Raw genomic sequence first — 203,261 nt, 5'->3', positions numbered from 1 at the left:
GAATTTCAAAGGTCGTGCACGAGCCCGTCTTCCCACTGCCTGGGACATTATTCGAATAACGTTTAACTGTCTAACTTTACTTTGCTAATTTATAAAGGCCTCGTCTGTTATTCAATCCGTTTGACATCAAAGTTTGTTAATAAAATTTGCTGTATTGAAAATGAAAGTCGTTAGGTATGGGGATGCCATTGAATACAATCTCTTACACAGGAGCTTGTGCATTATACATGTATACTCTAGCGCAGTTTTATTGCCCGGGACAGATCTATCTGACACTGGAAGATATAAAATATTGTCGTGGTTGTTTCTTCGCTCTATTTTTGACCTTGTTATTTCTATTTTTCTTTTCGAACTTTAGCATGTTTAGATACAAATGCTTTGAGGAACATAGTCTGAGATAATTTTTTTTTATTTCTATCAAATTCAAAAACATCCCTTGCCATGGTAAAAACTAGAGCCTTTTGATTGGTCGATATTTACACTCTTTGACATCCGGATTCTTTCTGGAAATATATTTTTAGCCAAAGTTGTCGTTACGAAAGTCTGGTTCCATGTGAGGTGCATGTGCCGCATATATATGTTGTCTGGAGAAGTGATAGGTAACGATCAGCATTTAAATTTTAAAGTGTCTTTGGTTCTATTATATACACGTCCTATTAACAGCCAGGGTCATTTAAAGACAACCTTCCGGGTATGTGGTTTCATGCGATTGTGAAGTGTATGTCCCGGTGGACTGCGGTATGTTCGTGTTATGTCATGGAACTCTTGCCCTTTTACAGTGATATATCACTGAACATATACGGACCAATCACCCCGTGGGATGACAAAGCACACCAGACTGTGTCTTTAAGGATTTCTCAGTTGAACTATAAGACTGTTTATACTCCCAAAATCTCATGTTCTTTTTACACACATATCCAGAAAAAGCAGCGAACCAACCGGTTTCCAGTCGCGTTAGCCACGGTTTCCTTAATGTTAAGAGATGATTACATTTTTAATTGTGAATGATAGGGTACACATTTAAGTTGTCAGTAGGATGTGTAAGCACTGTTCCGACTGTGGTTATGTGCAATCGACACAATATCATATCTTCAGAAGGATCTCAATGCTTAGCTTTTGAACTATAAACCTTATGTCTGCTTAAGCTTAACGTCCTAAGACCAACTTGGATCTTCTAAAGACGGCCACTTTTTTGTATGAATGTATTGAGTGTGTGAGGCTTATACGGGAGGCTACGGTATATTCTCGCTGTTTAAAAAAGTGGAACTTTTTTTCAGTGCTATCTCAGTGAAGCATTCCAACAGACAATGTACACTTCACCTCACATTGTACTGACGACGACCCACTCGTCCCACTCGTGTCAGTATGCGTCGACTGATGCATCTGCACCAGAGACTTAATAATCGACCGTGGTCGGCTAGCAACACCTCCATTATATAATCATAAAGGGCATGAGTAAAACGCAAGTAGCGATAGATATAGTATCCAGTATTTTGGTTTTAGTTTCCAACTTTCTCCGAGACGATTTAAAAAAAAAATCTAATCAATATCATTGATTTCATATATTTGTATGATAATTATAATATTTCCTATTAAGTAACATATTATCTAAGCAATTATAAAGTATAGTTATAGACTGTGGTATGTTTGGAAAGAAGCTTAAGCACAACATACTACAAATGACACACGAATCAAAAGCATTTTTGAAATCCATCAAGAATTTTATTTTGAACGCCGATTTCAGCTAAATAATTTACATAGAATGCTGTTTACATGTACATTTTTATCATCTTTCTGTATCTCTCTATTAATAAAAAGGTTGTACGTGTTATTGGAGAATCAAGACAATGAAATCAAAGTTAACAGATGAAACCACATTGATATCTTTACATGCAAACTAATGCAGTGAACTTATTAATATTTGAATCAATTCTATTTATTTGAATTAAGTTATGTTTAATTTTAATTCGAGAACAATAATTGACTTGTGGCTGAAGAACGTCAAACGCTTAGCGACCAAGGAAAACGTTAGACCATCATCTAATTCTCTGCTACGTTATTTCATGCACACTACGCAACTTATGTATGTATTCTGCTTGTACGGAGGACATCGCAATGAGCCACAAAATGCTTTGACTCCATAAAAAAGAAAGCCGTTTTCGTTTCTATTGCCTCCACCTGCAAGTGGCTGTGGATGCTCATCCATACACACGTACTCAGTAGCAGCTTTGTTACGGTGGTTCCCGGAGGCCAATGATCCGCCGTACGCCTTCGTCCAGCCGTTGTAGCAGGTCGTCCTCGCCGGTATCATCACAGAGGAGGCAAAGGATTTAGGCCTACAGACCGCACAGGGCACCTCTTTGTTTCGTGAGTTTGAACCGAACATAGTATGGGCATTAGTCGATGCGTACTCCGCTCCGAATAATTTCCCTGTATCTTCGTCTGGTACGACTGTTGTGTTTAACCATTCTGGATCACGCGGTAGACAGAGAGGGCTAGCTGCAGCTCCTTTATGGTTATACCAAGAACCACCAGCATAACCTATTGCAAATAAAATTTACATTTGTATAAACTCCGTTTTAATGTCAAATGTTGTAGATTATACACAGTATGAATTACGATTATCAAAAGCAATATCTTAGTTATCTCTTTTTCAGCTAAATATTCGTGTCGTTAATTCAGGAAAGGGGAACTTGCACCGCCATCGGTTTCCGTATTTAGCAATAACACTGGCGTTTCTGGCCAGGTCGGTAGACTTACAAAATAGACGATGAATATTGTATGTACACGTCGTACAGTAGTTAACAAGCGAGAAATATCGAATTTTATGGTAAAAGCCATCCTTGATACTCCAGGGGGCCTGATTACTTACGACCTCTACATCCCTGGACTATCTCATAACAAAACTGGAAAGGCAACAGAACAGAAGAAGTAATTTAGTCTTTTGATGTACACCAACAGAGCCGTAAAAATGTACACTGTGGTTAAAGTTATATGTGCCGTAACTGGCCGAAAATTTGGACATGTTATTTTTCTCCAATAATCTATTTAAAACCATAAGTTTTAATGAATGAAGCTGTGAAAATCATTCAAATGGACAGACACACATATGTAATGCCTTATAAACCTTAGTTAGAAGACATTGGTTATTAAGTTATGCACTGTGAAATTCTTGTTTTTATGCCTTATACATGTTTAGATGCAAATATACCTTCAGAAATCACTTTACAATTAGTAATACAATACTGTAAAATGTGCAATGAAATTGTGGACAGCAAGATGGCTTCATGGTCTGACCGTATGTATTCATTTCATTACACTGAAGATTTTAACTGCCAAAAATCATTTTCAGTCCTAAAATTAAATCCTATACATTGAAAGTATTGTAATTCTCAAAATGTTGGTAACATTTGGAGTTGAATAACATATTAAAAGCTCTTCTTGATTCGTGACTATGAAAAATACGGTACATATAACTTTAACTGTGTGGCTTTGAAGTTGGGTATCGCTCTCTCTGTAGTCTTCAAAGGATTTTTGCGCTGACCTGTGATTGGTTTAGAATTTTTTTGTCTGAGCTGCCTTCAGATTTACTATGAGATCGTCAAGGGGTGAAGAGATCCTATGTGATCGGACCCCCCTGAGTATCGAGTCCCGATGACGTTTCGACAAAGATAAAAGAATTAAGATATTTTCAAATACAATTTATCAATATCTGTTGCAAGTTCCCAGATGCAAATTTTGTCAAAAATTACATTTCTAATTTTAGTAGATTTTTAATACTGGGATTTTTAAGAAATGGCCCATTTGGCGGTCATTTTGAAATTGTGTCTTTTTTTTCGCTTTGAGTAAAGCCATAGTTTTACCATTTTTTTACAGAAATTGTTTTTACTCAAATCATCACTGCGGCAATATTTTTAGCTGTATCGAGCTAATTTTTGCTGAAAATCTTTACTAGGTTCGTGGTAGTTGAAACATTGAGCATTAATGCGTGAAATGATACACTTTTGTCATAGTAATTTAATAGTAATTCGAGCACTTTAAATTTTTTACTCTGAAATACTGAAAAATAACAAATATTTAAATGGGGCAAAGGAGTAAGCATACTGACCCCCCATTTTCTGCCTAATTTAGATAGAACAACCCATTCCGTATTGATATGCAAAACATTAAAAGTTTAATACCAGAACTTTTTCAGTAAAGGATTAAATTCGGCAAAAATGGTTGAAAACGGTGTATTTTGTAGCTCAAAATTTAGCGGTAAGAGGTATGCAGTTATTCTGAGAAAAAATGTTAGTCTTATTAATCAAAACTGGCATATCTTTAAAAAGACAACAAGAAAATACATTCTACAAACATCCATATATATCAAGCACCTCATTAGTAAATTACGGCTTAATATCTTGTGTATATGGTCAAAACGGCAAAATTTCCATAAAAACCAATATTTTATCAACTAGGTATTTTTGAGTGACAGTAGCTCTAAAACGAGCACACGGACATATGTTTTTTTCCATTTTCTTTTAAGGTATGAACCCATATTTCCAAAAATCTATATATCAGAAAAAAAGTTTTATACATGACTAACTGTTACCTGAAAAAATAAATAACGTTTACATGTACGATTCCAAGATTTTTATAACATCACTCACAGTTTATCATGAAGGTAAATGATAAGGTCGTCACTTACATATAACATACAGCCCAAATTCCATCACCAAACATAGAACAATGTAAAACAGAAGGCAGCTCTACATCAGAATACTAGGTATTGGAGGTGTAACATACCCGAATAAACAAGCTCTGTTAGACTTGTGGGACAGTCCTTTCTTCCCCATCGGACAAATGTTGCTCCTCCTATTTCTATGAATGAAGACACACCATATATAAGTCAAACATACAGAGAATACATGGTTAGTATCTTACAATACAAGGTTTATTTTTTTATACGAGACTTAGGAAAGCCATGATAACGAGGCTTTGTCAAGTCAGCTTTCTGTGTCAAGCTCCAAAATAAAACTTGTATTGTAAGATACTAACCATGTATTCTGTTTATCCTGCAACCATTATGACATTTAAAACGAAAGCAGATTGCCAGTTATTTACTTGTTTTTGCTCGAAGCGATACGCTTCTTTGATGCGGAGGAGAGGATTCATTCATATGAGACCGCGGAAAATATGTATAAGCGCATTCGCAATCAGTACCAGTACAATACATACCTTTGCCATGACCCAAGTAAAAGACAAAATCGCCATTCGAGATGTATATTGTAAAAATGACGTCATTACGGTGAATGTGACGTCACTATTTAGCGGGGCTGAATGACGTTTCATTCACCGGAAGGTTGAAGGTTCGGGGTCAAGTTAGAAAAAGTTCCGTCAGATGTGGAACATATTTACGTGATCGTGTTGACGAATAAATCATTTCGTATTGAGAGATAAATCGCAAGTTTATCCAGCAATAGTTATCGGTCAGTATGTGGTACAGTTGCAGGATAAATATAAATATCATTGTAATCTATACAGGGTCTTAAATCACTGTCAAACGACGAAGCAAAGAAACTTTTATTTTATCGAAAAATATTTTTATCGAACTTTTTGTTTTGCATCACGGAACTATTGCACCTACTCTCTATGTCTAGCATCCTCGATACTCCAGAGGTTCTGACCACATACGATCTCTACACCCCTGGGCTATCTCATGGTAAAACTGAAGGCAGTTCAGAAGAAAAAGTCTGAACCAATCACAGGCCAGCAAAAATTTCATTTGAAGACTACAGAGAGAGCGATGTCCTACTTCAAAGCCACACAGTCACACAGTGTACCGTTATACGGCTCTTTTGATGTACATCAAATGATTAATGACCTGTTCTGTTCTTTTGCCTCCAATTTTACTATGAAATAGCCCAGGGTGTACAGATCGTAAGTGATCGAAACCCCTTGGGTATCGAGGATGCTTAAACTCTAACGTCAAACTATGCTGCAGGAATCTATTAAAGGCCGCCATTGTTTCATGACGTCACGTCATTATTTAATTATAGGATCATCACACAGTTTAAAGATAAGACTTGGTAAATAACAAATTACTGCATAATGAAATGTGACAATTGATTGACTGAGCAGAAACGTTAGATGATCCCGGAGCCAGCTCATATTTCACGAGTGAAAATATGAAAAAAAACAGGAATGGTGGATTTAGTGATAAAGTATGTAACTAATAAATTTGTACGATTGAATAAGTTGTGTGAGAATAAAATAGAAATAAACTCACCAGGAGTAGCCTCAGAAAGTTGTTGTTTGATAGATGCTATTTCTCTGTTCTGACTTTGGATCTCTTGTTATGGAAGAAAGGATCAATCATTACATATATTATATAAATACTCCCTGCATTAGAGGGTGACAGTGCCAACTGTCATCTCGGGGATATCACTGTCACCGAGGCGAAGCCGTTTACTGCAGGTAGTATTTATTTAGATTATTTACTTAAGTCTAGAAGTCTAGAAACAGAACTAGTTTTCAAGTGGATTGCAATCTATTGAAACATTTTACTTATTTCACCATAAGTCGAAAACTCATTATCGACAGTAAAATAACATACTCAAGTGCCTTTCAATTTAACATAAAAACTTACCGTTTTGGGAGTGTGAGAAGTGTTGCTTAAACGAAGACATTTTTCCAGTTTGGGACAGTACCGTCGCCTGAAGGGTTTGTAGTTCTCTATGTAGTAGGGTCATCCGTTGTTGGACGTAGTTAGGGTCACTCAGGAATATCGTCTTATCAAGGCTAAACAAAAATAATACCAAATTGGCTTTGCGGTCGTCAAAAACCAATTTAAACGACTGTCGTACCACCTTTTCTCAGAGAATTAGAATTTAGAAGTTTTCAGTGAAAAATATAATGTCTCATAATCCACAGTATATAGATAAGACTAGAGTCATCGAATTACAACCTTGTAAATAAAAGCGTGGCTCTTAAATAGTTTCCATTGTTTTGTTTGAACTGGATTCCTCATATTTTTTGAACAGGTAGTGGGAAGTCGTGCTCGTGCACTACTTTGGAAGGTAGCTGCCAACTCAGAGGTGTCAATAGAACATTCCATAGCAATCATAGTGTGTGTATAATGTCTGAGTCTGTTAATGCTGTTAATGACTATTAACGTTTTTGGGATAAACAAAAACAAATAAAATTATGCTTCTAATGATGTAGGTAACTGTCGAATTATCTATATTTTATTGATTATACGTCGAAATTCAACAGAAACTAAATGTGAGGGCAACTGGGATTTAATATCAGTAAAATATATTTTATTATCCAAAGTAAAGCTCTCAGAAGATTTTTAAAGATCTGTGCTATGAATATTTACTTGAAATCTCCTTAAAAAGTATAGTTATCCCAATAAATAAAAAAATACTATATTTAATTTCACTGCTCCGTCAAAACAGATGACGCTTGAGTAACGAATAACTGTCTAACTTTAATTCACCCGGCCAGAAGTAAAGTTAGACAACTATTCGTTATTCGAATAACGAATAACTATCCAACTTTACTTTACTGAATTTCACGTGGCCAGTTAAGTGGGACCAATACGAATTCAGGTCGTACCTGTAAACTAAACCGTTAACCTTAAAGTGAACGTGAGTTTTTTGTAGTTTCATTGCGCCACACTCTATTTGAATTGTGATCACATTATTGATAGGCCGTCAACTTACACTCTATTTGAATTGTGATCACATTATTTTGGCCGTCAACCCTCGGCAAGCCTCGGGTTGACCGCCCAAAATCTTTCAGTCGGGTTGAGATATCCCTGTCCACTTCATAGACCCATGTAAGATTCTGTTACTCTTTAAGTTTATACGTCGCCATCCAAAGACGATGTTTGTTACGTTATTAATGATTGGCGGCTAAATCTAATCTTGAGGCTAAGACTTGTTTCATGATTCTGGAGCTGAGTGAGTAAATTACCTCATTTCACAAATGAAGTTCCTCGCGACATGGCAGGATTCGTCAGCCCACTGATACCCGAAATCTCGCCACATAACCACGCAGTTCCCGTACTCTCCACCGTTAGGGTCGTGACCTCCCCAGTCCAGATAGCTGATTTTGTCTCCGGTAGCGGTCCAACGCCAAACACCTTCCACCTCCATGTCCGTGCCAGCAATCAAGTATGAATCTAGAAATTTAATTTTTAAATCTCATTAATGTATAGAACACAATTTCAGAATAATATTACTTCCATGTACATATAACGTAAAGTTCATCATGTGTACTGTTGTATATCTATAAAGTTGGCAATAATGGAAATGTGTAATAATATCAATTTGATGATTTCATGATTTTTTATTAGATTAGAAATTGTTAATTTATTCTTTATTATATCTTTCAAAGTTTGTTCCAAAATAACAAGGAAATGATATCATCGTGGTTTCTTTAATAAAATAAAGAATGACGAGATAATTAGTCATGCATCCATATGTAACAGTGCTGATATCAATGTGGTTCTGATTCCTTTAGTAGCCGGCCATCATATCGGCCTTACTCCACAGGGACAAGTAATTAACTTATGTTGCGGAGATTTGTGCATTTTAACTGGAATTGGCCTGGCGGCAAAGCATTTCTGTTGGCGATGAAAACATTTAATGTTGCCAATTTGCTGTGTTTCACTTTGACCAACATAAAATGCTGGTATAGACTTTGCAAGTTTAATTGTATACGATAGCTTTTATTTTGGAATTTCCTGTTCCCAGTTTCCATTTCAAAATAAGTTGTTTTTAAATTTCACGTTGAAGCCTGGGTCACTTCTGCCATTCACATTAAGTTAAATTATATTGAAAAAGTCAAGTATAGAACCCTCAGTGATTTAGGCTTAATCGAAATGTTTGGAAATCCCATTTGGCTTCGTAAATTATTCGCGTTATTTGATTCATATGAATTTAATATTGTCAAAAATAATTTTGTCCTTTAACCTGAATTTTGTGTTTGTCTTCAATTTAATATTTGATAATAAGAAGTAATGGTCTCTCAATTAGTTCCATTTATCATATGAAGATATCCTTTGTGAGTTACTTCCCCTGCTGACTGCTGTCTACAGCTGGAGAAATTTCCGATGTTGAGGTATTTAACTCCTTTTTAGCATAGCTAACTTACAGAACTTACAGACAGGTCACTTGCAATTTTACCGGAAAAAAACCTACATTCCCACCACTTGTTTTAGTGCTAGATTATCGATTTCTCTTGCATTTCTGCTGTCCATTTTTAATTTTAACTTTTTAACTTTTCTTGAATTTACACATACTACCCTAAGGAAGGTAAAACTGCTATTTATACAAATTACTAATTGTCAGTATGGAAATTTGATAATATGGTAGAAATTATACAAATTATGAAAAAATGTCAATAATAATTGTAAAATTGCCGCAAAGTGCTAACACTACCGAAATGTCAACAATTGCCAATTTTGCAAAGTTTATTTGCCAAGAGTTTGACCTGACAGTTTAACTATTAAACTCTTATATATCCTAATGCCTATATACATGCATATTATCATTTCATTGTCTATGCATATTTTCCATCGCATACTGTGCTTATGTAATTCACTTCCAATGCGTACTGTATCAACACCAACCTAGATTGGCATCGACACATTTCCGTTAACATGCTAAACATGAGCATATCAACATCATAAGACCAATCTAAAGTGTAAATAACAATTTCCAAATGAGCACATGAGAATAAAAACAGTAACAAAACCTATCTATAATGTATTGTATGTATTATCATAAAAACAAAAAAGTCATAGCAGCTACCCCGTATAAACATAATATCTCATTTACCAATTTTAATTCTGTTCTAAATAAAATATAATTTCGCATGGTAGTTAATGCTGTCCCACAAAATTAAAATTATGAAAATGTGCTCATCTCAATGAATGAGATATTCTGTCTCGTCCTAAGCTTCCAAAACCTTTACTTTTCATATACCCAGCAGGTTGGAAATAGCCTGCAAATGTAAAACGCGGTTATTTTCCCTTAGGTAGTCATGTGACGTCATATAGCTGTTACATTAACACTCTCTCTCGGCGCACCCGTTTCCTGTAAATTACATTTCAAACAATTAATATGCTGTTGTTTGTTATAACAAATAATGAGTGTCTGCATGTGGGAGCAGTTCCATTTCGCTATAGATTTGTAGTAATTAAAGAAATTATCCGGCAGGTTATCGAACTAAGGCACATTGCCATCCGATAAACACAAAAATTTCCATTTTTGAGACGTTTTTACAACTGTTCCGAAATATTGCATTTTAGTGTCATATCTAGTATTGATGAGTGCTCTTTTTAAAACTAATCGGCAGGTAAATGTAATATATCCATGTAAATTATATAAAATGTATCTAAAACGTCGTGTGAGCCGGTGCAAATGATCTGTAAAAACTCTAACGTCATCAGACGTCATCGGGATGTGCGGTTTGCAACAATGTACAACATATGTGCAATATTGTATCTTTTGCACAGTGGGCAATTGACCAATGGGCGCCATTAACTCCCATATATTACTGGGGCGGATAAATCACTAACTTTTTTATATTTGTTTTTTAAAACAAATTGAACCATTCATGAGTTATATTCAGAATCAAAATCGAAATATTGTACATACTGTTATATCAACATGTTTACCTGAAATCATCATTGACATTGTACCGGCTCATTTGGATATTTACGCTTTATCAAATGAATGCATGCACAGAGATCGGACAACAGTACTTACACCTCATATTTTTTTACTATATATTTTATGCATTTTGACACATTTTATCAGGAATCTGTATTTGATAAGATTTTCATGAAAGAAATTTATAGAAAACTCTGTAATTATTCAGATATGTTTGATATATTTCTCTATTATATGGGTTTTGTAAAGCAGACGATTACACGCAGTGTTACAAAGCTTTGACATCATTTTGTTCTTTGTTCTTACTTCATTATTCCATTGACGAAATCTACAAAAGCGTACCATTCAATATCTAAGAAATAATATAAGAAGCGATGGGAAATTATACAAATATTTTCTACGGAAATTCAAATATTTTGCAATGTTCACATGAACTTTAAGGACAATTCGTTGAAAAAAAGAACTCATTGGCATAATAATTGATTGAACATTTGTAAAAATGCATGACATATATAGTAAAAATATGACGTGTCCCAGTACTTTTATCTTAAATATTAAAACAGCGATAAAATACGGGCATTAAAACGACGTGCTGTTGCCTTGAGGAAGTTGTTTTCATCAGCAGATTCAACTACGGCCAGACGGCTATGTAGGGTGGTACAGATCATCTGAAATGTATAAATAACAATGGTTATCTATGTTTCCAATATCAACTGTATAGTCAATGAAAGGAAATGAGTCAAATGTTGTCATAATTATCAGTATGAGATGGTCATTGCATCATATTAACAATTTTCCATGCCTGGCCCCCAGGGACCTGAAGGGGTGGGCTTAAAGAGGTTCAAATAGGCTAAAATTTCAAAAATCTCCTTCTGAAATTCGAGAAATGGTGGAATCAAATTCTCTTCATAGAAAAAAATGTCTTAAGGTTCTTTACAAAATTATTTATATGGCCCATTGGGTCTCACGTTTCTCCCTGGAGAGGTGGTCAAGTTTAGAATAGTTTGTATTTTAAAAACCTATTTATGAGCATTATTTGGTCATTTGTTATAGGAATTGAGTCCAACGCTGTCATAGTTATGAGTATGATATGTTGGTTGAACTTTGTTGACAAATTTTCCCTGACTGACACCCAGGGGTCTAAGGGGCGGGGTCAAATAGTTTTTACATTATGTTATCGTATATACTTCAAAAATCTTTTTCTCAAATTCAACAGATAGCATAATCTAATTCTCTTCACATAAAGTAAACTCACAAGGTCCTTTCAAATTGATCTAAATAGATATGGGGTCCCTGGATCTCTCTCTTGGGGAGATGGTAAGCTTTATCTAGGTAACAAGCCATTTTATTTGATAGCAATTAGATACTAAATGTTCATGATGGTCCTGACTGACATTATATATTACCAAAGTAAATCAGTACTTAGTTGGCCTCTTGGGCCTCTTGTTTATTAACTTACAGATGCTTCTGCCCATGATGCCACATCTTTTGACAGAAAGTAGCAGGAATCGCCGTGCCGGGACCATCCGTTTCTGCATCTTGATGCAAACGACTCATCATAGTTCTTGACAACCCCTAACAAAATGACCATGAATTTTATTTTATTTATTTATTTATTTATTTATTTACTTATTGTCAAGTCAACTGATCCAGGAGCCCATTTACAGAATTGACAACAAAAAATAAATTCATGTAAAAATATATTCATAATATAAATATTAAAGTAATTACTAAACAATATTTAAATGGCAATATAATATATGACATGTACGCATCAGAATGGTATAATATGTCAACTAAAATACATGTACTTGAAATACATTTGTTCACATAATGAATGCTGAGTGAAACTACATAAAGCATATTCTTTTCATATCTGATTTTAAGAAGTTCAATTGAACCATTGAAAACTGCCAGGTGCAACATTCAACCACTATTTATGTGATTCCACTAAGCACTTACACTTCGGATATGACGTTATATCAGCTTATCAATATTATCCCACTTACCTTGTATTAATTGGATTTGTATGGCGAAGCACCACATCCAAAGTACCCCGATCTCTCGGACAGTTTTCATTGTAAAGTTACACCTTGTTTGTAGATCCACCATAACTCTATCCTCAGAAACCTAGTGTCTAAACTCCACCACGCTCCCTTTATATACTGTAGGCTAATTAACGTGGGTAACTGACTCGCACAGACGGAGGCGGGGACAAGTCAATGTTTTTACGACGTCATATACAAAAATACAACAGACGAAGTTTTCAATGTATTATTATTGGATAAAAGGTCAATCGAATATATGGTCAAACGATGCTTTAAATATACGCAATTACTAAAAAATAACAATTTTGCATAGTGAGTATAATCGATTAGCTATTTTTTCTCTGGTATGCATTAAGTAAAAAAGTGATCAGTATGAGAAACATCTACGGAATTTGGAGGAAAAAATGGAAAAAACGAGGAGAAAAATGGAAGGGAAAATCCGACAGAAGGGTAGTGCATGCGATAACTAGAACTAAACTTGAGATATGAATATTAAAGGTACAATGTATTAACAACTATATTTATTAAACATTATTTAATGATGTAGAAATTAAAATGGAAAAGTCATGTATTAACTGTCGAATATAAAAGTATTATATACATAACTGACGTGTTTCTACACAATTTCCGTAGAAATATATAAATAATTTGGTTAGATAATAAAACGAGATATGTTCTTCCGGTTTACTAACTCTGCTATACGTCGGCGGTCTCAATAGATACACTAGGTAGGTTTGAACATTACGATCTGGGAATCATGGAGTCTGGTCAAACTCATTATTAACTCATCGGGCGCATTATATGAACCGCCATTATTGTCATTATACAAGTTGTGCATATCCGTCAAATTTAGATTGATATTGAGTCACCTATGAGTATATTTTAGCATTGATCCCACTATTTTTCAATTTCATTGGGGTATAATAGAAATTTTGTTTGCAAACTGTGTGAATGCGGTAGGCGGATTCACACAATACTTTGCATACAGAAATACTTTCATAATCCAATGAACTTAAAACATAGTAATATCAATGCTTATAGTTAATTTACAGACTACTATATAAAATGAGACACGTTTACACGTACGAGTGATTTTCTAAGGGATTCTTTTCCCAATCAAAGCGAAACGTCAATGTTTCTCTTACGACGTCACGATAACGTCGGCTTTTCGCGCAATTCTCTGGGTTTTTTTCATAGTAGTATCAATAAATAAATAGTAATAATTTAGTATGAAAACAAAGAAAACAAATTATTACAATATTAGAATAATAATCACGACATGACCTCAATGGTAATCGTTTGGAAAGTATCAATAGGTTTATTGATATCACACATAATTCATAACGAAACACGTAATGTTTATTGATATCACGCATAATTCATAACGAAACACGTAACGAATTCATATATCGCGACATTTCATGTGTACAGAGTTTTGCTGGATATCAAATTTTGAAAAATGTTAGTAATTTGAGAAGCCGTGTTTTAACAACCTTTTTCAGATATGAGTCATGAGGTATACCGCCATATGTTGTTTGCTTAATCAGTGAAAAAAATACGCTGCACGCATCTGAACGTCAAGCCATGCATATGTAATTATATCTACAATAAGATAACTAATTAATAACTAATAACATAGTGTTTGCACCGAAATGTATTCAAAATGAATAAATTTCTCCTATCCCACGCAAGGGCTTTTTGAGTGGAAACATCTGTTATACGTTAAAAGTCTGAGGACAATAACATAGGGTTATACGGTAAAATAGTTTTAATCAAATCAATGCTGATTCTGAATGACGTTATGTTAGGTATACGACCATACAAGTTATGATGTTGTTACATTTCCTCTACAAGGGAAAATCTATTGAAAGGACGGGTATCACTTTTGGCCGTTTTACGTTCACTTACTTATAATAAGCAAAATATTTTACATAAGATATAATGAGTAACTTACATATTGCATGCTATTCAGAATACTCGATTTTTTCTGGGCTCATGGTTATTTCAGAAGTCAAATGTCAAGGGGAGAAGATTCAAATTTTCATTGCTTAAGTCCTAATTTATCAAATATTAGAGATAATATTTGTTTGCAGTTTTTGCCTGAAAATCTTGGGTTTCAGTAAAGAAAACTGATGAAAAATTCAAAAAGTATTTCTCAGTGACCTACATGTATTTAAGTATTTGTTCTATTTTACCATTTAAAACATTTTTTGATGATTGAACATTGAATCTTTTGATTGCCATACAGCCACTCAACCAGCTATACAGACTTGATACTGAGGGTTGTTCTGATTTTGATTTGAACACAGCCTAACTGGTATTAATTTACCAGCGGACCCCTTTTTAGGAATAGGATTAAAGTTGTATTTTAGTAAAAGTTGGTCCTCTGATGGTATTTATGAAAAAAAATTATTGAGGAAAAACTAAGTCACAAATTGCACAATGATGCAACTTTGAGGTCGATTGATAATTACTGCACCAATTACCAAACTAAGATGTAAAGCAGAAGTATTAATAAACCTAGTATTCTTATCTACAAACACAATATTGTTCCAATGAAATATTTATTTTGGAGAAATACACTAGGAATGTAAGATGTCTCTGAAATCAACTGATTTACTTGAATTCTTGATTCAAAACTCTTACTGTAATTATCTGTTAACATGTATAGTATGTGTTTTGTTTTTGCATCAAATAAATCTGCACTAAAATTTAAATATGAAAAAAATTAAAACATCTTTTTTATAATTTTGCTGAAAACTAATATTAACGTTTTAATTGCTTGATATTGATGTTTAGTACTGCATGTGGATCTTGACATGATCTGCTTAAGATTATCAAATTCTATGGCCACATCAGCTAGGTCACGTGTGTTACAACCCACTTTGAAAAAAAAACCCACTTCAAAGTGCGTTAAATATGGTGCATGTTCAACGCACTTTGAAAAAAATATTTCAAACTGTGTTGACTTGCACCAGATTTAACGCACTTTGAAATATTTTTTTTTCAAAGTGGGTTAAGAAAGTTGTTTGGATTTTTTTTCAAACTTCGTTTTTGTAAATCCTTGTAATATAAGTCGTATTACCTTTAAATATACATATTGCTATGTAATTGTTTGATGTCATAACGATTTTCAAATTCATCTATTGATAAAAACATGTATTATTATAGTTTTCATTAAAACAAAGGTAGAACACTACAGTTCTATAAAAGCTTTTGTGACTTGTACTCTTTTTAGTGGATTTTGTCATATTACAGTGAGGTGTAATATTATAAAATTATTATTTCAAAATTCAACATTTTTCCTTAATTCAGCAGAAATGAAATTAGAACGCCAATTATTATCAGTCTTGGGTTTTTTTCCCATTACTTATTTCTAACTTAAAAATGTTCTATTATATACATTATACATTATTAGACTTGAAATGAATCTTTTTCTCTTTTTTAAAAACTTTTTATACATATTTAATACATAATAGCTCATGATAAAGATTCATTATCCTTTTATTTAATTGGAAAACGTTGGAAAAATATTTTTGTATTCAATCACATGTCTTTATATAAAAACGATATAGGATTATTGAAGGTAAAATGTATTAACAACTATATGTATTAAAACATGTTTAATGATGCAGAAATTAAAATGGCTAGTCTTAGACCATGTACTAACTGCCGAATTTGAAAGTATCATATACATAACTGACGGATTTCCTCACAATTTCGTAGACCGTAGAAATATATCAAGCGGACGTAATTTGGTTAGATAATAAAACGATATATATTCTTCTGGTTTACTAACTCTGATATACATCAGCGATCTTAATAGATACACTAGGTGGTTTGAACATTTATGACGATCTGGGTATCATGGAGTCTGGTCTAAATTCTCATTGTTAACTCGTCTGGCGCATTATAGGACCGCCATTATTGTCATTATACAAATTTTGTGCATATCCCTCAAATCTAGATACATATTGGGTAACCTTTGAGTACATTTAAGCATTGATCCCACTATTTTCATCGGGTATAAAAGAAATTTTGTTTGCAAACTATGTGAATCAGCGCAGCGGATTCTCACAAACTTTGAAAATCACATCTATTTCATTACCCGATGAAATTAAAAAAATAGTGACAGCAAAGCTTATGATTTATTTTCCATACCACTTAATAAAATGATATACGTTTACATGTAGGATTCCATTGATTTTCCAAGGGATTCTTTTCCAGATCAATACGTAACGTCAATGTTTCTATTGTGACAGCACGATAACGTCGGGTTATCGCGCAATGCTCTGATTGTTTTCATAGTTGTATGTAAAAAAAAAGAATTGACAAATCAGAAAGCCAGATTTAGTATGAAAACATAGAAAATAAATATTATATTAAAAATAATCACGACATGACCTCAATTAAGGAGTGTATCTTACTTTGGTCGATTTCATGGGGTGATGAATTGAGTTGCTCTTCTGCGAAGCAGTTCATGTTGAATTTGTTTCAAGAGCAACTCAATTCATCACCCCATGAAATCGACCAAAGCAAGATTCGATCCTTATATTTCAATTAAATCGTATTAGGTTTTTGCTGATTTTTTTTTTTAAAAGTGCGAGTTTCTGGGCTTGTGCAAGTCTACATCGAGAGACATACAAGGAAAAAGTGCGTCATTAGAATACAACTAATTAGAAATAAATAGCGCAAATATTTCATTTTGTCATACATTTATTTAGAAACAACTTTATTATCAATGCGATTCAAATGAAATATATAAAACATTTACAATAGATTTAGACGTGATTGCAAAAATGGTCCGCCGAAGAAGCGGATGGATAGTGTCTAGACTGTGTGATACGGTTGTCTCCCGCTTCGATTCAAAATGGAGAGTGACCGTATAACGTGATGGGAACGGAAAGGTTCTAGTGGTTTATATAACCCTTAACCTGGATATAAGCTAAACAACTGATTAAAGGTAAATCAACACTCATTGACTTTTATATAGTATTTTTCATTGCCGTTTAAGCTTCATCATTTGTTTGTAATTGAGGCGTTCTAACGTAGTAGGCCATCGACACACGTCACACAGGGACATGGCACATTTTATTTTTCTTCGGTAGGCAATGTTGCTCGACTCGAACGATACACAAGAATCAGTAAAACGAGAGTTCATAAAATGCTTTTAAAATTGTAGAAATCTGTCCGTAATATTTGCGCTTTTAAAAAAAGCCCACCGCTGTTTAGATCTATGCCTAGGCTAAGGCCAAAAGTAGGTCTAGATAAAATATTTTCTTGTGCGAAAACCGATGTTAAGATACCCAAGTTCATACCCGAGTTCATGAGCAAATGAAATCGGGTTATTAAGTAGTTCCATTGAGTCCAACTTCAGTGAAAATTGAAATATTGGTATATTATTTGGAAAGTATCAATAGGTTTATATGATAATTCTTATGACAAAACAATGAATGAATTTATATGTCGCGACATTTCATGTGAACAGAATTTTGCTCGATATCAAATTTTGAAGAATATTAGCGATTTGGAGTATCCGTGGTCTGATGTTAATTATTAGATATGAGTAATGAGGGATGCAGCCATATGTTGTTTACTTAATCAGTGAAAATATACGCTGCACACATCTGAACGTCAAGCCATGCATATGTAATTATATCTACAATAAGATAACTCATTTTACCTATATTCAATAACGTAGCTATTGTAGCGAAATGCATTCAGAATGAATTATTTCTCCGATCCCATGCATGCACAAGGAAAAGGCATGAGTTGGGACTATTTTTCCGAATGGCGACCCATTGCATGATCGTAAAAGGCCACTAAATTTGAAATCCTAACTTCATGGTTACTGGGAAAAACACTTTAATTTTCAACAATTTCAAAGCTTTTAGAGTAATGTTTAACACTCGATTTGTATTTTGTCACGGTATAAGCAAGTGTTTAGCTATTTAATTTTGTTTTGAGAAGAAAAAATAAGCTATTACATTGCAAGTATGATGTTAGAATTGTGCTTGGTTTCTCATTGCGTGATCGGAAAAGGCGTATCTCAATTCTAGTGGCTACATAGAACATCATTTGGAAGGTGTCTTTCTCAGGAAGACTTTCTGTGAGCACTAGATGTTAAATACATGATATATGATATTGTTTGCCACAGCCATGCGATAAAGGTTCCATATTCAGTCACCTTTTACGATCATGCAATGGGGCAGCAGGCATAATTCTAACATAATACTTGAAAGTTTTAGTTTTACTTTCAAGAGATTCTCTCAAACTCAAATAGCTTAAACACTTGCATTAAATATGGAAAATAAGAAGATGCATAGTTGAAAGACGATACTTTTCATTAAATATGACCTAATTCATCTCCGTCACCAAGCTCATATGACCCTCAGATGCAATCATCTTAAGCAGATCATGACGAAATCATAAGAAATCTCTAAAGCTATAAATGGTTCAAAAATTAAAATATTTTCATCTAGATAACCACGAAATTAAGATTCCAAATTTAGTCGCCTTTTACGATCATGTAGTAGGGCAGCAGGCACAATTCTTCCTGTCTTTAGTAAAGGTGTTGCTTGGATCATAAATAAATAAATACATAAACAAGTAATTTAAAAACCTGCTTTAAACATGGGAAAACAGTGGATGCTTAATGGACTGATGATACCATTAATTGAATATGACCTAATTCATGCACGTAACCTAGCCAATGTGACCTTAGGATGTAATAATCTTAAGCGGGTCATGTCAAGATCCAAATGCAGTACTAAACATCTATCTCAAGCTATCAAATTGTTGGAAAATAGTAGTTTTCAGCACAATTATTGAAGTTTTTAATGCTAAAATAGAACAAATACTCAACTAAGTCACTGTAACGTACCTCTTTGATTGTTTATCAGTTTTCTGAACTTAACAACACAAACCCAAGATTTGCAGGCAAAAACTGCAAACAGATATTATCTCTATTTAATAAATAAGGACTTAAAATGAGAATGTAAATTTTCACCCTTTGACCTTTAACCTCTGAAAATATCATAAGCTCAGAAAAATATTCCGAATAGCATACAACATGCAGCTGACCACAATGTATCGTCATGCTACATATTTTGCTTATCACTGAGAGGCCATAAAACGGCCCAAATTGATACCCTCATTTCCCTTTACATATTATACAAATCAAGGTCATTTCTGGGTTCAGTCACAATTTAATATCATATTATGATAATGACACTTGTATAAATATAAGTCGACAATAACACTTCTCCATGATCTTCAACTAATAGATTTAACATTCAAATTTAACAAAAGGCTGACCACATTGAAATCAATGTTTAATTTAATTCAGTATCTGTAAAACATCCAAACCAGTAATATGTACAGGAGACACAGGGAGATTTAATAAGAGTCTCCTTTTCAATGGCATTGGAAATGTAAATCTATTCATGCACTGCTCAATGTTTTAATGACAACTTTGCCTAACTGTGAACAGATACAGAGATACCATTCCACTGGTATCAGAACATTTTCACGAGCAACATATGCACGCTTCTTTCTAATAATTAATCATACACCCTTACCATACAGTTCTGCGAAGTACAAAGTATTCCTCATCAATGTTAATTTGCAAACATATTTCGTCTTTTTGCGTCTGTTTGCGTCTGTAATTAGCTGTAGTTCTTGTCTGGTATTGTTTGTGCAAGAAAGCTGAGTTTTCGGATATACATATAATTCACCGGCCCACGACTAACAAACACAATGCAGTACAATACTACTTTTGTCATTTCAAATAGATCACTGACCATGTCGTTTAGTTCTTATCCGCATATACATGTTTCTGTTTGATAAATACTGAATTCGCCCGGATAGTGGAGCGGCTAAGGTAAGGCTTCAGGCAATATTTTAAGAAAGCAGAAAACTACTTTAGGACGTAAGGTTTCAGGAGAAAAACGGACCCGATCGGCAGCCACATTATGTTTCAAAATGGCTTCCAAAATCACCCTGTTTTAGCCATATCTTACATTCTATAGCAGCTAGACTCAAACGTCTACACCCATTTTATGATAAATGTTAGCTAAGAAATTAGCTTATTTTATGCTTGCAACTCGTATCAAGCTTTATCGTTATGTTTTGTATTATTTCAGGATTTTTTTCTAAGAATGTCTTATTCGGAATTTAAAAAAATATTGAAGTTTGACCCTTTAAAACTATTATATATGATATGACTGAAGGCAAGGCCTTAAAGGGCGCAGCCAGACGTTTCAGTAACCACTAATTATGCAATGTTAAAAATTTCAATTTATGGAAATAACGGAGCCGAATTTTCTGTTTGTTTTTTATTCATATATCTCACTCTATCCTTGTCCCAAAACCCCCATTTGAGAAGGAAATCCACATAAGAGAAAGAAGAAATTTTTATTTCCGTAACAGATATTTCGTTTTGGGTCAGCTGATTATATTGGAAGGTGGTCTATTACTTGAACGCTTGCAAATAAAGAGCAATTGCATTGAGCTTCTACCGGACGAAGACTACGTTCGTCGGATCATAAAAGCGTTTGAACCGCTTGATATATTATATATTGATTTGACTTCAAAGTATGTATCGCATTCACGCTTATGGGATTTTTTACAGTGGGTAAAAAAAATGGCGGCCGTAAACTGAAGCTGTCAGTGTGTAGGATTGAATTTTGAAGATTGTGTTGTTTCTTATATTTTTATGTATGCGTTACCTTAGAAGTGCTTCGCACTTCGTGCCCTTTGTGCCTGCACCCTTATAATTTGGACAAGGAATCTTTAATGGAATCAATATCTTTTCTGATTGGCTGCTGATGATGGAATGATATCGCAGGCTTTTGAGGGTACGCATCCCTATTCTTGATCAGCAGCCATCTTTGGTTTTCCTTTCAAGCAACTTAATATCTGTAAAGTTTTCAAACCCACCCTTTTAATTGGCAGTTATTGTTTTTGTTCACATTAGCGATTTTTGTGACATCTCCACTTTAACTAATATCATTTTGATAAGTTTCATCATATATTTAATAATGAATGTGGTTCATAATATTTTCTTGATATTGTATATCATGTAGGTCTTTGTGGCGATTTTTGGGTCAACCCCACTTAGGCTAGCATAATTTTGATAAAATTTTATTCTTTAGTTGTAGTGATTTGGATTTTGCATTGTTAATCGTCATTTCTTGTTTTAATCCACATGGTGGATCATTAACAATAAATGTAAATGTCACCCTTTTTGGGGTGGCTACATCAATTTCATTTAGTTGTTGAGTTGTTCTTGATACGTGTGAAAGGGCATTAATGTACTTATCAACACTCTAGTACTGACAACATTCATGTAGACGGATTGCCATATTGAATTTCCAGATGACTCCCAAGTCGTTACACGATCTCTATCTGTTTATATTACAGCCGTGCTACCCCAACTGAGAACGACGCGTGTATATAAACTCCTACCGCTCTACCGCTAACTTGTATCGAATGAGTTAGCTAGTTATTTATAGACTCGAGTACTGTCGCCAATCCACAGGTAAATCGCGGGCGCTCTGTACCAAACACAATCGTAATTGTTACATATACCGTAAAAACTTGTGTAACTTACGCACCAGTGTACTTTACACATGTATTTTTTCATAGTACAGAAAAAATCTACTATCGGTATATTTTGCGCATTCAAAAATTTTGGGGAAAACGATGTCCGGGGAACCACAAATTCAATGTTATAAAGGTGGTAATTTCATTACAAAACATTCACAATAAATGCTTGACAACTTGCACAAAGAAGTGTTGTATTTAAAAGAAATAACATAATATAATTGCACTGTGTTTGTTTTCTTTTATTGGCCACCGTAACTGAAACAGTGAAATATATCTTGCAGAACATGTCAAAAACATTGGCAGTCCGCCGTACGGTACTGTTGTGTGTTGCTTCATATGTTTGGGGAATAAAACACGTCCGTTCATTTTGGATTCCTTTTATTCTTCTTAATTTTCTATCTTTTACAACAAAAGAGTTCCAAAGTTCCAAATGTGATTTAGAGTTATTTCCCCTTTGCCCACAACTAGATCGTTTCATCACTCATTCCAATACAATACTATAACAGTACTGACTCCGTACACATGTTAATGTCTGGAGATATTACACATGAATAGCTATCAGAACTGTTTGAAAATATTATTATCTAGTTACTTAAAATCACAATAAGTTATAAGTGTGTTTGAGATCATTAACAAACTTTAAAGAGCAATCGGATAGCAGATACGTTGACTTGCAATAATCACATTGTGAGTAAACTCAACTACCTGTACGGCACCAGATCCAAGCTGATGGCTTATTGTATATAACAGTACAGTTAAAAATGCCACTAACCTTGTAGCTTGTCAGTTTTGCTGTAATAATATTACAAACCACTTTGAAAATCCTAAATATAGGACAGTTTAGGACCCATCTTATAATCCCACGTGTGTTTTGACTTTTTGCACACGGCCTGCAGCCGGGACATGGTATGGCGGTTCCCTACGTAATGAGCATCGCTAGATCTAAAAGGAGATTCATATGCAATTTTACTAGAAGCATGAAGATTTGTTAAAGTATCTAAAATAAAAAAATGCTAGTCAAGTGAATGTTGCTGCAATTTGAAGAATATTTGTTTTGTTTTTAAGTAGATACAGACGCATTGTTGATGATATATAGATCGGTTAAGCTAACTAGCCATTCAGTTTCGTTAAGCTGGATGAGAGGCCCGAGCGTAGCATCCAGTACCAATTTACCTGTGGATTTGGCGACAGTACTCGAGTCTATAAATAACACGGCTGCAGTACACTCATTCAATACATCGATACAAGTCAGCGGTAGAGCGGTAGGGGGGTAGGGGTTTATAGTAGCACGGCTGTAATGACTGAAATTACTTTTACAATAGACACCTTCAAATGTAGAAATTATTAATTTTTTGTTCGATTTATAAATAGTTTCAGCCTGCATTGAATTTGAAAATGGAAGCCATAATGCCACTTGAACCAAGTATTTTTGATTTAACTCGAAATTGGATAAAAAGTCAACTTTGCACATAGAACCTTTAAGTGCGCTCTTCTATTTATGTTCCGCCGATATTGCATATATAACTCTAATATTTGCAATCTAACAAACCTTGGATTATCAAATTAAACCATCAATTGAAGTGTAATGGTTCGCATGCAATAATTATTGCGTTGCGGCATTATGGCAGTTTTGACAACTGCTTATATCTGAAATGGATCGACATGTTTGCATGTTGTCGGTATGATCAGTGTGTTATTCTCTGCATTTGTCTTTATAACTTTAACGAGATAGCACTTAACACTGGCAAATGTCTAGTTATTTCACGGAAATACATCGCGAAGAGAGTAAAGTGTTCAAGCTTGCATAATCCAAAACTCTTAAATGGAATATTGGTTGAAAACAAAGAATAGAAAATTATTTATATTTTACATTTTTAATGTTGTATTCACATTTACAAAAGTATGAATTTTAGTTTCATAACTGCTGTAAATATTTTGGAAATTTGAGAATACCCAGAGAGTGTTTGGTACATTTATCCGACGACTTGGTAATTGGCGTCGACATCGGCCCTTAAAAGTACAGAGGACGCAATGAATATAATTTTAAAGTTCTGATGATCAAATGGGCATTGTGTATATGTATATTGTGATGAACAGTTAAAATAAGTATAAAACATGAGTAGTAGTCTATCAATATGTCAAACAGTATTAAAGTATTTCATGCACTGTCTGAATAAATAGTAATTAATCTGACAATCTGAATCTCAATATGAGAACTAGTATATTTTAACTTCATAAAGAGACGCATCCTGGTATCTTGTCACGTAATTAATTATTTTTCAAATATCATGGCGACGTCAATTGCCCTCTTTGATTTTACAAACAATTTCAATAGGACGCAGGAAAGGAAACTCACGTGGTCAGCTAAATAAATCAATACCAATTCAGGTAAAGCAGCAACCAAAACCGTTAACCGAAGTGATAGTGATGTTTTGTGGTTTCCTTGTACCACGCCCTATTGCATTTTAATCAGTAATCCCCATATTGCTAATTACCTCATTTCGCAAATGAAATTCCGCGCGGCATGGCATGATTCGTCAGCCCATTGATATCCGAAATCTCGCCACAAAGCCAAACAGTTCCCTGATTCTCCAGCGTTAGGTTCTTGACCTCCCCAGTTCAAATAGCTGATTTTGTCTCCTGAAGCGGTCCAACGCCAAACATTTTCCACCTCCACGTCCGTGCCATCAATCCAGTATCCCTCTAGAGATTTAATTTATAAATCTGATTAATGCATAGTAAATAATTTCAGAATAGCATACTGGTATTACTTCCATATATGAATATACATGAATGACGTAAAGGTCATCATGTGTACTGTTGTATATTCATGAATAATTGAATAATTGAAATTGAAATGTTTGAAATGGTTATGATTTGCTGTAATCAAATTACTGTCAATATAATATTATTAAAATTGTCGGTAAGTCATATCCCAATATTCGGATATGACGAACCTAGTGACTAATAAACAAGATCTAGAATTTATGTATCCCTGAGCCCACTCTAAGTCAGGACCATCAAGAACAATGACTTTGGCGACTACAACGTGTTTTAATTTAATCCAGGACAGTATTGATATATACACTTTAATAGAAGGTGTATATCCATAAAATGCCAAAATTTAAAACACGTTACACATACTTCCCGTATCCTCGATAATCAAGATCTTGATATCACTGTCGTAATATATACCCCTGTACTGTATCATAGCAAAACTGGAGGTAACTGAAAACACAGGTAATTTGATCCTTTGATTAATGCCAAAAGAATTATATACTGTGGTTTAAGTTGACTGTGTGGCCTTGAAGTTGAGCGTCGCTCTCTCTGTTGTCTTCAAGGAACGTCTCTGCAGGCCTGCGGTCAGTTGTCTTTTCTTCTACACTGCTTCCAATTTTAGAACTCGTAATAATTGTTTCAAAATTTGTAAAATTGCATAAAATATAAACTGTAAAAATATTGCGTATGATGAACATGACAAATATTTGTAATAACAACACTTACGAGCATGTAAACGTTGTGCTTCTGCCTTTAGGAAGTTGTTTTCGTCAGCAGATTCAACAGCTGCCAGACGGCTAAGTAGAGTGATACAAATGATCTGAAATGTAGCAGTAAGAATCTATCATTTCCTTGATCAACTGTATAGTCCATGAAAGATGGATTTCTACCAATGTACGTGTAGAGTAAGTAAATAATTTTATATTTAAATGCTATTTATCATTTTCCGAATTCATCTACAATTACAGAGGTAAGAGAAAATATTTCGTATCTATCGAGGGTATTATTTGGTCATTTCCTCACTTAAAACAAGCATTTTAACGACACAAACAATAACTTTAAAAAAGAAATTGCTATTCATCTTCAAAAAAGATGACAAGACATACAAAAGCAGCACACAATATTAGACAAAAAGACAGTTACAAAAAGAAAGAAAAAAACAAACAAACAAAAGCAACAATAACAAAAAACCCCATATAATGTCTGTTGTCAGACTATCAGATGTGAAATAATGTAATTTTAGTTTGAACTGTTGATTATTATTATTATATAAACTCCTATAAAGAGGCAATCTGATGAGTCATAAATATTAGAAAAGCATGATGGGAAAATTGCTGTAAGATGAGTCAATTACTGGGGATAAGAATTCGTTACATACATGTATTTAGTTGATGTGTAGTAGAAGGTATAAATGTGAGATATTATAAAAATGGCTGTCAAAATAAGCACAGTATATATGTATATAGCTCTTTGACAACCACGCAAAATTTGTTTGAAAAAAAACCAAAGATACACACAAGGGAGAATAAAATAAATAAATACAAATAAAAACAATAACACACACACACAACAAAACATTTAGGACATTAGTAACAAGAGGAAATGTTGGCCAGTAATGTCAGTTAGCTATACAACAATAAAAAGTTTTCTTTTTTATTTGTATTTTTCATAACTGTAACTGATAGTCATATCTGTTTTCAATGGCCGAAATAGGCCTATTAAGCGCTCTTAACTCATATTTAATATGTTTTTTTAAACAAACTGGTGAGGTTAAGACAATTTCCAAGCAAGTGCTTTTATATATATAGTGTTTTATTGTAAATAAAATTACATTATGCATGTGGAAGTTTTTGTGACTTTTTATTAGTTTTTATTACTTTTATTAATCTAAGCTCGAGATATTTTGTTATGATATTAATTCTCAAGTCTTCACTTAGGTTGGATACTTATTTACAAACCCATAATATAAATTATGTGTTAATGTTTCAGTTATTCCATAACAGAAGGAATGGTCAAGGTGTTTGAAATGTCGCTTCTGTTTGACTGAGATAACAACGTATGTAGTTATTTCATAGGATTATAGTCTCGAAATAAATTTTGAAATTTGAAAGGAAAAATTGATTGATAAGGAGTTATTGGAATATATTGTTTATATTAGTGAGAAACAAAAGTGAGATATTAAAGTACTCTTCATAACATTAATGATACTGCACGCTGCTTTATAAATATTATAAAGATAGTTTATAATGTCTAAAATAAGAGATTACCTGAAATTTTATCACCAGAATAATTCACGTATCACATGATACTTGATAACATTTGTACGGGACTACTGTTTCTATTGGCGATGGCATAACACCAAAAGATGATATCTCGGACTAGAGTCATTTCAGCGGGAATGTTACAAAGAGTTTCGTTCCATCACCGCTAAAGATACTAGTCGCGCAAAAACATTATCGGATATCAAGTGGCACGTGAATTAGTCCAGTTATCACCTGACATGGCACCCAAAGCGAGCGCATCTAGGACGCTAAGAAGGCCGCTACCAAGGCAAAGGCCAGCCGATGAGATAACAAGAAAAGGAGAAAATAGAGTGAACCTACCTACTTTAAGCATTAATGTTACTATAATGTTTTAATACCATCGGGGTATGAAAAAATGCATTATATTTGAATTCTCATAAAAGTTTACAGTATTTTTTTTTTTCATAACCCGATGACGTTAAAAATAGTGACATCAAGACAGCATAGAATATATATATGGTGGACACAAGTTTGAAGACCAAATAACTTTCTAGCTAACGCCATTTCATGTCTTCAACATTCCACGTCATCTTCCGATTGATTGATTGATTTGGTTTTATTTGTACATCATTGAAGGGAATCAAGATTACATTAGGCACTGTGATTTCCCGAAACACCTAAACAGCATGAATACACCTATTACGTACATGTGTAGCATATCTCAACAACATTAACAACAAATATTGGTATTTTAAAATCACTCAATCTGTCAAATGGCTATCTTTGATTTATGATTGATTTTAACAGCAGCTCCCTCTTCCCAAAATTCTGTACCCTCTAAGTAGGGAATGATCTTTTTTCTGTCCCTGAAATTTCCGCAGAAAAATTCAAGAATAATCAATAAATCAACTTGATTTCTATTTGATTTTGTCAAACACTTTGTTAAACTTGTTGCACCGTGAAAAACAAGTCACAGTCATAGAAATACTAACAAATGTTTTATTAAAACCAGTTCAGTAAGTCGTTTTACCGGGCAAGAAATCAACAAACAAATGTAAAAGTAGGTGGAATTCCGATTGCGATGATCATTAGGTCATATTCAGCACGCGCGTGAAGCACGAGCTTGAGTTCGAATGTGATATTCATTGTCCAATCGCATTGCACAGGTTAATTTTTATTTGCATATAATGTTTTAAACCTCCGGTTTATCATGCGAATACGTTGTACGCTTGCAGGCTGTTTAACATAGCCGGAAGTGCAGATATCTCTGTCCATTGTGGTAGAAAAATCTTTCTCCCATCATTCACTGATTTGTCACCGATTTGAGGAATTTCTTTTCAAATCCGTGGATGTAGCAAATTGTGAGTGCATATCTTTTGAACCTGAAGTTCCAGTTAAACAATAACATGACGTCATGACGTCAGGCGTTTACGTGTCTTCTTGGTTTACTTACCGATGCATCTCCCCAAGATTCTGCATCTTTTGACAGAAGGTAGCAGGAATCGCCATGCTGTATCCAGCCGCTTCTGCATCCTGATGGAAACAACACATTTCAATTATTGTGATGAGCTTACAGCTGGGTTTATTATAAAAATAATCAGTTATCACAGTTATTGCAATTTTGATAAAGTGGCTTTTCTATGCGGCCACTAACATTCATCGTCTCCAGATATCACATTTTAACAAATAATCCAGTGACTTTTCCATGCAGTATTTGTGTTTTGGCCTATGTCACTAAATAAATGTCACCTGGAGCAGTTTCCTTTGGCTGAAATATTTTGTGATGTTACGAATTGACGTCAGTTAACAATGCTATGACCAAGGCGACGAGGGTGTCGTAACAATATGGCGGACTCTGCTGGATTTTGTAACGCATTTTAACATCGAAATGCTTTGAAAAGTAAATTGGTGTAGTTCAGTGATGACAAAAATGGTGCCGCAAAAATCTTCTTATACCCACAAAAACTCCTAAGACACGAATAATCATTTAAAAATATTATATATATGAACTGATATTATTCCACTTACCTTGTATTAATTGAATTTGTATAGTGAAGCACAACAGCCAGAGAACCACGATCTTCCGGACAGTTTTCATTGCAAAGGTATACCTTTTTCTAGATCCACAACAACTCGCAGATTGTCTTAACGTGAGAACAGGTCAATGGTCTTATGACGTCACATATAAGCCCAAGATAAGAAAATACAACAGACGTAATTTTCTTTTCAATGTATTGTTATTAGATAAAAGGTCAATCGAATATACGGTCAATCGCTGCTTCAAAGATACGCAAGTACTAAAGTTATCAAAGTACAATCGATATACTTTTTTTCTGGTATGTATTAAGTGAATAAATGCTTCGTCATGACCTCTAGAAGACATTGAAGATGAGATGTGTTATTTAGAATTACAACGATACATTGCTGTGTATTCTAATCGTGTGGCCACTTCCACCTGTTTCAGCGATTTGCTTTTTACCGAATAAAAACGTAAGATCAGCTTGGATCATCCAAGACTATGAGAAAAAAACTATTTAAAGCCATCAAATGATTAGGAATTCTGGTACGTGTGAATCGGAAATGTAGTATAAAATATAATATAAAATCAAGATGAAATGTTTTATCACATAATCCGCTCGTGTAATATTTTTTTCATATATAACTATTGTAATATGACCTGGATCAATTTTCATTGTCTTGGAATCCAATGTGACCCCTTGATAGAAACAATAAAACAGAAAAAAAGATTTTCAGGATTTCAGGGACGGCGAGACAAAATTTCGGCCATCGTTAAATTCGCAATACATTTTAGACGTGAGATCCTAAGAAATGTAGATTGTTGTAGTTATTGATAAAAAGTATCTTATATTTGTGTTCATTTCATATAAAAATATCGTCTGTCATAAAATGAGATGAACACTCATTTAATATCCTATACTTGTTCAATTTTATATTAAGATATGTTATATTTACAGCTACAATAAAGTGTAAAAGTGACAGCAAAATACCGACTAAAGTTTAGTCGGCATAGTTAGCATAACTATTAGGTAACTTGACTGTTTCTGTTTTAAAATAATCAATACGACATAATCAAATAATTTAACAATATACCAATAATTGATAATGATTAGTGACGTGAAATATAGTGAAATCTACTTTTTATGTCAACAATGTATTATATATCACAATAAGTAAAGATCCATTATACGTAAGTAGTAAGTTTATTTTATTTGTTGTTTCTGGTTGGTGATAGATACAATTTCGTTGTATGACTAACACGATACCCGAATGCCTGTACCTATAACATATGTCTGCTCGTTTCTACGTTTGTTTGTGAGGCAGAACTTACATAAAAGTATGAAGATAAGGATTGTAATGTTGGAAATAAAGCCATGACATAATGATACTGTATAGGTCGAATGACATGCGAAAATCAGTTTGGATTATAATCATTTTATTTCCTGATACCACAATAAATTCTCCCCTAAGAATAAAAAAAAACGTTTTCTAAAATTAATAAATTATGATTCAATAATCGAATCTCATTATAAAATAATCTTTTAAAATCCAATGGTGAGTAAACATAATATTGCTATAATAATGTCGAACCAATTTTTTTATTTGAGCTCGACTTAACTTAAGATACGTCATTATCTCTTTACCTTTTGATGTCGTTATAACACGATAATCTCGGGATTGTTATAGTTAGATAGCTCAAGAACGATTCGGTTTAGTCAGGTTTCAATAGAGAGCATCTATATATCAATTCTCATTTTATTTTTCCATATCATTTTCAAGCAAAATACACATATATATATATCGATATCCATATTTTCTCGCAACCAGTTCCTGTGGTTCACTATGATTCGATTGTGAATTGTATTTATTTTTGAATTTATTCCAATTACTGATAATACTGAAAATAAAGTATACACTGACATAGCTATCGTTTTGATAGCCCCATCGTATTTGTAAGTATATTATCATTAGCACATGGGAATTTTTTCTTCGTGTCCAGCAGTCAACAGGACTTAGCTTGTCAGGTTTTGATAACATCTATATGTGTCATTGTCCTTCGTGCTGATAGGACAATAAGTTCGTTCACAAGATGATTCTAAAATACTTCGTGCTATGTATATTACTATCACATGTTAATTGTGAAGACACTCTCGAGAAGAGGATACTTCTGAGTGACCCTGCCTACGTTCAGCAACAAATCACCCATCTACAGAGCGAGCTACAAGTTCTTCAGGCCACTGTACACACACAAACTAGTGAAATATCATCTCTGAAGCAACAACTGTCGCAGCCAAACAATGGTGATGTATTATTTATTCTATCAACAGTTTGTTCGATAATAGATAACGCTGGATGTGTCGGTGAAACATCAACATATCCCAATGTTATAAAAGCATTACAAATCAGTAAATCGATATTTAAGATAAATAAAAAAGGACAAGTTCATGCCCTATTACACTTTAGTTGAATTCAATCGTAACAACAAAGATATCATGTTTTTAAAAAAAGTTTATATTTTACATCTCTTAATCGAAAACCCTCTAAATATTTATTAATACTGCACTCAACAAAGTAAATCAAGTTATAAATCTGAACACAGGTAAATACACAACATTAAAAACAAATATTTTTGAAAACACAATTTGGCAGAGCTTATATTCAGGAATCCATGTAAGTACATTGCATGTTTGCCAATTCCAACACGAATATTTCAAAATTGAGAATGACATGGTATGTAAGTAGTGCTCTCCTATCTCAAACCGCCTTGAGGTCATACACTTGTATGACTATTACGACATTCATATCCTTCAACGTTATTTATAAAAATGGAATGTACTCCATTACTGCGCATGCCAAGTATTTCTTCAAAATAAACTAATTACAAAGTTTGTGATGGCTTGCTAAATTAGACTATGAATTAGTTTCACTCACCCATAAAGACACTTTATGTTTAAACAAAGTTTTGGAAATCAGGTCATTGTACATATATACACTTGATAAAATGTATAACTTAAGCAATTACTCACTGAAACATCTTGACCATTTACTAAGCAAATACTTAATGTTTTTTAATTCCATCTTTGCATATTACAGAGTTACGTCATTTGTTGTTAAGTATCCATAGTGACGTCATTACTTTAATTCACGTTGTTGTTTTCTAAAAAGTATCACGTTATGCTCGCAACCATATGACGTCATAATCAATACGACTCGTACGGGAAGATAACTCTGCAATATGCAGAGAGGGAAAATGTCATAACGATTAAAGTGTATCATTCGATAATAATGGTCGAAAATCTTTTGTTTAACATATTCACCGATAAATGAATTACATTTTGAAAACACATCAGTATATTTGTCCTACACGATGTAGTAACGGTACTGGTGTTATGTCGCTAAGATTTGAACAAAAATATTTTTGAATTGTTGTTAAAGTTTTAATATACAAAATAGCTTATGTACATAAAACAGTATGAATATTGTAATTGTACCGATATATCAAAATTCAAAATAAAATTGACATCCAACTTATATTATTCAAAGATTTACGAGAAACTTATAGTTAGTATAATATGTATATCAGTATATCAAATAGATTCGTCTAATAAGTTGATAAGATCAATATTTTGCTGTACATTTTGAGAATCATGCTCGCTAAACTATTTCGTAAATTAAATTTATTCATCAAAACAACCAAATTATCTCCCAATCATTCCAAGGGTTCATTGGGGTCCCCGCATTCATCTTTCTCAACGGTCAACGGTTCACGGACTGGCCGTTTATTGACCATGGGTCACCGAATATTAGGTCATGACAATTGTTTAATACATTGCGATCCCTTTATATCTGACGTCACAGTGCTTGCATTTAAGCGGCGGACGTCGTATGCAAATCGTGACTATTTACTTAGTCCTACAAGTAAATCTAGCGTATCCACAAAAGAATCCATTATTGTTTGGTTTGATATTGAATGATCAAATTGTATTATGTCAGAACTGACAGTCTTTTACCAGAAAATGATACAAAATGAAACTTGCAACATTTATTAAAGAATTAAGTATGCGTAAAAATACATTTTTAGGTTATCTGACCCGCCGGGGGCAAACTTTTCACATTTTGAACTTCGTCTCCAGTTCTACCGGTGCGATGTGGTTGAAACTTACATGAAATTGTCCTGACATGGTCCCGACAAAGTGTTGTTATTTTTCGGGTCGATCCGAAATCTAAGATGGCCACCATAGCCGCCATCTTGAAAATACATTTTGAACTTTTCTCCAGTTCTACCGATGTGTTTTGACTGAAACTTGCATGAAATGATCCTGCCATGGTCCCGACAAAAAGTTGTTATTTTTCGGGTCGATCCGAAATCTAAGATGGCCACCACAGCCGCCATCTTGAAAATTCATTTTGAACTTCTTCTCCAGTTCTACCGATGTGTTTTGACTGAAACTTGCATGAAATGATCCTGCCACGAACCCGACAAATTGTTGTTATTTTACGAGTCGATCCGAAATCCAAGATGACCGCCACAGCCGCCATCTTGAATACACATTTTGTACTTCTTCTCAAGTTCTACCGTTTCGTTTTGGCTGAAACTTGTATGAAATTATCCTGACATGGTCCCGACAAAGTGTTATTTTGGCCGCCATTTTGGGAACCGCAAAACACCCTGGGAGGGATTTATTCTCTCCATTACTTTTAAGACTAATACTAAAGTCAGCAAAAGTAAAAACATTTTCCCAAAATTTGTAATAAAGCCTTTTGTTTGCATCACTATATTTTTTAATCAGAGATATGAATGAATCATCAATAAGTATTTTTACCGACAGGTGGGGGTGGGTCCACTTTCGTTCGCTGGGGCAGGACAGACTGTCCAGCTTACCTGACGGAGCTCGTGTATTCAGGTAGGATCGCTCTTTGACTTCAGTTTTTGTTTTGTTTTTGAGGAGTAATTATTCACGTTGTATAAGTTTACTTGATGATTTTTAATGGGTTTATCGATAACTACACAACCACGCTACCAATTTGCAATTTTAGAGTATCACAGATATACAAAGTAAATGAGTAAATGAAAACCAAATATATTAAAATAGATGAAAAGAAATTAATAACCGTTTTCACATCTAGGTTATGCTGGCGGGTCTTGGTACAGCCATGCAGGAGCTGCAGCTAACCCTCTCTGTCTACCGCCTGATCCAGAATGGTTAAACACAACAATCGTACCAGATGGATATACCGGACAACTATACGGAGCGGAGTACGAGTCTGTCAGTGGACATACTGTGTTCGGTTCAAACTCACACAACGAAGAAGTGCCCTGTGCGGTCTGTAGACCTAAATCCTTTGCCTCCACTGTGATGATACCGGCGAGGACGACCTGCTACAGCGGCTGGACGAAGGCGTACGGCGGGTCATTGGCCTCCGGGTACTACGCACAAACGGCTGCTTCTGAATACATTTGTATGGATGAGGATGATGAGCCCGTTGTTGGGGGAGCGGATCGCGATGATAACGGTGTTTTGTTTTATGGAGTGAAGGCGTTTTGTGGATCCTTGAAATGTCCTCCATACGAACAGGATAAATTCATAGCTTGTGTTGTTTGCATGAAATAAATCTTTTTTGTGCGATCAATATGTGTGTATCTCTTCTACTTCACTCAAAATATAGCTGACCTTCACCCTACATATTAGGTGACCTTCACTCTACATATTAGGTGACCTTCAATCTACTTTAAGATGACCGTATATTATCAACCACGAACATATCATTGCTACCAGGGATGGTAGCTATTAGAATCGGTCGCTTTGCCTGCCATGTTGTTGAGATTTCACATGTTTAATAATCTGTACACTTTGATTTGTTGGCCAAATCTATTTACGTGTGTTGATTGGTTACTTTTTGTTGAAAATGTCATGTGTATAAGGGGTAGAAGTGGGGAAATTATTGCAAACAAATTATCATTAGATAAACCCGGAGAAGTCCGAATGCTTTTTCTGGTTGTCGGGGCATTATTCTCAGAAATCACACAAGGCGGCGCTACATGTATTGAATATAGTCTGGCTCAACCAGACTCCTGTTGGCTTTGTATGCTACGCCAGACAGAGAATGCGTAGTATCAAGCGTTTGGTTGAACGAGACTAGTACTGAATAGGGTAAGTCTAGAGAGGTTTCAAATGTTCGGTGATATATATGTTCATCTATATATAGCCTAACAGTTAGCTAGCTAGCTGATATGACCTACTTGTAGTATTACTGTCCGTACAAGGGCGATACTGAAACAAGATGTCAGGCTTTACTTATGGGATATTTATTGAACTGTATGCGCTAAACAAAAGTGCAGTTTTAACCGAAATATTATGCTTGTATTTCACCAACTTGTTCAAGTATATGCATATTTCGTACATGGTATATCAGACGGAAAACTTGTTAACATTAGGAAAAGATCCACCATACCTTCTGAACAACCGTATTGAAATATTCCAAACGTTAATTTTCATCACGTAGGTCGTATCATCTATCAATTGTTGTAGTTGTTTTAAAGAAATTTTTAATTTTTGTTTAGGAAAAGTAGCCTAGTAGCCCTTTCATGAATATCATCAAGTTGATTATCTTTTACATTGAATGTGAAAACATTTAAATTATCATTCTTCAAAAATGAATTTTCATAAGAACTATGTCAGCTACAGTGTAACTGTGAACAAAACAATTCGTCAAGCTTTCCTATAATTGCTTCCTAATAAATAATGCTGTATGGTAGCCTTCTTAGCTTTTTGGGAAGCAATACTTGTTAAATATTTATAATTAGTCCAGCAATGATACAATATTTTTCAATTGTCTTCTTTCACGATATAAAATACTTCATTTTCCTAAGTTAGCTTACTTTCACTAATGTGGTTATTGTTTTTAATAGAATCACTACTCTGAAGAAGTTTCCTTATCTGTGTGTATACATATTTTGAAGCATTCGTGTTTGCACATTCTATTTTCAAGGCACTCTACAAATCACGTGAAAACAGTGCGACCAATGGCTAACCATAATGAATATGAACAATTGAACAAATATCACTTTGTGCACTATTTCAATGGTTAATAAATGTATTCTCTGTATTTGCATTTTACCATTGATTGTAGGTATTGATTGTGATGGTATCAGTTTGCAAGCGTTAACGTTACGTCATACTTTTCAGAGAAAACGACGTGATTTTCGATCACAAAAACGCTACGTTTCTTTTACAAAAAATGACGTCACAATGGACACCTAATCGCAAGGAAGGTAACTCTGTAATATTCAAAGACTGTATAGGATAACATCAAGGTTCCATTTTTACTAAATGCATGTACTTGCCACCATGTTTCCAGCATTCGATAGATATCCATGGGATGTTTAAATACCGACGGATCAGTACTTAGTTCGTATAGCTGTCCTGAACCAGAGGTAATGGGACAGTGGTAGAATGATAGACAATACCAGCCATTGCGGTTTCCAAGTACATACACTAGGCATTGCTTGATAATCTGAAGACGTATTGACGTTAGGCGATTTTTAATTGCATCTCTGATATATCCATAACATTTTATTTCGGAAAAAACTTATTTCATTGTTGACAACCCTGATTAAAGTTGAACTCATCCTGCTAATAAACATTATGTAAGATACGCATTTTATATAGATCATATCTGTCTGAGCTATAATTGATCGTGATATAAATAGCCGTTGTGTCAGTCATATGATGTTGTCGAAAATAACAACAATTTGATGTGATATTGGTTGGCACCAGCGCACCATTTAAAAACTTTGTAGCACATATATTGTACACATAAACAATACAAAAGAAAAGAATATATGAAAGACAAAGTGAGGTATATATGTACAGATGTATGTTGCATACAGTAGTTAGAGAAGGACCTATATGGATCTTGACACGACCTCCATAAGACAATTACATGCTAGGGTCACATTGGCTAGGTCACGTGCATAAATTAGGTCATACTCAATGTATGGTATCATCTACCCACTAAGCATACGCTGTTTTCACATGTTCAAAGCAGGTTTCTAAATTATTTAGACTTGTTTTTATGAGCGTATTGCAAGCAACGCCTTCACTGAAGGTAGGATGTTATAACTGTACCTGCTACCCTATTGAATGATCGTAAAATGCGCCTAAATTTGGAATCTTAATTCCGTGGGTACATATATGAAAACACTCAACTTTTCAACCATTTCGAAGCTTTTTAGCACTTGATGTGTATTTTGTCTCAATCTACTTCAGATAACTTCATCCTAGGGTAACATTTGCTGGGTCACGTGCATAAATTAGGTCAAATTCAATGGAGAAAGTTGAAAAATGAAAATGGAAGAACCTATTAACTTCTGAATTTCCATATTTAAGCAAGTATTTATGCTATCTAAATTTGTTTGAAAAGAAAAGAATAACCAACATCTTCATTGCAAATATGATGTTAGAATGCCAGCTACGTCATTTCATGATCGGGAAAGGTGACTAAGTCTCGAATCACAATTCTAATGACTACCTAGATAAAATATATTGGATTTCTGTATAAGTCATCACGTAGAAGGTTTCTTTCTCAAGAAAATTTTCCTATCACTACAAACCAGTTATTTTCAAGATACTATCCACTAATGGTGAACGCTAGATGTTAAGCACATTATATTGGTTTCTAAAGCCACTAGATGAAGGTTCCATATTTAGTCGCCTTTTACGATCATGCTAAAGGGGTAGCAGGCACAATTCTAACAATATACTTGCAATGTAGGTGTTGCTTGAGATTCTCCCATAAAACAAACTTAATTAACATAAACACTTGCTTAAACATGAAAAACCCATAAGTTATATAGTTGATAGACGATGCCTTTCATTGAATATGACCATCCCCATCACCAACTTCATGTGACCCTACTTAAGGTGCTATAATCTTAAGCAGATCATGACAAAATCCAACCAAAGCTCTAAACGTCACTTTAAAGCTATGAAATGGCTGAACATTTAAAGCTTTTTCTTCTAGGTAACCACAAAATAAAGATTCCTAATTTAGTCTCCTTTTACGATTATGCAGTGGGGCAGCAGGCACAATTATAATATCCTAGGGGAGGTGTTGTGTGATATAAGATCATAAAATGAGCTGAAATGATTTTAAAAACTGCTTTTAAACCTGGGAGAACAGAATATGCTTAGTGGACAGATGATATAAATTATTAAATATGATATAATTCATATAACGGGACCTAGTCAATGTGACCTAGGATTTAATCATCTTAAGCCGGTCATGTTAAGATCCACATGTAATATTAAACATTAAATTCAACCTATAAAATCGTTGAAAAATCTTAGTTTAAAAAAAATATTTAAGTTTTTAATGATAAAATGGAACAAATACTTAACTAGGTCGCTGTGACCTACTTTTAAATTTTTCATTAGTGTTCTGAACTGAACTTCACAAACCCAATGTTTACATCCAAAAACTTCAAAAAATATTATCTCTATTATGCAGTACAAATGTGATTTTTCAATCTTTGAACTTGACACCTAAAATAACTATGAGCGCAGAAAAAATAGGATATTTTGAATAGCATACAATATGCAGCTGACCCAAAGGTATCTTTATAGTTTGCTTATCACTGAGTGGGCGTAAAACGGCCCAAAGTGATACCCCTCCTTTCGCAGGTGAAAAATTTCCCGATTTACTGTTTGGAACTTAGTCGCTGGGTTTATTTTCCCCAATAATAATACGACAGCATTTATTGTGTTATAGTTGTCAATAATATCAAGTTTATAAGATAAAAAAGATGGTATTAGTGAAACAATATTATCAAAAGGTAATTACAGTAACCAGACTGCAACATTCTTCTTTTAAACTTCAATATAGCATAATAACGTGTCAACATTCTCTCAACAAATCGACAATTTTTCGTCAGACAAATTTTTTTCCCCAAAATTTTATTAGATAACACAATATGTATATATTCGTATTGAAATCGACGACGAAATTTTACGTCACGCATGTTCACCATTGCTAAATTACCAACGAAGGCAAACAAGGAAAAATAAGTGTTTTGAAGGAAGATATATAAATATAAAAATAAAAATTAATATCCGTTTTCCATCTATAAGTTATGCTGGCGGGTCTCAGTATAACCATGCAGGAGCTGCAGCTAACCATCTCTGTCTACCGTCTGATCCAGAATGGTTAAACACAACAATCGTGCCGGATACGTTTACTGGACATCTTTGCGGAGCGGAGTACGAGCCTCAAAATGAACATACTATGTTCGGTTCAAAATCTCACAACGAAGAAGTACCCTGTGCGGTCTGTAGACCTAAATCCTTTGCCTCCTCTGTGATGATACCGGCGAGGACGACCTGCTACAGCGGCTGGACGAAGGCGTACGGCGGATCATTGGCCTCCGGGAACCACCGTTACAACGCTGCTACTGAGTACGTGTGTATGGATGAAAATGACCAGGCTGTCGTTGGTGGAGCAGATCGAAATGATGACAGTTATTTATTTTATGAAGTGAAGGCGTTTTGTGGCTCCTTGAGATGTCCTCCGTATACCTTATCCACTTTACTGTGTGTATCAGGTGATCTTTACTCTACATATTAGCTAGATAACATTCACTTTACATACATGGTGACCTTCATTCTACATATTTGGCGACCTCATTTTGTTTATGTGATTTAACATTCACTTAAATGCCTTTTTGAATGATTGTAAATCACCATTCCATTGTTTGGTCCAGATACAGAGATATCCTCGCTGAAGCTACAACTTCTGCAGGCTAACAAAAGTAAATATATTTCATACTATTTTCACGACGAAATATAATGTAATGAATAAATGTATGTGGTATTTTTCACAGCAGAGAAAAATATTAGCTTTGATATTTAAACTCAATATACCAGAATCTCGTTTCTACAACTAAAACGGACTGTACGAAAAATAGTTCATATAGATCATATCTGTTTAAGCTATATTAGCAAATGATAACATTTCCATGTGATGAATGTTTTAGTTATTACTGAATTTACTTTATAAACACGAGATCGAAAATAATTTCATACAAAAAATACTTCATCATGATATAAAATATCCGTTGTGTCTGCCATATGATGTTGTCGAAAACTGAATATCAACAATTGAGGTGATATTCCAAAGCAACATTTCAAAACTTCGTAACACATGTATTGTTCGTATAACACTAAAATGAAAAGCAGATATATGAAAAGAAAGACAAAGTAAACTAAATGTAATAGTCGGTTACCTACGTTAACCAGCCTTTGGTCTATAAATGTAACGCAGTGGAGTTTAGACACTGGGTTTTCGAAGGTGACTAAATATGCACAGATGCATGTTGCATGATCAATTCTTTATGACAACTATATGATTAAATAAATCAATCAGACAGTGAGTTGTTTATTGCATTACTGTAGGGGTGTTCAGTTTCGCGGGAGCAATATTTCGCAATTTACTATTTGGAACTTAGTCGGGGGGGAGGGGGGAGCGGGTTATTTTCTAAAGCTATCTTTGTAACCTTTGAAAGCGTAATTTATACATAAAGCTGTATTCACCATTACATTGTATGTGGATTACATTAATTAAAAACAGGAAGACTATAAAATAACAATCTAAAATGTACCTACAGTACCCAGGCTGCAACATTCTTATCAGTGTTTATAAGCTTAATAGCAAACCCTGATATGATTTCACAATATATTGCCAACATTCTCTCAATACAAGAATTCCACGGAAGTGGATGTGTCGCCTGCACAGCACCACAAAAAATAGTTATTTACAGTTGAAAATATTGTTAATAATTTAGGTGAGGTAATCAAGTCATATAACTCTTGCAAATATTGATGGATTTTGAAAAGTATCGAACCCATCTAAGATCTCATTGATATAAAGCAATACACCAAATTTGGTTGAAATCGGACAATAAATACTTAAGTTTTCAAGCGGAGGCCATGTTTCGACTATTTGAAGGTCCCGTAACTCATGCAAATATTGACAGATTTTGACCAGTATCGAACCCATCTAAGATCTCATTGATATAAAGCAACATACCAAATTTGGTTGAAATCGGACAATAAATACTAAAGTTATCGAGCAGAAACCATGGATTTATTAGTTTTGACAATTTTTAAGTCACGTAACTCTTGCAATTATGGACGGATTTTGACCATTATTAAACTTATCTGAGATCTCATTGATATAAAACATTATATAAAATTTGGTTGAAATTGGACAATAAATATTTAAGTTATCGAGCGAAAACCATGGATTTTTCTGTTTTGATTATTTTAAAGTCTCGTAACTCTTGAAAATATTGATGAATTTTGACCGTTATTAAGGTGGTAGTCTCACATCCCCCAAAATTTTCCCGTAGTTCAATATTTTTTTATATTTGTTTTATGAAGTAAATATGTTGTTATGCATCTTCTGTCAAAGTTTCGAAGAAATTGAACCATCCATTTTTTCTAAATCAATATTCAAATTTGTCATTTTTGAGTAGTTTCTAAACATGAAATAACAGCATTAGTCTGCACTAAATCCGTTTTTCTAAAGCTATCTTTGTAACCTTTGAAAGCGTAATTTATACATAAGGCTGTATTCACCATTACATTGTATGTGGATTACATTAATTAAAAACAGGAAGACTATAAAATAACAATCTAAAATGTACCTACAGTACCCAGGCTGCAACATTCTTATCAGTGTTTATAAGCTTAATAGCAAACCCTGATATGATTTCACAATATATTGCCAACATTCTCTCAATACAAGAATTCCACGGAAGTGGATGTGTCGCCTGCACAGCACACAAAAAAATAGTTATTTACAGTTGAAAATATTGTTAATAATTTAGGTGAGGTAATCAAGTCATATAACTCTTGCAAATATTGATGGATTTTGAAAAGTATCGAACCCATCTAAGATCTCATTGATATAAAGCAATACACCAAATTTGGTTGAAATCGGACAATAAATACTTAAGTTTTCAAACGGAGGCCATGTTTCGACTATTTGAAGGTCCCGTAACTCTTGCAAATATTGACAGATTTTGACCAGTATCGAACCCATCTAAGATCTCATTGATATAAAGCAACATACCAAATTTGGTTGAAATCGGACAATAAATACTAAAGTTATCGAGCAGAAACCATGGATTTATTAGTTTTGACAATTTTTAAGTCACGTAACTCTTGCAATTATGGACGGATTTTGACCATTATTAAACTTATCTGAGATCTCATTGATATAAAACATTATATAAAATTTGGTTGAAATTGGACAATAAATATTTAAGTTATCGAGCGAAAACCATGGATTTTTCTGTTTTGATTATTTTAAAGTCTCGTAACTCTTGAAAATATTGATGAATTTTGACCGTTATTAAATGCATTCAAGGTCTCATTAATATAAAACAATTTATGAAATTGGGTTAAAATTGGACAATAAATATTTAAGTTATCGCACAGAAACGGTTTACCGGACGCCGACGACGCCGACACCGACGCCGACATAGTGATACCTAATTATATAAGTGTCGCCCTTGCGTTGCAGGCGACACAAAAATTGGCACTTCAATTTCGCGAAAGGCAAAATTTCAGCTTTTTCCGAATTTCAATTTGATACAATATAGTGTATATATGTCAATAAAAATGACGACGAAATGTTACATCGGGCAAGTTCATCAATGATGAATTACAAAATCACATAGGGAGATAAATAAATTCGTAATAAAAAGGAAAACAAGCTATATTAACACGTCAAACTACAAACATTGGGGTCAACTTATCCTGGGGAAATAATAATAATTCTACCAATGTAGGTTTACACGGTCTTATTTATCATTAAAACCATTCCTTACATAACTGATGTCCAATTCTATGTTTATGTACGTCGCTATCATCCACAGATAAAAGAGTCATACCCCTTATTTTTAACATTTTGCTATGTGACTGAAAACAAACTGTGTAGTGATTGCATTGATCTATTTATTAACAAGATTAATGATATGCTCATGGGAATAGTTTTATACTGCACAGCAGGTAACTAGTGTGGTTTGACACATTGTCTCGCGTTCTGATAACCTTGTCACCTTACTGTGTAGAAAAGAAACTACACATATACCTACAAGATGGTTCTGATATACACCATACTTTGTATATTGATACATTACGTTAATTGTGATGGTAGTGAAGACAAACTTAGCACCCTCCTGGGTGACCCAGCCTACGTCCAACAGCAGCTTGTCCATCTACAAAGCCAGCTACAGACTGTACAGGTCGAGGTCGAGAGACAGAACAGTGAAATTGCCTCGCTGAAACAACAATTGTTGCAGGCTAACAATGGTAAATAATTCTTGATTGAAAATCTTGCAACTGTATGTTTAATAATCAATACTGTATCAGTTGATTTAGGAATTAAAGAATAATCGAATTCAAATTCTATATTTTAAACAATGTCACAGTCTTATCCCACACTTTAAAATACTACTATTTTCAGGATAATCAATGTCACTGCAAAATAAAAAAAGAGTTAGACAAACCATTTCAGAATTGGTAAGCGACGACAATTTAAAATCCATATGTGCCAAATCCTAATATATTTGTATGTTTACATGAACAAATGACCAGATTCGATCGAAAACTGAATTAAAGTGGATTCATCACTAGTAACCCATGAAAAAAGACAACTGGCTACATTTCTCATATGTCTTAGGCATTTAGAATGATTTTATCTAAATAGATAGAAAATTTCCTTAAACGGAACTCGGAACTGGTTCCGAGTTCCGTTTTACTTAAACGGAACTGGGAAATAGGAGTTGATCGAAAACTAAATTAAAGTGAATTACTCACTAGTAACCGATGAAAAAAGACAACAGGCAACATTGCTCATATGTCTTAGGCATATAGAATGATTTTATCTAAAATAATAGAAAATTTACTTAAACGGGTTCCGAGTTCCGTTTTACTTAAACGGAACTGGGAAATAGGAGTTGATCGAAAACTGAATTAAAGTGGATTCATCACTAGTAACCCATGAAAAAAGACAACAGGCAACATTTCTCATATGTCTTAGGCATATAGAATGATTTTATCTAAATAGATAGAAAATTTCCTTAAACGGAACTCGGAACTGGTTCCGAGTTCCGTTTTACTTAAACGGAACTGGGAAATAGGAGTTGATCGAAAACTAAATTAAAGTGGATTACTCACTAGTAACCGATGAAAAAAGTCAACAGGCAACATTGCTCATATGTCTTAGGCATATAGAATGATTTTATCTAAAATAATAGAAAATTTCCTTAAACGGAACTCGGAACTGGTTCCTAGTTCCGTTTTACTTAAACGGAACTGGGAAATAGGAGTTGATCGAAAACTGAATTAAAGTGGATTCATCACTAGTAACCCATGAAAAAAGACAACAGGCAACATTTCTCATATGTCTTAGGCATATAGAATGATTTTATCTAAATAGATAGAAAATTTCCTTAAACGGAACTCGGAACTGGTTCCGAGTTCCGTTTTACTTAAACGGAACTCGGAAATGGGAGTTGATCGAAAACTGAATTAAAGTGGATTCATCACTAGTAACCCATGAAAAAAGACAACTGGCTACATTTCTCATATGTCTTAGGCATATAGAATAATTTTAACTAAATAGATAGAAAACTTTCTTAAACGGAACTCGGAACTGGTTCCTAGTTCCGTGTTACTTAAACGGAACTGGGAAATAGGAGTTGATCGAAAACTAAATTAAAGTGGATTCCTCACTAGTAACCGATGAAAAAAGACAACAGGCAACATTGCTCATATGTCTTAGGCATATAGAATGATTTTATCTAAAATAATAGAAAATTTACTTAAACGGAATTCGGAACTGGTTCCGAGTTCCGTTTTACTTAAACGGAACTGGGAAATAGGAGTTGATCGAAAACTGAATTAAAGTGGATTCATCACTAGTACCCAATGAAAAAAGACAACAGGCAACATTTCGCACATGTCTTAGGCATATAGAATGATTTTATCTAAAATGATAGAGAATTTCCTTAAACGGAACTCGGAACTGGTTCCGAGTTCCGTTTTACTTAAACGGAACTGGGAAATAGGAGTTGATCGAAAACTGAATTAAAGTGGATTCATCACTAGTAACCCATGAAAAAAGACAACAGGCAACATTTCGCACATGTCTTAGGCATATAGAATGATTTTATCTAAAATGATAGAGAATTTCCTTAAACGGAACTCGGAACTGGTTCCGAGTTCCGTTTTACTTAAACGGAACTGGGAAATAGGAGTTGATCGAAAACTGAATTAAAGTGGATTCATCACTAGTAACCCATGAAAAAAGACAACAGGCAACATTTCGCACATGTCTTAGGCATATAGAATGATTTTATCTAAAATGATAGAGAATTTCCTTAAACGGAACTCGGAACTGGTTCCGAGTTCCGTTTTACTTAAACGGAACTCGGAAATGGGAGTTGATCGAAAACTAAATTAAAGAGGATTTACCAATATTAATCCATTAAAACAGCTAACAGGCAACATTTCTAATATATCCAAAGCACATTGGCAACTTTTATCTAAAATGATAGAGAATTTCCTTAAACGGAACTCGGAACTGGTTCCGAGTTCCGTTTTACTTAAACGGAAATAGATGTTATTTGAAAACGTATTTAAACTAGCTCTATCACAAATTATCCATGAAAAAAACACAACAGAAAACATTTGTAATATGTTCAAATTACATAAATTGAATTTTTTAAAATTTTGTTTAAAAAACAAAATCCTTAAACGGAACTCGGAACTGGTTCCGAGTTCCGTTTAGCTTAAACGGAACTCGGAACTCGGAACCAACTTCAGCCTCCCAGATTTTGTCTATGTTATAACTAGATCAACCATGCAGTCCGCTCTACCATATGTTCCACCCAGCTGACAATAAAACGTTGCTAATCTGTTACAATACATATCCTTTAATCACTCCGTTCAATAGAGGATCTGACAACAGCGCATGAGGGGTCATGACCTTTATACCACATGTACTTTAGATCAAACGCATTTTTACGCCATCCTACAGCAATTGAAAACGCTATTTCATCCCAATATTCAGGTACAGTTAGCTTTGTTGTGCTCTCGGATGGTCGAATTGACTACGTATATGAAAATGATTCTGACACCTTTTGAAACTGTTTCGTCCCCAGACAAGATTCTGGTAGCTGTAATTTGATTGGCCATTTCAAAAGGTCACCAGAACGTGACCCCTAAAGGGATGTTGTCAGATCCTCTTATCAAAAGTACGTAGTGATAATGAGGATCTGTATTTTAATCAGATTGAAACGTTGTTGAACCTATTCCAAACATGAATGTTCAACACTGCGTTGTGTGATACCCGGTAAATAAAAATTTTGAGAAAATTGACGAAAACTACAATAAAATCGACTAATCGTTTTAAAAAGCAGTAATGGTCTTCCAGATATGAGATCGCAATTGTCCAAGTCATATGGACATTTAATTAACTTTTTAAATAAGCTCTGTTCATATCTGTTTTTTCATGCAGATGGGGTCGGGTCCACCTTTGTCCGCTGGGGTCGATCAGACTGTCCCGCTCATGTGACGGAGCTTGTGTATTCAGGTATGTTTGTCTAGAGAAGAGTATCCCGTCTGTAATTCAGTAAATCTACCATTGAGTGATGAAAGCTTACGGGGGATCGTTTTTGCATCATTAAGGAGTACTTGTCATTTTGCTGATTGTGTATTTAGAATTCCAGAAACCACAACTGCTTACCTATTCTGTCACTGTAGGTTATGCAGGCGGCTCCTGGTCTGGTCATGCTGGAGCTGCAGCTAACCCTCTCTGTCTACCGCCTGATCCAGAATGGTTAAACACAACGATCGTACCAGATTCTTCCACCGGACAACTTTACGGAGCGGAGTACGAGTCCTACAATGCCCATACTCCGTTCGGTTCAAACTCACACGATGAAGACGTGCCATGTGCGGTCTGTAGACCTAAATCCTTTGCCTCCTCTTTGATGATACCGGCGAGAACGACCTGCTACAGCGGCTGGACGAAGGCGTACGGCGGGTCATTGGCCTCCGGGTACTATGCCCAAGTTGCTGCGTCTCAGTTCGTGTGTATAGATGAGAATGACGAGCCCGTTGTTGGTGGAGCAGATCGAAATGATAACGGTGTTTTGTTTTATGGAGTGAAGGCATTTTGTGGCTCCTTGAAATGTCCCCCATACGTGCAAGATAAGTTTGTAGCTTGTGTAGTTTGCATGAAATAAAAACCGCTTGAAGCTTTCGATTTCATATTATTTCCAGATATCTAAAGCCCTAAAACAAAAAAAACTAACCATCAAAATTGATTTCAAACCATTCAACTTGATGAACGCAGACATTTTCATTCTTGTTGTATCTTATCAAGCCAATGCCTTCATCTCTGTATGATTATATATACGTTGTTTGGGTCAATTTTGATCCGCTGATATAAATGTAGTATGTGACGAACCTACAGTGTAAGTACCAGAATCAGTTTTGTTTATCTGTTTAACTTCCCATAAACATGTATGTATCTTCATACATGTACAATTAATGGAGGCCAAGAACTTTGCTGATACACCGCAGCGCTAAAGTTCCTATTCAGTTATGCGCTCTAATTCAAGTTTGTAAATACGATTGATTGCTTAAAGGACATTATATGACCTTGACAAAATTTAACCATATCACAGTGGTGATATTTGTTCTGCTGTCCAGCATGCAACACTCCCACGGTTTGACACTTTGACTCGGATTGCGACAACATTTTCGCCTATCATTGTTGCCAATTGACTCGGAAAGAAAATGTAAGTACAGAAAATGTTTCTGAGACACATCATACTCTGTATATTGTTAATATGTACCAATTGTGAAGACAATCCTAATACAGCCAATAAAAGGATACTCCTGAGTGACCCTGCTTACGTCCAGCAACATATGACCCACCTACAGAGTGAACTACAAACACTTAAGGTGACTGTTCTTTCTCAGCATGGAGATATACAAAACTTACAAACCACGGTACATGCGCAAAATGGAGAAATACTGACCTTGAAGGCTACAGTACAGTCTCAGACTAGTGAAATGTCGTCTATAAACATTAATTATCCAAGGCAGAAAATGGTGAAATCTTATTTTATTATATCTATTATATTAACAATTTATTCCAAAAAAATGCAAATAAGTGTAATAGGATAAATGGTAAACTCTGGTGTTGTATATTTAAGGAATAGATGTTTATTTTGTTGAGGTTATGAGAGTTGTTATGTATGACACTAAATACATGTTGTTATTAGATAAGGGAGATAACTCCTATAGCTTTATTATCAATACATCCTATAAAGGTCATATCATTGATTAAGGTTATAGAACTTTCTAGAATATTATCATGTATAAACAAATATGTTTGTAAACATGTTGATTATAAGTAGAGATCTAGAATGATCGATCTATTTCCAGAAAGTTCTGTGTGTTTATTTGTTTACTGTTTTAGTTAGATATTTCTAGAAGTAGAAGGTTCTCCAATATTCTTGAATTAGGGTTTAGCTATATATACTCCAGCTGTCCAAGGCTAATCAGAACTGTAATGAGACCTGTAATGAGACATATCAAGAATTGTACATTGCCATATTAGATTCTATTGGGAGAGCTATTGTGACTTTATCTGTGGATTATTACAACACTTTCTGTGGATTTATTCATATTGCCTGGAACTTTACAAATCATCTGTGGACATTCATTTTCCTCCTGTATTTGTGATTATTGTTAATTTGAAACCTGGAAGGATCAAGGATTATACCAGGACATTCGCATACAGATAAATAACACTTTAAATCATCGTATTACTCTTGTACCACTACCAATTACTTTAGATATTGTAAACCATCCTCTGTGTAATATTGTATATATAATTGTGTTTTGAATTTAGCTGCTGGTTTCTCATTTCTGTTATTCTGGGTCATAACAGAGTATAATGATAATGGAGCACGTGTAATTTATGTAACCCCGGCGAAGCCAGGTTACATAAAATTTACACGGGGTCCATTATAACATTACACACTCATAACCTCAACAAAATAAACATCTATTCCTTATATTTACAGTTTTTCACGTAAATGAATATAATTTATTCTCGCGGCAGTTGCATATTTTTATTGAAATGCCCTTATTTTTCTCTCCCGTCATCGTCAATGAATTCGATTGAACAGGTGATTGGAATCAAGTCATTCGTATGTTCCCGCCAAAAGTGGGGTCATGACCTCACGTTGCTACGCCATCGACTATTCACGTAACAATAGAATCGCCGCGCGTGTTGTGCTAACATTATACACTGATAATGATAATACTAGAAAGCATGGTTATTGAGTCCATGTCAGTGCAAACTGTAAATATTTAAGGAATAGATGTTTATTTTGTTGATGTTATGAGGGTATAATGATAATGGAGCACGTGTGAATTATGTTACCCCGGCGAAGCTGGGTTACATAAAATTTACACGGGCTCCATTATCATTAGACCTTCATAACCTCAACAAAATAAACACCTATTCCTTAAATATTTACAGTTTGCACTGACATGGACTCAATACCCATATATTTTTCTCTCCCGTCATCGTCAATGAATTCGATTGAACAGGTGATTGGAATCAAGTCATTCGTATGTTCCCGCCAAAAGTGGGGTCATGACCTCACGTTGCTACGCCATCGACTATTCACGTAACAGTAGAATCGCCGCGCGTGTTGTGCTAACATTTTACACTGATAATGATAATACTAGAAGCATGGCTATTGAGTCCATGTCAGTGCAAACTGTAAATATTCTTCAGTCTTTACTTTTAGCATTTGATTTTTGCAATTGTCAAAAAACTCAGATATGATAAATCTAACGTTTTATTAAGCCATTAGAATGTATTAACACTTGATATTTCAAATATAAATCATGTCCGTTTAAGAGGGCATGAATTAATTCATAGGTTAGACTAATACTATAGTTATTATGCATACCAACAACTGATTATTTCAACTTTACTATCGATACTATGTTTCCCCTCTAATATCCAAAAGAAGGCGGCTCCACCCTCGTTCGCTGGGGGCGGACCAACTGTCCCGTCAATATAACAGAGCTCCTGTATTCTGGTATGTAGTACCATCTTTTTTTTTTAGTAAATAACATTTTCATATAATACCTAAATATTATTAGCAGTGTTAAGCATGCAGATTGTATGCTGTCTGCATTCAGATTGTATGCTGTTTGCATTCAGTGTCAGATTTGTCACACATAACACTTTTCATATTTGCCGTTGTAGCTACTACGACACCTCAATTCTGATATTCCTCCATCTAGGTTATGCTGGCGGTACAATCACCAAGGAGCAGCAGCTGAACATCTGTGTCTGCCATCTGATCCAGAATGGTTAAACACAACAGTCGTACCAGACGACTATACAGTGAGACTATACCGAGCGGAGTACGAATCGACTAATGGCTATACTATGTTCGATTTAAACTCACAAAACGAAGAAGTGCCCTGTGCGGTCTGTAGGCCTAAATTCTTTGCCTCCTCTGTGATGATACCGGCGAGGACGACCTGCTACAGCGGCTGGACAAAGGCGTACGGCGGATCATTGGCTTCCGGGAACCACAATTACGACATGCCCAACGATGACTATTCAGCGAAGATTTACGGAGCTGAGTATAATTCCCCTAACACAGCAACACCATTTCGGCAACACTCACGAAATGAAGAAGTGTCCTGTGCGGTCTGTAGACAAACGTACGCCGGGTCACTGACCTCCGGGTACTACGATCATCCAGCTACTACCGAGTACGTGTGTATGTTTGAGAATGACGAGCCCGTTGTTGGGGGAGCGGATCGCGATGATAACGGTGTTTTGTTTTATGGAGTGAAGTCGTATTGTGGCTCCTTGAAATGTCCTCCATACGAGCAGGATAAATTCCTAGTTTGTGTTGTTTGCATGAAACAAAAACAAGTGCTTTGCAGTAAACAGATCTTTGCATTTGTTATTTAAATTTCCAAAAAGACATTGTCCGAGAGGACAAGGCTAACGTTACTGAAACGTATATAACCAAACGCCTGGGTCAGGGTGTTCACCACGAGATTAGACTATAATCAGTTTAACAACAAATTTCATATCAAGATGAAGTAATATCTGTTGACGCTATGTTGACATACATTTACTACTTGTGTGTAGTTTCAGAAGTACTTCAACTGTAGAAAAGATGAAGTCACATAGTCACATATTCTGCAGTAAACAAGAAATTTGTCAATAATCATGTTATTAAGCAAACCCTCTTTTGAGCAACCTATATGCAATATACACCCCAGGAATATATTAAACTAGCTCATATTACAACCATGTAACTACCTCAAACGTATATTAAGAGGCTTTTGGATATTGCAACCGAGGTATGGAGGGCTAACGGAAACATATCAACCATGGGAAGACATGCAATGTTACATTGAATATATATACATGTATGAGTTCTTGTTACAATTAAGACACTTTCAGTAATCCGCCATGACGGTCCAGATATGAAAGGATAGTTGTTCGATGTGGAATCATGTTGTAACTCGAACACTGGCAAAAACGCTCCGGGTCACTGTGGGCAAGTGGTAGAAATCCAAGTACACATTCATCATCGCAGCCTTCTTGTAGATGTATCCAAAATTCTCTTATAATGCCCCCAATACGAACATTTATTTGACAAAAAAATTACACGTAAGTATTTGTGTTGTCTATCCTAATTTGCAAATATACCCGGTAATGTTGAAAGACAATTGATCCTATATACATGTATGTATGTAATGGCAGAAGTAAGAACATGAAGATAAGCTTCGTATAAGAAAAGACTTAACACAAAATTTCAAAATTCAAGAAATTGTTTTCATACGACACCAGAGATTTTTTTTCAGATCTTGGTCCGTGTGGTCTGACTGATGCAAAGAGCAATTGCATCTAGTTTCAGTTCAATCGGATGCAACTAACTTCGACAAAAGTGGATGTTAACGCCACAGTTGCCGGAAAAGCAACACAGTCTTGTTTTCCTCGAAGATGAGACAAAATCCTATGGCTATTAAAAAATATGTATGTTTAGGGTCACATTGGCAAAAAAATAGGGTAGGTCGGTCGGTCTTTTTTTTTTTTTTTTTTTTTTTTTTTTGATTTTTTTTAGTGTCTTTTAATCTAAAATGATGGCCGGAACCGGAGTCTAAGATCGAAATCCCTACTTTTGATTTTTTTTTCGTAAATAATTAGGGTCGGGCCGGGTAAGCTTAAACAGACATATTTTTTGGCCTAATACAGCAAACGTTTACATTATACACAGAGCGCATAGAAAGTCTGTAGCCATGTAAATTGAAACAAAAGTAGTTTTTAACATTCCTCTAGCAACACTATACAAAGTTTCATTATTTAGTAAGGTCAAAAACGTTTTTTTTAAATCACCGAAGACCTTCAAGCATCATCTTCTCCTTTGTGGTTTTAACCTATATCTGCACCTACTAAAACTATTCTCTCCTTGCTGAATTTCATCGTTTGCCCAAGAACATGTCTGTAATAACAAACTGCCATGTTTTCGGCATCATTCACAACTCTAACTGCTGAATTCTTTCTCCTTCTGACTTCACCTCTCATGAACATATGCCCGATCGACTTTCTCATCCTTCGAGGGGATGAAGAACAGCATGATAAGTCGTCTTTCCGAGCCATGCATCCCACTGCTGGCGAGGCGATATGCAACTGTAACGTTTTATGTTCTTCTCTTCTACAATTATACAGGCTTGAGAAAGATGATGGCACATGAACCAACGCCCCAAATGCATGTCGATGGTTCTTTCAAAGCCAAGGTTTGTAACATTCAACTCATATATTATCAATAAATGACAATGTCATCCAGAGATAGAAACTATGATGCTAAAATATGCAGGCCTAAGCTAGCAGATTAGGACCATTCTAGTTATTTCTCTTCCCCTTTGTTAATTGTTGCTTCACAATTGATGTCGCTGAGGCTCTTATCATACTACTTTCTCAAGATTGACTAACCTGCCGATAGTGAAGAGTTTTTCCAGTGCCTTTCAGCAGGAACTACAGTAACTCTGCACTCCGGCCTAAGCCAACAGTTTGGTTTTCTAGTTCAACATAACATAACCTCAAACTCAGTCAACAAATGCATGGTTTTTTTTCCATTTCTGAGAATGAAGCTTGATGTTTCATGGTGGCATATGTGTAATTTTCTCAGCTGAGTACATTCTAACTTTTAAGGAAAAAAAGAGAGTCTTTAGAATTTTATTTCTCTATGGCATCGGCCCATGTTTGTCCAAGTCTCAGCACATTCTCTCTCTTTCTCCTGTGTCTTGATCATCATGCACATTCCTCCGAATTACTTTTTGTGAATAAGATGACAAGTCATATTACCCTTACAAAGTGATAAAGTCTTAAATTAGTATCCCATTGAAGTAGTTTCTTACAATTTCCAGTACATTTGTTTGTGAGTTGGAACAAAATTACGCCATTTTTACCCTGTATGTAGGGCGTTAGAATTGTACCCGCTGCCGCCATTGCATCATATCGTAAAAGACTTAAGTTTAGGATCTCATCTTTTCTCTTCCTTGCACCACCTCACTTTTGGCCTTCTGTTGAGCGCTTGCCCCTGTGAGGAAGGCTCTGGGTTCTGTCCCCTGAATTTGACACATGAAATTCTATTCAAGTCATAGTTTTTGCTACTGCTTAGTTTTCAGAATATAGGGAATAGGCTGACTGAATTACGTCAGTATAATGTGACAGGTTGGGGTATGGTGTTTGGTGTCCCCAGTGGCATGCTTCAGTATGGTAGCACTATAAGACAGACATGATTTCCACTGTTACAAAGACTTACCACAAAAATATACCACAGCACACCAAAACATACAGAAATTCACACATGCAACACATTGTATGCTGGGAAGACTGCCCTTTATTGACCCTGGCTGTTTAAACAGTCTATTCAACCATCCAATGAATAGCTTAGCCAGTTATTGTAGCTAGTCAAAATTTTCACAAAATAATTCAAATTCAAACATGATGATTAAAAATGATGAAATGTATAAGATTATTTGTTTATTTAGCATAAATAACTGGATTTAAACAAAAAGACAATGACAAAGTAAGAAGAGAGAAATTAATTCAGATTATCTAATTTCAGAAAAAACTACAGCTGTTTTTTTTTGTTTTGTTTTTTTGCTTAGAGTAAAAATGAATAATTACGATATTTATTTCAGTATCAATTAAGGAATCTGAGCAATGCCGGTAACAGCTGGAAGCATTCTAAATCCTTTCAAAAGGCTTCTAAATCCTTTCAACAGTCTTAAGTCACAAGACTGTTCCCAGTTCAAAGTATTCTAAAATCCTTTTAAAAGCCTGAAGTAACAAGATTGATCCTAGCTGGAATATTCTTAAAAACTTAAATGTCTTTGATCATATATAAGAACAAAATGACAAATGTCTTCACTGTGAAGCACTCAACAGCCACCGATATCTTTCTTCTTTTTCCTATGGAATCTAGTCTCTGTTGGATCGAATCCTTGTTCTGTGGCCCCAAACACCGCCCAGGCCGGTGTCTTGGCCATGTAGTCCTCAGCACTGAATGTTTCTTTTCCATCACTAGACATAAATGCTTGCACAAGTTTGTGGAATTTATCATAATCTATCCATGTCCACCATTCTCCTTTAACTTTGAACTGTACAAAAATATAACACATTGTGATATAAATATACCATAAGATTTACAGTGATCAATCTACAAATGTTTCCTATCTGCACTTTTCATGCAACGACTGGAAAAGGACACGAAAAATAAGAAGTTGGTGTTCAAATGTAATACTTTTGTCTGCAAACACAATTCTACTGCTTGCGAACTAATTTATTGCATTCGCATTCATATTTATGAGGAAAACAAAAAAAAATTTTGGGCCCCATAGGTTTACCTTCTCAGTGGTTATGTAGTTTATTTGTTTAATGTGCGTGACTTTGGCTCGGGTATGGGTACAGCGTCCATATTGTACCTGCTTAATCGTATTGATCAACGATTTGATATTTCAACGATATGAATTAAAATACTAAACAATGACGTGGAATTTGTCAATATTTTATGTTATATGTTTCATAAGAAATATAGAACTATACATTTATGCCATATTTTGCTTCTTGTTATGTAAAAGAATTAGCGTGAGTCAATTGCCCCTTTAAATATTGTCATAGCAACCCTGAAGGCTTTGTAAGGAACAACAAATGAGATAGGTCCTTTAGACCTTTGATAATCATCAAAAGAATCAAATAACAGTTAACTTTATGGCTATGAAGTTGGGTGTCACAGTTTGTAATCTGTCAGGTTTTTTTCTTCTTCTCCTGGGCTGCGTTCAGTTTTATTATTACATTGTCCTAGGGGTGGAATTAATAACAGTGATAGTAACCTCTGGAGTATTGAGAATGACTGTGGCCTTACAGACTATTTGTGAGTTAAGCTTTTCTAATGCTCTTTTTTTAATATATTATGTGCTTGTGTGTTTAAGCAGTGCAGCACTGTAACAGTTTTGTTTGAATTAAATGTACGTGGTAATTTTTATTACAAACGTTTTAAGAGTGATCAGGAATATGCTGCTTATAATTATGGTTGTAAGGTAGTTTTCATATTCAAACCACCCAAAAGAAAATGACAAGTAATTGATGAAGCATTATCATCAACAATCCTACTAAATCAATCATCATGCAGTAAAAGGAATTCATATGACAAGTTTCCTTTTGTGAGCAATGAGAAGACTAAGTCATCTTTTTATGAGCTATGAGAAGACTAAGTTACCTTTTTGTGAGCCATGAGAAGACTAAGTTACCTTTTTGTGAGCCATGAGAAGACAAAGTTACCTTTTTGTGAGCCATGAGAAGACAGTTTGAATGTTCATGTTCTGATGCAATCTCGTAGTCGTCGAGTTCTTCTTCTAGAATCTTCACGAATCTGATGACCTCTTCATGCCAGGGCACATTCTCCATGGTCAGCGTCGAGGCCTTGGATTCACCACAGTAAGTGACACCCTGTTCAAACAAGATTGGATTTCATTCCAATACAGTAAACAAACTTATTACACTAGCGATTAAATTTCACTAATTTCGGCAGCAATCAGAAAGCACTAACATTAATCACTGAGAAAATGCTCTGAACACTGTCAAAATAGTACCATATTTATTGTCATAAAATTAAATTGCCTTGAAAATATCGTTAGGCATGAAAACGCAAAATGAAGTTGCAGGGACAAATGATCAATTCAAAGGCAAGAGTGATGTAATCATGTCAAGAGAGATGTATTAAAAATGGAATTCAGTTACAAAGAAAAGAAACAATAAGATTGTCTTTTATTGATCAAGGGATGGGAGTGTCATGTACAATTTCCTACAAGCATGGCAAGATTCTCTAAAAACATGCTTTAAACAATGAACTGACCTTGATTTCGATGAAGTCGGGCTTGCCCATGTTGACAAGTTTGGCATAGTTTTCGATCTCCTCAGTGTTCCATGCTTTGACAAGCGTTAGCCTGTACACAGTTCGTTGTCTTTTCTCTCCAAGGGCAATAAGACTCTCAAGAAATCTATCCCAGAAATCCCTAAATAATGGTCGGTCAATTTTCTTGAGACTTTCCTTGGTGCTGGCGTCTACACTAACATATAGCTGAGTAACTGGAGACATGTTTCTGAAACACATTTAAATTCAAAAACTGGAGACATGTTTCTGAAACACATTTAAATTCAAAAGTTGTCTTACTCAGATCCTCACATAGAAAATATTTTAGGCACTAGCATACGAGAAGTCCTACCATAAAATCACTTTATTTTCCCACATTTATTGGGTATGTCAACTGAAAAAACAATCAATACTTATATTAAAAGTTGATATTTTTTTAATAATGAAATCCCGAGAGATTTTACATCTATAATGAATAAAGTATTGATTATCGTCAAACACGGACCAGCCATATGAACAGCTATCTTCCGTGATCCCTGGCACAACAAATTGCAATGTCACAATGATAATGACATCCTAATAAGTGGATGGCAGGTCATAGACTTATGAATGTCAACTGTGCTTGGTAAGATTACATAATAAAACTCTAGTGAAAATGTAAATACTATTTTGTGATCAACCATGCATTTTCACTGTTGTTTTCCCTAACATTTGAATTCCTGTATGTTTGAGCTCTCTCTCAAGAAATTAAGCAAAAATTTGTATTTTGTGAAAAAATTGGTTTACAGTATACAAAAGTGGTAACCTCAGCTTTTGATTGTTTTGATAAAGATTAAACGATAATTTCAAATTGTAGTGTGCATTTATTATAATATGTCAATTTCACTTGTATATAAAAAAACATTAACTATTGTAAACTTACTTGATTATTGCATTAATTACTATCATATCAATCAATCGATGTGGAAAATAATAAAGTACAGTCAAACCTACCTAAGCGACCACCTTTATATAAAGACCACCTGCCATCTTTTCTCTAGTCCCAAATGGTCAATTTCAATATAATTTGACCTGTGTATAAAGACAACTTGGCTATAAAAACTATTTGTTCTTTTTCCCTTGAGTTGTCTTTATAGACAGGTTTGACTGTCCAGCTAGGGTGGTCTTTATAGACAGGTTTGACTGTCCAGCTAGGGTGGTCTTTATAGACAGGTTTGACTGTCCAGCTAGGGTGGTCTTTATAGACATGTTTGACTGTCCAGCTGGGATGGTCTTTATAGACAGGTTTGACTGTCCAGCTAGGGTGGTCTTTATAGACAGGTTTGACTGTCCAGCTAGGGTGGTCTTTATAGACAGGTTTGACTGTCCAGCTAGGGTGGTCTTTATAGACAGTTTGACTGTCCAGCTAGGGTGGTCTTTATAGACAGGTTTGACTGTCCAGCTAGAGTGGTCTTTATAGACAGGTTTGCTGTCCAGCTAGGGTGGTCTTTATAGACAGGTTTGACTGTCCAGCTAGAGTGGTCTTTATAGACAGGTTTGGCTGTCCAGCAGTAGGGTGGTCTTTATAGACAGGTTTGACTGTCCAGCTAGGGTGGTCTTTATAGACAGGTTTGACTGTCCAGCTAGGGTGGTCTTTATAGACAGGTTTGACTGTCCAGCTAGGGTGGTCTTTATAGACAGGTTTGACTGTCCAGCTAGGGTGGTCTTTATAGACAGGTTTGGACTGTCCAGCTAGGGTGGTCTTTATAGACAGGTTTGACTGTCCAGCTAGTGTCTTATAGAAGGTTTGCTGTCCAGCTAGGGTGGTCTTTATAGACAGGTTTGACTGTCCAGCTAGAGTGGTCTTTATAGACAGGTTTGGCTGTCCAGCTAGGGTGGTCTTTATAGACAGGTTTGACTGTCCAGCTAGGGTGGTCTTTATAGACAGGTTTGACTGTCCAGCTAGGGTGGTCTTTATAGACAGGTTTGACTGTCCAGCTAGGGTGGTCTTTATAGACAGGTTTGACTGTCCAGCTAGAGTGGTCTTTATAGACAGGTTTGACTGTCCAGATAGGGTGGTCTTTATAGACAGGTTTGACTGTCCAGCTAGAGTGGTCTTTATAGACAGGTTTGACTGTCCAGCTAGGGTGGTCTTTATAGACAGGTTTGACTGTCCAGCTAGGGTGGTCTTTATAGACAGGTTTGACTGTCCAGCTAGGGTGGTCTTTATAGACATGTTTGACTGTCCAGCTGGGATGGTCTTTATAGACAGGTTTGACTGTAGCTATGTATGGCAACTGTAACTCACTTGATTGCATCTGGAAACTGAGCATTTGTCACAAGGAAGGATGATATGCCTTTGTCATGTAACATGTTCACAAACTTGTTGATCTCTGGGTACATGATGGGCTCCCCCACTAAGGAGAGGGCACAGTGCTTGATGTCGTGACCTTCCTGTAGTCTCTCTGGCAGGACACCAGGAACACCTACACAAAGACATGTTAAAATGAAAATGTTTAAAGCCAACTACGTGTTGGCAATAAAACTTATGGAGTTTTTCAATAACAATTATAATGTTAGAGCATCTATATTTATGATCTAGAATGACGTTACAACACCAAATAAATGCAAGTTTCCTCCAATGTGTAAATCTGTGTTACAATGAAGGCTGATTTTGCTCTGTTTTCCGTGTAGCAGAAAGATAGTCAACTACTATGTGATATTTAGAGATCAACAATATGAGTGACAGTGAAACCTTATTCAAAATGAGTAGAATGAGAAAAAATTTCTATTTATCCAAGTGTTTTCCTTAGATGGGCTTAATAAATACATTTTGAAAGTTCCCTTTGGGCCCACATGATACCTGTAACGTAGGTTGTGAGAAAGTCTGCTGTGTATACATGTGTACTATATACTATATAAAAGGACAAGGGAACCAACGGCTCGCTTGGAAGAGGTACACCTGCCTCTACAAAAGTCGCCCGTATTCCGTCAAACATTGATAAATATGTACATATTCAATACCAATATATTCTTAAATAAATTTTCGACATGGAAAACACAACTTTAAACACGAAATAATATATTAACATACCTTTATTTCACTATAAACGTGGAAAATGCAGTCAGATATCACCGATGTCGTTTTGCCTGTCCAGTAAAATCTAGGTCAAAAGCACTCATATTCCCTTGTAACAAATTTTGTATGCATTCATTTCACTTTCTGGTGATATTTTCCCATTGCAAATACAAATAGGCTATCTCTGATAACTCTTTCATTAATCCAATCCAACAGCTAAGCGAGGAATCACACTTTTTTTATCCAGCACTCGACTCTTGTTCGTATAATCCGCCATATTGTAATTGATGATGGGTGCCTTTTTGGTGTACTCGCCCTTACCCGATACTACACTGAAATTCTGTACTCAGACTTTGTATAAATTAAGTTTCACGGTTTAGGTTCTTAGAAGAACCTTTATTTGAGATGCATATATCATTAATTGAAGAATCTAACTTAAATGGAGACTCTAATGTTGTACTTGACCGTTACCACATTGATATTGTAGCGTTTAGTGTACAGACACCGGGTATATGGTGTTTCCAGTCCGGGTCCGGGTATGGGGTACACAATATCCACACAAACGTGTTTAACCTAGATTTCAGTGGACAGGCAAAACGACATCGGTGATATCTGACTGCATTTTCCACGTTCATAGTGAAATAAAGGTATGTTAATTTATTATTTCATGTTTGAAGTTGTGTTTTCCATGTCGAAAATTTATTTAAGAATATATTGGTATTAAATATGTACATATTTATCAATGTTTTACGGAACACGGGCGACTTTTGTAGAGGCAGGTGTACCTCTTCCAAGCGAGCCGTTGGTTCCCTTGTCCTTTTATATAGTATATAGTACACATGTATACACAGCAGACTTTCTCACAACCTACGTTACAAGTCCCTGTGTTTGGGCCCACATGATACCTAAAATACCTGTCAATACTGACCTTTGAACTGTTTGATGAGACTGCGGTGGTTTTGGATGGCTCCCTCTATCACAGTTTCAGCATTGTCCATCTTCCACCTCCATTCTGTCCCTACTGGGTTAGTGTGATGTCTATGGAAACAAGACAAAAGTCACTGTACTCACTCGGGATAACCTCTTATATACTGCGGTAAGAGTACTCATTAACTACTTCCTAAAACCCAAGAACAGGGAAATGACTCACCTCCAACAGAAGACACACTTGTTAGCACAGGCTAGACTTGGTGTTGTTTCCATACATCGATGACTCTCGATACCATAGAATGTGTGTTTGTAGCAGCCGCCTCTGCCACGAAGCATCGACTGGTCAAAAAAGAAAGTTATAATAGGAGTTTTAACAAACAGCAATGGTCATAGAAAGATGGACAAAAAGACAGTATATGATTAACAACAACATACAGTAAAAAAAAAAAAAATAGAATTATGAATCTCAATCAAAATGTTCCAAAAATTCATATTCAATGATAAAATTGTAATCAACACAGATTTATATACATGCACATTTAGAATATTTTCTATTGCTAATTTGCATCAACACAGATTCATATACATGTACATTTAGCATATTTTCTATTGCTAATTTGCATCAGAGATAATAAACTCATTAATTAACTACATGTTGAGGTTTTCTTTAGGGTATTTGAGGTTCAATCCAAAGCAAACCAATAATTCTAATTCATATCATAAATTCCTCAATGGTGCGATTTGTCCAAAGTAATGCCTAGTAATAAAATTAACTTTCCCCCCAAAATGAAGCAAAGTCTAGCTAAAGATATGTCCAACTAAAAATTCAATAACTAATGATATTAAATATCAATAAACACAATACAACATTATAAGAACTTAGTAATTCAATAATATATGGTTCATGGATATATATAACTTTTGTCTACTGTAACACACCTTGGTCCATCGACACAACTTCACGCCTGAGTGAGATCCAATCAGTCGATATCCTTGTTTTTCCAATGCCTTTCTAAGTGCTGGTGTCACCATCTCTTTGGGCTCGCCACTCCCTTTGGCGAGGTCTTCTCTCTTTCTCCTCACCTAAACAGAACACCACAGATAGAGTTTAACATGAATACTATGACCAAGATAATTAGACATGAATGTACAAGCAAATACTTTATATAGCCAGTTGTTTAAGCAGGTAAAATTTTTTTCATGATTTTAACAAATTAGAATTTCCATAATCTGATTTTCAGAATCTAGATGACTCAATTATTTTTCAATATTTGCAGATGAAATTTTTGTGATAATTTCCCAATACTGCATGGATCCACAATTTTAGGATCATAGCAATATCCTACAAAATTGTGAATTAATCCTCCCTCTGAAAATTACCAGCTAGGGTTGTATGGTATATGGTTTCAATGAATGATATCAATCATAAGACCAGTTACTGTACACAATCTTGCCTCTGTCATTCAGGGTAAAAGCCATAAAGAGTTTCTATGCTATTACCTTTGCTTTTTTCATATTTTTCATCACTTTTCCGAGGTCTTCCACATCAACTACACCGTTACTCTTTTGAAGAGACAGCTCATTGTCATCCTCATCTGCTTCCTCCTCTTCATCCTCCTCCTCCTCCTCACTTGTGGTTTCATACAACTCCTAGAAGTATTTAGAGACTATAAATATGCCGGTGTAATATAATTGCCTAACACTCTGAATTATATCATCTTCATCTCAACCATATTTGTTCTCTTTCATTCGTTAATCTCGTTCTTATCTTTTTGGGGGCAAATTGATTTTTGTTACTTCCAACACAAAAATTTTCACACATTTTGTTTGTTTCAATGATTTCAATTGTAGCATTCTTTTGAAGATCATAACAAAATCTCGCTATATTTTGTGTTCTGCTTTCACTCACCGAAGGTTTTATTGCTTTTTTCTCATTATAATTTTGTGTTTCTTTCACCTTGTTGTATTTTCTATTAGTAATTCTATACAATATGACCTTGTTTGTTTCATGTGTGTGTTGATAAAGGGTGGACTGCTTTGTAAATTTGACAATGTATTTTGTCTACAAAGTTGGGATTTCTTCCTTGTCCCATATTTACTATTTGAAGTAATTTGTATCCTACACATGTTTGTAACAATCCTGTGTTTCCTGGAACATACTGTTGATATAACCACTTCTTTGCCATATCCTCAACATAGCCTTTTGTTATTCACAGTATAGGACTACATTATATATTATAATGATGATTTGAGGAATAACTTGAAACTTCAAAACATCAGACAAATTAATCCTTACTATTCAATCTACACCACTTTCAGTCTTTATTGAAAGGAAGATATTTAAAGATATTAACCTATATGATCTCTGTGAACTTGAATGAAGGTCAAGGTCATTCATTTGTTATAATTAATATCATATACAATGTAATACTAGATAATCTCTTCAAAATTCCATGTTGACTGGACTCTTTTTTTCCTATAAAATCCTGAAATGATCAGTATGACAATCAGTGAAACATTACCAAGCACACTACCTACCTCTTCACTGCTACAGGCTTCTCCTGAACTTTTGTTTTTACACTTTCCACCACATTTATTATCTCCATTGGAACATTGGCCAGCTTTCTTCTGTTGACTGGTTTTCTTGTTAAACGGTAAGTTTTTTAGCGTTTTCATTTTTTGCCAGAATTCTGCTCTCCATGCATCAAAATCAGCTTCAATTCCTGAACAAAAATGAATTGGTTAAGTTTGAATATTCAGTTTTAGAATAAAAAAATATATTTTGACATAAAATGATCTAGATTTATCTATCAATTCAATGTGTTTCCCTTTACAACCACAGTTTCACCAATCAGGTACAAGATATCTATTATCATACGTTCAAGGCAGACAAGAATTTATTTTTCTGCAGTGACCACTGTATTAAAGCAAGAATAAAGTTATGTGATTGTGATACCTCCATGTTTGCTATCTGCCACATTTTCATCTCCAAGACCTGAACTCACTATCCTGTTTCCTGATAGCTGGTGCAGTAAGCTGTCCACTTTCTTTCCCACCTGCAAAGTACAGAAAAAAAATTAAATCACTGATGTCAACATTTTATCAACCAAATGAGGTCAAGATATTAGTTATGATAATGGTTAAAGTATAGAAAAATATCAATTTACTGCAAGCTTGGTTTACAAAATATCATTCTATCAACCAAACAATACGAAGGTCAAAAGGTCAAAAGCAAGAACAAGAACAAATATTCATAATTAGTTACCGTACAAAAGTTTTCCTTATACAAGGAATTTCCCAATCCAAAAACTGCATAATTCAAATCCTTCAGTAATGTTTTCTGAACACGGAAATCTGAAGAAGTATCTTGAAGCCATTTAAGGAACCAAGCACTGCCCTCTGGTGGTGAACCATCAGTGTAAGTGGAGATAATCACAACAAGATAACAGTCATTTGCCTGTAAATATAAGTTTTGCAAACATGACATTGTATTAAGATATTTTTTAATGTTTTGATCAAATAAGATTTCATAGAAGATATATTTTTGATGGTCGACATTAAATAGTGTAGAGAAATCCATAATTCCATACCATGATCAAAATTGATTTCACAAGGGAAATCTTATATCTAAAAGATAAGGATAATGAAAGTAGTCCATTCATTATCAGGTGGTCTTATAAAGGGGGTGGTCTTCCTTTGGAGTATGCTACAGTCATGTTTATATACACTCAAACAGTCAATAATGGCCATAAGACTACCCAAGGGACAAAGAATAAATGGTCTTTATAGCTAAGTGGTCTTTATACAAAGGTCAAATTGTGTTGAAATTGACCATTTGGAACATTAAAAAAGTTGTCTTGATTATTTAGCAGGTGGTCTATATACAAAGGTGGTCACTAAGGCAGGTTTGACTGTATAATAATTGCTATGTTGTGATTGTTAAAGATGCTCTACCGCCAACAGAGCATTAATGATATTCTTCATTTGAACAATAATTGGTGTTTAATCGTGTATATATATGCCTTATTAAAACAAAACAAAAAATATAAAATAATTTATTTCGGCTTTGGTGCATGTGCAATCAGTACTTCATTCCATATAGGATATAGTGCCACGGAATTTTTCAGGAATTTTTTCGGGATGCAATCAATTATTTTTCATGTTTTTAACTTGAATCAAAATTAGAAGCTCAAACTTTTTAACGGTGGTAATGGTGTAAAGTAAGTAACTTTTGTAACTGAAGAAAAATACTAAATCGTCTTCTCCTGTTTTTGATAGTGAAAAAATACCATTTGTCAGCGGTGGAGCATCTTTAAGAATTGTTATTGTAGTTAATGATGAAAACTGACAAAATGGCTTTTTGAGTAGATTTTCTGACTTGGAGTCATTCCTAAGCAGTCTTTTGGCCGGGTGGTGTTAAGGATAATCTGGTGATGTTCAGGAAGGTCGGATGGCGTTCAAGAGTAGGGGTTATCTTTTTCTCAGTTGTTGCATGGTTCGTCTATCTAACTGATAACCATATCAGATATATCCTTATGTGTATTATTGTTAATGTTTACCTCCTCTGCCAATGTATCCTCAGGGTCATAATCCTTTAAGTCCTCTACCTCAGATGTAAAGCCTTTTCTTTCAGCGTCCTTGGCTAATAGTCCAGCAAATGTCTGAAAGATACAGAGAGACAGAAAATACAAAATAAGTTTTGGTGAAGTAATTCAATAACAGATCAAATAAAATGGGCACCTCTATATAAAGGAAACCTGTGCATACAGGACACCTGTTGTGTGTAGTGAGAGATCTTGACAAAGCCGTGTTAGTTCATGGTTTATTCATTCTACAATAATAACGTTACAAAAGTGAAGTCACAAAGCTAAGATGTCACAATGCACTATGACGCGCAAAGGTATACATACAATGTAAGTGAAATATCTGCGACAACACCTCTATATAAAGGGCACCTGACGACAAATGTCTTTAAAGGACACCTCTATATGAATGACACCAGTCTATAAAGGGCACCTCTATCTATATAAATGACACCAGTCTATAAAGGGCACCTCTATCTATATAAATGACACCAGTCTATAAAGGGCACCTCTATCTATATAAATGACACCAGTCTATAAAGGGCACCTCTATCTATATAAATGACACCAGTCTATAAAGGGCACCTCTATATGAATGACACCAGTCTATAAAGGGCACCACTATCTATATAAATGACACCAGTCTATAAAGGGCACCTCTATCTATAAAATGACCGTACACCAGTCTATAAAGGGCACCTCTATCTATATAAATGACACCAGTCTATAAAGGGCACCTCTATCTATATAAATGACACCAGTCTATAAAGGGCACCTCTATCTATATAAATGACACCAGTCTATAAAGGGCACCTCTATCTATATAAATGACACCAGTCTATAAAGGGCACCTCTATCTATAAAAATGACACCAGTCTATAAAGGGCACCTCTATCTATATAAATGACACCAGTCTATAAAGGGCACCTCTATCTATATAAAATGACACCAGTCTATAAAGGGCACCTCTATCTATATAAATGACACCAGTCTATAAAGGGCACCTCTATCTATATAAATGACACCAGTCTATAAAGGGCACCTCTATCTATATAAATGACACCAGTCTATAAAGGGCACCTCTATCTATATAAATGACACCAGTCTATAAAGGGCACCTCTATCTATATAAATGACACCAGTCTATAAAGGGCACCTCTATCTATATAATGACACCAGTCTATAAAGGCACCTCTACTATATAATGACACCAGTCTATAAGGGCACCTCTATCTATATAATGACACGTCTACTCATTAAGAACCAGTCTATAAAGGGCACCTCTATCTAAAAATGACACCAGTCTATAAAGGGCACCTCTATCTATAAAATGACACCAGTCTCTATCTATAAAATGACACCAGTCTATAAAGCACCTCTATCTATATAAATGACAAGTCAACCTCTATCTATATAAATGACACAGTCTATAAGGGCACCTCTATCTATATAAATGACACACAGTCTATAAAGGGCACCTCTATCTATATAAATGACACCAGTCTATAAAGGGCACCTCTATCTATATAAATGACACCAGTCTATAAAGGGCACCTCTATCTATATAAATGACACCAGTCTATAAAGGGCACCTCTATCTATATAAATGACACCAGTCTATAAAGGGCACCTCTATCTATATGAATGACACCAGTCTATAAAGGGCACCTCTATCTATATAAATGACACCAGTCTATAAAGGGCACCTCTATCTATATAAATGACACCAGTCTATAAGGGGCACCTCTATCTATATAAATGACACCAGTCTATAAAGGGCACCTCTATCTATATAAATGACACCAGTCTATAAAGGGCACCTCTATCTATATAAATGACACCAGTCTATAAAGGGCACCTCTATCTATATAAATGACACCAGTCTATAAAGGGCACCTCTATCTATATGAATGACACCAGTCTATAAAGGGCACCTCTATCTATATAAATGACACCAGTCTATAAAGGGCACCTCTATCTATATAAATGACACCAGTCTATAAAGGGCACCTCTATCTATATAAATGACACCAGTCTATAAAGGGCACCTCTATCTATATAAATGACACCAGTCTATAAAGGGCACCTCTATCTATATAAATGACACCAGTCTATAAAGGGCACCTCTATCTATATAAATGACACCAGTCTATAAAGGGCACCTCTATCTATATAAATGACACCAGTCTATAAAGGGCACCTCTATCTATATAAATGACACCAGTCTATAAAGGGCACCTCTATCTATATAAATGACACCAGTCTATAAAGGGCACCTCTATCTATATAAATGACACCAGTCTATAAAGGGCACCTCTATCTATATAAATGACACCAGTCTATAAAGGGCACCTCTATCTATATAAATGACACCAGTCTATAAAGGGCACCTCTATCTATATAAATGACACCAGTCTATAAAGGGCACCTCTATCTATATAAATGACACCAGTCTATAAAGGGCACCTCTATCTATATAAATGACACCAGTCTATAAAGGGCACCTCTATCTATATAAATGACACCAGTCTATAAAGGGCACCTCTATCTATATAAATGACACATCTATAAAGGGCACCTCTATCTATATAAATGACACCAGTCTATAAAGGGCACCTCTATCTATATAAATGACACCAGTCTATAAAGGGCACCTCTATCTATATAAATGACACCAGTCTATAAAGGGCACCTCTATCTATATAAATGACACCAGTCTATAAAGGGCACCTCTATCTATATAAATGACACTAGTCTATAGAGGGCACCTCTATCTATATAAAGGGCATCTGCAGATTAACCAACCTCATTTTTGTTCCAAGTTATTACATAAATGGCCTCTTTATAAAGGACACATGTCTGTCAGTAAAGGACATTTTTCTATGTCCCTTTGGTGTCCTTTATAGACAGGTTGGACTGTATCTAATAATATCTTTCCTGTGTATAGATATCACACAGAACTTCTCTCCTATTTGTTTTACATTAAATTGAAAGTAGACCAACCTGTCTAAAAAGACTACCCAAGGGATAATGGAAAATGGTCTTAATAGCCAAACAGTCTTTAAACACAGGTTGAATTGTGTAGAAACTGGACTTTTGGGACCCTAGAAAAAGAGGTCTGAATAAGCAGATGGTCTTTATACGGAGGTGGTCGTCATGGCAAGTTACACTGTTTTAATTACCTTTGCTTTCCCTGTTTGTGTACCATAGAGAACTTTGAGTTTCTTGGTCTGTCTTTTATCCAGTTTTTTTGGATCTTGATCAGCTTTTTCAGTCTCCGGTGGAGGAATGGATCTCTTCTAAAACACAACAATAGATGTAAGTATAATAAAAACATTTCCATGTAGCTATAAAAATATATCAAATACACATTTAATAACAAATTCATATACAGATATATGTATGAATGACTTTCATTTTCAATTTTCCTATTCTTTGAAACAAGAGGCCCAGAGGGCCTGTATCGCTCACCTGTTTTTTTTAGTAATTATCACAAGACTCTGACAATTAGAAAAATAAGCAAAATTGACTCCCAAAGTTTAATTTTGAATCACAACCATACAATGATGCTATTGATACCATACAAATATGCTATCCAATACATTGGTTCAGAGACAAAGTAATTTATATGAAAATATTAGCCTAATTGACCTTTTTGACCCCGCATCTATTGCCGTCTAAGGCCCGGGGGGTCAGCCCTATCATTTGTACAATTTCAAATCCCAACCCTATAAGGATGCTTATAACCATTGCATTATGAGTGCTCTTCCATGCTTAGTTGCAGAGAAGAAGAAATATTTTATATAGAAATAGCTAAATTGACCCCTTTTGACCCCACCCTTCAGGCCCCGGGGGGGTCAGCCTCATCATTTGCAAACTTTTGAATCCAAACTCTATAAGGATGTAACCATTGCATTATGAGCGTAATCCCATGTTAAGTTGCAGAGAAAAAGTCATTTATATGGAAATTGACCATTTTTGACCCCGCCCCTCAGGCCCTGGGGGGTCAGCCCTATCATTAGCACAACTTGGAATCCCCACCGTATAAGGATGCTACCATTGCATTATGGGTGCTATACCATGCTTAGTTGTAGAGAGTGTCATTTATATGGAAATAGCCCAATTGACCCCTTTTGACCCCTCCCCTCAGGGCCCCGGGGGGGTCAGCCCTATCATTTGCACAATTTTGAATCCCCGCCCTATAAGGATGCTACCATTGCATTATGGGTGCTATCCCATGCTTGGTTTCAGAGAAGAAGTCGTTTATATGGAAATAGCCAAATTGACCCCTTTTGACCCCACCCCTCAGGCCCCCCGGGGGTCAGTCCCATCATTTGTACAATTTTGAATCCCCACCCTATAATTATACTACCATTGCATTCTGAGTGCTATCTCATGCATAGTTTCAGAGAAGAAGTCGTTTATATGGAAATAGCCAAATTGACCCCTTTTGACCCCGCCCCTCAGGCCCCCGGGGGGTCAGCCCCATCATTTGTACAATTTTGAATCCCCACCCTATAAGGATGCTACCATAGCATTATGGGTGCTATCCCATGCTTGGTTTTAGAGAAGAAGTCGTTTATATGGAAATAGCCAAATTGACCCCTTTTGGCCCCGCCCCTCAGGCCCCTGGGGGGTCAGCCCCATCATTTGTACAATTTATAGTTAGAAGCCCATAAGGATGCTACCAGTCAAATTTTGTTGGAATCCGACCAGCGGTTATGGAGAAGAAGTTGATTGTTGACAGACGACGGAGGCCTGACGACGGACGACGGACGCTGCGGTATCCCATAAGCTTACCTCGGTCCTTCGGACCAGGTGAGCTAATAATTCTATTTCATATTTTCATTTAAAATCACCATTTATATAACATGTTCATATTAAAGCTTCTTATATTTCACATTTTCTTATGTTGTTTTTAATTATAAGCCTTTTTTGTTTGACTAAAATTTTCACCATATCACATTAAGATAAACTTTTAACTTTATCCATAATTGGAATTCCTGGTTCACTTAAAGTGGCTGTGTTGCCAATGGCATTCTTGGTTCACTTAAAGAATTGCCATAGTCTTATCAACTTCAAGCTATAACACAGTCTAAATCTATTTAGTATTATATTCATTACATCGCTTCCCTCAGTGAGTAAAATTACTTTGAAAGTTGTATCAGGTTGTTTTTGGATTAGGTATGATATTATGACAAAGGTACCTGTGGGTAAAGTCTCTTTTTGCCTGCGTGTAGCAGCCAAACCAAACACCCAGTTGCCAAAGCCACTGTCCACACTGGTAACTTGATGTACTTGGACACAGGCGCTGTTAAGATTTTCTCTAACATCTTGGTGTGATTGTAATTGTATTGCTAGCGTTGTAGCTCTCTTTTCTTTGCTGTCAGCAGTTCCTCACTAAATTGAAACAAAAAAACTTGAAAATGAAAATCAGTTTCATCAACTTTAACGAACTGTACTATGTTTTTATGCATTTTGTAAATTGTATACTGGTATTTTATATCTCAACATCACTTAAGTTTGAATTACATGATATTTGGTTGTCAGAACAATATCCTCTAATAAAGAATTTACAGAATTTAAAAAATGAAAATGATTCATCATTCGTAAATAAGAAAAAGACACACAAAGATGTTCCTGATAACTATTCAAAATGCTACTTGTATATACATGTACATGTACTAAGTTGACATATTAAAAGCATATTACAAAATTATAAGAGAAAATATAGTTTATAGTCATACATGTATGTATCTTAATGTTTGTACTCACGAATCAAAAGGAACTTTTAATACCTGTATTTTTTCACTGTCACAAATTACCAACATTTTAAGAATCACAACACTTACAATGCACATATTTTAATTCTACAAGTACAAATATGAGCTGAAAATGATTTTTGCCAAAAACCGGTATATTTTCATCTACAACACATTGAAATGATTACATATCACGTCTACGATTACATTTAACACTTTTACAGAGTTATTAATTTAAAAGTGATTTGTGCATCTTTATATGTTTCGATCTAAACATGCTAAATGTGTTTAAGTGTGCCAGTGGCTACCTGATAATTTTGTGGCGCACTTGCAACTTTGTGTATTTGACACGTTGACAATTAAATGTATTGTTTCCGAATAGCTGCCCTGTGAAGAATTAAAGGCTCTGGGTTCTGTCCTCTGGCCGAGACACACCAAAGTCTATAAAAGTGGTAGTTTCTGCTCCTACTTTGCGCTCAGCAAATATTAAACAGGGAGTGGGACCACTAGTTCGCCCATTGTCAGTACAATGTGACCGGGTGGGATGCGTTGCTTGGTGTCTTCGGCGGCATGCTTCAGTCTATATACTTTAAAAAGGGCAACAGTTCCACTATACATGAAGACACCACAGTCTCCCAAAACCTCACACTTCACAACTGCATACATGCATGGGAGGCCGTCCTTACATGACCCTGGCTGTTGGTAGGACATTAAAATAATCAAACAAACAGATCCGAATAGCCGAATTGAACTATTGATAGTAGCTTTATATATTGTTATCTAAAGTAACTGAAATCAGCTATATATATATATATAGCTGAATATGGCAGATTTCCCCGACTTGTTAACTGCAAATATCTTTTACATGAATCAAGGACATAGATGAGCTATAACTCGCTCAGGGTTTTGGACAAATACATCATTGCAAGCGCTTTTGTGTTTGTAGTTTACACGGACTGTAACGTTGGGCGACAGGGCATTATTGACAATGTTCTCTTAGTACAGTCTTAAACACAGTGAGAGACTCGCGCAAGACACTTAGTGACTCCGCGTTTTGAACTTTTTCTGGGAGATGTCAGATGGTTTTATTGTATAGCTGTGTTTCCAAAAAAGGAAAGTCAGTATTAGTAGGCCTAGTGGTTACTGATGGGGATAATGCAATGAGAGACAAAATTGCCATACATATTCATAATAAATATTAAGAACTCCAATGGCTTTACAGAAAATATAAATCAACTTTACTAAACATCTTCTGATCTACAGACCTAAAATAGTAACATCTAACATCCGATTTCCTGAGGGAGGTCGATGGGATTTACGTGGCATTCATTTTTGGTTTCGGATTGTACAATATATAGTGTAGGACATTTTCGGACTGATATTCATACGATGTTTTTCAGCTTTAGAGACTAAATTTATACAGAGGAGGCCTCCACATGGCAAGAGCTGGTAACGATGTACACATTTTTCTTAAAACAACTACAAAAAAACGTATACATCGGCTAACTTCCTCTAATAGATTAACAGGTCATCATATATAGAAAAATGTGTTGTTGATACACAAATTCCATTATGTGACTTAAATTGTACTTAGTTGTACAAGTCAGGATTTTTTTGTTTGGGTTGCCTCCCTTGATACTCTCTAAAATATTCAATCACACAAAAATAACTTTGCTAAGACAGAGAAAAACAAGAGATCCCAGAAGGATCTTGGCGCCCACCAAAGAATGATCTATGTCTGACAATGGGAAGAGGGATCTTTTCCCTGCTTTTCAAACTTTTTCAAACATACTACTTACAAAATTTAAGACAGATTGCTTCATCACTTTCTGAGAAACAGCGGTGAAATCCAAGATAGCGGTCGGTTGACCATCTTGTTGACTGATCAGTCACCTATGCACAACTAGGGCCCAAGGGGAACCTACGCATGGAATTTGAGAGATATCCCTTCAGTAATTTCTGATAAATAGCAATAACTATCAAAATCTAAGATGGCGGCCGGTTGGCCATCTTGTTGACTAATCAGAATGAAAAACTAGGGCCCTAGGGGAACCTACATATGAAATTTGAGACAGATCCCTTCAGTACTTTCTGAGAAATAGCGGTAACAAACTCTAACTATCAAAATCAAAGATGGCTGCCATGCGGCCACCTTTTTCACTAATCAGTCCTAAAATGCAATATGCACAAATAGGGTCCTAGGGGAACCTACATATGAAATTTGAGAAAGATCACTCCAGTACTTTTTGAGAAAAAGCAAATTTAACTATCAAAATCCAAGATGGCTGCCAGTCGGCCATTTTGTTGACCGATCGGTCCCAAAATGCAATATGCACAACTAATGTCCTAGGGGAACCTACATATGAAATTTGAGAAAGATCCCTTCAGTACTTTCTGAGAAATAGCGGTAACAAACTTTAACTATCAAAATCCAAATTGGCCGCCGGTCGGCCATTTTGTTGCAATATGCACAACTAATGTCCTAGGGGAACCTACATATGAAATTTGAGAAAGATCCCTTCAGTACTTTCTGAGAAATAGCGGTAACAAACTTTAACTATCAAAATCCAAATTGGCCGCCGGTCGGCCATTTTGTTGACCGATCGGTCCCAAAATGCAATATGCACAACTAGGGCCCCAGGGGAACATACATGTGAAATTTGAAAAAGATCCCTTCAGTACTTTCTGAGAAATAGCGGTAACAAGAATTGTTAACGGACAGACGGACGGACGGAAGGACGATGGACCACGGAAGAAAGGCGATTTGAATAGCCCACCATCTGATGATGGTGGGCTAAAAAAACTATTAAAAACCATTAGAAATAATATACAACATAGTTACATTGGTGTTACTATATAACTTATGTATAGGGCCAATTTGACTCTGGGCTGATTTCACTTGGGTATTCCTAGACCGATTTTACGCTGGGCCGATTTAACCAAATTCCCATAAAACAGGTTGGGCACAACCCTGCATATGGGTAACAGTTACCCATTTTAGTAACAGTTACCTGTTTGAGTAATCAATCAGTTACCCAAATGAGGAATTATGTGAAAGAAAAATGCATGAAGTTGTTTCAAACTTTTTTATCAAAAAAATAATTTTGACATGGCACCATCACTAACATAATTTAGACTATTATTCATCAAAATGGGACAAACTTCATTGTCTCAATTTTAGAAAAAGTCAAAAACTAATTCACTTCCATTGCTCACTATGGTGCTGAAAATAACAAACAGGTAAAACTCATTCAACCATGACATTTGCACTGAATTTCCCTAATGGCTATACACTGTAGTCAATGGAGAACACCTAAATTGTCATCTTACAACAAAGTGAGACAACAGAATTAGATATTCCATGCACAGCAACATAGTCTTAGATAAGTTGTAATGCACTTTAAAATTACAATGCCCTTTTTTGATAATAATAACATTTTGTGTTTTCTGTTCACAGAATTCCTCATTTGGGTAACTTATTAATTACTAAAACCAAGGACGTACAGTCAAACCTCGATTATTCGAACTCCGATAAATCAAATTTCTCGCTGTATCAAACTTTTTGTCTGGTCCCTAATTTTTTCACTATATAATATTACTAACTAACCCATATGTATGAATCAAATTTTTATGAATCAAAGTTCTTGATGTATCAAACTTTTTTCATGGACCATTTGTTATAGAATTGAATAAAAATTTACCTGTACAGATCAGGTGTTCGCGGCATGCTGTCACACCTAACTGTCTCATGACCGCCCTTCGCCGGAAAATAGGGATTATGACAGCTTGTGTTGCTTGCTTGATATCATCAAGTTAATTAATATCACTGATCAGGCTGATACCCGGTGCTTTGTTTTTACAAGCTGCGTTATTAAACCATTAGTTCAGCAAAGATACAGTAAGTCGTTTTTGATGTTTGCTGTCACCTTTGGTAGCGGTTTGTAGAATTTACAGAATGGTAAATAGCGAACCACATTATTAGTAACTCATACTCAAAACTGTTACAATGCAAAACTTTGGCATAAATACTGGAGCAAATTGATCATTCTAAATCGAAGTATTTTGTAGGTGTTGTAGCGATTTCGGTTCCTCCTTTTTAGTTTCGTTTTTTTACAATGTGTTTTTGATTTTATATTTATTCCGTAATATTAACCATCGCTTAAATAGTCACCAAACGAACACATGTACATGGGTTAGGCCTAGTACACGTAAGTCTTGTTTATAATATACACATGTATTGCTAACGATAGAAATACATGTGATTAATTGAATACAGTGGAACTTTGTTGATACGAACTCGGATAATTCGACAAACCGGCTTAAGTACTTTGCTGGTCCCGGGCGAATTCCCTCTTTATCTTTGTTTCAAGAACTTGGATACTTCGAATTCGGATAACTCGAGGAACTCAGATAATACGAAGTAAATTTTGGGTCCAAATGACAAAAATCACACATAAAATGTTCTTATAACTAGAAATGAGATTTTTTGGACAACGAGTTCGCCGAAAATGCCAATTTTCTTTTTCCTAAATGTGCTGTAGAACAGCATTTCAAAATATATATCTCGGTTTTATTTTTATAATTTTGCAACTACCATCGGCGATTTTGACATCTCTCTTGTTCACATCATTTTACAACATGGAACTAGTCTAGATATACCAAGTAAAGATGTCATCAGTAGACATGAGAACTCGCTTGTGATACAATGATTATAAAGTTTACGGAACGGAGACGACACGTACATAAGTACCACAGTTGGTCATGGTAAAAAAACATCTGTCTAATTTCAACCACGAATAATTCGAAGTCTCGATGTTTTTCTGACGGTCCCTTGAACTTCGATACATGGAGGTTTGACTGTATATAAGAAGGATAAGTCACACTGAGTTTTGGGGCAGTACAACGCAGGAGCTTTTGTGTTTATGCACTGGCCGTGACGTTGGGCGACGACCGATTTTCCTTTGATATCCACCGGCGCAGCCTTTGATGTAGCTTGCAGGTGCGAGGGTTATCGTCTTACTTTCTGAAGCGGGGCCGTCATTTCATGAGCTGTCGTATTTTTTATCGAAAATTTAAGACATATCTTCTAAATCTTCCGTCCTTAAAGCAAGTAATAAACGTTGTGAAATTTAATAAACTTTGCATTGGTGTTTCATTTGACTCGATAAGACAAGTATTTGTTGAGAAAAACGTTTTTTATTCCTGGTTCATAGGCGTCTCGCGTGGTGTTTAATAGTGTAAAGAGACAGTCACGAATCCTTCTCACTTACAAATCCTTGCTCAAACAGGTATCTGTTACTAAAAAAAATGGTAACTAGATCTATTACTCTTAGCAGTGTTGTGCCAAACCTGTAAAATGAAATAGTTTTTTTTTTTCAATTGAACTGATGGCTGAATATTTACCTTTAACTGCAGCATTTTCATTGAGTGATGGTGTACAGATATGACTTGTTATAAACTATATCTCGCCACTCAAATAGAAATATGTGTCTGAAGATTCGGTTTCGTTCGTCACGTAATTATCATCGGCCATCCACATGCAACTTCCGGTGTTGTGGGTAATTTAAAATAGAAACCAATTTCTGTATATCGATCCGGATTGTAAGTAAACAGTAAAGCAATGTAAATTATTTATTTTATTTTATAGGCACAGATACAATCGAAAGGCTATATCATTGTTGTTTATTACTATATTTATTTGTTTATGTTACTTCAGATGCATTACAAGTGTTTGTGTGACACAGACTATTTTACTTTCGTTTTGATTTCAGGTTAGTAACAGTTAACGAGGAAGTAATTTATATCAGTCTTGTCAATGTCATCGTTGCTTTTAGACACGGTCTTTTTGGATTTAATTCACATGATGATTAGGAGAAATTAACAACTAAAAGTAAGTTGTATAAATGTTTTGCCTGTCAAGTATGAGATAGACACACACCTGTATTTTTAGTTCCATTTTTAGTTTGACAGGTGATTTATCTAGACAATATCTGATCAAAGTTCATTGGTACCCTGAACTCAATATAGGATTATTATTACACACACAGTGTATATTTTTCATGTATATTAATATTTCACTAATTGTTTTTTCCCCATAATATTGATTACTGATAAATCGTAATACATCATACTACTGATTATAAAATTGTAGGTGACCAGTCCTATCTGTCTTCTCCATAAATGCTAGAGCTATAACACAACAAGTCACTTTGAATTTGAACCATTTGGCTAAAAATAACAATTACAAATTGCTAAAAATTACAATTATCAATGCTGAGAATTACATGCAATTACGAATGCTAAAAATTACAACTAAGATATTCATTTAGATTTACAATCGGTGTAACGCACCTCTGAGGTTCTTCTCGGCTAAGTTGGCAACAGATATATGACGATAACTCTGACAGCAGTTTCCAAGTATTTATTAATGCAGAATATGTATTTACAGCGGGATGTATTTACAATGGCACACAAACCTCTGACTGTGTGACCGCCACTTCGCTCGCCGTGGCGGAATTGCCGGGAAACTACCTGAGCAACTTGCACCGGCGTAACCCTGCCGGCGCACCGCTCCGGTGTAACGTTGAAAATGGACCCCCGTTGAAAACTGACCTCGGGTCATTTTTCAACGTTGAAAAATGACCCCGAAAACCGTTGAAAACTGAACTTTGGGCGCACTTTTTACACCGACCCGTTGAAAATAGACCCCGTTGAAAAGTGACCCCATAAGAGCTCGTTTTTACACAACAACACAACACGACACCACAACACCACGAAACCACACAGCATCACACAGCACAGCAACACACCAACAACACAACAACACTACACAACACAACACCACACACCAACACATCACATCACACAACAAAACACAACAAAATAACACAATATCACACAACAAAACATCAAACAACATAACATCACACAACATAACATCACACACCACAACAACGCATCACACTAAACACAGCATCACAAAACACACAACACAAGACAGCATTACACAACAATACGACACAACATCACAATAAAACATCACACAACACACAACACAACAACACCACAACACACAACCACGCAACAACAATACAACAACATCCAATAACAACACTACACAACACAACATCACACAACACAACATCACACAACAGCACATCACACAACATAACACAAATACACATCACGCAAACACGCAACAACAACACAACACTACCCAACAACAACACACAACACCACAAAAACACAACACACCTCACAACACATCACAACATAACAACAAAACATCAAACAACAACACATAACACAACACACAACACAACGACAACACACAACCACGCAACAACAATACAACACCACCCATAAACAAAACAATAACACACAACAACATCACACAACACAACACAACATCACACAACATAACACAACACAAAATCACACAACAAAACATCATACAACAACACAACAACACACAACACAACCACAATACAACATACAACAACAATACAACAACACAACAATACACAGCAACACAAAACCCGACAACAACACAACAGTACACAACATTACGCAACAACACATCACAAAAACACCATGTAACAACGCTTTACACAAACACGGAACAACAACACAACACACAACAACACAACACAAAACACAGCCACACAGCACACAGCAACACACCAATGCCACACAACACAATAACATGACACAACCACACATAACAACACAACACAACACACAACAACACAACACCACATAACATAACAACACAACATCACACAACAACAAAACAACACACAACAACACCACAAACAAACAACACACAACACAAAAACACACAACCACAAAACAACAAAACACAACCACACGCAGAACACAACATAAGTGATCCATACGCAGATAAGGGAATAAATATATATTAAAAATTACTGAATATCTGACAAACGTAAAATCGTCGAAAATATAATCATAAAAAAATCATTAAGAAACAAATTAATAATATCCCATAATTATAGTTTTGTATACTACGTTACCTCAGTGTCATATAGCAATTCCTCAGTCTGAGAACAATTAAATTAACATTATCTACACGGGCGAACAAAATAACTATAGAAAAAATGAAAGTTTTGTATTCTCCATAATAAACATACAAAATATTTAAATGAGGTATTTGATACGATGATAACAATACCAAATTTCAATTCAAATCGAGGTGATTACGTAATTTAAATACCAGCACAGAAGGGTCGCTTATATTAGGAATGGCGATAACAGAATTAGAGAATTATGTTTGTGCAGAAACATATATACATAGAGATTGGAAACTCCTTCTTTGTCTATGTTGACAGGCAGAGGGACCTCCAGTTTATAGGCATTTTCCCTTGGCTAACTACATTTAAGTGTATTCTTTTAAACATGATACTTTTGCATCAACACAAAGTTTAAACATTATATCATGGTTTGATGTGATCAGTTTTCCCAATTGATGTTATTTAATATGATTTTTGAAAGTATGAAAATGAGCAATTTTACCTGGTTTTTCGAAAATCAGGCATTCAAAACCGGAAGTGCATTTTGTTTTATTAACATATAAGTTAAAATATTATTTTTTCTTTCCAAAATCGTACTCAAACCATCTGAAAATTACTTAAATTTTATAACATATCAAAGTTATTCTGCTGTATTTAACTATTTAAGAGTTTATATAAAAGCCCCTAGGGACATAGAGAGGTACATCTGCCTATCGTAAAATTGGCGAAGTTGCCAATCTCTATGTATATATGTTTCTGGTTTGTGCAACAGTTATATATGTGAATGTACTAGGGTCATATTTCAACAGACCATCCGTTGATAGTTTGCCAAGGTCATTTTTCAACGGTCATTTTTCAACAGACCTGCCGTTGAGAATTGACCCTAGACACCGTCAATTTTCAACGGCATGTTCAATTTTCAACGGCATTCGGGGTCCGTTTTCAACGTTGAAAACTGACCCGAGGTCAATTTTCAACGGAGGTCCATATTCAACGTTACACCGGCGTAACTAACGCCGCTCTAAGTCAAACCGTTGCCCTCTAACTCCCTAGTTTCCCAACGCCGGCAATTCCGTCCCACCAACCTCGACGATAACCTAAATATTTTGGACGTTAATAATAAAATAAATGTGAAGGGTGTTTGATACGCATGATTACACACGATAAGAATTATGCGACCAAAACCCGAAATAACTACTGCGTTTCTATACATACAAATAATGACAAATACCTTATATTACATTACCCACGCCTCATGACTTTTTCCGTCTCGGACAACAAATGGACTCGGCCAGAATAAAAAAACATAGCAAGTAGAATACATCACATTTAAATAAAAAATAAATTTCAACTAAAAATATCACGCAATCTCCCAGACACAACCATTAATTATTTTATTAATTTTAATTACATTGTTCAGAAGGGGATGATGAGTGTAGTATTAACGATAAGCTGATAACTTTTGTGACTCTACATAATTATTAATCTCGTTTTACAATCCCATTTGAAAAATAAAAAGCTGTTTTGTAAAGGTAGTGGACCTTTAATGGAAATACATTATGTACATATGTAGAATCATATTAATCGCTGATATCAGTAATAATTAATAGTGATTAATCATATCTCTACCACAATAGACGGTATTATTCAACTCTCTGGGTATCAGATACACGATGCACTTGTTTAATGATTTCTTTATACTACCAGTGTATGGCGTGCCGAACGTTGCAAAATTCAATAAGTAAAAACATTTGTGCGAAAAATGTGTTCATTATTTTTAATTTGTGTGTGTGAAAAATATTTGTGTGTATTTTTTTATATCTGTGTGTGAAAAATATGGTTTGTGGGTAAAAATATATATTTGTGTGTGATTTTGTTTTATATTTGTGTGAACAAAAATCTTTGTGTGTGTGAAAAATATATTTGTGTGTAATTTCTTTTATATTTGTGTCTGAAAAAAATGGTTTGTGTGTAAAAAATATATTTGTGTGTGATGTTGTTTTATGTTTGTGTGTGAAATTCACACATAAATATATATTTTTACACACAAATATATTTTTCACACACACAAAGAAATTATTGAACAAAAATTTATTTTTACACATAAATTGTAAAAAAATACTCAAACATTTATTGTTTTTACACACAAATTAAACATATTGAACAAATATAACGATATATTACAAAATATTTTTTTTCTTTACACATTTTATTTTACTTATTGAATTTTGTAACGTTCGGCACGCCATACCAGTGCAACATTGTCATTTGTCATCGTCACCAATAATCGTGTGACGTCACGCGTACGCTACAATGCATGTTGTGATTGTCGCGTCAAAACTGCTGTACATGTTTGAAAGCGTACAGTATGTGTCGAGGTCGTTGCATGTGTCAAAAAACGTGACGTTTTTATGTGAAGTAAAATAATCTGTGTAACTCGTTTTGAAAAAAAATCTAAATACTGCTGAGTTTGGTAGAGTAAATTAGTCTGAAACGGATTTGAAGTTGATTACAATGGCTTGATGATTATTTGGCGGGAATTAAACGGCACAATTCTGCCATGCGCATGCTTTTTTCATAGTCCGACAAAGAGTGATATATTTTAAATAACCTTGAAAGAATAATTTTAATAATACGTTAAATGAGAAATATTTCATCATAAAGTTGATCCCTATTCGAAGACTTTTTATATGAATGGATTCTTTATCAAATATGACTTTTTAGTATTAATTAGTGCCTTTTTGCTGATGAAAATATCACTACATTTTATTTGCATATCTTGGCAAAAACAAGTTACCTTATCCTCATAGCATTTCTATCGGCTAAAATGGATAGTTAATTGTGGAAAAACAGGTCACACAACTCGTGGTTATTGGATATGAAATTCATTCCACATTAGTAAGTTATTTCTTTAAAGTTACAAAAGACACTCGCTATAAAGCTTGTGTATTTTGTTACTTTTAAAAATAACTCACTCGTGTGGAATACATTCCATATCCAACAACCACTTGTTGTGTAACGCCTGTGTATTCACTTCTGGACAAACACTTGTTTCATAATGAGGGGCATTATTATCTCCCGTGAAACACGTTTGCGGGGGATATTGTTGTCGTCCGTCCGTCGATCTGAGATCATTTTCCGGGCTATAACAATTTTTGGATTTTTTCTGTTAGTGTTACCATGAAAACGCAGTCAAAAATACCAAATTATTGTTTATTTTTGTTACCTGCTGTTTTTTTTACAGTTTTACAATACTTGTATACAGTTTAAGTTATACTTGAAATAATGTTACTTTGACCTTGATGTATTTGGGTTTTATTCCAACTGCCAGTGCTTGGGATAATGCCACGCTCTGCGGCTCCTTGTTGTTGATGGTTGTATATCAATATATAGTGTACGTGTACTGTAGATGTGACGTATCATTTGTAATGTTCATTATTTCCACGTATCAATGCTACTAGCTTCCTTCTCTATTATCCTACAGTGGCAACATCTGGAACACCGGATCCTGATCGTCATGGTGATGACCAAATTGATGACACAACGTCAGTCACAGCATCTGCTTCTGCATCTGCTAATTCCTCTACTGATTATGCTTACCAAACAAGCGGGCTCAACATTGACCTACAGACATCTGAACCACAGGATCGACTTTCAATTACAACTCCTGACCTACAAATATCTGAACCACAGGATCGACCTTCAATTACAACTCTAGCGTTGAGTCAGACTTCTGATGAATGGAAACTCAAAATATTTCTGATGAAACTTGCAAAGGAGATCACTGATGAAGAATTGAATGAAATGAAGTTCGTAATGCAAGGTAATAACCTTTTCAATCCAAAAAGCTTATATTTACTATCATCATATTCCTATCAAATGTTTCTTTATAGATGCTTATAAGATATAAGGATATTATATAAGTTATATGGGTGTTCATTTCATAAGAGATTTTATGAAACAAGTCTTAGACGTTTTTATTATAAAAACTTGGAAACAAGTTTCATAAAATCTCAGATGAAATGGACACAAAATTTTTAATTTAAGAAATATTGGAGATTTTTATCGATTACTGCAATAACCTACTTTTGAAAGAATCTCAACGTCAAAGTGTGTTGCAAACATCTAGTACTACTGAAGACCACCATTTTGTCATAATGTCCTCAAATCATGACGTCACGTCATACAGTTTTTCGACGTCAAGCACAGTAACAATGAATTTCCAGGCAATGAAAAACGCTTAACGTCATATTACAAGTTTTACATACAAACATATAACAAAGGCGAAATCGTTGGATATCAGGTGGATTATTTAATAAAAATATATTTACATTTTAATTATTACACATAACTGGAAGTTTTTGATATTTAGCTAATTTAAACGAATAATTTCTTTTCTTTTATTAGATGAATTATTCAATAAAAATGTATTTACATTTTAATTATCATACATAACTGGAAATTTTTTATATTTAGCTATTTTAATCGAATAATTTCTTTTCTTTTATTAGGTGAATTATTTAATAAAAATGTATTTACATTTTAGTTATTATACATAACTGGAAGTTTTTGATATTTAGCTATTTTATACGATTAATTTCTTTTCTTTTACAAAGCTTGCATAAAGAAAATAGTGAAATATGCAAACAAAAACAAATATCAAATTGTAAATCACAAAGACCATAAAATTTATATGGCCAAGTATATCATATTTGATTAAAAAGCCAGACTAGCGGTATTTTCGATACTCCATGAGTTACTTTCACTGCTTTCGTTCTGGACATTTTGCGTTAAAATATGATTGTGCTACACATATTTTCTACTTAACATTAGTATTGCTATTATTATACACAAATTTATCACTGTGCTGAATAGGCTTGTTCAAAATCAATTTTACACAAAATTTGATTGTGTCAATTTGAAAATAAGTACGGTTACAGTAATTCAATACAATTAATGTGAGACCTACTATATTGATTGCAGGTGAATGTGGAATGGGTAAGCGAGCACTATCAGAAATAAAATCGGTAAAAGAGTTCTTCAGTTATATGATGGAGGTGGACTTTGTGGACAAGTACAATCTTCTACAACTACAAAGTGTATTGTGGCACCTAGGCAGGAAAGACTTGCATGCCCAATTTGTTACATTTGCCAGAGATTACAACACATCCCCACTTCATTTCTTTGTACCACAGAAAAAGCCAAGTAAGTGTCCATTTAGGGTTATTCTTGAGGCAAGCATCCCGCTACTATTATAATAGACTAAAAGTTTATTGATTTGTGACCTAGAAAGGTGTCATAAAAAATCTAATGTTTGCATATATTTTGGCATTAGGAGGTATACAAAGCTGAAGAATGCAACTATCATATTTGACCCAATAAGTGCCCATGACAGTTAAAAAATAGAAAAATCAAAAGGGGCTTTAGTAGGACCAAATTTAGGCTAATTATTCACAAAAGTAATGTACAGAGAGTAAGCCATTAATCAATTTACAAAAGATAATAAACAGAGAAACCGACATGGTTTTCATAGATTTTTTCTGTATTTAAAGATGCTCCACCGCTGACAAATGGTATTTTTTCACTATCAAACACAGGAGTAGACGATTAAATATTTTTCTTCATTTACAAAAGTTACTTACTTTATACCGTTACCACCGTTAAAAAGTTTGAGCTTCTTATTTTAGTTCAAGTTAAAAATATGAAAAATAATTAATTGCATCCCGAAAAAATTCCGTAGCACTATATCCTATATGAAATGAACTACTGATTGCGCATGCACCAAAGGCGAAATAAAATATTTTATATTATTTTTTGTTTTAATTAGGCATATATATACAGAATTTTTGTTCAAATGAAGAGTATCATTTATGCTCTGTCGGCGGTGGAGCATCTTTAAGTCGATGTAAGTGTTAGGTCTTTCATAGTTTCAGTAAATATAGTCAACATAAGTGAAACTGAGGCTTCAAAAATGTTTATAGGAACAGGAGCACATATTAGGTTGAGTATGGTACACCAGTTAGTACATCAGTCTTTATAAAGGACATTTTTGCTATAATGTTCCTTCAATATCCTTTACTAGAAAGGTTTGACTGGTTGTATCTAAAAATGTGATTTTATAAGCCATATCAATTTACTGTTAGATCTGTTTAAAGATGCTCCACCACTGATCGACGGAGCATAAACAATATTAATCATTTGGACAATGATTGATGCTTAATTGTGTATATTATCTCTTATTTTGAAGACAAAAACATACAATCGATAAAAGTAATTGGTTTTGCTTTTGTTTTTTTGTGAGATCAGTACCTCATTCCGTATAGGACAGAGTGCTGGGATGCATTTTAGGGATGCAATTGATCATCTTAAATAATTTCATTTTGAAGCAAAATAAGAAGCTCAAACATTTCAATGATGGTATTTGTGTTAAGTAAGTAACTTTTAGAAAAAATAATGTACTTATTTTTTAGCTTATTGTTTTTATTGCATAAGAATTACCATTTGTCGGCGATGTATCACCTTTAATGTATTTGATTAAACACAAAAACTTTGTTTTTTGTTTAACTTAATGATTTTATTGCATTTGAAAAAGGAAATGGTTACACGCATGTTGACTTTCACATTGGCGGAGATCTGGCAACAACATCCAAACAGGACCTCGAAATCTTGCGAGGAAACATTGCTGAACGACTGTGTGTTCCACCAAAGTTCATCTTCATCAAGGGTATCGAGCCTCTACACAGTTTGATAGTAACCCTAATGGTGCCTGAGGCGGCTGTGTTTGCCCTATTTGAGCTATCAGAGATTGAGAAATCAACCCTTCAAAACCTTAAGATTGACTCATTTGGAGTGGGTGACAAACGTGTGGAACTTGGAGGTAATTAAGTTTTCTTCTTACTTTTCATGGAGGATCTGACAAAATTTGTTCAAACCTTTTTTTTGAACTATACTACTCATACTTGACTAAATAATCCCCCAATGTATATTTTGGAATGGTTTTTCTGCAAATGACATTTTTACGGTATATAAATGAAAATGTAGAGTTGCATACATACTCTAATAAAACTGCAGATATCCCTGTTCAGAGTAAGAGGAAAAATGAAAAATGACAGATTTTTGTTTTCAAATTATTTCATTCAATTTTAAATTCAAAATATAGAGTACTTGTAGTCCTAATGCACTACGACACCTAAAATTGTGTCGATCCCTATTCAAGCAGGGTAATAGAAAAATGAATTTCTTATACAAGAAGGATTCTACAATATTAAAGCTTTATTCAATCTCTGCCATAAAATACATAATTACTGTGTACTTACCTTTAAGATTGCAGTCAGTGGATGGAAAGAGAATATATATTGTTATGTAAATGTGCATCAGGTATATAATATATGGCATAAGTCTGAATGATGTGTATATATCTATAGGGCTCTCCTTGTTTGTTTTTGTTCCCTTAGTATTGTCTTCTACACATGTTTGGATGTTAAGAATTATTTGTGTGACAAAATAACTTGCAAGGCCATGAACAATTATCATTAATTTAAGATGGTGATGATGGAAAACACCCTCTGTAAAACAAAAACTAATGATTATTAATATAGCATATTAACATACCTTAATGTTTTTCTTCATGATTCTAGATTTAAAATTTGAAAAGGCAGCCGTGCTGAGCGAAAAAGAAGAAATACAGCGTATTTTGGAGAAGAAAGAGAAGTTAACATCAGAATTAGACAAGAGCCAAGCAAGGCTGATCCAACACAGCAAAGCTTTGTCTTCTTCACAGGAAGAGCTTGCCAAGGTCAAGGTCACCTCGGATCAGTTGAAGGTCGCTAATGACCGTGCCATGATGATTTTGGCTACACTTGTTTATCAGGATCTAGCCCTTCATTCACGTCCTGTTGACTCTCTTTGCAGACTAAGCATCAGTGCCTATTTCAAATATTGTCTTGAACAATTTCGTTCACGATTCCCTGAGGCTGGGAAGCATATAGGAGATTTATTAGATGCTAATGCTTTGGTTGTGCGTAAAACAGAGAGAGACATGCATAAGAATTATGTAGAACGGCTACAAATTCACCAGTTGGCTCTTGAATACAGGTGCCAGACAGTACAGCCTACTTACACGCTCTCTGACTTGCTTTTCCAACGACCCTCCCAGTCAGTCCAACAACAATTCCGCAGCACCAGCAGTCAACCTCAGGTTTATAAACCGCCAACTTTGACCACCGAACAGCAAGAAAAAACAGCTCCTCCAAAGAAGAAACTTTTTGAGCGGAGGTCAGAAAGAAAATCAGGTTTGTAAAAGAAAATTTGGAAAGATTGTCGTTGGGCCAACTTCCAATTTTCAAATTTTCGTCTGCAATTAATTGAATATTGTCTGAAAATAGCATTGTATTAATAGATATGTACATTTTAGAACACCCCGAATTCCAATATAAAAGTACATCAGAAAGTCTCCTAAGATGTTCATACACTATCAAACTGCATTCTTGATTTGTTACAGGTGGTGATGTGGAGGGGGAGGGGGAGTCGTTTGTGAGACTATGTAATAGTGTCCATTACAATGAGTACTTTTTATTTTAGTGACTTTGGTCCAGCTACAAATGTAGTTATTTTAGTGACTTTGGTCCAGCTACAAATGTAGCTAATACACATTATGTATATAAGTATATATGTACCACAAATTAAGGTCAGAGTGGTGGTAAGGGAGCATTGACTTTTTGACAGACAGTAGTTTTCTAGTTTTGTCTATTTTTCTGTTAAAATTTCTTGTCTTTTATAATCTTATTTAATTTGTTTGCAGCAGCTCAACATCCATTCCACAGTGCTTTAAAAGAGATTTCACTAAAACTTCAGGATGCTCACAAGACAAAACTCATGGGAAATATTCGTTTTAACAAGTTTGACGAAATCGATCTGTCCAAGCATCCAGAGAAGTTTTTACAAATCTTGTTTGAAACTGAAATGGGTAAAATACCTGCTGATCCATGTAAGTATATCATGCAGTTAAAATAGGATTTGAACTGCATTTAGTTGGCAGTTATGGGAGTATGAATGTAAAATTGACTGCAGTAAATTTAATCAAGCATGCTAGCACATTATGTTAAATGTGCTGTTATCCATTTTACATTCATTCTCCCAATAAAATTACCAACTAAATGTAATATTTAATATATTTACTTTTGATAGCAATTTTATGATAAAATCCAAGAGATGTTGCATCTATATATATAATGACTAAAAATCATTATCATATATGGTGATGAGAGCATTTGTTACTTGCAATTTTCTCTCTTCCCGGAAATATTTACATTCAGTTGCCATTTCTGCTATATACACTATCCAAGGCAAAGTGAAGTCTATGGGGTATAATGCACTCCCAAAAATGGCCATTATGTTGTCATTAATGTTGACGTGGTGACGTCAACTGATCACCGTCAAAATGGCTGTTCCATCTTGTGGATTAAATCGTTGTTGATAAACGGTTTTCCCGGTCTACCTTAAATAATGTTAATGCAGAGACACTCAAATTAAGTTCATAATGTAAATATAATAATTCAACTATTTTCCTCTGGAATCTATGGTCTATATAGATGCCAAAGCTTTGCAGATAATCATCTCATATAATGCGCTAGCAATGCTTTGGCATCTTTATAGACCATAGATTCTATAAGGAGACAGTTAATACCCTTTTAATTTATGAATCCTATGTTGCTTTTTGTGACAGGTGAGCATGTTCTGAAAAAACTTCGAATAATAGGAGACAGTGATTTACACAAGTCTGCCGACAAACTTCTAACAAAACGTAAAAAGGATTTGAAATTTGAGACAGATACTTCTAGCCAGTCTGGTCATAAGAAAAAGACTTCTGACATCTTAAACACGTCTTTCTACAAATCTCTACAAAGACTATCAGTTGATTTGTCCTTTGATCCCCACAAAACACCACAGCGTACACAAGAATCAGAACCAAAGGGAGGTAAATCAGAACATCCAGAATCTCATGGTGTTCACAGGAGTGTGAGTGAATCTGCTCTAAGGCGTCATGACTGGGATGAAGGCATACAGGAAAAATTAGATCAACTGTTGGGTGAAGTTGAGTCGCTGAAGCTGATGGTACAGAACCAGTCTGTGTATCGTTCATCCCCTGTTAGTGCAATGGTCCTGGGACCTAAAACGCCTCCGACATCCGATTTCTTAATAAGTGGATCGCCGGATTATTAATTGTCGTTTTAGATAACACCCAGCTTCACTTTTCCCAGTGCACACGTCTGTTTTCTGAAAATTAGAAGATGACTATATGAAAAAGTGACCTCCTCTAGCAAACAAGTAACCAGTAAAGGAAATATATGTCCTTTACTTCATAATTTGTTTTAAAGTCTACTGGTAAATTATCATAAGGGTTATTAAAATTTGATGCATATCTTTTTATCACGTAATTAATGCATCAATTCGTAATTGTGCTATCATTTGCTAGGTTTGCATATTAACTTAACTATGCTATGAGTTCATTAAACTTATTGTCGAAGTCCCATGGTTGATTGTACTTCGTCAAATTACACTTATCAGTGATAAGTTTAGCATAGCATTGTTTCTGTAAACCAACATATTTTCCCATGCAATTGATTTTCGCACATTTTACGGGCGAGTGAATAACTGTGAGATCGTCTAAAACACAAGGAAAGAAGAATCTTAAAAGTCTAGATCGCAAAAATAAATTCAATGTTCAACTGTTACTGAAATGTATCCTTTTGAAGTCAAATTCGACAAGGTCCAACTGTAACAGAAATGTGTCCCTGAGATGTCAAACTCATTCAAGGTTCAACTGTTACAGAAATGTGTCCCTTAGAAAGTCAAACCCGACCAGGTCCAACTGTAACAGAAATGTGTTCCTTTGATGTAAAACCCGATTCAGGTCCAACTGTAACAGAAATGTTTCCCTTAGATGTCAAACCCGTTCAAGGTTCAACTGTTACAGAAATGTGTTCCTTAGAAAGTCAAACCCGACCAGGTCCATTTGTAACAGAAATGTGTCCCTTTGAAGTAAAACCCGATCCAGGTCCAACTGTAACTGAAATGTGTCCCTTAGATATCAAACCCGATCTCATCCAGGTCCAACTGTTACAGAAATGTGTCCGTTAGATGTCTAACCCGATCCAGGTCCAACTGTAACAGAAATGTGTTCCTTAGAAAGTCAAACCCGACCAGGTCCATTTGTAACAGAAATGTGTCCCTTTGAAGTAAAACCCGATCCAGGTCCAACTGTAACTGAAATGTGTCCCTTAGATATCAAACCCGATCTCATCCAGGTCCAACTGTTACAGAAATGTGTCCGTTAGATGTCTAACCCGATCCAGGTCCAACTGAAATGTGTCCCTTAGATATCAAACCCGATCCAGGTCCAACTGTAACAGAAATGTGTCCGTTAGATGTCAAACCCGACCAGGTCCAACTGTAACAGAAATGTGTCCGTTAGATGTCAAACCCGACCAGGTCCAAGTTATGGTTGTTAATACAACTTATTTATTTGAGTTTCATACTTTGATATGAGTTTGATTTACTTATGGCAAGCCCAAATAGTGAGTTCGATTGACTTCATGGTCAGCCCAAATAGTTTGTAGTCCTCCTTTGATAGTACAGAGACGTTTCTTACATTTTAATTTAGAATTTCCTGTATATACATAATTCAGCGTTCTCGTTCATAAATGCAGTTCATTGTTAATTGATTGATTGTATTTCTGAAAAACAACCAACAAATATATAATTAGTAACTTTACTGTAGTCATATCTGTCCCTAAAACGATCATTGACTTTAATTATGATGATACGATATTAAAATCAAAAAGTCCTATACTTATTTATGTAATATTAATGTATATGGAAGTTTTGCAACTAAGAAATTTCCTTATAACTTTCATTCTTGTAGAAAAGTACCAATTGCAATATGTTGAACTGTTTAGAAATATAGAGGTTGTGTCCTACCTAGATTAAGTACTAGTAAAAATTACGTGATAAATTTAAATATTGGCATATCAAATAATGGAACTCCTTTGATAAATTTCATGTCACATAGCTGCTCATGTAAAATCCTCTTTATGCATATAGCCATTTATTTCTCTGATACATAATCTAAAACAAAGTAATGAGCATGAACGATGACAATACAAAATTACATGTACTATGGTATGTTGGTTTATTTGATTTTGTCACTCGTTTTTAGGTCATCTGACCCGAAGGGTCCGTCGTCGTGCGCCGTGCGCCGTCCGCCGTGCGTTAACATTTCACATTTTGAACTTCTTCTTAAGTTCTACCAGTTCGATTTAGCTGAAACTTGCTTGAAATGATCCTGACATGGTCCCAACAAAGTGTTGTTATTTTTCGGGTCGATCTGAAATCCAAGATGGCCGCCACAGCCGCCATCTTGAAAACACATTTTGAACTTCTTCTCAAGTTCTACCAGTGCGATTTGGCTGAAACTTGCATGAAATGATCCTGACATGGTCCCGACAAAGTGTTGTTATTTTTCGGGTCGATCTGAAATCCAAGACGGCCGCCACTGCTGCCATCTTGAAAACACATTTTGAACTTCTTCTCAAGTTCTACCAGTGCGATTTGGCTGAAACTTGCATGAAATGATCCTGACATGGTCCCGACAAAGTGTTAATATTTTTCGGGTTGATCTGAAATCCAAGATGGCTGCCACAGCCGCCATCTTGAAAACACATTTTTAACTCTTTCACAAGTTCTACCGGTGCGATTTGGCTGAAACATGAAACAATCCTGCCATGGTCCCAACAAAGTATTGTTACATCTCTGGTTGATCCCAAATCGAAGATGGCTACCATGACACTATATCTAATTAATTTCCTATATGTTAAGGCCCTTGGGCCTCTTGTTTGAAATAAAATTTGTTGAAAGAAATTGAAAATGATCCTGACATGGTCCTGACAAAGTGACACCATATATAATTAATTTTACTATTGCCAAGGTGCAAAGATGACCGTTAAGGCCCTTTTGGCCTCTTGTATTAATGAAACATTTTCCGACAAGATTTCATAGCGTGTTTGTATGGGTTAATGAGATTTTCATGATAATTTTAAAACTTCATGGAATTGCAGACCAGTACCGTGTGTAGATGTTTGCTCAGTTGAGTTTTTTCCCGTGATTTTATTGGTGTAACATTTTGTATTATTTTTTTATCATTATTTTTAATTATTACATGTTACACAGTAGTGATTGATATATTAATATAAATATTATCCGGATTTTGGATTTGTTTGTTAATGTTTCCTATGAATTTGTGTTTAATCTATTTAGATATAAACCTGTACCTTTATGAATAATTTGTGCTACCCCCGGTAATTATATGACGTGTACATCGTATTATTGTTGTGATTGTATAATGACTGTGATATGCTCATAGAAAATAACTGCAATATTTCTTGTTATAGATATATAAATTATACATAAGCATTAGTTCCAAGTTTTGTTTATTTCAATATATATGTATTGAAATAAAAAAAAACGTTTGGTTTGCCTCAATAAGCAAAAATGATGTTATCTTAATTCAATAATAAATTTACACTAACGATACAGTTTTCAGGTAATAATACCAGTAAAGAGGTAATTAATTGATAATGAAGCATATGTACCAATGACTTTTGCCACATTACTTAAAAGTTCACACATCAAAATTTTAACTCTTATGAAAGTTAAAAATCCATGGAATACTTTTGTTAGAATGGTGATACTATTTGGAGTTTTAAACACAGCAATCTGCTAAAGAAAATTGATAATACTTGGCAATCACATAATTCATGGTAGATGTAATTATTAAAGTACCTTGCTTCTTAAAAGGACCATATTTATTTTGAGCAAAACAAGAAAATGATGGGTATTACAACATGTATCCGATATTGAAATGAAGTAATGGAAGTAAAGATTTAACACATGATAATATTGTCTTATTTCTGCATGACAGTGCATGTACTTGCAGATACACACCTTAATGAGCATTTATTAAAATGGGAACAACAATATTCAATTTGTTGCAATATGTTGATTTTTTAAATGTTTAAAATGTTTTCTAGTGTGATAATTTGATGTATGCATAAATATCATGTATATACCACCAACTAAAAGTTTTAAAATGTGAAAAGAGTTTAACCTTATAAGCGAACATTATTATAATATGAGATATATAGACGAATTTCTTTCGAGCACTTATGATCACCTGAGGTTTTTGGAGGCAATGACTTTATTTGCAAATATCATTGTCTGTAGAGCTTGCAGATGGTCGAAATTGCCAACAAGAAATTCTTTGATTTTGGTATTATTTTCCTTATATCTTTAAAACCTCCATTTGTACTCGAACTTTGTGCACTATGTTATGTATGATATGCATACAAGTATATGTGTATGTGTATGTATATATCTACATGTATAAATTGCGTGTATCTAAAGGTCAATCACAACAATTGATTTGCCATGTCATTCTGTGCAAATGTATAATTAACTTATGTTTCGGAACTCATGACAAGAGGGTATGCTATATCTTTGAAAAATCCTGAAACATTGTAAAACTGTAATATGCAAATCAAATTTTTCCTAGGTCAGCTCTCCCCTGCTCTGCTTAACAGCACTGCTCTTATACTTTCTGTAAACAAGTATTTATCATATATGTACAATACTTTGCGTTTTTGTTATTTTCGATATATTTGCGAATACATAAATTTGTGATCAAGGGCTCTTACTGAAAATCCTGTATTATGTTTATACACTGTGTACACTGGGAATAATTCGCGTACCACGTGATACCCAATAACGTTTGTGCGGGACTTTTGTTTATATTGGTGATGGAATGATGTCAAAAGGTGACATCCCGCGCAAACGGGAGATTACAAATAGTTACGTTCTATCACCATTGCTGGAGATACTCCCCCACACAAACGTTATCGGGTATTGCATGGTACATGAAATATTCACATTATTCACAAAATATTTGTATTCACGTTTGAGCTCTGTCGTGAAATAAAGCGAACATTAGCGAAATTTGTGTTAATGAATAAAATAATGACATTATTCATAAGCAAAAATATATGCTTCTTATGTTACGTACGCTAGACTAATATCCTAGGAATTCCAATGGTATGTTTAGTGTGATTCATTTCATTTTAATTCAAATTAACAATGCAGCTACACCGTATATTGTTATATCTTGTGTGCCATATACATGTAGTGTTACTGGTAGTTATATTGTGTCATTTACATTTTCAGTTTTGTTATTCATCATTGGCATTTTGTAATTTACCAAAGACATTGTATTTAATTCAGTAGTTGCTGCTATTATAATAGAAGATATTTCAAGTAGTTATTTTTTTAATTAATTTAACTTGGAGTTATTGACATCAAGGTAAATGTAAGTTTATGAGAAGCTACTCATATATTTTGTTGTGGTAATATTATCTTTGTTTAGTAGAATCTTCTTAATACTTTCCACATCAATAGATGTATGTGGCTATTTTTACAGCTTTATGTTAATTTACACTGTAATCTGTGTAATTCTTCATTGGACTATCATTTTAGGTGCCAAAATAAGCAACACACTCAGTGATTCAGTACGAACAGTAATATTGTCAATTTTAAAAAACGCGTTCATCATACCTATCATATATTATGTGGTTGTTGGATATGATATCCATTTCACTCTTGTTAGTGATTTTGTTTTAAATAAGAAAAGCTAAATAAGTGTTTTTGTGACTTTTCACAACATAACCTACAATAATAAAATCAGTAATCATAGAACTACATGATCCAATATACGTAGTCCCAAAATATACGTGGTCCCAAATTATACGTGGTCCCAAATATACGTAGTCCCAAAATATACGTGCACGTGGTCCGAATATATACATAGTCCGAAAATAAACGTGGTCCCAAAATATACGTAGTCGAAAAATATTCGTAGTTCTAAAATATACGTAGTTCCAAAAAAGCTCTTTTAGCAAATCAAAACCTTGTAATTATGGCGACATCTATACCATATATGGTATAATCTTAATATAATTCAATGATTTTAATAACTTGTGAACGATGTAGAAATTAATGAATTATGACACCCACCTTTTGTGTCGAAAAAATAGTTTCATTACATTCTATCGAACTAGGAGAGTATAACAGTTTTATCTGGATATTCTACATCTGCCTGTGTCTGAAAAAATTGCAAAATAAGCTGTATGCTAAAAATAAAAATGATATTTTTGTTCTGGAAAATACCATAGCTATGGCTAATTTTACATATGCTTGTATGTTAAGTTATCAGTTCTGGGGCACAATATATATATATAGCATTTCATATTTTTATAACGTAATAAACGTTGGTCATAAGTGTACATTAACAAGAGAGAAAAAAGCACTTTAAAAGATGCTTTTGAAAGTTACATTAAATAAGTAAATAGTGTATGCATTGTACATCAATTACTTTTGTCCCAAAGTTTGTGTGAAGTTACTCTAAAAGAGGATAAATATATATTTATTACGATTAAAGCTAACAACGTAACTCTTCATGTTTTCTATTTCATTTCAGAATATTTTATTTTCAGATGTTAAACACAATGGGAATAGGGCAACGGGCAGCATGCCTGATATACGCCCTCTCTTCCTCTTTTCTACCTGGGAAATGCTTGTTTATTTACGGAGATATTTGTATATTTACGGAGATATACATATATTTACGGAGATATACGTATATTTACGGAGATATACGTATATTTACGGAGATATACGTATATTTACGGAGATATACATATATTTACGGAGATACACATATATTTACGGAGATATACATATATGAACGGAGATATACGTATATTTACGGAGATATACATATATTTACGGAGATATACATATATGAACGGAGATATACGTATATTTTAGGAGATATACATATATTTACGGAGATATACATATATGAACGCAGATATACGTATATTTACGGAGATAAATATTATACATTTTCCGAGATATAAGTATATTTACGGTATGTTAAAGGCAGAATTGTTTATCTGGAAATAAATATATTTTACTGAACTATTGTTTAGAGTGTTGTTTTAAAATGTGACTGACACTGTATCGCAACGGATTGCTGATGGACTATATCCGTTTTGTTTTATATACATTTTCCCTTTCAGTTGTGGGATTTGGGAAAAAAATGATTTCTGATTGTTAAATCTCGATAGAAATTAAAACGTATTTAAAACATAATTTATTCAAATTTTAATTTGGATTGTTTACAAAACCACCCTTGATGGTCTTAACGATAACAGGAACTATTTTGAAATTGTGTTAAAGTGTTAAACGGAGATGTAAATAACACTTGCTACAGCTACATGGACATGTTCGGGGTATGGTGCACTTATTGTCTTAGTGAGATGGTCTTTATTGGTGAAACAGTAGGTGATATTATTGGTAATGTTCGCTGATTTGCATATCACAATTAAAAGATATGAAATAATAATTGCACTCTGGTTTATCTCCAGTTAAACTACTATGTCAAATTATTCTGTAAAATCATGAACTTGTCTTTGAGTGTTATAAGCGATTCTGACTTATACACATGTAGATCGAAGCCGAACACCTATACAACACGTTTACCTAACGTATACCTGTTTGTATACGTAGTGACAAGTTTCTTGGAATAACTTTTTTTGAAAAATCCATCCGATTTCCTCTCCGGTGGAGGAATGGATCTCTTCTAAAACACAACAATAGATGTAAGTATAATAAAAACATTTCCATGTAGCTATAAAAATATATCAAATACACATTTAATAACAAATTCATATACAGATATATGTATGAATGACTTTCATTTTCAATTTTCCTATTCTTTGAAACAAGAGGCCCAGAGGGCCTGTATCGCTCACCTGTTTTTTTTAGTAATTACCACAAGACTCTGACAATTAGAAAAATAAGCAAAATTGACTCCCAAAGTTTAATTTTGAATCACAACCATACAATGATGCTATTGATACCATACAAATATGCTATCCAATACATTGGTTCAGAGACAAAGTAATTTATATGAAAATATTAGCCTAATTGACCTTTTTGACCCCGCATCTATTGCCGTCTAAGGCCCGGGGGGTCAGCCCTATCATTTGTACAATTTCAAATCCCAACCCTATAAGGATGCTTATAACCATTGCATTATGAGTGCTCTTCCATGCTTAGTTGCAGAGAAGAAGTCGTTTATATAGAAATAGCTAAATTGACCCCTTTTGACCCCACCTTTCAGGCCCCGGGGGGTCAGCCTCATCATTTGCAAACTTTTGAATCCAAACTCTATAAGGATGTAACCATTGCATTATGAGCGTAATCCCATGTTAAGTTGCAGAGAAAAAGTCATTTATATGGAAATTGACCATTTTTGACCCCGCCCCTCAGGCCCCGGGGGGTCAGCCCTATCATTAGCACAATTTGGAATCCCCACCGTATAAGGATGCTACCATTGCATTATGGGTGCTATACCATGCTTAGTTGTAGAGAGTGTCATTTATATGGAAATAGCCCAATTGACCCCTTTTGACCCCTCCCCTCAGGGCCCCGGGGGGGTCAGCCCTATCATTTGCACAATTTTGAATCCCCGCCCTATAAGGATGCTACCATTGCATTATGGGTGCTATCCCATGCTTGGTTTCAGAGAAGAAGTCGTTTATATGGAAATAGCCAAATTGACCCCTTTTGACCCCACCCCTCAGGCCCCCCGGGGGTCAGTTCCATCATTTGTACAATTTTGAATCCCCACCCTATAATTATACTACCATTGCATTCTGAGTGCTATCTCATGCATAGTTTCAGAGAAGAAGTAGTTTATATGGAAATAGCCAAATTGACCCCTTTTGACCCCGCCCCTCAGGTCCCCGGGGGGTCAGCCCCATCATTTGTACAATTTTGAATCCCCACCCTATAAGGATGCTACCATAGCATTATGGGTGCTATCCCATGCTTGGTTTTAGAGAAGAAGTCGTTTATATAGAAATAGCCAAATTGACCCCTTTTGGCCCCGCCCCTCAGGCCCCTGGGGGGTCAGCCCCATCATTTGTACACTTTATAGTTAGAAGCCCATAAGGATGCTACCAGTCAAATTTTGTTGGAATCCGACCAGCGGTTATGGAGAAGAAGTTGATTGTTGACGGACGACGGAGGCCGGACGACGGACGACGGACGACGGACGCTGCGGTATCCCATAAGCTTACCTCGGTCCTTCGGACCAGGTGAGCTAATAATTCTATTTTATATTTTCATTTAAAGATGCTCCATCGCTGACAAATGATATTTTCTCACTATCAAAAACAGCAGCAGACGATTTGATATTTTTCTTCAGTTACAAAAGTTACTTACTTTACACCATTATCACCATGGAAAAGTTTGAGCTTCTAATTTTACTTCAAGTTAAAATTATGAAAAATAATTAATTGCATCCCGAAAAAATTCCGTGGCACTATATCCTATATGGAATGAAGTACTGATTGCGCATGCACCAAAGGAAAAATAAGTAATTTTATATATTTTTTGTGTTAATTAGACATATATATATACACGTTTAAACACCAATTATTGTTCAAATTATGAATGTCATTTATACTCTGTCGGCGGTGGAGCATCTTTAAAATAACCATTTATATAACATGTTCATATTAAAGCTTCTTATATTTCACATTTTCTTATGTTGTTTTTAATTATAAGCCTTTTTTGTTTGACTAAAATTTTCACCATATCACATTAAGATAAACTTTTAACTTTATCCATAATTGGAATTCCTGGTTCACTTAAAGTGACTGTGTTGCCAATGGAATTCTTGGTTCACTTAAAGAATTGCCATAGTCTTATCAACTTCAAGCTATAACACAGTCTAAATCTATTTAGTATTATATTTCATTACATCGCTTCCCTCAGTGAGTAAAATTACTTTGAAAGTTGTATCAGGTTGTTTTTGGATTAGGTATGATATTATGACAAAGGTACCTGTGGGTAAAGTCTCTTTTTGCCTGCGTGTAGCAGCCAAACCAAACACCCAGTTGCCAAAGCCACTGTCCACACTGGTAACTTGATGTACTTGGACACAGGCGCTGTTAAGATTTTCTCTAACATCTTGGTGTGATTGTAATTGTATTGCTAGCGTTGTAGCTCTCTTTTCTTTGCTGTCAGCAGTTCCTCACTAAATTGAAACAAAAAAACTTGAAAATGAAAATCAGTTTCATCATCAATTTTAACAAACTGTACTATGTTTTTATGCATTTTGTAAATTGTATACTGGTATTTTATATCTCAATATCACTTAAGTTTGAATTACATGATATTTGGTTGTCAGAACAATATCCTCTAATAAAGAATTTACAGAATCTAAAAAATGAAAATGATTCATCATTCGTAAATAAGAAAAAGACACACAAAGATGTTCCTGATAACTATTCAAAATGCTACTTGTATATACATGTACATGTACTAAGTTGACATATTAAAAGCATATTACAAAATTATAAGAGAAAATATAGTTTATAGTCATACATGTATGTATCATAATGTTTGTACTCACGAATCAAAAGGAACTTTTAATACCTGTATTTTTTCACTGTCACAAATTACCAACATTTTAAGAATTACAACACTTACAATGCACATATTTTAATTCTACAAGTACAAATATGAGCTGAAAATGATTTTTGGCAGTACTGCCAAAAACCGGTATATTTTCATCTACAACACATTGAAATGATTACATATCACGTCTACGATTACATTTAACACTTTTACAGAGTTATTAATTTAAAAGTGATTTGTGCATCTTTATATGTTTCGATCTAAACATGCTAAATGTGTTTAAGTGTGCCAGTGGCTACCTGATAATTTTGTGGCGCACGTGCAACTTTGTGTATTTGACACGTTGACAATTAAATGTATTGTTTCCGAATAGCTGCCCTGTGAAGAATTAAAGGCTCTGGGTTCTGTCCTCTGGCTGAGACACACCAAAGTCTATAAAAGTGGTAGTTTCTGCTCCTGCTTTGCGCTCAGCAAATATTAAACAGGGAGTGGGACCACTAGTTCGCCCATTGTCAGTACAATGTGACCGGGTGGGATGTGTTGCTTGGTGTCTTCCAGCGGCATGCTTCAGTTTATATACTTTAACAAGAGATCCCAGAGGGATCTTGGCGCCCACCAAAGAATGATCTATGTCTGACAATGGAAAGAGGGATCTTTTCCCTGCTTTTCAAACTTTTTCAAACACACGACATATAAAATTTGAGACAGATCGCTATAGTACTTTCTAAGAAATAGTGGTAACAAACTTCAACAATGAAATCTAAGATGGCGGCCGGTTGGCTATCTTGTTTACCGATCAGTCCCGAAAGGCATTATGCATCAGTCCTAAAAGGTACTATGCACAACTATGGTACAAGGGGAACCTACACATAAAATTTGAGAGAGATCCCTTCAGTACTTTCTGAGAAATAGGGGTAACAAACTTAAACAATCAAAATCAAAGATGGCCGTCGGTCGGCCATCTTGTTTACCGATCGGTCACAAATAACAATATGCACAACTAGGGTCCTTGGGGAACCTTCATATGAAATTTGTGAACGATACCTTTAGTACTTTTTGAGAAATAGCGGTAACAATCTTTAACTATCAAAATCCAAGATGGCCGCCTGTTGGCCATCTTGTTGAACGATCGGTCCCAAAATGCAATATGCACAACTAGGGCCCTAGAAGAACCTATATACGAAATTTGAGAAAGACCCCTTCAGTACTTTTTGAGTAATAGCTGTAACAAACTTTAACTATCAAAATCCAAGATGGCCACCTGTCTGCCATCTTGTTCACCGATCGGTCCTAAAATGCAATATGCACAACTAGGGTCCTAGAGGAACCTGTATATGAAATTTGAGAAAGATCCCTTCAGCAATTTCTGAGAAATTGCGGTAACAAACTTTAACTATCAAAATCCAAGATGGCTGCCTGTCGGCCATCTTGTTGACCGATCGGTCCCAAAATGCAATATGCACAACTAGGGCCCTAGGGGAACCTACATATGAAATTTGAGAAAGATCCCTTCAGTACTTTTTGAGAAATAGCAGTAACAAACTTTAACTATCAAAATCCAAGATGGCCGCCTGTCGGCCATCTTGTTGACCGATCGGAGCCAAAATGCAATATGCACAACTAGGGTCCTAGGGGAACCTGTATATGAAATTTGAGAAAGATCCCTTCAGCACTTTCTGAGAAATAGCGGTAACAAACTTTAACTATCAAAATTCAAGATGGCTGCCTGTCGGCCATCTTGTTGAACGATCGGTCCCAAAATGCAATATGCACAACTAGGGCCCTAGGGGAACCTACATATGAAATTTGAGAAAGATCCCTTCAGTACTTTCTGAGAAATAGTGGTAACAAGTATTGTTAACGGACGGACGGACGGAAGGACGGCGGGACGACGGACCACGGACGAAAGGCGATTTGAATAGCCCACCATCTAATGATGGTGGGCTAAAAAGGGCAACAGTTCCACTATACATGAAGACACCACAGTCTCCCAAAACCTCACACTTCACAACTGCATACATACATGGGAGGCCGTCCTTACATGACCCTGGCTGTTGGTAGGACATTAAAATAATCAAACAAACAGATCCGAATAGCCGAATTGAACTATTGATAGTAGCTTTATATATTGTTATCTAAAGTAACTGAAATCAGCTATATATATATATATATATATATATTCGGATAGCTGAATATGGCAGATTTCCCCCGACTTGTTAACTGCAAATATCTTTTACATGAATCAAGGACATAGATGAGCTATAACTCGCTCTGGGTTTTGGACAAATACATCATTGTGAGCGCTTTTGTGTTTGTAGTTTACACGGACTGTAACGTTGGGCGACAGGGCATTATTGACAATGTTCTCTTAGTACAGTCTTAAACACAGTGAGAGACTCGCGCAAGACACTTAGTGACTCCGCGTTTTGAACTTTTTCTGGGAGATGTCAGATGGTTTCATTGTATAGTTGTGTTTCCAAAAAAGGAAAGTCAGTATTAGTAGGCCTAGTGGTTACTGATGGGGATAATGCAATGGGAGACAAAATTGCCATACATATTCATAATAAATATTAAGAACTCCAATGGCTTTACAGAAAATATAAATCAACTTTACTAAACATCTTCTGATCTACAGACCTAAAATAGTAACATCTAACATCCGATTTCCTGAGGAAGGTCGATGTGATTTACGTGGCATTCATTTTTGGTTTCGGATTGTACAATATATAGTGTAGGACATTTTCGGACTGATATTCATACGATGTTTTTCAGCTTTAGAGACTAAATTTATACAGAGGAGGCCTCCACATGGCAAGAGCTGGTAACGATGTACACAGTTTTCTTAAAACAACTACAAAAAACGTATACATCGGCTAACTTCCTCTAATAGATTAACAGGTCATCATATATAGAAAAGTGTGTTGTTGATACACAAATTCCATTATGTGACTTAAATTGTACTTAGTTGTACAAGTCAGGATTTTTTTTGTTTGGGTTGCCTCCCTTGATACTCTCTAAAATATTCAATCACACAAAAATAACTTTGCTAAGACAGAGAAAAACAAGAGATCCCAGAGGGATCTTGGCGCCCACCAAAGAATGATCTATGTCTGACAATGGGAAGAGGGATCTTTTCCCTGCTTTTCAAACTTTTTCAAACATACTACTTACAAAATTTAAGACAGATTGCTTCATTACTTTCTGAGAAACAGCGGTGAAATCCAAGATAGCGGTCGGTTGACCATCTTGTTGACCGATCAGTCACCTATGCACAACTAGGGCCCAAGGGGAACCTACGCATGGAATTTGAGAGATATCCCTTCAGTAATTTCTGATAAATAGCAATAACTATCAAAATCCAAGATGGCGGCCGGTTGGCCATCTTGTTGACTAATCAGAATGCAAAACTAGGGCCCTAGGGGAACCTACATATGAAATTTGAGACGGATCCCTTCAGTACTTTCTGAGAAATAGCGGTAACAAACTCTAACTATCAAAATCAAAGATGGCTGCCAGGCGGCCATCTTTTTCACTAATCAGTCCTAAAATGCAATATGCACAAATAGGGTCCTAGGGGAACCTACATATGGAATTTGAGAAAGATCACTCCAGTGCTTTTTGAGAAAAAGCAAATTTAACTATCAAAATCCATGATGGCTGCCAGTCGGCCATTTTGTTGACCCATCGGTCCCAAAATGCAATATGCACAACTAATTTCCTAGGGGAACCTACATATGAAATTTGAGAAAGATCCCTTCAGTACTTTCTGAGAAATAGCGGTAACAAACTTTAACTATCAAAATCCAAATTGGCCGCCGATCGGCCATTTTGTTGACTGATCGGTCCCAAAATGCAATATGCACAAATAGAGTCCTAGTGGAATCTACACATGGAATTTGGGAAGATCCCTTCAGAACTTTCTGAGAAATAGCGGTAACAAACTCTAACTATCAAAATCCAAGATGGCCGCGGGTCGGCCATTTTGTTGACCGATAGGTCCCAAAATACAATATGCACAACTAGGGTCCTAGAGGAACCTACACATGGAATTTGAGAAAGATCCCTTCAGTACTTTCTGAGAAACAGCGGTAACAAACTTTAACTCTCAAAATCCAACATGGCCACCGGTCGGCCATTTTTGTTGACCGATCGGTCTCAAAATGCAATATGCACAACTAGGGCCCCAGGGGAACATACATGTACATGTGAAATTGGAAAAAGATCCCTTCAGTACTTTCTGAGAAATAGCGGTAACAAGAAATGATTTGAATAGCCCATGGCCACCATCATCAGCCCACCATCTGATGATGGTGGGCTAAAAAAACCTATTAAAAACCATTAGAAATAATATACAACATAGTTACATTGGTGTTACTATATAACTTATGTATAGGGCCAATTTGACAATTTTATATGCTATATTTGTGATCCGCCATTAAAAGCAGCCATTTGCATTTACAACAATAGGCTCCTGCGCTATTCGCTGGTCCGATTTTGCCAAACAAACTGTTGGAGTACCTGGCATAGTCACTACTGAACACGATAGCATGTTTATTTGGTTCCATCAATGCAATTCACACGAGTTCTATGTCTTCTCCAGAAATATACATTTTTCTCTTATTTTACTGAAATTACAAGCAGCTTCACAAATTACTTATCAACAGTAAGACTGACAGTTAGCCAGGGTATATACCAACAATTAATGAAATTAGTTCTGTTCAATTGCAGCACAGTAATGCGTTTTAGGCTTGCAAAATATCACTGGTTAAAGCCATTACATGAACCTTAAAGCAAGTAATAAACGTTGTGAAATCTAATAAACTTTGCATTGGTGTTTCATTTGACTCGATAAGACAAGTATTTGTTGAGAAAAACGTTTTTTATTCCTGGTTCATAGGCGTCTCGCGTGGTGTTTAATAGTGTAAAGAGACAGTCACGAATCCTTCTCACTTACAAATCCTTGCTCAAACAGGTAACGTTATCTGTGCGGCGGATGGGGGGATGATTTTTGCTCCTAGGTATCTGGATAACAGTTACTGCTAGGTGCTAAAATCATTGTGGCGGATTTTGTTCCCCATCTAAGACTATTGTATGTTCTTGTATAAACTGTTATATAATGTTATATAACAAAGAACACATATAACTGTCGTTTATTGTTAATAAACGGCCTTATTCAATTCATTTCATGTGTTCTAGTTTTATATTAATTTGGTTGTAGTCTTACAAGCTTGCCATGGTGAAGGTTCTGTATAAATACAAATTAAAACTAGTTTTAATGTCATTTATACAGACATGAACAATTATATCGGTTTTGATTTGTTATCGGAGGGAGAGGCTGGATGGGCAGGAGTGAGGCAACCCGGTCGCACATTTGCGCATGAATATACACCTATTTTTAGATCACTATATAAGCATGACGCGGCATCGTCCAGTCAGTAGCTGAAGACAGAAAATGGCTGATGAACAAGGTGCGTACGGTCAAGGCCAGTAACATCTTTGTTTATGTGCATATCTAGTAATTTGATTTACAAGTTACCCACCACCTTCCCCATCTGCCTCCTCATTGCAACTTCCATAGTAATTACAATAATTGTCTATACTGTTGTTACATGTTTAAACGTTATATGCTTCATAATTTTGTCATGCATAAGTTTTATTATACTGTTTTATAATCTTTCTTGGTTTTATAATATGCATTTGTAAGATGGCGGATTTTGTTCCCCATCTAAGACTATTGTATGTTCTTGTATAAACTGTTATATAATGTTATATAACAAAGAACACATATAACTGTCGTTTATTGTTAATAAACGGCCTTATTCAATTCATTTCATGTGTTCTAGTTTTATATTAATTTGGTTGTAGTCTTACAAGCTTGCCATGGTGAAGGTTCTGTATAAAAAATGGGTAACTATTACTCCAGTGTTGTGCCAAACCTGTAAAATGAAATTTTTTTTTTCAATTGAACTGATGGCTGAATATTTACCTTTAACTGCAGCATTTTCATTGAGTGATGGTGTACAGATATAATTTGTTATAAACTATATCTCGCCACTCAAACAGAAATATGTGTCTGAAGATTCGGTTTCGTTCGTCACGTAAGCCATCGGCCATCCACATGCAACTTCCGGTGTTGTGGGTAATTTAAAATAGAAATCAATTTCTGTATATCGATCCGGGTTGTAAGTAAACAGTAAAGCAATGTAATTTATTTATTTTATTTTATAGGCACAGATACAATCGAAAGGCTATATCATTGTTGTTTATTACTATATTTATTTGTTTACGTTACTTCAGATGCATTACAAGTGTTTGTGTGACACAGACTATTTTACTTTCGTTTTGATTTCAGGTTATAACAGTTAACGAGGAAGTAATTTATATCAGTCTTGTCAATGTCATCGTTGCTTATAGACACGGTCTTTTTGGATTTAATTCACATGATGATTAGGAGAAATTAACAACTAAAAGTAAGTTGTATAAATGTTTTGCCTGTCAAGTATGAGATAGACACACACCTGTATTTTTAGTTCCATTTTTAGTTTGACAGGTGATTTATCTAGACAATATCTGATCAAAGTTCATTGGTACCCTGAACTCAATATAGGATTATTATTACACACACAGTGTATATTTTATGTATATTAATATTTTACTAATTGTTTTTCCCCATAATATTGATTACTGATAAATCGTAATACATCATACTACTGATTATAAAATTGTAGGTGACCAGTCCTATCTGTCTTCTCCATAAATGCTAGAGCTATAACACAAGTCACTTTGAATTTGAACCATTTGGCTAAAAATAACAATTACAAATTGCTAGAAATTACAATTATCAATGCTAAGAATTACATGCAATTACGAATGCTAAAAATTACAATTAAGATCGGTCACACTTAATAACGACAACAAACGACAAGAAACGACAACAAACGACAACACGTTAAATACAAGGAAAAGTTAGTGACAACACAAGATATGTTATTCAGTACATTAAAATGAATATTTCTACCAAGTTTTATGAAGATTGGTGCAAAAATGAAGGAATTAGAGCGATTTTAATATTCTGAAATCGGCCGCTGGTCAACGATAAATCGAGTGACAAGAGGTTTGCCGTGACGGTATACCGACAACACGTTGTAACATCGAAAATGTTTTAAAAACCTAACGACAACAGAAGATGTGTTATTTGTCATACTATAATGCATCTATGTACAAAATTTCATTAAGATTGGAATAAAAATGAAGACTTTATACCTGTTTTAATGTTACGAGATCGGCGACTGGTCAGATTTATATCGCGAGTGTGTATGTTCAGTATTACCGACAACACATCATAGCATTAAAAAAATTAGAAAAACCTAACGACAACATAAGATATGTTGTTTGTCATACCATAATGCATCTCTGTACAAAAATTCATTAAGATTGGAGTAAAAATACCGGAGTAATGACGATTTCAAATATGAAGAGACGCAGAGTGTATACATGTGTGTAAGCCAAGCTTACATGTAGAGATCTAGATCCGACCGACAACACAAATTATTTTACGAAATTACGCAGTAATGTTACCGCAAATAATAATATATGTAACCTATATCTAAAGAAAGTAATTCTTGTCAATTGTAATGACTATTGATGAAGATTTGAATGAGTAATGGTCATTGAAACGTCTACGACGGCTTGCATACAGTATACATAGAAGAAGCACACACGTGTGTATATCATCAGAGTGATTACAGTTCGCGATTGTATTTATTGTTATGTAAACATATGGTGTGTATATATACTTCCCATATGTTATCTTAAGAAATACATTATTATATGTTTTTTTTATTGTACATTTTTGTATAAAATATTTGCGTATATTTTCGGGAGCATGAATGAACGACAAAGAAAAAGCGCCGATAATGTCGTCTATCTTTGGCGAGGATGGACTGATCAATTTGGATACTATCAAAGAATTTGATTCAGTATCAAGCAAAATCGACAATATGTATGGTGAACGTATGGGTACATATTGGTCTGAAAAAACTTTACCAACTATCCGGCGCAGGGTGGTTGAGGCCCGAGTACGATGCCCCCATATACCCAAAGGCTGGAAAAACAACAATTGCGAATCAATGAATGACATCATAAAGCTTGTTGGTGACTGGAAAATTTCGAAAAACGATTAGAGCACATACAAAACACGAAGTACAACCACGTGCGCAGATCGCGTCACGGAATAGGAGAGTACGAATTAGCTCCGCATGCGCAACATTTAAAAATAAGTTCAGTATTTTGGAGAACACTGCCAAAGACAAAGACAACGACAACGGAACGTGCACAAGTTTTTGAAACTTGTGAAGCAGAAAAAGGAACTTATATCTTCCACTAATGGAATGCTAACTATTACAAAAACATCAGCCATCGCGAAAAAACCGGATACACGAAAACGTGTACGTGGAAATGAACAGAATCGCACGGTCCGTCTAAACAGAAAAAATGTCTTAGCGAAATCTTGTGTGCCCGCAGGACGGGGTTCAAGATATTTAAGGATTGTGTTTCTCTTAAACAGTTAGACTTTAAACGATAAGTTTGCGAAATCATCAGTTGGACATTTTACGATATGTTTGCGAAATATCTTGTGTGCCCGCAAGACGGGATTCAAGATGTTGTAACAGTTAAAATTCGTTGACCTTCTAATACTTTACAAATGAATTACACGTATGTATGTGTCAGTAAAAATCATTCAATAAATAAAATGTGTAAGTTCAGTAATAAAAAGTGTTAAATAAACGTAATATTTGTAAGCTTCCCGAAATTAAAACTTACGATACGCAAGCGAAATCTTGTGTGCCCGCAAGACGGGATTCAAGATATTTAAACTTAATCTTTCAAATAAAACGTATTAAATAAAGTTACCGCGTTAATAAAAAAAGTGAATTAATATAAAAAATATTTACGCAGCTAAAAATACACACACAAAAAAAAAAATAACGTGACGCTACCCAATTTGGAACGCTACCCAAAATGAAACACTTTTAAAATATGTGATACAGAATTTTCAGTTTGCAATCTAAACTAACAATAACAGAGTCCTGAACAAAAACTAAGGTGCTGACTATTTTGTGACAATTTTCTTTCCAGTTGCTTATTATCTGTGTTTAAAAATAATGAAATTTTGAAAAACTCCGGAAAAAGGACGTCGTGCGACACACCCCTAAAAACACCATATATTTTAAAATGAGAAAATAAATGCTGAATGGAATATTTTTGAAAGACATGTGCCCTGAATAAACTAAAATATGTTTGAACTTTCTTTAAATGAATTCAAACATTTTTTTTCATGCCTGGACATTTATTAATCAAACTTTAATTATTTAGGAGGTGTTCCATTTTGGGTACTCAAATCTGCTGAAACACAGGGCTGACAAGTAAACAAATCATGAAATTATTAATAAAAGCATCTATTTGTGGAATGTTAAGAAAAAAATCTGGATTCAACCACATGTAAGAAATTTTTTACAATTATCTTCAAAAGTGTTCGTGTATTGAGTATGGCCTAGAGTTCTACACCGACTATAATGATGTTTACACAATAATGGCTTAGACAAACAGTATCGAGACCCTATGCACTCGTACACACGCGTGTACAGGCGTGTGTGAGTCGTCGATCTGTTGTCGGTAGTAAACCTGACCAGTCGCCGATCTCGTAACATTAAAACATGGTCCAATAATTATAACTTGTCAAACATACAGGTAAGCCACCACTGGTGAATATAAAACTCTGAATTTCCTCGTTTTTTGGGTAGTTTTAAGCAACAACTCTGAGTTTTTCAGCGTGTCACGATTATATTCAGTGTGGTCAGGTTATATTCAGAATTGTAACCGAAAACTCAGCGTGTTACATTATATTCAGAGTGAAGACCAAAAACTCAAGAGTGTACTATTAAACTCAGCGTGTCAGATTAAACTCTGCATGTTCGGTTATATTCAGAGTGAAGACCGAAAACTCAGCATGCCCGATTATATTCAGCGTGTCAGATTAAACTCAGCATGTTCGGTTATATTCAGAGTGAAGACCGAAAACTCAGACTGGAAGATTATATTCAGCGTGTTAGATATTCAAGATAAACTCAGCATGTTCGGTTATATTATCAGAGTGAAGACCGAAAACTCAGCATGTCCGATTATATTCAGCGTGTCAGATTAAACTCAGCATGTTCGGTTATATTCAGAGTGAAGACCGAAAACTCAGCGTGTCCGATTATATTCAGCGTGTCAGAGTAAACTCAGCATGTTCGGTTATATTCAGAGTGAAGACCGAAAACTCAGCATGTCCGATTAAATTCAGCGTGTCATATTAAACTCAGCATGTTCGGTTATATTCAGAATGAAGACCGAAAACTCAGCATGTCCGATTAAATTCAGCGTGTCATATTAAACTCAGCATGTTCGGTTATATTCAGAGTGAAGACCGAAAATTCAGCGTGTCCGATTATATTCAGCGTGTTCTTTTAAATTCAGAGTTTAGTGTCAATCAAACTTGCGCAGAGCGGGGACCCCGGGTCAGTCCTACCTAGCCACGGGGGGCATCACACCTCGTGTGCTACTGCGTAGTTGAGCTGTCAATCACCGGCCCGGTACGTTATATACAGGCACTGTTCCTCAGTAAAGATAGCGTGAGGTCGAAGAATGTTTACAACCGGGTCCTCAAATGTATACGTACTAGATATAGCCGCTAAACAATTGATGATTCTTTAATTTAATTTTATACTGAATGTATAATTTTCAGCAACGGGATCTAATAATCAGTCTAATATTATAGAGACGGCCAAATGAAGAGACCGAGTCCGAGTCAAATATTGAAGTACCACGTGTAGACTCTATTACTAGATCTCGACGAGACGAACATGACAAATAATTCAATGGACTCTAATTCCCTTATCCCGCGCCTTAACGTTTCTCTACTAATTTGAATTTTTACACCGTTTTCGAAAAACATCACTGATTATCCACGTTCAGTCTTAAATATATTTGACCGTCCGAATTATGACGACCTTATCTAAACTTACCTGTCTAAAACTAAAGCCAGGTCTAAATAAAAATGTCCGTGGTCAATAACTAATTTGTTATGACTTACGTATACAAAACCGGTCTTGTGTACGTACATGTATAGTGTATCGTCTCTAATTTAGCTTACGACCGCTACATAGCTATACCAATATTTTACCAGGAATTCATGTTTGAAAAAGTAACTTTATCGGTTTCTCAATATGAGTTTCATACCCATTGTCTAATGAAGATTGCCTTTATACGCAAGCCTCATCCACAGACGACACTCTGGTCATCGGAAGCAAGGACGAATAAATCCTTGTCAGAAGATACTTCTGTGGACAGTTATATAGAATATTGTCCAGAAGCCGTCCGCAGGATCTGTATTTGGCGTTCTTCATATACGTTTTCATTAATAAAATTCTCACAATAATACGGACGGATTTCCACTGCTTCTCATTGTCATAGAGCAATCTGTGTCATAGAGCCGGCTGTCCCAGATCATAGCCGCGGGCGTTTACCTGTAGACTTTTGTCAAAAGATACGTGTGCAGTCAGTTTTAGTACATTGGTTTTCGATAGGATCAAACTTTAGAACGGTTATTGTAATACGCATTATCCAGATTATCGAGGCTGTAATATTTTGTAGAATTGTTTCGATTTCTTTTATTTCTGGTATGGACTATAATGAAAAAGGTGCATATATTTATTGGTGCATTTGTGTGTGTTTTAATGTGATTATCTTTACTTATTTAAATTATCTTGTTTAAATTGTTATACATTATCATGATAATAAGAAATCAAACATTTTAGTGATCAACAACAATATTTATCGTAAAGATATTTTTAATCATCCATCATGTCATGCTTAATATTCCAGGTTAAATAATTTCACTTCTTATTTGAACGACTATCAATCAATCACGGTAGGTATTTCCCGGCGCTAACGAGAGGTATGACCCCATTGTCTTGGTCACACGGCGATCTACCATGTACTGGGATTTGTTCACAGGTTGTAATTTTCACAATTTATATTTTCGTAAGTTACACAACTAACTACGGAAAATGGAGTATGCAGAGTCATTTCATTATATGTATCGTCCTGTATTGAAATATTTAAAAGGAAACGTATGAACATATCAATTATGCTTAAAGGATTTGTGCAGTCAAAAATGATAATTGGCTTTGTGAGCACGTGTAGAAACCACTCCGTGCCGCGCGCGACCGGAATAACCTGTAAGCCGTCGATATCGAGGTCCAAAATTCTGACCGCCCGATTATGCATATTTTCTAGCTCTAAACCGTGTGACGTCATAATAGTCCGTGGTATATAACTGTATCTGTGGTACCATATAACTGATGTGCTATCACTTACATCGACTGTCACAGAAAAAGCCAATCAACGATTTTTTATGATTACTTTTGAGTGAAGTTAATCGTACAATAACTTTGGCTCGAATGTGAATAACTAAAAGAGTGAAATTCGATGTTTCAAATACTCTAATTTATGCTTAAATAGCAGGTATCTTCGTGTAACTATGAAAGAAATCAACACAGAAATAAAAGTTTCGGATTTTTTGTATAGGAGTTCAGCAACGAATAAGCTTTAATTAGATAATATGTTCCTATAGTCTGTATCTTTGATACATTGTGAATTACAAAGCTTGTGATTGTAAAATGAAATTTATGTAACAATTTAAGAAATCCTTGATTTAAGTATTGACGTACGTACACACCGATGATTGATCATTACAAACATTGTGTTGTGTGTTGCTAACCGAATAAATTGGGATACATTTATTACAATATCGTAAAACGTTTCAACATGTGGTAGAAAGAACTTATTTTTGATATTATAAAAGATCAAAATATTGAGATATTAAGCAAAACAAACTATTTTTCAGACCGTGCGGTCGCTTTTAATTTTTAATCGATATACATATGTACGAGTAGATACTCCGATATAGATATATACTTAGCTATGCCTTTGGTTTGATGGTTACGTAATACCTGGACCAGGATGTTGTTTACCTGTACACAACGCCATTCATCGAACTCACCTGTAATCACCTGGCCGCGGGCAATTTGCTATTCGGTGGACTATATCGGGTATTTGCTATTGTCTTACTGTCAATCAGGTTAGGACATCCGTTAATTGGATTGTGATTTAAATTATGGAAACCCCGTAATCTATGCTCTAGGTTTTTTATTGTCACCTCCATTTTTAAATTGAAAATGTAAAAGCAAATGGAAATAAAATATCCCTGATCATACCTAGGAATATATATTACATATATATATGTCGTACACAGGTAAAACAATAATGGAAGTTGACTTATTCAGAAACAAAAATGGTTCTAAGAACTATTTCAACTAAAGATTCAACCTTAAAAATTATTCCAGTCTAGAACTGTAATTACGGAATCGTGGCATTCAGAAATCTCCCGTAATTTCTAAGGTATTAGTAAAAATGTTAAGCATGTATTTTTACCGTTCCGAATCTACATGTATAGTCATACAAGAAGGGTTACAGTATTACCAGACTAAATACGCTTATTTAAATAAATCACTAAGTGTATTTTTGAAAAGGTACAAGATATTATATCTATTTTTAATGCCTGTATACAAGTAATTTCATTTTTCATTTGAACACTAAATGTGGTTACTTTTTGGATTATACGATAAATGTTCATACATCATACTATTAAATCTCGGTATGATATACAAAAGGATCGACAATGAATATACTATTTTAAGGATTTAATAAAATTTTGAAATAATGAATTTAAATCTACACTTATACATATGTACTGTAATTTAGAAACATATATCAGAAATATCATTGATGTATTTCTGCTTTTTAGTAAACGTTATGGATAAAGTTTCAAAGGCAACAATATAGATATACATATTATTTTCGGTTTAGTTCGGTACTGTTACTCCAATATAACATAACTGACAACCGTCCACATTTTATTTTAATTATAAACTGTGCCGTGTTTGCATCGTTATGGCAGAAGTTTGAAATAAAACACGCATTCTAGATATATTCATGCTTATTTTTGTGATTTTACTCGTAAAAATATAGTGTTACATTATACTATTTTTATTACACAGAAATTTACATAATATGCTATCTAAATCTCAGTCCAGACTGATCCGAACATCATTTTGATATATCTATCAAATTGGACTGATACCGCTGTCCAAGTACCTCGCTCATGTTAACTCGCTTATGTTCTACACGGAACGGAAAATAATATTTTGACATGTAATTCTGTTTAATTTCCTGACAATGATGTCGAAACCTCACAATTGCTCGATTTCTACCCGACTCATGCGATCAGGGAATCGGCCGCTCACGCTGATTTGGGGAATAACTGAATGTGACGTCATCACCGGCAGTGAGCTGTTTTATTGTGTAGTATTTCTAATATGGGGCTATGATAATTTACAACTACATGTATATATATATATTCAATTATAATGATGATATGGTTATATGAATATATTATGAAGTATTGCAATTGAACTAAGGCTAAAATACATAGTCTAAAGGGATCACCTTGTATGCGTATCAGTTGTGCATGACTCTGAATCTTTAACTTGGAGACAGCTATCCATTTGAATATGTTTCTGTTTTTTCCAAGCACCTTCATAACGAAAATGCATAACGCAACGCACATAAATTGTTCACATAACAACATTTTTTACTAAAAAAAAATCAAGTTTTACTGTAAGTAATGTAGTGTTAAAACGTGTTGTGTATCATAGATACACAATGTGACAATAATATATTAATGGTATATGTTACAATGCAATAATGTATGAAATTATGATATGAAAGTTAAAAATATATATGACTGATGTAAATGTATCGTAATGTGAGATGTCTCTCTACACTATATCAAGGATTTATAAGTGAGAAGGATTCGTGACTGTCTCTTTACATTACTAAACACCACGCGAGACGCCTATGAACCGGGAATAAAAACCGTTTTTCTCAACAAATACTTGTCTTATCGAGTCAAACGAAACACCATTGTAAAGTTTATTAAATTTTACAACGTTTATCACTTGCTTTAAGGACGGAAGATTTAGAAGATATGTCTTAAATTTTATTAAATAATTATTAATCTGAAACGCGAACTTTACGTAACTTAAGTAACACACATCAAAAACGTAATACAGTGTAAGGATAACTGCCCACAGAAGCATGTACATTTTGGCAAGTTCTACAGGTGGATATGATCTGGGCAGCTGTCGCTATGACAACACACACTGTGTCAAGCGGTTCCAGATTTCAAGATTTTAATATTCACTCATGACATATATGTACATATGTGACAAGAGGTCAAAAGAAACAAAAATAATAATAACAATATTAAAAAATAAAGCGGTACTCTATTCAATTATGTAACAGAAAACGTAACAATATTTGATGTCCATCTATTCTACTATTTTGTATCTTATCTGTAAAAATACATATATACTGTAACTGTATATAGAGATGCGTGCGCAAAAGAAATCACTACGTATTGACTTCATTGTAAAATTGATATGTATAATTCATTGCACTGTAAACTTCAGTCAATGAGAATAAAAATGTAATTGTCATTGGGTATATTGTAATGATCACAGAAGTATCAATTGGATTTTTTCGGCACGTCCATGGCGACATAATCGTCCGGAATATTGCGTTAATTTTATTCATAGAAGAACATTCCGTCCCTCAAAATGGAGTTCCGGATGAGGAATATAAAAAAAACTTACACGCCAGACATCGTAGTCCATACCAGAATAACATACCGAATCATTTCTACAAGATATTTAACAAAATTGCATCGGCAAACATATGTGCGAAAATTCATTCTATAATATGAACATGTACCTATTATGTACGGTGTTCTATTATTACTTACCAAAATACAACGTCTTACCGATATAACACTCATCATCAAAATTTTAATTGTATTGCTAAATGAACCAAAACCTGTATCTAAATTGAAAGCATAAATGTTTATCTGTACAGTCGTACAACCTCGATAATCTGGATAATGCGTATTACAATAACCGTTCTAAAGTTTGATCCTATCGAAAACCAATGTACTAAAACTAACTGCACACGTATATTTTGACAAAAGGCTACAGGTAAACGCCCTCGGCTATGATCTGGGACAGCCGTCGCTATGAAAATGTGAAGCAGTAGAGGGTATATTTGCACGTGGCGAAATAAAATCCGTCCGTACTATTGCGAGAATTTTATTAATGAAAACAAAATTCCGTATATGAAGAACGCCAGATACAGATCCTGCTGACGGCTTCTGGACAATATTCTATATAACTGTCCACAGAACTATCTTCCGACAAGGATTTATTCGTCCTTGCTTCCGATGACCAGTTAGCCGACCGGACACAAGTAAATCTGTATATCACAGCGGGAGGCTGAAGAGTGTCGTCTGTGGATGAGGCTTGCATACATTTAGCTTAAAATAAAGGCCATCTTTATTATACAATGAGTATGAAACTCATATTGAGAAACCGATAAAGTTCCTTTTTCAAACATGAATTCCTGGGAAAATATTGGTATAGCTATATAGCTGTCCTTAGCTAAATTAGAGACCAAACACTATACGCACTCAAGACCGGGTTTATGAATACTTAAGTCATAACAAATTAGGTATTGACCACGGACAATTTTATTTAGACATGGCTTTAGTTTTAGACAGGTAAGTTTAGATAAGGTCGTCATAATTCGGACGGTCAAATATATTTAAGACTGAACATGGATAATCAGTGATGTTTTTCGAAAATGGTGTCAAAATTCAAATTAGTAGAGAAACTTTAAGCCGCGGGATAAGGGAATTATGAGTCCATTGAATTATTTGTCATACACATAGTTGTTCGTCTCGTCGAGATCTAGTAATAGAGTCTACACGTGGTACTTCAATATTTGACTCGGACTCGGTTTCTTCATTTGGCCGTCTCTATAATATTAGACTGATTACTAGATCCCGTTGCTGAAAATTATACATTCACTATAAAATTAAATTAAAGAATCATCAATTGTTTAGCGGCTATATCTAGTACGTATACATTTGAGGACCCGGTTGTAAACATTCTTTGACCTCACGCTATCTTTTCTGAGGAACAGTGCCTGTACCGGGCCGGTGATTGACAGCTCAACTACGCAGTAGCACACGAGGTGTGATGCCCCCCGTGGCTAGGTAGGACTGACCCGGGGTCCCCGCTCTGCGCAAGTTTGATTGACACTAAACTCTGAATTTAAAAGAACACGCTGAATATAATCGGGCACGCTGAGTTTTCGGTCTTCACTCTGAATATAACCGAACATGCTGAGTTTAATATGACACGCTGAATTTAATCGGACATGCTGAGTTTTCGGTCTTCACTCTGAAAATAACCGAACATGCTGAGTTTAATCTAACACGCTGAATATAATCTTCCAGTCCGAGTTTTCGGTCTTCACTCTGAATATAACCGAACATGCTGAGTTTACTCTGACACGCTGAATATAATCGGACACGCTGAGTTTTCGGTCTTCACTCTGAATATAACCGAACATGCTGAGTTTAATCTGACACGCTGAATATAATCGGACATGCTGAGTTTTCGGTCTTCACTCTGAATATAACCGAACATGCTGAGTTTAATCTAACACGCTGAATATAATCTTCCAGTCCGAGTTTTCGGTCTTCACTCTGAATATAACCGAACATGCTGAGTTTAATCTGACACGCTGAATATAATCGGGCATGCTGAGTTTTCGGTCTTCACTCTGAATATAACCGAACATGCAGAGTTTAATCTGACACGCTGAGTTTAATAGTACACTCTTGAGTTTTCGGTCTTCACTCTGAATATAATGTAACACGCTGAGTTTTCGGTTACAATTCTGAATATAACCTGACCACAATGAATATAATCGTGACACGCTGAAAAACTCAGAGTTGTTGCTTAAAACTACCCAAAAACGAGGAAATTCAGAGTTTTATATTCACTAGTGCACAGTATCCAGCGCGCGCTATACAGGTGCCTCAAGGTGACCATCGATAGATGGCCAGAGGGCAGAATCGTTACCTTCTAGCTGTGTTTGCACGGTTTTATGAGAATGGGGGCAGTATCTTTATATATAAGATGTGATTTTAGAATTGTTTCTATGGAAGTTTGTTAAGACAAACAAATATACTTTACCGTTTAAAAATCATATAGGTTCATTGGGATGAGGTAAAAAACTAGCTGGCAAAAACATATAGTAAGTGATGCAGAGTACATCTCAATTATTGTCATGACAGGCAGCCGTGAAGTGGAGCTGACGGGAGCTGTACAATGCGTAAATCATGCATGTCTGTCACAACCTTGAATTTACCAATAACACATGTATATATTATAATCAAAATTAATGTAGATTAGGTACTTATTGAACATTGTAATATGGTATTTTATATACATAGTCATGATAATCAGGTTTCTGATATATGTAAAAAGCCAGTGTAAAAAAAAAATAAATTAATGAAAAGATATTGGATGAAATATGATATTCCAATAATCTTGAAATAAATGTTTTAGTTAATTATACACTTGGTATATTTAGATTATTTCTAATTTTAATATATAAAGCTTCATTAACAAATAAATTAAAATGCACTACCAGTTAAAACACATATCCCTATTGACTAGCATTGTTGTATAACTGTACGTATTTTTGTGATGAGTACAATGTATGTATGTAGAGAGGCTGCCACCTAATTATATATAAGTACAGCATGCTATAAAATGGACCTCATGGGGTTGGGATAAGGTACTACATGTATACAGGTGTTCATATTGAAGGGTGCCCAAAGAAGGCCCCAGGCCCCTGGCCCCACTCTGACCAATGTTAGGTAATTTAGATTATCATACCCGTGTGGTTGATGGAACAGTATGAAGTCCAAGTGACCATGGCCGAGCAGGCAAATTTAAGTGAACAATATACTACATGTATGGATCATACATTATGTATATTGTTATCATATAACTCACGCGGTTTGTAAAAGAAGGTTAGAATAGGATATTGTCAAATTATCAAGGTTTCTAGATTTAAAATAATTATGACAAATTCAGAATCTAATCAACAACTATGAATCTACAGTTTAAATGGGTAGAAGTTGGATTTATTTTGATTCTGTCTGTTTGATTTGTTATCAGACATGTGACCTACATTTTAGCGATCGGTCCTTTGAACAGTGCACGAGCAGCCCCATGCCCGATAATAATTTTTTTGCATTCTTACGCCAGTGCTTACAGGTTCCTCAATCGGTTGAGTGTAATAAAGTGTAATTTCTAATGCCGATTTTTTACGTCTATGGACGATTTCTCATTTTTCCAATGCTTTGCAACGCGCCAGGTTCCATGTAGCAAATGTATACGTATTATACAAACTATTTCGCGCACCTTGCCGTTTAGAAAACTATATTCCATACATACATAGTTAAACATTTTATGAAGAATGTAATTTGTTTATGTTTATATGTCATTGCTTTTATTATGTCCATCAATATATTCTTTTTAATCAAAATAATTTGCCGATCAAAATATCTCTTTGGCGACGATTTGCTTATACTAAAAATCTTACTCCACGCAAGGTTCATCACTTTATGCGTACGAAAAAGAATTTCATTATTAAACTACTTATCACTAGCTAGGAAAAATAGTTTTTACTGGGAACTATCCATTGATGAGACATAACCAGTATGTGGTTTACCGTACTAAGTTAATTTGCAACGCAGTTAATTTGCTTTTATAAATTCTATAATTAACGTCCTTATTTATAAATCAAATTGTATGATTATATATATTGATACATTTTACTTTATATGTATCTATTCAAATAAACATTACACTACGAATGATTTCCAGTAATTAACGGCAATTTCTATGTTGCAATAAATATTATGTTTCTGATCGCAATAACTATTTCTATCTGTCAAAGTCCATATAGACTGCAGAATCAATACATATTTTCTCATATTTCTGTGGCACATCATCTAGTCTGTCTGTGGTCTGGATGTAGTGGATATTTTACCTGGACACGATGTCCACCTGTAGTGGACACCGTGTTCACACGTAGTGCACTCCGTGTCTACCTGTAGTCTAAATCTTGTGCACTCCGTGTCTACCTGTAGTCTAAACCTCGTGCACTCCGTGTCTACCTGTAGTCTAAACCTCGTGCACTCCGTGTCCACTCGTAGTTCACACCGTGTGCACAATGTGTAACCTTTAGTCTACTACCAACTGTACATGTAGATGTACAATCGGTATGTAACGCACCTCTGAGGTTCTTCTCGGCTAAGTTGGCAACAGATATATGACGATAACTCTGACAGCAGTTTCCAAGTATTTATTAATGCAGAATATGTATTTACAGCGGGATGTATTTACAATGGCACACACACCTCTGACTGTGTGACCGCCGCTTCTCTCGCCGTGGCGGAATTGCCGGGAAACTACCTGAGCAACCTGCACCGGAGTAACCCTGCCGGCGCACCGCTCCGGCGTAACTAACGCCGCTCTAAGTCAAACCGTTGCCCTCTAACTCCCTAGTTTCCCAACGCCGGCAATTCCGTCACACAAACCTCGACGATAACCTAAATATTTTGGACGTTAATAATAAAATAAATGTGAAGGGTGTTTGATACGCATGATTACACACGATAAGAATTATGCGACCAAAACCCGAAATAACTACTGCGTTTCTATACATACAAATAATGACAAATACCTTATATTACATTACCCACGCCTCATGACTTTTTCCGTGTCGGACAACAAATGGACACGGCCAGAATAAAAAAACATAGCAAGTAGAATACATTACATTTAAATAAAAAATAAATTTCAACTAAAAATATCACGCAATCTCCCAGACACAACCACTTCCAAACCCTTATGTTCCACTAGCTCACTATATATATGCAACATATGTACAATCATTATAATATATACAACATTTGTAAGCAAAAAACAAAATACTATTTAAGAATAATATACACAAAAAACATTAATATCATTACCAAACAAATGTCTTTGATTTAACATCCCGCGTCCCGCCTCCTGCATTTACCAGTCCCGCATCCCGCGAATTAGTTCCCGCGTCACGCGTACACATTTCCGTCCATGTGATGATGTCCTCATGATTTCTTTGTCGTAACCTCTATTCTCCTGTGTCGTCGAATTGGAATGTCTGGCTCCGCACAAAGGTCGCCTGGTGCACTTGTGGATGCCATGGTAGGTTTAGAGACTACCACTGCCCTTGTCGGCGTTGACGTTTTGCCAGGTGACGCCAGCGTAGACGATGAGGGAGTGGACGGTGTGAATACTGGTGTGCCGGCAATCTGCAGCATGCCGCATCAAGTCGTCTACATTACAAAATCTTATTCATGTAATATTTTAGTAATCTGCGAGTTCTAGCTTCTCTTGGAAGTGTCAAAGGAGTGTTTTGAGATACGTCGTCAGTCGAAAGATCTATAGACGGGTTAGAAGTTTCAATATGTTGCCCAGGCTGGTTCCGTAATCGACAAGCCTTGATTCTATCGATATGCACTATTTGCAAGCGCCCGCCATCTTCTGGCCATACCTCGAACGTGACGTCCGACAATTGACGAGTTACAGTAAACGGTCCTTACCAAAACGTTGTAAGTTTAGGGCTAGTGCCGGGCTTCACTGTTGGAAAATAAACCCAAACTCTGTCACCAGTTTTAAATTTCCGATTCAGTGCCTTTGCGTCGTACGTTCTTTTCTGGTGAAGTATTGCAGCCTTGCTATAGTTTCGAATGTGAACATATGAGCGTTCAAGAGTATCCCGTATAACAGCAACCCAATCATTTACGTTCATCCGATCGTGATCCGGTGGTCTACCAACGGTAACGTCAACCGGTAAAGCGACTTCACGACCCAACATCAAATAGTTTGGCGTGAATTTAGTCGATTCATGGATTTTGGTTTGTTTATTTTTACGTCCTATTAACAGCCAGGGTCATGTAAGGACGTGACAGGTTGTTGGTGGAGGAAAGCCGGAGTACCCTTAGAAAAACCACCGGCCAACAGTCAGTACCTGGCAACTGCCCCACATGGGATTCGAACCCGCTTCCCAGAGGTGGAGGGCTTGTGGTAATATGTCGGGACATCTTAACCACTCGGCCACCGCGACCCCTGATTCATGGACAGCTGACCGGTAAGCCATCATTACATATGGTAAATGTGTGTCCCAGTCAGTATGGTTTTCATCGACAAATGCTCGCAACATACCTTTCAACGTTTTGTTGAAGCTTTCAACCATACCGTCACTTTGCGGATGATATGCTGATGTTCGGGTCTTGCGTATGCCGAACATATCGCACATCTGTGTAAATATCGCGCCCTTAAACTGTCGGCCCTGATCAGAATGGATTGATTCAGGTGCACCAAATCGTGTAACTACTTCTTGCACGAGTATATTTGTAACAGTTACCGCTTCTTGATTTGGCAAGGCAAACGCCTCTGTCCATTTTGTGAAGTAATCAGCAATGACTAATGTATATTGATTACTGTCCTCTGTTCGGGGGAGTGGACCCGTTAAATCGATTGCCAGTCATTCCATCGGCCTACCGTTTTGCGACGTTTGCATCAGCCCTGGTTTTTTTCCTGAAGCTTTGGTCCTTTGACACTTTTCACAACTAAGTATCCATTGCCGGGCATCATTTTGTAAACCGGACCAGTAATATTTCTGACGTACCTTCAGCAGCGTTTTCTTAAAACCTAAGTGACAGCCCACTTTTCCATCGTGTGTTTGTTGTAAGCTTACGAATGCTGTGCAGCACGAGAACCTGGTATGAGGTCGTTTTCTTGGTCAGATCTACCCACTTCCTACAAACAACGTCATCTTTGATAACAAGACTAGGAAATTGTGACCAATAAGATTTTATTTCTGAACTTGCCGGACTTATAATTGACAAATCAGGCCTGTTGCGTTGTTCAATCCATTGTTTAACTTTAGAAATTCCCGTGTCCTTTTGTTGTTCCTTTACGTCTGAAGACACGTCAGGGCTCTTCGTATTCACCACCATTGCAAACGCTTCATCAAAATCGTCAGTTCTTCCACACTGCTTACATGGTACACGACTCATCGCGTCTGCATTTCCATGAAGCCTGACGGGACGATGTTGGATGTCAAATTCGAACGTTGATAACGTCTCAATCCATCTTGCAATTTGTCCTTCCGGATCTTTTTTTATTCATGAGCCAGCGCAGCGCACTATGGTCTGTTCTGATGAGGAATCGCCTTCCAGTGAGGTAATGCCGAAAGAAATGAACAAAGTGGACCAATGCAAGAAGTTCTTTTCTCGTGACACAGTACCGACGCTCGGCTTTACTGAGAGTCTTGTTGCCATAATATATGTTGGAACCTCCTTGCCATTCTGAACCTGTGACAATACGGCGCCAACACTGGCATTGCAAGCATCAGTGTCCAATATAAAGGGCAAATTGAAGTTAGGATGGGCAAGTACTGGCGCACTTGTTAGCTTTGACTTCAATGCTTCAAAAGCATCTTGGCATTCAAAGGACCACAGAACTTTTCGCCCTTGGACGTAAGTTTTTGAAGGGGAAATGCTACCTGGGCATATTTTTTGATGAATTTCCTATAGTATCCACACAGGCCCAAGAATGATCGCACTTTGTGGCATTTTGTGGTACTGGCCAATCTTTTACTTTACGTGTTTTCGCTGGGTCAGTGGCAATGCCGCCCTCAGATACGACGTGACCAAGGAATGCCACCTGTTTGGCAAACAGTGTGCATTTTCGTGGTTTAAGCTTAAGGCCAGCTTCAGCAAGTCTGGTGAAGACCTTTTCAAGGTTCGCCATGCTATCATCGAAAGTCTTGCCAAAGACAATGATATCGTCCAAATATATCAGACACGCCTCCCATTGCAAACCAGACAAAACTGCTTCCATGAGACGCTCGAAGGTCGCAGGGGCACTACAAAGGCCAAATGGAAGAACTGTAAACTCAAAAAGACCTTTTCTAGTCGCAAATGCTGTCTTTGGTTTGTCTTTTGGATCCATACCGATCTGTCAGCACCCAGAAGATAAATCCAGCCTAGAAAAACACTTCGCTCCTCCAAGCTTATCAAGCGAGTCGTCAATTCGGGGGCAAAGGATAGGCATCCTTAACTGTTGCATCGTTAAGTTGTTGTAATCGACGCAAAACCGAAGACTACCATCTTTCTTTTTAACAAGAACAACCCCAGACGCCCATGGACTGGTTGATGGTTCAATTATTCCACGATCCAACATATCATGTACCTGTTTATCCGCCTCTTTCTGTGAGTGATACGGCAAGCGTCGAGGTGGCTGCTTAATTGGTTTTCTTGAAACTGTATCAATTTTGTGCTGGACGATGTTTGTCTGTCCGAGATCTTTATCGTCTTTGGAGAATAGGTCCCCGTACACACATAGCAAACGTTTCACTGCCTGCGCCTCTTTCTTAGTCAATCTTCCTGCTGTGTCTGTAAAAAGTTTAGCAAGGTGATCTGGTACATTGTCCTGACTACCGCATTCACTCAAACGAATGTTCCGCACGATACTGGAAACAGGCTCAAATTGTCCAACTGTCGTGCCTTTGTACAATATTTGTGGATCGCTCGAAGGATTCATCAATCTGACTGGAACCTCGTCACACGCAAGCGCTAAAGTTCGTCCCAAGAGTGTCTTGCTTGCTTTTGTGCCGCATTCTAAAGGTTCCACAACACCAAAAACGTCGGTTGGACTTGTCGTCTCTAGAGCCGCCGTGACCACAATCTCTTGACGAGGCGGTATCGTTATCGTTCCCGCCAGGTAAACTCGGGAACAGCCGAATCTACCAACTAAATTACAGGGTACGTTGCGATTGATATTAAGGGAATTTTGGGTGATATCAACATGGCAGTTTTGATGGCGCAGGAAATCTAATCCAAGAATTCCATCTGACGTTAGATCGGCGATAACGGCGCTGAAGCTCATAGCTTTATGTGCAATGTCGAGCTCAAAAACGGCTTTACCCCTAGTTGTTAATGGTTGTCCGTTTGCTGCGAGTACATCTTTCCGAAGAGGGTATAAATCAGGTTTACGCTCAGCTAGAATTGAGTCAAAAAGGGAAGAGGAAATCAGAGTAACAGTTGCACCTGTATCAACCAGTAGATCTGCCTTAGATCCGTTAACGCTTGTGGACACGTACATGCCTGCCTCCGCGTGCTGATAACCAGAACTAAGGTTCAAATGGCCTGGCGTTTTGTCCCCGTCACCTTTTGGGCCGTCTTTGCTTGGACAATTTCTCTTGATATGTCCTTTTTGGCCACAACCATAACATGTGTAATCCTTGTATGTGCGTTGCCTCCGATAACGCGGACGTTTCAACTCTTCAATTTCTTCCTTAAGTACCTTCATCATTTTCTGTATTTCTTTCAGACTATCGGTATCCTCGTGTACCTGGTGGCATTCGTCTGTTTCGACAACTCTCGCAAATCGTTTGTAATCCGTCCTGACCCGTTCAGCTTTCTCAAAAATCTCAAGTTCTACAGCCGTCCGGATAGCGTCGTTCAGGTTTCTCGGCCTACTTTGCTGTACTCGTAAGCGAATGTCGGAACTAGTTAATGCGTCAATAAATGCATCCTTAGCAAGAACTTCCTATAGTTCCGGTTCCGCCTTGGGATACACAAGCTGTGTCAGTCTAAGTATACCTTGACAAAGTTCAGGTAAACTTTCACCAGGTCTTAATGAACGACTCTTGAGCTGTGAGCGATACAGCTCTGTTTGATTGACTAGTGAATATCTCTGCTGCAACGCTGCCACCAATTGGTTATAATCAGACTTATGTTTATCTAAAAGGTTACCAAGTACGCCTTGCGCCAACCCGCGTAAGCTAACCGCAAGATACATCCCTTTTTCGACGTAAGACCATCCGTTAATCGTTGCACACATATCGAAATGTGTTTTAAAATCGATCCAAGATGTCGCGCCATCATAATTAGAAGGTTTAACCGACCTTTCGGTGCAATGCACTGCTGAGTATTGCCATGATATTTCGGCGTAATATCATTTACGGGCGTTAGCACAGGCGCGTCGCCATACCATCTCTTGGCCGCATGACATACGTTCATATCGCCTCTGTATAGTTCCAGAATCTTCTCTGCGTCTTTGTTCCAAGACGGATGTTTTTCGGGCTCTTCTCAATGCTGTCTGCTTTGCATATGTAAGTCCATCTGCCCTATGTACTTTATTTGTCAGTCTCGCCCGTTGTAACAAGACTCCTCTTCTCCAGATACAGGTAGTTCATATTTTGGAAATGGAGTCGATGCCTTTAACCGATCCTGCAGACTTTCAAGCTCAGAGTCCACTTTGTCCAAAGTGGTAAACATGCTACTGTTTCCGGTATTTGCTGATGCCATAACGCCTTAAGCACACCGCTGCCACCAAAATGTAACGCACCTCCGGGGTTCTTCTCGGCTAAGTTGGCAACAGATATATGACGATAACTCTGACAGCAGTTTCCAAGTATTTATTAATGCAGAATATGTATTTACAGCGGGATGAATTTACCATGGCACACACACCTCTGACTGTGTGACTGCCGCTTCGCTCGCCGTGGCGGAATTGACGGGAAACTACCTGAGCAACCTGCACCGGCGTAACCCTGCCGGCGCATGCGCACCGCTCCGGCGTAACTAACGCCGCTCTAATTCAAACCGTTGCCCTCTAACTCCCTAGTTTCCCAACGCCGGCAATTCCGTCACACCAACCTCGACGAGGTCCTTGTATATGACATAATTAATGTTTACGTATGTGGACTGTGGCCTTGCTCTTCTCTGGCAGGTAATAAGAGAGCCCGTAAACAATCGGCCTGGTCCTTATATAATAAATGATAACCTAAATATTTCGGACGTTAATAATAAAATGAATGTGAAGGGTGTTTGATACGCATGATTACACACGATAAGAATTATGCGACTAAAACCCGAAATAACTACTGAGTTTCTATACATACAAATAATGACAAATACCTTATATTACAAGTACTTACATGTATGTCCTGTGACTGTAGTATCTACTCATAAAACAGAAATCAGTTTATTTATTTTATTTATTTTGTTTTTAGATTTTATAGATAAATGGACTATGGAGTTAATAAGATTCACCGTGGGGATTTCTTGATAATCCCTAGATGATGATGTTAATCTTTGAAAGCAGAAAGCTTTCCTATATAGTTTCAATAAGCATTACAGGAAACAATTAAATCAGGGTGAACAGGAGTTAGGGTGAAACAAGCCTTGGTGCAAACAGGATTTACCGTATTCACTGTAATTAACGCCCCTCCCCCTATAAGTGTCCCTCCCTTTAAGGAGCTGAAGTTGTATAAATGCCCTCATCCCTTGAATTTTAACGATGTTTTACAACATGTAATGCCTCTGACATCAGCATTGTATCCCATATTACATGAACTTATGAGCCTTTTCCATGTGAAGCACAGCATAACAAGCAAATTCTTGGAATTTCCATGCCCTGCTTTCAGGACATTTTGTAGGTAAACATTATTGAGGTTAGGTTTAACCTTGGTGGAAACATGAAAAAATAAACTAAAGTCTTATTTGGAAGCAAGACATTTAACTTTGTTACCAAGTTTGAAGAAAATAGGTTAATATTTATTACAGTTATAGTACGTACATGTAAGTGGCAGAAAATGACTTTTTTTATTAATTCAAAGGGCATAACTCTGCTAATTAAGATCTGCCGAAAGTGACGATCAAGCTTAGCTAAGCCCTTATGGCATTTAACTTTTTTACCAAGTTTTAACAATAATCGTTTTAACATTTGTTAGTTATTACACAGAAACTGCAGAAAAATTCTGATATATAACATCCGCTAAAAGAGTTGATCGAACCTGGCCAGGCACTTAAAGCAGTCAACCTTGTCACCAACTTTGAAGAAAATCGGTTAATATTTATTAAGTTATTGTTTTAAGCAAAGGGCCATAACTCCGCTAAATAAGGTCTGTTGAAAGTTGCGATCAAACTTGGCTGAGCCCTTCAGGCATTTAACCTTGTCACCAAGTTTGAAGAAAATCGGTTTACATTTGTTACAGTTATTGCACGGAAACAAAGTGTTACAGACAGACGGACAGACAGACGGACGAACCCAAATTGATATTCGTCGTTTCGGAGAGAGCGGGGGATAAAAAGAATGTGTTTCAATGGTTGTCATGTCTACTGTAACATATATGTGTCATGAGTAAAGAAGAGTTAAAATATGGCTAACATTTTTCGTCCACAACTTACATTTTAGTTCACCAATTAACATGCCCTTTGTTGCAATTTTCAAGCACCCCGGGCGCTTATTATGGCGAATACGGTATGGCAAAATGACTCTGACCCCTTTTATACACTTGTCTTTTTGTTTTGGTATATTAAAATCACCGTTAGCTTCAGTTTGAGATTTATTATTCTGGTTTGGGGGTGATGTCAGTGTTGGTTTATTTTCCTGTGATGGTTTCCCCTCACTGTAACTTAGACATTAATTGTCAGGTGGCAGAGCATTTGTTAGACTGTGCCAGCAGATTTTGGGGGCTGGATTGATAGTTGGTGAAACTGACTATATGACAATGCATAGTTATGCATGTAAATTAAGTTGTGATAGTGGTGGAGGTTTAGTCTAGGTATATATACACAATATTAGACCCAGTAATCCCCATTTTGTCATACAATTTTATTAATATTTTTGATGGGTCAAGGACCATTATCAATTACTGATTTAACTGAGTGTAATGTCAGTGATTTGTTATGTAAATACATACCGTATTCGACTCAATAAGCGTCTAGAGTGCTTAAAAAATGGAGCAAAACAGGGGACGCTTAATAGAAACGAATTTGGACTTGCCTTTCATGAAATTAATCTACAAAATAAGCCATATATCAATTTTCAAAAGAAATCAGTAACAAAACCGAGACAGTTTTCATATTTTCAATCAGCATTTAATTCAAAGTAAATGAAATTGAAGCCTAAAAAAGGGGGAGGGGTGCTTATAGGGATGTGGGCGCTTATTGGGTCAAATACAGTAGTTCTAAATCAATTGGTTTTATTGATTATGCTTTTTATTATCTACAGTTGTACATGTTATGATGTACATAGATCACAATGGTCATGCAAATTCAATATTATATTGCAGTGATAAAATAGATAATTCATCGATAACAAATAAACCAATACAACACAGCTACCCTGGCACAGGTACGTACTGATATCAACATAATACAAAAGTTTGGAGATTATAAAACAGCATTGTTTAAGAACAATTAATCATTGTGATAATCATATCAAGGCTTTTTTCAGGATTATTTCATTTTCGGCCCCATTCCCCTTGGCAAAGCTTCTAAATTTTCCCCAATTTAAGCCTTAAATTTCCCAAAATCAAAGTTTCTTGAGAACTATCCAAAAATATTACATGGACTTAGTACTGTAGGTTAAGGCTTTAACTATTTTTGAATTGACATCAGAAAAGTACATAAACTACTCTGGAAATTGAAAAAAAAGTTATTTCTTATGTTTTATTTTAAATTTTAATAGTATTCCCAAATCTTGCTTTTGTTTCACATTTTCCCAAATTCAAAGCCAGGGGCCCCATTCCCAAAGCAGTGAGAAATAGCTCTGTAATACATATATCGGTTACTGATCTGCCAAAACATAATGTAAATCCCAAGTATAATGTAGGGCAATAATAATCATACTCAATCATTTCATCATCTAAAATCTGTATATTCCTGTTTTATATGTAGTAATTACAGAGTGCGAAAAATCATGGTCTTCCATGGTATGATGTTTTATAATTGAAAAAAAAATTAAGCCCTTGGTTTTTCAAATCATTATTCGACATATTCTTATAACAATTGACGTTAATAATTGCTGATGCTTCATGTTCTGATGGTATTTTTCCACATGGTTATAGTTCCAATAGCAAATAATAGTTCTTTTTGAGAATAGTAACAATTGGTAGTATAAAAATACAACAGATTTTATAATCGGATCCCAATGCTTAAGGCCAACTACCTTTCTGAAACAAAATTTCTATAAAAACAACAAGAACATATTAAGAAATTGTCCATTGATGGCCTAATATGAGGTTACAACACCAAATAGATGCAATATCCCCTCTGTAATCTAACAATGAAGATTCATTTCGCTGTTTTGGTGTCTGGCGCAGTGATAGTCAACTAATGCACTGTAATTAGGACGACGGCGGGAAACCTAGGACGACCCGCTTTATGAAAATTAATATTTTATTAATTTTAATTACATTGTTCAGAAGGGGATGATGAGTGTAGTATTAACGATAAGCTGATAACTTTTGTGACTCTACATAATTATCAATCTCGTTTTACAATCCCATTTGAAAAATAAAAAGCTGTTTTGTAAAGGTAGTGGGAACCTTTAATGGAAATACATTATGTACATATGTACATGTAGAATCATATTAATCGCTGATATCAGTAATAATTAATAGTGATTAATCATATCTCTACCACAATAGACGGTATTATTCAACGCTCTGGGTATCAGATACACGATGCACTTGTTTAATAATTTGTTTATATTTAATTATACTACCAGTGTATGGCGTGCCGAACGTTGCAAAATTCAATAAGTAAAAACATTTGTGGGAAAAATGTGTTCATTATTTTTAATTTGTGTGTGTGAAAAATATTTGTGTGTATTTTTTTATATCTGTGTGTGAAAAATATGGTTTGTGGGTAAAAATATATATTTGTGTGTGATTTTGTTTTATATTTGTGTGAACAAAAATCTTTGTGTGTGTGAAAAATATATTTGTGTGTAATTTCTTTTATATTTGTGTCTGAAAAAAATGGTTTGTGTGTAAAAAATATATTTGTGTGTGATGTTGTTTTATGTTTGTGTGTGAAATTCACACATAAATATATATTTTTACACACAAATATATTTTTCACACACACAAAGAAATTATTGAACAAAAATTTATTTTTACACATAAATTGTAAAAAAATACTCAAACATTTATTGTTTTTACACACAAATTAAACATATTGAACAAATATAACGATATATTACAAAATATTTTTTTTCTTTACACATTTTATTTTACTTATTGAATTTTGCAACGTTCGGCACGCCATACCAGTGCAACATTGTCATTTGTCATCGTCACCAATAATCGTGTGACGTCACGCGTACGCTACAATGCATGTTGTGATTGTCGCGTCAAAACTGCTGTACATGTTTGAAAGCGTACAGTATGTGTCGAGGTCATTGTATGTGTCAAAAAAACGTGACGTTTTTATGTGAAGTAAAATAATCTGTGTAACTCGTTTTGAAAAAAAAAATCTAAATACTGCTGAGTTTGGTAGAGTAAATTAGTCTGAAACGGATTTGAAGTTGATTACAATGGCTTGATGATTATTTGGCGGGAATTAAACGGCACAATTCTGCCATGCGCATGCTTTTTTCATAGTCCGACAAATAGAGATATATATTAAATAACCTTGAAAGAATAATTTTAATAATACGTTAAATGAGAAATATTTCATCATAAAGTTGATCCCTATTCGAAGACTTTTTATATGAATGGATTCTTTATCAAATATGACTTTTTAGTATTAATTAGTGCCTTTTTGCTGATGAAAATATCACTACATTTTATTTGCATATCTTGGCAAAAACAAGTTACCTTATCCTCATAGCATTTCTATCGGCTAAAATGGATAGTTAATTGTGGAAAAACAGGTCACACAACTCATGATTATTGGATATGAAATTTATTCCACATTCTTAAGTTATTTCTTTAAAGTTACAAAAGACACTCGCTATAAAGCTAGTGTATTTTGTTACTTTTAAAAATAACTCACTCGTGTGGAATACATTCCATATCCAACAACCACTTGTTGTGTAACGCCTGTGTATTCACTTCTGGACAAACACTTGTTTCATAATGAGGTGCATTATTATCTCCCGTGAAACACGTTTGCGGGGGATATTGTTGTCGTCCGTCTGTCGATCCGAGATCCTTTTCCGGGCTATAACTCCAAAACCGTTCAACGCAGATTCTTGAAACTTTCTGTATACATCAGTCAAGTGCCCTAGTTGTGACTTTAGCTATTGCAGGCCTTCCATTTTGGGTATTTTTTTCCATTATCATTATATATCATTATATTTATTTATTTATTTATTATTAATATTATTTCTTTTTTTGTTTCTGGGCTATAAAACCGTTCAATGCAGCTCCATGAAACTTTCTGTATATATCAAACAAGTGCCCTAGTTGTGTCTTTTACTGTAGCGGACCATCAATCTTTGGATTTTTTCCTGTTACCATGAAAACTCAGTCAAAAATACCAAATTATAGTTTGTTTTTGTTACCTGCTGGTTTTTTTTTACAGTTTTACTTGCATACATTTCAAGTTTTTGAATAATTTTGAATAATTGTTACTTTGACCTTGGGTTTTATTCCAACTGCCGGGCGCGGGGGATGATGCCACGCTTTGCGGCTCCTTGGTGTTGATGGTTGTATATCAATATATAGTGTACCTGTACTGTAGATGTGACGTATCATTTGTAATGTTCATTATTTCCACGTATTAATGCTACTAGCTTCCTTCTGTTTTATCCTACAGTGGCAACGTCTGGAACACCGGATCCTGATCGTCATGGTGATGACCAAATTGATGACACAACGTCAGTCACAGCATCTGCTTCTGCATCTGCTAATTCCTCTACTGATTATGCTTACCAAACAAGCGGGCTCAACATTGACCTACAGACATCTGAACCACAGGATCGACTTTCAATTACAACTCCTGACCTACAAATATCTGAACCACAGGATCGACCTTCAATTACAACTCTAGCGTTGAGTCAGACTTCTGATGAATGGAAACTCAAAATATTTCTGATGAAACTTGCAAAGGAGATCACTGATGAAGAATTGAATGAAATGAAGTTCGTAATGCAAGGTAATAACCTTTTCAATCCAAAAAGCTTATATTTACTATCATCATATTCCTATCAAATGTTTCTTTATAGATGCTTATAAGATATAAGGATATTATATAAGTTATATGGGTGTTCATTTCATAAGAGATTTTATGAAACAAGTCTTAGACGTTTTTATTATAAAAACTTGGAAACAAGTTTCATAAAATCTCAGATGAAATGGACACAAAATTTTTAATTTAAGATATATTGGAGATTTTTATCGATTACTGCAATAACCTACTTTTGAAAGAATCTCAACGTCAAAGTGTGTTGCAAACATCTAGTACTACTGAAGACCACCATTTTGTCATAATGTCCTCAAATCATGACGTCACGTCATACAGTTTTTCGACGTCAAGCACAGTAACAATGAATTTCCAGACAATGAAAAACGCTTAACGTCATATTACAAGTTTTACATACAAACATATAACAAAGGCGAAATCGTTGGATATCAGGTGGATTATTTAATAAAAATATATTTACATTTTAATTATTACACATAACTGGAAGTTTTTGATATTTAGCTATTTTAAACGAATAATTTCTTTTCTTTTATTAGATGAATTATTTAATAAAAATGTATTTACATTTTAATTATTACACATAACTGGAAGTTTTTGATATTTAGCTATTTTAAACGAATAATTACTTTTCTTTTATTAGATGAATTATTTAATAAAAATGTATTTACATTTTAATTATCATACATAACTGGAAATTTTTTATATTTAGCTATTTTAATCGAATAATTTCTTTTCTTTTATTAGGTGAATTATTTAATAAAAATGTATTTACATTTTAGTTATTATACATAACTGGAAGTTTTTGATATTTAGCTATTTTATACGATTAATTTCTTTTCTTTTACAAAGCTTGCATAAAGAAAATAGTGAAATATGCAAACAAAAACAAATATCAAATTGTAAATCACAAAGACCATAAAATTTATATGGCCAAGTATATCATATTTGATTAAAAAGCCAGACTAGCGGCATTTTCGATACTCCATGAGTTAATTTCACTGCTTTCGTTCTGGACATTTTGCGTTAAAATATGATTGTGCTAGTCATATTTTTCTACTTAACATTAGTATTGCTATTATCATACACAAATTTATCACTGTGCTGAATAGGCTTGTTCAAAATCAATTTTACACAAAATTTGATTGTGTCAATTTGAAAATAAGTACGGTTACAGTAATTCAATACAATTAATGTGAGACCTACTATATTGATTGCAGGTGAATGTGGAATGGGTAAGCGAGCACTATCAGAAATAAAATCGGTAAAAGAGTTCTTCAGTTATATGATGGAGGTGGACTTTGTGGACAAGTACAATCTTCTACAACTACAAAGTGTATTGTGGCACCTAGGCAGGAAAGACTTGCATGCCCAATTTGTTACATTTGCCAGAGATTACAACACATCCCCACTTCATTTCTTTGTACCACAGAAAAAGCCAAGTAAGTGTCCATTTAGGGTTATTCTTGAGGCAAGCATCCCGCTACTATTATAATAGACTAAAAGTTTATTGATTTGTGACCTAGAAAGGTGTCATAAAAAATCTAATGTTTGCATATATTTTGGCATTAGGAGGTATACAAAGCTGAAGAATGCAACTATCATATTTGACCCAATAAGTGCCCATGACAGTTAAAAAATAGAAAAATCAAAAGGGGCTTTAGTAGGACCAAATTTAGGCTAATTATTCACAAAAGTAATGTACAGAGAGTAAGCCATTAATCAATTTACAAAAGATAATAAACAGAGAAACCGACATGGTTTTCATAGATTCTTTCTGTATTTAAAGTTGCTCCACCGCTGACAAATGGTATTTTTTCACTATCAAACACAGGAGAAGACGATTAAATATTTTTCTTCATTTACAAAAGTTACTTACTTTATACCATTACCACCGTTAAAAAGTTTGAGCTTCTAATTTTAGTTCAAGTTAAAAATATGAAAAATAATTAATTGCATCCCGAAAAAATTCCGTAGCACTATATCCTATATGAAATGAACTACTGATTGCGCATGCACCAAAGGCGAAATAAAATATTTTATATTATTTTTTGTTTTAATTAGGCATATATATACAGAATTTTTGTTCAAATGAAGAATATCATTTATGCTCTGTCGGCGGTGGAGCATCTTTAAGTCAATGTAAGTGTTAGGTCTTTCATAGTTTCAGTAAATATAGTCAACATAAGTGAAACTGAGGCTTCAAAAAAGTTTATAGGAACAGGAGCACATATTAGGTTGAGTATGGTACACCAGTTAGTACATCAGTCTTTATAAAGGACATTTTTGCTATGTAATTTCCCTTCAATATCCTTTACTAGAAAGGTTTGACTGGTTGTATCTAAAAATGTGATTTTATAAGCCATATCAATTTACTGTTAGATCTGTTTAAAGATGCTCCACCACTGATCGACGGAGCATAAACAATATTAATCATTGGGACAATGTTTGATGCTTAATTGTGTATATTATTTTTGTGAGATCAGTACCTCATTCCGTATAGGACAGAGTGCTGGGATGTATTTTGGGGATGCAATTGATCTTAAATAATTTCATTTTGAAGCAAAATAAGAAGCTCAAACATTTCAATGATGGTATTTGTGTTAAGTAAGTAACTTTTAGAAAAAACAATGTACTTATTTTTTAGCTTACTGTTTTTATTATATAAAAATTACCATTTGTCGGCGATGTATCACCTTTAAAGTATTTGATTAAACACAAACACTTTGCTTTTTGTTTAACTTAGATATTTTATTGCATTTGAAAAAGGAAATGGTTACACGCATGTTGACTTTCACATTGGGGGAGATCTGGCAACAACATCGAAACAGGACCTCGAAATCTTGCGAGGAAACATTGCTGAACGACTGTGTGTTCCACCAAAGTTCATCTTCATCAAGGGTATCGAGCCTCTACACAGTTTGATAGTAACCCTAATGGTGCCTGAGGCGGCTGTGTTTGCCCTATTTGAGCTATCAGAGATTGAGAAATCAACCCTTCAAAACCTGAAGATTGACTCATTTGGAGTGGGTGACAAACGTGTGGAACTTGGAGGTAATTAAGTTTTCTTCTTACTTTTCAAGGAGGATCTGACAAAATTTGTTCAAACTATACTACTCATACTTGACTACATAAGCCCCCAATGTATATTTTGAATGGTTATTTCATTTGCAAATTTACATTTTTCACGGTATGTAAATAAAAATGTAGAGCTGCATACATACTCTAGTAAAATTGCAAAATATCTGCAGATATCCCTGTTAAGAGTAAGAGAAAAAATGACGGATTTTTGTTTTCAAATTATTTTATTCAATTTTAAATTCAAAATATAGAGTAGACTTGTAGTCTTAACGCTACAACACCTAAAATTGTGACGATCCCTGTCCATGCAGGGTAATAGAAAAAATGACTTCTTATGCAAGAAGGTTTCTACAATATTAATGCATTATTCAATCTCTGCCATAAAATATAATGATTACTGTGTACTTACCTTTAAAAGTGCAGTCAGTGGATGGAAAGAGAATATATTGTTATGTAAATGTGCATCAGGTATATAATATATGGCATAAGAGTCTAAATGATGTGTATATATCTATAGGGCTCCTCTTGTTTGTTTTTGTTCCCTGAGTATTGTCTTCTACACATGTTTGGATGTTCAGAATTATTTGTGTGACAAAATAAACTTGCAAGGCCATGAACAATTATCATTAATTTAAGATGGTGATGATGGAAAACACCCTCTGTATTTTATCTCTCCTGAATACCTTCCCAGAATACAATACTGACATTTACTATAAGATTTTGTTATGTACTGCCACAACAATCGATACCGAGAGAAGTAAAAAAAATGATATTTTAGATAGCATATTAACATACCTTAATGTTTTTTCTTCATGATTTTAGATTTAAAATTTGAAAAGGCAGCCGTGCTGAGCGAAAAAGAAGAAATACAGCGTATTTTGGAGAAGAAAGAGAAGTTAACATCAAGAATTAGACAAGAGCCAAGCAAGGCTGATCCCAATACAGCAAAGCTTTGTCTTCTTCACAGGAAGAGCTTGCCAAGGTCAAGGTCACCTCGGATCAGTTGAAGGTCGCTAATGACCGTGCCATGATGATTTTTATCAGGATACACTTGACTTCTTGCAGACTAAGCAGGATTCTAGCCAATTCTTTCATTCACGCCCTGTTGACTCTCTTTGCAGACTCAGCATCAGTGCCTATTTCAAATATTGTCTTGAACCAGCAGCCAACCTCGGGTTTATAAACCGCCAACTTTGACCATCGAACAGCAAGAACAAACAGCTCCTCCAAAGAAGAAACTTTTTGAGCGGGGGTAAGAAAGGAAATCAGTTTGTTAAAAGAAAATTTGGAAAGATTGTCGCTGGGCCAACTTCCAATTTTCATCAAATATTCGTCTGCAATTCATTGAATAATTGTCTGAAAATAGCATTGTATTTAATACGTATGTACATTTTAGGAGACCCCGAATTCCAATATAAAAGTACATCAGAAAAGTCTCCTAAGATGTTCATACCCTATCAAACTGCAATTCTTGATTTTTGTGTTACAGGTGGTGATGTGGAGGGGGAGGGGGAGTCGTTTGTGAGACTATGTAATAGTGTCCATTACAATGAGTACTTTTTATTTTAGTGACTTTGGTCCAGCTACAAATGTAGTTATTTTTAGTGACTTTGGTCCAGCTACAAATGTAGCTAATACACATTATAGTATATAAGTATATATGTACCTAACAAAATTAAGGTCAGAGTGGTGGTAAGGGAGCATTGACTTTTTGACAGACAGTAGTTTTCTAGTTTTTGTCTAATTTTTTTTCTGTTAAAATTTCTTGTCTTTTATAATCTTATTTAATTGTTTGCAGCAGCTCAACATCCATTTCCACAGTGCTTTAAAAGAGATTTCACTAAAACTTCAGGATGCTCACAAGACAAAACTCATGGGAAATATTCGTTTTAGCAAGTTTGACGAAATCGATCTGTCCAAGCATCCAGAGAAGTTTTTACAAATCCTGTTTGAAACTGAAATGGGTAAAATACCTTGCTGATCCATGTAAGTATATAATGCAGTTAAAATAGGATTTTGAACTGCATTTAGTTGGCAGTTATGGGAGTATGAATGTAAAATTGACTGCAGTAAATTTAATCAAGCATGCTAGCACATTATGTTAAATGTGCTGTTATCCATTTTACATTCATTCTCCCAATAAAATTACCAACTAAATGTAATATTTAATATATTTACTTTTGATAGCAATTTTTATGATAAAATCCAAGAGATGTTGCATCTATATATATAATGACTAAAAATCATTATCATTATATGGTGATGAGAGCATTTGTTACTTGCAATTTTCTCTCTTCCCGGAAATATTTACATTCAGTTGCCATTTCTGCTATATAACACTATCCAAGGCAAAGTGAAGTCTATGGGGTATAATGCACTCCCCAAAATGGCCATTATGTTGTCATTAATGTTGACGTGGTGACGTCAACTGATCACCGTCAAAATGGCTGTTCCATCTTGTGGATTAAATCGTTGTTGATAAACGGTTTTCCCGGTCTACCTTAATAATGTTAATGCAGAGACACTCAAATTAAGTTCATAATGTAAATATAATAATTCAACTATTTTCCTCTGGAATCTATGGTCTATATAGATGCCAAAGCTTTGCAGATAATCATCTCATATAATGCGCTAGCAATGCTTTGGCATCTATATAGACCATAGATTCTATATAAGGAGACAGTTAATACCCTTTTAATTTATTAATTCTATGTTGCTTTTTTGTGACAGGTGAGCATGTCCTAAAAAAACCTTCGAATAATAGGAGACAGTGATTTACACATGTCTGCCGACAAACTTCTAACAAAACGTAAAAAGGATTTGAAATTTGAGACAGATACTTCTAGCCAGTCTGGTCATAAGAAAAAGACTTTCTGACATCTTAACACACGTCTTTCTACAAATCTCTACAAAGACTATCAGTTGATTTTGTCCTTGGATCCCCCACAAAACACCACAGCGTACACAAGAATCAGAACCAAAGGGAGGTAAATCAGAACATCCAGAATCTCATGGTGTCCACAGGAGTGTGAGTGAATCTGCTCTAAGGCGTCACGACTGGATGAAGGCATACAGGGAACATTAGATAAACTGTTGGGTGAAGTCGAGTCGCTGAAGATGATGGTACAGAACCAGTCTGTGTATCGTTCATCCCCTGTTAGTGCAATGGTCCCTGGGCCTAAAACGCCTCCGACATACTGATTTCTTAATCAGTGGATCGCCGGATTATTAATTTGTCGTTTTAGATAACACCCAACTTCACTTTTCCCAGTGCACACGTCTGTTTTCTGAAAATTAGAAGATGACTATATGAAAAAGTGACCTCCTCTAGCAAAACAAGTAACCAGTAAAGGAAATATATGTCCTTTACTTCATAATTTGTTTTAAAGTCTACTGGTAAATTATCATAAGGGTTATTAAAATTTGATGCATATCTTTTTATCACGTAATTAATGCATCAATTCGTAATTGTGCTATCATTTGCTAGGTTTGCATATTAACTTAACTATGCTATGAGTTCATTAAACTTATTGTCGAAGTCCCATGGTTGATTGTACTTCGTCAAATTACACTTATCAGTGATAAGTTTAGCATAGCATTGTTTCTGTAAACCAACATATTTTCCCATGCAATTGATTTTCGCACATTTTACGGGCGAGTGAATAACTGTGAGATCGTCTAAAACACAAGGAAAGAAGAATCTTAAAAGTCTAGATCGCAAAAATAAATTCAATGTTCAACTGTTACTGAAATGTATCCTTTTGAAGTCAAATTCGACAAGGTCCAACTGTAACAGAAATGTGTCCCTGAGATGTCAAACACCATTCAAGGTCCAACTGTTACAGAAATGTGTCCCTTAGAAAGTCAAACCCGACCAGGTCCAACTGTAACAGAAATGTGTCCGTTTGATGTAAAACCCGATTCCAGGTCCAACTGTAACAGAAATGTTTCCCTTAGATGTCAAACCCGTTCAAGGTTCAACTGTTACAGAAATGTGTTCCTTAGAAAGTCAAACCCGACCAGGTCCATTTGTAACAGAAATGTGTCCCTTTGAAGTAAAACCCGATCCAGGTCCAACTGTAACTGAAATGTGTCCCTTAGATATCAAACCCGATCTCATCCAGGTCCAACTGTTACAGAAATGTGTCCGTTAGATGTCTAACCCGATCCAGGTCCAACTGTAACAGAAATGTGTCCTTAGATGTCAAACCCGACCAGGTCCATTTGTACAGAAATGTGTCCGTTAGATTCAAAACCGATCCAGGTCCAACTGTAAGAAATGTGTCCGTTAGATATCAAACCATCTCATCCAGTCCAACTGTTACAGAAATGTGTCCGTTAGATGTCTAACCCGATCCAGGTCCAACTGTAAACTGGTCCAAATGTTAAGAAATGTGTCCCATTAGATGTCAAACCCGATCCAGTCCAACTGTAACAGAAATGTGTCCGTTAGATGTCAAACCCGACCAGGTCCAAGTATGTTATAATAAACTTTTTTTTGGTGTTATGTTATGATTTGATTAATGGCAACAATAGTGAGTTCCAAGATTCATAGGTTGATTTACTTATGCAAGCCATTGAGTTTGTTTACTTTATGAAGCCCCATAGGAGTTTTACTTTATGCAGCCATTGATTTGATACTTTATGAGTTTGATTTACTTATGGCAAGCCCCCAATGAGTGATGTTCGATTGACTTCATAGTGAGTTCGATGCCCAAATAGTTTGTAGTCCTCCTTTGATAGTACAGAGAAGTTTCTTACATTTAAATTTAGAATTTCCTGTATATACATAATTCAGCTTTCTCGTTCATAAATGCAGTTCAATTGTTAATTGATTGATTGTATTTCTGAAAAACAACCAACAAATATATATAATTAGTAACTTTACTGTAGTCATATCTGTCCCTAAAACGATCATTGACTTTAATTATGATGATACGATATTAAAATCAAAAAGTCCTATACTTATTTATGTAATATTAATGTATATGGAAGTTTTGCAACTAAGAAATTTCCTTATAACTTTCATTCTTGTAGAAAAGTACCGATTGCAATATGTTGAACTGTTTAGAAATATAGAAGTTGTGTCCTACCCAGATTAAGTACTAGTAAAAATTACGTGATAAATTTAAATATTGGCATATCAAATAATGGAACTCCTTTGATAAATTTCATGTCACATAGCTGCTCATGTAAAATCCTCTTTATGCATATAGCCATTTATTTCTCTGATACATAATCTAAAACAAGGTAATGAGCATGAACGATGACAATACAAAATTACATGTACTATGGTATGTTGGTTTATTTGATTTTGTCACTCGTTTTTTAGGTCATCTGACCCGAAGGGTCCCGTCGTCGTGCGCCGTGCGCCGTCCGCCGTGCGTTAACATTTCACATTTTGAACTTCTTCTTAAGTTCTACCAGTTCGATTTAGCTGAAACTTGCTTGAAATGATCCTGACATGGTCCCAACAAAGTGTTGTTATTTTTCGGGTCGATCTGAAATCCAAGATGGCCGCCACAGCCGCCATCTTGAAAACACATTTTGAACTTCTTCTCAAGTTCTACCAGTGCGATTTGGCTGAAACTTGCATGAAATGATCCTGACATGGTCCCGACAAAGTGTTGTTATTTTTCGGGTCGATCTGAAATCCAAGACGGCCGCCACTGCTGCCATCTTGAAAACACATTTTGAACTTCTTCTCAAGTTCTACCAGTGCGATTTGGCTGAAACTTGCATGAAATGATCCTGACATGGTCCCGACAAAGTGTTAATATTTTTCGGGTTGATCTGAAATCCAAGATGGCAGCCACAGCCGCCATCTTGAAAACACATTTTTAACTCTTTCACAAGTTCTACCGGTGCGATTTGGCTGAAACATGAAACAATCCTGCCATGGTCCCAACAAAGTATTGTTACATCTCTGGTTGATCCCAAATCGAAGATGGCTACCATGACACTATATCTAATTAATTTCCTATATGTTAAGGCCCTTGGGCCTCTTGTTTGAAATAAAATTTGTTGAAAGAAATTGAAAATGATCCTGACATGGTCCTGACAAAGTGACACCATATATAATTAATTTTACTATTGCCAAGGTGCAAAGATGACCGTTAAGGCCCTTTTGGCCTCTTGTATTAATGAAACATTTTCCGACAAGATTTCATAGCGTGTTTGTATGGGTTAATGAGATTTTTCATGATAATTTTAAAACTTCATGGAATTGCAGACCAGTACCGTGTGTAGATGTTTGCTCAGTTGAGTTTTTTTCCCGTGATTTTATTGGTGTAACATTTTGTATTATTTTTTTTATCATTATTTTTAATTATTACATGTTACACAGTAGTGATTGATATATATAATAAATATTATCCGGATTTTGGATTTGTTTGTTAATGTTTCCTATGAATTTGTGTTTAATCTATTTAGATATAAACCTGTATCTGTATTAATAATTTGTGCTACCCCCGGTAATTATATGACGTGTACATCGTATTATTGTTGTGATTGTATAATGACTGTGATATGCTCATAGAAAATAACTGCAATATTTCTTGTTATAGATATATAAATTATACATAAGCATTAGTTCCAAGTTTTGTTTATTTTTCAATATATATGTATTTAAATAAAAAGAAACGTTTGGTTTGCCTCAATAAGCAAAAATGATGTTATCTTAATTCAATAATAAATTTACACAAAAGATAAGGTTTTCAGGTAATTATACCAGTAAAGAGGTAATTAATTGATAATAAGCATATGTACCAATGACTTTTGCCACATTACTTAAAAGTTCATACATCAAAATTTTAACGCTTATGAAAGTTAAAAATCTATGGAATAATTTGGTTAGAATGGTGATACTATTTGGAGTTTTAAACACAGCAATCTGCTAAAGAAAATTGATAATACTTGGCAATCACATAATTCATGGTACATGTAATTATTAAAGTACCTTGCTTCTTAAAAGGACCATATTTATTTTGAGCAAAACAAGAAAATGATGGGTATTACAACATGTATCGGATATTGAAATGAAGTAATGGAAGTCAAGATTTATCACATGATAATATTGTTTTATTTCTGCATGACAGTGCATGTACACGCAGATACACACCTTCATGAACATTTATTAAAATGGGAACAACAATATTCAATTTGTTGCAATATGTTGATTTTTTAAATGTTTAAAATGTTTTCTAGTGTGATAATTTGATGTATGCATAAATATCATGTATATACCACCAACTAAAAGTTTTAAAATGTGAAAAGAGTTTAACCTTATAAGCGAAACATTATTATAATATGAGATATATAGAGACGAATTTCTTTCGAGCACTTATGATCACCTGAGGTTTTTGGAGGCAATGACTTTATTTGCAAATATCATTGTCTGTAAGAGCTTGCAGATGGTCGAAATTGCCAACAAGAAATTCTTTGATTTTGGTATTATTTTCCTTATATCTTTAAAACCTCCATTTGTACTCGAACTTTGTGCACTATGTTATGTATGATATGCATACAAGTATATGTGTATGTGTATGTATATATCTACATGTATAAATTGCGTGTATCTAAAGGTCAATCACAACAATTGATTTGTCATGTCATTCTGTGCAAATGTATAATTAACTTATGTTTCGGAACTCATGACAAGAGGGTATGCTATATCTTTGAAAAATCCTGAAACATTGTAAAACTGTAATATGCAAATCAAATTTTTCCTAGGTCAGCTCTCCCCTGCTCTGCTTAACAGCACTGCTCTTATACTTTCTGTAAACCAGTATTTATCATATATGTACAATACTTTGCGTTTTTGTTATTTTCGATATATTTGCGAATACATAAATTTGTGATCAAGGGCTCTTACTGAAAATCCTGTATTATGTTTATACACTGTGTACACTGGGAATAATTCGCGTACCACGTGATACCCAATAACGTTTGTGCGGGACTTTTGTTTATATTGGTGATGGAATGATGTCAAAAGGTGACATCCCGCGCAAACGGGAGATTACAAATAGTTACGTTCTATCACCATTGCTGGAGATACTCCCCCACACAAACGTTATCGGGTATTGCATGGTACATGAAATATTCACATTATTCACAAAATATTTGTATTCACGTTTGAGCTCTGTCGTGAAATAAAGCGAACATTAGCGAAATTTGTGTTAATGAATAAAATAATGACATTATTCATAAGCAAAAATATATGCTTCTTATGTTACGTACGCTAGACTAATATCCTAGGAATTCCAATGGTATGTTTAGTGTGATTCATTTCATTTTAATTCAAATTAACAATGCAGCTACACCGTATATTGTTATATCTTGTGTGCCATATACATGTAGTGTTACTGGTAGTTATATTGTGTCATTTACATTTTCAGTTTTGTTATTCATCATTGGCATTTTGTAATTTACCAAAGACATTGTATTTAATTCAGTAGTTGCTGCTATTATAATAGAAGATATTTCAAGTAGTTATTTTTTTAATTAATTTAACTTGGAGTTATTGACATCAAGGTAAATGTAAGTTTATGAGAAGCTACTCATATATTTTGTTGTGGTAATATTATCTTTGTTTAGTAGAATCTTCTTAATACTTTCCACATCAATAGATGTATGTGGCTATTTTTACAGCTTTATGTTAATTTACACTGTAATCTGTGTAATTCTTCATTGGACTATCATTTTAGGTGCCAAAATAAGCAACACACTCAGTGATTCAGTACGAACAGTAATATTGTCAATTTTAAAAAACGCGTTCATCATACCTATCATATATTATGTGGTTGTTGGATATGATATCCATTTCACTCTTGTTAGTGATTTTGTTTTAAATAAGAAAAGCTAAATAAGTGTTTTTGTGACTTTTCACAACATAACCTACAATAATAAAATCAGTAATCATAGAACTACATGATCCAATATACGTAGTCCCAAAATATACGTGGTCCCAAATTATACGTGGTCCCAAATATACGAATATATACATAGTCCGAAAATAAACGTGGTCCCAAAATATACGTAGTCGAAAAATATTCGTAGTTCTAAAATATACGTAGTTCCAAAAAAGCTCTTTTAGCAAATCAAAACCTTGTAATTATGGCGACATCTATACCATATATGGTATAATCTTAATATAATTCAATGATTTTAATAACTTGTGAACGATGTAGAAATTAATGAATTATGACACCCACCTTTTGTGTCGAAAAAATAGTTTCATTACATTCTATCGAACTAGGAGAGTATAACAGTTTTATCTGGATATTCTACATCTGCCTGTGTCTGAAAAAATTGCAAAATAAGCTGTATGCTAAAAATAAAAATGATATTTTTGTTCTGGAAAATACCATAGCTATGGCTAATTTTACATATGCTTGTATGTTAAGTTATCAGTTCTGGGGCACAATATATATATATAGCATTTCATATTTTTATAACGTAATAAACGTTGGTCATAAGTGTACATTAACAAGAGAGAAAAAAGCACTTTAAAAGATGCTTTTGAAAGTTACATTAAATAAGTAAATAGTGTATGCATTGTACATCAATTACTTTTGTCCCAAAGTTTGTGTGAAGTTACTCTAAAAGAGGATAAATATATATTTTTTACGATTAAAGCTAACAACGTAACTCTTCATGTTTTCTATTTCATTTCAGAATATTTTATTTTCAGATGTTAAACACAATGGGAATAGGGCAACGGGCAGCATGCCTGATATACGCCCTCTCTTCCTCTTTTCTACCTGGGAAATGCATGTTTATTTACGGAGATATTTGTATATTTACGGAGATATACATATATTTACGGAGATATACGTATATTTTACGGAGATATACGTATATTTACGGAGATATACGTATATTTACGGAGATATACATATATTTACGGAGATACACATATATTTACGGAGATATACATATATGAACGGAGATATACGTATATTTACGGAGATATACATATATTTACGGAGATATACATATATGAACGGAGATATACGTATATTTAAGGAGATATACATATATTTACGGAGATATACATATATGAACGCAGATATACGTATATTTACGGAGATAAATATTATATACATTTTCCGAGATATAAGTATATTTACGGTATGTTAAAGGCAGAATTGTTTATCTGGAAATAAATATATTTTACTGAACTATTGTTTAGAGTGTTGTTTTAAAATGTGACTGACACTGTATCGCAACGGATTGCTGATGGACTATATCCGTTTTGTTTTATATACATTTTCCCTTTCAGTTGTGGGATTTGGGAAAAAAATGATTTCTGATTGTTAAAATCTCGATAGAAATTAAAACGTATTTAAAACATAATTTATTCAAATTTTAATTTGGATTGTTTACAAAACCACCCTTGATGGTCTTAACGATAACAGGAACTATTTTGAAATTGTGTTAAAGTGTTAAACGGAGATGTAAATAACACTTGCTACAGCTACATGGACATGTTCGGGGTATGGTGCACTTATTGTCTTAGTGAGATGGTCTTTATTGGTGAAACAGTAGGTGATATTATTGGTGATGTTCGCTGATTTGCATATCACAATTAAAAGATATGAAATAATAATTGCACTCTGGTTTATCTCCAGTTAAACTACTTTGTCAAATTATTCTGTAAAATCATGAACTTGTCATTGAGTGTTATAAGCGATTCTGACTTATACACATGTAGATCGAAGCCGAACACCTATACAACACGTTTACCTAACGTATACGTATACGTAGTGACAAGCGGAATAACTCTAATAGAAAAATCCATCCGATCCTGCCTTAATAGCCTATCCTGCCTTTTTAGAGTCCGATCATGCCTTTTTTAGAGTCAGATCCTTGGGATCACAAACTGTTGTAAAACTCTCGGCAAGCCTCGTGTTTTACAACATTTTGTGATCCTCAGGTAGAATATCCCTATCCTTCTTATGCACATATGAAAGAGACTTATATGGTAGTATAAAATAACGTATAATAGAGGTAATAATTAAGGTTTTCATACAATATTTTACATTTCGGTATAACCATTTTAGGTCTGTTTCTGTCCGATCCTGTAAATCGTCGTTTTGGATCATTTAACTCTTATCTAAGCTAGCGCAATGTACATGTGCATTGATAATTTTTTTTCCTTTTCATTTCATACATATATCAATAAGTTTAACTTTTAATGATATATCTATTCTTATTAAATTGATTAAAAGTAGAGCATGATTTATATGCTTTACCTTTATTTTATATAGTAGGAAAAACAGAAAGTTAAATGTTTTACATACAAGGTTGCGACATGCTTGTAGCGGTTTAAAATATGATTTGTTTCGAGTTGATATAATCAATGACCCATCATGTGAATGCGGAAATGAATGTGAACATGTTGTGCATTATTTTTAGAATGTACATTATATAGAAAACAACGTGAAATTTTATTAAACAACATCTTCTCAATATTGTAATGTCACAATTAATGTTATTCTTTGTGGTTCTCCAAACCTGTCAGACGAGCAAAACGGATATATTTTTAAATCCGTGCAGTCCTATATAAAAATAATAATCGGTTCTAAGGTCGCTTAAGAATATTTCACTTCAACAGACTTAACCCCCCCCCCCCCTCCCCCCCCCCCCAACACCCCCCACCCTAATTTGTTTTTTTTTTTTTTTGTTTTTTGTTATTCTGTTTTTCTTCCAGGCTTTTCAACTCTCCTCTTCTAAACCAATATCCAATATCCAACTCTAGAAAATCTTATTGGTTATAGTGCATATTATTGTAAATCTGTATATATACAATAGGCGTTTCTAAGTTGAGATAACTTGTGCCTTATCCCTGTTGTTATGTTGAACAATAAAAATATGTTTAAATCAAAAATCATATGAATGTTTATAATACGGAAGACCGATGCTGCCGTATATATAAAGTCAATTTTATCTTACTAACATGTACTTAATCTTACTGAGTTGATACTGAACGCATGCCTTTAGGCCTCTGTATTCAGATCCAAATCCCTAATGTATGTTTACAAGTGTAATTCTGTTGTCACTTCCAGATGGTATGCTGTGATTATTGTTTTTGTTGGTGATGTAGCTCCTGCCTTTTGTTGCCAGTGTTTATCCAGCCTGTTTTCACAGGTGTTGAGCGTTTGTGACTGTACTTCTTCTGGTAACGAGTTCCAATCATTTACAACCCTTTGTGAAAAAGTGTATTTTCTAATGTCCACTCGTGGTCTTGCCTTTCCAAACAGTATGAATTCCCTCTTGTTCTTTTGTTACAATGTACTTTAACCAGACCAGCAGAACCTTGTTTGTTATAGAACCCTCGTACAATCCTAAAGACATCGATCATGTCACCCCGTTCCTGTCTATATTTCAATGATGGCAACTTCAGCTTCTTCATTCTTACATCGTATGCAGTACATGTATCTTTCATCCCTGGTAACAACTTCGTTGCTCGTCTCTGCACATTCTCTATCAAGTTTATATCCTGTATTTTATGAGGATTCCATATACTCGCGCCATACTCTAGGTGAGGACGAACCAATGCCTTTTATAATAAACAAAACGGCCTGTCATTTAAATATGTGTATGTTCTTCTTATTGTCCCTAGGACTCTATTTGTCATGTTCACAGCAGTCTGGCTATATTGTCTAAAATTCAACTTATTGTCCACAAGGACTCCCAAATCCTTTTCTTCCTCTTCTATTTCCATCTGATTCCTTATACAAATGAAGATTTAATGAAGCAATTGAGTGCACGATCTGGAAGATCATTTATGTACAAAACAAATAATGTTGGACCGAGTACGCTACCCTGTGGTATGCCACTTGTCACGGATTTCCATTTGGATGTTTGTCCATTTACAGACACCTGCTGTTTACTTTCTGTTAAAAATGCCCGTATCCATTCTGTAGTCCGTGTCAATTTCCCTAATAGTATCACCGTATCGAATGCCTTCATGGAATCCATGTAGACCACATCAACACTACTCCCTTCATCCATTATTTCTGTCAATTGATCAACAACTTTCAAGATTTGAAGAACAGTCGATTTCCCTTTAACAAAACCGTATTGCTGTGGACTCAATAAGTGGTTATCTTATATATGTAACATAATTCTTGACCTATAATTATCTTCCAAATTATCCGAACTGCAAATTGTAATTGATCTTTGCGCCATTAGTATTAAGTGGATTGTGTGAAAATACCTATATATTTCACATTTGTTTATCAAGATCATAGTCATATTAACTGTTTTGAAGATTTTTTCACTTATTTAGATTACATGTAGATTCTAACTATCAGTTTTAAAATTGACCGATCCTCTTTCCAACTATGCAAGAAAAATATTATTTTACACTTTTTTGGTCAAAATAGGTAAACAAAGTAATACCTTTGATATCTGCACTTTAATTTAATACATATATTTATAATTTTAACGACTATTTTGTATTCTGATCCTGCCCGACTCTGTCTTATTCTGCCCGATCCTGCCCGATTCCGCCCGTTTCTGCCCGATCCTGCCTGTACGTAATGCTAAATCTTCCACCGATTTCGTAAATTACATCAGAGGGCTTCTTAAGTTGTTGACACTCTGCGTTGAAATGGAGGAAGAGCTTGCGTTCAGATTAGACATTATTACAGGTTATCGTGGAGTTCTTTCAGGTATCGGGAGATTTAATAAATCTGTAAAAGAAATAGGGAAATCAAGGCGACAGGAACTGCAGGAAGGCACAGCTGAAGTTGTTGACAATGAGATGGTGTAAGTAAGTTAGCAGGAAGCCGAGGAAGGGGTCTTGTCCGGTATAGTTCAGGCTTGTCAGCTTGCCCAGTATCAGACTAAATTGCTGACGGACAAGTGAAAACTTTAAAACACATGTCCGATGGGACATGTGATAATGTCTGTTTCTTTGTTGTTATTCATGGAACAAAGAAGTAATTCAAACCACGTGGACAAAAAATGTCAAATTTTCAAGGCGATCTGCCCCTTTATCAAGACACACCCAGTGGACAAGGATCTGAGAATTAGTTACAGATTATATAATCATGGACCCCACAGAGTGCCCTAAGACCATATTTAGACGTTTTAGAGGTCTAGATAAAAAACGATAAACATCATACTATACATGGTACAGGTGTACTATATACGAGAAGGGTAGAAGCTCACAGACTCAAAATTTCAAACCCGCCTACCTTTAGCGACTATAAAAACACAATTCTAACACATCTTCACAAAAACGGTTACTACCGTTGGAAAGAGCGATAATAATTTTCCTTTCAAAATCAACATACACATCTATAAAAAGTGTCGGCACTAAGACGATTTTAAAAGCCCCATTTGCACAAACAATCAAATACAACCCTAGATTTTAGAAAATCACCTAATAAAATTAATTCTGTTTGTGTGGCCGATATAATATGCATGAGTGAGGCCTTCGCTGCAATCTCCACAGTTGTATACATGTTTGAATAGTAACGGCGAAATTTATATATGGATGCACAACGTCCTGAGAAGAGAGACTCCAGGTGCTATCTGCAATGGTGATGTCATTGCTTATGCACCACAAGCCCTGGCCATTGCTAATGAAACAGACCGCTTTACAGAACCAAGGAATTACTTCTTCTACAACGAGCGAATCAACGAGTTCGACCAGACTGTGTTCACAGGTTTATACATGGCCAATATGGGCCACGTGTTCTTACCAGCACAGGACTGTTGGTTGCTGTCTAACTGTTCATGTTCTTTCCATGTGGCCTATTCTTTCCGAGGTGGAACCACTATTCTTGGCTTCATGGTCCTGTTGGGCGTCATCGGAATTTATGCCATCAATTTTGCTTTCTTCCTGCCTGCGTCTGAAGCTACTTGTGGAGCAAGGCGGTTTATGATGGGTGTGGTGTATGCCATAGTGTTTGCCGCTTTACTTGTAAAAGCCCTAGACAACTGGCGCTATAGCGACATGCAATATAGCCACAGGAAGTACAAAGGCCTCACCAGCGCATGCTCTCTATTCCTGGTGGCTCTCGGGATAGTCGCCATCGAGGATATCATTCCAATCATGTGGCTCATTCTGGTACGGCCTACAGCTACATAATTTAGTTTGTACACCGAGGGCATGGTAATGGATGATTGGGCGTGGTGCGATCCACATGACCTCTACGATCGTGCCCTGGTCATGTCCATGATCTTCGTCATGTTCCTGGTGATTGTAACGGGGATCGTGGCGTCTCTTGCCTGGAACAGTGACAGTAACTATTACGAGTCACGCTGGATCTTTGTGTCCAGTGTAAGTACGGCTGGGTGTTTCCTTGTGTGGATGATTGTGTCCACCAACGCCGGGCCACCATACCGAGACTGCCCACCCGTTCCCCAGGACGGGGGGCAAACAGGTCTTTTTCAGGCCGAAAAATATTAACTCTGATCCACATCAACTTCACGTCAAGAAATACTCTCATACTTGGCATTCATCAAAACATAACTTTTATAACCATGTACACGATGTGCTCCACCTATGACGTCATCAATTTGATTATTTTCCTATTCTCGCCAAATTTTGCTAGAAATTCATCATCTTTAAGTTAGAAAAGGCTTGAAATGAATTTGGCCGCCACTTTGGAGCAACCTTATATTTTGCATGGATATGCGTAAATACACGATACACAACATGTGAAAATCTCTTTTTGCTCCACGAAGGCGGCCACATTCATGTTTAGAGAAAACCACTCAAAAAGTATGATTTTTCAAGGATTTTTGTGAAAAATGGCGGGAAACTGCATGTTGATGACGTCATAGTGAACATAATTGGCACATGCGGGATATTTCGGGATGTAATGTGTTAGCAAATGTATTCAACTGTTATATGGCAAGATATGCTGTTCTTTACTGGAGAATTAATTTTGCGGCCATGTTCGAGCCTTAACGTACCTTCTCCTTTGTTGACATACCTAAGAACAAAAGGTCAAAAAATTCCATAAAACAATGAACAACAATTCAACCTCCATGAATATGCCCCATATAGAAAGCCTCGAAATATTGACCTGGACTCGTATGCATAAAGAATCTTAAATGGTTAAGAATATGCTTAAGTTAAAAATTCTGCTAAGCAGATTAATTTTTGTGCTAAGCATATTGCTTATCTTGTTAAGTGGCTTGCATGATTTTTCTTAACACTTAAGCATACTCTTAACATTAAACAACCACCTTACCTGTCTTAAATCGTTAAGTAAGATGCTTATCTTTCCAAAATGGCCGCTGCTAATGGACAGAATAATGCACCTCAACAGTTTGTAAGGGCATTGAGAAGAGAAAGAATTTTCCGGGACAGGTTTGATCCACTTCAAAACTATAACGGGATTGAACTTTATCAAAGATTCAGGTTTGACAGGGAGGGGATCCATTTTATTAATGATATTGTGAAACATTATATTGCCCCCGCCACAGGACGGAATCACAGCCTACCATCATTTTTGCAGGTGTTATTAGTACTGAGATTCTATGCTACAGGGAAAATGCAACTCTGCAGTGGTGATAAAATGCTTTAAACCGCCAGGAAGTCGTTACCAAGTTCATTTCATTCCCTATTTCTGCTGAGGCTGTGAGGAAACATCAAGCAGATTTTTATGCAGTTGCTAGGTTTCCGGGGGTTATCGGAGCAATTGACGGCACACATATACGTATTTTACGCCCCAGTATCAACGAGCCGGAATTTGTTAACAGAAAAAACTTCCATTCCATCAATGTACAGATTGTGGTAGATGCAAATTCACGTATTTTAGACCTAGTTGCGAGATGGCCAGGGTCAGCACACGACGCGAGAATCCTTCGTGAAAGTGGTCTGGCAAGGATATTTGAGGCGAGAATGGTGCCGGTAAAATGCCACTTACTTGGCGATAGCGGGTATCCTTGTAAAAACTTGCTCTTGACACCCTACCTCAACCCACTACCCGGACAACAGACTCGGTACAACAGGTAAATGTTACTAAAAATGTGTCTACCTTTATTGACAATCTTCTCCGGTCACTCGCGCTACTGTTATTATTGCATTGGAGAGTTTTCGAAAAGGGAACTAACTCTAGTTGTATAATATGAGGCGTTCAGAATGGGATAATCTAATATTTGAACATCATAGTTGAAAAAAAAACCCAATAGAAAATAGAGAACTTCATCATGTCTAAATGTTTCAAGTTTTTATAAAAATAACAGACACCATATAGGGATTGGATTTCGTTTTTATGTTAACCATGCTTGTATGGAGCAATTCCTCTAAGAATATATTCTATGGGGCGCGTTAGCGCCCCATATTGAATATATTCTTAGTGGAATTGCTCCATACAAGCATGGTTAACATAAAAACGAAATCCAATCCATATATTTACACTCACACGACTTTTTATTTATATTTTATGCAATGAAATCGTCATTTGAAAGTGACGTAATTATTCAATAAAAGTCGGTCAAAAGTGGGAGGAGCTTACTCAATTGAACAGCGAATGATGACGCTTCACGTAAGGTAGAATTATTCATCCGCGACGACAAAAAAGTTCAATATTTTAGTGTAAAATAAACATGACAAACAAAGTAAATTTCAGAGATAATTTTATTTAATCAGATCAGAACTTTAAATATATATTCAATTTTGCTAAAAGTTAATATATAGCGTAATAACATAAAGAATTTGTACACGGCCACATGTGTGAACTCGGTGACCGTTATTGTGCAGCGAGGCGAAGCTGACGCACGCTTACACACTGGAGTTTGCCGAAGTTGTCGAACACCGATTTTCAAGTAGCTCAATGTGTTTGAATTGTCGTCTGACTTGACGGTTTTACATCCTTGGGAGCCATGTGATTATATAATCTACGCTTAGATCCATATCGCCGTCGATAGATGAAACAAATTCACTTGTGTTCGATGGGTACAATGTATTTGTGGTAACGCGGAACTGTCAACACGTGGATTATTAGCGGTTCATGTTTTATAATACACATGATTAAATACTCAAAGAACAAAGACAAGAGGATATGTTTATAACTGACCTCTATCAGAGGGTCTCACACCCGTCTACCCCAAAGACTCGATCGTAGGACGAACATAGGCACAGAGGTAATGTTTACATTTGACACCCATCATTTTTAACAAAAATGAAAGCACGTCGCCCCGGTCGGGATATTTTTCCGTTTCTTTATACAATTGTTAATTTAAAAATTGTTTGAATCATATATAAATATAAAACATGTATATATTGTTTACATTTTTCCAAAATTCTATGAAAAACAACAATATACACGTAATGTTGCGTCAAAATGTAAACAAAGCCATGTGTTTCTTTTTTTTTAAAAAGTAGTCCTTTTACGTTGCACAGAACATTTCCTTACGCAAGTTCAAAGTTCAATGTTACCATGCAGTTATGGTAAACAAAAAAGGCTAGTATTAGCGTATAGTGACCAAGCCTAGCAAGTGTAAATATATGCATGTATAGGGTGTGTTTCACCACATCACAATACATGTATAATTTAGATTACCATATTTTTAATAATGCATATATATACATTTTGTATATAATTATTGCACATTTTGTTAATTAATTTGATCATGAAATTTAATGTTGTGCTTGATCATTTCAAAAAGAATATATGTTAGTACATGTACATTTATCTAATATGTTTCATAATAAATTTAATTGTTTTATGAGTGGGCATATTAAAATTAACAGTCCTTTTCCAGTAAAAAAAAATCAAGTCTCATTATTAATAAACATTATCATTTTGTAAGTGTCTTTAGCCTACCTCATACCATGTTATCTAAGAAATCAAGCAAAGGTTTAAAATAGTTTCAGATTAATTTTGATATGAATATGCACATATAGTTGTATACATGTACATTGTGAATGTGTACACACCGTACATGTACATGTAGCTGACAATTTTTTTTTATTTGTTTTTATGCTTTTAAGATATATTATACACAACATGTATCCTTAAATGATCAGATGTCAACTGACTTATAATCATAATTAAATAATTTGGTAAAATAGAAATTTCAACCTTATATTTAAGTGATATGAAATGAAATGAGAATTGGTGGTTCTGATACACATTTTAGCAGAATTGAACTAATATTGAATTTTATTGATATACTTACCTATATTGCTACATATATATGAAGTGCACACTGTATACAGTGTATACATTAAACTGATATGACTTTGCAAATCAATTCAAGCTTTAATTCAGGATTTATTTTACAATAAAAACATTTAATCAAATCAAATGGTTCACTTTTGTAGTGCACACAAAACTACCAGGTGTATTGTGGAAAGAGCTATTGGGCAATGGAAGAGAAGGTTCCATGTGCTGCATGGAGAGATAAGATTGAGACCAGAGAGAGTCTACAAATTAATCACAGCTTGTGGCATTCTACATAACATTGCTAAATTGTTAAACATGCCACAGCTTGATAATGATGATGATGAAGATGGAGATGATGGTAACTGTGATGGTGATGCTAATAGTATCCAAGAGGACCCTGTTGATGGCAGAGCCTACAGAACCCATATTGTCTGTAACCACTTCTGATGTAAGCTCAATATTATTTGATTTTTACTTAATTATTTTTTTCATCTGACCAGGTTTTTTTTCATCTACTTCATCATTTTTTTTAAATCAGCTGATGATATTTGTAAGTTACGTACATAATGTACAAACATAAATCAAAATAACACTCATTCAATAGATTTCATGAATTTATTATTTGAGTTTTAATTAACATTCATTATCATTTATCCTTTTGATTTTCAAAGTGAGAAGTTTGTTTTGTAATTTCAAATTTTCTATTTCCAGCTGCAGCTTCTGCTTCCTGAGTTGCTGGATCCCTGCAGTGCTGTCATCTGATTCTAGGGGTGAAGCTACTGTGCATGATGGCATCATGGTAGCTGCACAAGAAGATATGATCTCTGTTGTTATGAACTGCATGGGGGTCTGTTATAAAGACAATTTAAAGGATTAAAGCTAACTGACAATACATGTAGTACATCATTTCATAATAAATATATGCCATCAATTCATAGATGATAACAAATATTAATGATAAAAATAATAAAAAACATGAAATTTGAAATGTCATACATACATGTTTATTGAAACATGTACATAGACATATACATGTACATTGATATTTTTTTTACTTTTGAAGTTACAATAAATGCACCAAAACTTAGATTTTGGCTATATTTGAAGCTTCCTTTTGCAGAATGATTACCATAATTCCTTTACAAATATGTGCGTTGGAAAGATAGATCCAAATATTTTGTACTTGATATGAACTAGTAATTTGCATGTACATTTTCAACTAGCCCTATAATCTGTCATAAAATACCTTGAGATTGATGGAAACACTGGGTCAGTGTTTAGAAGCATCATCATGGATGTGTCCACTGCCCATCAATGCCACAAAAGGACACATTATCCAGGCCAATTACATTGCCCACAGCCTCAGCAATTGGACTGATCTGGGGCATAGAAGATGGACCACCACCTGGAATTGAGTACATGTATGCATTTAAGGTTGTTTATTTACCATTTATAATTCCATTTATCAATATCGATTTTGACTGAAATCAGAATATAAGTACAGAAAATGTAATTGTATAATATATTTACATGAAAAAGAATCTGTGGCCTTTTTGTTTTACTATACAACTGTATTTCATTTTTAATCAAGAAAGTACACAATTGTGTATATGTGCAAGGCATTTTATTAGTGTGACATAATCAGGCAATAATCCATTAGGAAAAAACAGGTTTACTGCAAGAAGAAAATAAATAGATTTACAGAAAATAAGACATATTATAAAAAGCCAGTTGGAGTTTTTATATTCAGTTTCTGTATTTACATGTCTGTATCTCACATATATCTGTTCATCTCATATGTATCTGTATCTCATATGTATCTGTATCTCATATGTATCTGTATCTCATATGTATATGTATCTCATTTACATATGTCTGCATTTAAAAAAAAAAGTAGATACCTGAATCAAATTATTGCTATTTAAATTAAATTACAGATACATGTATAGATCTGCAATTTGATTAATGAAATTAATTTATCAACATTTTTAAAATACAAATATCTTAATTCCTTAAACAATACAAATATTTATCTTAAAACTACAGATACATTGTAATTATAAGACAATGTATGTAAGCTTGTATATCTCAATCTGTATTAACAATAGTAAATAGATGTAAGCTAAGCCTTAATGAAAATAATGTTATGTACAGATGATTTTGAAAACAGCTTATCATAATCTGTATTGTTCATGCATAGACCTAAATATCTACAATGACAATAAATGAAGATGTCTGTAATCAAAATATGGGTAAACTCTGTTTTTGATTCCAAATAAGAGTGGTCGTTGTGTTTATTTATAAATGACTGTTGAAGATACTATTGGACAGTATTGGTAGGAGGGTTGGTCTTAACTTATCATTATTCATAATTGGGCGGTACTAATACTATTAATGGATGTTAGGCGTATTCGATTTACTGTTTCCGACCTGTTTGCAGTATGTAAATACGTCTGTATTTCATCGTTTTTCGCCAAAACATAATACAAAACAAGTGCAAACTATGACTCGTATGCATAAAAAATCTAAGAATTTTCTCAAGTTTGTACTTAAGTAAATTTTCAATACACTTAGTTAAGCAAGATGCTTAATTTCTGTTGCATAAATATTCTAAGCATTATGCTTAGCTGTTTTTTGCTAAGCATATTGCAAAAATCTTAGATGGCTCGTTGTCAATGGCGAGACATCATGTTTTCCGTACTTTTTGTTTACAAACAATACCACGCGGACAAAACACGTGCGCGATCGTCGTCTGCTTGTCTAGCTTCTCTGAAAAAATGGCAACGAATAGTGTTGAGACACCAAGCAAAAAGCGGAAACCAAACTGGACGGCAGACGAATGCTTGCAGCTAACAAAACTTGTTGAAGAGAAGAAGAATGTTATCAGGGCCAAGTTTGGTGCGGGGGTTACGACCCAGAGGAAAAGGGAAGCATGGCAGCGCATAACAGATGCCATCAACGCCAGTTCTACTGTCAGACGAAGCGTAGAGGAGGTAGAAAAAAATGGCACAACCTCCATATGAAGGGGAAGGCAGAGTTGTCTGACCACCGCAGACAGGCAGTGATGACAGGTAATTACTAGTAGTTCGATCATGATCATTACAGTTGTAGGCTTAAGCATCATTACGTTGAATTACGTTGAATTAGGCCCCTATAGCAGACGACTAGCCTTGATCTGTGATCTGTTGTGCGACAGTCATGACTGGTTAATGCAGTTTAATAACAATTTCATTTCTACTTACTTTACATTGAGTGTAAAATCACAACAGATCGTCAAAATCTCTGTTAGCCTAGTTCTCAACATCTCGATGGCCGGTGCAATGTTTGCTGTGTCGGGTTGTCGTTATTTGAATAGGAATGCTCGATTTACTTTATCATCTCTATTACGGTACTATTGCAATATATAAGTTTCCGACAACTGAATCGAAGTTCCAAATGAATACTACATAACCTGATCATGATTTATAGTAATATTTCAACTATAGACAGTAGTTTGCACTTGTTTTGTATTATGTTTTGGCGAGAAACGATGACATACAGACGTAATTTATATATTGCAAACAGATCGGAAACAGTAAATCGAATACGCCTAACATCCATAAATAGTATTAGTACCGCCCAATTATGAATATTGATAAGTTAAGACCAACCCTCCTACCAATACTGTCCAATAGTATCTTCAACAGTCAATTATATATAAACACAACGACCACTCTTATTTGTAATCAAAAACAGAGTTTCCCATATTTGATTACTGACATCTTCATTTATTGTCATTATACATGTAGATATTTAGATCTATACATGAACAATACAGATTATGATAAGCTGTTTTCAAAATCATCTGTACATAACATTATTTTCATTAAGGCTAATCTTACATCTATTTACTATTGTTAATACAGATTGAGATATACAAGCTTACATGCATTGTCTTATAATTACAAATACATGTATCTGTAGTTTTAAGATAAATATTTTTGTTGTTTAAGGAATTAAGATATTTGTATTTTGAAAATGTTGATAAATTAATTTCATTAATTAAATTGCAGATCTATACATGTATCTGTAATTTAATTTTAATATCTATAATTTCATTCAGGTATATACTTTTTTTTTAAATGCAGACATATGTAAATGAGATACCTATACATATGAGATACACAGTGATACATATACATATGAGATACAGATACACAAGAGATACAGATATATGTGAGATACAGACATATGTTAATACAGAAACTGGATATAAAAATTCCAACTGGCTTTTTATAATATGTCTTATTTTCTATAAATCTATTTATTTTCTTCTTGCAGTAAACCTGTTTTTTTCCCAATGGATTATTGCCTGATTATGTCACACTAATAAAATGCCTTGCACATATACACAATTGTGTACTTTCTTGATAGAAAATGAAATACAGCTATATAGTAAAACAAAAAGGCCACAGATTCTTTTTCATGTAAATATATTATACAATTACATTTTCTGTACTTATATTCTGATGTCAGTCAAAATTAATATTGATAAATGGAATTATAAATGGTAAATAAACAACCTTAATTAAATGCATACATGTACTCAATTTTAGGTGGTGGTCAATCTTCTATGCCCCAGATCAGTCCAATTGCTGAGGCTGTGGGCAATGTAATTGGCCTGGATAATGTGTCCATTTGTGGCATTGGTGGGGCAGTGGACACATCAATGATGATGCTTCTAAACACTGACCCAGTGTTTCCATCAATCTCAAGGTATTTTATGACAGATTATAGGGCTAGTTGAAAATGTACATGCAAATTACTAGTTCATATCAAGTACAAAATATTTGGATCTATCTTTCCAACTCACATATTTGTAAAGGAATTATGGTATTCATTCTGCAAAAGGAAGCTTCAAATATAGCCAAAAATTAAGTTTTGGTGCATTTATTGTAACTTCAAAAGTAAAAAAAATATCAATGTACATGTATATGTCTATGTACATGTTTCAATGAACATGTATGTATGAAATTTCATGTTTTTTATTATTTTTATCATTACTAGTAATATTTGTTATCATCTATTGATGGCATATATTTATTATGAAATGATGTACTACATGTATTGTCAGTTAGCTTTAATCCTTTAAATTGTCTTTATAACAGACCCCCATGCAGCACCATAACAACAGAGATCATGCCTTCATGTGCAACGACCATCTTGCCATCATGCAGAGTAGCTTCACCCCTAGAATCAGATGACAGCACTGCAGGGATCCAGCAACTCAGGAAGCAGAAGCTGCAGCTGGAAATAGAAAATTTGAAATTACAAAACAAACTTCTCAATTTGAAAATCAAAAGGATAAATGATAATGAATGTTAATTAAAACTCAAATAATAAATTAATGAAATCTATTGATTGAGTGTTATTTGATTTAATGCTTGTACATTATGTACATAACTCTACAAATATCATCAGCTGATTTAAAAAAATGATAAAGTAGATAAAAAAAACCCAGGTCAGTTGAAAAAAATAAATAACTAAAAATCAAATAATATTGAGCTTACATCAAAAGTGATTACAGACAATATGGGTTCTGTAGGCTCTGCCATCAACAGGGTCCTCTTGGATACTATTAGCATCACCCTCACAGTTACCATCATCTCCATCTTCATCATCACCATTATCAAGCTGTGGCATGTTCAACAATTTAGCAATGTTATGTAGAATGCCACAAGCTGTGATTAATTTGCAGACTCTCTCTGGTCTCAATCTTATCTCTCCATGCAGCACGTGGAACCTTCTCTTCCATTGCCCAATAGCTCTTTCCACAATACACCTGGTAGTTTTGTGTGCACTACAAAAGTGAACCATTTGTTTTGATTAAATGTTTTTATTGTAAAATAAATCCTCAATTAAAGCTTGAATTGATTTGCAAAGTCATGTCAGTTTAATACACTGTATACAGTGTGCACTTCATAGATATATAGAAATATAGGTAAATATATCAATAAAATTCAATATTATAGTTCAATTCTGCTAAAATGTGCATCAGAACCACCAATTCTCAATTCATTTCATATCATTTAAATATAAGGTTGAAATTTCTATTTTACCAAATTATTGAATTATGATTATAAGTCAGTTGACATCATTTAAGGATACATGTTGTGTATAATATATCTTAAAATCATAAAAACAAATAAAAATGTCAGCTACATGTACATGTACAGTGTATACACATTCACAATGTACATGTATACAACTATATGTGCATATTTATATCAAAATTAATCTGAAACTATTTTAAACCTTTGCTTGATTTTTTAGATAACATGGTATAAGGTAGGCTAAAGACACCTACAAAATGTACATGTATATATATATGCAATATTAAAAATATGGTAATCTAAATTAAACATGTATTGTGATGTGGTGAAACACACCCTATACATGCATATGGTGTCTGTTATTTTTATAAAAACTTGAAATATTTAGACAGGATGAAGTTCTCTATTTTCTATTGTTTTTTTCAACTATGATGTGCAAATATTGGATTATCCCATTCTGAGCCCCTCATATTATACAACTAGAGTTAGTTCCCTTTTCGAAAACTCTCCAGTGCAATAATAACAGTAACGCGAGTGACCGGAGAAAATTGTCAATAAAGGTAGACACAATTTTAGTAACATTTACCTGTTGTACCGAGTCTGTTGTCCGGGTAGTGGGTTGAGGTAGGGTGTCACAGCCTACCCTCATTTTTGCAGGTGTTATTAGCACTGAGATTCTATGCTACAGGGAAAATGCAACTCTGCAGTGGTGATAATTTTAATGTTGACCAGTCAACCGTATCCCGAGTTATCCAGAGAGTGACAAATGCTTTAAACCGCCAGGAAGTCGTTACCAAGTTCATTTCATTCCCTATTTCTGCTGAGGCTGTCAGGAAACATCAAGCAGATTTTTATGCAGTTGCTAGGTTTCCGGGGGTTATCGGAGCAATTGACGGCACACATATACGTATTTTACGCCCCAGTATCAACGAGCCAGAATTTGTTAACAGAAAAAACTTCCATTCCATCAATGTACAGATTGTGGTGGATGCAAATTCACGTATTTTAGACCTAGTTGCGAGATGGCCAGGGTCAGCACACGACGCGAGAATCCTTCGTGAAAGTGGTCTGGCAAGGATATTTGAGGCGAGAATGGTGCCGGTAAAATGCCACTTACTTGGCGATAGCGGGTATCCTTGTAAAAACTGGCTCTTGACACCCTACCTCAACCCACTACCCGGACAACAGACTCGGTACAACAGGTAAATGTTCCTAAAATTGTGTCTACCTTTATTGACAATCTTCTCCGGTCACTCGCGCTACTGTTATTATTGCATTGGAGAGTTTTCGAAAAGGGAACTAACTCTAGTTGTATAATATGAGGGGTTCAGAATGGGATAATCTAATATTTGAACATCATAGTTGAAAAAAAACCAATAGAAAATAGAGAACTTCATCATGTCTAAATATTTCAAGTTTTTATAAAAATAACAGACACCATATGCATGTATAGGGTGTGTTTCACCACATCACAATACATGTTTAATTTAGATTACCATATTTTTAATATTGCATATATATACATTTTGTATATAATTATTGCACATTTTGTTAATTAATTTGATCATGAAATTTAATGTTGTGCTTGATCATTTCAAAAAGAATATCTGTTAGTACATGTACATTTATCTAATATGTTTCATAATAAATTTAATTGATTTATGAGTGGGCAGATTAAAATTAACAGTCCTTTTCCAGTAAAAAAAAATCAAGTCACATTATTAAAAAACATTATCATTTTGTAAGTGTCTTTGGCCTACCTCATACCATGTTATCTAAGAAATCAAGCAAAGGTTTAAAATAGTTTCAGATTAATTTTGATATAAATATGCACATATAGTTGTATACATGTACATTGTGAATGTGTACACACCGTACATGTACATGTAGCTGACAATTTTTTTTATTTGTTTTTATGCTTTTAAGATATATTATACACAACATGTATCCTTAAATGATCAGATGTCAACTGACTTATAATCATAATTCAATAATTTGGTAAAATAGAAATTTCAACCTTATATTTAAATGATATGAAATGAAATGAGAATTGGTGGTTCTGATGCACATTTTAGCAGAATTGAACTAATATTGAATTTTATTGATATATTTACCTATATTGCTACATTTATATGAAGTGCACACTGTATACAGTGTATACATTAAACTGATATGACTTTGCAAATCAATTCAAGCTTTAATTCAGGATTTATTTTATAATAAAAACATTTAATCAAATCAAATGGTTCACTTTTGTAGTGCACACAAAACTACCAGGTGTATTGTGGAAAGAGCTATTGGGCAATGGAAGAGAAGGTTCCATGTGCTGCATGGAGAGATAAGATTGAGACCAGAGAGAGTCTGCAAATTAATCACAGCTTGTGGCATTCTACATAACATTGCTAAATTGTTAAACATGCCACAGCTTGATAATGATGATGATGAAGATGGAGATGATGGTAACTGTGATGGTGATGCTAATAGTATCCAAGAGGACCCTGTTGATGGCAGAGCCTACAGAACCCATATTGTCTGTAACCACTTCTGATGTAAGCTCAATATTATTTGATTTTTACTTAATTATTTTTTTCATCTGACCAGGTTTTTTTTATCTACTTCATCATTTTTTTTAAATCAGCTGATGATATTTGTAAGTTATGTACATAATGTACAAACATAAATCAAAGTAACACTCATTCAATAGATTTCATTGATTTATTATTTGAGTTTTAATTAACATTCATTATCATTTATCCTTTTGATTTTCAAAGTGAGAAGTTTGTTTTGTAATTTCAAATTTTCTATTTCCAGCTGCAGCTTCTGCTTCCTGAGTTGCTGGATCCCTGCAGTGCTGTCATCTGATTATAGGGGTGAAGCTACTGTGCATGATGGCAAGATGGTAGCTGCACATGAAGACATGATCTCTGTTGTTATGGTGCTGCATGGGGGTCTGTTATAAAGACAATTCAAAGGATTAAAACTAACTGACAATACATGTAGTACATCATTTCATAATAAATATATGCCATCAATTCATAGATGATAACAAAAATTAATGATAAAAATAATGAAAAACATGAAATTTGAAATGTCATACATACATGTTCATTGAAACATGTACATAGACATATACATGTGTATTGATATTTTTTTTTAGTTTTGAAGTTACAATAAATGCACCAAAACTTAGATTTTGGCTATATTTGAAGCTTCCTTTTGCAGAATGATTACCATAATTCCTTTACAAATATGTGCGTTGGAAAGATAGATCCAAATATTTTGTACTTGATATGAACTAGTAATTTGCATGTACATTTTCAACTAGCCCTATAATCTGTCATAAAATACCTTGAGATTGATGGAAACACTGGGTCAGTGTTTAGAAGCATCATCATGGATGTGTCCACTGCCCCATCAATGCCACAAATGGACACATTATCCAGGCCAATTACATTGCCCACAGCCTCAGCAATTGGACTGATCTGGGGCATAGAAGATTGACCACCACCTGAAATTGAGTACATGTATGCATTTAAGGTTGTTTATTTACCATTTATAATTCCATTTATCAATATTAATTTTGACTGAAATCAGAATATAAGTACAGAAAATGTAATTGTATAATATATTTACATGAAAAAGAATCTGTGGCCTTTTTATTTTACTATACAGCTGTATTTCATTTTTAATCAAGAAAGTACACAATTGTGTATATGTGCAAGGCATTTTATTAGTGTGACATAATCAGGCAATAATCCATTTGGAAAAAAACAGGTTTACTGCAAGAAGAAAATAAATAGATTTACAGAAAATAAGACATATTATGAAAAGCCAGTTGGAGTTTTTATATTCAGTTTCTGTATTTACATGTCTGTATCTCACATATATCTGTACATCTCATATGTATCTGTATCTCATATGTATATGTATCTCATTTACATATGTCTGCATTTTAAAAAAAAAAGTAAATACCTGAATCAAATTATAGCTATTAAAATTAAATTACAGATACATGTATAGATCTGCAATTTAATTAATGAAATTAATTTATCAACATTTTTAAAATACAAATATCTTAATTCCTTAAACAATACAAATATTTATCTTAAAACTACAGATACATGTATTTGTAATTATAAGACAATGCATGTAAGCTTGTTTATCTCAATCTGTATTAACAATAGTAAATAGATTTAAGCTAAGCCTTAATGAAAATAATGTTATGTACAGATGATTTTGAAAACAGCTTATCATAATCTGTATTGTTCATGCATAGACCTAAATATCTACAATGACAATAAATGAAGATGTCTGTAATCAAAATATGGGTAAACTCTGTTTTTGATTCCAAATAAGAGTGGTCGTTGTGTTTATTTATAAATGACTGTTGAAGATACTATTGGACAGTATTGGTAGGAGGGTTGGTCTTAACCTATCAATATTCATAATTGGGCGGTACTAATACTATTAATGGATGTTAGGCGTATTCGATTTACTGTTTCCGACCTGTTTGCAGTATGTAAATACGTCTGTATTTCATCGTTTCTCGCCAAAACATAATACAAAACAAGTGCAAACTATGTCTATAGTTGAAATATTACTATAAATCATGATCAGGTTATGTAGTATTCATATGGAACTTCGATTCAGTTGTCGGAAACTTATACACTGTATATTGCAACAGTACAGTAATAGAGATGACAATGTAAATCGAGCATTCCTATTCAAAGAACGACAACCCGACAGAGTAAACATTGCACCGGCCATCGAGATGTTCAGAACTTGGCTAACAGAGATTTTGACGATCTGTTGTGATTTTACACTCAAAGTAAAGTAAGTAGAAATGAAATTGTTATTAAACTGCATTAACCAGTCATGACTGTCGCACAACAGTTCACAGATCAAGGCGAGTCGTCTGCTAGATGCTTAGGGTTATGCCTACAACGTTCATAATCGAACTACGAGTAATTACCTGTCATCACTGCCTGTCTGCGGTGGTCAGACAACTCTGCCTTCCCCTTCATATGGAGGTTGTGCCATTTTTTTTCTACCTCCTCTACGCTTCGTCTGACAGTAGAACTGGCGTTGATGGCATCTGTTATGCGCTGCCATGCTTCCCTTTTCCTCTGGGTCGTAACCCCCGCACCAAACTTGGCCCTGATAACATCCTTCTTCTCTTCAACAAATTTTGTTAGCTGCAAGCATTCGTCTGCCGTCCAGTTTGGTTTCCGCTTTTTGCTTGGTGTCTCAACAATATTCGTTGCCATTTTTTCAGAGAAGCTAGACAAGCAGACGACGATCGCGCACGTGTTTTGTCCGCGTGGTATTGTTTGTAAACAAAAAGTACGGGAAACATGATGTCTCGCCATTGACAACGAGCCATCTAAGATTTTTGCAATATGCTTAGCAAAAAACAGCTAAGCATAATGCTTAGAATATTTATGCAACAGATATTAAGCATCTTGCTTAACTAAGTGTATTGAAAATTTACTTAAGTACAAACTTAAGAAAATTCTTAGATTTTTTATGCATACGAGTCCTGTCCATTAGCAGCGGCCATTTTGGAAAGATAAGCATCTTGCTTAACGATTTGAGACAGGTAAGGTGGTTGTTTAATGTTAAGAATATTCTTAAGTGTTAAGAAAAATCATGCAAGCCACTTAACAAGATAAGCAATATACTTAGCACAAAAATCAACATGCTTAGCGGAATTTTTAACTTAAGCATATTCTTAACCATTTAAGATTTTTTATGCATACGAGTCCTGTTTTTAGTGTATGTGCAAATGCTTTTGGATGGCAACTGGAATTTTATAATGAAATGGCCATTATACTGTCCCTGGTGCTTGATAGTTTTCTAGTCCTGTACATGAACTTGGTGTTATATATATAAATGAACGGGTTTTTTTTCTTCAACTTTAGACTACTTGCAATACAAGATATTTTCTGTATGAATAGGCAATTACGGATTTGATATTACTAAAAAGATGAATATTAAAGATATTAATAAGTTTGTTCTTGTTTTTTTATTTATTTTTGCTGACAGTAGTTCAAACCACGAACAATTATAGATCCTTTACTTTCATCTTGTTAAATTAATATGTTAATTGTTTAACTGTACCCAAAAGAAATGTCTGTTCATATCCAAGTTATATTGGTAGTCAATTTAACTTTAAAATACTTTTATCTCGATGAAAGATGGTAACTAATGTCAGGATAACTATACATGTATGTTTGCCGTTCAAAGGCACGAATATACTTTTATGGAGTTTGATTTGGTTTTATTAGTTTAATGTCCTATAGACAGCCAGGGTCGTGTAAGGACGTGCCAGGTTTGTCAGTTGTGGAAAGCTGGAGTATCCGGAGAAAAACCACCGACCAGCGGTCAGTACCTGGCAACTGCTCCACAAGGGATTTGAACTCGCATCCCAGAGATGGAGAGCTTGTGGTAATATGTCAGGACATCTTAACCACTCAGTTAACGCGGCCCCGGAGAAGTTTGTAGTGTATTGTTATATTGTTATATCAAGCAATTCCTGTATATTTAAATATTGAGAAAATATCCTATATGACCATACGATTCAATAGCATTTACCCATTTCCTATTATTTTACTGATCATGTATGTATGTTTTGTGTTGGAATCCCAAGTTGAGGTTTTGGTGCCAGTGTTAAAAAACTGTTACCATTAGCAACTGACATTGATTTCTACATGAATATTGGATTATAAGTGTCGTTTTGGGTATGGGTAATCATTTTAATAAAGAAAATTATGGATTTTGATACTGTTTTCTGTAATAACTGATATTGGTTTCTATATTAATTTAGGATTATAAATGTTGTGATGGGTATAGACAATCCTTTCAAGGAAGAAAATGTAGGATTGTGATCATTTTAAGAGACCCAATTTTGGTGCTAGTGTTGAAATATACTGTTATAAGTAACAGCTGATATAAGTATTGTGCTGGTTGTGGACAATCATTTTACCAAAGAAAACGCTGGATTTTGATAATTTCAAGAGTTGATAAAATCAAGAGATGTGTACCGTTAGTTTCATAATAATGAAAAGAAATGTTTTCTGTTACACGCTTATGATGTATTGAGACACAAACCTTTTGTTGGATATCACCAAGTTCATATATTCTACCAAGTTCAATGATCTGTCTGGCTGACCTTTTGAATACTGGAGTTTACCATATGTAAAAATGCAGGGAATACAACATCTGTATGAAATCACGCCATCCTTGATAGTGAAATGATATGGGTTGATTTAATATAATTCAATTTTGCTTGTTACGAGCATTTCCATTGGTTTAAAAATTTACTTTATCAGCCCATAAAGGAAAAAATGGCGTCGCCGTTTGTAACGTCGCTTCTGATTGGCTGAGATGACGGCGTAATAATTTCAAAGACAAAAGAGTCCCAAAATGAATTTTAAATGTTGAAGAGATTATCTTTAGTAAATTGAATTATAAGGATTAATTTGAATAGATTTTTTATGTTATGGAGATATAACACAAAAATCTGAGTGTACTCTCATCATAAACCGCTTCGCGGTTTATTTAGAGTACACTCAGATTTTTGTGTTATATCTCCATAACATAAAAAATCTATTCAAGTTAATCCTTAAATAACATGAATTAAAAAAATACATTTTTTTAATTCATAAACCAATTTTTTAACAACAAAAAAAACAAAAAAAGATTGAGTAGAATGTATTCCTTGAAGATGTTCATTGGTGTAGCATACATTTTGTAATCTATGGCCTAAATATAATACATTGTATTTGTCTTCTCTAATTTTCCTTCAAAATGATAGTTTGTGTGTGTAAAATTAATTATAAAAGGTAGATGGAATGTTTGATTCTGCTTTTAAAATAATAACTTTTATAGCCATTGTACATAAAACATCTGAAATTGAAAAATAATTTTTTGTTAACATCTTTTTAACAACTATGTCGGTGCTTGTCCTTAGTTGATCTAAAATGGCTGATGTAGCTATGTATCCTGATAGTTGACGTACCACCACCTCAAGCTCTTTATCTCCACTTTTTCAGCACTTTTGCAAGCAAGTTTGTCAGACACTGCATAAATGATAGAGGCACTTTGAAAATTTATAACAGTTACCAGTGCTTAATTAACACAACTTTCGCTAGTTAACTGCATACCTGTTTCTATTTACATGTCTTTTAAGTTCTTATATTTTTTACGGGCTTTTTTGGCTTTAGATGCCTTTGAATCTTGTGCAGATGCCTTTGAATCTTTTATATGTGGATACTTTAATCTATATATTTTGTGTTCAGCTTTAAGATGTTTTTTTGTTGCTTTAACACCAAAACCATATCTTCTGGCAGTCCTTTTCATGGATGATAAGAGACCCTTCTCATATTGTGCTTGGTCCTCAACTGATCTAGGTTCTATAGGCAATAATTCAAGTTTAGCAGTTTGTTGCTTCAACGACTACCACATTCATAGAAGCATCCTTTTTGATATTGTGTTGCTTTATGATATGCGTTCTGCAGGAAGCAAAATTTGGATGAAGTGAGTTACAGTAGGAACAGAAAAACAGTGTCACTATATCTTTGTCATTTGTCTTTGTCCTAAATCCACTCAGACAGCCAGTACGCTCCCAGTGTTTATGAATAGCTGATGAACTATCAAATGAGAAATGACATTTCGAGCAAATGTTTGTAGTTGAGAAACACTATGGTTCTAAAAGAAACCACATTTGCTAAGCCATAGCAGGTTGAGTTTTGTGGGGAGTGACACATCTCATAGTGTTTTGCACATGTCCATATGGATTCGTGTATCTGGTTACAATCCTTCTCTGGACACATTGGCACAACCTGATTGACCAACGCAGCATGTTTACTTCTGGAAACCATTAGAACACTCTCTTTGATAACAGCTACAGCTATGCCAGTTTTTTCATCTGACATTTTTATTTTAGCAAAACTTGCTGAGTTATGTTTACAATCAGAGAAATGACACATCATGAATTTTTCTTCCTCTTGTTGTACTTTGCTGACCACAACATAACCACAATAATCACACACCAAACCTTGATGAAACTCGTCCTGAACCTTGTCCTGAACACGTTGCCTTTTAGATGGTCTATTGCCCACTCTATCCAGGCGATATATCTCAGGAGATTCATTGTTGCTGGCCATGGGATGTTTCCTTTTTGGATTTCTTTTATCTGTATTGCTTTCACTGGATGTCACTATTCCAGTAGGCAATGATTCATCAAGCTCACTTGTTAGGTCAAACACCGCAGGATAATCGCCATCAGGAACTATTATCGTATTATCAAGAGATCATTCACTGGTGTAGTTCTGGACTCGTATGCATAAAAAATCTAAGAATTTTCTTAAGTTTGTACTTAAGTAAATTTTCAATACACTTAGTTAAGCAAGATGCTTAATATCTGTTGCATAAATATTCTAAGCATTATGCTTAGCTGTTTTTTGCTAAGCATATTGCAAAAATCTTAGATGGCTCGTTGTCAATGGCGAGACATCATGTTTCCCGTACTTTTTGTTTACAAACAATACAACGCGGACAAAACACGTGCGCGATCGTCGTCTGCTTGTCTAGCTTCTCTGAAAAAATGGCAACGAATATTGTTGAGACACCAAGCAAAAAGCGGAAACCAAACTGGACGGCAGACGAATGCTTGCAGCTAACAAAACCTGCTGAAGAGAAAAAGGATGTTATCAGGGCCAAGTTTGGTGCGGGGGTTACGACCCAGAGGAAAAGGGAAGCATGGCAGCGCATAACAGATGCCATCAACGCCAGTTCTACTGTCAGACGAAGCGTAGAAGAGGTAGAAAAACAAGAGGCCCAGAGGGCCTGTATCGCTCACCTGGTTTGTAATGCCAAGTAATATTCTGGATACAGGTTCATTGTTTATTTTCTGAAGAAATTTGAATATTTACCTCTAATTCCCCTATTGGGCCCCACCATTCCTGCCCCCTGGGGGTCAGAGCCAAAATTTATACAAGCTCTGTTCCCCTTCCTCCAAGGATGTTTGTGGCCAAATTTGGTTATGATCCATGCAGAACTCTATGACTAGTAGCGATTTATAGGATTTACTTTTATTTCCCCTATTGGGCCCCGCCCCTCCTGCCCCCAGGCCTATATAGTTGCTTCACGTTCTCCTCTACTGCAAGGATTTTTAAGCGAAAAGGATTTGTCACTCAAAGTTTTGGATGAATATGTCACGAGCGGTTTTGTAAAGGCTCCAAGTGAATTTTTTTATCTGGTTGCCAGTGTGGCTCCCAGGCCAAAAAATCTAGGCGCCAATTAAAAAAGTTGGTAGCCTGGAAAGTTGCAGTAGTATCAATAAGTGAGTACTGAATCAACATGTTTTATTTATAAGAATGAAGTTTGATATACGGCAAATGGACATTTAAGAGCTTATATAAAATGACTTTATGGTAAAATATCAAAAGAAGAAACCCCATCCAATGCGATTTGTTCCCGGGAGAAGGATGTTGCAGTTCGTCGCAGGTGGCCGACGCGACGCGGAATGCCTGGACTCGTATGCATAAAAAATCTAAGAATTTTCTTAAGTTTGTACTTAAGTAAATTTTCAATACACTTAGTTAAGCAAGATGCTTAATATCTGTTGCATAAATATTCTAAGCATTATGCTTAGCTGTTTTTTGCTAAGCATATTGCAAAAATCTTAGATGGCTCGTTGTCAATGGCGAGACATCATGTTTCCCGTACTTTTTGTTTACAAACAATACCACGCGGACAAAACACGTGCGCGATCGTCGTCTGCTTGTCTAGCTTCTCTGAAAAAATGGCAACGAATATTGTTGAGACACCAAGCAAAAAGCGGAAACCAAACTGGACGGCAGACGAATGCTTGCAGCTAACAAAATTTGTTGAAGAGAAGAAGGATGTTATCAGGGCCAAGTTTGGTGCGGGGGTTACGACCCAGAGGAAAAGGGAAGCATGGCAGCGCATAACAGATGCCATCAACGCCAGTTCTACTGTCAGACGAAGCGTAGAGGAGGTAGAAAAAAAATGGCACAACCTCCATATGAAGGGGAAGGCAGAGTTGTCTGACCACCGCAGACAGGCAGTGATGACAGGTAATTACTCGTAGTTCGATCATTAACGTTGTAGGCATAACCCTAAGCATCTAGCAGACGACTCGCCTTGATCTGTGAACTGTTGTGCGACAGTCATGACTGGTTAATGCAGTTTAATAACAATTTCATTTCTACTTACTTTACTTTGAGTGTAAAATCACAACAGATCGTCAAAATCTCTGTTAGCCAAGTTCTCAACATCTCGATGGCCGGTGCAATGTTTACTCTGTCGGGTTGTCGTTCTTTGAATAGGAATGCTCGATTTACATTGTCATCTCTATTACTGTACTGTTGCAATATACAGTGTATAAGTTTCCGACAACTGAATCGAAGTTCCATATGAATACTACATAACCTGATCATGATTTATAGTAATATTTCAACTATAGACATAGTTTGCACTTGTTTTGTATTATGTTTTGGCGAGAAACGATGAAATACAGACGTATTTACATACTGCAAACAGGTCGGAAACAGTAAATCGAATACGCCTAACATCCATAAATAGTATTAGTACCGCCCAATTATGAATATTGATAGGTTAAGACCAACCCTCCTACCAATACTGTCCAATAGTATCTTCAACAGTCATTTATAAATAAACACAACGACCACTCTTATTTGGAATCAAAAACAGAGTTTACCCATATTTTGATTACAGACATCTTCATTTATTGTCATTGTAGATATTTAGGTCTATGCATGAACAATACAGATTATGATAAGCTGTTTTCAAAATCATCTGTACATAACATTATTTTCATTAAGGCTTAGCTTAAATCTATTTACTATTGTTAATACAGATTGAGATAAACAAGCTTACATGCATTGTCTTATAATTACAAATACATGTATCTGTAGTTTTAAGATAAATATTTGTATTGTTTAAGGAATTAAGATATTTGTATTTTAAAAATGTTGATAAATTAATTTCATTAATTAAATTGCAGATCTATACATGTATCTGTAATTTAATTTTAATAGCTATAATTTGATTCAGGTATTTACTTTTTATTTTAAAATGCAGACATATGTAAATGAGATACATATACATATGAGATACAGATACATATGAGATGTACAGATATATGTGAGATACAGACATGTAAATACAGAAACTGAATATAAAAACTCCAACTGGCTTTTCATAATATGTCTTATTTTCTGTAAATCTATTTATTTTCTTCTTGCAGTAAACCTGTTTTTTTCCAAATGGATTATTGCCTGATTATGTCACACTAATAAAATGCCTTGCACATATACACAATTGTGTACTTTCTTGATTAAAAATGAAATACAGCTGTATAGTAAAATAAAAAGGCCACAGATTCTTTTTCATGTAAATATATTATACAATTACATTTTCTGTACTTATATTCTGATTTCAGTCAAAATTAATATTGATAAATGGAATTATAAATGGTAAATAAACAACCTTAAATGCATACATGTACTCAATTTCAGGTGGTGGTCCATCTTCTATGCCCCAGATCAGTCCAATTGCTGAGGCTGTGGGCAATGTAATTGGCCTGGATAATGTGTCCATTTGTGGCATTGATGGGGCAGTGGACACATCCATGATGATGCTTCTAAACACTGACCCAGTGTTTCCATCAATCTCAAGGTATTTTATGACAGATTATAGGGCTAGTTGAAAATGTACATGCAAATTACTAGTTCATATCAAGTACAAAATATTTGGATCTATCTTTCCAACGCACATATTTGTAAAGGAATTATGGTAATCATTCTGCAAAAGGAAGCTTCAAATATAGCCAAAATCTAAGTTTTGGTGCATTTATTGTAACTTCAAAACTAAAAAAAAAAAAAATCAATACACATGTATATGTCTATGTACATGTTTCAATGAACATGTATGTATGACATTTCAAATTTCATGTTTTTCATTATTTTTATCATTAATTTTTGTTATCATCTATGAATTGATGGCATATATTTATTATGAAATGATGTACTACATGGATTGTCAGTTAGTTTTAATCCTTTGAATTGTCTTTATAACAGACCCCCATGCAGCACCATAACAACAGAGATCATGTCTTCATGTGCAGCTACCATCTTGCCATCATGCACAGTAGCTTCACCCCTAGAATCAGATGACAGCACTGCAGGGATCCAGCAACTCAGGAAGCAGAAGCTGCAGCTGGAAATAGAAAATTTGAAATTACAAAACAAACTTCTCACTTTGAAAATCAAAAGGATAAATGATAATGAATGTTAATTAAAACTCAAATAATAAATCAATGAAATCTATTGAATGAGTGTTATTTTGATTTATGTTTGTACATTATGTACATAACTTACAAATATCATCAGCTGATTTTAAAAAAAATGATGAAGTAGATAAAAAAAACCTGGTCAGATGAAAAAAATAATTAAGTAAAAATCAAATAATATTGAGCTTACATCAGAAGTGGTTACAGACAATATGGGTTCTGTAGGCTCTGCCATCAACAGGGTCCTCTTGGATACTATTAGCATCACCATCACAGTTACCATCATCTCCATCTTCATCATCATCATTATCAAGCTGTGGCATGTTTAACAATTTAGCAATGTTATGTAGAATGCCACAAGCTGTGATTAATTTGCAGACTCTCTCTGGTCTCAATCTTATCTCTCCATGCAGCACATGGAACCTTCTCTTCCATTGCCCAATAGCTCTTTCCACAATACACCTGGTAGTTTTGTGTGCACTACAAAAGTGAACCATTTGATTTGATTAAATGTTTTTATTATAAAATAAATCCTGAATTAAAGCTTGAATTGATTTGCAAAGTCATATCAGTTTAATGTATACACTGTATACAGTGTGCACTTCATATATATGTAGCAATATAGGTAAATATATCAATAAAATTCAATATTAGTTCAATTCTGCTAAAATGTGCATCAGAACCACCAATTCTCATTTCATTTCATATCATTTAAATATAAGGTTGAAATTTCTATTTTACCAAATTATTGAATTATGATTATAAGTCAGTTGACATCTGATCATTTAAGGATACATGTTGTGTATAATATATCTTAAAAGCATAAAAAACAAATAAAAAAAATTGTCAGCTACATGTACATGTACAGTGTACATGTATACACATTCACAATGTACATGTATACAACTATATGTGCATATTTATATCAAAATTAATCTGAAACTATTTTAAACCTTTGCTTGATTTCTTAGATAACATGGTATGAGGTAGGCTAAAGACACTTACAAAATGATAATGTTTATTAATAATGTGACTTGATTTTTTTTTACTGGAAAAGGACTGTTAATTTTAATCTGCCCACTCATAAATCAATTAAATTTATTATGAAACATATTAGATAAATGTACATGTACTAACAGATATTCTTTTTGAAATGATCAAGCACAACATTAAATTTCATGATCAAATTAATTAACAAAATGTGCAATAATTATATACAAAATGTATATATATGCAATATTAAAAATATGGTAATCTAAATTAAACATGTATTGTGATGTGGTGAAACACACCCTATACATGCATATGGTGTCTGTTATTTTTATAAAAACTTGAAATATTTAGACATGATGAAGTTCTCTATTTTCTATTGGGTTTTTTTCAACTATGATGTTCAAATATTAGATTATCCCATTCTGAACCCCTCATATTATACAACTAGAGTTAGTTCCCTTTTCGAAAACTCTCCAATGCAATAATAACAGTAGCGCGAGTGACCGGAGAAGATTGTCAATAAAGGTAGACACAATTTTAGGAACATTTACCTGTTGTACCGAGTCTGTTGTCCGGGTAGTGGGTTGAGGTAGGGTGTCAAGAGCCAGTTTTTACAAGGATACCCGCTATCGCCAAGTAAGTGGCATTTTACCGGCACCATTCTCGCCTCAAATATCCTTGCCAGACCACTTTCACGAAGGATTCTCGCGTCGTGTGCTGACCCTGGCCATCTCGCAACTAGGTCTAAAATACGTGAATTTGCATCCACCACAATCTGTACATTGATGGAATGGAAGTTTTTTCTGTTAACAAATTCTGGCTCGTTGATACTGGGGCGTAAAATACGTATATGTGTGCCGTCAATTGCTCCGATAACCCCCGGAAACCTAGCAACTGCATAAAAATCTGCTTGATGTTTCCTGACAGCCTCAGCAGAAATAGGGAATGAAATGAACTTGGTAACGACTTCATGGCGGTTTAAAGCATTTGTCACTCTCTGGATAACTCGGGATACGGTTGACTGGTCAACATTAAAATTATCACCACTGCAGAGTTGCATTTTCCCTGTAGCATAGAATCTCAGTGCTAATAACACCTGCAAAAATGAGGGTAGGCTGTGATTCCGTCCTGTGGCGGGGGCAATATAATCTTTCACAATATCATTAATAAAAAGGATCCCCTCCCTGTCAAACCTGAATCTTTGATAAAGTTCAAACCCGTCATAGTTTTGAAGTGGATCAAACCTGTCCCGGAAAATTCTTTCTCTTCTCAATGCCCTTACAAACTGTTGAGGTGCATTATTCTGTCCATTAGCAGCGGCCATTTTGGAAAGATAAGCATCTTACTTAACGATTTAAGACAGGTAAGGTGGTTGTTTAATGTTAAGAATATTCTTAAGTGTTAAGAAAAATCTTGCAAGCCACTTAACAAGATAAGCAATATACTTAGCACAAAAATTAATCTGCTTAGCAGAATTTTTAACTTAAGCATATTCTTAACCATTTAAGATTTTTTATGTATACGAGTCTCTGTCTATAGTTCAAATATTACTATAAATCATGATCAGGTTATGTAGTATTCATATGGAACTTCGATTCAGTTGTTGGAAACTTATACACTGTATGTTGCAACAGTACAGTAATAGAGATGACAGTGTAAATCGAGCATTCCAATTCAAAGAACGACAACCCGACAGAGTAAACATTGCACCGGCCATCGAGATGTTGAGAACTTGGCTAACAGAGATTTTGACGATCTGTTGTGATTTTACACTCAAAGTAAAGTAAGTAGAAATGAAGTTGTTATTGAACTGTATTAACCAGTCATGACTGTCGCACAACAGATCACAGATCAAGGCGAGTCGTCTGCTAGATGCTTAGGGTTAGGCCTACAACGTTAATGATCGAACTACGAGTAATTACCTGTCATCACTGCCTGTCTGCGGTGGTCAGACAACTCTGCCTTCCCCTTCATATGGAGGTTGTGCCATTTTTTTTTCTACCTCCTCTACGCTTCGTCTGACAGTAGAACTGGCGTTGATGGCATCTGTTATGCGCTGCCATGCTTCCCTTTTCCTCTGGGTCGTAGCCCCCGCACCAAACTTGGCCCTGATAACATCCTTCTTCTCTTCAACAAGTTTTGTTAGTTGCAAGCATTCGTCTGCCGTCCAGTTTGGTTTCCGCTTTTTGCTTGGTGTCTCAACAATATTCGTTGCCATTTTTTTTTCAGAGAAGCTACACAAGCAGACGACGATCGCTCACGTGTTTTGTCCGCGTGGTATTGTTTGTAAACAAAAAGTACGGGAAACATGATGTCTCGCCATTGACAACGAGCCATCTAAGATTTTTGCAATATGCTTAACAAAAAACAGCTAAGCATAATGCTTAGAATATTTATGCAACAGATATTAAGCATCTTGCTTAACTAAGTGTATTGAAAATTTACTTAAGTACAAACTTAAGAAAATTCTTTGATTTTTTATGCATACGAGTCCTGGCAAAAAGCTCTATACAGTATTTTTTTGTGTGTTATATTCCCAGGAGTAGACGTACACTATAGTTATTCCATTATGTATTCTTTTTGTCTTTAGTCACATCATGCAGGTAAAAGTGTATAGGGGGCTGTTGTGGCCAAATAGTTAAGATGTCCCGACATTACCACAAGCTCCAAAACTTCATATCACATTGCTACTGCATGGTGACATAAGTTGGATTAAATGAAAAGGATAAAAACACGTATTGCTATTTTATGCTTCGTCTGTCACAGAAGGGGAGATAACTCCGTGTGAAAAATGGTAGGTCACCATAGGGTTATGTGCCTCAGGGAAATACTGTGTATGATGTTTTCTTTCATACCTATGGGTGTAATACTGGCTGGTCTAGGGCAATACACGCATGGGTTACCCATGCAATAAAGCCTCGTGACGTCACGGCGTCAACAAAATTTCTATTTCATCGGTAAAAGTTTAGCATTTTTTTCACAAACTTGACTGGTTTTACTATAAAAGATGCAAACAACGGAATTTTTGTTGAAAATATCACGTAATTTTTCATGTATGGAAAATTGACTTTCAGCCGTGGATTTCTTCGAATTTATATCAAAATGGCGGGATATTATAGTTGTAACATTGCAATAAAACGTCGAGGTATGAAAGAAAAATACTCTTTCATAAATGGATATGAAGGATAGGGATATTCTACCCTCGGGATCACAAAATGTGTGACCCTCGGGTAGAATATCCCTATCCATCATATCCACATATGATTAACCATAGTATTCTGAAAATAAACCTGATATATATATATATACTATTTTTTACCTACAGGTGTAGATGTTTATTCCACAGTATATTCCAACCAGTGGTATGAAGGTGATATGTTCCAACCCATTGAATCTAAACACAGTTCAAATATGGGCTTTACAAAACCACAACCTGTAACGTTGTAAGTTAATGGCATTAAGAAGTATTCAATTTCAATGAGTAGTTCATGATTATATTCTTAATTTTTTAAAAATATCAAATATATCATAGATAATGTTAATATACAATGTAAATTGCATTTATAAAAGAAATGAAAGTATAATAATGTGAATTATATTAATACAAATACAAAAGAATGTTTTGAAGGAAATCTGATACGATTTGTAAAATATTAAAAGGAATTTTAAGATTTATAGTCGATGTGAAATTCTTTAATTACACAAGATAGAATATTTTGAATTAAGACGAGTTTGACGTTGGCTTCGTGGTAAGTTGATAACTGCAACATTATAGCTTTTCCAGATCTGTTTTCTTGCAATGAATCTTGAGTATTAAATATTTTTATTTTCTATTTCATAGATTGATGTACTACGCTCAAATGTACTTCTAACAAAAGACATTGAAGACCAAATAAGTGTGAACATGGTCTTCCTGTATCATCAGTTACTATGGAAACCGGTATTAACAGCTGCAAAATGTTGCCATACACGACAGAAACAATTTTCTGTGTGAGGCTGGATATTACCTATATACAGCTGTGGTGTTATACTGCAACACCGCCGACGTCCACAGTCGAGGCCACCCCTCATCGTGTGTTTCGACCCCTTACTCGGTACACTCTCAGGATGGGGGGTCTACAGTGGTGATCAATCACTGCGCGTCGGTGGTGGGTGTCCAGCTACTGGGGTCTTTCCTCATCCACACCCAGCATGAAGCTCGCTCTGCTGCCTTTGCCATCCTCGGCACTGCTGCCCTTCTAGTCCTGCCCGCTAACCCTAGTGCAGATAGCATTCTCCACACAGACTGTGCAGGGAAGCCTCTGCAACCGACCTTAACAGGGTAGTTCCATGTCTGCCAGCCCTGTTCCCTACATTCCAGCAGCAGTGCCTCATACTTTATTCTCTTCCTTTCGTTGGCTTCACTGCACCTTTCTTCCCATGGAACTGTAAGCTCAATGATGATGATTTTCTTCGATCCTGGTGACCAAAGAACCATATCCGGTCTGAGGTTGGTAGGAACAATATCTGGAAACTTTAATCTCTGGTTGAGATCTACAGCCAGTCTCCAGTCCCCTGCCTGGCTGATGATTCCGGTTGATTTCTCAGATCTTGACGTTCTTCTTTCCCTTTCCCTCACAAATCTAATCTGTGTATGAGTGGGCCTTGGTTGATTAGACCTGGTGTTCTTGCGTTCTTTCTCTAAAATATCTGCAAGCTCCCTTAGGACTTTGTTGTGGCGCCATGTATATCTTCCCTGTGCTAAGGCCACATTGCAGGAGGTGTGTATATGTTGGAGAGTTCCTCTCTGCCCACACAGAGGGTAGTCTGGTGTTTCTGCAAGGTCCCATCTATGGAGATTTGCTGGTGTTGGTAGTACATCATACACAGAACAGAGGAGAAATTGCAGTTGGAATTGCAGATACTTCCTGGTCTCTGTCCATGATAGTACACGTGGTTCTGTGTCCCACCTTGTCCAGGCCCCCTGGACGCCTAGTTTCACTGCTTTAGTCTGTCTTCTTTCTTCTTCACCACTTCTTATCTCCTTCTTTACCAGTGTTCGCCTCTATGCGACATCTGCTTTCTTCCAGAGAGTGGTTTTAGCTGGTTATAACTGTGTGAATGCAATACTTTGCTGCTTTGAAGGGGAGATAATTCACTTCTGTAAAAGTTCAGTGTCACGAATATGTCTCAAATTTAAGAGTCGGACAACTTGCCACAAAGGACAAAGAATTGACATATATGAATGTGACTGCTTTAATTGTTTGTGTGAGAGTTGGTGAGTGCTCTTGTAATGTGTGTGTATGCATAGCAACTGTGGTTTGAGTGAGGTCTAAAGACATCACTTCAATATATTTTCAATAATGTGACAAAAATGATATGCCTGCCCGGTAATTAAAAAAACCTCTTTGGTAATGTGTTTTTACAACTATGTACATTATGCTTGCTTGTTAATTTTGTACTGAAAAAATAATTTTTATCCAAAATATTTGCTTACACTCAATGTTTTTACAGAACTGATCCATATTTTTAAAATAAAAAAAAATAATTAAATGTGTGATCCTGTGTTTGATAGCTGTAATATATATACATTATGTAGCTTCGTCATATCAAAGTATATATTCGGAAAAAAACCAAAACACCCTATAACAAGTATGCAACAATTAATTATTAAGCATTTTAAATACAAATCAATTCTAGACACTTTTATCCTTCCATACTCATGCGTAATGTTTACTCATGATATTTTTTTGTTTGTTTGTTATTTTTGTTATTTTAATCACCCCCAGGGGAGGAGACACATTATCTTTGTGTTCTATTAACAGATACGCATTATTGTTGATGTCCTTCTATTTTTAGACAGTGGCGTCGCTAAAAGGAAATTAATAAATGCGCAAATTGGCATGCGAGCGCCGAAAGGGGTCTGCGCGGCGCGTTGGGTAAAACGTTCAAGCACGTAATGTTCAAACCTTTAATAATGAAAATTCAATACACACGAACTAGACTAAAAATGTCCATCAAGGAATTATATTACTTCAAAAAATGCTTCTTAAAAGATTCAATTGTTTATATGACTTAGCAAGACAATTAATTTATTATTATTTTGTGTTACACAACAATGTGCCGAAGGTGTGAATCCGGTATGTTCAGATTGAGCAGAGTTGCATAATGATATGACGACATTCACAATTATCATTCCTAAATGTAGGTAACTTTAAATAAAAAAAGTATCGTGTTAAGAACGCTATAAAATCACTAAAATACATCGTAAAACTCATCAAACCCATTCTAAATCGTAATATTTTTACCCGGGGGAGACTCTCGGACCCCCTCAAACACCAAAGTCTCACTTCTTTGGGCGCTCCCACATTAATCAAAATGCATCGTAAAACTCATCTCTCGTAGGAGACCCACGGACCCCCCAACACCAAAATCTCGCCCTTTATTTCCTTTTAGCGACGCCATTGTCTATAAATGTGTACAAGGATTATACCCCCCCCCGGCTCTTTCCGTTATAAACAGCCAATGCCGACAGATACAGTTTCTTGTTGTGTTTGGCGATATCTAAACGTTGATAAACATTGCCAATATTTCAAATAAAATGTCGTAATTTTGAAAACTTTCTAATTTCAGGTATAAGAACGTTTGTAGGAAGTCAAAAACCCTAAGAAATCTATGTAAATCTAATGATTGAGTAACTTTAAAGAAATGAGTTTTGTACAGTATATATACACGAGCTACTACATAGAGATTTAAAACACCAGTGTGAATTAAAAGAATATTGAAGATGTCACCAACAACCAACCAAGCAATTCCAAAAGAGTTTTCCATTGACAGAAACTGGTGTTACAATATAACTCTACTGTGATAAACAAATATTTATTATTTGGACTATAATGGTATTTTTCTCAATGAGTACAATGCTAATTAATACCAAATCATTGCCAGAATGGACGAAGGTCAGATATGAAGAACAAGTGCATGGTCAACCCGAAAGGTGACCACGATCAAAGTTGATTAACACATTACAGACAGAACACCTATACTCACAGACAAAATAACTATAATTATTGGACTTTGCACTGATATTTCCATATTCATAAATTGTCATAAGATATGATGATACTACTGAAAGCTATTTATAGCACCCTTATGTTGAGAAGGCCCTATATAGACGATAATTATTATTATATTCCCTTTTACTTGTGTATACTCATATAAGGGTCTTTGTTATACTGGCTCATGTAAATATTGCCTATAAAACTATTTACTCCAGGACGTTTGTGTTGCCTTTGTTTCATCCTTTTGTTACAATTATCACTGCCATACGTATGTCCTTTTACCAGGACAATCAATGTCGAGTTAATGGTTATATATAATGTTCTTTTGTCCATTTGGGTATCATTATCAGTAAATACTGTGCCAGTATCGTGTCACCAACCTAATATTTATTCACTTTTCCACGTGGAACAGCAATACGCCTTAGTTTTAGCCTTGACAGTAGCTACACAACTCATTTGGTGGACACAAACTCTAACGTTTTTGACGGGAGGCTCACGATTTACAACGCTTCTCAAGAACTATGGGGTACTAATGATTTTTAATTTTATTGGCTTTCTCCCACGAAGACTTTGTCTTATAGAAAGCGAAACGCGTTGTCGGTACGGTGTTCAAAAATATGCTAATTAATATGTTAAACTGTTGTTCATAAAGTAAACACATTCTCGATATTCCAGGGATTACAATCACTGTCGTTATATCTACCCCTGGAATATGTCGTAGCAAAACGCAATGCTCTTGTGTGTAATTGAGCAGGCGGTTTGGTTCTTTGATATACATCAGCTAATTGAATAACGGTTCACTGTGGTTGACAAGGCTTTGAAGGTGGGCGTCGCTCTCAGTATAGAATCTTCAAATGGAATCTCTGGAGGATGTGATTGTTCAGTTTTGTTATCTGAACTGCCTTAATTTTTACTATGAGATAGTCCGAGGGTGGATATAACAAAAGTGAAAGTAAGTCCTAGAGAATTCAGGATGCCTGAAACATGACATTGTACATCATGAAGTTATGGTCAAACATTCTTTCTCAACGTCTATCATCGGTACACCGGAAATAGCTACACTCGAAGCGACAACACAAAGTATCGATAATTAAATCAATGCTTTTAACTATATAAAATTAATATTTCTTGTCATTTCCTGGTCGAATAGTATATATAACTTAATTGGAAATTTATGTATTTTAACCAATAAATAAGATATGTAATGGATACTAACCTCTCAGAGTCGGTATGCATCGGTATACCAACCTGGGCGCGTGCAGCTTGTGTTCACACTGTACGTGCCCAGGTTGGTATACCGATGCATACCGATTCTGAGGTTAATATCCGACTTACCGCAGAACCGATTGCTTTTCAATGACAATAAAGAAAAAGTGGTGAATGGTGTGCAAGACGATTAAATGGAGAGTTTCGAACTGTTTGGGTTCGAATCCTCACAAGTACTTGAATAATTTTGTTTTGAATATAGTAAAATAATTCAATTTTGCTTGTTACGAGCATTTTCATTGGCTTAAAAATTTACTTTATCAGCCCATAAAGGAAAAAATGGCGTCGCCGTTTATAACGTTGCTTCTGATTGGCTGAGATGACGGCGTACTGATTTTATAGACAAAAGAGTTCCAAAATGAATTTTAAATATGGAAGAGATTATCTTTAGTAAAATGAATTATAAGGATTAATTTGAATAGATTTTTTATGTTATGGAGATATAACACAAAAATCTGAGTGTACTCTCATCATAAACCGCTTCGCGGTTTATTTAGAGTACACTCAGATTTTTGTGTTATATCTCCATAACATAAAAAATCTATTCAAGTTAATCCTTAAATAACACAAAAATCTGAGTGTACTCTCATCATAAACCGCTTCGCGGTTTATTTAGAGTACACTCAGATTTTTGTGTTATATCTCCATAACATAAAAAATCTATTCAAGTTAATCCTTAATTAAAGAATTTGAAACATGAAATTTAATTGGCTATTTTTTCTTAATAAAGTAACAGTTGCACGAGCGGAAATTATTTTGGTGTATTTGCATGACATGTTCAAGATAGATATGGGCTGTTAATAGGACGTTAATTAATCAAACAAACAAACAAACAAGATAGATATGGACGCCGACTTCGCCGCGGACATCGTGCTTAGCTAATGTTTGGATATGTATGAGGATTATATGCAAGAAAGAGAGAATGATGATATTTTCATAACACAAAATACATTTTCCGAAATACCGGATTCAGAAAAAGGCAATGTTTTATACACTTTAACGACTGCTGTTGATGTGTCGGATATGCTTGACAATGCAGGCCCCACGGAGATTGGCGCTGTTCGCAATGATAAAGGTATGGCTACACCTTACGGTGATTACCTGCTAATTCATCTATAATACAATGACATTATATTAATCAATAAAAGTCGTTTATTCTCTTTAGTAATGACTTATAAAAGCAATATATATAAACCCAATATCCAGGTTGGGTACATGTTTATTTATACAATACTGGCGAAAAACAACATTTCTGGAGATTTAAATGCTTGCTGGCAAAAGCGACCACTGAAACATTTGAACACTATGCAACCACTTTTCATTCGAAACAATAGAGCAATAATCAAATTAATTAGCTTAATCCAACCTGATCACACCGATTTCAATATGTTTAAATGATCGTTATAAACAACCACTGCATGTTCCAGTAGTCGGTTTGATCAAAAGGATTTTATCTCCAGAAATGTTGTTTTCCGTCAGTTTTGTATACTAGTAGGTCTGATTGTTTTCACTATAATAGCAATAAATAAACATGTGCCCAACCTGCTATCACCTGAATGTTATATTGCCGTGTTGTTGATATATATATATAGGAAAATAGGGACTGTCTTTTGTAAAAGACATGTTATTTTCCTTAAACACCTATCACTGATGATTCTGTGGATGTTGAAACAGAACCATACCCATGCCAAGACAATGGAAAAATACACCAGACTCCCGAAGGTAGGTGAACACCTTTTCTCTTCGATACTATTCTAGATTCATCTTATGGTAACGCCAGCATACATTTATTTAAATAATTATCACATCTTACAAATTACCAGGCAAATTGTACAATAAATCAAAATCTAAATTAGAAAACATTTAGTTTATTTCTATTAAATATAAACATTTATCTAATTAATCAACTGGGTCACCTCCGGAACGTTTCAGTTATGTGAGCCTAGCTACTTACATATACCAAGAAAAAGTCCAGCCAGCTGTCCCCAAAAACACTCCAAGGAAAAACAAATGGACAATAAATACTTACCAAAAATGGAGGGATGGTGTGCTAAAAAAAGGTCGTGTGACATGCTTCAATTAGTCAACATTCTACAGCCTAAAGAAGATTTTTCACAAACGGACAATTCTACGATCCTATTGTTATATGCATGCTATAGTAGAACGTTTTCGTCAAGAACATTTGTACGTACATATTTTGTTGACGAAAACATGTTGTTGTGATAGTAGTAGATTTGTCTGTGCATGAAATGTGTACATGACGAAACCGTGTAGTTTTGAAAGCTGGTGTATTTATATACCAATCAGCATTCCTTTGTTTCTGTGATAGATTCTTACCCGGTCATATGGTGACTTTAACTGATAAGGGCATGGCATCAAAAGCAAAACTCTAGGGGTCAAGATGAATTCGAGTCCCCTACCTATTTCTCGCTGATTTATAGGCAAAAAAGCATTATAATATAGGCAGGTTACTATTACGAAAAGTGTGTCTATTTTTTACCATATGAATATGGCGTTTTCGCAGTTGCAGGAAGGTAATTAACTTTGAATATGTATTTGATAATATGATAACTATAGCCATCCGGATTTCCTTCAGAATTAAGTTTAAATATATATCAAACCACATGCATTTGAAACCAACAACAACAATACGATGAAAGGAAACTTAAGCTTTCTTTAGTTTTTCAAAGCCTTTATCAGGTAAAGTCATCATATGATCGTGTAACGATCAATCACATACGGACTCTGTAGATTTTCAGAAACAACACGTTTTTGTTATGTACACATTTCATGTACAGACAAATCTACTACTATCATAACAACAGGTTTTCGTCAACAAAATATGTACGTACAAATTTTGTTGACAAAACGTACTTATAAAAAGGGTTTTTTTTGGCACAAAATATGTACGTACAAATTTTGCTGACGAAAACGTGTTACTAGTAACACAATTTCGTCAGTCCGTTTTCGGCCATCGTACAATTCTGAGTTGATCTTTGCATTGTCGTTATTTTTCCTAGCTTTTAAGAAAGAGAATTGTCAAGAATACCCTCCAGGCACTATTTTCAGTTTTGCCACTGCTTTGCAAAGACATCTTGAAATGCAGGGGTTGGCGTTGCTTTTTCATGATAAAGTATTTCGATGCCTAAAAACTGTATTGATAACTCCCTAAAAGATCAAACCAAAGCAGTATTGGTATGAAAAAAGCCAGCTCATCCAATTTCTAAGGAAAAGGAGGAGTACCTTTGGGAAAATAATGTCCGTGGTGTCGAATCACCTGAAAAGCTATTTAATACGATGTTCTGGGTAATAGGAATTTACTTCCGACTTCGTGGGGGGAGAGGAACATCGCAACCTTAGTAGAAACAAAATTTAAAATTGAGACGACGTCTTCTGAAATATACCGAAACGGTTTCCAAGACTAACCGTGGCGGCTTAAAACACAGGCCGCACGATGTCTGGTTCTCATATATGAGAAATGCATATCTAAGCTCCATCCGTCGTCAAGTATTGACAACTTCTATTTTAAACCTACAACGAAAAAAAGTATTGACGGGTCTTGGTTCACGCTTTCTGTTGTTGGTCATAATAAACTTGTCGATGAAGGTTAGTTCACTAAGCACTCACTATGTGTAACCACAGCAGCAAGGTTATTTAATGAAAATTTACCAGAACATCTCATTATGGCACAAACTGGTCACCTTATCAACGCCATAACAACATACAAACGGCCTAGTGCGGACCAGGAAAAAAAATCTGATGCGCTGCGGTGCAAAACTATAAAGGAAACTGAAAAAGTCCAATACCACGATAGAACGGCAAATGCGGCCCATGATCCCAGGGGTTAGTAAACGATAGTGTGACAAAAACCTGGGACTGAGGACGGATACAGTAGGAGAATATGTGAACTTATACACCAATAAAAGAAAATGAACTGTCGGTTTTGAATGTCAGGTGTTGGACAAACCTGGTGAAATAACTTATTTTCATCATGCTTTAAATGATATCTTAAAACATATTGATTTGGAAAAACTAGTCATACCAGACCATGGTATAATGTTTCAACTTTATATTTATGTACAAATACACTTGAAAGTAGTTAGCTAAGGGAAAATGAATTAGCCTATAACTCGATGGTCACTCTGCCATCAGCAAAAATAATGAAGTTTGCTTGTTCGTCTTGTGTTAAAACGACATACGTTCATGATAACATTAAAAGTAATGCAGTAGAAACGCAATACTATCGTCAGAACAACATGTACAGCATCACATGACTGGTTCCTTCACACCTCTTTTAATAAGAAAATTATGATTACACTGTACTATCATTGTCAGACAATATTTCCACTGTTACACATACATGTACTGAGGAATTACAAGATCGCGTAAGTATAAATAACAAGAGGTCAAAGGCCACGAGGCTCTCGGCTGGCATAACACATAATTTATATATTTTATGACTGATTTATCTATTTGCCATACAAACTAAGAATTGGAAATGTACTTATAGATGTAAGATGCCTACAGGCCTAACACACTCATAATCCATAGATCAGATATTATTGCTACACTTACATATTGATGTAAAAAGTTCGTTGAAATAACAGGATATCCTTCATTCCAAACATTCAATCTCCACCGAATTGGTAATGTATAGTCCGTTTTATAATTCCTTGTTATGATATAATTATAATCCAGGTGTAAAATATTGCACATACATCCGTATATTTGTTAGGAGCTATTAATGTATTAGGTATTAATAGAAAGGTCTGCTGTATTTTTAAATACTGAAATTCATCGGTGGTTTAATTTTTGATATATTTATTTGTGACTTCCAAACGAATAATACGTACTTAAATGATACGGGCTGTAACGGAGACACGGCGGGACAGGTTCCTCCTGGCGGCATTTATAGTCCGTTTCGACTTTAATTTCCTTACTGCGATTTAATTTACTTACATATACTCGTACGCTTATCATGATTGCATGATTGCATGATTGCATTATGGTGATAAAATAAACAGACGGTATTCGGGTAACATATATCTGAATTCAACGGTACGCATATATACACCCGATGCAAAATGAAATATTTAAACTGATACGAGCTGTAGCGACCTGCACTATACCCCCGCCTTGTTAAGAGGGTCAGCTGAAAATAACTAGCATCATGTTCAATCAGTTAATTAAGGCTATGAATATAAGGGCATTCTCCAAAAGTTGATGTGCACTAAGTCGCACGTATTACTATAAATTATACAACATTTTACGCGTTATACTCTTTTACCGGAAAATCTGCCACAAAACACGACTTTCGATGCCCAGTACGGCTATCACCGAGAGCCAATAATGTACGTTATATAACAAATTAAATCGTTTCACCTCTGCATACCATAGTTCAAACACAATTTGAAACCAATTTTATTAACTAATCAGAAAAGATGTTCTATATTTAAATGATAATCTAGAACACAAACACTGTCTTAAATTCATTTTCTATTATGGGTGCCGTGTTAGCAGTTTTGACTGCATTTCTATAGCTACTGACTGGTTTTGTCGTTTTACCGGATACATGTGTAACAGGATCGTTCATATACAGCACACAAGCCGAAATAATCGATTAGATGAGGTAAATATGCATTAAATCATTGATGCTATTACGCTATACTCCGTACACCACAATAACACTTTTAGCTAGTATCCGTACATCTCGTCAGCTATACACTGATGTCTCCTTATAAAAACGAATGTCTACATATTATTGAAGAAACCCAGGTTACCACCGCTGACAAATGGGTTTTTTCTCTATCAAAAACAGGAGCAGACGATTTCGTATTTTTTCTTCAGTCACAAAAGTTACTTACTTTACACAACTACCGTCTCTGAAAAGTTTGTGCTTCTAATTTTACTTAAAGATAAAAATATTGAAAATAATTCATTGTATCCCGAAAAAATTCCCTGGCACTACAATGTATGTCCTATATGGAATGCAGTACTGATTGTGCATGCACCAAAACAAAAGAAAATATTTGAAATTACTTTTTGTGTTAATTATACATATATATATATACACGTTTGAACACCAATTATTGCTCAACTGATGGGAATCATTTATACTCTGGCGGCTGTGGAGCCTCTTTAATGATTATGAATTTATATTTCCCTTTGTATAAGAAAGATGATTTTGGTCATAACGATATCATGATTTCAAAATAAACAAAAATATGTGAGTAATGTAACTTTTTAGCAGTTACACACCATATATCTTCACAGATAATTCAATAAAGACGTATTTGAATTCCACAAGTTTTACATTTAATTTAATTCGAATGTCCAGGATACAGTCTGCAAAATTATACGGTATTTATCATTAAAATCAATTACTGAATCACCCCCTGTCATGCTGTATTTTTGAGCTGTCGCTTCGATTGTAGCTTTTTCCGTTGTACCGATGATAGTCTGTGCATCTGTCAGCAATGCTGGATCGTCTCGCTATCAGGTACATTAATATTATATTGTAGCTCATAGTGTTCGGTTGAATTTCACGAGTTCGAACTCCGCTCTAGATCTGTTATCGTGAGTTAAGTATTTAACTCATACCTTGTGTACACCTAACCACGTGCCGAAATATCGAACAAAGATGGCATTTATGATTTTTATTTAAGACTTTTTATCAAATATTTTTACGTCAGATGGTTGTGTTTGATGACGACTTGGGTTTGCCATATATGTGCCGAACATAAAGAGCATGTTCGTTACTGCGGGGGCGACAGTAGATACTACATATAGCTGTCTCTCGTAAAGTTGGATTGCCACGAATTTGAAATGCCCACCATTACATTAGAACATATACAGTGTATAGAACGAACTCACTCTCGTAAAAAGGCTGTGGCATGATGTATGTTGATTGAAATTTCTCGTAAACGGCTTTGGCACGATGGTTTTGAAATGTCGACAATTACATAACCAAAAACCAAACTCTGATTTGTCGTACGAAAGGGAACATAACAACGCAGATTTATTGCTGTTTCATTGCTATATTGGTAGTATTAACACTACCATTAGAACCAAACGTGTATCTCCAGCTTTTGGATGGCTGTGTTTTTAAGATGGAATATTTAGGTATTGAACGCCATTCATGTTGGATATGCCTCTCTCCAGTTGGCATTCATATTGTCAACTGAATGACGTTCAATGCTTATATTTACATTTGGGTACAATTTTATGTTGAAACATTTGAACAGCCGTTTTCCGCGATAGCTAGCACGACAATTGTGACGTCACAATAATAATTAACAATTAAAGGATTGTTAGATTGTATTTATTGGAAATTATATTTCCAATAAATGCAATCTAACAATCCTTTTATTGGAAATTATATTTCCAATAAATGCAATCTAACAATCCTTTAATTGTTATATTTACATTTTAATTTCTAGTCCAAAGTAATACATAATTTAGATGCGAGTAAACATTTGAATTTCCCGCTCCAGCCATTTAAGGATGTACTCCTCTGAGAAGTCAAAATTTTCTTAAACTTTTTTTCTCATATAGATTTTTGGAAATATGAGTTCATGTTATAAACGAAAATGGAAGAAAAAACATATGTCCGTGTGCTCGTTTTTGAGATATTGTCACTCAAAGATACCTAGTTGACAAAATATTGGATTTTATGGGAATTTTGCGGTTTTGACCATATACACATGAGATTAAAGTCATAATTTCCTATCGAGGTGTTTGATATGTATGGATGTTTGTAGAATTTATTTTCCAGTAGTCTTCTTTAAAAACATACCAGTTTTGATTAATAAGACTAATATTTTTTCTCAGAATAACAACATATGCTACCCCTACCCCTTAATTTTGAGCTAAAAAATGCACCATTTTCAGCCATTTTTGCCAAATTTAACCCTTTATAGAAAAAGTTCTGGTATTAAACTTTTGTTCATATTTTGCATATCAACAGGGAAAGGGTTGTTCTTTCTAAATCAGGCAGAAAAATAAGGGGTCCGTGTGCTTACTTTTTTGCCCCATTTGAATATTTGTTATTTTTCAGTATTTTGGGGTAAAAAATAAAAGTGCCCAAATTACCATTAAATGTCAAAATAAAGTGACAAAAGTGTATCATTTCACACATTAATGCTCAATATTTTAATTACCACGAACCCAGTAACGATTTACAGCAAAAATTAGTTCGATACAGCTAAAAATACTGGCGCAGTGATGATTTACGTAAAAACAATTTCAGTAAAAAATGGTAAAACTGTGGCGCTATTCAAAGCGAAAAAAGACACAATTTCAAAATGGCCGCCAAATGGACCATTTCTTAAAGTCCCCGTATAAAAAAATCTACTAAAAATAGAAATGTAATTTTTTGACAGAATTTGCAACTGGCAACTTGCTAAAGATATTGATAGATTTTATCTTAGAAGAATACAACCTTTAACACCAACAGCTAAGTTAAAATTGGATAAAAAGTAGTCCCTATAAAAATTGGAAAAATAACAAAATTTCAATGTTTTTCAATAGCTTTTCCGTTTACTTTCAATTATCCTGACATTTAAAAAAATCATAAGTTTCATAACCAAAATGGTTCATTCAACTATAATGTCAATTTTCCCGCGCGGACTAACATGGTGTCAGTAAACAAGACTCACATTCATTTATGCAGATATTACTACACCAAGTCTAGGCTGCATTTATTGGCTCATAATGCAGATAATGATTATCATTAGAGTAATGGGAGTTGCAGTGGTAAAATGAAAATATTGATGCATAATAAGCGATTGAAGTTCATAGTCTGTACAAAGAAGGACTGCAGTGAAATTATAAAAAAATCATAGACCGCACAGCTTAAAAAAAAAAAAAAACACACATAGACCGCACAACTTTTTTATTTGATCGTTATGTATAAGCGTAAGTATACATTGTATGCATTGTCAGTGACGCGGCGGAAACATAGATCAAACGGGAAACTGAAAGTAGAATGTAAGTACATGTTTATGGTCACGGCTATCTCTTGTAGTTTTCATAGCTCCTTCATGGAAATTTTATTATCTACCGTTGCTTGGTTTCTTTATAGTAGAACATTACTAGATCGTTAAAAATCCACATGGTAAAAGTTTGCTTGCGTTGTTTAATACTTCTTGACGGACCATGACACGAACATCCTCGATTTTCCAGGGGTTACTATCACTGTCATTGTACCCAACCCTTAACTATATCATAACAAAAATGATGGCTTTTCAGTAGAGAAAATATCCCTAACCAATCACAGGCCTACAGGTGACGCCCAACTTCAAAGCCATATATCGATATCTAGTCTACCGTTATCGATTCTTTTGATGTACATTTTTTTGTATATCAAAGGATCAAACTAGCTACATATATGTATTTGATCTGTTGTCGCACACAGAGTCTTCAGTTTTGCTATGCCATAGTCCATGGGATGGATAGTAAACACAAAGATATCGAAGATGTGACACGAAATGGCTTCATGATTCAATCATCAAAATGATCCAAACTAATATCTCGTCTTATACGTATGGAAGTATCAAATATGACATCATTAGGCCTTTGTGAGAAAAAAGAACGTCGTTTTTGACTCTCTGATAAGTAAGACGTAATAACATGACGAAACAATCAGGACCTACCCGTAAGGGCAGATAACTATTTAAATACCAAAGTTGGATCAATGTAAGTACATGTATATTTGGATGCTTGATTTCTCTCTGTTTTCGACTGTGTTAAGGTAGCTGCAGTCCTGTTTCTGTATCAAGAGGTGAACCAGATAGGTCATATCTCCACTGCCACCAAACCTTTTCATTAGTTGGCCACTGGTTTTAGCCACGATTTGTTCTTTTTATTTGGAGTTTTCTCATATCTATTCTTTATTAGCGTATACCAGAGTTATCTGCCCTTACGGGTAGATACTGATTGTGACACTATGTGTTGGCGGGCGTAAAGTCATTCCTTCTTTGCATATTATAGGTTTACCTCCCTTACGGGCTGGTATCCATTGTGACGTCATTATTATGTGAGAGCAATTTACGTGGTTTTTCTCCGACTGACGTTACGTTCCCAAATACATGAATTCACTATCAGGAGTAGATAACTCTTGCTGTAATATGCAAATACATAATACTTTCCAAAGAAAAAGACAAGAAATTCGCTCACAAAATAATGACATAACCAATTTATAATCGCACAGGGGAGGTAACTCAGAAAAACGCAAAGACGAAATAAGATTATTGTTCTGATTTTGTGCTGTCTCTAACGGTGTCAGTGATAATTGTAATGTTTGTGCTCTGAGAATCTTAACAGTATTTCACACCGACATGACATGTTTATGTTAAGTTGTCAAATATTGAGGAAACTGAGCGAACACACCTGCTCCAGGATTTACGTCACTTCATTTGTAAATTGATTTATGTAGGTTTTCTCAGTGACCTTTGCTACTGCAAGTACATATTGTGGACTGGAAACAATATAACTGCAGCATGCAACTCCATTTTCGAGTCTAGGATGTTTGTTTTTGTTTTATATTCCGTAAAATCATATCAAAGGATCTCGGTTTTATTTGCCTAATGTGTATCCTCATTTTTCTGTATATTTATTTAAAATTTTGTACGAGTTAATTGAGTTTGCCAGAATATAAAGTTGTCGTTACGGGTGATGGGACCGGTCGGCTAAATTATGTATACATCGTGACATACCGCCAATACCCTTCTATTTCCGGGTTGCGTGCTAGAGCTACGATATGAAGCTGTGGCCAGGTACTGATCGTGGATCGATGTTTTTCTACCTGTACTCAAACTTTTGTCACCTCCTAAATATTACAAGTCCTATACATGACCATTGCTTTAAAGGAATAGAAAACAAGAATAAAGATATTCAAATCGAGACAGTTAGGACAAAGGAATTCTGTGCTGCCAAAGATGATGGATCGCACCATTGTATCTCGCATTGTTATGGTCTTGTCATATCAGTCAATTTCTACGGGTCAATGTGGAATATCCCGTACTTATTTATCTTTTCCCATTCTCCCATCGATCGTCTCACTAATAAAGGCACATTTCCTATCATCGATAATGTCTCTGTATGTTTGTCGTTAATGAGACCCCTTACTGAGATGTCCATGACCGATTTTCTGCGACTAAAAAATAATAAATATCAGAGATAGTTGCTAAAGAGCTTCGCCTATTGTCATTGTTCCATTTTCAATAAAGGATGCAGGTATGCCAGACGAGGAAAGGTGTTAAAGATGCTCCATCGCCGACAGAGCATAAAAAATATGTTCATCATTTGAACAATAACTGATGTTTAAAGGGACAATTCAGTCTAAGAGTACATTAAAATTTGCACATATTTCGGAAACAAATCAGTTCTAATAGAAATTAAATTACTTTTTTAGAAATTAGTTTTAATGTGATATGCCAGAAAAACCCACTGTAGTGAAATGTATGTATAGTGATCAAACTCTCCGTCTTTACTTATAGGGGTCGGATGTCCTGTATGCCGAACCCTGATCCTTGCCAGTGTTGATTTTTCTCTTGAACTACTCAAATACATCTTACAGTAGTGTATGCATGTTCTTTTCTGAAAATAATTTATTCATTAACTCCTCATAGGTTATGTATTGCATTTGTTTAACATGCGTGACTTTGGCTCGGGGTATGGGTACAGCGTACATGTTGTACCTGCTTAATCGAATTGATCGACGTTTTGGAATTCCAACGGTATCAATCAAAGTACTTAACAATGTCGTGAAATTTGTCAATATTTCTTGTTACGTACTTCATAAGGAATGTTGAAAAATAATTCATGTCATATTTTGCTTCGTGGTTATGTAACAGATTTAGCCTCTCTGAATTGTCTTTTTAATGGTGTATATATGTGTCTCAATTAGCACAAAATACATATAGCATAATTTGTTTGGCTTTTGGTACGGGTGCAATGAGTACTTCATTCTATATAGGGCATAATGCAACGGATTTTTTTCGGTACGCAATTAATTGTTAGATTTAATATCTTATCTTGAAGTGAAATAAGAAGCTCAAACTTTCCAATGATGGTAATGGTGAAAAGTAAATAATTTTTGTAACAAAGAAAAATATGAATTCGTCTGCTCCTGTTTTTTGATAGCGAAAACATACTATTCGTCAGCGGTTGAGCATTTTTTACTAAAGATAATTCTTCATTCTATAAACATGTCCACTCCTTTGATTCGCGTTCTCGTAGACCAATGCCTTATCACTGCCATTAAGCAACGCCCTTGACTCCACGGAGGAAGGTTTTCCTTTCCATGCTATGACAGAAGTTACGTTTAATTAAATATATACAGAATCATACTACTCTTCGACTAATACAGCGTATTTTGGAAGACATTTTCGACTTGAAAATGCATTCCACAACAGTGTAACAGTTCTGAATCTCGTTGTTCTGAGGCAAACACATAAACCAAATGTCTAAACCTGCGGTTCCTCTGGTACTGAGCAGGATTAGGATTGTCCTGCACATACAACGGACAGGTGATCTGATATATTGTCACCAAATTTTGTAAAACTGTTACCTTTTATCACCACGTCAACACCTGGACCCATAGTTAACAGTCCATGAACTCCAGTTGAACAGTTTGAAAACTCATTTAAACGGTAACCTATAGACAATTTAACGCATTTAACATCATCGTCCCTATTGGATAGTGACAGCCGTGTTAAATGTATAACCTTATCAAACGACATTTATGTAAATACTATGGCTAGTAAAGTGGTGTGCGACACATTTTCTGGGTATCCCCACGAAAATCATCGTAGTTTTATCCCAGCTTGAGTCATATGCTCAATTCCTGAACTTGAATTACTTTAGTCAAGATTCTCGAAAAGTAGCTGCCTTTCATTTACACTTACGTCGACCAGCTGTAATCGTGGTTTAACACTTTAACAGGCAAGTTTTGGGAATGTGTATTGACAGCTTTCAGAACAAGATTTTCTCTCAATAGTGGAGAAAACCCATCACTCTTTCTTGAAATGGAGAACTTTTCAAACCTTCTTGGCAAACTAGACTACGAAATTTTGGAGAAATTTATCAACGGATTACCAGATAAGCTACGCTTGTGTATGAGTGCAGATGCCTGTACATGTTTTGGCAGCAGTCCAGAAGAAGGAGCTCGAGGTTGACAGCCATAACACCATTAAGGAAATCAGCCGCCAAGTGGAGCATTCACAACCCTCAAATGATATGACTGGATCACGACGACCTCATATGCAATCTCGAGATCACAAAATGTATGCAGGTGCTTGTCACAAGTGTCATGGGGATGGTCATTTCAAGGCACAGTGTAATTGGGACGGCAAAGGAGAACATGCAGCCAAGACCAGCTGTCAAATCTGTGGACACAGTAAATTGCCCTGCGGTGTCTACGATACCAAGCTACCATTGATCTCTCAGCAAATAACGAAATAACGAAATGGCACATATCAACCACCATAGTATGTCGATATAGGCACCGTAGCCTATGGTTAGAGCGCGCAGCAGTACATAACGATAACATTGAGAATGTTTCTGATATTGAGCCTTCGACATGTATAGATAGTGATGATTCTAAATAAAATGTTGATAGTAAATTTATGTGTATATGTGTTAAGATTCATCCTTTAAAAGTTCAAGCATTGTGATATTTATGTTATATCCGAGTCATTTTTTAATTCAATGTCAAGAAAATGTAAGTCTCATGTTCAGAAATCAAAAGTGCAAGTCAAGGTTGCAAATTCCAGTTTTGTAAATGTACACGGAACTGCAAATATAAAGATGAGAATTCCTTATGGAGAATGTAATTTACATGTACATATTTTATCTAATACTTCTTGACCCTTGATTATTGGTTCAAGATTCCTGTCAACTTATGTTGTGTTAGATTTTGGTAAATAGTCTTTTGGTACAAACACACTCAAAGTAAAGTGTACTACAAAGTTCAGAAAAAAAGTGATTGTTTGCTTCTTGTCACTAATTGACCTTCTGAATATTCCTATGCCGCATTTATTATGATATGTTTGGAACTCTTTTGTAAAGGAGACTTATAAAGAAAACGGAGAACAAGAAGAAGGTGTTTTGTGTTATGCGCTTTAATATAATGTTGATCAAAAATCCAAAATGGCCGCAGCCCGCTGTGACCTGACTTCTGGTTTTAAACTTATCTGGATATCACGATAACGGCTAGATGAATTTCTTTCTATTTAGGATATGTTATGTAGAATCTAAGTTGGAGGTCATACCTATGTAACACTATTTCTTGGTCGGTAGTATGTTGACATAATAATGGTCATAACTTTCAATCAAGGTAACATGGGCCAAATTCTATATCATAAAATGACTTCTTGTGAAGTTCTAGAGGGCACCTAGTATATCAAACCTGTAGCATGTTGACATAAATGACCATCAAGTTTGTTATATGATTGATCTTGGACTATATATTCAGGGTCACATGGGCCAAAAATACGAATATCTTTAAAACTGCTTCCTGTCAAATTCCGAAAGACTCGAGACCTGAATTGGGACCCGTATCATGTTGAGATAAAGGGCTTCCAAGTTTGTTAATATGGATTACCTTGACCTGAATTTCTGATCAGTGAAAAGTCCGTCAAATTGTCCAATGACAATTTCTAGTTGTTGGTGTTTGTTTAGACTACAGTGGATAGTGACTTCTTTATTATGTTCTCACCTTTTGTTTCTTTGTGTAATAATACTGGTATCAGACTTCAGTGAGGCAGAGGTATAAAGAGACCATGAGTTCCGCTATCGCAATAAGAGACATAACTTCCAAACGTCACTCTAATGTATGACAAAAAGAAAGGAAACCTTATACTTTATAACATGAAATTCTCGTTCTGGAGAAGTATATTACCATTTATCAATATTTCAACCAAACGAAGTGGTTTTAAAGCTCCAAATTACGAAATAAAGCGTCCATGAATATTTCATGTTATACAATATATGAAAAATAAATCCAAATTATTTGATACTCAATTTAGGATATCTAAAGCCATGAACTTACAATATTTCATGGTTTGTAGCCATGCATAGTTGGACTAATGGTTAATGCATTCCGAAACAAAACATTAGCCCTCTATTTCTATGAAGCGGATTTGAACTCACAGAAAGCAGTTGTCCAAAACTGATTGTAGGTCTGTGCTTTTCGGCTTTCGATTTGCTTTGTCTCCACCGTCTTAACTTTATACGCTTTTAAATGACCATGAGAGTAAATCAAAATTAAATTTTATAATAACTTACGCCAAGGACACCATGTGATAATGCAACAGATGGATGCAAGTTGTGTCTCGTTTTGTTCTGGTTTTGTCATTTCGGTCCATTTCTACGGGTCATAGTAGGATTAATAGACTTCCATCTCTATGATGAACACACATTTCCGATAACCGATAATGGCTTTGCATATTTGTTGTTAATGGAAGTATCCATGACCTAGTTTCTGCGACTGAAAGTGATAGTCTTATCTCATTTACTGAAGTCGCTAAGGAGCTTTGCCTTGTACCAATGTCCCCTAATGATGAGGGATGGCAGACTAGGGGACACTATTAAAAGGCCGTTCGTCTTTTTGTTTCTCTACAATTACCATTGTTTCGCGGTCTTGTTGACCTTAATGTCTCTCTTGACAACTTTAATGCTTATCTCTTAATCTTGATAAGGAGAAATACATTTATCTCTTTCATAGATTCTGTGTTTTAGCGCAATAGAAATATTGAATTCTGAATAATGTACTATATGGCGAAGATAAACTCGTAAATTTACTTTCACTCACCAGACGACAAAACACAACGAAAAGAATATTCAATGTTAACATAACAGAGCTTACCTTTGACTTTGACTCTTAAAGCATAATAGTGAACACTTTAATTATTTTTCTTCATAAATTAATGATGAGAATTGTGCCAGTCAAACTTTGCTACACTAATAAAAATGCTGCATGGCAGACTTCTTAGCTTTTTGGAAAGCTAATACTTGTGAGGATTGGTGATACTATGTAAGCATTAAACGTCTTTCAGTTGGCATTCATACTAGCTACAGTATGAATACCAACAGAAATGCGTTAAATGCTTATATTTACATTTGGCTACAATTTTATGTTGAAATAGCAAATGATTTTGCATATATAGTGAATTTATTCGCTATCGTCAAGGATGGAAAAGCCTGTTGAACATCCGTTTTCTACGGAAACGGACAGATACTGTTCAAGTCTACAAAATAATCAATGATATCGATCTTATGGATAAGGACAAACTCTCTACACTGTCTCCTGTTACTGTCACCAGAGGAACTTAAAAGATTCTGAAGCACGGAGCTAAATTGAATGTCACAAAAAATACAGTAGAATTGTTGATACATGGAGCAGCCTACAATGTACCTGAAAATATGGTATCTGAAATGACACGGACCTCATTTCTTCAAGCCTAAACAAGCACTGGCACAATGAGCCCTCTACATTTACTCCTACACGCTTTTAATGTAACTTGATTGAACATCGACTGTATACAAGGATACGCCTCCAGAAGCCATTACAGCTGATAATGGTGCTAATTTACATAACTACATAATTACAAAAAGGCATCGCGTCTTGAAGTCTCCTTAACCAAAGCTAATGTATGGCACAAAACAACAAAATTTAATTCTCCTAAACCAACACAAATGTTTGGCACTAAGCAGCAAAATTTAAGTCTCCTGAATCAATGCAAATGTATGACACACAACAACCAAATTTAAGTCTCCTGAACCCACGCTAATGTATGACACAAAAAAATTAAGTCTCCTTAACCCATGAAAACGTAAGCCACAAAGCAACGAAAACCTCAATCAAAATTGCTCAAAATTGCTCTCAACAAGCTAAGGTGTCATTTTCTGTTTTATTTTTCATAACGAGAGTAGAGCAACAGTTTTATGCAATAATTTGCTTCGTGGTTATGTATGAAAATTTGTTTCACTGAATTGTCCCTCTTTAAGAGTTTTCGTCTGAAAACTAAATCTAAATTATTATCCTATGACTTTTAGATACAGGTATTTTAACTAAGATACAGTTATAGCCAATGATTTTTTGTTTTATAGTATCGTGACTTTGGTAACCATGGTAACTAGACATTGTAGTTGGCTATTTGGTTGATAATGTTTAGCTTTATGTTAAAGGATAGGACATCATCTAAAATGCAATATATTACGGGTTGTGAGAGCGTTTTCTGAGCCAGTTGTATCTTCTTAAAATCATTTTTTATCGTTGCCTCTTCAAAACATACTTTTAATGACACTAAACATACTATTAATGTTTGATGTCACATTCATATGTCAGACACAATGGTAATCACAATAAAAAGAAAGAACTTTATATACATGTATATATATAGAGCTTATTTGTACAAAAACTGTCTACATTATTTGCATGCAAGATAATGTAGCAATTTACATGATTCAAGTTAAAAATAAATCATGGCCTAGTTAACAATTATTTACGGGAATGCGCTATTTACTATAATGGCAATACATATAATTTAAAGAAACAACATTCAAAGGACTTTCAAAAAAGGTAACCTTTCAAAAGGTAACAAAAAGAGACCAAACACTTTATATGGTCCTAAAATAAAATGTCTTTTCATCCATGGATAACCAGCCATATTATGCTGTATTACTGAAGTTTAAAAGAAAAACTATGAAGAACAACTTAATTTAATGGCATTACCTTATTCATAATGACGTCATAAACAAATTCCAGTTTCATAACATTATTAATAAAATGTCTATCAATGAAGTTCCACTTTTGATTAATAGTGATTTGTTTCCTATTTGAATAAGTGAGTAATTCATACATTTGTACATTTATATAATAAAACAAAATACGTGGTTAAGTTATACGGATACTGCAAACGAGTCATCTCATCCATTTATGGTGATTGGCTAGCAGAAAAAAGAAACTATACTACCTCTTTTTAAAGAGACTCTTGCGCATTTCTGTCAGGTCATAACTAAAAGCCTTCCCACAGGGAAAACGCTTAACGAATGGATAAACGCAAACCCAGTCGGTCATTAAGGAAGAATTGATAAAAAAGGACGTACTTTACATTAACGATAATGTAATGGGAATAACAAGTACAAATGTGAACGCCTTGTCTGCAGAGGAATACATATTTAAAGCTTGGAGATATACAGTTCGCTACAAATTAGAAATTATACGTTAGACAAAAACTTCCTTTGTTTATCTCGTCGTTATACCAATAAAACAATCCTCATTTACTGGGTGAAAAGTATATTTGAGAGTTAATAAGTCGTGAAGTCGTTTGCACTTTTGTCTTTTCCTCTGGGCTTCATCCATTTAAAGAGGTACGGCACTTGTCACCTTCAAAAGGCAATCAACCCAACAATGGTATACATAACTTTGTTCTCTGATAGATAACCTAAAGAATGAATTACAATAAGGATGGATTGTGGCGTATTTACGTCGTTTTCTAGAAACATGTTTAAAAATAAATATAAACTTTATATATCTTACATCGATTGCGAAACAAGTTATAAAACTTATGCAAATCGCTTTCGATGGCCCGGATGTAAGCGCGAGAGGAATCTTAGTGTGGTAGAAAACCGGAGTGCCCGAGGAAACCCATGTGATCGGGTAGGTGACCCCTGACTTTTTCACGTCCGTGCCTGGGATCGAACCCCGGCTGGCTAGGTGAAAGGCGAGTGCCTTATTTTCAAAAAATAATTACATTCAAGAATTAATGTATACATACTTGTTGTAGTGAATACGGTACCGTTGAAAAAAAACATGCCAAGAAAATTTCCAGAACTTTGTTGTTTCATGTGCCAATTTTGATTACTTGGTTGTCAAACAGAAATAGACGAAGGGGGATATACTGTAGTTAGACGGATACTACATAAATTGAATAGAATTATGTCAGTTTGTATACGAGAAGTGCTGGTATGAGTTTTGATAGAATTATGACGCTCTGTATAAGAGTGGTTCAGGACTTGATCACTTTTGTTAACGTGCCATTTGAATGAGACTCCTAGGACAGCTCCTATGTTGAAATCCAAGAAATTCGCTTGAGTGGTGGAGGATTCTCGCATCAACTGTTTTGACTCCATCCTAGGAGGTGTTCCTATGCAGGAGGAATCTACAACTAAAGAAGAAGATGGTAGTCTTAAAAATATGCAGCGATAATAGAAGAATGGGCGAAGATCGTATTGTCGGTAAATTAACTTGCAAAACACCAGTGTTGTGGAC

General features: G+C 35.1%; 12 protein-coding genes, 1 long non-coding RNA gene and 4 pseudogenes across 20 annotated transcripts; 10 read left to right on the top strand and 7 right to left on the bottom strand.

Annotated features, from left to right (window-relative positions):
• Positions 1 to 1,739: 1,739 nt before the first annotated feature.
• LOC138330919 (uncharacterized) lies at positions 1,740 to 12,802 on the bottom strand. The gene is made up of 8 exons (XM_069278402.1): positions 12,674 to 12,802; positions 12,124 to 12,239; positions 11,239 to 11,332; positions 7,960 to 8,167; positions 6,629 to 6,780; positions 6,269 to 6,331; positions 4,786 to 4,860; positions 1,740 to 2,541 (listed from the first exon to the last, which is right to left on the bottom strand). Exons 1-8 carry the CDS (start codon positions 12,774 to 12,776, stop codon positions 2,057 to 2,059), a joined length of 1,296 nt encoding a protein of 431 aa, XP_069134503.1. The 5' UTR covers positions 12,777 to 12,802; the 3' UTR covers positions 1,740 to 2,056.
• Positions 12,803 to 24,185: 11,383 nt separating this feature from the next.
• On the bottom strand, positions 24,186 to 29,501 carry LOC138330918 (perlucin-like). Its single transcript, XM_069278401.1, has 5 exons — positions 29,371 to 29,501; positions 28,796 to 28,875; positions 25,826 to 25,919; positions 24,817 to 25,024; positions 24,186 to 24,331 (listed from the first exon to the last, which is right to left on the bottom strand). The coding sequence occupies exons 1-5, from the start codon at positions 29,438 to 29,440 to the stop codon at positions 24,295 to 24,297; spliced, it is 489 nt and encodes a 162-aa protein (XP_069134502.1). The 5' UTR covers positions 29,441 to 29,501; the 3' UTR covers positions 24,186 to 24,294.
• A 1,902-nt stretch (positions 29,502 to 31,403) lies between these two features.
• On the top strand, positions 31,404 to 34,992 carry LOC138331899 (uncharacterized). The gene is made up of 3 exons (XM_069279758.1): positions 31,404 to 31,661; positions 34,191 to 34,265; positions 34,489 to 34,992. The coding sequence occupies exons 1-3, from the start codon at positions 31,451 to 31,453 to the stop codon at positions 34,971 to 34,973; spliced, it is 771 nt and encodes a 256-aa protein (XP_069135859.1). The 5' UTR covers positions 31,404 to 31,450; the 3' UTR covers positions 34,974 to 34,992.
• Positions 34,993 to 38,958: 3,966 nt separating this feature from the next.
• LOC138330668 (uncharacterized) lies at positions 38,959 to 39,984 on the top strand. Its single transcript, XM_069278216.1, has 2 exons — positions 38,959 to 38,975; positions 39,492 to 39,984. Exons 1-2 carry the CDS (start codon positions 38,959 to 38,961, stop codon positions 39,982 to 39,984), a joined length of 510 nt encoding a protein of 169 aa, XP_069134317.1.
• A 3,504-nt stretch (positions 39,985 to 43,488) lies between these two features.
• On the top strand, positions 43,489 to 47,694 carry LOC138330917 (uncharacterized). The gene is made up of 3 exons (XM_069278400.1): positions 43,489 to 43,736; positions 46,948 to 47,022; positions 47,193 to 47,694. The coding sequence occupies exons 1-3, from the start codon at positions 43,523 to 43,525 to the stop codon at positions 47,675 to 47,677; spliced, it is 774 nt and encodes a 257-aa protein (XP_069134501.1). The 5' UTR covers positions 43,489 to 43,522; the 3' UTR covers positions 47,678 to 47,694.
• Positions 47,695 to 50,664: 2,970 nt separating this feature from the next.
• LOC138330916 (uncharacterized) lies at positions 50,665 to 52,560 on the top strand. Its single transcript, XM_069278398.1, has one exon. It carries the CDS (start codon positions 50,920 to 50,922, stop codon positions 51,454 to 51,456), a length of 537 nt encoding a protein of 178 aa, XP_069134499.1. The 5' UTR covers positions 50,665 to 50,919; the 3' UTR covers positions 51,457 to 52,560.
• A 1,945-nt stretch (positions 52,561 to 54,505) lies between these two features.
• LOC138331898 (S-adenosyl-L-methionine-dependent tRNA 4-demethylwyosine synthase TYW1-like) lies at positions 54,506 to 76,820 on the bottom strand. Of its 2 annotated transcripts, none has more exons than XM_069279756.1 (15): positions 76,672 to 76,820; positions 70,714 to 70,906; positions 68,689 to 68,805; positions 65,483 to 65,584; positions 64,189 to 64,380; positions 63,880 to 63,979; positions 63,462 to 63,646; positions 62,424 to 62,573; positions 61,863 to 62,006; positions 61,144 to 61,262; positions 60,922 to 61,031; positions 59,223 to 59,400; positions 56,918 to 57,164; positions 56,344 to 56,511; positions 54,506 to 55,163 (listed from the first exon to the last, which is right to left on the bottom strand). In XM_069279756.1, exons 2-15 carry the CDS (start codon positions 70,837 to 70,839, stop codon positions 54,945 to 54,947), a joined length of 2,157 nt encoding a protein of 718 aa, XP_069135857.1. In that variant the 5' UTR covers positions 70,840 to 70,906; positions 76,672 to 76,820; the 3' UTR covers positions 54,506 to 54,944. The 2 variants fall into 2 exon arrangements, with proteins under 2 accessions (XP_069135857.1, XP_069135858.1); XM_069279757.1 differs by having other exon boundaries at positions 68,689 to 68,802.
• Positions 76,821 to 77,043: 223 nt separating this feature from the next.
• Positions 77,044 to 140,332, top strand: LOC138331896 (uncharacterized). Of its 7 annotated transcripts, none has more exons than XR_011209742.1 (8): positions 77,044 to 77,158; positions 82,786 to 83,124; positions 84,285 to 84,506; positions 85,894 to 86,178; positions 86,939 to 87,592; positions 88,102 to 88,287; positions 89,026 to 90,791; positions 140,241 to 140,332. XR_011209742.1 is itself a non-coding variant. In XM_069279755.1 (7 exons), coding segments are annotated over exons 1-7 (1,731 nt in total). In that variant the 5' UTR covers positions 77,044 to 77,157; the 3' UTR covers positions 138,891 to 138,982. The 7 variants fall into 7 exon arrangements, 3 of the variants coding, with proteins under 3 accessions (XP_069135856.1, XP_069135855.1, XP_069135853.1); XR_011209741.1 differs by having other exon boundaries at positions 139,947 to 140,331; XR_011209740.1 differs by lacking the exon at positions 140,241 to 140,332 and having other exon boundaries at positions 89,026 to 90,655; positions 90,698 to 96,386.
• LOC138331897 (uncharacterized) lies at positions 97,022 to 106,045 on the bottom strand. Its single transcript, XR_011209744.1, has 3 exons — positions 105,886 to 106,045; positions 99,324 to 99,516; positions 97,022 to 97,050 (listed from the first exon to the last, which is right to left on the bottom strand). It is a non-coding gene; the product is annotated as an uncharacterized lncRNA (long non-coding RNA).
• On the top strand, positions 106,252 to 137,313 carry LOC138331037 (uncharacterized; annotated as a pseudogene).
• Positions 140,333 to 152,314: 11,982 nt separating the features above from the next.
• LOC138330915 (putative nuclease HARBI1) lies at positions 152,315 to 155,928 on the top strand (annotated as a pseudogene).
• Positions 155,929 to 157,754: 1,826 nt separating this feature from the next.
• LOC138330667 (nuclear apoptosis-inducing factor 1-like) lies at positions 157,755 to 160,619 on the top strand (annotated as a pseudogene).
• A 1,338-nt stretch (positions 160,620 to 161,957) lies between these two features.
• On the top strand, positions 161,958 to 165,702 carry LOC138331894 (putative nuclease HARBI1). Its single transcript, XM_069279751.1, has 3 exons — positions 161,958 to 162,549; positions 163,607 to 163,896; positions 164,159 to 165,702. Exons 1-2 carry the CDS (start codon positions 162,041 to 162,043, stop codon positions 163,893 to 163,895), a joined length of 798 nt encoding a protein of 265 aa, XP_069135852.1. The 5' UTR covers positions 161,958 to 162,040; the 3' UTR covers position 163,896; positions 164,159 to 165,702.
• LOC138331895 (uncharacterized) lies at positions 164,065 to 167,340 on the bottom strand (annotated as a pseudogene).
• A 4,792-nt stretch (positions 167,341 to 172,132) lies between these two features.
• Positions 172,133 to 174,883, top strand: LOC138331893 (nuclear apoptosis-inducing factor 1-like). The gene is made up of 3 exons (XM_069279750.1): positions 172,133 to 172,449; positions 173,914 to 174,073; positions 174,475 to 174,883. The coding sequence occupies exons 1-3, from the start codon at positions 172,155 to 172,157 to the stop codon at positions 174,689 to 174,691; spliced, it is 672 nt and encodes a 223-aa protein (XP_069135851.1). The 5' UTR covers positions 172,133 to 172,154; the 3' UTR covers positions 174,692 to 174,883.
• Positions 173,067 to 177,201, bottom strand: LOC138331892 (putative nuclease HARBI1). The gene is made up of 3 exons (XM_069279749.1): positions 176,231 to 177,201; positions 174,877 to 175,166; positions 173,067 to 174,613 (listed from the first exon to the last, which is right to left on the bottom strand). The coding sequence occupies exons 1-2, from the start codon at positions 177,001 to 177,003 to the stop codon at positions 174,878 to 174,880; spliced, it is 1,062 nt and encodes a 353-aa protein (XP_069135850.1). The 5' UTR covers positions 177,004 to 177,201; the 3' UTR covers positions 173,067 to 174,613; position 174,877.
• A 2,610-nt stretch (positions 177,202 to 179,811) lies between these two features.
• On the bottom strand, positions 179,812 to 181,183 carry LOC138330666 (uncharacterized). The gene is made up of 2 exons (XM_069278215.1): positions 181,156 to 181,183; positions 179,812 to 180,521 (listed from the first exon to the last, which is right to left on the bottom strand). The coding sequence occupies exons 1-2, from the start codon at positions 181,181 to 181,183 to the stop codon at positions 179,812 to 179,814; spliced, it is 738 nt and encodes a 245-aa protein (XP_069134316.1).
• Between the last annotated feature and the right edge of the window lie 22,078 nt (positions 181,184 to 203,261).

Source organism: Argopecten irradians, chromosome 9 (assembly GCF_041381155.1).
Source record: "Argopecten irradians isolate NY chromosome 9, Ai_NY, whole genome shotgun sequence".
Taxonomy (NCBI): Eukaryota; Metazoa; Mollusca; class Bivalvia; order Pectinida; family Pectinidae; genus Argopecten; species Argopecten irradians.
The sequence above is the reverse complement of the archived record's forward strand: the minus strand, read 5'-3'. Positions and strand labels throughout refer to the sequence as shown.

Bases quoted from the DNA above. Each gene is read 5' to 3' on its own strand.
- LOC138330919 (XM_069278402.1), bottom strand. From the start codon at position 12,776: ATGGTGGATCTACAAACAAGGTGTAACTTTACAATGAAAACTGTCCGA. The intron at 12,240-12,673 runs GTAAGTGGGATA...TCATTTTGTTAG, and splicing joins ACAAATCCAATTAATACAAG to GGGTTGTCAAGAACTATGAT. The intron at 8,168-11,238 runs GTATTTTATCGC...TTAAATTTCTAG, and splicing joins AGCACGTCGTTTTAATGCCC to ATTCATACTTGATTGCTGGC.
- LOC138330918 (XM_069278401.1), bottom strand. From the start codon at position 29,440: ATGAAAACTGTCCGGAAGATCGTGGTTCTCTGGCTGTTGTGCTTCACT. The intron at 28,876-29,370 runs GTAAGTGGAATA...TGTTTCCATCAG, and splicing joins ACAAATTCAATTAATACAAG to GATGCAGAAGCGGCTGGATA. The intron at 24,332-24,816 runs GTAATTAGCAAT...TGTACTTTTAAG, and splicing joins AATTTCATTTGCGAAATGAG to GGCCGATGTCGACGCCAATT.
- LOC138331899 (XM_069279758.1), top strand. From the start codon at position 31,451: ATGATTCTAAAATACTTCGTGCTATGTATATTACTATCACATGTTAAT. The intron at 31,662-34,190 runs GTGATGTATTAT...TTTTACCGACAG, and splicing joins ACTGTCGCAGCCAAACAATG to GTGGGGGTGGGTCCACTTTC. The intron at 34,266-34,488 runs GTAGGATCGCTC...TTTCACATCTAG, and splicing joins GACGGAGCTCGTGTATTCAG to GTTATGCTGGCGGGTCTTGG.
- LOC138330917 (XM_069278400.1), top strand. From the start codon at position 43,523: ATGGTTCTGATATACACCATACTTTGTATATTGATACATTACGTTAAT. The intron at 43,737-46,947 runs GTAAATAATTCT...TTTTTCATGCAG, and splicing joins ATTGTTGCAGGCTAACAATG to ATGGGGTCGGGTCCACCTTT. The intron at 47,023-47,192 runs GTATGTTTGTCT...CTGTCACTGTAG, and splicing joins GACGGAGCTTGTGTATTCAG to GTTATGCAGGCGGCTCCTGG.
- LOC138330916 (XM_069278398.1), top strand. From the start codon at position 50,920: ATGTTCGATTTAAACTCACAAAACGAAGAAGTGCCCTGTGCGGTCTGT.
- LOC138331898 (XM_069279756.1), bottom strand. From the start codon at position 70,839: ATGTTAGAGAAAATCTTAACAGCGCCTGTGTCCAAGTACATCAAGTTA. The intron at 63,980-64,188 runs GTAACTAATTAT...TGTACTTTGCAG, and splicing joins ATAAGGAAAACTTTTGTACG to GTGGGAAAGAAAGTGGACAG. The intron at 56,512-56,917 runs GTCAGTTCATTG...TTGTTTGAACAG, and splicing joins CCGACTTCATCGAAATCAAG to GGTGTCACTTACTGTGGTGA.
- LOC138331896 (XM_069279752.1), top strand. The intron at 86,179-86,938 runs GTAATTAAGTTT...TCATGATTCTAG, and splicing joins CAAACGTGTGGAACTTGGAG to ATTTAAAATTTGAAAAGGCA. The intron at 88,288-89,025 runs GTAAGTATATCA...TTTTTGTGACAG, and splicing joins TAAAATACCTGCTGATCCAT to GTGAGCATGTTCTGAAAAAA.
- LOC138331894 (XM_069279751.1), top strand. From the start codon at position 162,041: ATGCAACTCTGCAGTGGTGATAATTTTAATGTTGACCAGTCAACCGTA. The intron at 162,550-163,606 runs GTAAATGTTCCT...TCACTTTTGTAG, and splicing joins CAACAGACTCGGTACAACAG to TGCACACAAAACTACCAGGT.
- LOC138331893 (XM_069279750.1), top strand. From the start codon at position 172,155: ATGGCAACGAATATTGTTGAGACACCAAGCAAAAAGCGGAAACCAAAC. The intron at 172,450-173,913 runs GTAATTACTCGT...ACTCAATTTCAG, and splicing joins CAGACAGGCAGTGATGACAG to GTGGTGGTCCATCTTCTATG. The intron at 174,074-174,474 runs GTATTTTATGAC...TCTTTATAACAG, and splicing joins GTGTTTCCATCAATCTCAAG to ACCCCCATGCAGCACCATAA.
- LOC138331892 (XM_069279749.1), bottom strand. From the start codon at position 177,003: ATGGCCGCTGCTAATGGACAGAATAATGCACCTCAACAGTTTGTAAGG. The intron at 175,167-176,230 runs GTAAATGTTCCT...TCACTTTTGTAG, and splicing joins CAACAGACTCGGTACAACAG to TGCACACAAAACTACCAGGT.
- LOC138330666 (XM_069278215.1), bottom strand. From the start codon at position 181,183: ATGGATCAGTTCTGTAAAAACATTGAGT. The intron at 180,522-181,155 runs GTAAGCAAATAT...TACCAACACCAG, and splicing joins GTTCTGTAAAAACATTGAGT to CAAATCTCCATAGATGGGAC.